The sequence below is a fragment of the Scyliorhinus torazame genome, chromosome 7 (genome assembly GCF_047496885.1).
Source record: "Scyliorhinus torazame isolate Kashiwa2021f chromosome 7, sScyTor2.1, whole genome shotgun sequence".
Classification (NCBI taxonomy): domain Eukaryota; kingdom Metazoa; phylum Chordata; class Chondrichthyes; order Carcharhiniformes; family Scyliorhinidae; genus Scyliorhinus; species Scyliorhinus torazame.
Genome location: NC_092713.1, coordinates 233637727 through 233867792, shown reverse-complemented (window position 1 = coordinate 233867792; position 230066 = coordinate 233637727). Strand labels below are relative to the sequence as shown.

At 47.1% G+C, this 230066-nt stretch overlaps 1 protein-coding gene and 1 long non-coding RNA gene across 2 annotated transcripts; one reads left to right on the top strand and one right to left on the bottom strand.

The window, feature by feature from the left end:
* The first annotated feature begins 14248 nt into the window (after positions 1-14248).
* arhgef37 (Rho guanine nucleotide exchange factor (GEF) 37) lies at positions 14249-173241 on the top strand. Its single transcript, XM_072512145.1, is given in 13 exon segments — positions 14249-14280; positions 14282-14414; positions 50594-50717; positions 76528-76675; positions 103383-103582; positions 107213-107343; positions 112558-112662; positions 118717-118830; positions 118924-119253; positions 134624-134746; positions 135980-136166; positions 170078-170256; positions 172838-173241. Coding segments are annotated over 13 exon segments (2007 nt in total). The 5' UTR covers positions 14249-14254; the 3' UTR covers positions 173045-173241.
* LOC140426893 (uncharacterized) lies at positions 144383-190411 on the bottom strand. Its single transcript, XR_011948325.1, has 3 exons — positions 190266-190411; positions 188488-188615; positions 144383-144582 (listed from the first exon to the last, which is right to left on the bottom strand). It is a non-coding gene; the product is annotated as an uncharacterized lncRNA (long non-coding RNA).
* Positions 190412-230066: the final 39655 nt, after the last annotated feature.

The window sequence follows — 230066 nt, the reverse complement described above, 5'->3', positions numbered from 1 at the left end:
CCCAGATACCTCCTCTGATAGTGATGCAAACACTTCACTAGCCCTACCTACCAGCTTTGTTGGAATCAGTAATACGCACATGTCCTGTGGCCATTTCATTTGTTTAGCCACCTTCTCAAATGAAATGAAAAAGTCTTCTACCTCCTGTTCATCAAACCTTGGCAATGCTTGGCCATATTTAAAAATATCCCCACCAAGCCTTCGACTATGATGCTCTTTCTCTTCATCCTCATCACTATCCGTAAACTGTACGCTTCCCTTTACATCCGCCAATTTTAACTGACTGTCATGTTCCATGGCCATTTTCTGAAGTTCAAACCCTCTTTTTCCCTTTCCTCTCTCTTTTTCTTGCTCCTCTCTCTCTTTTTCTCTTTTCTCTCATTTTGTATTCAAGCTGCTTTAATTCTTTTTCATGTTCCAGTTGTTTAATCTGTAACTGAATTTTTGCCATTTGTAATGAGTGCGATTTTAAATGCTCAGCTACCGCCGTAAGTACCTCTCCTTTTCGTGTGCTGTCAGGTAACGCTAACTGCAATGTTTTTGCCAAATCTAAAAGCCATTTTTTAGTCTCTGTTTATAAGGTGTGACATTCTCCACCCCCAAAAATATCCGAGCTTCTGAAAGAGCCATTGCCCACACCACACTCCCTACTTAAACTGAAATACCACACCTGGAAAATAAACACAAATATGCTCACCCCTCACTGTCCTTAAGTTCACTAAGCCAACTCAATCGCGAAAGATAGACTTTTATCCCGGACGAGTGCCAATTTATTATGTGCCAGGGTTTAGAGAGCACTAAAGTATATCATGGAGTTCACCTGACCCACAACTTTGAATAGATTTTGGTTATGGGGAACACAAGGGCCCAATTTACAGGTGTGATGCAACAGAGAACGAAAAGTATTTTTAAAAACAATGTTTATTCTATGAATCCAGGTAACAGTTTTATAAACCCACAATAAGCATCTTACCAACTACCAACACTGATAATCCACACAGATACAATACTCTAGAGGTAACCCTTCGTAACTTTCCTAACAACATCCATAAGCCAAAACACTTTTTAACAAAGACAATAGGTTTGAATTCTCTACAGAAACAGGTATTACTTTGAAATCATCAAGCGATCTGGAGACATTCTTTAGAGAGAGAGAGATATACAGCTTTTTGTTTGAATGCAGCTCTCCAACTGAAAGCAAAACTAAACAGAGCCAAAAAGCAGCTTCTAGCTCAAAACAAAAGTAAAAAGCAGAGCAGAGCCCAGCTCCACCCACACAATGACATCACTGAAGCCAATTGATAAAGCACACTTTTCTTAAAGGGACATTCACATAACAGAATGGCAATATATGTCTGTGTCACAATAGTGCATGGTTTGATGGAGCTGGTGCTCATATTAATTTACTACTCCTGCACCTGAATTTTGCGCTGCACAGCCAATCTGATTGGATGAAAGCTCTTCAATGCAGGGATTCCTTCCAAGTGCTGCCTTCCAGGAAGCCCCACACACTGGCAATCAACGCTTATTTGAGGAGCATGAGAGTGGGTGAGGGTAAGAGAGGATGAAAGTGAGGATCAAAGTGGGTGAGAGTGGGTGAAGATGAATGAGGCTGAGGAAGTGTGTTTGTGAGTGGGTGCTCCCATTAAAAATGACCAAAAGTGGTGAGACTTGGAAGCATTTGTTGAATAACAGAACTTTTTTTATTGTAATAAATATATACATATAAGACATAGAAACATATTTTTAAGTTTGTTTTGTATGTCTGTACCTATTGTACCTTTGTGATTTAATTCTTCAATATAATAAGGATGTGTCTTTGGGGTTCCTTCAGTACTCTTGGGAGCTGAAAAGGGTTCTGCGGCTGGAAAAGTTTAGAAGCCCAGTTTTAGATGGTGGAGAGACTGTCAGGAGACAGGAGGTCAGCCAATTAGCACAGTCTCTGTCTTGTCCTTGTTCTGAAATGATGTTGATATGGTTGCTGCTGTTAAGCATCTGGTCAATGGTGACTCCAAAGATGTTAGTAGTGGGAGTCCCTGGGCTGGTTTCAGAACTGGACTCAAGGAGTGAATAAATATTATGCTTGTTCACTGTTCTAATTAATTCTAAGGAAAGGAAAGGGAACTTAATGCTATTTGTAGCTGACACTGCACCTAACCATGGAGTTCTTGTTGCCAACATGTAGCCAAGAAAAAGCACAGGGAAAAAACATATTTTCTCAAAGCAAGACTAAAATACATTGGACTTCCCATTGTTGAGCTCAGCACATTAATCTACAAATCTCACTTCCACAAAGTGACTCATGCATGAAAAGTGCTGGGTCGCACCCTGCTCATGTCAGTTACGGCCCAGTTGGTATTTCGGAGTCTGAAGGTTCTGGGTTCAAGTACCACTCCAGGCCGTGAGCACAAAAATCAAGACTGACACTCCAGCGCAGCACTGAGAGACTGGTGCACTATTGGAGGTGCTGTTAGGTGGATGTGGAAGATCCTATGGCACTATTTCAAAGAACAGGGACGTTAACCCCACTGTCCCGGCCAATACTTACCCCATATTCAACATTACATAAACTGTTTATCTGGTTATTATCACCCTGCTGTTTTGGGACCTTGCTGTGCATAGATGAGCTGCCACATTTCCTACACCAGCAGTGGCTAAGCTTGAAAAATACTTAATTGGCTGGAAAGCATTTTGCGACATCTGGTGCTATATAAATGTAAGTATTTTCATAATTGTCTGGAGTACAGCAGGGTTTTTTCCTGCTTTACATAATTTTCAGGTATCATGTCTGAATATTTTGTTATATGTAGCTGACACTGCTCATTTGCTTCAAAGCAAATTAGTTAATACACCACTTGTTGGAACGCAAACCATGTGACTGACCAATGGATGCTGGTCCTATCAAGCCTCACATACCAAGATTTTAGTTTCACAGGTCAGATTCTTTAGTCACTGGTAATAAATATTGAAATCCCATACTTGCCTCCTGGTATTTGCATCAGAAACAGTTGCAATTCAAATTAAACGATCAGCCCCGTATCCAAATTAAACGATCTGCATGTATCAATTCTGTGCGTCAAGCTGGCTGGTATCTTTACCTCCAGTGGGTTTTGCAGCAACGTGAGATGGTTACACTGAGAAATCCCATTGAAAATCGGAAGTAAGATAGAATTCCGCTGCCAGCGAACGTCGCGTGGCCAGGAATCAAGTGGCTGGCGGGCCGGAGAATCCCACGGAAGGTGCTGCAGCTAGGATTCAAATATAGATCAAAAAATTAGCATTTCAAAGTCTTATTTTTCATTGGATGATAGATTACCTTTGCGCTTTCTCTCTCTCTCCATGAACATAATGTTGCCACCTGGGGTGGGATTCTCTGCCCGTCCACGGCAACGGGATTCTCCGGTCCTGCTGCAGTGAGTGGAAGATTTGGCTGACCACCGGCAGTGTTGGCAGGGCAGACTCGCAACGGATAATCCCGGCCCTGATCTTTCCAAGGTGACAACCTGAATTTTAATCTTTTTATATTAATAGTGCCTTTTGCAACTTCACAAAGTGCTTTACAACCAATTAAGTACTTTTTGATGAAAAAAATCATGTTGGAGATGCACAACAAATTTGTGCATTGCAAAGTCTCATAACCAACATGATATTGAACAGATAATCTAATAGTGAATGTCGATTGAGGTATAAATATTGGCCAGGACACCAGGAAGAATGATAATTGATACCTGGTTGGAATTATTCGAACATTTGTTGTGAACAGGCCAGAGAGTCAGACCACGAGAGTCAGTCCATTGCCCCAATGGGTGTACTGAAGGTTCAAGCAGGGACAGGGAACACTGAACCACACAAAGACTAGGATTGTGAGTTATTGGGCGGCACGGTGATGCAGTGGTTAACTCTGCTGCCTCACGGCGATGAGGTCCCGGGTTTGATCGCCGCCCCGGGTCACTGGCAGTGTGGAGTATGCACATTCTCCCCGTGTCTGCGTGGGTCTCACACCCCCAACCCAAAGATGTGCAGGTTAGGTGGATTGGCCACGCTAAATGGCCCTTTAATTGGAAAAAATAATTGGGTACTCTAAATTTTTTAAAAGGATTGTGAGTTATCACAGGTCATATATACCCCTCGATGCCAGACACATCATACGAGTTGAGACTGGAGGGATTGCTAGAGGTCCATCTCCTGGAAGGTCCGAGATAAGAACTGCATGGTGGTTTCCTGGAAGGTTCAAATTTTCGTTGGTCAATAACCTGCATTGGTAATCATCTGACACTCCGATTTGAATGGCAAACTTTGGATGGTTCCAACTATCGTACCAGAATACCTCTCAAGAAAAGTTTGGAGAATTAAAACCACTTCTAGCTCCTGGATAACTAAATTACTGACCCACTCTCTGACACCCTACGGGACACCATCTCCCCCTCCCGCTCCTCCACCTCCATCACCCCAGCTGCCTACAGCCCCATCCCCCGACAACAATCCATCCCCCCCCCCCGACTATCATACCCACTTACCTTACTTACCTCCTTCCTGGCTTCTCACAAGTGGCTGCACCTTTAAAACTATCTGCTTTATGGCAGCTAGTGCCATACAGAAAGGAGATCTAAGAGAAGCACGGGAGAACCACCGTGGGTGAGTTCCCCCCCCACCCCAAACCACACACCATTCTGATTTGAATGATCCTTGTGGGACCCCCCAACCCCCACCTCCCCTCACCCACCTTCTGCCCTATGAGTAACTGCTCTTTGCTTCCACTCTTTGTTTCCTACCTTGCAGCCAGCTAGCTATACATTTTATTGCTTGTGCCCGAGAGCCACATGCTATCACCTCACATAATAATCTATCGCATGGTATCTTTCAAAGGCCTTTTTGAAAATCCAGATTATATTGGAACTATCACATTATCCTTGTCTACTCTCTCTGTTACCATGTCAAGTGGTTGACCAAGTAAAACTTTTTCTTTAGGAATCCATGTTGCCTATTCCGTCGTACAATTTTGGTTTCTGGATATTTTTTCTAATTTCTCATTTTGAAGAGATGAATTTCCATACTACCTGTGTTTGGTTGACTGCACTTCAGTTTCCATTATTTCTTATGAAATTGTGCCCTGAGCAAAATAAACTGCATAATAATACAAGTTCTTTCATTGCTTTAACCTTTTGGCACTTTATTTTAATTTGTTTCACGTGACCATACCACTTATGGACATCATATGGGCAGGTTTTTATCCTTAGTGCTCCAGGTTGTATAAAATAAATGCATGGGCAGAAAATATTCATCAGTAGACACCAGAACCTCTGATATGCATTCCGTAAGCACAAAACCTGTTGCCAAGCACAAAGGACAAAAAAAGTAACTCAAAGAATGATAGAAGAGACTGCATGGAAACTACATGAAGTGAGATTCCCCTTTTCTACCTCTCACCCATTGCACTTTCAATAAAATTACAGTCCTTGTAGCAAACAGTCCGCAGCTTGCTTCCAGTGGATTCTCGTATCCCCGCTATGCCAAGTACTCATTTTGAGTGGCCTGTCCACAGGTGCTTTCCTAGTTTTTGAAGAGTTTCTTCAATCCGCCACCAGCAATAAAAGCATGGTTTAATGATTCATCATCCCTCCCCGCCCCACCCCCCGGCCATGCCAGAACAAACCTCCCTGGATCTGCCGAAGGCAGCACAATACGTCTCTTCAACTAGAGACTGTCTCCCTTCTGCATCCAGCTGTGGTAGCTTACAAATTCAAGCAGCCTTTTCTCTCTGCTGACCACACAGGACCTCTGCTGCCTGGCTGTGATATTGATTGATTTGTAGGGAAACCCGTAATCTGAGCTCAAAAATGGCTCTATCTGTCCTCTTCCCCATGGTAACGTAAAACACATTACCCCTGTATCTGGTAGAAGTACTAATTATCTATCTTTGATTCCAACTCCCTTTCATCATAGAAGTATGTCTACCCGTTACAGCACAATTGTTCACAATGCCGTGTCTACAATATTGTTTTGGGACTTTGGGAGATTCAGGATCTACTCATGAGAAACTCAAACAAATATCCTGCCCTTTCTTCTCAGTAAAACAATCTAATCCCTCCTATGACCTCTAACAATCAAACCACCCACGCTTACTGTCAGTTAGCCATTTGTATTGGCCACAGGATCCGCTTCATTTTCTCCAAATTTAAAGCTATAGCCCCAAAATATAATACAATTATGAGGTGCATAAGATTTACAGCATGTACAAGTTTAATTAATGGCATATCAATAGACACTCCAGTTCAGCAAAATCAGACCATTGTTTTTTGAGATTTTTTCCCAAATATTGGCCTGCATTTTATGACTGAAATAATAGCGAAGATCTCGAAACTCACTGTTATTAAAATGTATATTAGACAGCAATTTCTGGTGTGTGCACATGTGCAACTATATGCAGAAATCAGGAAGTTGCAGTCCTGATGGCCCTGCTTTTTCAGAAGCTGTGCTATCTCGCTATCTCGGTGAGAGACTCAGCATTGAATTACATGTAACAATGTAAAATTTGTGTAATTATGTGACCACTAAATCCAGAAAGATTAATGGGGGGGGAGGAATTTTCCAGCCATTCTCACCAGTGGGATCTTCTGGTCCTCCCCCGCAGCAGGGTTCCCAGCAGCGTGAGGTGGATATAATGAGAAATCCCATTGACAGCAGCAGGACCAAAAGATCCCGCAACGGACCGCCTCCCACCACTGGGAACAATGCCGCAGAGGGCACGGAAAATCCCCCCCCCCCCCCCCCCCCCCTCCCCGTCTCCCCAGGACCTGTAATCAAAGTACAAATACATTTTTAACAGCTGGATAAGTCCTATTTACCCCCAAACAACCTCTCTGTCACTGAAAATTTATTTTTAATAGGGAAGTCTTATTTCTTAATTATTTCTTTTTTGTTGGAGATTTTAAAAATTATGTTTCAGAAACATTTTTTCTGTCTCTTATTTTGCACACTTAATTCAATCTTTTCCTCTCTTTATCTTGTTTTCGGTACATGATTTGACATTGAGTTAAATATTTCCTGATTTAGACGTTGCTTGGCATAATAAGGATTGTGCAATCTAAGGAATTAAGGAAATAAAGTTCCTTGTACTATTCACACAGGTCCCCGATTGTCTTAGAGACGTTCGCGCTGTTCTGGATTTCTAATTGCTGCAAGCTGTAGTGCAAAAATCATTGAATATCTGTGGACATGTGTATGCAATGATTGGCGAGCACCATTTCTTCGGTGCTGAGCTCAAAATCTAGACCATAATCTCTCTTTCACATGACACAAATCACCTGTCTAATTCCTTGCACACAGTACTAGAGCTACCGTCTGACTAATGCCTTGTTTTTTAAAATTAAGTTCATGTTATATTTCTGGAAGAATAGGACATACTTATTACATGTTTTTTGTGTGTTCGTTTTTACTTTAGACAGAAGTAAGAAAACATGTCCTCTGTCGACTCTCTCTATAGGGACCAAAGTACAAGTGTGCAGTGTAAACCATTACAGGATACAACATTCTCTTTACTGAGTTTCCACAGTAACAAACACTATTTCCTGGATACCAAGTTGGCCAGATCACAAAACCTGACCTCGGCCTACCTTCCCTTCCTTTAACAGGGTTCCAGCATGAAGTGTAAGAAGAAGAAATGTACTCGTTGGGTGATTTTTCATTTCCTACCTCCTTATGTTGCTGCTGATACAAGTTATTTGTTTACATCCACAAAGATATCCATTTGGCTGTGTGTGAATAGTTATTATGTCAACAGGCGCCGGAATGTGGCGACTAGGGGCTTTTCACAGTAACTTCATTGAAGCCTACTTGTGACAATAAGCGATTTTCATTTCATTTTTCAAATGGAAAAGAATGCTGAGTCTACTACATGTTTTGTTAGAATATTTGGGCTAAATGTAGTAAAATGTATTGACAAATATTATGGGTTTTCTTACTTATTTCAAATTGGTAGAAACGATTCATGTACGTTTTCAATGAAAGCAGCCCAATTGTCTTTTAAACAAAACAATTTGCTAAATTTATTTTTGATAAAGTAGATGGAGCAAATGGAAGAAATGATTGTGGTGGTCTGCAGACTGAAAAAGCATAAAGACAATATAAAATTGTGACACTGATTGTGGACTCGGGGGGCGGGGGGGGGGGGTCATATTTCACATTATGGGTGTGATTTAACCAATCTGGTTCAAATCTGGATCATGTCACGTCAGTTAAATAGCGGGATAGGCCAAAATCGAGATTCGCGCCAGGCACAAATCATCTAACGGACCCAATGGCAAGTTCCAGATCACGCCCAAATATGACATTTATATAATTGACCCGATTTAGCACCAACTTCCATATCATTAGCCAGATTGAATTTGACTGTAAAGGCTTCCCGGGTATTAACCGGCTCCCCAGCAAGAATTCGCACAGGCACAGTACTTCTTCTTAAAAACGTAAAGCATGTCTGCTGCTGAAGGGAACTGAGGAGGTGAGCAGCCCTTCCATTTTTCAGCATGTAGTTCAAGGGCACTGGAGCGTTTCCTTCCTTTTTTGTAGCTGAAAGAAGAACAATTGTTTCTAAGATACCTGGGTCCTAGAATACTGGACTCAAGGGGACATATAAGCCCAGAAGGTAATCCGGTTTGAAGCAATAAGACGCTTCGGGACCTGATGCGCGACATTGTTCCAAATGGGCCACCTGCTAATGCCGTTGAAAAAATGTTTTCGCAGATTGCTGATGCTTTTGTTACTGGTTTGGTGAGTGCTGCATGTAACTGGCATGTCAGCACGGGTTAAACACGCTGGAAGTCCAGGATGTTCAACTCCACCTTGAGTGCCAGTGGAATATGTGGTTGCCAGGATTTTGGTTCCTGTGAGATTAGGCCATGTGGGAGGGCCTGCACACCTGCGGCTCCTGGATGAAGAATGGCACTGATACGTGGAACAAGTCACACATTGATGGACAGATCATTTCTACAACAAGGTTCGGGACATGATAACACATTCTCAGGCTTATCCCCCTTTTCTGTTCAGGAACCTGTGAGGGGTGATACTGTGTGTTTGTTTCTTTTGAAAATTAGATGATATATCTTTGTACCAATATGGGATGGTAATGTTTCCTTGTTTAATGGTTAGTGTGATATGCGGAATGTTACATAGTTGATTTTCAAATCTTTGTTACTGTTGACTGATTAATAATCAAAATATTCTCAAATGGATTCTCGTGGGTACACATGCCATGTCTCAAACTTTGAAGCCTGAACAGTGTGCCTGAATTCTAGAAGCATCAGCGCGATAGAGGTAGCAGCCAGCTATTAAACATTCAAGAGCTGGGCTTCAGCACTTGGCACATCTCCGTGAGGGGATGCGGAGCGTACCTGAGCACGGTCTCCCTAATGTGCCTGGCAGGGGTCTGGAGTCTAGGGGCTCCTGCTGTGGCCAAGGGTGAGTGTGCAGGGCAAGGTTTTCTAGCACAACTGGCTTGGTGGATGGCACTCTGAGAGAAAGCGGGACAGGTAAGGATGGGGACGCTCATGGGATTTGAGGGTCCCAGTGTGGAAACCCTAACTGATTGTTGGTCTCTCTCCTCCAATTCCTTACAGATACCAAAATGGATGGTGGTGTCGATCCCGCAGAGGATGCCCTCGCGGTGCTGGTGGCAGCCCAGGTGGCCATACACCTGAGAAGGCAGCAGCGACGATGTAGGGTGGAGGTGGCACCCCATGTGCAGGGGGCTACTGCAAACCTTGAAACTTGGCCGCCATCAGGCCAAGGATGGACCCAAAGGGGGAGACCAGCAATGGCCCAAGTTGTATATGCGTTGTTGGTCTTTCGAGTTGACAGACAGCATGTGCCGCAGGAGGCTCCATCTCAACAAAGAGACAGTGCGACACCTGTGCCATGTCCTCGCGGACTTGGCACCCGTGGAGGAGGAGGACACTCGCTCATGGTGGCCGTTATGCCACTGGTTCATTCCAGGGCTTGAAAGAGGAATTGTGCGGCATTTCGCAAGCTACTGCCCACAAGTGCATCCATGAGGCCCGTGCAGCTGACTATATCAACATTTTTCTGGACCAAGCCCACCAAGATGCCCAGGCTGCATGATTCTCTGCCATTGCTGGATGCCCCAGATTCAGGATGGCACGCATGTCACCTTGCATGAACTGGGCATCAGGGAGTGCCAGTAACAAGAAGGGGTTCCACTCCCTGAATATTCAACTCATGTACGATCAATACCTGCGGATCATGCACATGTGTGCACGCTTCCCAGGGAGCATGCACGACAGCTACATCCTGGGATACTCAGAGATCTTCAGCATCTTGGCGGACCACCCCAGGATGATGGGTTGGTTCATGGGGATAAGGGATACCTGCTGAGGTCCTGGTCGATGATGCCAGTGCAGAGGTCGGAGACCTAATACAATAAAGCCCATGTTCCCAACCATGCTATCATTGAGCGGTGCATCGGACTACTCAAAATGCAGTTCTGATGCCTGGTCTGCTCAGGTGGTGAACTGCAGTACCCCAGAGGGTCTCCCACTTTGTGGTAGTCTAATGTGCCCTCCACAAACTGACGCAGCAGAGGCGACGGAGGGAGGAGGAGGAGGGGCATGCGGCCCCATCTGAGGAGGAGTCGGACCAGGAGGGATTAGTGACCGAGCCCGGGGAAGAGCTGCAGGAGGAGATGGAAGATGGAGGACTGGCGGCGGCAAGGGTCCAAAATGTGTCAGGACCAGGGAGGCCCTCATCCTCGTCCGCTTTACATGGGAGGCTTTGTCCGTCAGCTCACCACCCCCCATTACCCTCCTCCCTCCCTTCCCCCCCATTCCCATTCCCCCCCTCCTCCCCCACCACCAACTGCCGTTTTCCACCTCCCGAGGTTGTGTGTAACATCACACCAGGGAGATGGGCCTGGGTCGGCATTGTCAGCGGGTCAATATACAAGGCAGGAGAGTGATGATAACTTGCCGGGTTCGATTCCCAGCTTGGGTCACTGTCTGTGCAGAGTCTGCAAGTTCTCCCCGTGTCTGTATGGGTTTCCTCCGGGTGCTCCAGTTTCATCCCACAAGTCGCAAAAGACGTGCTTGTTAGGTGAATTGGACGTTCTGAATTCTTCCTCAGAGTGTGGCGACTAGGGGATTTTCACAGGAACATCATTGCAGTGTTAATGCAAGCCTAGGTGTGACACTAATAAAGATTATATTATTATGTAAGGTCTGGTGCTCCTCAGTTTATGCCAAAGACTGACTCCTGTCTTTCTGCTGACAGCAGGCTCACACCCATCCTCTGACCGAGGTCTGTATCGGGGCCGTTTAATCTTGGATAACTGTGACCAAGGGGCGGGAGTGGGAGAAGCAGAGGGCAACAGGGGGTGGGGGTGCGGGCAGGCCCATTGTGAAGATCAACGAGACAGAGGCTTCACATGTATCAGGTGTAACAGTTTTTAATTGTGAACATTTGACATTTCCAAACCCCTAGCTATACATAGTGACCTCAACCCCCCCATCGCAGTGCCCACTCAGTGATACTCAATCTTCTTACTTTTGAGTCTACTATGGTCAAGGTGTGTCCCCAGGATGCACATCAGAGGGGGAGGCAGCCTGCTGCTTTTCGTGCCCTGTGGACGTTGATGCCCTTGTCGGACATCTTCTGGAGGGCCTGGAACTGGAGGGCCCCAGCCAACTTAGTGGTGCCATGGGCGTGGCTGTGATGCCCTGTTCTGCCTCCTGACCTTGGGATGTGCCAGTGTCAGGAGGGAGGGATACAGTTGAACTGGAGACCGTCGTCATCTCCTTGGGGACAGGCCGTGTGTTGGCCTCCGGCACCTTCACCTCTTTGATGGTGCCCGTAATACCCTGGAGGTCTCCATGGAACTGAGGGGCAGCTGGAGTGAACTCCAGAGGCTTGGCATCTAACAGGACCCAGCTGAGTCTTGGGGTCCATGAGATCCCCGACTGCTGTTTCCGTTGCATGTTACTGCCTCCATCTTATGTGCGTCCGGAACTGTGCGGCGCTCACCAGATTGTCCTGCAGGGATAAAGAACGAAGATCAGTATGTGGAGGGTATGAGGTGTCAGTCAGTAATCTGTGGTGGGAGGAGGGTTTGGGAATTTGAGTCATGACAGGCAGAACTGATGCCAGGAGGTGGTAACTTACTCTTGCAGCTCGGTGGAGGTCGTTGGTCTTCTTCCAACATTGCACGGCAGTCCTTCTATTCATGCTGTCTGCACTGACAGCCGCTGCCACTGCCGCCCAGAACGTATTGCTGACCCTTCTGCTAGCCCTCCAGTCGCCTCGGGGGAAGAACAGTCTGTCCCACCTTCCATCCACTGCCTCCAGAAGCCTGGACAGGTTGACATTGCCAAAACAAGTAGCAGGTCTGTGTGGTGCCATGCCTGTGTGTTGACTGGAGTGAGTGGTGAGGAAGCGTTTAAAAGCAGCTCCCTCTTGTTAGCGGCGAGCTGCCAGGGCACGAATCTGGTGAATCAGATGGCGAGACAGCCAGTAATGGTGAGATACTCGTGGGGCTCAATTCCAGTACTAAGTGCCGTTAAATACGGGCTGCGATCTCGCCAATGTGGCCATAGAACATAGAACAGTACAGCACTGAACAGGCCCTTCGGCCCTCGATGTTGTGCCGAGCCTTGTCCGAAACCAAGATCAAGCTATCCCACTCCCTGTCATTCTGGTATGCTCCATGTGCCTATCCAGTAACCGCTTGAAAGTTCCTAAAGTGTCCGACTCCACTATCACAGCAGGAAGTCCATTCCACACCCTAACTACTCTCTGAGTAAAGAACCTACCTCGGACATCCCTCCTATATCTCCCACCCTGAACCTTATAGTTATGGCCCCTTGTAACAGCTTCATCCACCTGAGGAAATAGTCTCTGAACGTCCACTCTATCTATCCCCCTCATCATCTTATAAACCTCTATTAAGTCGCCTCTCATCCTCCTCCGCTCCAAAGAGAAAAGCCCTAACTCCCTCAACCTTTCCTCATAAGACCTACCCTCCAATCCAGGCAGCATCCTGGTAAATCACGAGACGTACCCCGCCAATCGTGCCCAAAATGACACGTCAACATTTTTCATTTAAATCACGCCCTGTATTTTTCCTGACACACAATTGCACAATTGAATACAATAGCTTTCCTGTGAAGAAGCCATGTATTTTGAGATGCTGCATAATTACATTCCAGGCGCATTTTCTTTTCGCAATTATGCAACAAACAAACAATGCAACTATTCTATTTTCATCTTCATTCCAACCTCTATTACTTATCATACATACAGCAATGCTAGGGAATGGCAGAAATAACATTAGTATGCGCTAACATTTTGACTTATATGAACGCAGGAAGGAAGTTAGTTCCCCCCTTTGTTGTTATTACGCTGAGATTCCCACCCTGCTTCAAAATTACAGTAGACATGTTTATTTGGCAATCAAATAACACACTGCGAGCTATGGTGCAAAAGTACATAGTGTGTCAGAACAATCATTAGCACACACTTGTTCAGACAGAACTGTACAGAATTGCGGGATCATAAAAATTAAATGTGGTATTTTATTCTTGCTTCAAAGCAAATCTGAAGTTTGTTTTTGGATTCTTTTGATTCTGAACCATGGAGTTAAATTGGCCAATGAAAGCACAACTGCAGATATTGCTTTGGCAGCAAATTCTCCCTGCTAGCTAGTCGTTCTTGCCAGCGATCCAGCAGCACTGCGAATTGCACTGTGTTAAGCATTTATTTTGAAATAAAAGAACAATCCATAATAAGAAAACTGAAATGTACTGAAAAGGTACGTATGTAGCTAAGAAATTATGAGTGTTTAAAATACTGACTCCTTTGAATCACTGATTAGTAGGGTGGCTCATGAAGCAATATTAGACTGGAACATTCCATGATTGCTTGTAGCAAAGAAACACAGACTGTTTATGTTGTTATGTATTCGCCAGGCAAATGTAACTGTGGTGTTACATTCTGTTCGATATGGATCACTTCAGGATTCATATCATAAGAAGCAGAGTAAGGGCCTGGATTAGATTTCTAAAATTAGATTTCAGCTTTACAGGAAATTGTGATTCACAGAACAAGATCAGGTGACACAAGAACTGCATTTAAATTCAACCACAAGGCCATATTTTCAATTCTTTATGGATAGATTAGCCAAAGGGTCGCAGAGAGGCACCTAATCAACATAACTGCAGTAATTCTAATTGTATCTCCTGCAGGCATAGTTACCATGGATGATTCATCTTATGTGGAACTTATTCACATCAGCCAGTAAAATGGAGGAAAAACAAATGAAAGCAATAGAAGAACTGGTTGCAACAGAAAAGCGCTACCTCACCTTACTACAGCAGTGTGCAACAGATATACAGAACCATTTACAATTCAAACAGGTAATACCTTACAGCAAGTACTTATGATTCGAGAAAAAAAATTGTGCTTAAATTTAAGATCAAGAGGCAGAATTTTCTGAGGTCATTTCTGTCAGGATCAAGTAGTTTGGCAGGTAATGGGAGGTCAAACTGTGTGATAAGAATGAACAAGCAGGGTAGATAAAGATAAATATAACAAGCAATGATGAATTTAGCAAAAAGGATAAGATGAAGAAGTTATATGCAGGATCTTCAAGATATTAACAGGAAAAGACAGGGTGGATAAAGATAACGGACGCAATCCAATGGCCACGCTGCAGCGGAAAAACAGCTCGACGCACCGCAGCATGGCCAATAAAAGTTGGAATCCCCACTCCCGGGATCTACCAGGCTCACAATGCCTCACGAGATCTAACGCGATCTCACGAGATGTTGCAATGTAAATCCCACCCATTGTGGGCAGGATCACTTTTTGGCAAATCTGCATATTAGAGCAAGACAGCTAGCCTCACTCTAATGTGCAGATTCCTGAGGTACCTGAGGCTTTGGAGTTCATCCCCTTTGCCTTAGAGACCTCTGGCAGACGGTGTTAAACACTGGTCCCTATAAACGAGGACCAGATGGAATGGCACGTGGGGATTTTGCAGGGGATCGGAGGCCCCTAGCTGCATACCCTGGCACTGCTGGTGCCACCTGGGCATCCTGTCAGTGGCAGCCTGGCATTTTGGCAGTGCCACCTGGGTGTGCAATGTGCCCAAGTGGTGCTCCCAGCTGGCATGGGCACTGCCAGGGTGCCAAGCTGGCATTTTCTCCATGTGCTGGGGGTGCCCTGCATGAGTGTTGGGATGCAGATACCCTCCCATAGTTATGGGAATTGCGGATAGTGATGAGGACTGTCAGAGGATACAGCAGGATTTAGATAGTTTGTAGACTTGGGCAGAGAGATGGCAGATGGAGTTTAATCCGGACAAATGTGAGGTAATGCATTTTGGAAGGTCTATTACAGGTAGGGAATATACAGTGAATGGTAGAACCCTTAAGAGTATTGACAGTCAGAGAGATCTCGGTGTAGAGGTCCACAGATCAATGAAAGGGGCAACACAGTTGGAGAAGGTAGTCAAGAAGGCATACGGCATGCTTGCCTTCATTGGCTGGGGCATTGAGTATAAAGATTGGCAAGTCATGTTGCAGCTGTATGGAATCTTAGTTAGGCCACACTTGGAGTATGGTGTTCAATTCTGGTCACCACACGACCAGAAGGATGTGGAGGCTTTAGAGAGGGTGCAGAAGAGATTTACCAGGATGTTGCCTGGTATGGAGGGCATTAGCTATGAGGAGAGGTTGAATAAACTTGGTTTGTTCTCACTGGAACGAAGGAGGTTGAGGGGTGACCTGATAGAGGTCTACAAAATTATGAGGGGCACAGACAGAATGGATAGTCAGAGACTTTTTCCCAGGGTAGAGGGATCAATTACTAGGGAGCATAGGTTTACGGTGTGAGGGGCAACGTTTAGAGGAGATGTACGAGGCAAGTTTTTTTTACACAGAGGGTGCCTGGAACTCGCTGCTGGAGGAGGTGGTGGAAGCAGGGACGACAGTCACGTTTAAGGGGCATCTTGACAAATACATGAATAGGATGGGAATAGAGGGATACTGACCCCGGAAGTGTAGAATATTTTAGTTTAGACAGACGGCATGGTCAGCGCAGGCTTGGAGGGTCGAAGGGCCTGTTCCTGTGCTGTACTTTCTTTGTTCTTTGTAGTGCGTTCGGGCTTGGGGGAAGGTCGGGGATTGCTTCAGTGGCCTCAGCGATCAGGACACCAATTAAAAATGGCATCTGATCTCTCGCTACACTGGGGAGTTCTGGCGAGCGTACAAAACAAGGCAATGTGCGGCCTTGGCCACGCGTTCCTCGTTCAAGCACCTTATACAATGAGAGTCGCGTTGAATAGCCATGTGTTTCTCGGCACTGCGAATGCCGGGAAACATGCGACTAAATGTTCTCACTATGGGACTTTGTTCCCTTTTGGGAGCATCATGCCCAAACTATATCCACTGGTTGGAGATTCTAAAACTAGGGGACATAGTCTAAAAATTAGGGCCAGGCCATTCAGGAGAGATGTTCGAAAGTACTTCTTCACTCAAAAGGTAGTAAAAATTTGGAATCTTCTCCCACAAACAGCAGTTGAAACTGGAACAGTTTCAATTTTAAATCTGAGGGTGATAAGTTTTTGTAAAGGAAAGATATTACAGGATTTGGGCCAAAGGCAAGTAAATGCACTTCGGCCACAAATCAGTCATGATCTCAATAATTTGGCAGGACAGGCTCGAGGGGCTGAATGGCCTATGTTGTTCCTATATCATAGAATCATAGAATTTACAGTGCAGAAGGAGGCCATTCGGCCCATCGAGTCTGCACCGGCTCTTGGAAAGAGCACCCTACCCAAGCCCACACCACCCTATCCCCATAACCCAGTAACCCCACTCAACCAACACTAAGGGTAATTTTGGACACTAAGGGCAATTTAGCATGGCCAATCCACCTAACCTGCACACCTTTGGACTGTGGGAGGAAACCGGAGCACCCGGACGAAACCCACGCACACACGGGGAGGATGTGCAGACTCCACACAGACAGTGACCCAAGCCGGGAATCGAACCTGGGACCCTGGAGCTGTGAAGCAATTACACTAACCACTATGCTACTGTGCTGCCCCTTGTGTTCCTGTAAAGAGTGAATTGAATTTCAAGGACAGTGAAACTGCCTGTTAATCTGTTATCGCTTGTTTTACACCCCCAAATTTGAGAGTTCCATTAATTTTCAACCACTCCTCGCGGTAAATGGAGCAGCCGCCATTTAAAAAATATATATATTTATTCAAATTTTTCAACAAATTTTCAACAAACCCCCCCCCCCCCCTCCAACAAAAGGAAAGAAACAAGAACACAACAATCAGAAATTATATATTGGATTTCCCCCATATACAATAACGCCCCATATAACATTTAAAAACACAAATAGGGGAAAAAAAAACACCTTCACCCAAACGCCACCTCAAAAGAAACCCCCCCCCGCTCTTGGGCTGCTGCTGCTGACCTCTTCCTGACGCTCCGCGAGATAGTCTAGGAACGGTTGCCACCGCCTGAGGAACCCCTGCACAGACCCTCGCAAGGCAAACTTTATCCTCTCCAGCTTGATGAACCCTGCCATGTCATTGATCCAAGCTTTCACACTAGGGGGCTTCGCATCTTTCCATAGTAGCAAAATCCTCCGCGGAGCTACCAGGGACGCAAAGGCCAGAATACCGGCCTCTTTCGCCTCCTGCACTCCCGGCTCCTCCGATACCCCAAATAATGCCAATCCCCAGCTCGGCTTTCACCACCTTGGACATAGTCCTCGCAAAACCCATCCAGCGCCGGGCACGACCAGAACATATGGACGTGATTTGCCGGGCTGCCCGAGGACCTCCCACATCTGTCCTCCACCCCAAAGAACCTACTCAACTTCGCCGCTGTCATATGCGCTCTGAGTAAATTTGAACTGTATTAGGCTGAGCCTGGCGCAAGAGGAGGAAGAATTAACCCTACTCAAGGCATCAGCCCACAGACCCTCATCTATCTCCTCCCCAAGCTCCTCCTCCCACTTGCCCTTTAACCCCTCCACCGAGGCCTCTTCCTCTTCCTTCAGCTCCTGGTAAATCGCCGAAACCTTGCCTTCTCCAACCCATACACCCGATATCACCCTGTCCTGAATCCCACGTGCCGGAAGCAGCGGGAATTCCCTCACCTGCCGCCTCACAAACGCTCTCACTTGCATGTACCTGAAAGCGTTTACCGGTAGCCCAAACTTCTCCGCCAGCGCCCCTAGGCTCGCAAACGTCCCGTCGATGAACTGGTCCCCTATTCTTCTAATCCCTGCCCGATGCCAGCTCCGAAACCCCCCATCCATCCTTCCCGGGACGAACCGATGATTCTCCCGAATCGGGGACCAAACCGAGGCTCCCACGTCACCCCTGTGTCGCCTCCACTGCCCCCAGATCTTCAGCGTCGCCGCCACCACCGGACTCGTGGTGTACCTTGTCGGTGAGAGCGGTAGCGGTGCCGTCACCAGCGCCCTCAGGCTCGTGCCCACACAGGACGCCATCTCTAGCCTCTTCCACGCCACCCCCTCTCCCTCCATTACCCACTTACGGATCATCGCCACATTGGCTGCCCAATAATAGCCACACAAATTCGGCAGCGCCAGCCCCCCGCTGTCCCTGCTACGCTCCAGAAACACTCTCTCCACCCTCGGGGTCTTATTCGCCCACACAAATCCCATGATGCCCCTGCTTACCCGTTTGAAAAAGGCCTTGGGGATCATAATGGGAAGGCACTGGAACACAAAGAGAAACCTCGGGAGGACTGTCATTTTGACTGACTGCACCCTACCCGCTAGTGAGAGTGGCAGCATATCCCATCTTTTAAAATCCTCCTCCATCTGCTCCACCAACCGCGTCAAATTAAGCTTGTGCAGGGCCCCCCAACTCCTAGCTACTTGGATCCCTAGGTACCGAAAGCTCCTTTCCGCCCTCTTCAGCGGTAGCTCGTCTATCCACCTTCCCTGGTCCCCTGAATGCACCACAAAGAGCTCACTCTTCCCTATGTTGAGTTTATACCCCGAAAAGTCCCCAACCTCCCTAAGGATCCGCATGACCACCGCCATCCCCTCCACTGGATCCGCCACATACAACAACACGTCATCAGCATACAACGACACCTAGTGTTCCTCTCCCCCCCGGACCAGTCCCCTCCATTTCCTGGACTCCCTCAGTGCCATGGCCAGCGGCTCAATTGCCAGTGCAAACAACAAGGGGGATAAAGGGCAGCCCTGCCTCGTCGCCCGGTACAGCCGAAAGTACTCCGACCTCCGCCGGTTCGTAGCCACACTCGTCACTGGGGCTCTATATTGCAGCCTGACCCAACTGATGAACCCCTCCCCGAACCCAAACCTCCGCAACACTTCCCAAAGATACTCCCACTCCACCCGATCAAAGGCCTTCTCCGCGTCCATAGCTGCTACTACCTCCGCTTCCCCCTCCACCGAGGGCATCATAATCACATTGAGGAGCCTCCGCACATTTGTGTTTAGCTGCCTACCCTTCACAAATCCCACCTGGTCCTCATGAATCACCCCTGGGACACAGTCCTCAATTCTCGTAGCCAGCACCTTCGCCAGCAACTTAGCGTCAACATTGAGGAGCGAGATCGGTCTATACGACCCATTGCAATGGATCTTTGTCCCGCTTCAAGATCAAAGAAATCAGCGCCCTGGACATTGTCGGGGGCAAGGTCTCCCCCTCCCTCGCCATATTAAAAGTCTTCACTAGCAACGGGCCCAGCAGGTCCACGTATTTCCTGTAGAATTCAACCGGGAACCCATCTGGCCCCGGGGCCTTCCCCGCCTGCATGCTCCCCAATCCTTTAAACAGTTCCTCCAGCCCAATCGGCGCCCCCAAACATGCCAACTCCTCCTCCTCCACCCTCGGGAACCTCAGCTGATCTAGGAATCGTCGCATCCCCTCCTCCCCCGCTGGGGGCTCAGACTTGTACAGATCCCCATAGAAGTCCCAAAATACCTTGTTTATTCTCACCGCACACCGCACCGTATTCCCCCCTCTATCCTTAACTCCACCAATCTCCCTCGCTGCCTCCCTCTTACGAAGCTGATGTGCCAGCATCCGACTCGCCTTCCCCCCATACTCATACGTCGCCCACTGCGCTTTCCTCCACTGTGCCTCTGCTTTCCCCGTGATCAACAGGTCGAATTCCGTCTGGACGTTCCGTCGCTCCCTAAGTAGCCCCTCCTCGGGGGCCTCTGCATACCTCCTATCTACCCTTAAAATTTCCCCCACCAACCTCTCCCTCTCCCTCCCCTCTCTCTCCTCCCTGTGGGCCCGAATGAAGATTAGCTCTCCCCTGACTACCGCCTTCAACGCCTCCCAGACTACCCCCACCTGCACCTCCCCGTTGTCGTTGGCCTCCAAATATCTTTCAATACACCCCGCACCCGCCCGTACACCCCCTCATCCGCCAACAGTCCCACATCGAGGCGCCACAGGGGGCGCTGGTCCCTCTCCTCCCCCAACTCCAGCTCCACCCAATGCTGGGCGTGGTCCGAGATGGCTATGGCCGAATATTCCGTTCCCTCCACTTTCGGGATTAGCGCCCTACTCAAAATGAAAAAATCTATCCGGGAGTAGGCTTTATGGACATGGGAAAAGAAGGAAAATTCCCTGGCCAGCGGCCTGGCAAACCTCCATGGATCCACTCCCCCCATCTGGTCCATAAACCCCCTGAGCACCTTGGCCGCAGCCGGCCTCTTACCCGTCCTGGACCTAGAACGGTCCAGTGCTGGGTCCTGCACCGTGTTGAAGTCCCCCCCCCATTATTAAGCTTCCTACCTCCAGATCCGGAATCCGACCCAGCATGCGTTTCATAAATCCGGCATCATCCCAATTCGGGGCATATACGTTCACCAGTACCACCCGCACCCCCTGCAACCTACCACTCACCATCACATATCGACCTCCATTATCCACTACAATATTCAGTGCCTCGAACGACACCCGCTTCCCCACCAGTATTGCAACCCCTCTGTTCTTCGCATCCAGCCCTGAATGAAAGACCTGCCCTACCCATCCCTTTCTCAGCCTAACCTGATCTGCCACCTTCAGATGTGTCTCCTGGAGCATAACCACATCTGCCATCAGTCTCTTTAAGTGCGCGAACACCCGGGCCCTCTTGACCGGCCCGTTCAGGCCCCTCACATTCGAAGTTATCAGCCGGATCAGGGGGCTACTCCCCTGAGTCCAACTTTTAAGTCTGTATAAAGTTCCATGCCTCATCAGGAGTTTCAAAATAGTGGTGCCGATCTTGAAACGTGACCCACAATCGCGCTGGCTGCAGCATCCCGAACTTCACCCCCTTCCGATGAAGCACCGCCTGAGCCCTGTTGAAACCAGTCCTCTTCTTAGCCACCTCGGCACTCCAGTCCTGATAAATTCGGATCTCCGTGTTCTCCCACCTGCTGCTCCGCTCTTTTTTGGCCCACCTCAGGACACACTCTCTGTCCATAAAGCGGTGGAACCTCACCACTACAGCCCTTGGCGGCTCGTTGGCTTTGGGTCTCCTTGCCAGGACCCAATGAGCCCCATCCAGCTCCAGGGGCCTCGGGAAAGCTCCCGCGCCCATCAGCGAATTGAGCATCGTGCTCATGTATGCCACGGCATCGGGCCCCTCCACTCCTTCAGGGAGACCCAGAATCCGAAGATTCTTCCACCTCGACCTATTCTCCAGGTCCTCAAATTTTTCTGCCCTCCTCTTGTGCAGCGCCTCGTGCGCCTCCACCTTCACCGCCAGGCCCAAGATCTCGTCCTCGTTCTCCGAAGCTTTTTGCCGCACCTCCTGGATCGCTGCCCCTTGGGCCTTCTGAGTCTCCACAAGCTTCTCAATCGCCGCCTTCATTGGCGCCAGCATTTCTGTCCTCAGCTCCTCAAAGCAGTGTTTATAGAAACTCCTGCGACCACTGCGCACACGCTGCTTGGTCTCCACCTGCCGCCATCTTGCTTTTCCTCCCTCGCACTTTTCGCTGCACCAGGACCAATTTTTTAACAGCTCCACTCCTGGTCCAATCCATATATTGTCGGGGAGACCTTGCTGTCACCTTCCCACACTGGAAGCTGTCGAACAATTGCCGTTGGAGCCCCTCTGAAGAGCCCAAAAGTCCGTTCCCGGCAGGAGCTGCCGAACGTGCAACCTGCCTAGGCATAGCCGCAACCGGAAGTCCCAGCCACCATTTATAAAACAATCCAACTTTCCTGTTGAGAGGATAAGCACCATTGAAACATAGGGCGAAACGAGGCCGGTGAATATACGGGAGAGGCTAAAACCGGGAACCTTGTCTGGCGTCAAACAATTTGCGCTGCAACTGGCCCACTCCCGTAGGCGAATTCGGAATCCCGCCGTAGTGTGGCGAGAAACCATTTATCACCACTTAAGGCCCATTTCCATGCAATTACCGAGAGCCACTCGTCATCCAATGGCCTCCCATCATTCACTGGCCTCCCCAGCAAGAGCTGGCACCGATTAGTACTCCTTTTTAAAAACATGAGCCTGACGGAAGGACTTCTGTGGTGAGCCGAGGAGGGGAGTAGCAATCTTTGTGCACAGGCAAAGAAAGCGGGGCTGCTGCTTTTGCCACCCCAGTGCCCGGCGAGGGGTGGGGGACCCTGGGCTGGGGTGGGATGCCATGGGACGGTGGGGGAAAGGTGCTGGGGGGACAACTGGGGGGTGGAGGGCAAACGCTCGCAGCACCGCCATGCCAATCCTTGGATCCCAGGCCCATGCCGAGGGCAACTCCTGCTCCTGCCCATCAGCCCCACCGATCACCCATAACCCACACCGACTGATGAGGCCTCTGGCTGCACGGCTGAAGTCAATCGCTAATAGGGAATTGAGAATCGTGGTCAAGTGAGCACTGACACATGCTAAGTGGATTCCCATGGGTAGGTGGGCCATGTAGCATGTGGGAGTCATAGCCTAGCAGTCCAGTCAAACCTTGATGTCTGATCAAACCTGATCTTCCGGCCTCTGGGTGTCAACACCATACACGCAGCAGCCAAAATCCAAACACCCAGGGGATGGGGCACAGGTCCCGGGACAAGACTACGGCTGGAGTGTGGATTGGTGTGCCACGAGTTGCCTGGAGAGGCAGGTAAAGGGTCCGGGGGTCAGCCGCGTTGCAGATGAAAGTGACAGGCATCATAATGGGCAAAATGTTGTTTACTGTGCTGTACAATACCCCATTCCCGATAGTGCCGATCTCCCAGCCCCCAACTCCACCCCTTCCCCGCCACCTACCTAACCCCTCCCCCTACTCCAGTGCCCTCAGTGATCCTCAATGTGCTTGGAACTTCTACATCTACCACTATGTGTTGGTGTTTCCCCAGGATGCATATCCGAGGTGGGGGCAGCCAGCTGCTTACCTCATCCTGTGGCCTTCGATGCCCCTGGCGGGCGTCCTCTGGGGCCGGAGTGCCCCGGCTCACTTGTCAGCGGCACTTGCACAGACGAGCCACCCTGTCCCGTGTGCTGACCCCGAGACACAACCTCATCAGAGGGGTGGAACTCGGGAGAGCTGGTGGCCATTGTTGCCGCCCCATGGGTCGGACCCGGTTTGGCACTCAGCACCCCCTCTTCCTGATCGGTGACCATAGGGCCCTGGGGTTCACCTTGGGACGGGAAGGCAGCTGGTTCAGGCTCCGGCTTCCCCTGCATCATCTGGCTCTGCCAACCCTGGCAGTTCCCCATGGTCCACACCATTGTGTTGACGCCTTCGACGATGCCCCTCAGCGATTGGGACACATCTCCCAGTGACCGGGCCATGCTCTGCAGCGCCTCAGCCATGCCCACCTGCGACTGGGACAGGCTCCGCAGCACCTCGGCTATTCCCATCTGAGGGCGGGGGGGACATGTCCCGCAGAACCCCATCAAGGTCGGCCTGGTACTGGGTAACATCCCACAGTGTGGCAGACATTCTGCGAAGACCCTCAACCATGACCGTCACAGACTAAGCGACACCTTGGACACCTTCACTCATGGTGCTGACATTGTGCACCAGGCTCTCCACTGCGGTCGCCACCCTGGCAGTGTTGGCCTTGGTGCCAGTCATTGCCGGCGCCATCTCCTGCGCCCGTAGCCTGTGGACACTTCCAATTGGCAATGGATCTGCTGGAATGACGCTGCCATCTCCCTCTGAACGTTCCGTATGCTCCCTAACGTCTCCATCAGTTCTGGGAAACTCTGTGCCAGGGGCGCAGCACCAGGCTGGAACCCAGCTGGGCCCAGGGATCCAGCAGCCCTCCTACTGCTGTCTCACCTGGGGGTTCCTGCCACCACCAGATGTCCATCAGCAGCAGTGTGGTGTTCACCAGATTGTGCCCCAGAAGCCTGTCCACTAGCATGTCCCACCGAGATGTGTGTATCTGCACTGGTGGAGGGTGGAGATGACAGCCCTTGGAGTCAGGAGAGGGGCTGGTGCCGTTGGCTGCTGGACCTGCGGGACAATGGACATGTGGTCAGTGGGAGGGATGGGTCAGTCAGTCAGGCAATCACTACTTATGTTTGACAGGTCCTCCGGGTGGAGCCTGGTAGTCTCTCACCTCTGCGGCGTCCGCCAGCCTCCGCGTGGCTGACCGCCCTTTCCTCGGCCACACCGGACTCTCATGTCCGGCCCCCCACTGCCAGTCTGGGCCCTCTCCCGCCGATTATGGGAGAGCTTTTTGTGAGGGAACACAGAGAGGGCGTCGTTAGCCACACGCGTGGTTCACAGTTGTGGGGGAGGGTGTGAAGGGAGGGTTTAGGTGAGGGGAGAGTTGGAGGGGTGGGTGGATGAGGGAGTGCGGAAGGGAGAGGGGGATTGAAGAAGGGTTTGGGGTTGCCTCGGGGTATGCTCCCTTGGGGAGTTGGGGGGTTGGATGTTGCGCAGGTCAAAGAGACACATCCAGAGTGGGAATTTGGAACTTGGTAATTTGGTGCAGTGAGGTAATTCGGTGCAGAGTGGGAGAAGGTGCTTTTTCCCTACTGTTTTGCTTTCTCTCTTTCTTCTGGCCTGTAACTTTTAATCAGCAGGGAGAGAACCTGAGAGCATCTGAGACCCTCAGACGGTAAGTAAGTGATTTTTACTCATTTTTACTTTTATTACCTTTTCAAATTGTGTGTGTGTGTGTGTGGGGGGGGGGGGGGGAACTGAAGTGACAGCACAGAAAAGCTGTGACCTGATTGGCTGGTTGGGAATCTACACTAAATTAAAAAAATTAAGCATTGGTAAACTAATTAAACATAATTACTTAATTATAATTTAGAGGGGTATCTAAGCCAGAGATCGGAGAGTACTGTATTTAGCTTTCACATTTATAGTAGAAATCTAGTGCTAGGAAACAGATAGTTAACAGTAACTTTTTTGTTTTAACGTTTAAATTTAATTTACTAATTAATTGACGCAATGTCAATTAGAGGGGTGCAGTGCTCTGACTGTGAGATGTGGCAGGTCCGGGAGGCTTCCAGCGTCCCGGATGGCTTCATCTGCAGAAAGTGCACCCAACTGGAGCTCCTCACAGACCGCATGGTTCGGTTGGAGCGGCAGTTGGATGCACTTAGGAGCATGCAGGTGGCGGACAGCGTCATAGATAGCAGTTATATAAATGTGGTCACACCCAAGGTGCAGGCAGAGAAATGGGTGACCACCAGGAAGGGCAGGCAGTCAGTGCAGGAATCCCCTGTGGTTATCCCCCTCTCGAACAGGCATACCCCTTTGGATACTGTTGGGGGGGATAGCCTATCAGGGGAAAACAGCAGCAGCCAGAGCAGTGGCACCACGGCTGGCTCTGATGTTCAGAAGGGAGGGTCAAAGTGCAGAAGAGCAATAGTCTTAGGGGACTCGATAGTCAGGGGCACAGATAGGCGCTTCTGTGGACGTGAAATAGACTCCAGGATGGTATGTTGCCTCCCTGGTGCCAGGGTCCAGGATGACTCCGAACGGGTAGAGGGCATCCTGAAGGGGGAGGGCAAACAGGCAGAGGTCGTTGTACATATTGGTACTAACGACATAGGCAGGAAGGGACATGAGGTCCTGCAGCAGGAGTTATGGGAGCTAGGCAGAAAGTTAAAAGACAGGACCTCTAGGGTTGTAAACTCAGGATTACTCCCTGTGTCACGTGCCAGTAAGCTAGAAATAGGAAGATAGAGCAGCTAAACACGTGGCTAAACAGCTGGTGTAGGAGGGAGGGTTTCCGTTATCTGGACCACTGGGAGCTCTTCCGGGGCAGGTCTGACCTATATAAGATCGGGTTGCATCTAAACAGGAGAGGCTTAAATATTCTGGCCGCGAGGTTTGCTCGTGTCACACGGGAGGGTTTAAACTAGTATGGCAGGGGGGTGGGCACGGGAGCAATAGGTCAGAAGGTGAGAGCATTGAGGGAGAACTAGGGAATAGGGCCAGTATGGCTCTGAGGCAGAGCAGACAGGGTGAGGTTGCTGAACACAGCGGGTCTGGTGGCCTGAAGTGCATATGTTTTAATGCAAGAAGTATTACGGGTCAGGCAGATGAACTTAGAGCTTGGATTAGTACTTGGAACTATGATGTTGTTGCCATTACAGAGACCTGGTTGAGGGAAGGGCAGGATTGGCAGCTAAACGTTCCAGGATTTAGAGGTTTCAGGTGGGATAGAGGGGGGATGTAAAAGGGATGGCGGAGTTGCGCTGCTGGTTAGGGAGAATATCACAGCTGTACTACGGGAGGACACCTCAGAGGGCAATGAGGCTATAATGGTAGAGATCAGGAATAAGAAGGGTGCAGTCACAATGTTGGGGGTTTACTACAGGCCTCCCAAAAGCCAGCGGGAGATAGAGAAGCAGATAGGTAGACAGATTTTGGAAAAGAGTAAAAACAACAGGGTTGTTGTGATGGGAGACTTCAACTTCCCCAATATTGACTGGGACTCACTTAGAGCCAGGGGCTTAGACGGGGCAGAGTTTGTAAGGAGCAGCCAGGAGGGCTTCTTAAAACAATATGTAGACAGTCCAACTAGGGAAAGGGCTGTACTGGACCTGGTATTGGGGAATGAGCCCGGCCAGGTGGTAGAAGTTTCAGTCGGGGAGCATTTCGGGAACAGTGACCACAATTCAGTAAGATTTAAAGTGCTGGTGGACAAGGATAAGAGTGGTCCGAGGGTGAATGTGCTAAATTGGGGGAAGGCTAATTATAACAATATTAGGCGGGAACTGAAGAACCTAGACTGGGGGTGGATGTTTGAGGGTAAATCAACATCTGACATGTGGGAGGCTTTCAAATATCAGTTGAAAGGAATTCAGGACCGGCATGTTCCTGTGAGGAAGAAGGATAAATACGGCGATTTTCGGGAACCTTGGATAATGAGAGATATTGTAGGCCTCATCAAAAAGGAAAAGGAGGCATTTGTCAGGGCTAAAAGGCTGGGCACAGACAAAGCCTGTGTGGAATATAAGGAAAGTAGGAAGGAACTTAAGCAAGGAGTCAGGAGGGCTAGAAGGGGTCACGAAAAGTCATTGGCAAATAGGGTTAAGGATAATCCCAAGGCTTTTACACGTACATAAAAAGCAAGAGGGTAACCAGGGAAAGGGTTGGCCCACTGAAGGATAGGCAAGGGAATCTATGTGTGGAGCCAGAGGAAATGGGCGAGGTACTAAATGAATACTTTGCATCAGTATTCACCAAAGAGAAGGAATTGGTAGATGTTGAGTCTGGAGAAGGGTGTGTAGATAGCCTGGGTCACATTGGGATCCAAAAAGACGAGGTGTTGGGCGTCTTGAAAAATATTAAGGTAGATAAGTCCCCAGGGCCTGATGGGATCTACCCCAGAATACTGAAGGAGGCTAGAGAGGAAATTGCTGAGGCCTTGACAGAAATCTTTAGATCCTCACTGTCTTCAGGTGATGTCCCGGAGGACTGGAGAATAGCCAATGTTGTTCCTCTGTTTAAGAAGGGTAGCAAGGATAATCCAGGGATAATCCGGTAAGCCTTACGTCAGTGGTAGGGAAATTACTGGAGAGAATTCTTTGAGACAGGATCTACTCCCATTTGGAAGCAAATGGACGTATTAGTGAGAGGCAGCATGGTTTTGTGAAGGGGAAGTCGTATCTCACTAACTTGATAGAGTTTTTCGAAGCGGTCACAAAGATGATTGATGCAGGTAGGGCAGTGGATGTTGTCTATATGGACTTCAGTAAGGCCTTTGACAAGGTCCCTCATGGTAGACTAGTACAAAAGGTGAAGTTACACGGGATCAGGGGTGAGCTGGCAAGGTGGATACAGAACTGGCTAGGTCATAGAAGGCCGAGAGTAGCAATGGAAGGATGCTTTTCTAATTGGAGGGCTTTGACTAGTGGTGTTCCGCAGGGATCAGACCTGGGACCTTTGCTGTTTGTAGTATATATAAATGATTTGGAAGAAAATGTAACTGGTCTGATTAGTAAGTTTGCAGACGACACAAAGGTTGGTGGAATTGCAGATAGCGATGAGGACTGTCAGAAGATACAGCAGGATTTAGATTGTTTGGGGACTTGGACAGAGAGATGGCAGATGGAGTTTAATCCGGACAAATGTGTGATAATGCATTTTGGAAGGTTTAATACAGGTAGGGAATATACAGTGAATGGTAGAACCCTCAAGAGTATTGAAAGTCAGAGAGATCTAGGTGTACAGGTCCCCAGGTCACTGAAAGGGGCAACACAGGTGGAGAAGATAGTCAAGAAGGCATGCGGCATGCTTGCCTTCATTGGCCGGGGCATTGAGTATAAAAATTGGCAAGTCAACTTCCCACAGCTGGTAGCTGCATCAATGTAAACCTGACTTTATTTTAACTTCAGGAACTTCAATTACTAGGGGGCATAGGTTTAAGGTGCGAGGGGCAAGGTTTAGAGTAGATGTACGAGACAAGTTTTTTACACAGAGGGTAGTGGGTGCCTGGAACCCACTACCGGAGGAGGTGGTGGAAGGCGCGACGATAGTGACATTTAAGGGGCATCTTGACAAATACATGAATAGGATGGGAATAGAGGGATACGGACCCAGGAAGTGCAGAAGATTGTAGTTTAGTCGGGCAGCATGGACGGCAGGGGCTTGGAGGGCCGAAGGGCCTGTCCCTGTACTGTACTTTTCTTTGTTCTTTGTACTCACTCTGGCTGCCTGGTGTAGGTCGTTGACCTTCTTCCGACACTGGAGGCCAGTCCTCCTGGTCACATTCCCGAGCTCACAGCTGCCGCCACCTCATCCCAGGCAGCACTGGCTGCCTTGTGGCTCACCCTCCGGGACTCTCGGAGGAACAGGCCATCCGTCCAGGAGCCTTCTCAGGCCAGCATCCCCGAATCTTGGAGCTGATCTCCTCGGCGCCATTGTTGCGAGCTGGCTGGAGTTGGCTGAGCAAGTGCAGCTGTAGCGCTGCTCGCCCTTGTTAGAGGGGAATGCAAGCTCTGTCAGGGCGAATCAGCTGGCGAGCCAGCATTCGAGGCGGGAAGCCCGTCAGGCCTCGTTAAGTGGGCCAATTAATGTTGAACAGTGTTGCCGGCCTTGCCGGGAAACACGCGACAAGTCCCGCGTGCTAGAGCACTTGCAGATTGTTCCGGAGATTCGTGCTCATGGTACAAAATTTTACAACCTCTCCCAGTGGGAGGGATGGCAATCATTACTCCCGTTTGACAGGTAGGGGAGTGTAAAATTGCATCGAGTGGATTTCCTCAAGAATCCTGCCCGCTCCGATCTCGATGCAATTTTACAGTGGGGCGGGAAGTGCCTTGGGCGTAAAGCCCACCCTTGCTGCATCAATCTTTTCCTGTCCAACTTCAGTTTTCAGGCAGGCGGGATAATTGAAGGCGGGAAATAGAAAATGTCACTAGTCTCAATCTCAGACAGGAAGGTGCTGGGTGACGGGATAGAGTCATGCCCTCGCCATCCACAAAATTCAACCATAGGTTTTTATCCTGCCCCAGTGGTGGATTTGAAGGGAGCGGTGGCTCATAAAATGCAGAGCGTGGCCTGCCAACCGTCTACATGCCCACCCCAATCTAACTCCCATATTATGGAGGAGCGGTGGAGGTGCAGCCTACCCATGGGCCTATTGTGACCCTTAAGTGGTCAAGAAATGGCCATTCAAGTGCTTCATCCCATCTGCCTACTAATTTATCCACAGCAGGGGGAAGGCCATGCCAAGCAGGCAGCCCAGCAGCAATTGCTACGTGAGTTGGTGTCGGGCAAGGGGTATGTTCCCTCCTTTGAGGGTCCCCTGCATTCTTTAGAAGCACCCTTCATAGTCATGTCCCCCCCTTGAACCTTGGATCCTCGGCCTTTCAAACTCAGTCCATCCCTCCCCTGGGTGGGGCCTGCCAACCAACACCCAATAGCTCCTTCCATTAGCTCCTCTTCTTCGGTGATTGGCTGCAGTCCCAGCAGTAGTCACTGTTCGAACCTGGCGCTGCTTGGACTACAGAACTGCCAGTCAATCAGATTGGCTGACAGCTGCCAGTCAATCAAATTGGCCAGCAGCTCTCTAAGGCAGAACTATACCTCCAGATGGGGATAGAAGTTTTGTCCTTCACCAGTTAACATTAAAATGCTGTGGGGCAGGCCGTATGAGTGGGGACGCTCTTCCCCTAGCCCTCTAAGTGGAAAACAACGCCATTCAAAATATCCTGCCCATAGAAGAACTTGAGCCACAGAAGGAAGCCATTTACAAACATATGAATTAGGTGCAGAAGTAGGCCATTTGCCTCCTCGAACCTGTTCCACCATTTAATTAGATCATGGCTGATGCGTTTGTGTTTTGAATTCTACATTCCCATCTACCCTCTATAACCTTTGAATCTCTTGCCGAACAATAATCTATGTATCTCCACCTTGAAAGTATTCAATGGCCTCCTGTACCACTTTCTGAGGCAGAAAGTTCCAAAGTCGCACACCCACTGAGAGAAAAAAATTCTCCTCATCTTTCTCCTAAAACGGCAACCCCTAATTTCAGAACCGTTCTGGACTCATGCAGAAGAGGAAAAATCCTTTCCACCTTGTCAAGACTGTTTGGGATCTTATATACTTCAATCCAGTCACCCCTCACTCTTTGAAACTCCAGTGGAAATAAGCCCAGACTGTCCAGCCTTTCTCAAGACAACCCATTCATTCCAGGTATCAATTTTGTAAATCTCCTCATGATCCACCTCCATCCCATGTACCTCCTTCCTTAAATAAGGAGACCAAAGCTGCACACATTATTTGAGATGCTGGTCTCATCAATGTCCTGTACAACTGAAGCACAACATCCCCACTTTTATGTTAAATTGCTCTCCTAATAAAGGATAGCATCTCATTAGCCTTCTTAATTACTTCTGCACCTGCATGCTAACTTTTTGTTACACATGTACCAGAACACCTAGATTCCTCTGCATGTCAGAATTCTGCAGTCATTTGCTGTTTTAATAATACTCTGCTTTTTTATTCTTCCTGTCAAAATGAACAACTTCACAACTTACCACATTATACTCGATGTGTCACTTTATGGAATGTGGGCGTCGCTGGCTAGGCCAGGATTTATTGCCCATCCCTAGTTGCTCTTCAGAAAGTGGTGATGAGCTGGCTTCTTAACCTCTGTAGTCCCTGAGGTGTAGGTACAGCCGTAGTGCCATTAGGAAGGGAGTTCCAGGATTTTGACCCAGCGACAGTGAAGTAACAGTAATATATTTCCAAGTCGGTGTGGTGTGTGATTTGGAGGGGAACCTCCAGGTGGTGAGATTCCCACGTATCTGCTGCTCTTGTCTCTCTAGATGGTAGTGGTTGTCCGTTTGGAAGATGCTGCCTAAGGAACCTTGGTGAGTCACTGCAGTGCATCTTGTTGATGGTACAGGGATTCCACTGTTCGTCGGTGGTGAAGCAATTGAATGTGTATGGAACGGGTAGCAATCAAGTCCTGCTTTGTCCTGGATGGAGTTGAGCTTCTTGAGTGTTGTTGGAGGCAAATGGAGAGTGTTCATCCAGGCAAATGGAGAGTGTTCCATTACACTCCCGACTTGTGCCTTGTAGATAGTGGACAGACTTTGTGGGGGGGGTTCAGGAGGTGAGTTCCTCGCCATAGGATTCCTAGCCTTTGTCTTGCCCTGGTAGCCACCTTGTTAATGTGGCTAGTCAATATTACCTACCCTTTGGTTTATTTGGCTCATCATTCAGTGTTAGCTGGAAAAGAGTTATCTAGCCTCATCCACCTTCCAGTTTTGGTCTGTAGCCCTATAAGTTACAGCACCTGGAGATCATAGTCAAGTGTGTGTTTTTTATGTGATGAGGGTTACTATATCTATCAGCTTTTCAAGCAGTGAGTTCCATACGCCAGCCACACCTTCTGGATGAAAAATGTTCCTCCTCAACCACCCTCAGATCCCTTGTGCCAATTATTTTACCTTCATGCTGTTGCTCTGTTTCTCTGGTTCAAAATATGGCGGTCAATATGGCCGCATTCCTTAATCCTAATTACCTTTGCTTTAGAGTCGCCAGGTATCTTTCGATACCGCCACAAGGTTCAAACCCGAATACTGATCAAAGAGCCAATACACCAGTTAGTTAGTTCAAAGTCAATACTATTTATTTACATACACAGCAATATCTACTCATGCACAAAATACTACAGACTAAACTATCTCTAATGCTAAAGCCTATACTTAGCTTCGGGTGCCCACACAGTCAGAGGAACACTGGCCGTTGTTCGGTTCTGAGGCTGCTGGGGTCGAAGTGGTAAAGGGGAACAGCTGAGGTCGTCCGTCTGGTAGCAAGCGTTGACCTTGGACTTACTTGCTTCTGGTGCAGCTGGTGGATGGGTATCTCCGCTTTGAGAGCCAAGTCCAAGAGAGCGATTCTCTCTCGGGGCCTTCTTCTTATACCTGAAAGGGGCTTTGCGCACTTTTGGGCGGGCCTTGAACTTGGCCCCAATCAACTGGCCGTATCTTGATCACTCGTATTGATCTTGACCAATAAAGGGGTGGGTGCCCTGATGGCTGGGCGTGTCCTAGGTGGTCGTTGGCCTGGCTTTGTTTGTGCTTTCGGTTTGGGGAACTGGCGCCGCAAGGTCTGGAGCTAGATCGGTTACTTGCGTGTCTTTCCTTTGTTCCCGGAGATGGGCCATCAATATGCTAATAGACCTACAGTTTCAGTCTCGTCTGGGAGCTGTGGTCCCAATTCACGTACAGGCTCTGTGTCTGCTTGTTTTCTTAGCATTGTCTACAATCTTTGCAAACATCCATTTTGTATTCTGGAAGTGGCCATCCCAGATGGCTACAATGCCCCCAGTTAATGATCTGTCTGCGAACCGAAATAGGTCCTTTCTGTCCATTCTATCTAGGCCCTTTATAATTCCATACACCTCAATTAAATCTCCCTTAGTTTCCTGTGCTCCAGCTTATCTTTCTTCAGAGCTAAAATTCTCCATTCCTTGCAGCATCTTTGCAAGTTCCCTCTGTATCCTCCCCAGTGTCATCAGATTCTTGCTGTTATGCGCTGACCAGAACTATCGGCAGTATTCCAGCTGCATTCCAATTAGAGTTCTGTACAGTTCTAACATAAACTCCCTGCTCATGAACTCCATGATTTACTTAGACTTAGTTACTTTAGTCCCATGTAGTACGATGTGCAGCAAGAGTTCATCACCAGTCCCGGTCCATCACAGACTCTTTTGCTCCAGATAAGGTGATATCTCACTCTCAGGATTCCTCCTTAAATGTACTTCACCAAGCTTTCTTTGGCCAACTTGGTCTTCTTCTTCCATCTGGTGGTGCCATTCTACTCCCTGGGCTGCACGGTAGCATTGTGGATAGCACAATTGCTTCACAGCTCCAGGGTCCCAGGTTCAATTCCGGCTTGGGTCACTGTCTGTGCGGAGTCTGCACATCCCCCCCGTGTGTGCGTGGGTTTCCTCCGGGTGCTCCGGTTTCCTCCCACAGTCCAAAGATGTGCAGGTTAAGTGGATTGGCCATGATAAATTGCCCTTAGTGTCCAAAATTGCCCTTAGTGTTGGGTGGGGTTACTGGGTTATGGGGATAGGGTGGAGGTGTTGACCTTGGGTAGGGTGCTCTTTCCAAGAGCCGGTACAGACTCGATGGGCTGAATGGCCTCTTTCTGCACTGTAAATTCTATGCCTGGAAGGTGAAATATGTTCTCTTCCGTGTCGTGCTGACATAGATGACAGTTGGTACTACTATGGGCATGTAGAGTCACAGCTTCAAGACTGTGCTGATGGTGTTGGACGCCCAGACCGTGTGGAGCCGCTGGAAGACCAATGCTGCCTGCCAGTTCCTGTGTGGATGTTGATCTTTACATCACCCTCGCTGGAGATGTTGCTTCCTTGTTCGGGGAAATGGTTGATGTTGTTGATGTACTGTTGCTCTCCAATGGCTGGTTTAGCTCAGTGGGCTAAACAGCTGGTTTGTATTGCATTACAAGGCCAGCAGCGCGGGTTCAATTCCCGTACCGGCTTACCCGAACCGGTGCGGGAATGTGGCGACTAGGGGCTTTTCACAGTAACTTCATACTTGTGACAATAAAAGATTATTACATTATTATCATTATCTTTGTCTTCTCACAACTGACCTATAGACCAACCTTGGAGCCGCTACTCTCAATTGGTGGGCACGTCTTTGAATGCATGCGCTTCTTCGGTTAGCAAGGCGATGTTGTCTGTGAAATCCAGGTCTTTCAACTGATGGCGTTGCCACGGGATGCCATATTCTGTATCCCACCATTCCCTTCCTCATGATGAAATCAATAGCCATGGGGGAAAGGAATGAGGAGAGTATGCAGCCCTGCTAAACTCTTGTGATGATGCTGAAGGAGTCTGTGGTGCCTATGCTGGCCTTGATGCAGCAGCTGGAGTCGCAATGTAAGGCTTTGAAGATGATAACAATGTCTTGTGATGTACCGGAGTGACTGCCGATGGATGAAAACCCTCTTGAAATGAATGAAGTTGATAACAAATAGCTTTTAATACTCTAGATACTCTGATACTCTACTGCATGATCTTCCTGAGTGTAAAGTTCTGCTCGCAGCATGATCTGCCACCAAGGAAACCTGCCACCAAGGAAACCTTCACAAAGGTACTTTCTTTATTTGTTGAGGAGCCCAGTCCAATTGTTGCAGTCACTTGGGATTCTCTTTCATTGTCAGCTTGATGATTGCTCCTTGCCCCAGTTGTCCGGGTTGTCCTCCACAGCTCAGATCTTGTTAAAGAGGTCTGTGATCCCCTTGTGACGGTGTTAGTACCATGTTTTCATAGCTCTGCTGGTATCTCATCAATCCAAGGTTCCATGTTGTTTTTCACGCTCTTGATGGAACTTTGGACCTCTAATTTGTTGATTTCTCCCAGGGTAACATTCAACTGCTGACCGTGGAGCTGGGTTGGACTGGTTGAGGATCTCCTGAAAGTGTTCCACCCACCTCACCTCCTGCTCCTCGTCCATCAATCGCATCCTACCGTTCTTGCCCTTGATTAGTGCAGTGATGTTGCTTCTTGCATTAATCAGTTCACGTATGATCCTGTACAGAATCTTGGAGCCTTTCTGATTTTCTGCTAATTGTGCCTCCCTACATTTTAACTCTATCCATCCTCATTTGTCTCTGCTCCAGCTCTTTTTCACTGCTTTATCCAGTCTACTGTTCTGCATGTCATCTTCTTGCCTTGCTCAATATTTTCTTCCTTGCTCTTCGCCAGCTTTCTTTCATCAATCAATTTCCACGTTTGGTCAGTGATCCATCATTTTCTATTGGTTCCTTTCCGATGCCCAATGGTGACTTCTGCACCCGCTTCAATCTCCCTTTGAAGATATCCTGCTGTTCCTCAATGTTGCCCGACCACAGTAAAACTTTGAATCTGTTGTAGAGGGCCAGCCAAAAACTGTCCGATATCTCCTTGTCTTTCAGTTTCTCCATTGCGAATGGCCTTTTTTTAAAAACAATATTTTTATTCTCCATTTTCACATTTTCTTCAGGATTTACACCCCACCAACAAGCAGTAAACGGTAACAAATACAAAGTCAATCCCCTTATCAACATCAACGATCCCATCCTCCCACCACCCCAAACAACGGCCCACCTGACAATATAAGCATCGAATAAAACAAACCCTCCCACGGTGGGAAAAACAAAGGAAAAAACAGAAAAAGGAATCGGGAATCGCCTATGGTCACCATTGACCTATAGAGTCCACCCCCCCTCCCCCTAACATTCAATGCCATCCAGACCCCAAAAGAGTACCGTAAATGACACCCATGAATTGTTAAACCCCCCCCCCCCCTCCCCTCTTCCCTGACTCCTCCCCTCCACTTCCTCTTCCAAAACTCCTCCCTCCAACCTCTGTTCCTTCCCCCCAACTTTCCACCCCGGCTAGACTCATCGGAACCTGTTCTGCCAGGCTCCGACGGTCACAGCCCCTCCCCCACCTCACTCCCATTCACTGGCCGGCTTAAACCGGCCAGCGTGGAGCCCCTCGCCCGGGTCTCTTTTCCCCCTTGCCCGGTTCCAGGAAAACCAAGAAATCCCCTTTAGCACACAAACCCCACATACACACCCAAGCCCCAAAGAACCATCATTGCAAGTGAAAGTCCCATCTCTTCCCTTGTCGAAATATATACAACGTTGGCTCATTTAGCACATACACCAGCACGCAGTGAAAAAATACAGTCCTTCTGCCTTCGCAAACTCCTCCGCTGCTTCCGCCATCCCGAAATAAAATCCCTTGGATTTGTAGGTCACCCTCAACTTAGCTGGGTACACTATGCCGCACCGCACCTTACTGATGTACAGTGCCTTCTTGCGAATGACCTTCTTGACTTCATGGGTTGTTGTCTTCTGCAGCTTCAGGTGGATCTTGTTGAACAAAAAGTGATGGTCAGATCCTACGTCAGCACCTCGCCAAATCCTGACATTTGTAGGGATGCCCTCCACCTGCTGCTAATGCATATGTGGTCAATCTCATTCAGAGTGTTACCATCATGTCTTTTTGAAGATGTACTTATGTTTGAAGAAGTTATATCCGAAACTGAACCCATTACTGTTACAGAAGGCCAGCACACACTCATCATTTCTGTTGAGTATGCTTGCTTACCTATGGGGCCTGATTGTACTGTTCAGTCCTTGCCTTTTGCCATCGAGCTTAGTATTGAGGTCATTGAACAGTAGCTTGGGGTCTGATTCACCCAAAATATTTCTGAGTTCATTTGAGGTGGGTTTTTCAGGAAGTTTCCCGCCGGTTCTGTCAGCGCGTTCCCCACCGCTTTTCAATGACATTTAGTCACACTGCCAGCTGGGCAGTGCCAAGGAGCCCACGTTCCAGGGGGAGGGCCAGGGAGCCACCCTGCGCTTATCCTGACCACCGTAAGGTCTCCAGTTGCCCAGGAGACCCGCAGGTGCCGTTCTGCCTGGCCCACGTTTGTGTGGACGAGCACTGCTCTGCCCCGGCTGCAGCCTCCCTGGGAGGCATGAATCACGGGAGGCCGGTTGGTACCACGCAGGTAGGTTGTAAGTAGGTTTACGAACTACGTTCGCGAGCGTCATTTGACCACGCCTATTTGGGGTGGCTTTCAGACTCCGCGCCTCGCGCAGCATCGGAGAATCTCGTGAAGTGCGGAGGTTGTCGGGAGGCTCGCTGGAGGGCATTCCCGGCATTCCCCGGCCGCATTGCGCTCAAGCGAGAGCCCAATGCAGTTGGAGATTTGCGCCCTTGATATCATTGATGCAATTGGTAGGAGCACCAACTTGGCTTAGCAAATTAAGGAAAGTATCCTGTATGCCTTAACCACCATATCTGTCCACCATCAGGAATTTGATGATGCGAAATCCAAGGTATCTCTATTCCACTACACTTCTTAGAATCCTACCATTTATTGCACATTATTTTGTCTTGGTTGCCCTTCCCAAATGCAATAGCTCATACTTCTTTGGATTGAATTCCATTTGCCACTTTTCTGTCCACCAGATCAGTCCATTGATATCTTCCTGAAGTCCACAGCTTTTGTTCTCGCTATTATGCTCCCTACATTTAAGTCTAAATCAGTGATGTATGCCATAAGTAGAAAAAGCAGCCCATTACTTAATCCTGTGGAACCCCATTCCAGATGTGAACCATTACCTTTTGCTTCAAGCCGCTGAGTAAATTGTGGATTCAACATGTGACTTTCCCCAATAAGCTTTCTGTCGTGTTGGCCCTTGTCAATAGCCTTGTTAAAATCGAGGTAGACTCCATCAAATGTGCTTCCCTCACCAACACTCCTTTCTATCTTAGAAAATTCAATCAAGTTCAAACCATGTTGTTTTGGGCCAAATGGTCTGTTCCCATGCTAGAAATTGCATGTCATTTTATGAGCTCCCATTTACGTTTGAACACTTCTGACTCTTCTCAACACCCATACAAATCCACTACTGCATTGAACTTTTCTGTAGCAGGTTTATTCCAAGTAACCATGGGAAATCTGTCACATCACTCATTTCCGGTGCATATTTACATCTTGCAGGTCACTGATAGATACATGATTCATTAGGGTCATTAATTTTATGGAAGGTCTCTATTCTTCAGATGGGTTTTTGATCTTTAAAACAGACAGCTGTTTTTGGACTATTGTTTGAAATCTACTGTTTCGTAGTATTCAGAATATTGTGACTCTGGGAGAAAGGAAAGTAATTAAACTTTCTGAAGCATTAATGGATCTTGGGTGACATTCTCCAACCCCACGCCGGGTCGGAGAATCGCTGGGGGCTGGCGTGAATCCCGCCCCCGGCGGTTGCCGAAGTCTCCGGCACCGGAGATTCGGCGGGGGCGGCAATCGCGCCGCGCCGGTTGGTGGGCCCCCCCGCTCGATTCTCCGGCCCGGATGGGCCGAAGTCCCGCCGATAAATTGCCTGTCCCGCCGGCGTAAATTAAATCACCTACCTTACCGGCGGGACAAGGCGGCGCGGGCGGGCTCCGGGGTCCTGGGGGGGGCGCGGGGCGATCTGGCCCCGGGGAGTGCCCCCACGGTGGCCTGGCCCGCGATCGGGGCCCACCGATCCGCGGGCGGGCCTGTGACGTGGGGGCACTCTTTCCCTTCCGCCTCCGCCACGGTCTCCACCATGGCGGAGGCGGAAGAGACTCCCTCCACTGCGCATGCGCGGGAAACTGTCAGCGGCCGCTGACGCTCCCGCGCATGCGCCGCCCGGAGATGTCATTTCCGCGCCAGCTGGCGGGGCAACAAAAGCCTTTTCCGCCAGCTGGCGGGGCGGAAATTCGTCCGGCGCAGGCCTAGCCCCTCAATGTTGGGGCTCGGCCCCCAAAGATGCGGAGCATTCCGCACCTTTGGGGCGGCGCAATGCCCGTCTGATTGGCGCCGTTTTGGGCGCCAGTCGGCGGACATCGCGCCGTTGCCGGAGAATTTCGCCCCATTTTCTGAATGCATACTGCTGTTGTGGAACATCAGACACTGGATTGTATTTTAGCATTTTCACCTCAAAACTCCATGAGGATCCTATCATATGTTGCCACCTGTTTGTACAGAGCCAGGTAGGCTATTGTACCAGGACATGTTCCAAGGCATGCAAGAACTGTGATTTGCAGAATTTTATACCCTTCTGCAGCCAAGTGTTAGAATCACTTCCAGGGCAGGAACAGCTCCGTCAATGGCTGTAAAGAAATCAGCAGCATTGAACTTTTATGTAGCAGGTTTATTCCAAGTTACCTTGAGAAATCTAGGTCACATTTTTCATTTTCAGCACATCTTGCAGCATCAGTAACTTCATTAATTTTCTTTTTCACAAAATGCAGCAAGCAACATTTTATTGAACTCCCCAGAGTGCCAGACATTAGTGATTGCAACCATGTAGCTAATTTAACCCTAGCTCCGTTACCATTTCATTCCTGAACATAATATGCAGCTAGTCTGCAATTCTAGGAATTGACCAATCTCTGGAAACCGCCAATAAACCCCCGATGCTCCGCCCCCGATGGGCTGAGTTCCAGACAGTGGTTGACTTATAGTCATAGAGGTCGGGAACCCAGCTTGGTGGCTGCGGACTGTGCCCAGCGCCGCCAGTCAGATGGGAGCCATGCTGCTGGCCGGGAGGCCTTCAGAGAGGGCTGGGGGGGTGACCACAGGGTGGCGAGGGGCTGTCCAGGGGGGCATTATATGGCAGGTTGGGTCCCCGCACAGCTGGCGCCATGTTGTACAGCACGACCGCTGCAGGCCGTCGCCGTCTGCATGCGCGGCCACGGATCCGGCAATTCTCTGGCCGTTTATTTTGTGGAGGCCGGACGTTTTACGCGGTCCGGCTGCTAGCCCCTCACCTGTTGGAGAATCGGTGCTGGGGCGCCGCCGATTTTTTTGACGTAAAATGCCACGGATCCCCCGGACGTAGCCTGAAAATCGGAGAATCCAGCTCAGAATCTGCCCAGCGTCGATCCTGTTCCGTGCTCTGGTTCCCCCTATGGTAGCGGCATCAAGGTTCAGGCCCCACACCAGTGGGAGGATTTAAATAGGTCAAATTGTATCCTATTAACAGACTGTGCACCATATTCTCCAAGCCTGTGTGATTCTCCGGTTCGCTGGGCGAGAATTTGTGCAGGTATTCCCAGTGTCACCCTGGCTCAGTGAACCTCGCAGTGGGCCAGGGGGGATAGCGTTTTAAGGGGGTTTCCCCCAAAGTCCATTGGAGGGTTACCCCCGCAATGCAAATTCTGGCCACACCACCCCCACCAGACCCTTCCACCAGAGATCCTACAACAGGGGCGGGAATCTCCAAGCCTCCGCACCGTAATCGCGATTGGCGCGGGGCCGAAAATCGCCGCGAATCGTGCGGTCTATGCAGCGCAGGTAGGGAGCCATTGACAGAGGCCCTCGCGGCGATTCTCCGACGACAACTGGCCGAGTTCCCGGCAGCGTGGGTCTCTAATGGTCCCACTCGCCGCAGCCGCCTTGGTGGGGGGGCGAGGTATCCTTCACCGGGGCGGGGGCTCACAGACGGCCAGGCTATCGATCGGGGGCCACCCATCTGTGGGGGGGGCCTATCTTTTTGGTGCCGGTCTGCAGTGTGGATCCGCCAGGTCGCGCGGGGCACCGCCATGCGCATGCGCGGACGCCTGACCAAAAGTGCAGGGCCCCATATCGGCAGCCAGAGCTGCGAGGAGTACTCCGGGCCCTGCTGGCCCCTTCCAGGTAGGAGAATCACTCTGGACTTTCTTCAGGAAAGTCTAGAGCGATTTGCCTGCGTTTTCACGCTGGAGTGGGGACATAGCCCCATTGTTGGAGAATCCTGCCCCAGAAACCCTGGTATAAGAGAGACCCAACGAAACACTCTCCATAAGAGAGACCCCCACCACAAACCCCTCCATAAGAGACCCCACACCAAAGACCCCTCATAAGAGAGACCCCACCAGAGACCCCTCATAAGAGAGAACCCACCAGAGACCCCATTACAGAGACCCCTATCAGAGATGCCATAATAAAGAGTACCACCAGAGAGACCCCATAAGAGAGACCCTCACCATAGACCCCCCATAAGAGAGACACCCACCAGAGATCCCCTCATTACAGAGACCCCTGCCTGGAAGCTAGAGAGCAGTCCAGACAGAGACAGTGAAAAGAATCACTGCTTTAAAATACACCTCATAGAATCCTAGAATTTACAGTGCAGAAGGAGGCCATTCGGCCCATCGAGTCTGCATCGGCCCTTACAAAGAGCACCCCACTCAAGTCCACGTCTCTACTCTATCCCTGTAATCCAGTAACCCCCACTTAACCTTTTTGACACTTAAGGGCAATTTAGCATGGCCAACCCACCAAACCCGCACATCTTTGAACTGCAATATCTGTTGGCTCAGGCAGCATCTTAGGCAGTTAAGTGCTCTCACTTCCTCTTTTCCTCTGCAGAAAGAACTCAACTATATGTAGTTCAAGAGCTGTCAATCACAACTAAATTTTATAAACATGATTAATTTCACAGCTGGAGATCCTGGCTATGTGTAAACTGTCAATCACAGCCTAGTAAAACCAATTCCCATTGCTGTGAATGAAAGCCTTCCAGATCAAAGATCTGAGGGGGTTTAAACCCAGCTGATGTGGTTTTCACTTTCTAGGAATTTGCAGATGCTGTTTTCTCTGCCTGAGCCAGCAAGTGAGTATAAGTGAGTTTTAAAACAGTGATTTTGTTCCCACTGTCTCTGTCTGGAGTACTCTAGCTTGCAGGTAGGGGTCTATGCAATATGGATGGGGGAGGGGGGGTTTTCGGGTGGGGGCCTCTGTAATTGAGGCCTCTGTAATTGAGGGTTCTTGCGGAGGGTCTCTGGTGAGGTCGTACTTTTATGGGGGAGTTTCTGGTGGGGGTCTTTTATGGGGGGGTCACTTTTCGGGAGTTTCTGGTGGGGGCCTGTCTTATGGGGGGTCTCTGATGGGGGTCTGTAGAATAGGGGGAATCCCTGGTAGGGGGTCGTGGGGGAGGGGGTTCGGTTCACCATCGGACTGTCGCAGGGGAGGGGATGGTGACCCAGCAAATCCCATGGTGGGGGCGGAATTGCATTGCGGGGAGGGGGCCTGTGGGGTGGCAGATGGCGGGTCGGGTCCGCGCACGGCCAGTGCCATGTTGTAAGGCGCAACCGCTGCAGGTCGTCACCGTGCGCATGCATGGCCAGGGACCCAGCCATTCTCTGGGTGTTTTCGGCGCGGAAGCCGGGAGTTTCTCCCGGCGCTGCTGCTCGGCCCTCACTGGTCCCGGAATCGGTGAGGGTTCGCCGCCGATTTTGGCGTTGTAAAACGCCCGCAAATTCTCAGTTTCAGCCAGCACTTAGCCGTTGAAACGGAGAATCCAGCCATGTAGTCTACCAAACTGAGAATTCAACCCAATATTTACATCAAGGAAACATTAAATGCACAGCAGTCATCTTGACATATCCTCCATTCCATTGACAAGTCAAGTCTTACCACCGTTAGCATCAGACATATCTTCAAACTTATGGGGCAGGATGGGGGTGAGAATGCAGCCGGGCGGGTGTAAACATTTACGCTGTGGAAAAGTGACCTTTGCCACTGTTAATTTGACCAGTGCCAGTAATTTTGATCAAAAGGTCTGAAGGCGGAACCCAGCAATCTGCCTGATTTGGATTATTGGTTTTGTTAATCTGGCTAGGGAACCTGCAGCATTGGGCACAGTTTCAGGATAAGGGGCCGATCATTTCAGACTGAGATGAGGAGATATTTCATCTCTCAAATGGTTGTGAATTTTTGGAATTCTCTACCTCAGGATTTTGGATACTCCATGATTGAATATAGTCAAGGCTGAAATAGACAAATTTGTGGTCTCACGGGGAATCGAGGAATATGGGGTGTGGACCAGAAACTGGAGTTGAAAGTTTGGAATGGTGGAGTTGGCTCGAGGGACCTTATGGTCTGTCCACTTTTGTCCTATTCCATGTGTTATTTTCTAATGAGCTTGTTTTAAAGTGTGGACTTTGTGTGCTTAGCAGAGGTCATGACTCTTCTGGCATTGTGGGGCTATAAGAGGGGTCTTGTCCATTAGATATTGTGAGTGCAGCTGACTGTAAGAAATGCTGGTTGTGGAACTAAAGTACTCGAAGATGGGGATGAGCAGTACTGAGGATCACCATGCTCAGGAACAGATGCAGAGCACTAGACTTGAGGAGGGCAGAAGAGGGCCACAAGGAGCTGGGGGAAGACAACAGAGACTATATCCCCAATGCTAAATATACCACCGATCAAAAGAAAAACTACCTGAACATGTCAGATAATAAGTGCCCCAGGAGCCAACATCTATCTAGGAAAATGGTTACTGAGATTTGTGCTCTCATCGGGGAAGACCTCAGACCTCGTAGTATTGCTCGCCATGCCCTGCCAGTAGCAATTAAAGTCATTGTAGTGCTTAACGTCTTCGCTTCTGGCTCCTTCCCAATATCAGTGGTGATGGCTGTGACGAATGCAGGATTTTAGATATATTTGGTTATAAACATTTGGCTATTTAAGGGTTAAAAACCTGGGTAGATTGTGTTTGACTGCAGTAAACTTGTTTTTAAAAATAATCTTGTTTTGCAAGACCAGAAAGCTTTTAGGAGCCAGAGGTGAAATTGACCAGAATAAAATGTTGTTTAACTAGGAGGAGTCTCTGGGAGTTGATGTGCTTTCAGCCTGGGGAGTTTAATTTGTTTTCAGCTTGGGGAGATGAGGCCATTGTTGGATGGAGTTAAGACATTTAGAAATTTTTGAGAAAGCTTTTTGAGTTGAGTTTTGATCTGTCTAACACTGAGTCCACAAGTAAGGTCCTTTGCTCTCACAGTATGCTAGTTAAAAAAGAAATTGTATTTAAAGCAGTGCAGACTTGTCAAAGGACAAGGGGGAACCTGAAACAAACCAGTTGAAGCAGCTTTTTGAAGACATCAACCAGAATCTGCAGGGGTTCTAAAAGGAGCCAAATCTGTTCTGGAAAGCAAGTATTACTCTGTGCCTTGGGTTGTAGGATGGATTGAGAGCTGTATGTTTTCCCTTGTTGTTTAATTGGGAAGAGAGATAGCAATTATTTACTGTATTTAGAAGTATTGTTTAAGGGGTAATTGTAAGCTATTTTTGGGTGTGAAGTTTAAGATTTTAATACTGTGTTAATGATAAAGTATTGTTTTAAAAATACCAAACCCCTATTTTAGCATGCAATCACCTCTGGAGTGAAGTATTCTTTCTGCACAGTCTTATAAAATAAGCTAAAATATTGAGGTTTCGGTCCAGCAAGTTAGCCACTGTTCTGGTCTGGACTGGGATCATAATATGTCTTTTAAGTAGCAACATTTCTGCTCAGGTCACTGACGCCCTATGTGTGAGAGCTGGCCAGTACATATAGTTCCAAACAAATGGAGCCTTGCAGGTGCAAAGGGCATCTATGACAGTATTCCCACAGATGCAGCACAGCATCAATGTTGCCATCAAGACACCCAACGAGCAGACAGTGAGATTTATACACAAGGAGGCCTACTCCTTCAACGTTCAGCTGGTCTGTGACCACAGTGAGAGCTTTGTGTATGTGTGTACTCACTATCCTTGCAGTTGCCATGATCCCTTCATTGGCAGTCCAGGTGCTGCAATTTTTCATGTTGCTACCCAATCTCCATGGACAGATTCTAGGGGACAAGGGATATCCTTTGAAGAGGCGGCTACTCATCTATTTTCATGAGCCCGAGATGGTGCCCAGACTGGTTGGGTGGCACCCTGCAGTACGCTCCTGTAAGGATCTCATGCTTTGTGGTGGTCTACTGTGTTTTCCATGATATGGCTCCCCAGAGAGATGTGAACCTTGAAGAAGGTGGAATGCTAGATTGACAGTTTATTGGTGGAGGAAGAGGGAGACGTAGGGCAGAGAAATGAAGGTTGTGCAGCTAGTTAGCTGGAACCAGCTCGTGAGTCAAACCTCTCATCAGGATGGCATGAATGCTGAGGAACATCTGATCCAGGCTTGTTTCACCAGAGTGTTTTTCACCCAGCAGGACTTCATGCTCTGAAACTTACTTTGAGCTGCCTGTGAGAACTTATCTATTGAAGATGTAACTTTGATTAAATTCACTTTTATCGCCAACGCATGGTTTACATCTGCCTAGCAGTCTCAGTGTCGCCTTTTAAAGACTACGGCTTCCCTTCCCCACTTCATTACTCATTCCCAGTTTTGCATGAAAGAATGGAAGCTCATGGGCTGAAATCGCGTTCGGAGAACTACCAGAAAAGCACATTTTCCGACCGGATTGGGGGGAGCGTCAGGCCGCCACCGTGTGCATGCGCGGCGATGGACCCGGGAATTCTCCAGGGCATATCGTCAGATAGAGCCGGATGCTCTACGCTGCCTTCCTGCTAGCCCCCAGCAAAACAGGGAATCGGTGGCCATTTTGCTCCAGTTTTTCTGACGTAAAAGTCCACCTCTCCCATGCTAGGACAATTGGAGAATCCAGCCCCATATGTCTGGGTCATGTGTCACCATTTACAGTGTTGATGAAAGTTATAAAGTGCACTTTTACAAGTGAAATGAACCCCAGTCAACCACTCATTGCTCCGGACATCTCAGTGGCCTCCTCTTTCAGCAACTTACGGTATGGTGCTCCTCTTTTGCCTGGGCTGAGGTGGAGACAGTCTCACTTTCTGCTGAGGTGCATATGGTGGTCGGCCTCATCGTGTAATTGAGAGTGGGGGCATCTCCGAAAGCTGCTGCACCTGGATTATTGCAGAGACTGCCTCTGTCAATGCGTCTTGCTGCACAAATGGTTCTGCAGTCAGTGGGGCCAAGGAGGTTGGATGATAATGCCCCCTGCGAAGAGGCACCCTTACCCTTTTCGGTGACTGCCTCAGGCCGTTGGCTGCTGCTCTGGATCACTGGAGGGATCTGAAGCAGGCGCTACTGACATGCACACCAAGTACTGCTGCATGTCACTGTCCCCGAGGTTAGCCATTCTCTCAAAAAGAGGAGCTCATGTGTTCAAAGACCTGAGCTATGGTGGTTCAGATGAGCTAAATGGACTCCTGCACTCTCAGCCCACGACCCCACACTGCCTCGGAAGGACCCCCGACATGCGGGTAAATATTTTTCACTGTTGGTCAAAGTTGCCCCTTTGCTTGCAACTCCTGAGACCCTGCATCTGTGTCCAGCTGGAAATGGCTGTGTCTGTCCTCCATCCTCTGAAGTGCACAGCTTTCTCTGCCTCTGTCACCTCCTTCTGCACAGCAGTGCCATGCTCTTCACCCCATGACACTCGAACCACGTGCAAGGACCCAATGATGTGAGTGTACCTGTGCTGGTGCAGGTGTGCTTGTATGAAGTGACGGTGCTAACTTTGTTGTTTCGGATGTTTGTGAGGCCCCCAATCATGCAGCTGTACTCGTGCACTCAGCCTCCATGACTGACCCTATGAGAGACATAAGAATATTATTGTAGCAACTCGCTTGTGACAGCAGAAGCCTCTTCAGAGCTGAGTCTTTGACGGGGAGGATGTATTTCATCCTCTTCATCAAAGATCACAATGAGTGGAATTTAACAGAAAAATTTCTAAGTTCATTTGTGATGCGTTTTGCAGGGAGTTTACCGGCGAGTTCCCACTGCTATCAACTGACACTTAGTCACTTTTTTGGGCCCTGGGGAGTTTCTCACATCTTGGAATTTTTTTCAGCACTGGGGAGCTGAACTCAGAGATCGGGCCACCATTTTGAAAGGGTGCTCTGATCTTTAAGTAAGCTTGTAGGTCCACCCCCACTAATGGGCAATATCACCCCTCACACACATGGGCATTCCCCCACATGCCCCCAAGTGAGGACACCCTGCTATGATGTCCCTAGCCCCCCCCCCCCCACCACCACACTTCATGGTACCCACCTGCCGCGTTGCAGGAGACTCCTCCAGAATCCCCACCCTTCATACCCCTCTCCTTTCATGGGCATGGCCCCCTCAGCCCTGACCCTTGGCAGTGCCACCCAGGCACCACTGCACTCCCAGCCTGGCACCATGGGCAGTGCTTGGCAATGCCACCAGATCATCTTGGCAATGCCAGGGTGGCAGCGAAGGTGCCAAATGGGCAGTGCCAAGGTGCCCACTTTCCGGGGGGAGGCCCAGGGAGCCACCCTGCACTATCCCTGGCCTCCCAGAGGCCTCCGATATACTGGCAGACCGCCGCCCCCCACTCCCGCCCCAGGTGCCATTCCACCTGGTCCACGTTTGTGTGGACTAGTACTGAACGGCACCAGGCTGCGGCCTCGCTGGGGAAGCTGGTAGATCCTGGATAAGGATGCCTATGTGCTGTTTGGTCACGCCCCCTTTGGGCGAGATTCTGATTTTGATGCCTTGCGGGACATGGGTATATCATGCGAGGCGTAAAGACTGCCGGGAAGTCTGCGGGAGGCCTCTCCCGAGTGAGTGCGCAATGCGCCCGATAACTTTTCACCCTCTCCTCCAGGCATTCCCATTTCTCCCCTCACTTGCTCCTGAAGGAAATCAGGGGATGGCCGGACATGTGGGGGGGAGTCGGACTTTGAGGTGGGTGGGGTCGGACTGTGGGGAGGTGTGGCATCAGACATTGGGGATTGGGGGGTTCAGACATTTGGGAGGGTCAAATGTTGGAGGGGATGTGGAAGGACATGGGGGCGGCAGTGGGACATCAGGGGCGACAGACATTGGGGAGGGTCGGACAGTGGGGAGGTTCGACTTGGGTGTTTGGATGGTGGGGGGATGAGGAAGGTTGGACATGGGGGCGCCGGACATCTTGGGGGTGTTAGGTTGGGTCAGGTGGAGGGGTGGAGAGATCAGGTCAATTTGCGGGGGGGGGGGTCGGTCTGGGCGTGAGTAGTTGGTGGGGGTCCAGCTGGGATGTATCAAGGAGGGTCAGGCCAAGTCACTGTTGGGTGCGGGAATCCAGTTGGTTTTGGGCGGGTCGAGTCAACTCAAGTTGGGTATGATCTAGCTGGGTCAGTAGGGTGGGTGTGGAATTCCATACAGGTGGAGATCAGGGATAGGGTAAGGGGAAGGAGGGGCTGGGGAATCTTGTGCAGGTGTGAGAACGAGGGTGGGATAAACCATAGGGGAGTTCCCTGTGGGGTCAGGATCTGGGCCGGTTTAGCTCAGTTGGCTAGACAGCTGGTCTGTAATGCAGAACAAGGCCAGCAGCGCGGGTTCAATTCCCGTACCGGTTATACCCGAACAGGAACCGGAATGTGGCGACTAGGGGCTTTTCACAGTAACTTCATACTTGTGTCAATAAGAGATTATTATTATTAATGTGAGGAGAATGTCATGTGGGGATCGATCTGGGTATGTAATCCAATTACGCTGAAGTTAGAAGTGGTTTTATTTCTTCTAACCTTTTCAGAGTAAATATTAGCGTGACACTTGCAGAACCATGCGAAGCTGGCGATCTGAATCCCTTTGTCCGATGGATCCCAGAGCAATGCAATTCTCCAGGGAAGTTAGTACTTTTGGATAATTGCCATGCAAACCCTTACATGGGAACTTCCAAGAGGGATTCCCTAGTGCATCTTTGCTCTTTGGACAACCTCCCCCCACCCCAAACAACCAAATCTGATGCTTGGGAGGTTATCGGCCAATAAGTATAAACGCTACCTGGTTTTCAACAGATTTGGGGCTCTGGGCTTTACTAAGAGGTTGATAATTATCCTGGAAACACATCTCTCATGTTCAGGAGCACCATACATCCTCAGGTTACTCAGTAACTGCTAGAGGCTGGAGCGAGAGGCCTGTCATCTGGGTCTCACATTGCACTCTCTTTGCCAGATCAAGCGGTGAAGGTCATTAAACATCTTGGTACTGCACTCAGTTCCTCTGAACTTATGCTTGTGCTTCTCACAATTTCTGCCACCTGCAGCCAGGCCTGTTTTGTCTGGCACGGGTGGCCTTCTTCTGCCACCTTCTGGAAATAGTACCTCACGTTTCTCTCACTCAGCTCCTCCTGCTGCATCTGTGAATGCCCTAGATACTCGGCCTCTACCTTTCCTCCTGTTGAACTGGAGCTTATTTACTGAATCAGAACAGCGGCATGAGTAATGGTAGACATTGTGCTGTTAAATTGGGCCTGTACTTTTACAAGTACCACCTCCATTCTGCTGCCACTAATTGAACCCACCCGTCAGACAATTAGAGCCAACCTCCAGGAAACCAGTGGGTTGTGACGTGCTTTCCACCGTGTTGGGTCAGGATGTTGGATTCCTGTTCCTTGAGGCAAAATTTGCCTTTCTATTTTTTGGGCCAAAATGGATAACCTCACACTTATCCACATTAAACTCCATCTGCCAAATCTTGGCCCAATCTCCTAGCCTATCTATATCCGCCTGTAAAATCTTTATCTCCTCTTCACTGCCTGCTTTCCCACCTATTTTAATATCACCTGCAAATTTTGCTATGTTGCACTCTGTTCCTTCTTGCAGATCATTTATACAAATTGTAAACGGTTGAGGTCCGAGGACTGACCCCTGCAGCATCCCGCTAGTTACAGTTCACCAGCCCGTGTCTGCGTGGGTTTCCTCCGGGTTCTCCGGTTTCCTCCCACAAGTCCCAAAAGACATGCTTGTTCGGTGAATTGGACATTCTGAATTCTTCCTCAGTGTACCCGAACAGGCGCCAGAGTGTGGTGACTAGGGGTTTTTCACATTAACTTCATTGCAGTGTTAATGTAAGCCTACTTGTGACAATAGTAAAGATTATTATTATTACAGAAGGACCCATTTATCCCGACTTTCTGCTTTCTGTCAGTCAGCCAATCCTTAATCCAGTCTAGTACTCTAGCCCCAATCCCCTGCGATCTCACCTTATGGATCAGTCTATTATGCAGCCCCTAATCAAACGCCTTCTGGAAGTCTAAATATACCACATCCACATGTTCCCCATTATCCACCTTGCTGGTTACATCCTCAAAGAACTCAAGCAAGTTTGTCCAGCCTGACGTACACTTCATAAAAACATGCTGACAATGGTGGGTTGAGCTTTTTCCAAATATTTTTGTTTATTCTATTATAATCAAAAAGCTACATCTATCACTGATCATGATTGTGATGCAGCTCGAAATACAAAATTTTACAGCGGTCACATTTCTTTTCCCTATTAGGTGCCAGACCTGGATCTCGAAGGTTTGTTTGGAAATACAGACGAAGTATTACATGTATCGTCCAATCTACTCAAAAGTCTGGAAGAAGCAGCTACTGGGAAATCTGATCAAGTCCTCTCAATAAGTAATTATTCACATAGTACTTTACATTAGCTTTAGTACAAGTTATTCTGTCTGCTCGAAATGCACAGGCTGTATTTTGTTCCAGCGACATGGGCTCCCTCCGCAAGTTGGAGAACCAGCTGGAACCGCCTGTCACTTCCGAGGGGATGGCGCTACGCAATTATGTGCCTGACTAGCACTTCACTGCCAGTGTTGGGCCTCCTATGTGATTGAGGACTCTGGAGAACAGGAATCCTGCCTCGAGTGCTGCCAATCAATCAGCTTTCCATTGCAGGCAGCACCACCATGTACAGTCACTGCTGCTAGTAATGCAATGAGATCCATCCCCAGGACCAACACTGGACCCCAGGACATAATGAGTGAAGGTGGGATGGAGATCTTGGGGTAGGGAGGTCACCATCGAAGCAGTGGGGAAGGGGTTGGCAGAGGAAAGGACAGGAGGGTGGCTGGTAACTCTCTCCACCCCCCCACCACCCACCCTCATCCTGATACTGGGTCCCTTGATCTGACAAAAACAAAGTGTCTGTGAATGAAGGACTCACTCCCCCCACCCCACCCTCCTGGTCCTGGTCCACCCCTCCCCCAGAAGGCCCAAGCAAACATGACTGGATTTGCTGGGAGGTCTTCAGGAGACACGGAAAAGCTGTGTGATTTTGGGAGAATCCCTGGACCATCACAAAATTCCGCCAGGCTCAGGGATAATTTGTTTTAAGTGGCTTATTAATGGGCCTAATTGCCTTCCTGCAGCTAGAGGGCTGGATTCCTGGATCGGGCCTTTCCTGCCTTCAACTTAATTGTGGGCGATTTTCCTGGGAATCCAATTTGGGTAATCTCGCCCAACTCCCTCAGTCCCCCGCCACCATATCCCATTCCCTTGGGCTCCACTAAATCCTGCCCCACGTGAGTGTTAAATGAGACATGATGAATTGAAACTCCTGCCTGCTGTTAGCTGCCGTTTTCCCCAATGTGCAAATGAAGCCTGGGAATTCCAATACCCCAGGCCATACACTTAGGCATTGTCCCCAGCCCCTGTCCACAACCCATTGGGACTTAACATTGACTCCGATCATTCTGTGCAAGTTATCTTTTGTTAGATTTGTTAAAAATGCGGAATGGTTCTGATCTCTCTTCTAAATAACTTAGTTGATAAACCATGTCCCTAGGCAAAGCTGAGTGCAAACGCCAAAAATTCTTTCGTTGGGAGCGTGGCATTCCTTATGCTGTAGCCGTGGGACTGTTTTTGTTAGATTTTGTGTTACGAAATAGGAATCCAGACTATTAGAAGTCACATGCTGTACTTTTGGCAGTGTGAAATGAAAACTTTCAACTCACGTCACCGATCTGGTGATGTAGTTTGTAATATAAATACATTTGACAGCAGTTAGGTTGCTTTCCCCTGTAGGAGCTGGATCTAAATCTGAAAGGCTTATTTGGAATTACTGATGTACTGTGTGTATTGTATTTTAAGGTTCGCTACTTTTCAGTGCAAAATAAATAATTTATAAATGGTTACTTGGCACATTTAAAGGTTCTTGCCAAGATTTCTAAACTGTTGCCTTTCAGAACATTTTGGCCTTGATCTCTATTTACACAGCACCAGTTTCTGAGGTGGGAAAATGGACGGTAAAGGGGCCAATGGCAATCAACCCAATGCCATTTGTGCACCAAATTCCCCATTGATTAGGCACCTTGTAGGCATCAGGCCATTTGCCTGAAACTGGGATTAGGCTCATTGCCTATTCTAATCAGAGGTGAGGGCTAACGCATATTTTAGCCCCCTCCTCCTGTTTGTGACTGATCATAGAATGCATTGTAATCATAGAATATAATCATAGAAGTTACAGTGCAGAAGGAGGCCATTCGGCCCATCGAGTCTGCACCGGCTCTTGGAAAGAGCACCCTACCCAAGCCCACACCTCCACGCTATCCCCATAACCCAGTAACCCCACCCAACACTAAGGGCAATTTTGGATACTAAGGGCAATTTTGGACACTAAGGGCAATTTATCAGGGCCAATCCACCTAACCTGCACATCTTTGAATTGTGGGAGGAAACCGAAGCACCCGGAGGAAACCCACGCACACACGGGGAGAACGTGCAGACTCCGCACAGACAGTGGCCCAAGCCGGGAATCGAACCTGGGACCCTGGAGCTGCGAAGCAATTGTGCTATCCACAATGCTACCGTGCTGCCCATTGTGCATGCTATGGTCCTATTTTAAGCAGCCAGAAAGGAATGTCCCTTTAATTTCTTCAGACAACAGTCTCCAACAGAGTAAAATCAACTTCACAATATCATAGCTCTTAATGAGCATAATTTATTTTGAAAATGTTTATCACATCATCTTCATGAATATTGTAAAGGAACAAATTACAAACATACAGCCAAGGTCATTTATTTTTGTAATTTGAATTCCAATTTAGTAGTGAATTTCAAAAGTGTTATGATTGCAGTGTTAAAATCATAACATATTTACAGATAAATCATTTTCTAAATTGCAGAATGCACAAAGGTCATTATTTTTATTCTTAGCATAGTAATTTGAAAATGAACATGATCCCAAATTAAATGCAGTTTTCACCTCCATTTTCTCTTCCATTAAATTGCATTTTATGCCCAGCATATGAATGTATTGTTACAAATACAAGTAATATAAATACCGCAGCTACAAGAACACATCAGAGGCTTGGAATTATGTGGTGAGTAACTCACTTACTGACTCCCCAAATCTTTGCCACTCTCTACAAAGCACAAATCAGGAGTGTGATGGAATATTCTTCACTTGTCTGGATGAGTCCTGCTCCAACAACAGACTTGGCACAAACATGGCCACAAAGGAGCTGAACTCAGGCAGCATTTGACCAAGTATGGCATTAAGGAGCCCGAGAAAAACTGAAGCCAGTGGGAATTGGGAGAATGCATTTGACTGGTTGGAGTCATGCCAGCACATTGGAAGCTGATAGTCCCTGCCTCTTCCTCCTAGGTGGCACAAGCTGCCCTGTGGCTGACCCTCCGAGCTCAGGGGAACAGGGCATCCTGTCTGGTCTCGACCGCATCCAACAATCTGCCCAGGTTGGCATCTCCGAATCGTGCGGCTGGTCTCCTCGGTGGCATGGCTGCGAGCTATTTGGGATTGACTGTGCAGGAGCGATTGTTGGGTGGGGGGGGGTGGGGGTTGGCGAGTGTGGTCCCGGTGAATCAGCTGATGGGACAGTCATTTGCGGCATGTAGCCCATGGGGCTTCGTTAAGTGGCCGAATTAACATTTTATAACGATGATGTCCTCGACGAGCCGAACATCGGGATGCTTGTGGCAGTTCCCGATCGCTACTACACTCAGAAACCGTTCTATTAAATCGTGCCCTCAGCGTTGTGTCCTAACCCAACCATCTTTCATCAATGACCTTTCTTCCATTACAATGTCAGAAGTGGGGATGTTTGCTGAATGATTACAAAATGAACTGCAGAAACCTATCAAGACTCCTTTGTCAGCACCTTACAAACCCATAACCTCTTCCACCAAGTAGGACAAGGACAGCAACTGAAAGGGAACACCACCACCTGCAACATCCCCTCAAAATCAGACACTATTCTGACCTGCAATCACATCAGCATTCTGTAAGGGTCCTTCCTATTTATCCTTTTATTTCCCCTTTCTTTTATTTTGCCATTCTTATTTTGATCCATGAATGATTTATGGACATGTCTCTTTAAGGCAAGCAACCTTAGCAAGCAAGCAATCGTTCTTGTTATAAAAAATCGTAATTGTGTTTACATTTACAAACGTGGTGACTGTAATTAATGGGCAGCCAAAGGCCAAAGACCTCTGATATTTTGATAAGAATTATTAGTTAACCACTTGTGTTCTGACTCCGGGGTACGTGAGGCTAGAATTGACCGCGCACTAGCCCAGGGTGTCATAACAATTCCTTCACAGTCACTGGGTCAAAGTCCTGGAACTCACTCCCTAACACCACATGGACTGCAACATTTCACCACCACTTCTAAAGGATAGTTAGCGATGAGCAATGAATGCTGGCCAAGTCAGTGGTGGCCACATCATGTGAAATAATTTTTTTAATGTGGCATTTGATAAGATTGTTATGTTTTGGGGCTGTTTTCACATTCTTTGGTAAAATGGAGGAATGAAGTAGGCCATGCGACCTGTTCCGAATTCTACTGACAGCAAACTGGCTGGTTCAATTGCTTAATCTTAAAGAAGGACACGGGTTGTTTTACTGGGGAGCAGGTGCAAGATGTCCACACTGATGGACAATGACAGAAGTGTCTGTGCTGATAATGGATGTCAAGTTCAAATGGCTATAATTTAATCTGGTTATTTAATTCAAAGATAGGATAGAGTTGGGGCCTTAAATATAGCTAATTGGCAAGTCTATCTAGCTACAAAGCACCTGTGATTCACATTGCCATGAAGATGGGCTTTGAGAGGGGTAGAGTGCATAGGAAGCTATTGTAGGATCACATCACAGGGTTCTCCTAAAAGATATCCCTGAATTTCACATACAGTCAATCTGTTAGGAATCAGGAGAGAGCAGAGAAATACTGGTAGCAAACCTCCATGGTTCACCATACAAGAATGTGGGTGAGTTCTCACAGTCCGCTTGAGGTGACCAAGTTCATGAGGATTAAAATGAGACTGGGATATTTGTCTAGTTTTAGCTAGTTGGAGGAGTCTCCAATTTGACTCTCACTGTAAAAACCAGTTCTGGGATTAGGAGTTATCTGACTGAGAAAGGAAAGAAAACAAATCCTTGGCAGTTAAGAATCCTTTTGGACTAGTTCCAGGAGAATGGAGTGTCTGCTTAAGGGATAGAGTAAAATATAACCTTAGTGGAAGTTTTTTGTTGTTGTTTTTGATATTAAAAGGGGGTCACTTTTCTGTAGTTTAAAGTATTAGTTACTGACTAAAACAGTGTGTTCTGTCACTCAATAATTTCTCTTTTAACTTGTCTCACGTCCTGCAAATAAAAGGTGTGGCCATGGGTCACATGGGACTCAGTTATGCCTGTCTTTTTGTGGGGTATGTGGAACGCTCCTTATTCCAGTCTTATTCAGGCCCATTCCGGGGGGTGACAGTGGCATAGTGGTATTGTCACTGGATTAGTAATCCAGAGACCCCTTACAATGCCCTGGGGACTCAAGTTTCAATCCCATAATGGCAGAGAGTGCAATTTGAGTTTAATTTTAAAACATTATATGGAATTCTAATGGTGATTGTTGATGGTTGTAAAAACCTTTCTGGTTCACTAATGCCTTTTAGGGAAGTAAATCTGCAATCCTTACCTGGTCTCGCCTACATGTGACTCCAAATCCACTCAGTTCAAAGGCAATTAGAGATGGGCAATAACTGTTGGCCCAGCCAGCAATGTCCGCATCCCATGAATGAATTTTAAAAAACTACTTTTCCATTACATTGGTGACTGTATTGGCACGTCGCTTCATGCTCTTGTCTGCACCCAGAAAAATGTGTTGATTTTGCTTCCAATTCCACCCCTCTCACTCCTTCACACAGTCCATCTCCGCCACTTCCCTTCACTTCCCAGACCTCTCTCTCTCCATTTCCGGTGATAGACTGATCACTAATATTCATTATTAGCCCACTGGCTCCCACAGCTATCAAGACTCCAGCTCCTACTGCCCATTTCCTGTAAGGACTACATCCCATTCTCCCACTTTCTTCGCCTCTGTCACAATTGCTTTAACGATGCCATCTACAAAAATGCCCCTTCTGACGTGTCTGCCCTTTTCCTGAACCAAGGTGTTCCCACTCCCACCTCTCTGGTGGTGGACAAGGCACTCAGCTGGATTTGACCCATTTCCCACACCTCTGCCCTCACCCCCCCCCCCCCCCCCCCCCGCCCCCCCCCCACTCTCACCCCACCTGCTGCAGCATTCAAAGGATCACCCACTGCCACTCTAACATAACGCCACCATGAAACACACCTTCGCCACAAGCCCCCGTTTGGCAGGTCTTCCAAGACACCTTAGTCCACTCCGTCACCACCCCTAATTCCTCACCCGTTCCTACGCCTTCACTTCACGCAATCACATAAAGTCCAACACATGCTGCTTACCTCTTTGCTCCTCACTGTTCAAAGCTCAAAAGCTTCTTTCAGGTGAAGCAGCATTTCACTTGCACCTCCTTCAATTTGGCCTACTGTATTCACTGCTCCCAATGCGGTCGCCTCCACACTTGGCAGGCTAAACAAGACTGGGTGAGCACTTTGTGGAACAGCTTCGCTCAGCCTGCAAACATGACTCTAACTTTCCTCTCGCTTGCCATTTCAACTCAACATCTTGCTCTCATGCTCACATGTCCATCCTTGGCCTGCTGCAATGCTTCAGTGAAGCCCAATGCAATCTTGAGGAGCAGTACTTCATCTTCTGATTTGGTGTTCCAGCCCTCAGCACTCAACATTGAGTTCAATGACTTTAGACCTTTGGCCTATCTCCTCCACCTTGGCCATTTTTTTTTTTTTAGAAAATATTTTATTGAAGCATTTGTAATTTTCACAGTTTAACACATTAACTTTTCTTAAACAACCGCGCGGGGCTGACACATGCAAAACACCTAAAAAACAAAAAACAGTAAACAACATCCCCTACTACCCCCACCCTATCCCCTAATTACCTGTATACTAAGTTCCCTGCCCTTATCTAACATTGCTATGCCTCCTGTTTTCCTCCCCCCCCCCCCTTTTCCCCTCCTCCCCTTACTGCTGACGTTCAATTTTCCTTGAAGAAATCGATGAATGGCTGCCATCTCCAGGCGAAGCCCTGAGTTGATCCTCTCAAAGTGAACTTGATTTATTGCAGACTGAGAAACCCTGCCATATCGCTGACCCACACTCCTGACTTCGAGGGCTCCGAGTCCATCCATCCCAGCAAAATCCGTCTCTGGGCCACCAAGGAGGAGAAGGCCAGGACATCGGCCTCCCTCCCCCCCCTTGGCCCCCGGCTCTTCTGAGACCCAAAATATTGCCAGTTCTGGACTCGGACTTACCCTCCCTTCTAGGACTTCTGACATAACATCTGCAAATCTCTGCCAGAATCCCCTCAATTTCGGACATGCCCAAAACATATGTACATGGTTCGCCGGGCTATCCCCACAATGCCCACATCTATCCTACATCTCCTCAAAGAACCTGCTCATCCGCACTACCGTCATGTGGGCCCTGTGGCCCACCTTGAACTGGATCAAGCTAAGCCTGGCACACGACGAGGAAAAATTGACTCTCTTCAAGACTTTTTCCCACAGTTCAATTTCCAACTCTCCTCTCAGCTCCTCTTCCCACTTCCTCTTCACCTCCTTGATAGGGGCCCCTTCCCAATCCATCAATTCCTTGCATATCTCCAAAACCGTCCCCTCTCCAACCCCTGTTTTTGACATCACCTTATCCTGTAGTCTCCTCAGGGGGAGGCGAGGAAAGCTTGGAACTTCCCTCCGTACAAAGTCCCGCACACGAAGATACCAAAACCCGTTCCCACCCGGCAGCTCAAACTCCTCCACTAATGCCTCCAAGGTCGGAAAGCCCTCCTGGTTGAAAGGGTCCCTAAACCTCTCAATCCCTGCCCGCTGCCATCTCTTTAAGCCCCCATCCAGCTCCGCCGGGACAAACCAGTGATTGTCACAAATCGGTGATCACACTGACACCCCCTCCAGTCCCATGTGCTGCATCATTGCCCCCACACTCTTAGGGCTGCCACCACCACAGGGCTTATAGAGTACCAAGCTGGCAAGAACGGCAGAGTTAGTAAAGCCTCCAAACTCTTGCCCTTGCAGGATGCCGCTTCTACTCGCTCCCAAACCAACCCCTCCCCCACTACCCATTTCCTGACCATCGATATGTTGGCCGCCCAGTAATAGTTAATAAAGCTCGGGAGGGCCAAACCCCACTCTCCACGACTCCGTTCCAAGAGTGCCTTCTTTACTCTCGGGGATTTGCCCGCCCACACAAAACCCGATATCGCCGCTTTCATTTTCCTGAAAATAGCCTTTGGGACAAAAATCGTGAGACATTGAAAAAAGAAGAGCAGTCTCGGAAGGACCGTCACCTTCACCGTCTAGACCCTCCCCGCCAGCGTCAGCGGGAGCATGTGCCACCTGCGAAAGTCCCTTTTTATTTGATCGACTGCTTTGCCCAGATTTAACTTCTGAAGCTGCCACCGATCCTTAGCCACTTGAAGCCCCAGATATCTAAAACTCCTCTCAACCACTTTAAAAGGTAACCCCTTCAATCTCCTTTCTTGCCCCGTGCCTGCATGACGAACATCTCGCTCTTTCCCATATTTAACTTGTAGCCTAAAAATCGCCCAAATTCTCCCAGTACCTCCATGAATTCGGCCATTCCCCCCACCGGGTCTGTGACATAGAGCAGCAAATTGTCCGCATACAGCGAGACCCTGTGCTCCCCCCCCCCCTCCCCCTCACTATCTCCCGCCTGGCATTCGATGATCTAAGGGCCATCGATATGGGCTCTATGGCCAGGGCAAACAGTAATGGGGAGAACGGGCATCCCTGCCTTATCCCCTACAGAGATCAAAGTATTCTGACCGGACTCAGTTGGTTCTTACATTTGCCACCGACGCCTGATATAACAGCCAGACCCAATTTACAAATCCCTGCCCGAACCCAAACCTGCCTAAAATATCCCATAAGTACTTCCACTCTACCCAGTCGAAAGCCTTCTCCGCGTCCATGGCTTCTACCACCTCAACCTTGCGCCCCTCCGCTGGCATCATTTTAACATTAAGAAGCCGCCTAATATTGAACATCAGGGGCGAAATTCTCCCCCAACGGCGCGATGTCCGCCGACTGGCGCCAAAGACGGCGCCAATCAGACGGGCATCGCGCCGGCCCAAAGGTGCGGAATGCTCCGCATCTTTGGCGGCCTAGCCCCAACATTGAGGGGCTAGGCCGACGCCGGAGGGATTTCCACCCCGCCAGCTGGCGGAAATGGCGTTTGTTGCCCCGCCAGCTGGCGCGGAAATGCGGCGCATGCGCGGGAGCGTCAGCGGCCGCTGTCAGTTTCCCGGCGCATGCGCGGGAGCGTCAGCGGCCGCTGTCAGTTTCCCGCGCATGCGCAGTGGGGAGAGTCTCTTCCGCCTCCGCCATGGTGGAGGCCGTGGCGGAGGCGGAAGGGAAAGAGTGCCCCGCACGGCACAGGCCCGCCCGCGGATCGGTGGGCCCCGATCGCGGGCCAGGCCACCGTGGGGGCACCCCCCGGGGTCAGATCGCCCTGCGCCCCCCCCCCAGGACCCCGGAGTCCGCCCACGCCGCCTGGTCCCGCCGGTAAATACCAGGTTTGATTTACGCCGGCGGGACAGGCAATTTCTGGGCGGGACTTTGGCCCATCCGGGCCGGAGAATCCAGCGGGGGGTCCCGCCAACCGGCGCGGCCCGATTCCCGCCCCCGCCCAATCTCCGGTACCGGAGACCTCGGCGAGGGCGGGGGCGGGATTCACGGTGGCCAACGGCCATTCTCCGACCCGGCGGGGGGTCGGAGAATGACGCCCCAGGTGCCTGACCTTCACAAATCCCGTCTGATCTTCCCCGATTACTTCCGGGTCACAATCCTCTATTCGAGTGGCCAAGATCTTTGCCAGTAATTTAGCATCTACATTAAAAAGGGAAATTGGTCTGTACGATCCATAGCTCTCTGGGTCCTTGTCTCGCTTCAGGATGGGAGAAATTGATGCCTGTGATTGTGTTGGGGGAAGCACTCCCAGCTCCTTGGACTCATTAAAAGCCTAAACCAGAAGCGGCCCCAGTAACCCAGAAAATGTTTTATAAAATTCCACTGGGAATCCGTCAGGTCCCAGGGCGTTGCCCGATTGCATCGCCCCCAATCCATCTATCACCTCGCCGAGCCCAATTGGGCCCCCCCAGGACTTCCACCAGCTCCTCATCTACCTTCGGAAACTCTAGCCTCTCCAGGAATTAATTCATACCCACCTCCCCGATCAGGGATTCCGATTTATATTGTCGACTCTAGAATTCACGGAACACGTCATTAACCACCCCCGGGTCCATCACTACCTTCCCCCTCAGATCCTTTCTTTTCCCTATTTCTCTCGCCGCTCCTGCTTCCTCAGCTGATGTGCCAGCATCCTGCTAGCTTTCTCCCCATATTCATATATTGCCCCAGCTGTCTCTCTGCCTTACCTGTGGAAAGGAGCCCAAATTCCATTTGGAGTCTCTGACGCTCCTTCAGGAGCTCCTCATCCTGGGATTCCGCATATCTCCTGTCCACCTGTAAGACTTCTCCTACCAACCTGTCCAGCTCCGCCCATTCGGTTTTCTCCCTATGGGCCCGAATTGGAATACATTACCCTCTAATAACCACCTTCAATGCCTCCCACACCACCCCAGCCGCGGTATCTCCCATGTCGTTGTTCTTTATATACCCCCAAATGGCCTCCCTCACTCGCTCACAGATCTCATCCGCTAACAGCCCTGCATCTAATCTCCACTGCGGGCGCTGGGACTTTCCCGTGCTGGCCAATGTGGCGCGCGGTCTGACACCACAATTGCTGAGTACTCAGTGTCCTCCACCCCCGCTAACAGTGTTTTATCCAGTACAAAGAAATCTATCCTGGAATATACCTTGTGCACTTGGGAATAGAATGAATATTCCTTGCTCCTTGGCCTCCCGAATCTCCATGGATCAACCCCTCCCATGCGCTCCATAAACTCCCACAGTTCTTCCGCCATTGTTGATACTTTCCTGACCGAGAACTCGACCAGTCCATTCTCAGATCCAGGACCGCATTGCAGTCACCCCCCATAACCAACCGGTGCGAGTCAAGGTCCGGGATCTTTCCCAGCACCTTCCTGACAAACACGGCATCATTCCAGTTGGGGCATACATATTTACCAACACCACTGCCATTCCCTCCAGTTTCCCGCTAATCATAATAAATCTGCCTCCCGGGTCAGCCTCTGTCTTCCCCACCTCAAAAGCCACCCTGGTGTTAATCAGGATGGCCACCCCCCTTGTTTTAAAGTCCAGTTCCGAATGAAATACCTGTCCAACCCATCCCTTCTTCAGTCTAACCTGGTCTCCCAGCTGCAAGTGGGTCTCCTGTAACATGGCCACGTCCGCTTTTATCAAGTGTGCGAACACACGGGCCCTTTTGACCACCCCATTCAGTCCACGAACATTCCACGTCCACATGACCAGTCCGGTCTGCCCACCCCCCCCTCTGTTGATCAGCCATGACCTTTCGTCGGCCAGCCCTTAGCCCATGTCCCACCCCTCCCCTGGCCCACCCCTTGGCAGCCACCGCCATCTGGTCTCCATCCCCAACTTCCTAAAAGTCTCCTAGTCATCAGCAGACCCCTCCCCCCCCCCCCGCCCCCCACTCCGTCTCTCTTCAGCTCTCCCACCACTTTGCTCCTGTGAACCAGCTCTCCCAGCTAGCCTCGCAGCTCCCGCCCCCAGCGCCTAGTATCCTACCACCTGCTGGATTCCCTTGCCCACACTCTTAACATAAGTTCTCAAAACAATAACATTAAACACAGAAAGCAAACAAACAATTCTCCAAGATCCGGGCGCAGAGGCCCACCCCTCCTCCCTTTACAACATCTTCTCAGTCCCATCACCTTCAAACAGAGCCAAATACAATAGAAGAAAAATCAAACAAGAGAAGAAAAGATTATGCATGCAGAAACTCAAACATCTTTTCTTTTTGTCCCCTAGAACATCTCAACTTAAAAACTTTTTTACTGTGTCTCGGTACGTATAACAACAAATCACAATCAAATCAATCAGAGACATCCTTCTTTTCCCGATCAACACAACTTAAGATACAGTGAAAGGCTAAGATTCTGTCAACATAAAGCAGCACAAAACTTTTAACTCAGCCCACTACCATCTAGATTTTAAAGTCAGTATGCCTTGACCAGATTATTGTCTTTCATGAAGGCCGCCACTTCATCCGGTGAGCCAAAATACAGTTCCCGGTTCTCGTAGGTCACCCAAAGACGGGCCGGGTAGAATAGTCCGAATTTTATGTCCTTCGCATACAGGGCCGCCTTAACCTTATTGAAACTCACCCTCCTCTTTGCGAGTTCTGCTCCCAAATCTTGATACACCCGGATCTCTGCCTCTTCCCACATGAACCGTTTCGTCTGCCTGGCCCACCTCCTAATGCGTTCCTTGTCCAGGAACCGATGCAGCCTCACCACCATCGCCCTTGGGGGCTCACGACCCTGGGGCTTACGCCTCGGCACCCCGTGAGCACCGTCTACCTCTAACGGCCTGTCAAACGCATCTACCCAGAGCATCTTCTCCAGCACCCCACAAAAGCACCGGCAACCGATCCCACCGGCAGCACGGTAGCACAAGTGGATAGCACTGTGGCTTCACAGCGCCAGTGTTCCAGGTTCGATTCCCCGCTGGGTCACTGTCTGTGCGGAGTCTGCACGTTCTCCCCGTGTCTGCGTGGGTTTCATCCGGGTGCCCCGGTTTCCTCCCACAGTCCAAAGACATGCAGGTTAGGTGGATTGGCCATGATGAATTGCCCTTAGTGACCAAAAAGGTTAGATGGGGTTATTGGGTTACGGGGATAGGGTGGAAGTGAGGACTTAAGTGGGTCGGTGCAGACCCGATGGGCCGAATGGCCTCCTTCTGCACTGTATGTTCTATGTTCTACCCTCCTTTCCCTCTGGCAGCCCGACGATCCGGATATTCTGCCTGCGAGAACGACTCTCCAGGTCCTCCATCTTCTCCATTGGGCAGCACGGTAGCATTGTGGATAGCACAAATGCTTCACAGCTCCAGGATCCCAGGTTCGATTCTGGCTTGGGTCACTGTCTGTGCGGAGTCTGCACATCCTCCCAGTGTGTGCGTGGGTTTCCTCCGGGTGCTCCGGTTTCCTCCCACAGTCCAAAGATGTGCGGGTTAGGTGGATTGGCCATGCTAAATTGCCCATAGTGTCCAAAATTGCCCTTAGTGTTGGGTGGGGTTACTGGGTTATGGGGATAGGGTGGAGGTGTGGACCTTGGGTAGGGTGCTCTTTCCAAGAGCCGGTGCAGACTCGATGGGCCGAATGGCCTCCTTCTGCACTGTAAATTCTATGACATCTAACCATTTCCGCCGATCCTGTAAAATATTAATTTCCACTGCCATTGCAGTGGACTGCTCCTCTTGTTCCGCTGCCAGCTCCTGCAACTTTTGGATTGCCTGTCCCTGGGTCGTCACTTTCTCCTCCACCCAGTCCACCACCTCCTTAATCGAGGCCACCGCCTAGGTCAGGTCCTCCGCACACTCCTTACGATGCCGGGCGTACTTTTCGTCCAAGTATTTAACCCACTGATCCATCGTCCATTGAGCTGGCGTGGTCGAACTTTGCTTCTCTGCCATTGCATCCACCAAGCTCTGAACTTCACTGCCAACCAACTTTTGATTTCTTCTTTTAAGATTGTTTCTTGGGTGCAGCTCCATAAAATAGGGGTCGTCTTCTTCTCCTCTCGCTTTTATCCACTTGTGTTGCAAAATTCCCATAGAAATCCAGCTTAAAAGCCGTTAAAAAACCACTAAGAACGGGAGCTGCTAAATGTGCGACCGTTCACTCCATGGTCGCCACCGGAGGTTATCTTGGCCATTTTCTAAATATCCAAAACGTATTTTGTCCCAATGCAAAAAACAACCCTCCCCCACATTCATTTGTTAAGTTTTGCTTTCACGGACCACTGACCTTTATCCTCCTATTAACACATTCTGACATCTTAGTTTTATGCACTTACTCGCACCTTCTCCTTTCATTAACACTTCCTCTGTCCCATGACTTATACATCTTTGTTGCAATCTCTCCAAGCTCCACCAATCTCTAACCTTCAACTCTGTTCCAGCTGCTCCATCCCCTCTTATACAGTATAAAATTCATCATAGAATCAAAGAATTTACAGTGCAGAAGAGGCCACTCGGCCCATCCAGTCTGCACTGGCCCTTGGAAAGAGCACCCTACTTAAGCACACACCTCCACCCTATCCCTGGGCAGCTGACCGGGCTTACATGGCAGCCTGTGATCTCACGGATGCACTTGCGGACTGTAGCTTGTGAAATTCCACACAAGTCCCCACTCGAAGCCTGAAATGAACCATAGAAGTTCAGGGCTGCTGTGACATTCATGGCCATGGGGAGCGGGTATCCTCCTCCTCTATGGCGCAGACGTAGCACAGGTGCCACACTGTCCCTTTGTTGAGAAAGCATGTGGCACATGCTATCCGTCACCTCCTCAAAAGACCAACGACGCTTGTACGCTGTGAGCCACTGCTGGCCTCCCTTTCTGGGTTCCTCCTCGGCCTGATGGGTGGCTGGGTCTTCAGGATTTACGGCACATGGGGTGCCGCCTCCAGCCTGCATTGATGGTGCTGCCTCCTCCGGCGTCTGGGCTGCCACCAGCACCGCGAAGGCTACCTCGGCGGGACTGACACCACCATCCATCTTTGGTATATGCAAGGAATTGGAGAAGGAGAGAGACCGACAATCAGTTATGACTTCCACCTAAGACCCTCAAATCCCCCAAGCCTCCCCACACTTAACATGTCGTACCTTATCTCAGAGGTTAGCACTGCTGCCTATAGCGCTGAGGACCCGAGTTCGATCCCGGCCCCGGGTCACTGTCTGTGTGAAGTTTACACATTCTCCCCGTGTCTGCATGGGCTTCACCCCCACAACCCAAAACTGTGCAGGTTAGGTGGATTGGCCACACTAAATTGCCCCTTAATTGGGGAACAAAAAATAATTGTGTACTCTAAATTTATTTTTTTTAAAGTAAAAAATTATCTCAGAGAGCTACCCACCGAACCAGTTGTGCTAAAAAACCTCGCTCTGCACAATCGCCCCCGGCCACAGCAGGAACCCCTAGATCCCAGACCTCTGCCAGAGACATCAGGGAGACGGTGCTCCGGTGCCCTTCCCTGATCCACACATTTACCTTATGGTCGCCAGGATATCCCCAGTGCTGAAGACCAGCTCTTGAGTGTTTGATTGCTGTCTCTATTGTGTAGGCACTTCAAGAGTTCAGGTTACTATTCAGGCTTCAGTGTTTGATTGAAATGCGATGCAATAATCATCGTCTAAGACATGGCATATGCACCCACGAGAATCCACTTGAGAATATTTTGTTTACTAAACGGTCAACTGTAACAAAGATTTGAAAATCAACTACATAACATTCTACATATCATACTAACCATTAAACAACAACGAAATGTCACCGTTCCATATTGGTACCAATACAAAGACATATCAGCTCATTTTCACATAAAAAAACAAACACATGGGGCTGGATTCTCTGCTAGTAGGTTTCTCTGTTGTGACAGCAGCGCACCCAAGCTCGGGGATTTCCCGCTGGCATGGGGCTGCCCACAATGGGAAACCCCATTGGCCGGCTGGCGGGACGTGGAATCCCACTGCTGGCAAGGTCGCTGGTGCAGCGGGATGGAGAATCCTGTCCCATCACCCCTTTCAACAGAAATGGAGGATAAGCCAGAGAATGTGTTGTCATGTCCAGAACTTTGTTGTAGAAAAGATTTTCCATCAATGCATTACTTGTTCCACGTGTCAGTGCCATTTTCTGTACAGGTGCGGCCCAATCTCACCGGTATCAAATCCTGGCACCCACATATTCCACTGGCACTCAAGGTGCAGTTGAACATCCTTGACTTACAGCGTGTTCAACTCGCAGTGATGTGACAGTCACATGAAGCATTCACCACACCAGCAACAAAAGAATCAGCAATCTGCGAAAGCATTTGTTCAACTGCGTGATCAGGTGGCCCATTTGGAAAAATGACACGCACCAGGTCCTGCAGCGTCTTCTTGCTTCAAACGGGATTGCCTTCTGAACTTATACGTTCCCTTGAGCCCAGCATTCCAAAATCCAGGAATCTTAGAAAAAATTGTCCTTCTTTCCGGCTACAGAAAAGGAAGGAAACAACAACAGCAGTCTCCAGGCATCTACAGCCACCAGTAGGAGCAAGCTATCACAACTAACAAGGCAATTCCTTATCAGCAATAGCCTTCACCTGTGAAGCTAGAGGCTGCTCACAGTCAAAGGACGTTAAAGTGACCTTCAACATATCACCAAGAGCAAGGCTCTGTCCTGGAAGTGTTTTGTTGGACAGGCAGGCAGTAGCTGTAGTTACCCTTGTCATGGCTATCCACAATATTTAAAGATGGCTTGAAGCCCTCACAGATGAAAAGCTCCTGAACCGCCCTCCCCCCGCCCCACATCCGGGCCCAGGGGCGACCTCCGACCTGGAACACTTCAGCCCCCCGACCAAGCTCAGCTACCACTGGGGGATCAGCTCCATTGCCCTTGAGCTGCATGCTACTCACTTTCTCAGTTCCCCTCAGCAACCATTGCGACAGATTCAAGTTTTAAAAATGGAGTACTAAAAGACATCTACATGATTTCTCGCTGGGGAGCCGGTTAATTACGGGAGGTGGTTACATTCAATCTCACTAATCATAGAATCATAGAAGTTACAGAGCAGAAGGAGGCCATTCGGCCCATCGAGCATGCACTGGCTCTTGGAAAGAGTACCGCACCTAAGCCCACATCTCCACCCCATCCCCACACATCCACACTCTCCCCGTAATCCCACGTAACCTTTTTTGGATAGTAAGGGGAATTTAGCATAGCCAATCCACCTAACCTGCACATCTTTGGACTGTGGGAGGAAACCGGAGCACCCGGAGGAAACCCACGCAGACATGGGGAGAACGTGCAGACTCTGCAGAGACAGTGACCCAAGCTGGGAATCGAACCTGGGACCTTAGAGCTTTGAAGCAACTGTGCTAACCACTGTGCTACCGTGCTGACCTGAATGAGATGGAAACTAATGCAAATTGGAGTCAGTGATATGCTTGCCATATTTGGGTGAGATCCGGAACTCGCCAACAGGAGTGGGCCGTTCAGATGGCAAACTGATTTGCACGCAGCGCACATCTAGATTTTGGCCATTCCCGCTCTTTAACTGATGCGCCCAGATCCGCGCTATGTGCAACACAGTGATCAAATTGCACTTGTGGGGCAAAATTCTCCGGTATCGGCGGGATGTCCGCTGACTGGCGCCCAAAACGGCGCAAATCAGTCGGGCATCGCGCCGCCCCAAAGGTGCGGAATGCTCCGCATCTTGGGGGGCTGAGCCCCAACGTTAAGGGGCTAGGCCCGCGCCGGATGAATTTCCGCCCCGCCAGCTGGCGGAAAAGGCCTTTGGTGCCTCGCCAGCTGGCGCGGAAATGACATCTCCGGGCAGTGCATGCGCGGGAGCATTAGCGGCCGCTGACGGCATTCCCGCGCATGCGCAGTGGAGGGAGTCTCTTCCGCCTCCGCTATGGTGGAGACCGTGGCGAAGGCGGAAGGAAAAGTGCCCCCACGGCACAGGCCCGCCCGCGGATCGGTGGGCCCCGATCGCAGGCCAGGCCACCGTGGGGGCACCCCCGGGGCCAGATCGCCCCGCGCCCCCCCCCAGGACCCCAGAGCCCGCCCACGCCACCTTGTCCCGTCGGTAAGGTAGGTGGTTTAATCTACGCCGGCGGGACAGGAATTTTAGCAGCGGGACTCCGGCCGGGCCCGCCAACCGGCGCGGCGCGATTCCCGCCCCCACCGAATATCTGGTGCCGGAGAATTCGGCAACCGGCGGGGGCGGGATTCAAGCCAGCCCCCGCCGATTCTCCGACCCGGCGGGGGGTCGGAGAATCTCGCCCGTGAACTCTATTTTCTCTCTGCATAGCTGCTGCCAGAGTTTTTCTCTTTTTGGTACTGAAAAGTGTTTAGTCAATTTTGCTTTCGGTTTGTTTGTTCGAATAAAAGACTTAAAATGCAAAATCTTATTGTTTCATCCTTTCAGCTATTCACTCGGTGTTCAAATTTCTTTAAAATATTATCTATCTCCATGGGGATTAGAACAGTATAATCTTTCTCACTTGCTCAAGTGACCATTAATAAAATCAGGCATTTACAAATATTCAAACTTATTTCTGGGCACTGTGTGATCTCGTACATAAATCAACACAGAATTGGGCCTCACATTTATATAAGCCTAGGAATGACTGTTGGCAATATTAGTGGTTAAGTGCTTAACCCATTTGATAACAGTTTTCTGTCCACTTAATCTGTATTTTGCAAATGAGTTGATATCTATGAATGATGCTAGGCTTGACTGCCCTGCAGTGGAGTTGCTGGAAGTCCTTTGGTTTGGCAGCATTGTGAGGGGTGAACTGGGAAGGGAGGAAGCAACCGAATTTCAGCAGGGAGATGTGAGGTTTTGCGTGTATATATATATTTATTTATTTTAAATTTAGAGTACCCAATTCACTTTTTCCAATTAAGGGACAATTTAGCCAATCCACCTACCCTGCACATCTTTGGGTTGTGGGGGTGAGCCCCATGCAGATGGGGGAGAACGTGCAAACTCCACACAGACAGTGACCCGGGGCCGGGATCGAACCTGGATCCTCCACAGTGAGGCAACAGTGCGAGCCACTGTGCCATCGTGCCACCCTCGGTTTTGCATGTTTGAATGACGTTTAACGCATGCCTTTCAGGAGCAGGGGCAGGAGGATGAGGGCTGCAGTTTGTCATTTTCCATGGAATATCTCTAAACATCTTTTTTTTTGTGATTGGTTTCCAGTCTTGTATCTGTCTATCTCTGTCTCTATTTCCTTCTTTACCTGTGTCTCTTTCTCTCTCAGATATAAAGATATAGCTATTTGAAGCACCAACATAAACGCAGGTGATAAGTAGAACTGTCATATTTCAATACATTAGTTTTAAAAAATTATTAACCATCAACAAGCTTCACTGGTTCCCTGCTCCGTAGAAAGATTATTTTAATTCTTATTTTCATATCTTTGCCCAGCTTTTCACCCCCTTGTTTTGTAAATCTTCACTGGTCATCCACTGAAGCATCAGCCCTCTATTCTTCTGAGATTACAGTTTGTTCCCCATTCTCCTCACCAATTTGACACAAATCTTTCAGCCATTACACACGTACCTCTGGAATTGAATCTGAGCAATTCTATTATTTACATCATTCAATGTCTTTAAGACAGAGATAGCTAGGTTCTTGATTAAAAAGGGGATCAGGGTTTATGAGGAGAAGGCAGGAGAATGGGAATGAGAAAAATATCAGCCATGATTGACTGGCGGATGGGCCGAGTGGCCTAATTCTGCTCCTATATCTTGTGGTCTTATACTGCTACCTCAATCTCTGCCCTTGCGATGTCCTACTGGTATTGTCTCCGGACTAGTAATCCAGAGATCTGGGGTTCAAATCCCACCACGGCATATACATAGATTACATAGATCTATGTATATGCCGTGGTGGGATTTGAACCCCAGATCTCTGGATTACTATGGTGAAATTTGAATTCAGCAGCAGAAGTCTGATGATGACCATGAAACCATTGTCAATTGTCATAAAAACCTCTAGTTCAGTGATGCCCTTTAGGGAAAAGAATCTGCCAATCTCATCTGGTCTGGTCTACATATGACTCCAGACCCACAGCAATATGGTTAAGGCTTCAATGTCCTCTCAAATGGCTCAGCAAATCACTCAGTTCAAGGCCAATTAGGGATGCAACACATGCTGACCCAGCCAGGGACACCTTCATTCCTTGTACGAATAAAAATAGAATGTCTGCTGAAAACATCTTTCTTTAACTGCCACTTGCTCTTAAAAATACTTAGGGCAGAATTTAGTGCCCTCTCCTGAGATAACTTTGGGGACATTTGATTGGATAGGAGGGTGCCAGCTGAGGACCCTGCTTCTTCCCAGGTTACATCTGGGAGGAAGGCTTGTGGACGTCTTTCGCACCTTGTCAGTAATTGAGGTCCTTAAGTGAACCAATAATGCCTCTGATAGGCTGAAAGCACTCCAAGGGCAGGGTTTGAGGCCCCGAGAGTCTTTGATCCTGGGGAAGACTTGCCACTGACCAGGCATGTGCCTGATTGGCACTTAATATGGCAGGCTGTCCCAGAAATAGACAATGCAAAACTCCTGCCAGTTCCCTAGTTGGCAGGCGAGAGAATTGACCCATTGTCACCTGGATTAAATACTGCCCTTACACTTCCTGTTTAATTTTCCCCTTCTCGTGGAAAAGTGCTCTAAATAAAAATGCAACTTGCTGTTGTTGCTAGATTTCGTACCGAGGTCGATGGATAATATCTCAGCCAATGGTTTCAGGTCCATACCTTCAAATGAAACTATTTTGCTCATCTTAAAAAGGAAATAGATTTCCCACGGATTAAAACACTTGCCCATTATTCTAGTCATTTTGAATTTTTTCTACTGTTGAATAGGATTCCAACTTCATTGGGCTGAAAAGCATTGCAGGGCCTAAAATATATTTAGATATTGTATATTTATGTTTTTATGCAAGGTAGGTGTAATATATTTTAATTTTATTTTTGAAAGTAAGTTGGCAGAATGTCTTGCACCATGTTCATGTGCCTCCAGTCCTTGCATTCATGATGACATTATTAGTTGGAAAGAAACAACGTTTATGGCTCACTTCATAATTTCTGGGAATAAATTGAATAAAATCCACAGAATTTCTATGGCACAGAAGGAGGCTGGCCATTTGGCCCACCGTGTCTGGACCAGCTCTCCAAATGATACAGTGAGAAAGAGAGATCTTGCACTTATATAATAATCTACCACGTCTTAAGGATGTCAAAGCAAATAATGGATTGGTTTTGAAGTGCAATCTCGAATATTATTGTGCCAAGTCCCATTGTTCCAACTTGCTGGCCTACTTTGCCTCTCAGTTTATGACGTACAGAATTTAAATTGTTGATAAGTTACAAAGAGACTCAAACTTCATGAGATTTGTCTGATCAAACCACTGAAGTAAACTGAAATTAAACTCAATAAGATGGTGGAGGGAAATATTGGCTCCAAAATACTTAGGAAGGTTGAGGGTGGAAAGCGGAGTCTGAGATTTGTGGCAGAACCTGGTTACACAAGGGACACACTTTTGGCTGAGTGTCAGTGATGGGATTTCGAGAGAATTAAAATCGAGACCGAGAAATTTGGCCCATTTGCCATGGTATTCTGAATTCCAGCAGAGATGGCCATGGGTGTATCTACCTCCTTCCCCTATGTCATGTTCATTGTTGATATTGTAGGCCCAAAACTTAAGTAGCCGGGCAAGTGAATCCCAGAAGGCTTCTGCGTAATCCAAAGACAGATTGGCTCCTTTTGGAGAGTGAAAAGAAATACTTACTTTCTTTGACTCTGTTGGGTTTAGCGGACAGATTGGAATGGGCGATGGTGAGTCAGGCATTAATCGTTCCACTGTGACCCAGGGATTTGGAAAATGATCTTGGAGCGTGATGGAGTTTGTTTGCTGGAGTTACACCAGTAGGACACATCCTCAGGGAGTTCAGGGTCAACTGCATTTTTTTTCAAATTAATGAAGTTGAAATGTGTGTACCTGTCACTATTAAAGATGAGAAACATTAACACATACTTAATGTAAAATTCAATGCTTTTGTCATAAAAATTTGATGCTCATTTTCTCCATGGAAACAACATTAGCGACTCCCTGAACAGTTCCCTGACTCATCACCTCATCCCACAGTTAAGCAGCTGTTCTGCAGGTAGGCCCTCAGTTGGAACCTTGGCAGAGTTTTGGTGCAAACAAGGTGACCTGTTTTCAGGGATTTGAAAATGTTGCTTTGCACTCAGCTGTTAAAAGGCACACCAGAATTGTAAGTTTAGCTTGCTTTCTCATTTCTTTCATTCATTTGAATAAGCCTTAATAGGCTGGTTGAAATTGGTTACTCATTATGAAGAAAGGTGAGTACAAACATACATAAAATGCCGTAGCATAAGCATATTAGTATGCTGCAATTAACCCTATCCATCACTGCATGCATTACCCCTTCACAGCCAACGCGGGTTGGAATTTGGAAATGGCACATTGGCATGTTATCTGCAGCTACATCTGGGTTTGTTGAATGCTTCATTAGTTTGCTAGCTTCAATATATTTTTGTTTTTAAAATCACAATTTTGTTAGGTGTCATAATTGTTTACGAAAAAAGCTCACAGGTTACTGGTCTTGCATAATCACTGTAGTATAGTCAGCAGGTTCTTGCAAAACACTCTCCCAATCTTACAATCATGAGTTGAAACGAAAATGTTAATTTTTCCTTGAACTATTCATTATAAACATGTTTATAGTGGAGAACAATTTCAGAAATATTTTGTTTGTGTACTGCTGACACTGACTTTTTCATTTTGACCTTCTGTTCTGATTCTGTCTGATTAGTGGGTGTCCACAAAGCTACAACACAGAAAGTCATTGACATGAACTTTCCAAACTAGTCCAACTGAAATTGACCTGTGTTGAATACTGTACCTTTATTATAAATGTTGCTGCGAATACATAATTTGAGTCGATGGAATTTCCTTGGTTGACTACCTCAGGAAAAGTTATCATTTTATGCCCATTATGGAGCTTTTGTACTTCAATAACTAGGTGTAAATTAGTGGGGGTGGCACAATAGCACTATTGCTTCACAGCGCCAGGGGACCCGGGTTCGATTCCCGGCGTCTGCACGCTCTGCTCGTGTCTGCGTGAATTTCATCCGGCCGCTCCAGTTTCCTTCCACAAGTCCCGAAAGATGTGCTTGTTAGGTGAATTGGACATTCTGAATTCCCCCTCAGAGTACCCAAACAGGCGCCCAGAATGTGGTGACCAGGGGATTTTCACAGCAACTTCAATGCAGTGCAATGTAAGCCGACTTGTGACACGAGTAAAGATTAAATAAAAATGATTAAATGCCAGGCAGTAAACATCGTGCATAGGAACATGAGTATGCAATTCAACCACAAGTTTGTTCCACCATTCAATTCGGCCATCTGACAGCTGATCTGTACCACAACTCCATTTGCTCCCCTTTGTTCCATATCCCTTGATATTCCTTGATATCCTGACATAACAAAACAAATGCTGCAATCTCAGCCTTGAAAATTTAAATTGACCAATCATTGATTGCGTTTTGGTGAAGTGAATTCCAGATTTCCCCTACAATTTGTGCTTTAAGAAATGCTTCCTGTTCACTCCTAAATGACCCAGCGCTAATTTTCAGATTAGGCTCTCTTTTCAATTATTTTACAAAAAGGAAATGGCTTCTCTGTATCCACCCTATTGAGTAGCTTTATGATTTTAAACACATGCATTAGATAATCTTTTAACCAGGAGAAGATTCAGGTTTACTCAAACTTACTCAAGCAAACTCAAGTTTATGCAAGATGTCTTTACAATTTAACCCTCCAGCCCTGGTATAATTCTGGTGAATCGGCACTGTCCATTTTCCAACGCCTTTGGACTTTTTCCTGTAGCCTGCTTCTGAGGTTCAGTGCACAAAAGTAAACAAAGTGGGAAGAATGTTCCCAGCCAGGTAATGGTCGACTTGGAGGCAAGGAGGGCAGGGAAATAAGGAGGTAGGGGAGCCATTTGGGATGGATACATTTCTTTCAACAGGGTCTTTCCTACCTCGGGCAAACTGGGAACAGGATCAGCTGCCCACTGCGCAGAAGCAGGTAGCCAACTGTGAGCTAAGTTTCCACAGAGCAACCCCACATTGTGTGTTGAGGCCACCGTCTCAATTGAGTCTGAGGCTTCATGCCCCCTTTCAAGGGGCTTCCTCTACGCTCTGAGGGCCCTCATAGCCTTTCATTCGGATCCACATCTCCAAGGGCACCTCTTTGTTGAGGCGCCCTTACTGTCTCTGACCTATGTCAGCAGTACCAACCACTCCTAGTGGGACTGCCAAAGCTCCAGATATGCCAGTCATCTAATTGGAGTTGGCAGCATAAGGAGCCAACCACCATTCTGAATTAGATACTCACATCCCATGGAAGGGTGAGGAAAAAGCATTTTGAATTGCAAGCTCAGTGAGATGGAGGCCAACATTCCATCAACTTTTAATTCAGAATAAAGTTTGAGGTGACCCATTAAGAAGCCATCATGTGGCAGATTGGGCAGAGGAAGATTGTGGTCTTGCTGCTGGCAATTGCGGGCTCATTCCCTTGCAGCATCTGAAAACCCCAGGAAAATCGAGCTCAGCACTCGAGATGGGATCTGACCAAGGTTTCGTATAAATGACACAACACCATCTATATCCAGTGGGTTTGCATTGACTAGAAACCTAACTGGACCAGCCGTATAAATACAGAGGCTACAGAGCAGATCAAAGGCTGAAAATCTGTGGTGGGCAACTCATCACCTGACTCGCCAAAGCGGGTGCTAGTCAGGAGTGTGATGGGATTCTCTCCATTTGCCTTGATGAGTGTGGCTCTAATAACACTCGAGAAACTTGACACATCCAGGGCAAAGCACTTGATTGGCACCCCATCCATCACCTTAAGCATTCACTCCTTCCATCTCTGATGCAGGGTGGCAGTAATGTGTACGATCGACAAGATACAGCATCTCACCAAAATTCCTTCAACAGCACCTTCCAAACCTGTGACCTCTACCATCTGGAAGGACAAAAGCAACACTTGCATGAGAACACGACCACAAGCAAGGACCCTTCAAGCCATGCACCATCCTGACTTGGAAATATATCATAATTCCTGCATTGTCAAGCGGTCAAAATGCTAGAACTCCCTTCCTAACAGCACTGTGAGCATACTTACAAGACATGGGCTGCCACAATTCATGAAGGTGACTCACCACCACTGTTTCAAGGGCAATTAGGGATGGGTAACAAATGCTGGCCTTGCCAGTGACACTCACATCCCTTGGAAGGGTGAGGAAAACCATTTTGATTTGCAAGCTCAGTGAGATAAAGGCCAACATTCCATCAACTTTTGAAGTTTATTTTAGTACCTGTGCATTAGCTCTTCATGATTTGCACACATGGGTGCATATATCCAGTTGCTCCTTGTCCCCCCCCCCCCCCCCCCCCCCACCATCAATAAAATATCTTTATTCGATCCACTGAACGGCCTCACAGGTACCCACATTGGACTCCATCTGCTTAGCTTGGTCTACCTCTTTAATTTTCTATGTTTCTTCATTACATTCTCCTCTTAGCCACACAATGCACTCTGCCTCATCGCCCAGTGTCAATTTGCCAACTTGGATGTACAGTATTCTGATGTAAACATTTGTCTCCAGTAGTGGCACAAGATGGGTGCATCTGCTGTCCATAATCCATTGACTGCAATGGAACTGAATGTCAGGCACTGCTTATAACAGCAAGCCAATCTAATTCTACATGTTTTGCAAATTTGTCCTGCCAGTAAATCCAGATTTCCCTCTCTAGCCTTTATTTGAATCCAGCACTGGCATGTTCAAATGATTTCATAACGATGGTGTAGACATCTACACATTGCAGTTTAAAACATTAAATATCTCGTCCTGTTTGAGACTTATTTTTCTATTCAGACTTCCACTGGTGATCAACATTGATGGATTTATATTGTTCTAATATAATAAGATATCAGGTCTGTGGCACCAATGTTCAAATATGGTTGTTCAGAATTTCTTGTACTACATTAGGGTGTTTGGGAAGATAAGAAAATAATTTTAACTCTGTAAAATATATATGTTATATAATTCTTCAAAGTAACACCATCTTCCACGAAATGAAAATATTATTAGACCCATTGTATGTGTGTCAACCCCTAGTGAATTCCACTAACCATTCTTCTCCAAATCCCTGCATCTTTCCACACTTCAAATATTTATCTACAATTGCCCTTAAAATATGCAGTGTTCTTTGGTGACTCATAGATGTTTTTCTTCTGAAAGGTAATGTGTTCCTGGCCTTCAAACAAGAGCTGGAAGATGCTTACAAAGAGTACTGTGCCAACTATGAGACCACCCTGCTACTTGAAACTAATTACAAGAGGAATGAAAATATTTGGAAAGAAGTTACAGAAGCTATAAATGTATTGGGGTAGGAACCTTGCATAAGCATATTTATTGTATGTTAATTAGGCTTAAATTTGTTAAATGTACAAATATTGGTAACACTTTAAATATTAAAACAAGTCTTTTTTGATGCATCGTACTATATCTATTCGAAAAATATCAAAACTGTCTTCGAGGCATTGGAACCTTGAGATGACCTCCAGAGAAAAACAACTGCTACTAACCACTCTTTGCTTCCTGCCACTCAAGTCAATTTCATATGTTGCTACTGTCCCTTTTATCCCATGAACCCTGGAGGGCACAGTGGTGCAATGGTTGTTAGCATTACTGCCTCATGGCACCGAGGACCCGGGTTCAATCCCAGCCCTGGGTCAGTGTCCGTGTGGAGTCTCGCCGTGTCTGTGTGGGTCTCACCCCCACAACCCAAAGATGCGCAGTGAAGGTGAATTGGCCACGCTAAATTGCCCCTTAATTGGAAAATAAGAATTGTGTACTCTAAATTTATATTTTTCAAAAATCCCACAAACTCTCATTTTGCTGACAAGTCTGTTGTGTGGCATTTTATCAAATGCTTTGTGGAAGGCCTTTGGCAGGATGCTCTGTCCCGCCGCGCCACATTTCTGCCTCACCCTGCTGGCGGGGTGCTCCGTTACGCCGGCTAGTCAATGGGGTTTCCCATTGTGGGGCAGGCCCACACCATCGGCAAACTCTTGGGCTGCCGGCAAAATGGAGCATCCCGCCCAACGGAGAATCCCCATTAACAGCATTAACTTCATCAACCCTCTCTGTTATGTCATTAAATTTTAAGCAAATTAAACACAATTTGTCTTTAACAAATCCACACTGGGGTGACGAATGTGATATAAAATAGTTACTTTAGAGATATTAGTTAATGTAATGTAGAAATAAGCCACTTTGATTCTGGCAAGTAGAGACAAAGGATTTTAGACCGCATGGGAAAAAGCAGGAAGAGGTGTGTCTATGAGAGTGATGCTGAATTGATAGGGGCCGGAGAATGGGATTGGAAGTGAGCCAATCAGAATAGATCAAACAAGTCAGGAGGGACATAGGATGACCTATGGGTGTCGAGTATGTGAAACTTGATGCCATTTGAATGTATCAGTACTGATCTCTTTGTCTGGGACATTCACTTAGTTCCCGGGGCTGCAGAAAGCAACATGTTATCTGTATCACTGTGGACTAGGTAGCTTGCAAGCTGAATAAAATAACTTTTGTTATACTTGCAAATCCCTCTCGACTTTTATTGAGGCCAGACTGACGGATAAAGAAATTTGGGAATCAACATTTGGTGCCGAAACCCGGGATTTCTCAGGGCGATCCTGGTCCAACTGCGAAATCAGAATTAGACTGATTATGAACAGGAGAATGGGGAACGAGGGCCCTCAATGTAGAACTGGAAAATGACCGCGCATTGATTGTTCCCCTCTTCTTATCGTCTGATTAGTCTGGTCACTTGGCACAGAAAGACCGCCTCGACGAAATCACAGGTCAGTCTGGGGATTAGCAATTTAATTGATGGGATTTCATATTGTTGTTTCGGCTTGGGTTAGGGTTTTGGGTTGATGTGACATCTCAAATGATGATTCAATTCCAAGTATAAGGGTTCAGAGGCTGATGGGACTTCAGTAATGAAGGTTCAGTCTATTATATGGGTTCAGGGGCTGATGGGACTTCAGTACTGAAGGTTCAGTCCAGTATAACTGTTTTTAAATCTGAAGATGGTTCAACTCTATGTGTGAGTGTTTTAAATATATAGTTGATTAAGCTAAAATTGTCTCCTTGGACTGTATTGGCGGAAAACGCAGTTCCGAGGACTAGTTGAGATTGTGGGGAATGCTGCATATTGGTTGAAGCAGAAGTCTCTCAAAGGGTTAACAGCAGCAGGCAAAGTTAAAGACAGACAGTGCTTCTCACTCAGGCCTTGAGATAACAGCACCAGTCTGTAGTGTAATCGGATACCTTTCCTTTGAGTCAGTGAATACCAGCAAAGTTACGTTTTGAATTAATTAAAGGAAACCAGTGGGTTTCTCCACCTCTTTGATAAAAGTTATTATTTTCGAAAGCAATTGATTAAAATTGCCAGAATCTTAAGTTTTACTTACTTGAAATAAGGTTTATCTCATTTTATCTGGAGATTAATAGAAACTTAAAGAAGATCATGGACACCATTTTAAAAAGTGTAAATCTGGAGATGATAGTTGATTTTGCTAATACTTATGTGTATGTAAAAGAAAAAAAAACTTGTTAAAAGAAAAATTGTTAAGATAAAGAAATAATTAAGTTGTAAATGTTATACAAGTTTGTGTTAAGCAAATTGTAAATTTAGTTCTGAGTTGAGATCAGAGCTAAGCTTGCAAGTTGCAGTAATTCAATTTGAATTTTCAAACATTTTTAAGTTTTTTTAAAAAAGCGCAAGTAGAGGAAAGACGCGGGTCAAACAAGAGATGAGCTACGTAGTTCAATGGCTGGCCTTGAATTGACAGAAAAAGAAAAATTCAATAATTTGGAAAAGTAAGCATATCACCTAAGTCTCTCCAAACTAAGCAGAAACCACAAGGTTCGGGAACAAAGGAAGCTGAAACAGATTATTTTCAAGAGAATGAACTCCCCCTAGTGACAGGGAGAGATGTTGAAGTCCTGGAACAACCAGGGGAAATAGCTAGAGTGCCCCCTGGTGACATTCGGAGACAGTTACCGATTAGGAAAATGCGAAACCCCGACGCAGTGACTGGGAGCGAACCCCACGATAGACGTTTACTTCCCATGGACACCCAGTGAGATGATGGCTATTATGTCTACAATCCCAGATAGAAAAAATCTCCTGCTGCCTTCATGGATTCCTTGAGAACTACCATCTCAATTTATCAAGCTGATTTAAGGGACCTCTGGGCCCTAGTCCAGCAGATTTTAACCCCAGCAGAGTACCGCAATTATTTTAACCACCTGAATTATGCTAGTCATGCCGCACTTCAGCAGGCCTATGCGTTAGACGACGATAGAAGGACACAGATCTTGAATGCGTTGAATAGCACATTTCAAAGGCCCATAAATCTTTCTGTTATCTTAGACCTAAAACCTAAGAAGACTGAAGAGCCAGAGGAATTTCTGGAGCGTTTTAATGAAATCTACCGGGGGCAGTCAGGCGATTTGCTGTATCAAAATGGTCAGAATTCCCCTCAATATTGTGCTATGTTAATGCATTGCCTACCACCTTCTGTGGTTACTGCTGTGAAATGTAATAACATGAATTGGACAGAGAACGACCCTTCCCAGATGGCAAGGGCAGTCAGATTTTATTGGAAGGAGGGTGTAGGCCAAGAAGGAGGCTCAGTTACAAAGGTTAAGACTGAGTATGTAATGAAAAAGGATGATCTGCGACCCCAACAAGCGGCAGAAATGGTAGTTTACCAGCAGGAGCCCCAATATAGTGACTTTGGGTGGGTGGATCAGCGAAGAGGAGGATACCAAACCCACCCACAGGGACCCTCACCCCCTTTTTATGACCCACCGAATGAATCAATAGCTCTACAACCGCAGCCCCCTCTGAGGGACCATTGATCTACTGGAAGAAGAGGAAGGGGCAGCCATTTCTTCTGTGCAATCAGCACTTAAATTACCATTATCCAACCACACGCAGCAATTGTCAGGGTTCCAAGGACAGGTGTGTGAGTATCCTATTTCTGAACCTGTGACAGTCACTTACGAGAATAAGTCTGCAGAGCATCAGGTTGTAGTGACTACTGGATTGGACTGTAACTTGTTGGCCCGAGATTTACTGTGTATCTTCCAGCTACAGCTAGAATGCGGAGATGAGGGGGTAACGGTTACATCATGGAGGATGAGACAACAGTGCTATATTTCTATCACCCCCCAGTGGTGGACGTTAGACGTTGAACAGTCACTGCATCACGTTACCCTGGCCTATGACAGAACTGGACGAAACAGGGAGTTGGAGGACAAATACCAGCCATTACTTGAGACCGAATGGCCAGTCAAGGTTACAGCCACAGTCACGGGAAAAGAAAGTACAGCCGATTTTGTTACAATATCACCACATTTATGGCCACAGTCAGCTTCGGTAAGCCCTCATATTACACGTCAGGTCCATGACCAGTACCATGCCAGGGATATGGGGCGAATGGTCAGGAGGGCAGTGGATCATTCGGATCCAACAGACTACGCACTTCAAGTCATGCCGGACGGCACTACCATAAAATATTTGAGGTCCCTGAAACGATTAACACTCGACTGCAGCATCACAGGGGACATGATGTGTTGGAATATGTCAATCCACAGGTCTGGGCGGAATACCCATCACAAGTGGGAAAGACAAATGTTACACCTATTAAGGTGATGATTAAGGATCATGTAAAGCTACCTTCCATTCGACAATACCCCCTGAAATCTCAAGCTGCTCCATCAATAGATAAATTAATTCAAGAGCTGTTGAAACAGGGTATTTTGGTCCCTTGCCAATCAGAATGTAACACCCCCATACTTGCTGTGCCTAAACCAGCCAAACCAGACCAGTACCGATTAGTACAGGATTTACGTTCAATCAATGCCATCGCATAGCCGTTACATGCTCTCACCCTCCAACAGGATATTACGGTGTATAGCTCCCACTCGGTCATCGCACTACTGAGGCAACTGCAGACTCAGCATCATACCACAGCTCGTCAGAATAGGTATGAGATATACCTTTTGAACAATCCACGTCTGACATTTAAATACTGTACCACTATCAATCCAGCCTGTTTTCTTAGTGGTCCCCCTGTCCATGAAGACGCACCTGGCCACGACTGTTTAGCCTTGATTCAGGAAACTACCACAATAAGGGGCGATTTGAGTGACATTTCGTCAGAACAACCTGACATGATTATGTGTGGTCAAATATCCCACCGGGGTTTAGTTAATGACCTACTGCAGGCCCTCCTTATGCCCGCGCAGATTTCCGTTATTAAATGCGCTGCCCACACGAATGGTACAACCCCAGTTGACGTTGGTAATGAACGAGCAGATTGTGCAGCGCGAACAGCCGCGCAAATTCAGCAAGTGATGGTGCCTAAGATGTTAAGTCAGACTAAACGATCTACTATAAATATGTCTGCTTCTGACAAGTCAATGCCAACCATCCAAGATGTCATAAGGTTACAGGAGGACGCTCCTGAGAGTGATAAACAAATGTGGAAACGGTTAGGTTGTACATATGATTCTGTTTCCTCTTTATGGACCACGCCAGCACATCAGACTTGTATGTCTGATGTACTGGCTTTATGGGTCATCGAATGTGTACACTTTGCAACTCATTGTGGGGCTCGGGGGACTAGTGATTTGTTGCTGGACACTTGGTGGCACCCTAAAATGCAGGGGTTGGCCCAAAGTATCAGTAATCGGTGTTTGATTTGTCAGCAATATAACACCGGAAAAGGTATCCCTTGTGGGATGGGGCAAACCCCGTTGCCCAGTGGTCCCTTTGAGACGCTCCAAATGGATTACATTGAGTTGGAAAGGTGTCAAATGTTATAAATATGTTTTGGTCATTGTGGATGTGTTCAGCAGATGGGTTGAGGCGTATCCGACTATCGATAATAAAGCTGCTACTGTGGTTAAAGTCTTGATGAGGGAAATCATTCCCCGGTACGGTATACCAGCTCAGTTAAGTTCTGATAATGGGCCTCATTTTATTGGACAAATTAACAAGGAGTTTTGCTCCCAGTTGGGCATACGCCAGCAGTTACACTGTGCTTATAGACCGCAGGCGGCCGGGTTGGTTGAGAGACACAATCAGACCCTCAAAACTAAATTGGCTAAATTAAGAGCAGACACGGGACTGACATGGCTTAAGTTGCTCCCCGTTGCCCTCTTCCAGCTGCGGGTTACACCTGCGGGACCAGCCCGGCTCTCTCCCGCCGAGATTCTTTATGGCAGGCCTCTTAGAACTCCCTGGAGCCTGCAGGTTCCCAGACTGGTTCAGTTTCATCAGATGACTGAAGAGATGACCACCTATGTTCTAGCCCTCACGCAAGTGCTCAAGGAACTCCTTGGCCAGGTCCGCGCGGCTCACCAGCCATCGCCCCCAGTACCTAGCTCACTTTCAGTCCAGCCCGGTAGTTATGTCATGGTCAAAACTTGGACTAGGAAGGGGTCGGAGCCGCGATAGGATGGGCCCTTCCAAGTTCTCCTTACCACCCCCACAGTAGTTAAAGTGGAGGGGCGAAGTGCTTGGGTCCACCTACATCACTGTAAATTGAGTCCATCTCCACTACTGTAAAAGGTCGGATACTAACCTGCCTCCCTTCTCCAGTGCTATTTTACAGGTGTGGAGCATGATGGAGTGGCTACGCATCGTCTGTATGATATTTGGCCTCACTTCGCTTGGCGTGTTATTGGCGATGGACATGGAAAAGGGGAATATTATGTATCTGTGTAGCCCCAACCAATCTACAAGGTTACATCACCTCAGCAAAGGTGATGTTCTTCGCTGCCCCCATATACGAGGACATGGTATCGACTCATGGAAGGTCATCAAAGTTAAGGAGAATGCAGGTGTCATGAAGCAGTTGCACCGGTCCCGGCGTTGGGAAGGGAACATTATATGGACATTGCCTTGTTTTTGGAATACATGTAAATTCGATTTTGGATGTGTTAAGAGTGGTGCAATAAAGGTAATATCAGGCTGTCAGAAGAGCGTAGGAAGAGGCTATGAGGAAGTGAAAGGGACTAGAGAGAGGATGGGGCGTATGAGAAGGGAAGTACAGCTAGAACGTAGGTTACCGGGAGATACACTTAAGTTAGTTAAAGGCCAAACTGAGGAAAACCCGGGTAGTAAACCTTGGGAGCCCTCGGGGCAATAACCAAGGAATTGTCTCAGCTACGGTTGTTTGCAATGCAGAACCGGTATGCTCTTGACTATCTTCTGGCCCGTGAGGGTGGGGTATGCGCCATAGTGCAGGGCAAGTGTATCATGGGAGTTCAGGATAACATCACTAAATTTATGGATCACATACGGGATCACCTGGACAGAATGCAGGATCCTGGCTCTTGGGGTAACTGGGGATTTGGAGGTTGGAAGGACTGGTTGATAAATATGGCCATGTATCTAGTGGTAGCTATCGGCTGCATCTTTGTGGGCCTTGCCATCCTTAAATGTGTGATGGGTAAAATTTAACCCAAAAAAAATTTAACTGTTAAAATCCATGAGGGTGAAGCAGATGAAGGGGGGCTAAGACAGGAATTGGAAATGCAGCGACGGATCTTTTTAGATGAGGAACCGTAGCTATGGATTGGATAGTTCGGTTATCATGGAATGATAAAAGGAGGGAATGACGAATGTGATATAAAATAGTTACTTTAGAGATACTAGTTAATGTAATGTAGAAATAAGCCACTTTGATTCTGGCAAGTAGAGACAAAGGATTTTAGACCGCATGGGAAAAAGCAGGAAGAGGTGTGTCTATGAGAGTGATGCTGAATTGATAGGGGCCGGAGAAAGGGATTGGAAGTGAGCCAATCAGAATAGATCAAACAAGTCAGGAGGGACATAGGATGACCTATGGGTGTCGAGTATGTGAAACTTGATGCTACTTGAATGTATCAGTACTGATCTCTTTGGGACATTCACTTAGTTCCCGGGGCTGCAGAAAGCAACATGTTATCTGTATCACTGTGGACTAGGTAGCTTGCAAGCTGAATAAAATAACTTTTGTTATACTTGCAAATCCCTCTCGACTTTTATTGAGGCCAGACTGACGGATAAAGAAATTTGGGAATCAACAGAGGGATGGATTCTTCCCCCCCAACCCCTCACCCCCTGCCCGCCACAAGAACGCCATGGTTGAGACTCCGACAATGGAAAAATGCATTGACCTCGGGCGGGACTGCGGTCGCTGGGCGAATGCGGCTGGAGAATCTCACCCAGGCTTTCCTTAATTAACTCACCTTTGCTCAAGGGACAATTAATTTTGTCCCAAATTACTGTTCCCACCAACCCTTTTTGAACAATTCTCCCACCTCTGTCTGCCACCACTACTGGGCCTAAGGAAGATTAGAAAATTATGGCTAGTACCTCGATAATTTCTACTCTCACTTCCTCCGGTGTCTTATTTCCCTGTTATGCTGAACTCACCTTCGACCTTGCTATTTTCTATTTTAGCACTGTAGGTCTCTCCAAATGTTCTTTGCACCTTGTTATCCAACTCCAATATTGCCTTGGGTCCCACATCCCTGCTAAGTTATAGTAAATCCTCCCGAAAGCACCAGTAAATCTCACCACAAGGGAAATGGTCCTGGCTCGGGTGTAACCCCCATCTGACCCGTACAGGTCCCATTTCCCCCCTTAAAGTTCATTCCAATGTCCCAAGAATCTAAATCTGTCTCTCGTGCACCATCTCTCCAGCCATGCATTCATCTGCTTTATCCTCCTATTTCTATAATCAGTTGCTAGCGGTAATGGGAGTAATCTGGAAATTGCTACTTTTAAGCTCCTGTTGCTAATTTCCGATCCAGCTCCCAGAATTTTGACTGCAGGATCACATCCCTCGTTCTACGCGTGTCATTAGTGCCGATGCGGACCAAGATCACTGGATGTTCACCCTCCCCTTGGTGTGCCCTGCAGCTGTTAAGTGCCATCCTGGCACCTGGAGATGTAACATCCTATTGTGGATTCACGTCTACGGCCTCAAACACCTGTCTATTCTCCTAACTATCAAATCTCCTATCACAATTGCTCTTCCAGACTTCCTTGTACCCCCACCATGTGTAAGTGAGCTCACTATGGTGTCCTGGATTTGTCTGTGGCTGCATGCCCCAGATGAACCTTCACTTTCATCAGTATTCAGAACTGCATGCTGGCTGGAGAATCAGATGTATTCAGGGGACCCGTGCACCACCTGCTTATTTCTCTCTTCCAGGGTGTCATAGTAGTATTGTCGCTGAACGAGTAACCCAGAGACCCAGGGTTATGCTCTGGAGATCAGTGTTAGAATCCCACCATGCTAGATGTGGAATTTAAATTCAATAGAAAGATCTAGAATTAAAAGTCTATGATGATGATTGTGGAATCGTTGATGATTGTTATAGAACCTATCTGCTTCACTGATGTCCTTTAGGGAAGGAAATCTGCCAACCTTACCTGGCCTGGCCTACATGTGACTTCAGAACCATAGCAATGTGGTTAACCCTTATCCCTTTGAAATAGCCGTGCAAGCCACTCAGTTCCAGGGAAATTATGGATGGGAAACAGATTCTGGCCCAACCAGCGACGGCCACATCCCACTAAATAATATTTTTTTAAAACTCTAAAGCTACGGTGTGACCACGTATATAAACATGCTATCCACAAAGGTTTGAAGTCAAGGATGTACCACAGTGTGCCAAATGCTGCTCAAGCTCCAAAGCATGGAACTCAAGCTGAAGCAGCTGATGACACTTCCTGTACTTAAACATTCACCAGTCACTCACTTCTCTTCTATTATTGCTTAAATACAGGGGGATTAATTGAGGTGCGTTACTTCATACTTATTATTTTTAAAAATGAAACATTTCATTTCCCAGCTCCTTAGACCAAATTGCTAACTTGGAGAAGGGAAACTAAGCTGCTATTCTCACCAGACAATCAACTCAAATCCTTCCACTGATGTCACAGTTTGATTTCCCTGCCCCCTCCTCACTTCAGTGATTCTGACCTGCTTCACTGCCCCTGGTCTGCTTCATACTGCCCTCCCGGTCTGCTTCATACTGCCCTCCCGGTCTGCTTCATACTGCCCTCCCGGTCTGCTTCACTGCCCCTGGTCTGCTTCATACTGCCCCCCGGTCTGCTTCACACTGCCCCCGGTCTGCTTCACACTACTCCAGGTCTGCTTCACACTGCTCCAGCTCTGCTTCACACTGCCCCCGGTCTGCTTCACACTGCCCCCCCGGTCTGCTTCACACTGCCCCCGGTCTGCTTCATACCGCCCCCCTGGTCTGTTTCATACTGCTCCAGGTCTGCTTCACACTGCTCCTGGTCTGCTTCACTCTGCTCCTGGTCTGCTTCACTCTGCTCCTGGTCTGCTTCACACTGCTCCAGGTCTGCTTCATACTGCTCCCGGGTCTGTTTCACAATGCCCCCGGTCTGCTTCACAATCCCCCGGTCTGCTTCACACTGCCCCCGGTCTGCTTCACACTGCTCCAGGTCTGCTTCACACTACTCCAGGTCTGCTTCACACTGCTCCAGCTCTGCTTCACACTGCCCCCGGTCTGCTTCACACTGCCCCCCCGGTCTGCTTCACACTGCCCCCGGTCTGCTTCACACTGCCCCCGGTCTGCTTCACACTGCTCCAGGTCTGCTTCACACTACTCCAGGTCTGCTTCACACTGCTCCAGCTCTGCTTCACACTGCCCCCGGTCTGCTTCACACCGCCCCCCCCGGTCTGCTTCACACTGCCCCCGGTCTGCTTCATACCGCCCCCCCGGTCTGCTTCATACTGCTCCAGGTCTGCTTCACACTGTTCCAGGTCTGCTTCACTCTGCTCCTGGTCTGCTTCACTCTGCTCCTGGTCTGCTTCACTCTGCTCCTGGTCTGCTTCACACTGCTCCAGGTCTGCTTCATACTGCTCCCGGGTCTGTTTCACAATGCCCCCGGTCTGCTTCACAATCCCCCGGTCTGCTTCACACTGTTCCTGGTCTGCTTCACACTGGTGCAGGACTGCCTCACTGCTCCTGGTCTGCTTCACACTGGTCCCGGTCTGCTTAACACTGCTGCTGTCTGTTTCACACTGCTCCTGGTCTGCTTCACACTGCTCCCGGCCTGCTTCATACTGTTCCTGGCCTGCTTCACACTGCTCCTGGTCTGCTTCACACTGCTCCTGGTCTGCTTCACACTGCTCCCGGTCTGTTTCACACTGCCCCTGGTCTGCTTCACACTCAGACTGATCTGATCCCAGTCTGCTTCATACTGCTCCGGTCTGCTTCACGCTCTGCCCAACCTGTTTGACACTGCTCCCAGTCTGCTTCACATTACTCCGGTCTGCTTCACACTCTGCCAGGTCTGCTTCACCACTGCTCCCAGTCTGCTTCATACTCTGCCTGATCTGCTTCACGCTCCGCCTGGTCTGCTTCACGCTCCGCCCGGTCTGCAGTGCATCTTGTAGATGGTACACACTGCTGCCACAGTGTGTTTGTGGTGGAGGGAGTGGAAGGGATACCAATCAAGCAGGTTGCATTGCCATGGATGGCGTTGACTTCTTGAGAGTTGTTGGAACTTCACTAATTCAGTTAGGGGAGAATATTCCATTGCACTCCTGACTTGTACCTACTGTGTGTAGATATTGAACAAGGCTTTGTGGGGCGGGGGGGTCAGGCGTTACTCGCAGCATGATTCCTAACCTCTGTCCTGTTCTTGTCACTACAGTGTTTATATGGATAGTCCAATTTAGTTTATGGTAAATGGTAATCCCAAAATGTTGATAGTGGGGGATTCAGTGATAGTGGTGCTATTGAATGTCAAGGGGATGTAGTTAGATTCTTTCTTGTTGGAGATGGTCATTGCCTGTCTCTTATTTGAGTGAATGTTACTTGTCACTTGTCAGCACAAGCCTGGATATTGTCCAAGTGTGTCAGGCATTTATACATGGACTGCTTCAGTATCTGAAGAATCCCGAATGGTGTTGAACATCATCAGCGAACAACTGACTTCGAACCTGATGATGGAAGGAAAGTCATTGATGAAAAAACTGAAGATGGTTGGGCCGAAGGCGCCCCACTGAACACCTGTAGTGATGACCTGGAACTGAGATGACTGATCCCCCCAACAACCATCTTAGTTTGTGCTTGAGCAGTTTTCTCCTGATTCCCATTGACTCCAGTTTTGCTAGAGCTCCTTGATGCCACACTCAGTCAGATGCAACCTTGATGTTCAGGGCAATCATCTCCCCTTACCTCTGGAATTTAGACCTCTTGTCCATGTTTGAACCCATTCTGCAATGAGATCAGGAGCTGAGTGGCCATGGTGGAACCCAAACTGAGCATTAGTGAGCAGGTTATTGCTAAGCAAGTGCCACTTAATTGCACTGTGGGTGACATCTTTTACTGTTGATCAGAGTACATTGATGGGGCAGGAATTGGCTCGGTTTAATTTGTCTTGCTTTCTGTGTACACGACATACCTGGAGCACACATCTTCAGTACTATTGCTGGAATATTGTTGTGGCCTATAGCCTTTGCAGTATTCAGTGCCTTCAACCATTTTGTGTGGAATTAATCAAATTTGCTGAAGACTGGCACCTGTGATGCTGGGACCTCCAGGGGAGGACAAGATGGATTATCCAGTCAGTACTTCTGGCTGAAGATTGGAGCAAATGCCTCAGCCTTATGTTTTGCATTGGATTGCTGGTCTCCTCCATTATTGAGGATGGGGATATTTCTAAAGCCTCGTCTTCCCGTGAGCTGTCTAATTGTCCACTACCATTCATGGCTGGATGAGGCAGGACTGCAGAGCTGAGATTTGGTCTGTTGGATGTGGAATTGCTTAACTCTGTTTATCACTTGCTGCTTATGCTGTTTGGCATGCAAGTAGTCCTGTGTTGTAGCTTCACCAGGTTGACACCTCATTTTTAGATAAGCCTGGTGCGAGGAGCGTTTCTCTCGATTCCCATTGACTTCAGTTTTGCTAGAGCTCCTTGATGCCTGACACACTTGGTAAAGTGCTGCCTTGATGTCAAGGGCAGTTAGTTACTCTTATCTCACCTCTGGATATGCCAGGCCATGAGCTTACAAATTATGGTTGAGTACAATTCTGCTGCTGCTGATGGCCTACAGTGCTTTGTGGTTGCCCAGCCTTGAGTTGAAAGATCTTTTTCAAATCTATCCCATTTAGCATGGTGGTATTGCCACACAAAACAATGGAGATTATCCTCAACATGAAGATATGACTTCTTCTGTATGAGGACTGTGCACTGGTCACTCCAACTGATATTGTCATTTACAGATGCTTCTGCGTCAGGCATGTTGGTGAGGATGTGGTCAAGTATGTTTTTCCCTCCTGTTGGTTCCCTCACCACCTGCCACAGACACAGTCTAGTAGCCATGTCCTTTAAGACTTGACCAGTTTGGTTGGTAGTACATTCTGTGCCCTTGCCACCCTCAGTGCATCCTCCAAGTGGTGTTTGATGTGAGGAGCTTCATTAACTGAGCAGGAGAGGAGATGGGGGCGGTGATGCTAGGTGGAAAACAGCTGAAGGCTTTCTTTCCCATGTTTGACCTGAAGCCAAGAGACTTCATGGGGTCCAGAGTCAATGTTGAGGACTCCCAGACCAACCATCTACCACCGTGCCACCACGCCTGCTGGGTCTGTCCTGCCTGTGGGACAGGACATACCCAGGGATGGTGATGGTGGTGTCTGAGACATTGTCAGTTTCCGTGAGTATGATTATGTCAGGATGTTGCTTGACTGCTCTGTGAAACAGCTCTCCCACATTTGGCATGAGCCTCCAGATGTTGGTAAGGAGGACGTAGCAGGGTCAATATGACAAGGTTTGTCACTGTCATTTCCGGTGCTGGTTGGTCCGTCTAGTTTAATTCCTCTTTTTACGCTTTGTAGAGGTTGAATTCAACTGAGTTGCTGACCATTTCAAGAGGATATTTAAGAGTCAACCACATTTCTGTGCGTCTGGAGTCACATGTAAGCCAGACCGGTAAGGACGGCAGATTTCGCAGTCACTGAATTGTAACAGCACAGAAGGAGGCCATTTCGGCAATCGTGTGTGCACCAGCTCTCCACATGAGCTTTATGACTTAGTGCCATTTCCCTGCCTTTTGTCCGCACCTCTGCACATTGTTGTTATTCAAGTAATCATCTAATGCCCTCTTGAATGCCTCAATTGAACCTGCCTCCATCACACTTACTGGTAGTGTATTCCAGACAAGAACCACTAGTTGTGTGTCTCACATCACATTCTACCGCACACCCCTATGTGGTCTACTGCACTCCCCCGGTCTACTGCACACTCCCCCCTTGATCTGCCGCACATTCCTCTGCAGTCAAACCCCAAACCCCCCCCCCCCCCGGCCCCCCGGGTCTGTCTACCGCACAGTCCTCCTGGTCTACCTTCACAAGGATCTCAACCTGCTTTGCTTCTCACTGCTTCTAATCTGCTTTCAGAGTGATCCTGAGCTGCTGCACAGTCCTCCCGGTCTCCTTCACTCGCCTCGTGGTCTGCTTCACGTTCCCGCTGGTCTGCTTCCCCCTGATCCTGACCTGCTGCACACTCCTCCCAGTCACTTCATCATGATCCTAACTGCTGCACACTCCTCCCGGTCGCTTCACAGTGATCCCAAACTGCTGCACATTTCTCCCGGTCTTGAGTGGTGAAACAGGCTGGAGGGGCTAAATGGCCAATGCATGTTCCTGTGCTTTGATCAATGACCTGCCTGTGCGGCAGATACGATTAGATTTTGTAAATATAGTGCACTTGCACATGGTGGCCATTGGGTGGTGCTTTGGAGCAAATGTTTGAGCTCCATCACCCAGCTACACCATCATCCTCTTCCACCTCGGTTTTGTGCTTTTGTTCACCATACTCAGCCGACTCCTTTCTCATTCCCAATATTTTTTTATTTTTTGCTAATGTTCCCGGGCTCCCATTTCATTCTTGTCCTGTGGGCCTCCAGGCACCTTTTCCTTTTTTGCCCATAATTTAACACAGATAGAAATAGTTTAACATTGTCCTGTTAATTAAACTTATTTTCTGTCTACTGCGCCTTGAAGGATAATTGAATATTTAGGGAAAATAATTATTCCATAAGATTTGGACATAATTTATAACATTTTTAGCTACAACATAATATGTTTGAACAGTATGGTAAATCTAACATGTCTTTTCCTGCAGTGAAGTCAGGGATTGATTTCTTCCAAGTCTTGCCCAGAGAGTGGAATTTATGCCCCTTCCATTTTTATTTTTGTTCCTTGTATAGAATTGTGCGATATCCATTTACTATCAATAACTTCAAATCTTAATTATCATTAACTATACGTGTTACAGGTATCCAGTAATTTCCCAAACCACAAACTGCACCCCTTGCCACTAAATAACGTTATTGGAGACCTTTATTTCCAGGGACCTTTGTATGCAAACTGCGAGCTATGTTGAAAAGGGTCACAGACCTGGCGCGCAAACTATGTTATTTTCTCTCCATAGATGCTGCCTGATCTGCTGAGTGGTTCCAGAATTTTCTGTTTCTTTTCTGGATTTCCAACACCTGCAGCCTAGTTTGTGTTGTTGTAGAACTAAGAGCCTCTGTTTATAGAAGAATTATTTTCCTCCTCGAAAATGGATTTTGTGACTAAAATTGTTAATTGCTGCCTGCTGAAAAGATTATAGAGCTTCAGTACTCCAAATAATTTAAGTAAAAAGTACTTTACACATAGCCTTCCTAATGAGCATGCATTAATTAACAGTGATGAATTGACAACCTTAAATATTTACTTTTATAACTTCAAAAATGGCATAATATAAATAATGATTTTCAATATTCGATTAAAAAAGTTAAAACCCATCAGGGCCAATTTAACAGAATCGAAGGACAATGTGCAGCGATACCACCTGAACACAAATAAATACAACTAAATAGTGCTGAATGGTGAAGTTGCAAGTGTTCAATATTTAAAAGTGACACTGCTACTGAGATCTGTGTTGCATCCTGTTCATATAATAACTAGACTTTGAGATAAATTTTGCTAAAATCTCATTCCACTTTGTTGTAAATGTAAAATAAAAGTCATATTAGAATTCTGTTACATTCACATCCCACGTTATGGCAGACTATGAGAACAATGTAAGATGACAGTATACTGACAGTCCTGTCGATGTTCTTGTGGTATAAACATTTTCAAACTTTTGCTACTTTTAAGGTAGTTGTCAACACGTCGAACTTCATTTGGATGTGTACCTTCATGCGTTGGGAAACACCATTTTCATGGGATTGGGGGCATAATATCTCTAGAGGTGGTCTGCTCCCAATTAGTGGTTGGCGGGTGAGGGGGGAGGTGTTGATGAGGGACTGGGAGTGCAGACAGAACTGCAGGTGGGACAGCAGTGGAGTTGGCCACATTCTGGCCCAATTTGGCAGTCGTGACTGCTGTCTCTGCATGGTCTTAAAAAATGTTGACGAATCTTCATCTTCAAAATGGCTCGAGCAAATGGAAAGTTGGGACTCAGGGTGGGCTAGGGAAAGATTGGTTAGTAAAATGTTATTACTGCTCACTACTTTTTTTGTCCTAACATTCACTTTCTTGCATTAAATGAACAGTTTCAGTGCTGCCACCCTCCAGGTTGCAGCTGGTCAGCTTCAAGGAGCTCCCAACAGCTGCCCGCTCTCTTGCAAAGCTTGAGAGGTCAGAAGGCAAGCTCTTATAAAGCTCCCTAATGAATTTGATCTGCCCAGTTGATGAGGTAGGCAACCCATCCTGCCTACCTATCCATCGTCAGAAAGTCGTCAGAGTTGGCAACAGAGGCAGAAGATCAGCATGCAGGCTGCCAGCACCATATTCTTTGCCATCGTGTCCCTTATCCAGCCCGATTTGGGATGGAAAAATCCACCTTTGTGCCCCCTACCGTCCAATAGCTAGTTAAACAGCAGTACTTTAATCAATGTAACAGCTGTTCGAAAGGTGTTTGTAAGCCTTGCAGAATGGATTAATTATGGTTTCAAAAGCCATATTACAAAATATCGGAAAATGCCCAAAACTGTGTAAGATGACCCACATACAGATAGAGTGAAGACACAAAAACACAAGATGGGGAGAAGAGAGAATAAGAAAGAACTGAATTTAAACAGAGATGACAAGAGGAGGAAGTAAGAGACAACCAGAGGGAGGGGAGAAAGGGAAGGCAAATGGGAAGAATTGTAACTGTTGCTGCCCCACCGGGACCCACCTTTGAAATTCATTTACTTAAAATGGTTGATCTACCAATGGAGCTGTGACAGGTGCTGACAACTCAGCCAGGTCAAATAATTAAGGCCCAAGGTCCAATCTTAGGCTGATTTCCAGAGCATGCAGATGATAAGTCAGTGTTTACGCATCTGTGACCAATTTCTACCTAAGTAGATCAGCCTTCCACCCACATGCCCCTGCTTTCTTTTTGGTTTAGGGATATTATACAGCGGAGAAACAGTTGGCGAATTGATGACGTTAGTGTTGTAGTTCACTGAAGATCAATTGGGTGCTCAGTTGGTGATTATCACGCCTTCCTCACAGAAATGTTACACATATGGAAAGCAGTAGGAAAAACAGCAGGAGTGACAGCTAGGAATCTGGGGAGATTGATCAAAAGATAACATGATTTATGGAGCAAATGAAAAAAACAGGAAGTAAGTGAAAGGTAGACAAAGAGAAAGTTGTCATGTACACTAGAACTACAGAATGTTTACATTTTGATATATGGGACCTGTGAAACCTCAATGTGAAATATTGAGGTAAACCCTCAGTTGTGATGAGAACGATAAATAAGTTTGAAGAGCTTTGTTAGCAGGACTAATTAAAAATTAGTTACAATGAGGGATGATTAACATCTTTTTAGTTTGTTTTGTCCATTTCTTTTGTAGATAGCTTTATTTAAACATGCTGCAGACACATCACTGATTTTATGGATGACAAGTGAATCTTCACATGGCTGTCATCGATTTTTCTTTCACTGCACCATGACTTAGAGTGGTAGGGTGGTGAAGCCAATACTGCTGCTTTTACTGTCAGCTTGTCAAAAGCCACAAAAGAAATCATGCAACCTGCTTTTTATATTTTTTGAAGTTACTCTTTTATTTTGTATTTTTTTCACTCTCCTAACTTGAAGGTGCTGACCCATGCTGAGATCTAGCTCCATCGGGGGTGTCAGCTCTTCAGAAATTAAGAACATAAGAAATGCGAGCTGCAGTAGGCCATTCAGCCCCAAATGACTGCTTTGCTATTCAATAAGATCAGGCGTGATCTACCTGAACTCCATATTCTAGCATTATTCCCATATCCCTTCTATCCCTTGGTATCCAACAATCTATCAACCTCTGTCTTGTATGTACCAATGACAAAATATCCACAACTCTCTCGGTAGGCTAATTCCAAAGACTCTCAACCCTTTGAGTGAAGACATTTCTCATCCCTAGTAGAAACATAGAAAATAGGAGCAGGAGGACGCCATTCAGCCCTTTGAGCCTGCTATACCATTCATTATGCTCATGGCTGATTATGCAACTCAATAGCCTAATCCCGCTCCCCCCCTCCCCCCCCCCCCCCCATATCCTTTGATCCCCTTCACCCTAAGTGCTATATATAACTGTATCTTGAAAACATGCAATGTTTTGGCCTCAACTACTTCCTGTAATACTGTTCTAAATGGCTGACCCCTGATTCTGAAACTGTGCCCTGCACCCCACCCCCCAATCCCTCCTCCCTCCTTTCTAGCTTCCTCAGCCAAAGAAAACATCCTCCGGCATCTATGCTGTCATCCTCCTTAGGAACGTATATCTTTCAATTAGACCATCTCTCAGTCTTCTGAAATATAGGGAATATAAGCTTAGCCTACTCAATCATTTCTCACAAGACAGTCACTTCACCCCAGAAATCAGTCAGCCAACCTCTGCTGCACTCCCTCTAAGGTAATATATCCTTCCTTAAGTAATTATAGAATCCCTGCAGTGCAGAAGGAGGCCATTCAGCCCATCAAGTCTGCACTGACCCTCCGAAAGGGCACCCTACCTCGGCCAAATCCCCCGCCCTATCCCCGTAACTCCGCCTAATCTTTGGACACTAAGGGGCAATTTAGCATGGTCAATCCACTGAAACAGCACATCATTGGACAGTGGGAGGAAACCAAACCAGAGCAGCTGGAGGAAACCCACGCAAACCCATGCAAAGGAGACCAAAACTGTACCACTATTCCAGGTGTGTCTCACCAACACCCTACCTAATTATAATATGACATCTTTACTCTTACACCAATCCCTTTGCAATAAATGCTAATATACCATTTGTCTTCCTAATTTATCGCTGTACCTGCTATATTATGTGATTTCTGCACAGGGACATCCAGGTCCCTCTAGATATCAACATTTTCCAGCTCCCACTATTTAAAAATAATCTTTTTTTTCTACCAATGTGGATAATTTCACAATTCCTCATGTTATATTCCATCTGCCATGTTCTTACCCACTCACTTAACCCTCCAATACTTTTGCAGCCTCTGGTCCATGGTTGACTTTTTCACTTTTGTATCATCAGCAAACATGGATGTAATACACCTAGTTCTCACATAAGTCTTTGATATAGATTGTAAATTGCTGAACCCTAAAACAGAGATCTTTGTTCTATCCAGTAGCTACATCACGCTAATCCGCAAATGACCCATTTGTGCCTCTTTTTGTTACTACTAGACTTGACTATTTCAATGCACTCCCAGCTGATCTATCACATCCTATCCACCATGAACGTGGTCATCCAAAACTCAGTTGCACGTATCTTAATTTGCAGTATGTTCCTTATCATCCCTGTGCTCGCTGATTTACATCAGCTCCTGATAAAGCAACGTTCTGATTTTAAAACTCTCATCTTTGTTTACAGATCCCTCCATGGCCTTACCCCTCTCTATCTCTGTGAGCTCCTCCAGCCCCACACCCTCTGTGATATCTGTGCCCCTCCAATTCTGGTCTCTGGCTTATTGCCAATTACAATTACTCCACTGCCAGTGGCTATGTCTTAATTTGCTGAGGCCCCAAGCTACACCCCTCCACCCCCCTCCACCCCTTCACTTCACTCTCCTCCTTTCAAACACTATTTAAGAGCTACTTCCTTGACCAAATTTATGGTTATCTGGCCTAATATCTCCTCCAAGTGAATCAGTGTCATACTTGGTTTTAGAATGCTGTGAAGCACCTTGGGACATTTAATTAAATTAAAGATGCTGTAAAAATAGAAGCCATTGTTGTTATTTCTGATTACTTTCTGTTTTCTGTCTGTTAACAAATCTCCAATCCAAACTAATATATTACCCCAATTCCCTGAACCTTAATTTAGTGGAATAACCTCTTGGGTGGAATATTATGAAGACAAAAGAGTGGGAAATGTAGCGTGCCCAGTGACTTAATTAGTCAGGATGTGAAATTTTGATTTCCCACTGGCAGTTTGAGATGCAACGATTAAGTTTATGGCATGTTGAAAATTATGCTGGCCTATGGTGGGTTCCTACTTGTAACACCTTGAGCATGCAATGAATACGCATTAGCATAAAAGAGTTTTCAATTAATTTCTACCTTCAAAATAAAGTCAGTGGCGTACGAGAATCGCCTGACATCCGGTTCCCAATTGCTTAAAAGTGGCGTGTGCCAGTCAGCTTTGTGGAGTTGGGACTAGGATAAGCAGGTTTCCATGTGGAACTCTAACACAAGGTGGTGGGTGGTGAAAGGTTGGTGTTCAGATACAAGAGTGCGGAGAAGAAAAGAAAAGTTGGACAGAAGGTGATGTTTGGGTGCAGGGAGGTATAGAGCAGGGTAAGACCCAGTATCCTGAGTGTAGTGGTCCTGAATGGGTAAAGGAGCGATTGAAAGATGGATGAATGGCCTAAAGGGCTGAGTATTGAATGTAACACACAGCATTTTCTGTGGCTTGCTGAAAACATGTTCAACTGCAAATCATGGAATTTACAGTGCAGAAGGAGGCCATTCAGCCCATCGAGTCAACACCAGCTCTTGGCAAGAGCACCCTACCCAAGGTCAACACCTCCACCCTATCCCCATAACCCAGTAACCCCACCCAACACTAAGGGCAATTTTGGACACTAAGGGCAATTTATCATGGCCAATCCACCTAACCTGCACATCTTTGGACTGTGGGTGGAAACCGGAGCCCCCGGAGGAAACCCACGCACACACGGGGAGGACGTGCAGACTCCGCACAGACAGTGACCCAAGCCTGAATCGAACCTGGGACCCTGGAGCTGTGAAGCAATTGTGCTATCCACAATGCTACCGTGCTGCCCCATTGTACAATATTGTACATTGAAATGGAAGGAAGGTCATGTTGCACACAATTTGCCATCTAAAGGGATTCCCTAATAGGTAGTTAAATGCAGTGGAACCATGGATGAGCATGCTCCCACATGGATGTCTGCCCTTCCCACACAGTGTACTTATTGCCGTAACCATGGGTCTCATTCATCCAATTTTCCTGCAACTTTAGGAGCGGGAAGAGAGAATGTGAAGAAGGAGAGCTCTTGCTGTCCAGAAACAGAGGCCTCAAGACCAACAGCAGGCAGCACCAGAGAAAGAGTTGGTCAAGACGCAGACGTCCAGGGAAGGCATTGATAACGGCGGTGCTGGTGTGTCAATGCATCTAGAAGACAAGAACAAACCACCTTCAGATGTCACCGAGGCAATGCCAGCGATATCTTAGGAAGTTCCAGGAAATAGTCATTGGGATATGCTGGATTGTTTGTCATGATGGGCAACCACGTGCACTTGGTAGCCTTGAAGGTTAAATCGGCCCCCAGTTTCTAAGCCAGCCGTGGCATTCAGCGTGCAATGGATGACATATGTCACATCTCAAAAACTGCCACACGTTGGTACACAAAGGAGATGACTGATGCCCTATTTAGTCAAACCAGTGATTTTTTCTACTTTACCGCCAATGGAGTCAGCCAACCTGCTAGGTCAGCCATTTTTGGTGCCATCACCGGGTTTCCTCGTGTGCAAGGTGTCATCAACTGCGCTCATGTGGCCATAAAATCTTCCTGTGAACAATTAGTTACATTTATAAATCACTCCATGAACATACAACTGGTGTGTGACCAGATGAGAATAATCGTCTGTTTGTTTCCCAGGGAGCTGTCACGACACATACATCTTGCACAAATCCCGGCAAAGAAAAGTGCTACAATCAAACTCATATATCCACTAGAACCATCATCGAGCACATCATTGGGCTTCTTAAATGCACTTCTGCTGCCTTGACCAGTCTGGAAGGGCTCTGCACTACATATCCCAGAACAGTGATAATCTGCTGTGCACAACTTGTCACTGAAACAAAGCCACATGTTGCAAGGGGAAGAGCATGAGGAACATTAACCCTCCTCAGGTGATTAAGATTTGTTTGAGCATGAGGAGGAAATAATAAATCCAGATGAGCCTTCCATGGATTCCAGAGCCAGAGCCATGGAGAGATGTGCAATGGGTGCCAGGGACAACCAAACCTACACAAGACACGCACAACAATAACGCGTCTGCATGACCATCGCTCCATCATTTGACCTCCACCACCTTCCTGGAGTGTAGAACGATTCCTGCCACCCTCCCTTGCTGAGTTACCTCAAAACCTGTTTCCTCTAGCACCTATAACAGTATATGTAGCAGAGATTTGTAATACACACTTGCTAATAAGTGCTGCTACCAAGAATATTTTAGGAACATGTGTACATCATGTAACAACCTGCCTTGCCTAAAGCAGCATTGCTTTCAATGCAAATGTACCTGTCTCATTTATACCCCTGAGATTGAACGGGGCCAATACATCTCGAGTGCATAGATGGTGTTTCAGCTTTGTCTGCATTTAAAGCCATGCTCCACAAAATGATCATCTCAGATGTAGCAATTCATATAAATATTTCTTCACTGTCGCTGGGTCAAATTCCTAGAATTCCCTCCCTAACAGCACTACGGGTGTACTTACACTACATGGACTGCAGAGGTTCAAGAAGGTGGCTCATCACCGTCTTCTAAAGGGCTATTGGTGAGGGGCAATAACATTGCTGGCCTAACCCACATCCCATCAAAGAATATGTTAAAAAATGCATGATAAGCAGCAAAGCCTTTCAGGGATCAGGAATGTGTCCCTATTTCTTTTCCAGTCATCCCACTGTGGGAAATATGGGATTTGTTATGAGTTACTTCTGATACTATGACGTGCCACCGTAAATTTTAAGAATCGCGAATTGCAGAAAATTAGTTATATTGTGCATCTATTTCCAAGTGCAAACTGTATGGAAAAATCAGAATACCACCTTTGTACTCATAATTTTTAAGTTTTCTTTTCCTCCTGCCAGCTCTAGGTGCTACCCTAACATCATCAGCTAAGGTCGATGTAGTTTGCTCCATGTGATGCCCCTTTGCCTTGGATGACTGGTGTCCTCTGGAAAAATGGGACCTCGAGTACTCCAGACTGCTGAGCGTCTCCTGCACTAGTATAACTGTGTTCCCTTGGCCTCGCCTGCTGGAGCTGTTGGGGTCAAATGTGGAGGGGATGAGGAAATGCTGCCAATCTTGAGGGTGTCCTGAGAGGAAGGCCCCAGGGAAGCTGGCACTCACTCTTCAACTGTGTGTACGATGCCACTGTGCTGTCTTCCTTAGATAATGGGGATTCTGAAGGAAGGTCCAGGTACCTTGTCCCCCTTTCGCCGAGCCACTGCTACACTGAGCCCAGTGCGAGGGCGATGAACTGCAGGTCAGAGTGCATATGAATGTAATCCTTGACCTGGCTCCCCATGGCAATCGCCATCCCTCCAGAATCAAATTAGAGATTGTCACAAATTAAGTACCCTGTGTGATCATTTGCCACCACCAGGTGGTTGCTTCATCCTCCTTATGCTGGCCCATCTAGCTTCCCCATTGCCATAGGTCTGACTTCCTCCTCTCCAGCACTCACCATTGCCTCTTTCTCAGCTGGTGTGAGGAGCCTAAGGTCAGGCACACCTCCTTCAATACATCTCCTGTCTGTCTGCTTGTCTTGTATGACAAAGTGCAGAAACAGTGACATGTCATGTAACACCTAACCCCCGTGTTTGCAGGCATCCCGATTACTCATATCGTCCTATTTTTCAATTGTGGCATCCAACTGCCCGCAAATAGTAAATTTCCAGTTACTTTGTCCTCAATTGCCATGTGGCAATAAGGCGGAACATGCATTCACTCTTCTGACATAGCTGACAACTCGCACTTGAGAGCCTCTTGTTGAAGAGGTTCTCTGCTTTGACAAAGAGTTATCAGACTCGAAACGTTAGATCTTTTCTCTCCCTACAGAATTTGCCAGACCTATTGAGATTTTCCAGCATTTTCTCTTTCGCCTCTTGTTGAAATTGTGACACATGCAGGTTGTTCACCATTTCCTGCATTGGACCTAGGTTTTCCTGTCGCCTCAGGGTTGTTTACTGGCCTTCTTGGTCTGACGGGAGGGTCTTCAGGGAAGAGCACCTCCGGTCTTTCCCTAACAGCCTGGAGGAAAACCTGCAGGGAGGCATCCATGGGTCCAGTCTGTTTTGGTGGTCAGACGTTGCTACGATGTTTATACAATTATCAACTAGTGGTGGAACATCCTGTAGAAAGATGGCCTCCCTGTTTGAACAGGAGACTATTGAAAGACCACATGTAGATGCAGAATTGTTTCCTGACAGTGCGTTTGGCCAATGAAAAGCTTCCCCGTTGCTAAATCACATTTGTTTGCATGCAAGCCACTGGCATTTAGAATTTTCATTATAATCATTGGGAAAAGGCAAAAAGAGAGAAAGCGCAAATGGCATTGGGAGTGACATGCTGGTGACAAGATCCTGACCCTTTATGGTACTTTGCTCAGCTGACCATATCGGAATTTAGTCATTGAGCATTGACAGATTATATAAACACACACAGCATCAAAATTATCCTGATCCTTTCCTCAGCTACTGTACGCAATTTTTTTCTTTCTAGCAAGAGCGACCATCAGAAGCAGGAGCACCGGCTGATTCACACTTCCTTAACCCATGCTGAGACAAATTCTAGCATTTGAACTGTTAGATTAGTGGACGTTAGCAGCAGTGAAATCTTATTTTGGTGGCAGTGCAAATCAGTCACTAGCAAACCACAGCCTGTTTTTATACCATGCTGAGTTTCTTTCTAGTAAGCTGTAAAATAGGCTGTGATTTACTTTGGAACGCTGTCAATATAATTTTTAGAATGCTAGAATATTTCCTGGCACTTGCTCAAGAATCAAACTTTCTGATTTGCATATAGCATCACAGACGGCCTTTTGCCCACTAAGCTGTCAGGGAGCTCTGATTTTCCATGGTTATGACAATGCATCTGCAACATGCACCATTCGCATTTACAAAAATAGATGGGGTAATAATATTGCAGGTAGGCCTGGATCACCCTGTCCTATAGCTGCTGTCAAGAATAAGAAGGATTTTTAAATTTGCAAAATCACTTGGCTGTGTTCCAAATGTAGGTGATGGGATTATTTTCTCTTACACCATCGATGTGTGCAACAATCATCTTCACTCAAGTCGCAATTACCAACAGCATAATTTATTGCCGCTGGAGTCACATCACCAATTGAGGAGTTCACAGAAGCAGTAGGATGAAACACAGTAAATACTCTTCCTTGCTAAGGGCTGCATTCTATCCTCTCTGTCTGCTGCTGCTGCAGCTACATGGCCCATTAGGTCAGGACACCAATTTAATTTCAGAACCTACATCACATTTAAGGGAGTATCATTAGTGATATGACATTAAAAATTCAAATTACGAAATGTAACAATATTCTTTTACCATCTAGATCGCAGGATTTAAAAAAAAAAACACTAAAACTAAATGAACCTTTGTATTATGATTTTCTAATCTTCTTTAAAAGTATAATAATCCTGCATTTGAGTATGACTCATGATCTGAATAATTGTCTGACATCATTTAAGGTGCATTTTCTGAACCTGGCGCCTGTCCTGACTCACTCTCCAATTAAGGTAGCAGTAGGACATAAGAGAATACATGGGGATTTGCTTCTACACCATCACTGCAGTCTGCCAGCCATAATTTCAGCCTGTGTTGCTATTTCTATTCCCAAGCTGTTTCAAAGTGAACATTATAAAAGTAGAAAATAATATCTCAAGGATGGGATGAAACATTCAGGGCTAAAGTGCCTCAAAATTCAGTCTCGCCTCACTAAATTGCCTTCTGGCATGATGACCGAGAAATGTTCAAAGATGTCAGGGCTCAAGCCGTGATGTTCAATATGTTATTCTTATGCTACATATTCTGAGATTGTCTTAGTTGCCCTCATAGCTAAATCAATACGTTTTGTTTACCTACTGTAAAGTGTTTTGGGATATCCTGAGGTTGTAAATAGAGCTACGGAAAAAACAGGCTTTTTTGGGGATTTGTTACCTGCAATGCAAACTTTGAAAGCACCATTGGGAAGCAGTGTGTTAACTCTGCCTCAGTGCAAAATTTTATATTTTAAACACTTACATTTATTTTGCATCATTACATACATATTTAAGATGAGCAAGTGATCCCAGCTATAATAATGATAATAACTGCAGGGACCAAGGGGCTTAGCGTGCTTGGCAATGGTAGAGATAAGTTACTTTTTTCTGTAGCTGGAGCTCCATTAGCAGTAAAACTCAAATAAAAAGCAAAATACATCAAACATCAGTTTTAAAATTTGCTACTGGTCTGACTAATTTGCATCCTATTGGATGGTTACAGCTAAGCTGTTTTGGAGTAAATATTATAACCATACTCCATGCTGGGACCATCCTCAAAATGTGAATTAGGTTTTTCAATGTAATGTTGCATTTGATATCATTTAAGAGGTTATCTATCATAATTTCATAAATTGTAACAATAGGATCGTAGCAAGAGACACCATTTTATAATTGGGTGTGTCATGGAAGCATTAGTAAAGGTAGACCTGATTCAAAAATCTTTTTCTGACCTTTTCAACAGAGCTCACACAGGTGCCACTACATTGACTTTCTTCTTAGTGACACCAGTGCAGAGGATTGGTAAATATCCATTAATTTTAAAAACTATACTGGAAAATACACCGCAATCTGATGAAGGCTACACTGCACTAGAGAAAGCTACTGTGACAATGCAAGAAGTAAACCATAATATCAATGAATTCAAGAGACTAAAGGAAGTAGGTAAGAATGTTTTTTTAAATTTTTCCAAGATGTTTATTTCTCTTCTGAAATTGGCTACATCTCCATTTACTCTTATTATAGATGGAGGAAAGTTGTACATGGATATTTTCATTTCGATCATTGTCAGTGTTGTTTGCCATCTTATATCATAGAATCTCTACAGTGCAGAAGAAGGACATTTGGTCCATCAAGTCTGCACCAACCCTCTGAAGGAGCACTCTACCTAAGCCCACTCCCGTGCCCTATCCCAATAACCCCTTCACCTAACCTACTAACTAAAGGGCAATTTATCATGGCCAATCCACCTAACTTGGACTGTGGGAGGAAGCAGAGTACCTGGAGGAAACCCAGGCAGACACGGGGAGAATGTGCAAATTCACATAGACAGTCACCCGAGGTCGGAATTGAACACAGTTCCCTGGTGCTGTGAGGCAGCAGTGCTAACCACTGTGCCCCGTGCCACCTTGTGGTCTAGGGAGAGGCAGCTTTACATAATAATTCATTATGTTTACATAGTTCCTTTATGGTAAAATATCTCAAAGAGCTTCACAAAGAATGATTTATATACAGGAACTGGGAGAGAGGTTAGGAGGGGTGTCTGAGTTGTTAAAAAGGTTAGCTTTGAGGAGGCGTTTGGAAGTAGAGACAGTTGTAGCCAAGCAGATGGGTTTAGAAGATGAATTCCAAGTACAGCACCCATAAGCGTTTAAAGACCTTGTACTGAGTCACCATTGACCAGAAAGCTAACTGGACAAATACCATAAATAATGTGGGTATAAGAGCAAATCAAAGGCTAGTAACCCTGCGGCAAATAACACACTCCTTGACTCGCCAAAGCCTGTCCATCATCTACAAGGCACAAGTCGGGAGTGTGACCTGCCTGGATAATTGCATCTTCAACAACACCCAAGAAGCTTGTCAACAGGGCAAAGCAGTTCATTTGATAGGCACTCAACCCCCACCTTAAATATTCACACGCTGCACATCATGGCAGCAATTTTCACCATCTACAAGATGCACTGCAGCAACTCACAAAAGCTCCTTCAACAGCACCTTCCAAACCTACAATCTTCAACACAAAGGAAAATAGATGCATGGAACATCTCCGCCTCTGCTTCCAGGTACCATGCACTAAGAGGGCTTTGGGATTGGTCCATGATTATGCTTGCAAAGTACTGCAGTGATTTGCCATTGCCTTCTGCGGTATGGCTGACCAGGAAACTATCACACTCTTACTGTCTGCCATCAGGCAAAGGGAACACCACCACCTGCATATCCCCTTCTAAGTCACACAACATCCTGACTTGGAATTGTATCATTGTTCATTTATCATTGCTGCGTCAAAAGCCTGGAACTCCCTCCATAACAGTACTCTGGATGTTCCTATACCACATGGACTGTGGTAGATCATCCTGGAATGTGAAGATAGCCCCCAGATTCTATTCCCTACTGCAAATCCCAAACATTCTTCTTAAACCACTTTCCTTTGTTCTCTCCAAACTCACAAAGTACAAAGAAAAGTACAGCACAGGAACAGGCCCTTCAGCCCTCCAAGCCTGCGCCGACCATGCTGCCCGGCTAAACAAAAATCTTCTACACTTCCGGGGTCCGTATCCCTCTATTCCCATCCTATTAATGTATTTGTCAAGATGCTCCTTAAACGTCACTATCGTCCCTGCTTCCACCACCTCCTCCGGCAACGAGTTCCAGGTACCCACTACCCTCTGTGTAAAAGAAACTTGCCTTGTACATCTCCTCTAAACCTTGCCCCTCGCTCCTTAAACCTATGCCCCCTAGTAATTGACCCCTCTACCCTGGGAAAAAGTCTCTGACTATCCACTCTGTCTATGCCCCTCATAATTTTGTAGACTTTTATCAGGTCGCCCCTCAACCTTCTTTGTTCCAGTGAGAACCTCCAACAGCATATGCGAGGAGCTCATGTATCTCTTCATCACACAGATTGAGACAATCTAATCAGGTGTCTCTGCCTGGTCCATCCCTTTCACTAGCTCACGTGGCCAAACTTCCTTTCATGCTAGCCTTTGTCCTTGCTTCGGACCCGCATCTTTCTCTAGTTTGTCTCCTATCTTCCCGTGCCTTCTCCGAACTCGCCTATTCCATGAAACCCACCTCGTGTTGAACTGATCCTATGCCCACTAAATTGCAGATTATTCAACTTCCTTCTTGAATCTTTCTTTTCAGGTGTTTCCCTCTCTTCTATAAATCTTTTGCTATCGCCCCTCTCCTCAAAAAAACAAAGCTTCATCCTACCATCCTTTGCAAACCACTATTCCATTTCTTTTTTTATTCCAATTAAGGGGCAATTTAGCATGGCCAATTCACCTACCCTGTACATCTTTTTGTGTTATGGGAGTTACACCCACGCTGACACAGGGAGAATGTTCAAACTCCACACGGACACTGACCCAGGGCTGGGATCGAACTCGGGTCCTTGGCACCGTGAGACAGAAATGCTAACCACTGCGCCACCGCGCTGCCCCTTGATTCAAGACTCTGGAACCCATGTGAAACAATATTTATGTTCTCTGTGGTCTTTGTACTGCATAGCCTTCTGAATTGTGAACAATCTTTTATGATTTTGCCCATATATCAATGACTCTTGTAATTCTATAGTTCTGTCTACACTATTACTATGCAACCAATCTTTGTGTTGTTGAAAAACTTGGATATACTGCTCTCTACTGTTTCTTTAAATAATTAATAAATATGGTGAATAGTTGTAGCCCCAGGACAATTCCTTGTGGAACACCACTTGCCACTTCCTTCCAAGTACAGTGCATTCCCATTATCTCTCCTCTTTGTATTCTGCCATCTAATCAATCTCCAGGTCAATAATTTACTTTCAGTTTCTTAAGCCTTAATTTTATCTAACAGCCTCTTGTGTGGAACCTTACCAAATGCCCTCTCAAGTGGTGGAACAAGACCATAGAGAGTTCTGAAAACAAGTGTGACAATTTGAAATCACTGAGATGAAAATGGGTAGGGATCAGGAAGAAGAAAGGCAATATGTAATGGCAGCACGCACAAAAAACAATTGTAGGTGGATTTTTGCTGGAGTAATGCTGATACCATGGGTTGTAGAGAAGCCAGCTTGAATGAATTTAAAAGGAAATGGTGGAGAAGTGGGAGAAGTAATGCACAACAATGATAAACTTTTGGATCTTAAAGAGGCAGGGAAGAACTGGGACAAAGGCTAAAGAGGAGAGAAAGGAAGCAATCAAGATGGGCCTTTAAGGTCAGGTATTAAGAAAATTTTGTAGATGGTTGGAACAACATTTGAGAAAAGTAAGAGGCTGTAATTTGGGTTTGGATTGGTTTTGATTTATTGTCGCGTCTACCGAGGTACAGCAAAAAGTATTGTTCTGCATACAGTCCAGACACATCGTTCCAGATGTGAAAACAAAAAGGATATACATAAATTCTTGTTGCAAACATGGGATTAAGGAGTAATAATTAGGTGGTTAAGTTCAGGATTGGGGGAGATAGAGGGAACAATTAAGGGAAAAGCTGCACATAACATTTGTGGATGTGTAAGAAAGTCACATTTGAACTTTAAAAACCTGGCACATGCTTTTGTGCTCATATTTTATATTTCTCCAATCCCAACAGCAATGAAATACAGCAGACAAGAAAATCTTTCAATAAGAGATACAATTAGCAGAATAAACAAGCATTCCATTGCAAAGAAAGCATCCAGACTCAGCCAAGTTTTTAAACATGAAACTGGAATCCTTCCAAAAGTAAGTTCTTTGGCCAGAAGTTTATTGCCTAGATAAAAATATTAGCAAGTTTACATTGCATTTTACAAGTAAAATGATAGTGTTGTCTATTAGCAATAATGCAATTACTGTGAATAAGCAGCAAATCCAGAGTCAACCTAAACTGAAATGAATTGGACTTATTCAGATGGTTCATAATGTTATGAATCTGACGCAGTTTGCATCTCTAGATTTCAGATTTCTTAGTCGAGCTAAGAAAAAAAAGTGACATATATGTGTGGTGGGATGAACATCAGATTCAGCAAATGATAATATGGTTCAATCAATCTAAACGTCTAAAACTGAGTCAGAAGTGACCACAAAAGCCACAGGATCCGATCTACCTGCCGTGCCGTGCTTGAACAGGAGCACAGCTCAGCCAGTAGATGCTGAGTGAAGCCTCCCGCAGCCTTCCCAGCAGCCCTACACCTCATGGGATCTACCCAGGTCCTGCGAGGTGTCAAGATCAAGAACCCGCCCACCAAGCCATGCTCGCCTAAGTAGGCCTTAAACCTACTAGGCCTACTTACCGGCATCAATCGGCCTCCTGGCATCTAACAACCTCCCAGGGAGTCCTCAGCCAGATGACATTCAGTACTGGTCCACACAAAAGTGGACCAGGCAGAATGGCACCCGGGGATCTCCCAAGCCATCGGAGGCCTGTGGGTGGCTAGGGAAAGGGCAGGGTGTCACCCTGGACACCCCACCCCCCTCCGAAACATTGGCACCTTGGCATTTGCACCCTGGCACTCCCAAGGTGCCCGGGGTGAGAGAGTGTTGGAGAGAGTGGGATGGTACCATCTGGGAGTGGGGCACTGTTGGACACCTGTGACACATTACAAACCCTTGACCACAATCAGTATGACGCCTCTGTCACTTTCATCCGCAATGCGGCCCGATCTCTGAACCCTTGCCCATCTCTCCTTCCCCATAGCAGTCACCCACCTTCTGGCCATGGACATGTCCCCGGATGTCTGACCCATCCCCCCGGGTGTTCAGATGTTGGCTGCTGCATGTGTGGTGTTGCCTTCCGCAGTGTTCAAGCACAGTGTCCAGGCATCAAGGTGTGATTGGGATGCTAGGCAATGGCACCCACGTGCTACATGGCTCTCCCACCCACGGGAATCCACTTGGGTTGTGTAAAGTGCTTACTTAACCACCATTGCCAATTCCCTATTAGCAATAGCCTTCAGCTGTACAGCCAGAGGCCTAGGCAGTCAGTGAGGGTTATGGGTGGTTGGTGGGGCAGACGGGCAGGGGCTAGAGTTTCCCCCAGAATGGGGACATATGATCCAGGGGTTAGCATGGTGGTGCCACTATTGGTCCCCCCCCCCTCCCAGTGCCTCCTCCCCTCTCCCTCCCCCCGCCTTTGCATGGCGGCCCACCCCAACGGAGGGTACCCACCCCTGCCGAGCACTGGGATGGCAAGCCCTGCCCGCATGAGTCTGGAAATTACCCCTTGTCAGAGTCCCTCACTCTGCCCATGCAGACTGGCATTTCACAGGATCCCACCCAGAGACCTCACAATCACCCCCTGTGCTGACCCTGTGGATTCTCATGCTCGCACCTGCTTCTCAGCTGCCACTCTGGAAGAGCAATCCCTCAGCGGTGATATCGCCATAAGCCCAGCCAGGAGGACACAGAAAGAAGTGCTTGTAGAACAGCCGCCAGATCCATTTAAACCTCGAGGCTGACAGCCATGAAGGGGTGCTAAGGCCTTATGAGCGACCTCACCCCCCGAGATGCCGAGACCAAACCACCCACCCGGCATTGACTTGCACTTATCTGGGTCTCCCGTGTCCTCTCTGGTGCCTCCACTGCAATTGGCACCCTGGGGAGTGATGCCAACCTGAGCTCTCACCTCCGATATCTCCTTTGGAGTTGAGGTCACCAGTTCTCGTTTTTATTGAGCTGTTGTAAATGGCACGGGTATGATGTCGCACCAGCGATTCAGTAAGGCTGGGAAGTCCTGGCCGGAGGATTCGCTAATAAGATGCTAATGTATGTAAATAACATTCCTGACCTGTGGTGGGATTCCCGTTACACCACCGTTGAGTGGCCTGGAAAATCAGAAACCACAACGCCGGCAAGAATCGCGTTTCCCAGTACTCGTGGTATTTGGCGCCTGCGTCATATTTCTCTCTGACACCTAACTCCCGCTGATAATCATCCCCTTTGTTTCCAATATTAGTTTAATAATACACTGGTCCAGTCGTGGTGGTAGGAATGGGAATATATACCTGACTGGCAATGTGCGTGAATATGAGTATGTATCTGTTAACTTAGTGGAGGGTCATCCCCTGTTTGCCAACGAATATTTAAAATGATATCTCCTTAAATCTAAAGCCCGAGTTGAGACTTTACTACCTTTCATTGTAGATTAGGTTAGGAACTGGAGCAAAAAGCATTCCAAAATAAATTCTCAACACAGAATGATACAAAGCCTCAATCCAAAAGTGTGAAAATGGCAGCATTGCAAGAAAAAGCACAGATAAGACAAATATACGCATTTTTTATGATCAGTTGGCTCAATTAAGCCCTCCTCTGTCAATTTACTGTTGAGTTAGTTGACCCATTAAGATTTGAGACCAACCTTTGATAGTTGTGATTTATGATTTTGTGTTGTCTTCTTTATATTCGTATTACAGTCATGATTTTCAACTGTCGAACAACATATTTAATTATGTTTTTTGAATTTTTGTTGATAGAAATGAATAGAATGATATTTGATTCTTAGTAGTAGGTTTCTTAGTCAAGTGAACCCTGCTGCATGTGATAATTGATTCATGCTAAACATGCTCAACATAACATCATGAATTATCTATGCACCAAACAAATAACTTTACCTTCATGAATCTTGAAAGCATTCATGTTACCCAGCTGAAACTGAACTGGCAAATTTCTGTGTTACACCACCTTACTTTGAGGCAGAGAAGAAACAATGAATTGCACGAGTCAACGTGACGGACGAGGAAGGTCACTTTCAAGATCATTGTGATAAAGCACTGATGCTTAACACTGAGTGCTAACTTGGACCAATTTCAATAAAGTTGGCATCCGATTTCCTGCCTGGTGAATCTTGTCACTATTTAATGTCTGGAGATTCTCTTGGAGTGTAGCCTGGACTGTTATGGGCTATTAACATACTTCCACAGATTTCCCTTTGTGATGACACAAGAGTACATTTTACAGTCTTCGTTCTAAAATGTTGGGACCAGAGCTTAATATTCGCTAGTTTCCTATTGGACCAGCTTAACACAGTTGTATTATGAATGCAAGCTACTGGTTCATGTCTGTTTGGGTCTGGAAGTAGCCCCTCTGTCCCCTCTTTATCAAACCCAATCAACATAATCTTCTATTCTTTTTCCCATTATGCCCTTAACTTCATCTCTGCTTAACTACACCATGCAGCTTCCATATAGTTACCGATCTCTGGAAATAGTTGCCTCTTGGATTTTCTTTTGCATTTATTAGTGACCATCTTATATTTATCACTCTTAGTTTTAGTTTCCCTCACAAGTAGAAACATCTCCTCTATGTCTACCCTATCAAGCCCTTCCATGTATGGGGCGGGTTTCTCCCCTACCCAGCGGGGCGGGGGGTCCCGGCACCGAGGAGTGGCGTGAACCACTCCGGCGTCGGGCCACCCCAAAGGTGGGGAATCCTCCGCACCTTCAGGGGCTAGGCCCGCCCCGGAGTGGTTTGCGCCCCGCCGGGGGGTGGGAAAGGGGCTTAGCGCCATGCCAACCGGCGCCGAAGGGCCTCCGCCGGCCGGCGCGGGTTGGTGCATGCATGGGAGCGCCAGCGTGTGCTGGCATCATCCACGCGCATGCGCAAAGGGCTTCGTTTCTGCACCAGCAATGGCGGACTGGTACAGCTGCCGGTGCGGAAGAATAGAGTGCCCCCACGGCATAGGCCCGCCCGCGGATCGGTGGGCCGCGATCGCGGGCCAGGCCACCGTGGGGGCACCTCGCGGGGCCAGATCCCCCGGTGCCCCCCCAAGAACCCCGGAGGCCGTCCAAGCCGCCAGGTCCCACCGGTAAGGACCTACTCAAATTTACGCCGGTGCAACTGGCAAAAACGGGCGGGACTTCGGCCCATCGCGGGCCGGAGAATTCGGGCAGCCCCGGGGCCCATTGAGTCGCGCCGGTCCCCGCCATTCTCCGAGACAGGCAGCGCGATTCACGCCGGGCTGATTTTTGGGAGGCCGGAGAATTTGGAGGATGGCGGGGGTGGGATTCACCGCCCAAGACCTCCATTAGGGTTCAAACTCAGCCTAGTCTTTTCCAGGAAAAAGAGCTCCTTCCTACTCTTTCCTCCTACTTCTGGCATCACCATTGCAATTTTTCCCCCACCTTCTTTAATGCCTCTATGTCGTTTATGTAATATGTAATATAGATTATGAAAGAGTCAAATGGAAATATGTAAATAAAGACAACAAGAGAGAATGAGTTTTCCTAAGTTAAATTCCAATTTGAGACACTGCTGGGGTGGAGAATAATAATAATCTTTATTGTCACAATAAATAAATAATCATATTGTCACAAGTAGGCTTACATTAACACTGCAATGAAGTTACTGTGAAAAGCCCCTAGTCGCCACATTCCTGTTCGGGTACAGCTGGTACGGGAATCGAAGCCGCGCTGCTGCCCTTGTTCTGCATTACAAACCAGCTGTCTAGCCCACTGAGCTAAACCAGCCAAGTAGACTTACATTAATACTGCAATGAAGTTACTGTGAAAAGTCTCTAGTCGCCACATTCCGGCGCATGTATGGGTACAGAGAGGGAGAATTCAGAATGTCCAAATTACCTAACAACATGTCTTTCGGGATTTGTGGAAGGAAACGGAGCATCCAGAGGAAACCCACGCAGACACAGGGAGAACGTGCAGACTCCCCGCAGACAGTGACCCAAGCTGGGGATCGAACCTGGGACCCTGATGCTGTGAAGCAGCAGTGCTAACCACTGTGCTACCGAGCCGTAGATAGAAGCAGATAGAGATAGAGAATGATAGACAGAAAAACAAATAAAAACCAATAACTGGAAAGTTTGGGCAATAATGGTGACAAGTGATTCAGTGCTGTTGAGATCACTCAATAAATTAATCTGAAATTGCAAATTGTTTGATGACACTTAACGTGAAACAACCAATACGTTTTACATTTTAACAGAAGTATTTTTCCTTCAATTATTAGATAAAAGACAAAGATTATGATGATTCAGTAAAACTTTTCTGCACAATAGAAAAAAATGTTGCAGCGCTGAAGAAAAACACAGAAAACTATATAACAAATATGGAGGTAACTTAGTGCACTTTGTTATATCTTTGTCATTTTAATTTTCTTTTCTCGTTGTGACATTTTAAAAATGTTATGTATCTAGTTTACTTCCATTCTCTGTTACTATATGGATTGCATTTTGCTTTTTATTTACTCTATCATATTCATTCTTTCTTCCCTTTTATTTCATTGGTGGGTCTCAGTCTATTTTATGGCTACTTTCCTATTTTAGTTTTTTTGGGTAAAATTCATCTTTGGTTCTCTTTTACTTTATCATTGTTGTTTTTTCATTATGTCTGACCCGTGGATCATTTAGGGATGAAGATAAGCAAGTTAGAGGAACCCATTACACAACTGAGGAATTCAGACACTGCCTCAGCTCAAACAACATTGTATATAATTGAGTCCGGTTTCTTGTGCAGCTAATTTTATATCAGTCACCACCATCCTGCCCCTTCCCCTTTGGTTGCCTGTGTCTCCAGCAGGTCGATGTGATGTGTCTACAGAGATGAAAGGAAACATGCTTATATTTGCATACTAGTCTGCTTCTCATTTTCAACCTCCACGAGCAATGTGCACAGGTGATCTAAATGTGCCCTATCAGTACACTGCCTCTTCACCGGCAAGTCCTCAGTTGTGCTTCCTCATGATGACACATGGAAGCTGGCTCCCTCATGGCCCCAGGCTAGCGCTTTAGCGGATCCCGGAGGAGGTTTGGCTCCAGACATGCAGTGTGCAGAACAACTGGCATTTGCACACACCCTGGCACTCATCAACCAAATTCCTTGCTATGGGCGAAAAGCTTTGCTGCCTTGTGCATATTTTGGGAGAGTTCAAAGGGAAGAGGGTGAACTCTGACAAAAATCTACATTGGAGCCCAAAAGTAGACTGATGCCTAAATATGGCATCTTTTCAGCAGCTCCTGCAGCCAAGCTAGTGTCAAAGGTAGAGCTTTGCATTCCTTTGGACTCAACTGGGGAGGTTGAGAGGGAACCCTGATATTTGGGCAGTCCAGGGTCTCCATAAATGTTTCCCAGAATTGCACCCTGGAGAGGACACACCAGTGTCGCTGCAGAGCGTTAGTACATCACAGGAGACAGCAGTATTGAGTGATAAGCCCAATTCAATTGGCGGAGAGAATGAGTGGTGTGCGCTTAATCCAATGGTGGGAGGGACCATCGTGCCCCACTGGTCAACCACCACTCACCCAAAGTAGGGCAGCCCCTGACCAGTAAGGTTCTGACCTGTCATGTCCATCTGCTTGAATGGGTATTTGGAGATTAGAGTGTGTTCAACAAGTGGACGGAATCCATCGCAAACAAGAAAGAAGATGGCACCTCTTCCACTAGCAAGCTGGAACATAAGAGACTGACCGACAACTCTATAACACACACAAGACAGCTGTGATAAACATAGAACTTGATAGACTGAACAGTGACATACCTTCCCTTCGAGAGACCAGGATCATCGAGAGAGGATTACTAAAAGGAAAACATTACGCATCTGCCTGGGGAATGGTTCAGAGGAAACACGTCTGCAATGCATAGATTTCACTGTAAAGCGCTCACTACTCTCAATGATCAAACCCCCGGAAATGGTTCTCTCCATCCACCTCTCAACTCAAAACAAGGATACTCAACCTCATGAGTATCTAAGCTCCAAGACTGTGCTTCACAACAGAGGTGAAAGACCAGGGGCGATATTCTCCGTGGCCCGACGCCGATATCGTAATCGGGCGGAGAATCCAGCCTGACCACCAAATCGGGGCAAGCGTCGGTTTGATGCCGGTCAGCCATGCTCTGCCCCCTCCAAAATGGCGTAATCACGTTGCGCGCCGCACGCCATTGCAATAGCGTTGGCAAGTAATTGGCAGGCCCTCCCGCGATGCTCAGCCCCGATGGGCCGAGTCCCCCACTGCGCGGGACAAGTGTGGTCTCAGCGGTCAGGAACCCGGCGTGGCGGCTGCGGACTGTGTCCAGTGCCGGCACACTTGGCCGGGATCCGTGACAACTTAACTTCCTACCTACCTTGGTGTGATCAGCAAACTTAACTACTGTACATTTGCTTCCTTCAACCAAATCATTGATGTAGATTGTAAATAATAATATAATATTAATCTTTATTAGTGTCACAAGTAGGCTTACATTAACACTGCAACTAAGTTACTGTGAAAATCCCCAAGTCACCGGCGCCTGTTCGGGTACACTGAGGGAGAATTCAGAATGTCCAATTCACCTAACAGCACGTCTTTTTGGACTTGCGGGAGGAAACCAGAGCGCCCAGAGGAAACCCACGCTGACACGGGGAGAAGATGCAGACTCCGCACAGACAATGACCCAAGTCAGGAATTAAACCCGGGTCCCTGGTGCTGTGAAACAACAGTGCTAACCACTGTGCTAGCGTGTCGCACTAGTTGAGACCCCAGCACTGATCCCTGTGGCACTCCACTTGTTACTACTTGACAACCTGAAAAAGACCCATTTATCCCTATTCTCTACTCCTTTTAGCTAAACAATCCTTTATGCATGCTAATATGTTACCACCTACACAATGTACACTGTCTTGTGAAGCAACATTTGTTGTGGCACTTTATTAAATGCCTTTTGGAAATCAAAATACACCACATCTACCAGTTCCTCTTTATCCACTTTGAATGTTACTTCGTCAAAAAATTCTCATAGATTAATCAAACACAGGACGCGATTTAACCACTGCATTGCACCCGGCGTGGATGTGGGCGCGTCTGTTAAATAGCGGGAAAGGCCAAAATTGAAATTCACGCCAGGCGTGAATTTGCTTGCTATGTAACCGACCCGCTTCCAATGGTGAGTTCCAGGTCATGCCCAAATATGGTGAACATATCATTAACCCTCATTTGCATTAATTTCCATCTCATAAGTGAGATTGAAGTCGAATGTAATGGCCTCCCGGGAATTAACCAACTGCCCAGCGAGAAATCATGTGGACATTGTTAGTACTCCTTTTTAAGCACGAGTAACTGTTGCAATGGCTGCTGAGGGGAACTGAGGACGTGAGTTGCCATTTCCATTTCCCAGCATGCAGCTCAAGGGCTGCTGCCCCAGTTCTCGGGTGGGTTGGGGGACGCCTCAGGGGGTTGGGCTTGGTCGGGGGCCTAAGCATTTCAGGTCGGGGGTTGCCCTGGACTGGCGGAGGGGGAGGGGTTGAGGGGTTTTCGTCTGAGAGGCTTTCAAGCCATCTTTAAATATTGTGGATACCCATAACAGGGGCAACTACAACTACAGTCTGTCTGTCCTCCCTTTGACTACGAGCAGCCTTTAGCTTCACTGCCAAAGGCTTTTGCGAATGAGGAATTGGCCTTGTTAGTTGTGAGAGCACTTCATAGCTGCAGGTTGTGTTTGCTGCTTGCTCCTGCTGGTGGTTGTAAATGCCTGGAGGCTGTTGTTGCTGTTTCCTTCCTTTTCTGTAGCCGGAAATAAGGACAGTTTTTTCTCAGATACCTGGGTCCTGGAACACCGGGCTAAGGGGGACTTATGTCCAGAAGGCAATCTGGGTAGAAGCAAGAAGACGCTGTGGGACTTTGTACGTGACATTGTTCCAAATGGGCCACCTGCTAATGCCATTGAAGAAATGCTTTCGCAGATTGCTGATGCTTTTGTTGCTGGTGTGGTGAGTGTGGCTTGTAACTGGCAGGCCACCACGGGTTAAACACGCTGGAAGTCAAGGATGTTCAATTGCACCTTGTGCGCCAGTGGAATATGTGGATGCCAGGATTTGGTTCCGGTGAGATTTTGCCATTGGGAGGGCCTGCACAGCTGCGGGGACAAAGAGAGGGCATTGTGAGCCGCACACCTGATGGATCAGGGGGTATCTATAGCAGATGGCATGTGTGGGCACCGCACCTGGACATGAAGGGGTTGTGCTGGTGGGTGCCAGGGGGTTCTGAGTAGCAAGCACGAAGATCGGATGTTGGGAGGGTGTGACATGTCAGCCAATGATTTGTGGGGTGGGTTTGGGAATTTGAACGGTGGCAGGCAGAACTGATCCCAGGAAAGAGGTGGTAATTTATCCTTGCTGCTCGGTGGATGTCATTGGTTTTCTTCCAACATTGGACGCCAGTCCTTCTGGTTATGCTGCCCACACTGACAGCCGCTGCCACTGCCTCCCAGGCAGTGTTGGTGACCCTGCTTCTGGTCCGACCCCTTTGAGGGAACAGGATGTCCCGCCTCGCTTCAACAGCGTCCAGAAGCCTGGCCAGGTTGGCATCCCCAAAACGAGGAACGGGTCTACGCGCTACCATGCTTGTGTATTGTCTGGGAGTGAGTGGTGAGGGAGCGCGTAAAAGCAGCTCCCCCTTGTTAGTGGCAAGAGTGAGGCACGAGTCTGGTGAATCAGATGGTGAGACAGCCAGTAATGGTGAGACACTCTTGGGGGCTCATTTCCAGCACTAAGTGCCGTTATGGGCCGCAATCTCACCAAAGTGCCTGTCGAGAAACACCCCGCCAATCGTGCCCAAAATGACACTTTTTGTTACACCATATAGAGTCATAAAATGCCTGCAGTGCAGAAGGAGACCATTCGGCCCATCGAGTCTGCACCCTACCTAGGCCCACCCCACTGCCATATCCTCATTACCCACCTAACCTGCACATCCATGGTCACGAAGGGGCAATTTTTGCAGCAGAGCTAATCAGTGTGCCATCGCGCCACCCTATTTTCTAAGTATTCTGTTACAATCTCCTTAATAATGGATTCTAGCACTTTCACTGTGACCAATGTTTGGCACAGCTTGTGGAGGAGTGATAGCCTTGTTTAATTATCCTCTCTAATACCTTGTAATAAACTGATCTTTCCTTAAAAAGTTTCTTCAATGTCGGTGTGTTTATTTAAATAGGATTAAGAAGTTTGAAATGGATTAATTTTATAACCGATACTCTGAACAGCTGTGTGTGCTTGACAGTTTTGTGAGCAAATAACAGGGGCAATGGTTCTCAAAGGGAATGTTGAATGACTGTTTTTATTTTGGCACGAGACTCAAGACCAGGGATTCCTCTGGTTTACAACTCCTGAGGTGCCGTGAACCACATCGCCTAACAAACAGGCCTGGCTCCATCGTCATTGCAGGCAAGGAGTTTGAAATGCCCACTCCTGCAATGAAGTCAGCAAGGGCGAGAGTGCTGCATGTGTGCTTGCTACCTGCACCCTTATCTCACGCTAGAAAACATTTCCAGAAAAAGGAATGAAGGCACGAATCCTAGAATCAGGTCTCATTCACCATTTTTAAAGGCCTCTCGATTTGGCCCGACTGAAAATCCAGGCCTAGGTTAGTACCTTCTCTATCATCACATTCTAATGTGACTGGCTGGGCTACTCTTTCAGAGGGCCAGTGCAGACACGATGGGCTGAATGGCCTCCTTCTGCACTGTAGGTATTCTATGAAAGTAAATTCAATCAGTTCATATATGTGGTAATTATATTTCATTGTTAGTTATTTAGCCAGTTAAATGACACTGTATTGTGTATAAGATAATATCCAAGGACTGATAAATTATCACTTGGGTGCAATATTTACATGCATAAAGTTTAAATTAATCATTTAAATTCATTTAGAGTAGAAGGAATAACTGTGACAACACAGGAACCGTCAAATTTAATCATGACAATGGCAAATTTCTGCAATCAGGTAATGTACTGACTCAGAAAGCATTGATCTTACAGCAGGCTGTTGAGTTCAGTATTGAAGGATTGATTATTTTTTAACTCATTGCACTGGTTTTAACTTTCATCTTTGGTATCTCTCTATCAGATCTACCTTCACCTAATGTTAGAACTAGGACGTTAAAGCAAGAAATCTATTTTGTGCCTGTATCCCATTTCTGGAACCCAATGTTAAATTTAAGGTGTCAAGGTGAAGAAATAGTTACTGCACAAATAATGGTTGCCCTCAGATATATTTAGCTTGTTTTGTAAAACTGATATGATATATTTGCTAAGTAATGCCAATGTCTAAGAATCATGCATCCATTATACATTGACACACAGTTACATCTGGCACTGCTCCATCTTTTAATTGTCTTCTCTCTAATTTTGGCTCAGCGTTTTCAAATCTTAAGGCCCTACCATTATGTAACTGATTTGGTGGATGAACGTGCTAGCGTCAGCTATCAGGAGTTTACCGAGATATTCCACCAGCAGATAATTCCTGAATTTGTAAGTAAAGGCAATGTAACGACACACAATCAATGGGGATTACGGTGTTTTTAAGTTGCATGTGTTGTATTAAAATATTTTTGTTCCAAACAGAAAAGAAGACTAGAATCCATCGTTTATGAACCGTTATGTGCCCTCACAAGTTTGTTCAGTGGTCCGCAACAGCTGGTTAGAAAGCATAATGATAAATTCTTAGATTATGAAAAAATTCAAGAGAAGGTAAAGCAAGAAGGTAATGCATCTTATGATGAAAAGGCTGCTATGGAGACTTACAAAGCATTGCATTCGCTATTACTCACCGAGCTCCCTAGCTTTAACAGAATTGTGCTACAGCTACATGCACAGATTCTTCAAGCAGTTATCACTGTTCATCGTGACTTGGCCAACAATGTACTTCAACTGACCAGCCAGCATCCGCAGGAGGTAATAATTCATTTTGCAATATTAGTTGTATTGGAGGAATTAAATGGTGAATTGGGTAACAATATTGTATATTTCCTCTCTGGGATCTGGATTTGAATTCAGCCCAGATTTGTGGGAAATCTCAACTCCCCTATAGCTGTTCAAAGGTACTTTTGTCTAACAGGGTTGCAGATGAGTGAAAATGCACCAGTCTCCCCCCTTCAACCCCATTATATTCTAAAAATGTCCCTGTGTCCAGGGAAGCGACAGCACCGTAGTTCCATGAATGCTTATCAATGTGTCATTCCATTACATTAACAGAGATGTTTTCAGAAGGACAAACAGGGAAGGCCAACCTCTTGCGTTACACAACAGAGCCCCTTGCCACCGGCACCTGACTGAAAAGGGAATCTCTGAAGCACAGGGATTTCTCCCTTAGTCAAAAAACATCAACAACAGCAAAGTGCCTTTGCAAGTCTGAAGTCTCAAAAGGGTTTTGTAAAATGTTGATGCAGGTCACATTTGACTTGAGCATACAGCATAAATGGCTGATGCAAAATATGAAGTGAATAGTTTAATTCAGAAAAGGCATAAGGATACAAGGCATAAGGATACATAGTGAAAAAGATCAAAGTCATACCGAGGCGAAGGTATCAGTGCAAAGAAGAAAAAAGCTTTTCATTGCACCTGGCAATTACCACATCTAGCTGTGTACTTTACAAGAACAATGAGCTACCTCTGAAAATCAGTACATTGGTGGAAAGGGAAGGCTGTTGCAGCCTGTAAAGATTTATTTTTTACTTATAATTTCTTTTAAAAGTGCTGTCTTATTCCTGGAGTATAGATTTACTGGAGTGCCAGGCCCTCTAATGGCTCAACCAAATACCCATGTGAATACTGGCAGGCATTTAAAGTTAGAGCACATCAGACTGCGACCTTTCTGATCTGTATGGCTCTGTTACTCAATAATAAATTTGCTGAGCCGTCATAAGAAAAATTGAATTTATAGATCTGTTAAAATTATCCAGCATGTCAAGATTATCTAGTCTGCCAGCAACACGTCCCACAAAATGGTTGGCAAACTTAATTTTCAGCAAAATAATATTTTAACAGGATAAAACTAGGCTTCAAATATATCACGTAAGGTATTGAAATAGCAATATAAAGACTGACAGAAAAAGATAAATATTTAAAGGGACAGGAAGGGTTGAACTTTTACGGTCGAACTGGCTCTTTGGTTTTAGGATTTGAAATCTATACTAAACCAAAGAGTAAGAAACCTCATGTTCAGGGAATAACTTTATTGGCAATATTTTATATTTAGAATGTAAAGTTACTGAACAACAAAGATGGGCAAAGGGGGCGGGGTTGCATTGTTAGTAAGGAATGAAGTTAAATCGATAGCAAGGAGCGGGAGAAGGATCAGAAGGCATAGAATCTCTGTGGGTAGAGTTGAGGAATCGCAAAGGTAAAAAGACCCTGATGGGAGTTATGTACAGGCCCCCTTGCAGTAGTCAGGATGTAGGGCAGAAAATAAATCAGGAGATAGAGAAAGCATATAAAAAAGGCAATATCACAATATTCATAGGTGACTTCAATGTACAGGTGGATTGGGAAAATCAGGTTGGTAGTGGATCCCAAGAAAAGGAATTTGTGGAACGTTTAAGAGATGGATTTTTGGAGCAGCTTGTGGTTGAGCCCACCAGGGAACAGGCATTTCTGGATTTGGTGATGTGCAATGAGGCAGGCTTGATTAGGGATCTTAAGGTGAAGGAACCCTTAGGGAGCAGTGACTACAATATGATAGAATTTACCCTGCAGTTTGAGAGGGAGGAGCTGGAGTCAGATGTAACAGTATTACAATTAAATAAGGGTAACTACAAAGACATGAGGGAGGAGCTGGCCAGAGTTGATTGGAAAAGGAGACTAGCAGGGAAGACAGTGGAACAGCAATGGCAGGAGTTTTGGGGTTTATTCGGGAGGCACAGCAGAAATTCATCCCAAGGAGGAGGAAACATGCTAAGAGGAGGACAAGGCATCCATGGTTGACGAGGGAAGTAACGACAGCATAAAAGCAAAAGAAAAAGCAACAAAGTGGCAAGGATTAATGGGAAGCCAGAGGATTGGGAATCATTTAAAAGTGAGCAGAGGACAACTAAAAAAGCAGTAAGGGGCGGGAAGATGAAATATGAGTGCAAGTTAGCTAGTAATATAAAAGAATGATCCCTGGAATGAAGAACTTGTATGAGGAACGGTAGAGGACTCTGGGTCTGTACTCGTTGGAGTTTGAATGATGAGGGGGGGATCTTATTGAAACTTACAGGATACTGCAAGGTCTGGATAGAGTGGACGTGGAGAGGATGTTTCCACTTGTAGGAAAAACTAGAAGCAGATGACACAATCTCAGACTAAAGGGACTATCCTTTAAACAGAGATCTGGAGGAATTTCTTCAGCCAGAGGGTGGTACATCTGTGGAACTCTTTGCCACAGAAGGCTGTGGAGGCCAAATCACTGAGTGTCTTAAAGACAGAGATAGATAGGTTCTTGATTAATAAGGGGATCAGGGGTTATGGGGAGAAGGCAGGAGAATGGGGATGAGAAAATATCAGCCATGATTGAATGGCGGAGCAGACTCGATGGCCCGAGTGGACTAATTCTGCTCCTCTGTCTTATGCAAGCATAAGACAGGGTATGGGATGGTACACTGGCCAGTAACTTCATCGGATTTGGGGGTACCCCAAAGATGCACTGGGGAATCACTCTCGGAACTTTCCAGGTAGTCATTTGCATGACAATTGTCCAGAAGTACCAACTTCTCACTGACCCAACCACCACACCCCAAACTCCCCCACCTTCCCAACCCCCGCCATCCACCCTGACCTTCAACCCCCCAACAGTATTTTGCTTTTATTTCTATCCTGGCACCTGAATCCCAGTGTCCCATTTTCCTGCTCAGTGATCATTCTTGTGCACTTGTTATTCCCATTGTATATTCTGGGTTTCATTGACAGGAATCCTCACAGGGTGTTATCATCCATGTCATTAGAGACTAGCCCTTGTCTCCAGGGAGACAGCCACTGACTCACCCTGTTCGGGGGGACAGCCACTGACTCATGCTGGTTGGGGGACACATTTACCCAGAGCCAGGTCTTTACTCCAGCACAACCCGAGGAAGAAGAGTGCATGCATGCAGCTAAATTGCATTGCTGCACCAAGAGTAACCCCCATCAAAATTACCGTCCAGGTTAATGGCCATCCAGTAGAGATGGAAATTGGCACAGAGGCTGCAGTCTCGGTCATAGGACAGCAAACATACCTGAAAGCCCACACCGGGACCCAACACCTGGACCCAAGGGACACCAAAGCACGATTGATGACATATACCGAAGAACCTCTGGCACACCAATGACTCTGGTTGCTTATGTATGGGCACCAATCCGTTCGTTTGCCTCTGATAGTGGTACAGGGGCCTATACCTAGTCTGTTGGGCTGTGACTAGCTGCAGAGGTTCCACCTGGATTGACAGCAGGCTATCAAACTTGGCACAAACGGGTTGTATGAGGTCCTGGGGAAATATGCGGAAGTTTTGCAGGATGGCTTGGAGAAAATAAAGGGAATCATGGCCAAAATCGACGTGGACCCAGCAACCCAACCAAAGTATTTCAGGGCACTCCCAGTTCCCTATGCCCTGTCGTCGGATGTGGACGACAAGCTCAGCCAGCTTGAAAGTCTGGGGATTATTGGTTCTGTGCAGTTCACGGAGTGGGCAGCACCTGTAATCCTGGTGCTGAAGCCAGATAAAAGCGGTGACCATGGCCTCCTGGTTGGCAGGTACCAGATGTGACTAAGCCACAGGAGCATAGTAATGATAATAATAATCGCTTATTGTCACAAGTAGGCTTCAGTGAAGTTACTGTGAAAAGCCCCTAGTCAACACATTCTAGCGCCTGTTCGGGGAGGCCGGTACGGGAATTGAATGTGCGCTGCTGCCTTGTTCTGCATTACAAGCCAGCTGTTTAGCCCACTGTGCTAAACCAGCCCAGTGAGCATAGCGTGGAGGATGGAGTTCTCCTGTGGGTAGCCCATGTTCTGGTCATGAGCCAAAGCACAATGACCATGGGTGGGATTCTCCGTTGCCCGATGCCAAAATCGGTAACGGTGATCGGGCAAAGAATGGCTCCCGATGCCGTAAGGCGTGGTTTGTCGGTGATGCTCCACACTCTCCAAATCGGCAGCATCGGGACATGCACCATGTGCAGTCGCAACTCTGTTGGAATGTCATTAGTAGGCCCACCAGCAATACTCGCCTCTGATGGGCCGAGTTCCCGATGGCATGGGCCACCTGTGGTCTCAGCGGTCATGAGCCTGGCGAGGCGGCTGCTGAAGTAAAATTCTCACCACTATTCGTAGAATTCCCCCTATACCAAAAAGGGTCAATAAGACATTCTAAATGGTGAACAGGGATTCTCACTCCCTGACTCCTATGCAGACTTAGGTGGGTGCTATTCAGGTCAAACTATATGTTCAAGTTATCCCCCGGTATAACCCATATCTTCAAAGAAGAATTTTATCTACTTACCACTTAGTAGCATCGATCCTGGGTCCCACATTGCTCAGTAAGTAAAGTAGACTTTGTAATAACCACAGTTTCAGGTTAAAACTTTAAGTTATTTTATTATTATATTTTTTCTTTTAAAAGATGCAATCACTTTCTTTACAGAAAAGTAAAAAGATCTTGCTTCTGGATTCTCATGGTTGGTTGAAAAGACTTTCAGATCCACCTTGACAATCTCTCTTCTTTAGCTTTTGGTCTTCCTCAGATGGATTCGCTGTTCTGCTCAGTTGCTATGTTCTATTCTTCCCATGACCGAGCTATGAGAGCTGACTCTGCTGGCTGTCCCCTTCTTTCGGGTTTATATACCCCTTCTAGCAGTTATTAAGTTTATATGACATTATCATAAAGCAACTTTATTTACTCTTGATTGTACAAGATACCTTTAATCTGAATTGTTTCTAACATGACTATGTATTCATATTGAGCATGACTTCAGCTCATCAATCTCTGATTACATTGTTTCCTTTGTGATGTTCAAAAGTGCTTTGATCACAGAGGGGTGTTAAATCTGGTTTCTGTCATTTCTAAAGTTGCTTTATTATCAAATAGTGCCCCCAGCTCAGAACTCTTGACTCTGATTTGTATCTAACATGTGTTCCCGTGGACATGTTGTCTCCAGCTTCCCATATTCACCTGGTGTCAGCAGAATTTCACACCTAAACATTTGTCACCCAATTGAACTGAAATTCCTAGCCATTCTTTTCTCGCTGCTTACTAAAATAATTAACTTCAAAGAAGGTGCAAAATATTGCTTTTTTCCATATAATTAAAAGTTCAATCTGCTGTGACTTAAAAGACATACATCAGTTTTACAGCTTGAATAGTCACAAGCTGTTTTCTTATCGTCAGTTTGATAAAGGCTATCTGCATTTCAAAACCTTCTTTTGCAGCTGCTGTTAACCCTTCGTGGGATTTTTCCCAACATTCTCTCATGTAGCCTTAGGTCAGGTATTGCCAGACTTCCATGTTTCAAATGATAAATTTTCCCATTTTTTCTTTTACACCCTGTCTTGGCATTTGAAACATAACTATATCTTTCAGTCAATTATCCCCCCATCCAATTGTACTGACTAACATATATCCCTGATCTTTGTCATTTGTATGTACATGTCGTGATTTTAAATTGTGCACCGAAATCAATTGTAAATTTATCCATATCTCATACCAGTATCGATAGATTTTTTGTTCTTTCCTCAAGTCCAATCACCGTGAACCATAGCTGTAGCTGCTCAGGAAGGTAACCCAATGGCTATATCCGTGTGTTCCACTACCTCCAAAGCATTTTACTTCCTTGGGGTAGCAGCACCGTAGAGGCTTCCTCATGTCCCTTAGAAACAGAGCACAACTCAGTCCATCAGTAACCAAAAAGGTCTTTTGTCCATCATTGGCTGTCTAGTGTCCCATTTTTCCATCATCCAAATTGCTTTCTGTTTCTCATTGGAATGGTAACTTATGATATCATGTACTATCCACTGATTCCCTTGCTTCATTAATTTAAAAAGTTCAATCGATCCTGCTTCTATTCCTGACTTCTTCACATTAATGTCTAACATTGTCCTGAACCATGTACGTCTGCCACCCTGGTTTACATGAGATAATAATTTTCTGCCAAATTTCCTTCAAATCTCTTTAGTCGGTTATCATTTCCCTTACCACATGAAGTGTATATTTGCTATTAGAACATTTGCAACATAATAAGCCAACAGTAGTCGCAAAACCACCCCTCGGACATCAGTAGGCGCATTTAATACATTCAACTTTTGGGGTTACAACCCAATTGAATCCTCTTTTGTCACATCGAACCATCATTTTTTCTTCTTCCAAATACATTCTCCCTATTGTTATATACACAGTCAAAGAAAATAAGTCTTATCTTAACACTTTGCTTCTTACCTAACCACACAAATCGTTTGTGTGTTACAACTTTACATATTTTCAGCAGCTATCACAATTTCACCACTAAAAGATGAAGTACAATATCGACACATCCCTTCGTGGCTTTGGGACCAATAGTTATTACATACAAAATATGGCATGTTAACAGCATCAATATTATTTGTGATGTTGCGTGCAGTTAAATCAAGAAAACACACTAAACTACCACTATTATACTTTGTGTATTTATCCCATGTTTACCCCCTCTACTAAAACATTCAGACAATTTAGAAAAATCCTCACCCTTGATGATTCCTGATCAAGTTCTTGAACGGCACACATACCCCCATTATCATACATACATAAATCCTCATGCTGGTTCACCTTATGCTATGGCTTGCCTTCTTTCTCAATCTCTATTTAACTCTGTCATATTCTGTTCTGCTGCTTTTGGCTAGAAGCTTATCAATTGTATCTGTAGACCTCACTCTTCTCTTTATCATGAGTTATGGTCCAACATCACCCAATCCTATCCTAATTGTTCTATTACTCAACTATCTGCCACCTATTTTAATTTAGTACGCTTTAAACCTCCCTCTTACTAAAATAAACTATAACATTCCAGCATTCTTTCCTTATCAATTGGACATCTCTATACCAAGCCATGTTAAGTCCCTTTCTCATAAATATATAACAGTCTCTAACAATATCCATGACATTTCTTCCTTAATAACTATTACAGCTCTCCAATGCAATATTGTTTGCTGCATTGGTTACAAATTTCCCGCCGTGGCATCAAGCTGCAAATTTTTTTAAACTATTGTCATTTAGCATGTGGGGGTTCCTCGTCAGTCGCTGCTGTCTGCCGAGACCCTTAATAACTCCACCATGTAGTACGTGCCCCGTGGAGACCGCAGATCATCCATCAGCTGATGTCCAGGACACATGTCCAGTCAGAGACGTGTGACCGAAGGTTTCACTGCTGAGTAATAATTTGATATTTTGATTTGTTTCTAACCCGTAAAGTTTTCCTCCAGGCTCTGTCATTTAATTCTCTCAAATATGTAGTAAATTGTATCATTTTTCGTTCTTTCCGTTAAGCAATTTTATTGCAACATTTGCAACATAAGTTTTGACATAATTTTAAAATTCCCAATTTTCAGAGCAATGCCACTATTACTCATTCTTGTGGTTTTGTTTCGTAACACATTTCCTATCTTAACTTGCCCTTTTTCGGGGTCCCATTGAGTATCATTAATTTTCCCGAATACTGTCTAAAAATCTTTAATTTATCTGATAAGTTTAGTACGTATCCCAGGCTGCTTATAAGTGCTCCCCACATTTTAACCCATCTAGCCTACTCCTAGACCTAGCTTTTTCCCTTCCTTCTTCAACCTTGATCCTTATTTTTCTCTGGAGTGTAGTCCTCTTTCTTCGTCCGAACAAGTATGCCTGTATTATTTTTTCCCTCTGAAAAATCAAATGAACAGGTCAAGGGTGGAGAGGGCCCTATTCTTTAATTTGTATTTTCTATTTTGTTTGGATACTCCAGAAGTGCCCTCTCCAGGACTTCCGGATTTCCTTTGCCATCATTTCTTTCCTTTTTCTTTTTTTAACTGGTTTGTTTTCCTTATCATTTATGTACATCATACAATTAAGGCCTGTTAAGCCTCCTCCTTCTGTCATTGCACCCCTGAGTGAGATTCAAAGCATCTCAAACTCCTCCTCTTTTGCTCGCTCAGTGATCCAATCTGGTCAAAACCTTACCCTGATACATTTTGGATATTGCTACTGCTTTTACTTCAATTCCTTTATTTTTTATTATGACCAAATGTTTATGAAAGATAAGTTCCGAACATGACATTTTAACTTTATCATCTGTCCTATCAATGCTGCTAATGGGTTTCAATTCACTGTCTTCCCACCAATTGGGTCATGTGTTTTAATTGTGATACAATTTCTTTTGCTCCAGACACCATGCTTCTCTAATACAACTGTATGTTTACCCAGATTCTGAACGATCTTGTCTTTACATTTTACAGCTTCACTGATTACTTTTCCTGCAGTTTTAGTTGGTAGCTTCACCCAAACATCCTCTGGGTTATCAATTGGTTTTAATATCTTAATTTTTCCTGCATCTATTTTTATTAAATCTTTCCTGCCATCAGATTCTCATTTCCTGACACTGCAAGTAATTCTCCTAATCTAACTTCTGGTCCAATATCTTTATTCCCTAAAGCTCCTTCTACCATGTATTTAACATTCTAAACATAATTTTTCCTGTGAGTGACTTTTTTGTCATCATCGGGCACTAGGATCCTGGTGGAGCTGTGCCGTGTCAATTTCAACATGTTAGTTTCAAAGTAATTTCCTGATACAGCTCTGACTGCTCCCGAGTTAACTTCTTTATGTGTTTATTCTAAGACCAATTTATTTCTGAACATACTGATTTACTACCTCATAATACTGATCACATTTCTACCTGCCTTTCATAACTTCTAATTGATGTGAAACTCGGTTTTGTAAAACACAACATTTAAAAAACTACAAACACCAAAGGAAATTCACCAGTCCTTATTAAACATACACACACTCATTCATCCACTCAGATCTTGGGTTTCTACTCTGTAGGGCTTCACAAATCCTTATTAAACACACACACATTTATCCACTGAGATCTTGGACCTCTATTCTGTAGGGCTTTAGGTACCCTTAACAAAATTGAGACCCCTCCGTTCTGATAAGTCTCTCTTATCCAGGAGTTTTTTGCCTCTGTTAATCTTTCCCACTCTTGTTTCATTGCTTCAACTCTCTTGACCGTGTTTCAGAGCAAGAGGATTATTTGAATTGCCATTTTTTGGATTTCTAACTTCTGTTCCTGGTTGTCCCTTTCAGGTCGACTCTGAAATTAAGGGTACAAAGGCACTATCTTCCTGTTTTAGTTAAGGGTCGATTGATTATTGGTCTCTAAAGGTTTCTAGGCGTCCCTATTTCTCTCGGCTTTCCCTCACAATCTGCCTCACTCTAAGGATGATTTATTTTTTGGCCTCCTTTTACCAGTAATGGATGCAAGATTTTTAGTGTTGTCACCAAGATGTCTTGCAGACTTTTTCTCAGGGTCAGTATCTTCTAGTTTACTGATTTTCACAGGCACCCTGAGTTTTATGTCCCCCCGATCCACAGAATATCCTTACAAAAGTCAATCACACATGACTTTCCAAACTAAACTCAGCAGGTAAAGTTTGACTCACACATCGACTAGAAACTTCTAATATTCTAGCCTTTGTGCCAGTTAGAAACTTCAAATATTCTAACCGTTGTTTGGGAACTAGAAACTTCTAATATTCTAGCCCCTGAGTCGGTTAGAAACTTCTAATATTCTCGCCTCCACTCTGCTTAACTAGAAACTTCTAATATTCTAGCCTCGCTTTACCTAGAAACGCCTAATATTCCAGGACTCTATGCTGGGAGCCATGAAGTAAAACACTCACCATTATTCTTAGAATTCCTCCAATACCATAAAGGGCCAATAAGACATTCTAAATGGTGAACAGGGATTCTCACTCCCTGACTCCAATGCAGACTTAGGTGGGTGCTATTTGGGTCAAACTATATTTGTAAGTTATCCCCCGGTATAACCCATATCTTCATAGAAGAATTTTATCTACTTACCACTTAGTAGTGTCGATCCTGGGTCCTGCATTGCTAAGTAAGTTAAATAGACTTTGTAATAACCACTATTTCAGGTTAATAAGTTATTTTATTATATTTTTTCTTTTAAAAGATGCAATCACTGGCTTTACAGAAAAGTAAAAATATCTTGCTTCTGGATTCCCCTGGTTGGTTGAAATGACCTTGAGGTCCACCTTGACAACGTCTCTTCTTTAGCTTTTGGTCTTCCTCAGATGGATTCGCTGTTCCGTTCGGTTGCTATGCTCTATCTTTCCCATGACCGAGGGCCGCTATAAGAGTTGACTCTCTCTTCTTTAGCTTTTGGTCTTCCTCAGATGGATTCGCTCTTTTGCTCGGTTGCCATGTTCTATTCTTCCCATGACCGAGCTATGAGAGCTGATTCTGCTGGCTGTCCCCTTTTTTTTAGGGTTTATATACCCCTTCTAGCAGTTATTAAGTTTATATGACATTATCGTAACGCAACTTTATTTACTCTTGATTGTACAAGATACCTTTAATCTGAATTGTTTCTAACATGGCTATGTATTCATATTGAGCATGGCTTCAGCTCATCGATCTCTGATTACATTGTTTGGGCCTAACATGTGTTCCCGTGGACACGTTGTCTCTAGCTTCACATATTCACCTGGTGTCAGCAGAATTTCACACCTAAATATTTGTCACACAATTCAATTGAAATTCCTAGCCATTCTTTTCTAGCTGCATACTAAAATAATTAACTTCAAAGAAGGTGCAAAATATTGCTTTTTTCCATATAATTAAAAGTTCAATCTGCTGTGACTTAAAAGACATACATCAGTTTTACAGCTTGAATAGTCACAAGCTGTTTTCTTAAAGCCTGTTTGATAAAGGCTATCTGAATTTCAAAACCTTCTTTTGCAGCTGCTGTTAACCCTTCGTGGGATTTTTCCATACATTCTCTCATGTAGCCTTAGGTCAGGTATTGCCAGACTTCCATGTTCCAAATTACATATTTCCCCATTTTTTCTTTTACATTGCGGAGAGAGAGAGCATGCGGATAGTGTCCACACTCGGCTGGGGTCCACGCCGCTGGCCGGAGGGCTTCTGCCAGGGCAGTGGGGAGTGGTGGGGTGTAGCCAGGAGGTGGGCTGTGGGGTCGGGGTGGGCTGGTACGCGGTCCAGTACAGCCGGCGCCATCTCTTCTGGTGCAATCAATGCATGTGTGATGGGGTAACGTACGAGTGGCTGCAGCTTGTCAGCCCTGCGCATGTGCAGCAGGACCTGGCGATTCCCCAACATTTTTCCGTGTGTTCCGGGGGTATTTCATGCGGCGCCGGTGCTAGCCCCTCACCGGTAGCAGAATCAATGCGGGTTTTGCGCTGATTTTTCCGTCGTGAAACACCATGGATCCTCTGTTAGCGTAGGCACTTAGACACAGGAACGGAAAATCCAGCCCATTGTGCTGGAAGTGTCCAAAATGAAGATGCTCGCCAGAAGTTACATGTGGTGGCCGGGACTTGATGGTGGCTTCAAGAGGTTGGTGGAGCAGTTTACAGCATGCCAGGAGCATCAAAAGCTCCTGCCAGCATCATCTCTTCACCACTTAGAGTGCCCAGGCCGGTCCTGGGAGCAGTTACACACCATCTTTGCCGGATCTTTTTTCGGGCCAATTTTCCTACTGCTCATTGACACCCATTCAAAATGGTTGGATGTTTACTGGATGCCCTCCGCCACTTCACGGACTACCAGTGAGAAGCTACACCAATCGTTTAGTGTCCATGGCATCATGGAGGTGCTCGTTACAGATAACGGCACCCCTTTTACCAGCGAGGAATTGTCGCACTTCATGCAAACAAATGATGTAAAAAACATTTGGACCACCCTCGTAACATCCAACATCAAATGGCCTAGCTGAGCGTGCGGTACAGACCATTAAGAGGGGCATAAAAAACAAGCCACAGGGTCCATGGAGACAAATTGGCGCGGTTCCTGTTTAGCTATCGGACCACACCATGTATAGGGTAGCATTCAGAATTGCTGATGGGCCGAAGACTAAGGACCCACCTTAGCCTGATGTTTCTAATATTGGCAGGAAGGTGGAGAGAAAACAGGATCTACAGAAAAAGTACCATCACCAACGGAAGCAGGACAGAGGATTCAAACCAAGGATACTGTAAACATCCGGAATTTCAGAGACTATGCCCGGTGGGTATCAGGGACCATAGTGGAGAAGACCAGACCGGTTGCTTATATGATAAAAACCAAGGTGCAGACAGTACAAAACCACGTGGACCACTTTAAAGTCAGGGGGATCCCGCACCAGGACCGGCCCCGCCGGATGAGTCAGCTCTTTGACCCTTCTGTCCATCATTCAGGGACCAAGGAACAACACTGCCCAAGTACCAGGACACCGTCAGAGAAGATTCTGGGTCAGACGTGGAGACAGAGCATCCATAGTCTCAGGTGACAGTTTGACCAGGGAGCGACCACCAACAGCACCTCCCAGATGGTCAGCGCAGAAGCGATTCTCCACAACAGTGTACACACTCCCCGACCCGGCCCCACAACTACTGGAAACACAGCCACGGGCGAAGTGACGAAGGAAACCTCCTCCACCCTCCATTTCAGAGGGACTTGCCAACTTTGGGGGTGGGGAGGGGAGAGGGATGTAATAACCCTCATAAGACCCACTGGGACGACCCAATTGATCTCCCCGTGGGGCTCCTGGAGTACAAGCACTCCTGCAGAGGAGCGGAAGCCTAGCATCTGGAGCTCGTTGAACTGAGCAGTTAAAGACGGCAAGGATTGGACCCAGCACTTCGGTTGGTCCTAGCTGAGACTGATGTACTTCCCACCACGTTGTGGCCTTGTTTTGGGGGGCCAGGTGGCACAGTGGCTAACACTGCTGCCTCACAGCTCCAGGGACCTGGGTTCAATTCCGGCCTCAGATGACTGTCTGTGTGGAGTTTGCACTTTCTCTCCATGTCTGCGTGGGTTTCCTCCGGATGCTCCTCCCACAGTCCAAAGATGTGCAGGTTAGGCGGATTGGCCATGCTAAATTGCACCTTAGTGTCCAAAAGGTTAGGTCGGGTTACTGGGTTTACAGGGATAGGCTGGAGGAGTGGGCTTAAGTAAGGTGCTCTTTCGAAGGGCCAGTGCAGACCCGATGGGCCGAATAGCCTTCTTCTGCACTATAAATTCTACGATTCTATGATTAAAATAGAATGAAACTTCACAGCCAACAAAGCTATGTTAGTGGGGGATTGATTATGTTAGGTTGCACTGGCTCCAATGCAATCCGCTTGAAATTGGCCAAACCAGTGCAAAAGATTGTGGAATGTCAAGTGCAAGTTGTGTTTGGCATAGATAGAGTTGCTGCAATACTTCGCATGGTTTAAAACACATTACCCCGGACTCAGCTGTAAAGTCTCAGACAAGCAACCACTCAGAAATGATGACTGTAAAAAAAGTTTCAATTTATTCTCCTTACTATTTACACATCCTACTCCATGAAGGGTCTTCTGCCCCCGGGCCGGGGTATTTATGTCACATAGCCCAGCATCCCCGCCCTCATCTGTCTGGGTAAATCGTACTCCGGTGAGGCCACAGGGACTCTGCGGTTGCAGATCCCTGGCCTCTTGTAAGGTTATAACATCGGCCTCACTCACAAAACAGGCCATGTCTCAGGTCAAATTAACTACCTTGACAGGTTTCAGCTAATTACACTTGTTCACGGGCCATATTGGAGTCTTTTAAAAATCAACTGATTCTTTTAGGTGCAGGGGCAGTAATAGATCCATTTTAAGTATCAAATAATATTTAGTTTACTCATAAAATGACTACTATACATAAATGAAACTCGTAAAAGATTCACCTGCAAGTGGTGAACTGGACACGTTTACTAACATTGCTTATTTTTTTCTACTAACCTATTTTCAGCTGTGTTAATAAAGCTACAACAGGTTCTCATTCTTAAATAGATTTTGAATAAATGCAATTTAATGCAAGAAAAAAGTTATATTCACAAACACTGCCTGATTGCACTGGCTCATGGATGATTTTATAGTTGTGATTGTGAAAATGAATTTGAGTGGATACTTGAACTGCAAGATCGCTTTGGAAAACTAATTTTGAGAACAATTTCCACATGGATTGCAGATTGTGCCACATGTAGAAACTCTCTAAGTTATAGTAACTTTACTAAATGTTCTTGAAAGGTTTCTACTGAAAACTGTCTCTGTCTGATGAATTGTTGCTCTAAATAGCTAAACTTTATATGCTGGTACCTAGAGCCTGGAAAGACACAACCATGTAGTCTAGAGGTGGGCAGGTTACTTGGGTCTCAGATCATCTTATGGATGCAATTGAAACATTGATTACTCCTGCTAAACATTTGATAAAAGCAAATCTTTGCTGCATAATAAATGTTTTGTTGCTGATTATATTAAGTCAAAGCTTGTTTATTAAAAGCAGTTGCATGACACTTACAATGTAGTGAACATAGAACATAGAACATAGAAAATACAGCACAGAACAGGCCCTTAGGCCCACGATGTTGTGCCGAACCTTTGTCCTAGATTAATCATAGATTATCATTGAATTTACAGTGCAGAAGGAGGCCATTCGGCCCCCCGAGTCTGCACCAGCTCTTGGAAAGAGCACCCTACCCAAACTCAACACCTCCACCCAACACCAAGGGCAATTTGGACATTAAGGGCAATTTATCATTGGCCAATTCACCTAACCCGCACATCTTTGGACTGTGGGAGGAAACCGGAGCACCCGGAGGAAACCCACGCAGACACGGGGAGGACGTGCAGACTCCGCACAGACAATGACCCAAGCCGGAATCGAACCTGGGACCATGGATCTGTGAAGCAATTGTGCTATCCACAATGCTACCGTGCTGCCCTTAAGAACAAATAAATCTACACTATATCATTTTCCCGTAATCCATGTACCTATCCAACAGCTGCTTGAAGGTCCCTAATGTTTCCGACTGAACTAACCGAGTGAACTAACATGTTTGTCTAGCTTTAATACTGAGAACTCACACTCAATGGCTCATCATATTGCATGAGGAACAAATAACACTGAAAAGTACCAATGCTATTCAACTATGAAGTTGGAGATTTGCTGATCGTCACTTGGGTGAATTACTATTTTCAGTTTTCAAGCTCCTTCATCTTTACATGATTAATGTTGTAGCTATAAGAGACCAGTTTTAAAAAACTTTTTTGTCTCAGTTTCTCCTTAGTCACAAAGAAAACTTTTGGCAACAAACAGAAGAAACATTGCTGCAGTCATATGTACAACTAGAAAACATCCACCAAATATTTGAATCAATTATCGAACAAACCATAGAACAGGTATGCTATCCGTAGAGCAGTTTGAAAGTAAACAAATGTTTTCTTTTAGAGAATTCCTTCTCCCTGCCCCTACCCAATATAGTGGCTGTATAGAAACTTCATTATGCAGGTAGAAAAATAAATAACAATTATAACCAAAATGTTAATTTGAAAAAAGAAGATTCATCCTGATGAAACTGTAAAACTTTACAATTGATTTGTAAACAACATCATGTGCATTTTAGAAACATTGTTCATATTGGAGTCACTGTTGCATTATTGAGATGATGAAGTGAAGTGATACCCATTTTGGCATGAAATGGTTGAAAGTCACTCCATCAATTTGAGATGAATCCCACTAACGATGTCTGATTACCAGTATTATGGCTTTTCTGCTTGCTATTTCGTTAATCGCCCAAAGATAATGGCAGTGTTTGTTGCGAGTAGCTGCAATAAACCACCAACTTGAAATTCAATTACTGGAGCCTAAAATCTAGGAGGGGAGGGAATAATAATTCAATGTAAATTTTTTTACTGTCGATTACACAGATTTTTCCTGTGTGTTAACTACCTGTTGCTGCAAAATGATCAGTTAAAAAATATAGGGGTTAATTTTAACTCGCCTCAACGTTCAAAGAATGTTTTCCAATTAAGGGGCACTTTAGCGTGGCCAATTCACCTACCCTGCACATCTTTGGGTTGTGGGGGTGAGACCCATGCAGACACGGGGAGAATAGGCAAACTCCACTGACCTGGGGCCTGGATCGAATCCGGATCCTCAGCGCCAAGAGGCAGCAGTGCTAACCACTGCACCACCTTGCCACCGCTTTAACTTGCCTCACCTCGTAGAAATTGAGCAGTAGAGTTAAACTCATAGCAGTGGACATAGCTCCTCGCACGGACAATCCATGCACTAAAACCTGAAGGATCCGCAGAGGGAATAGGTAAGCGTTGAAATTATTTTTGAAGAATCCAACAGAGCAGGAGAGCTCCTCTGGGTTGAACGAGAATAATGAGGGCAATGGCCCAGAGTTGGTGAGCTGCATCATAACATCCTTTGGAAGCATACACCTTGCAGCAGGTAGGTTAATGAGATGCAGCTCAAAAATGGGTCAAGCTTCCTGCTGCAGCTCTCAGACAGCTAGTTGCATGTTCTATCAACTCGTTGCTCTGCAGTTAAAAATTCACACAAGGAACACGTCGTTATCCAATGGGTTTTACTTTTCAGTTGACTTTCGATATCTTTCTTTTCAGCCTTATAATGAAGACAAAATGGAAATTCTTCTGAAGAAACACAGCCCAGACAAAATTTATCAAGTTACCAGTAATATTTCTGGAAACAAAGACCTTGACTTGACTCTTGAAAGAGGTGATCTTGTGGCACTTATTCAGGCTGCAGATACAAAAGGAAATACAAGTAGATGGCTCGTGGATTCAGGAGGTAACAATTTTACTGTTATGTGTATGATATAAATTGTAGTCTGTAGAGGTATATTCTAGTTTTGACTGTATTTCTCGTTCCTCTCCCACCCGATTTCCTGAGTAATCACTATTTGTACTTCAGATAAATCAATTAGTAATAGGATAGATTCCGATGGTGGGGCATAGCCACATGACCATTTTCCAATATAGCAGTCAATGGGAATCAGGGGGAAAATGCTCCCGCTGGTTAGAGTCATACCTAGCACAAAGGAAGGTGGCTGTCCTGGTTGGAGTACAATCATATCAGTTCCAGGACATCACTGCAGGAGTTCTTCAGGGTGGTGCTGTAGGCCCAAGCATCTTCAGCTGCTTAATCAATGACTTTCCTTCCATCATAAGGTCAGTGGTTGGGATGTTCGCTGATGACTGCACAATGGTCAGTGCCATACACAGATCCTCAGATACTGAAGCAGTCCATGTCTAAAAGAAGCAAGACCTGGACAATATCCAGGCTTGGCAGATAAGTAGTAAGTAGCATTCATGCCACACAAGTGCCAGGCAATGACTATCTCCAACGAGAGAGAATCTAACCGTTGCCCCATGACATTCAATGGCAGTGCGACAATCCCCCACGATCAATATGGTGACCGGCGGGGGGAGGGGGGGGGGCAGGGAGGGAGAGGAGGAGGATCAGGGTGGGGGGGGAGAGGAGGATCGGGGGCGGGGAGGGGGGCGTGGGGGAGTACCATTGACCAGAAACTGAACTGGACTAGCCATATAAATACTGTGGCTACAAGAACAGGTCAAAGGCTAGGAATCCTATGGCGAGTAACTCACCTCCTGATCCCCCCAAAGCCTGTCCATCTCTACAAGACACAAGTCAGGTGTGTGAAGGAATACTTTCCATTTACCTGAATAAGTACAGCCCCAACAACACTCCGGAAGCTCAACATCATCCAGGACAATGCAGCCTGGATAATTGGTACCCTTCCACAAACATTCACTCCCTCCACCACCGTTGCACAGTGGCAGCAATGTGTACCATCTACAAGATGCACTGCATCACCAAGGCTCCTTGGGCAGCACCACGACCACTACCATCTAGAAGGACAAGGGCAGCAGATACCTGGGAACACCACTACCTTGACGTTTCCCTCTAAGTTATTCGCCATCCTGACTTGGAAATATATCGCCATTCCTTCAGTGTTGCTGAGTCAAATCCAGGAACTTCCTCCCTAATAGCACAGTGGGTGTACGTACACCTCAGGGACTGCTGCGGTTCAAGAAGGCAGCTCACCACCATCTTCTCAAGGGCAATTAACGGTGACCGATAAATGCCGACCTAACCAGTGACTCCCACAGCCCGTCAATTAATTTTTTTTAAAATGTTGAATCCTAGCTGATTTCACCCTCTCCTGAGGCCAGCTCGACAGTGTGATCAGTTGTAAAGCAGTATATCTACTGCAACGCCAGATCATCAACCAGTGCATATCAAGGATTGATGTCAAGACTCTGCTTGTCTTTTTTATTATTGTTGGGCAGCACAGTAGCACAAGTGGATAGCACTATGGCTTCACAGCGCCAGGATCCCAGGTTCGATTCCCCGCTGGGTAACTGTCTGTGCGGTGTTATGGGTGAGGCATTTTCAGAACCCCAAAATGTATCACGGAGCTCAACCAACCTCACCCTTTAATGTATTTGTTGCTTTTCCGAGCACGCGGCTTTTTCCCTAGGTGTGGGATTACAATTATGGACACGTGGGTTTTTAAACACACTACACTATTTATTCCATGAACTCAACTTAACATCTTAAATGAACATTGGATCTCTTAACACTCCTTACTTCAAAGATAACTCAGAAAATATTGCCACAGTAAATAACTCCTTAAAATGTTCCTTCAAACTTCCAAGAGACTTAACACCTTTAAACAGTATCACATCAGGTTAAAGGATATATATATATTCTGTTTTATGGCAGAGATATATTAGCTTGGGTGACTTCAGCTCCAGCACCTTGCTTTCTTCATGCAGCTCTCTGGAAACTCATAGACATACCCACGCTGCTTTCTCAAACCTGGCTTTCTCCCTTCAAGTAGATCACAGCAAACCAGAACTTCTCAAGCTGCTGTCTCAAACTGGCTTTCTACTTTTAAACTGCTCTCAGCAAAACCAGCCAGGCACTTTTCAAACTGCAAAACCACACTTCCAAAATGGCTGACCTGAGCTGAGCACCACCCACTCTCTGACATCACTGTTTTCTTAAAGGTGCATTGCTTAAACATCCATGTCTTAAAGGTACCCTCACATGACACCTCCCCCCCCCAAGAAAAAAAAATAAACCATCAACTTCAAAATGGTTTCATTTTTCACTTTTGCACCATCCACTAAGAAATGAACACAGTAAATATATCTTTTCATTTAAAGAAAACAATACACGCAAACAGGTATAATAATATAGTCCATTTTTCTTTGATCTTCTTCCTCCAACCGAAATCCTTCTCGATTGACAATCTCTTTGAGCAAAGTCTCTGCACGATCCATCCATTCCTCTACTCCTCGGCATTTCTCTTCAGAATCAGATAATTTAATTCAATCTGACCACAGAGTACCTTGCAATTCTGCAATACAGGAGCATTGGTGATCACAGCTTTCAGGCAGTCAAATGCCTGTTGAAAGTCCGCTGTCCATTGAAATTTTTTTAGTTTCTTTAGCACTTCCATCAGTGGAGTAATCACGCCACAAATCTTTTGCACAAAGGGTCGATCAAATTCATTCATGCTAAGAGATTGCATTATTTCCCGTCGTCTTGAAGGTAACGGAAACTCCGCAAGGAAAGTGATTTGGGCTTCTCCAAATTCACTTTCGGCTAGGTTCATCACCAAACCCGCCACCTGAAGTCGATCGAAGAACTCCATACGATGGTTTAAATGTTCTTTCCACTTCTGGAAGTTGGAAATAAAAGCAGATTGTCCCACTTTCTCAATGCAATCCTTCTATGGTGGGATAGGGAAAGAGTCCGTTCTTGTAACTCCATTCACCTTTCTATAGCCCACACACAACCGTTGGGTACCGTCTGGTTTAGGTACCATCACTATGGGTGAGCTCCATTGGCTGCAACCCACTTCAATTATGCTATTTTTAAGCATACTCTCAATCTCTCTGTTAACCTGTGCCAATTTTAAAGGATTAAGTCTATATGGATGTTGTTTGATAGGAACAGCATTTCCCACATCTACATCATGTGTAGCCATTTTAGTACTTCCCAATTTATCTCTACAAACTTGCCCACCTGATATCAATAACTCTTTCAGGTCAGTTCGTTTTTCCTCTGGAAGGTAACTTAACAATTCATCCCAATTTTTAAGAACATCCTCATTTTCCAATTTAATTTGAGGTATGTCAAATTCACAGTCATCTGGATTTGGTTCATCAATTTGAGTTAGAATCATTAAAACCTCCTTTTTCTCTCCTTCCCTTTCAAAGTACCTTTTAAGCATATTCACATGACACATTCGGTGAGTCTTCTAAATGAAATGAAATGAAAATCGCTTATTGTCACAAGTAGGCTTTAATGAAGTTACTGTGAAAAGCCCCTAGTCGCCACATTCCGGCGCCTGTTCGGGGAGGCTGTTACGGGAATTGAACAGTGCTGCTGGCCTGCCTTGGTCTGCTTTCAAAGTCAGTGATTTAGCCCTGTGCTAAACAGCCCCTGTCTAGTGTTCTATCTGGTGTTTTTAACAAATAATTCACCTCACTTAATTTCCTTTCAATCTGTTACGGTCCACAAAACCTAGCTTTTAAAGGCTCCCCTACCACTGGTAACAACACTAAAACTTTATCCCCGCTGGCAAAACTACGAACTTTGGATTTCTTGTCCGCTACCCGTTTCATCACATTTTGTGCAACTTTCAAATGTTGTCTAGCCAATTCACCTGCTCTATTTAATCGTTCCCTAAAATTTGACACGTAACCCAATAGTGTAATTTCCGATTTCTCACCCACCAATTTTTCATTAATCAATTTAAGTGGTCCTCTTACCTCATGACCAAAAATTAGTTCAAAAGAACTAAATTTGGTAGACTCATTAGGTGCAACCCTAATTGCAAACAATACGAATGGGATTCCTTTATCCCAATCCTCTGGATAATCTTGACAATATGCCCTCAACATTGTCTTTAATGTCTGATGCCATCTTTCTAATGCTCCCTGTGATTCTGGATGGTACGCAGTTGATTTAGATTGTTTTATTCCTAAGCTATCCATAACTTCTTTGAATAACTTTGAAGTAAAATTCGTTCCTTGATCCGATTGAATTTCTGTGGGTAGTCCATATCTAGTAAAGAATTTAAGTAACTCCTCCACAATCCTTTTAGCTGTAATATTACGTACTGGAATGGCCTCTGGAAACCTAGTAGACACATCCATTACAGTCAAACGATATTGATTCCCACTTTTTGTTTTAGGAAGCGGTCCTACACAATCGATTAGGACCCTTGTAAAAGGTTCCTCAAATGCTGGAATGGGTATTAAGGGTGCTGGTTTTATCACTGCTTGAGGTTTACCTATCACTTGACATTTGTGACATGATTGACAAAATGTAACTACATCTTTATGTAGTCCAGGCCAATAAAAATGTTTCTGGATTTTAGCTTGAGTTTTCCTTATTCCCAAATGACTTCCCACTGGTACTTCATGTGCAACTCGCAACACCTCCATTCTATACCCTACCAGCAATACTACTTGATAAACTTCTGCCCACTTTTCATCCACCTGCATATGTACAGGTCTCCATTGTCTCATCAAGACATCATTTTTACGGTAATAACACTTTGGTATACTCTCAGATTCCTCTTCCGTATATGCTGTCTGATATATCCGTTTTAATTCTACATCTTTCTGTTGTAACTCCGCCAATTTTCCTGAACTATAAATATCCGCCTCATCCTCCACGTGTTCTTGTTCTTTTTCAATCATCAAATCAAAAATCGTTTCTGATAATTGCACTTCAACTTCATCTTCACTCTTTGATTTCTCCTCTTGTCTTAACCTGTGCCTTTGCGACCTTGTTACTACACAATCTGGAAAAATCCCAGGATATTCGTCCTTCAACAGTTCAGTTGACTGATTTTCCACTGGCTTATCAACCACAGTAGGCATCACTCCCACCTGCGATCCAGCTATATCATTACCCAAGATAATGTATTCCTGGACAAGATCGTTTATCTGTTACTCCTACTACCACTTCACCACTCTTCACTGGACTTTCCAACCTTACCTTATATAATGGAACGCTCTTCCTCTCACCCTGAATTCCACATATCACCACCTTTTCTCGCAACATTCTTCCCAAACTACATAATTCCTCATCTCCTACCATTAAGGATTGACTAGCCCCTGTATCTCTTAAAATTGTGACTTCTTTACCTGCTCCTCCTGATACACATGAGTGAACTTTACCCACACAAGCAAATTATTTAAAGACATCTGGCACCTTCTTAACAATTACTTCTTGAACATGCTGTACAATCGTTTGCACCTCCTTCACTTCCCTTGGGCTTTCCTTTACCACTCTAACAAACCCCACTGTCTTATCCTGTTTTACCACATCAGCCTTCCCAGTGCTTTTCTTCAAACACCAGCACTGAGACTTTACATGGCCTAGTTTATTACAGTGAAAACATCTGAAACTTTTCATTTCTTTTCCACCCTCCTGGATTTCTTTTTTAATCTGAGGTAAACTCTCTTTATTGTCTCCCATCAGATCATCTTTACGTTTACCACTTGAGTATTTGTCATGTCCCCAATTTCTATCCCTCACCGGCTGAAACAGATGTCGGAAACCAATCTTTGATTTATGAACTAATTCTTAATCATCTGCCATTTCCGTTGCTAATCTCGCAGTTTTAACCCTCTGTTCTTCCACATGAGTTCTCACTACATCAGGAATTGAATTTTTAAACTCCTCCAAAAGTATAATTTCTCTGAGAGCTTCATACGTTTGGTCTATTTTCAAAGCCCTTATCCACCTGTCAAAATTACTCTGTTTGAGCCTTTCAAACTCCATGTATGTTTGACCAAATTCTTTCCTTAAATTTCTAAATCTTTGTCTGTAAGCTTCAGGCACTAGCTCATATGCACTTAAGATGGATTTCTTCACCTCCTCATGCTTTCCAGATACCTCCTCCTGTCGTGATGCAAACACTTCACTAGCTCCACCTCCCAGTTTTGTTTGAATCAGTAACACCCACATGTCCTGTGGCCATTTCATTTGTTTAGCTACCTTCTCAAATGAAATGAAAAAGGCTTCCACTTCCTTCTCGTCAAACCTTGGCAATGCTTGGACATATTTAAATAGATTCCCACCAAGCCTTCGACTATGACGCTCTTTCTCACTATCCTCATCACTATCATCCAATTGTACATTTCCCTTTATGTCTGCAAATTTTAACCGATTGTCATGTTTCATGGCCATTTTCTGAAGTTCAAACTTCCTCTCTTTATCTTTCTCCCTGATCTGTATCTCCCTTTCTTTTTCTTTTTGTTCTGCTAGGGCTATTCTTTCTTTTCTCCTTTCTTCTCTCTCCTTTTCTTTTTCCTCTCTCTCTCTCACTCTCATATGCCAGCCACTTTAATTCCTTCTTATGTTCCATTTGTTTAATTTGCAACTGAATTTTTGTCATTTCCAATGAGGTATCTCAGGCAACTTTAAATGCTTAACCACCGCCATAATTACCTCATCTTTTTGCATTTTGTCAGGTAATGTTAACTGCAATGTTCTTGCCAAATCTAACAGTCTGCTTTTTGTTTCTGTCCGTAACGTACTACGTGTGACATTCTCCACCCCCAAAAACTTCTGAGCCTCTGAAAGAGCCATTGTTCACAACGCTCTCCCTAGTTAAACTAAAATACCACACCGGAAAAGCAACAATCCTTCACTGTCTTTACGTTCACAAAAGTCAATCCAATAGATAGACTTTTATCCCGGACGAACCCCCAATTGTTATGGGCGAGGCATTTTCAGAACCCCAAAATGTATCTTGGAGCTCAACCAACCTCACCCTTTAATGTATTTGTTGCTTTTCTGAGCATGCGGCTTTTTCCCTAGGTGTGGGATTACAATTATGGACACGTGGGTTTTTAAACACAAAACACTGTTTAGTCCATGAACTCAACTTAACATCTTAAATAAACATTGGATCTCTTAACACTCCTTACTTCAAAGTTAACTCAGAAAATATTGCCACAGTAAATATCTCCTTAAAATGTTCCTTCAAACTTCCAAGAGACTTAACACCTTTAAACAGTATCACATCACGTTAAAGGATATATATATATTCTGTTTTATGGCAGAGATATATTAGCTTGGGTGACTTCAGCTCCAGCACCTTGCTTTCTTCATGCAGCTCTCTGGAAACCCATAGACATACCCACGCTGCTTTCTCAAACCTGGCTTTCTCCCTTCAAGTAGATCACAGCAAACCAGAACTTCTCAAGCTGCTGTCTCAAACTGGCTTTCTACTTTTAAACTGCTCTCAGCAAAACCAGCCAGGCACTTTTCAAACTGCAAAACCACACTTCTAAAATGGCTGACCTGAGCTGAGCTCCACCCACTCTCTGACAGCACTGTTTTCTTAAAGGTGCATTGCTTAAACATCCATGTCTTAAAGGTACCCTCACATGACAGCGGAGTCTGCACGTTCTGCATGTGTCTGCGTGGGTTTCCTCCGGGTGCTCCGGTTTCCTCCCACAGTCCAAAGACGTGCAGCTTAGGTGGAATGGCCATGCTAAATTGCCCTTCGTGTCCAAAAAGTTTAGGAGGGGTTATTGGGTTACGGGGATAGGGTGGAAGTGAGGGCTTAAGTGGGTCGGTGCAGACTCGATGGGCTGAATGGACTCCTACTGCACTGTAAGTTCAATGTTCTATGTTCATTCCATCCCCAGCCACTCCATAAAGTACCATGGGACATTTGCTATGCACTAAATAAGTGGAACTTTGTTATTTCTTAAGCAAATGCCTGCCTGAGTTTGACTGATACATATTATAATATTACTTGTAATTTTAATTGAAAAGTTTTTACCACGACGGTTGGAGAAAGAGAGAGAGATAAAACATTTCTTGAACTGACTGCCTGTAGACAATAAAACCTTGAATCCATGACCTTTGAACTGTTGCTTAAGAGAAACCTAAAATACAATGTATTTAGTTATCCTCATATATAAACACATGTATAAACATTTGCAGTACAATATTTTTTAATTTTTAAAAGTACAATGCAGAAAAGTCCATTACCATGGAGTCTGAACCATCAATCCATTCAACCGTGCTTTGTTGATGAAACAAGGGATATTTAAGAGAGACTGGAAAAAACGGAATAGACAGCTGCATTGTGGTCCATGAGCGAGTCAACAATAGGGGAAAGATTGTGCTTGAGGTTCTGTAAAAACAAGTTTAGAATACAAATTCAGGAGGATTTATTGGTGATGTTTCAGAAAGAAACTCAAGGCATTACTTCAAGCGCACATTAGGCTATTAATAATTGAGCTATTGCATAATTGGTTTTGAACTTTATTAATCTATACAAAACTTTAATCTAAAATGGAGTTTGGTGTGCAATTTTGCATCCTATGCTTTTCAATGGATAGTACAGCATCGATTTACAAATAGGATGCTGCCTGATATGTAAAAATATCAATCTGAAGAAAGACTTTTAAAATTATGAAGGAAAAAGGAAGGATAGATAGTTAAGGTTAAATGTAAAGGTACAATACAGAGCTGGAGAACATTCATTGCATTAAAGGTTGTGAGGCTGTGAAATACTGCTAAAGTTAATGATTGAATCAGAGGTCATGTCAACTATTAAGGTTAGGTTAAATAGATGGTTAAATGAAAACAGCTGCTGAATCAATATAAGATCAGAATGGGTGGAAAGAATCAAGATCACTACTGATACGGAGGAAAAACACAGACCGGTAGGACCAAATGGTCTACTTCTGGGTTTGTAACTCTGTGGGCAAAATTCTCCATTTTCAAAACTAGGTATGATGGCGGGCAACTTCAGCGGCACCTATCCCACTGGCCAGAATGGTAGGACCCCATGCCAGATTCTGCACTTGGAGAATCATTAATTATGCACAGGCGAGTTTCGCTCCGAGTCACCTGACAGGCCAGAAGCTGTTTCGTCCGCCTGTCGTCAGCTGGTGAGTTTGAAAGTCCTGGCAGCATATTTAGATACCAGTCCAACACACTCATATCATTCTCCCCAGCCCACCAGCCTTCCCCAGAGTGCAGGATGTTAACATCCCAGAGGAAAAAGGCCAGCAGCCTCAAGAAGTCTGTTTGTCGATTCAATGACCCTCCCCTAAGCCCATCACCAGTGAGACACCTATGACCCATTTAGACCTCTATCCAGTGGACCTGGAGTCTTTGTGCATCTCCTTCCAGTAAACAATGTGGCATCCCTGTGACCCTCCTTGTTTGTGAGCTTTTCATGCAATCTTGTCAGGGCAGAGCTTCCCTCCCCTCAGTCTTTCCTCTGTCTTCCATTGCCCATCTTCTACATCCGCCTCCTTGCCCGTCTGCCTGTCGTTGTGAGCCTACCTGCACTGCGTTGCAAAGCCTTCCTTCCATATTGCACCCCGTGTCTTCATCAGGCTACCCCACCCCCGGCCTCACCTCGCACTCCACACTCAGTTGAACTTCAGACCTCTGTTACAGTGCTTCATGAGTCCCGCAGCACAGTGCTGTCCAGATCAACATTGGTGTGTGGCACCGGGGGAAGGAGACCCCTATACTCTCCAACCCTAGGCACTGTACTGATCCGATTCAGTGTCACAGGAGGGTCCATGGGCCCAACAGCATGGTGTTGTCCGTGAAAGCCACACCGGCATGGAGACGGAGGGCAGGATCTGGTCTGCCCTATCAGAGTGACAAACAGCGCATCAAGGGCAGCGCAAAAAGGCTTTGTTGCACTCACATCGAAGCCTCTTGCGAATTGAAGATCGCTTTCTACCTGCCACACTTGAGCAGTCAGATTTCAAACCTACATAATTTCAAGCTGCTGCGACACAAGATTAAAAGGCTTGAGGGCACACTGGTGGACAGCTGTTTTAATGAGCATTCATGGGATGCAAATGGCATTCACACCACGAGCCAGTGGGAAGACCGACCTACCATTAACCTGCCATTAGAAGAATTGCTATGTGATTTTAGGCCGGCAGGTTTCTGACTTTTTGTCTCCCACCAGATTCTCTGCTCTCACCCGTTGGGTGGGATGGGAGAATTCCGGCCCATCACTGTAAATATGACAAATGTTACAATTGTCACTTGAATGTTTGGAGGCAGTTGGAAGAAGAAGGGAACACACCTTTGGGGGTAATTTTAACTCCTCCTCTCTTAACGGAAACCAAGCCAGCGAAGAGCTAAAATGGAGGGGGTGATCTTTCCATCCATGTCAGGTTGACTGCAAGTTTAAATTGCAGGTGACAAGGATGTCCACCTAAAGCTAACACGATCACCTTTAAATATATCAATTGTCTTCCAAATACATCACTGGGGGCCCAATCTGCTATTTTAACCTAAGGTCTGAGTATTGGAGCAGTGGTGCTTCCCCATAGCAGCAGCCCTGCCAGGTACAGGAACCAGAGCTTGAAGAGGCTTAGGTTTGGGCCAGAAGGAGTTGGAGAGACTAGGATTCCTTTCCTGGAACATTTATCTTGTGCCAAAGACCATTACTGTCAGTCTTTGGCGGTTCATTTTTTAAAATTCTTTCATGGGGTGTGGGCATCATAGATTAGGCTGGCAACTGGGCCAGCATTTGTTGCCCATCACTAATTGCCCTTGAACTGGATCGCCTGCTAGGCCATATCAGAGGGCAGTTAGGATTCAACTATATTGCGGAGGGTCTGGAGTCATATGTAAGCCAGACGAGCTAAGGATGGCAGACGTCCTTCGCTAAAGGGCATTGATGAACCAGATGGGTTTTTAAGAGAATGGTTTCACAGTCACCGTTATTGAGACTAGCTTTTTATTCCATATTAATTCAATTTAAATTCCACCAGCTGCCATGAACCCGCTATCCCCAGAGCATTAGCATGGGCTTCTGCATTACTAGTCCAGTGACATTACCACAATACCATTGACTCATTCTCATCCTGGCCCTTTTGGTCAGGGTTTGCAACTGACAGGTAAATGGCCATTAAAAATCAGCCAAGCTGCTGAGAGGGCACCAGGTCCACTTTTCCAGGAGTTAAAATCAAGCTGTTTAACAGATCTACCTTTTTTATGACATCGCAAACTTAGGCGAGCAAGAAGCAATTAATGCTTGGCCAGCACTGCAGCACAGTAAGAAAGGAAGGCTGAAAATACAGGCATCTATGTTTATACTTGGCCTTCAAGTAATCACTCACTCCGTAATTCTGAATAGCTCTAATATTGCCTAAGCTAGAACAAATTGAATATCTTGTTGTCTCTGTACATTTCCCTAATGTTATAATGACAACATAAAGCTCAGACAATTTTATTACTTTGTTCTGTGATTTATGTGATGTTAGTCAGACTCATCTCCTCCTACAATTTCTTTTTACTGTACAACTTTGTGCAAATTGCTTTTGTGATACGGTTGGGACGGAGGGAAAGAAGGAAGGAAAGGTTATTAGTTTCTTTCTGTCTGTGCGGAGTCTGCACTTTATCCCCATTTCTGTGTGGGTTTCCTCCGGGTGCTCCGGTTTCCTCCAAGGGTCTAGGGATGTGCAGGTTAGGTGGATTGTCCATGCTAAATTGCCCTTGGTGTCCAAAATGGTTAGGTGGGGTTACTGGGTTACGGGAATAGGGTGGAGGTGTGGGCTTAAGTAGGATTGCTCTTTCCAAGGGCCTGTGCAGACTCGATGGGCTGAATGGCCTCCTTCTGCACTATAAATTCTATGATTCTATGTGATGCCCTGTTCATTCTTGAGTAGGAGTTTCTCTCTTCTGGTGCAGCCTGAATTCTTCCTCAATCAGTTTCTGTTGCTGCCTTCTCCCGGTATTATGCCACCTGCCCGAAACTGAGTAGTATAGGAGTAATTTTCAAGATTTCCACCGTGGTTCTCAGGCAGTCAGCCAGGCACCTGGTCTGAAATTAGTGACCGATAGCATTTTGCAAGAGTAAACATTTTCATCAGTTTCACTGTGAGTGTCTGGAAGCAACAGGATAGGACCTCGGGGTTTACAGTGTTTTCAGGATTCTGCCAATCCCAAAGTCCTCCTAACTGAACCCACATCATGCCTATAGGTTGCTTCAGATGGCTCTCCTGACTCATGAATCACAAAGACTTCTACTCTGAATTTGCAACTGGCTTCGGACTACTGGCTTTAAACCATAGAGCTCTCATTCTCATTTCTTGTCAGTTACCATCATGTTTTTATTCTGCAACTGTCTGCCTTCCCTTTTTCTTTTCTCCTGCACAGCAAGCAAGGAGCTGGCTGATTGGTGACTAGAGTCAGTCCTGCACACTTTGCTCCTGATCTTTACAGGACCCCGTGATCCATGACTAAATTGTGCTACAATTTGATCTATGCATTAACTAGAGCACTCTTTGAGCAGACCATCGGAGACTTCAAGCAACAGTATTGATGCCAGTACTGTCGTGTTGGGTGTTCCGATGCACAAATGATCCAACACGGCTGTAGATGGTACAACTCTGTTTTATTGTCTTAAACAATAACAACTACTAACTGCTGGCTGAGGTTCGTGCTTCACCAGCTAACCTGTGGACCCAGCCCTATCACTGTCTTGGTGAGGCACTCAGCACATGGTCTATGTCTGAGTGGCACGCTGTGAGCTCTGTGCTCTGAGCTATCTCCTGGTGGAATGAGCAGGAACTGTGGTGTTCCCTGTTTTATAGTGCGTGTGCTCTCACTGGTGATTGGCTGCAATGTTTTGTGTGTGCTGGTTGGTCCAACTACCTGTCCATCAGTGTGTGTGATTGCACCATGATATGCTAATGTGGATATCATGACAAGTACTGGTGGCTACTGGCAATGCAGCCTACAAAGCATATGAATGGTTTGCTACAAGTTGCATTATTTTGCCCTGCAGCAGATGTTACAATCCCAATAACTTGTAAAACGATACTTGAATTTCCAGTGACTGACAAGAAAGATCACACAAGGTTTCAAGTTCTAAAACTTTTATTGGAACAAACAAACTAAAAGCATAAGTGCCGAAACACTATTCACTTTGCTACTTTTACCCCAAACTACAGAAATGTTTCCTCCATTTAACCCTTAAAACATGATGGCCTATCAACTATTATGGAAAATTATTGGCACCCTTGCACGCATTGTTGAGGAAGAAGCAGAAGTGGTTGTGGTAGGTGTCACAGAGCGAAGCATTCACAAAGATGAAGCAACAGCTGCTGTCGTCCAACAGCTTGGCACACGACAATCCCACGAGACCACTGTTACTAACATGCAATGCCTCTCCGTACTGAGTAGGAGCAGTCCTCTGAACAGGAACAATGGCACCGAGCAACTGATTGCATACACATCACGAACCCTGGCAGGTGCGGAATGTCGCTCTGTGCAAATTGGAAAAACCGGCCTGGCAGTGATGTTTGCAGTGAAGAAATACCATCTTTAAGTTTACGCTAATCACAGACCATAAGCCTCTGCTAGGCCTTTTTTCTAGGAGGACAAAGCAATTCCTCCCATTGCCTCGGCTCAGATTCAGTGCTGGGCACTATTGTTGGCGGCTTATGAGCACTCTTTTGAGCAACGCCCAGGAACACACATAGCTTATGCTGATGCCTTGAGTCACCTACTGCTGCCCACAAAATCGCTCCCCCACCCCCACGGCCCCGCCAGTATTGGACAAAATTATCATGACTTTAAACTTTATGCAAACTCTGCCCGTATCCGCCAATGAAATCCAGACATGGGCTCAGAAGGAACCCATGCTGGCAGGACTACGTCACGTGATCCTAAGCAACAGAATTCCACACACACTACAGAGCACCTAAACCCTTTCCTATCTAAATGATTAGACTTCTGCATGGCAGATGGCATCATCCTGTGAGGAGCCTGAGTGGTCGTCCCTCACCCGGACCAGAGCCCAATCTTGAAGGAGCTACATGGTGGTCACCCAGCAGTCTCCAAAATGAAGCTGCTCACAAGGAGTTGTGTCTGGTGACCCGGGCTTGACTCTGACATCGAAAATTTGACAAAACAGCACCTGTCATGTCAGGCAAATCAGAAGTTCCCACCGTTGGTCTCACTACACCCGTGGCAATGACCAGAAAAACCTTGGGTACGGGTATACATGGATTTCCCTGGGTGGTTTATGGGACTAATGTTTTTAATCTTGGTCGACGCCCATTCCAAATGGATGGGAAAACATCGGAACTCCTCCATGACTTCTAGCGCCACCATAGAGAAACTCTGGCAGTCATTTTATACCCATGGGATACCGGAGGTCCTTGTGTCTGACAACGGGACACCATTACCAGCGGAGACTTCCAGGCGTTCACAAAGGCAAATGGGATGAAAAACATCCGAATGCCACCATACCACCCAGCTTCGAATGGACTGGCTGAATGGGTGGTCCAAATGTTTAAAGGCGGCATGAAGAAAGAGACTGCTGGCTCGCTCAACACCAAATTGACTTGGTTCCTGTTCAATCACAGGACCATGCTACATGTGACAAAAGAGGTTGTGCCAGCGGAATTGCTGATGGGCTGATGTCTCCGGACCACACTGGATGGGAAAGTGGAGTCAAAACAAGAGTTCCCGAGAACAAATTACAATACCCAATGACTCGACAGGATCTTCAAGCTGGAAGATACCATCTATGTTCGTAATTTCGGAAACAGATCCTTTTGGATCCCGGGAATTGTTATGGAAAAGACTCCCCTGTGTTATACAAGATCAAGACCAGGGAGCAGGCCATAATAAAACATGTGGGCCCTCTGATGCAGAAACGACTCTAGAAGGGGCACCACCCTCAACTTCCTTTGAACCTACTTCCATGCAGGGGACGCAACCCATGTTGAACCCAAGAGTCTTCCCCCAAGAGGACAAAGACTCAAGCTCAGAAATGGAGACTGAGGGGGGGGGTGCAGCATGGTGGCACTGTGGTTAGCATTGCTGTCTCTCGGCGCCAAGGTCCCAGGTTCGATCCCAGCTCTGGGTCACTGTCCATGTGGAGTTTGCACATTCTTTCCGTGTTTGTGTGGGTTTCGCCCCCACAACCCAAAGATGTGCAGGCTAGGCAGATTGGCCACGCTAAATTGCCCCTTAATTGGAAAAAATGAATTGGGTACTCTAAATTTATTTTTAAAAAAGAAATGGAGACTGAGGTGACTGACCTACAGCTGGCAGTGAACGTCAAGGAAGAACTCCCATCAGTGGACCTTCAATGCTCGGCTAGGAAACGGCGATTCCCCATCCGCTTCATGCCCCCAGATCCGGCTCTGATGACGGTGGACTCAAGGGCATGCAGCATGTACAAAGTGGTAAAGAAGGCCTCATCTTCGCAGGAGTGGGATTATCTCGAAATGGGGGGGGGGGGATATGTGATAACCCCCACCGAGTCTTTTAAATGCCGTCCCAGAACTAGATCGGGTGTTCTGTTCGGTCCGAGCTGGGACACCCGTGTTGTGCGTCTCGGGTGCGGCTTTATTTTTCAGTTCAGAATAAATCTATTTAAACCTTCATCTTTGTGTCTCCTGGATTACTACAGGGCTGGGTGGGCAGGGGAGTGAACCGAGGTAGGGTGGTCCTTTGGAGGGTCAGTGAGATTCGATGGGCTGAATGGCCTCCTCCTGCACTGTAGGATAAACCAAATTGGCCAGACACAACAATTCTGATGGTAATGACCTTGTGTGGGGCGGGGGTGGGGATGGGGGGCAGCTGCCAAAGCCCCCACAACATGCCTAACTGTTGGCAGACAACTTCCAGGCCACCCAAACTACTTCTGCCGGCTGGGACCTCATACACCTCAAAATTAGCAGCATTAAAATCAAGCATTGTCAGGAAAAGAATACCATTTTTATTGATATTGTCACAGGACAGTAGGGGTCCTTCCTGATGATTTCCTTACATCTCCCCCTTTTTTTGGCCTTTATCATTTTGATCCATGGATGCTTAATGGACATGTATCTTTCAGTCAAGCAGCAGAGAGAATGAGGAATTCATAAAGTTGCAACACAGCAGCAGAACTCAGACTCTGATGCACCCGACAGATGGGGTGCAACTTGGTTCGATTGGTTGGCTGGTGGCCAATGAATTTACCAGGAGGCCGTATTCTGCCCAGTAACAGGTGATGATTGGATACTGCAGCCCCCTGGTGCGGCCCCTCCTCCTCAGATGAGGCTGCATGTCCCTACTCCTCCACCTACAGCATGTTGCCCGCTGCTGTACCAGGTTGTTGAGGGCACAGCAGACTACCACAAAGCGAGCGACCCTCTGGGGGGTGTACCACATTGCACCACCAGAGTGGTCGAGACATCAGAACCGCATTTTGAGCAGTCCAATGCACCACTCAATGACAGCACGGGTGGCAACACGGGCCTTGTTATATTGGGTCTCCGCCTCGGTCTCCGGCCTGCATATAGGCGTTATTAGCCAGGACCTCAAGGGGTACCCCTTATCCCCCAAAAGCAAATCCATCAATCTGGGGTAATCCCCAAAGATGCCAGGGATCTTTGAGTGTCCCAGGATGCAGCTGATGTGCACGCTCCTTGGGAAGCGTACACAAACGTGCATGATCCGGAGAGTAATGGTCACACCCGAGTTAAACATTCAGGGAATGGATCTCCTTCCTGTTGGGCTCTCTGATGCCTCGGTGTGCAAGGCGACATGTGTGCCATCAATTACCCTCTCCCCGGCCTGATGGGCTGCCGGGTCCTCTGGGTGTGGGGTGGGCCCCTGCACATGGGCTGCCACCTCGAGACTGCATCAACACTGTTGCCGCCATCTTCTCCAATGTCTGGCCATCTGGATTGCCACCAGCACCACAAGGGCAGTTGTTGCGGGGTCCACGATACCATCAAGAATGTAATATCAGTAAGGAATTGGTGAGAGACCGACAATCAGTTATGGCTTCCACCCCGGGACCCTTGAATCCCCCAAGCCCCACCCACCCTTGCATTGCCCACCTTTCTCAGAGTGCCATTCAACGAGCCGGTTATGCTGGAGGTCCCCGACCTGCACATGCACCCCTGGCCATTGCAGGGGCCCCGGACACTGGACCCCAGAACCTGGGGCCTAGACCTCTGCTGGGAACACTACTTGGACTAGACTCGGGTTCCCTCCCCAAACCACACACACGCACCTTCTGATCGTGGGGATATCCCCAGTGCTGGATCCCAGCTCTGGAGTGGTTGACTGTTGGCTGCTGCCTCCAGGCCTCACAGTTTGATTGGGATGCTGGGCAATAACACTCGCCTGTGACATGGCACGTATACTCACAAGATTCCACTCGAGAGCTGTGAAGTGCTTATATAATTAACAATGCCAATTCCCTTTTGGCAGTTGCCTTCAGCTGTGCAGCCAGAGGCTGCTCACAGACAGAGGGAGTTAAAGTGACCGTCACCATATTACCACAGACACGGCTCTGCCTTGGAGGTGTTTGGTGGGACCAACCGGCAGCTGATGAAGTTGCCCCTGATATGGGTATACACTATCCAGGGGGTTCTGGGTGGCCTGTAGGATCCACGGGCGCTGAGCCCCTCACCTACCCAGCCTGGGGTGGCCCACCCTCCAACGCTGGCGCCAGCCCCCTAACCAGATCTGTCCCCCTCCCACTAAGCACTGGGCAGCAGCTCCAGAGCCCCTGTGCTGCAGGCCCGATTTTGACGATGGCATCTACTGTTTTTAAGTGAGTCAGCGAGACCTCCCGCTGGGGAGCCGGTTAGATCTCGGGAGGCCATTAGATAGAGCGTCCGCCTTCAATTGGTGTTAATGAGTACCTCGCCACATCTAGGCGGGATCCAGAACATGCCAGCGGGTACGGGCCAGTTAGATCAGAAACCGATCGGCGTCCAGAGTGGATCCCAATTTCTGCCTCCAACCAGCTCGCACGGATCTGCGGCAGGCACATCGTGGCCATTAGATCACGCCCAAAGACTCTTATCTTATACTTTCATTCTCATTTTTTACACCCCTCTCCTCCTCGCTGTACTAAAGAGAAGAGCGGTGCAGCGGAAGCGTGCTGTGCCCATAACCCAAAGGTCGATGGATTGAAACCATCCTCTGCTATTTACATTCTCACTCACACCAAATGTAAACATGTCGCTATTACTCCTCCTCCTCTGTGTTTGTCTGTCTTGTGTTTGTGCAGAGGGTGGAACCAGTTTAAGTGGGGAGGCGGTTAGGAATTGGATAATAGTTAACCCGTTGTATTTGTTGCATATTTTAGTATAGTTACTGTTATTAATAAACTTAATTGTGTTTAAATTTACAAACCTGGTGACTGTAGTCATTTGGCAACTAACAGCCAAAGACTTTGGGCGTTTGTCAAAGAATTATTGGTTCATTCAATTGTGTTGCGCCTCCGGGTCAAGTGGGGCAGGAATTGACCGTTCACTAGCCCAGGGGGTCGTAACAAAAGGTCTGAGATGTTAGGCCAGGCACCAAGTGGAATTATTGCCATACCATATTTTTTTAAAGCATTAAATAGTTTGTACCAAATATCCTGGAGCATTACAAAATAGATTCTATATACTTACAAAGTGATATAGAACATTGATTGCACTGTGATGAAAGTTTAGAACATTCTGATCTGATGGATCGGCTATTCTTTAATAGTTTACTTTACCACCAGAAATAATTCGCAGGAGTACATTGTTAGGAATCAATACCCATTGCTGGCTTTATTTTTGTGATGTATTCCATCAGGGATTGAGGATTTTGTTTTGTACAGAGCACAGTCCATTTGATTTTCTTTAATGGAAAAAGTGAAACCGACTCATTGGGAGTGAAGAAAGTCTGAAAGTTCAGCCTAGACTATTAAAGAAACTTTGTTTTAATGTTGTTCAGTTTTGTCCACTAAAATGGTAAGATTTTTCTTCACATTGCTATCTACATATCGATTTGTTCTAACAATGGCTGAAGGCTGAGCCCTCCCTGTAACTTTCAAAGCTGCAGAAACAAATATAGCTTTGCAACTTTTCGGATTTGTCAGATAAGCCTGGGTGCACTCATCGAGGTAAGGGATGTAGTTGTTGGACATGAAGCATTTTCCATTCAGGGTGTCTGCTTTATATGATAAGATGCAGAATGAAAGCCCCTTTCCTCTACTCCCAACAATCTGCCCTGGCTTTAAACTTGGAAAATATTCCACTACTGCACCAGTGTGCCCAAGGCCAATAGGATTTCACATAGGACTCTCACAGTCAGCAAAGTTAGGATCTGGACTGGATTTTAATTCTGGCCAATGTATGAATGTCCAATTCAATCCAAATTTTGCACTTTAAAACTTATTGATGTTCTTTTGAAGAGGTTTCTTAAAATATTTCCCATGATACTTGGAAGTGCATGATAAAATAGGGCTGAGTCAGCACAGCTTCGTCAAGGGGAGGTCATGTCTGACAAATCTGTTAGAATTCTTTGAGGAGGTAACAGGGAAGTTAGACAAAGGAGAACCAGTGGACATGATTTATTTAGATTGCCAGAAGGGCTTTGACAAGGTGCCACATAAGAGACTGTTAAATAAATTTAGAGCCCATGGTGTTAAGGTAAGATCCTGGCATGGAAAGAGGATTGGCTGACTGGCAGAAGGTAGAGAGTGGGGATCAAGGGGACTTTTTCAGGATGGCAGCCAGTGACTAGTGGTGTGCCTCAGGGGTCGGTGCTGGGACCACAACTTTTCACAATATACATTAATGATCTGGAAGAAGGAACTGAAGGCACTGTTGCTAAGTTTGCAGATGATACAAAGATCTGTAGAGGGGCAGGTAGTATTGAGGAAGCAGGTGGGCTGCAGAAGGACTTGGACAGGCTAGGAGAGTGGGCAAAGAAGTGGCAGATGGAATACAATGTAGAAAAGTGTGATGTTATGCACTTTGGAAGGCAAAATGGAGGCACAGACTATTTTCTAAATGGGGAGATGCTTAAGAAATCAGAAGCACAAAGGGACTTGGGAGTCCTTGTTCACGATTCTCTTAAGGTCGACATGCAGGTTCAGTTGGCAGTTAGGAAGGCAAATGCAATGTTAGCATTCATGTTGACAGGGCTAGAATACAAGAACAGGGATGTACTTCTGAGGCTGTATAAGGCTCTGGTCAGACCCCATTTGGAGTATTGTGAGCAGTTTTGGGCTCCGTATCTAAGGAAGGATGTGCTGGCCTTGGAAAGGGTCCAGAGGAGGTACAGAAGAATGATCCCTGGAATGAAGAGCTTGTCGTATGAGGAACGGTTGAGGACTCTGGGTCTGTACTTGTTGGAGTTTAGAAGAATGAGGGGGGGTCTTATTGAAACTTACAGGACACTGCCAGGCCTGGATAGAGTGGACGTGGAAAGGATGTTTCCACTTGTCGGAAAAACTAGAACCAGAGGACACCATCTCAGACTTAAGGGACGATCAATTAAAACAGAGATGAGGAGGAATTTCTTCAGCCAGAGGGTGGTGAATCTGTGAAACTCTGCCGCAGAAGGCTGTGGGGGCCAAAAAGTGTCTTTAAGACAGAGATAGATAGGTTTTTGATCAATAAGGGGATCGGGGATATGGGGAGAAGGCAGGAGAATGGGGATGAGAAAATATCAGCCATGATTGAATGGCGGAGCAGACTCGATGGGCCAAGTGGCCTAATTCTGCTCCTATGTCTTATGATCTTATGGTCTTCTGATTTGTAATGTGATGCCATTCCGAACAGCTTTTTGTTCAGGGGAGGCACGGTGGGGCAGAGTTAGCACTGCTGCCTCGCGCCGCCAAGGACCTGGGTTCGATCCCGGCCCCGCGTCACTGTCCACGTGGAGTTTGCACATTCTCCCCGTGAATTCGTGGGTCTCACCCCCACAACCTAAAAAGATGTGCAGGATAGGTGGATTGGCCACACTAAATTGCCCCTTAATTGGAAAAAGAAGAATTGGGTACTCTGAATTAATATTTTAAAAAACAGCATTTTGTTCTTTGATATTAGAACATAGAACATTACAGCGCAGTACAGGCCCTTCGGCCCTCGATGTTGCGCCGACCTGTGAAACCACTCTAAAGCCCATCTACACTATTCCCTTATCGTCCATATGTCTATCCAATGACCATTTGAATGCCCTTAGTGTTGGCGAGTCCACTACTGTTGCAGGCAGGGCATTCTACGCCCTTACTACTCTCTGAGTAAAGAACCTACCTCTGACATCTGTCTTATATCTATCTCCCCTCAATTTAAAGCTATGTCCCCTCGTGCTAGACATCACCATCCGAGGAAAACGGCTCTCACTGTCCATATTGGGCGAGATCTTCCGGCTGTTCACGCCAGAGGGATCCCCTGGTCCCTGCCGTGGGTTCCCTGCGGCGTGGGGTGGATTCAATTCCATCAAAAGTAGCAGAACCAGAAAATCTTGGCCCAGGCAAATGGCGGGCTACCTCCCGCCGCCGGGAAATATGCCATGGGGAAGGCCAGAGAATCTCACTCATGGGGCGGGATTCTCCGTTGACTGATGCCGGAATCGGGAAACAGGATTGGGCAGAGAATCAGTTTTGTCGCCAAAGTCATGGCGGGCGCCGGTCTCAGGTCTCGACAGCGGCTTTGCCGTATCATTAGCGGGCCTAACCCGGTTTTCTCCAGGGCCTCTGCGATCCTCCGCCTCAACTGGGGTGAATTCTCGACAGCGAGATTCACTTGTGCTTTTAAAAATTAGGCCAAAGGCGCTGTGGCTAATGAGGGAAAGAGAGGAGCTAGGAAACGGAGAGGCATGACCGAGGGCGACTGGGCTGGACACTGGCTGGGCTAACTGGGGTGTGGTTGGGTGGTGGTGGGGGTGACGGGGGAAAGGGCCTTGGGGCCAGGGTGACCCCCTACAGGACTGGGACAGTGACCAGGCAGAGGCCTCCATTGTCAGCTACCTCCAAGGCAGCCATCTTGGTGAGCACCCACTGACCACTCACCTTGGTTCATGGTTCTGCAGAGTGCCATATGGGTACTCCCACCCTCGAACCCCGGGGCGCACCCCAACACTCCCGCAACCCACCTTCCTCCATACTACCCCCCAGCCCAACCAGCAGCCACCTGCCGGCGGGGCATCATGCGGCCCACCCAAAGGCAATGCCCACAGTAGCCCCTATTGGGGGTGCCAGACGGGGGGGGCACGGAGCATACCGCTGGCATGGGCAGCGCCAGTCTAGCGGTACCCCTGGCAGCAGGGACCAGAAGCCCTGAGGGTGCCGGGCACCAACAGGGCCGGGGAAGGGGGAGGAGGAACATGCGGGGGCAGAGTTCACAGTGTCAACCAGGGGCACTGTGTAGCCCATTGGACCTGGTTGGGTATGCACCATGCTAATATGTCGGCCTTTCACCCCCTGCAGACAAAGGATATTGTAATTCAACTAGCAATGGTGGCCTTCCTCCTAGTTGCCACAGCCCTGGGGAATGCAATATGGCTACAAGCTGGAGCTTCTTGAGGAGGAGGAAGCTGCAGCAGCAGAGCGTGAGCCCCAGAGGAACAGGAGGCAGCCACTGAGGATGGAAAGCCGGTACCCAACAGACCGAGAAGGAGGAGGTGCAAAGGGTGTGCCGCCAGAGGCCTCTGGTATACCGGCAGCGTCTGTCATTCGAGGACCTGCCGGATTGGGCAGGCCTTTGAAGACTCCGATTGAGCAGGGGGGCAATGCAACATATGTGCCGGATCATGGCACACCGGGCAGCATGGGGGAGGACACCCGCTCCCAGTGGCCGTCAAGGTGAACCTCTATGCCACTGAACTTCTACACCACTGGCTCCTTCCAGGTGCCGAGTGGTCACCTGTCCTGGATCTCAAAGAGCTCGGTGCACAGGTGCACCGCATCGTCACGGAGGCCTTATATGCCCAGTCGGCACAATGTATCCATTTCAGTGTGGACCCTGCCCGCCAGGATGCCTGGGCAGAATGGTTCGCCATCATCGCTCAGATGCCCCGGGTCCAGGGGATGATCGACGGGATGCATGTTGCCCTACAGGCATCTGCAGGAGACAGGCTGCTCTACACAAACTGAAAGGGGTTTCACTCGGTGAATGTGCAGCTGGTGTGACCATGAGATTGCATCATGCACGTCTGTGCCTGATACCTGGGCAGTGTGCACGACGCCATCATCCTGGCACACTCGACGATTCCCAGCACTCTTGGAGGTGCAACCCCAGCTGGGGGCTGGTTCCTGGGTGATAGGGGTTATCCACTGCCGTTGTGGTATGGTGGTGGGACACCGGAGCGGTGAGTGCTGTCTGAACTGTGGTCCATGTGTCAAGCCCACACCCAATGGTCTCCCAACCCCACCCCCCCCACCCGCGCCCCTCTGCAGCCAGCCTGGACCAGCCCACTCTTCACACCCTTCTGACAAGAGTACCAAGGCAGGTTGTAACGCTCTGCAAAGGTTTTTAATGTGAAATCATATATACAGATACGTGCTCCAGCCCCTATCACTAACTGTGCCCTGTACCCGTGCCAACTTAACTGCTGTCTACTTTTCTGGCCTCACGGGCCCTAAAGCTCCACCCGGTGACTGTCCTTTCCTCAGGATCGCCGGCCATGTCCAGGGTCCGCTGCTCGCCGTGGTGAGGGTTCGCAGGTCCAGTGGTCTCACTGAGTTTGCAGGTCCAGCGGTCCCCTTCCAGTCTTCTCCCGCTCCCGGCAATTATGGGTGGCCTTCTCCTGGAGGGAACAGAAGACGCAAAGTGTTAGACAGTCCAGTGCATGCAGCCCAGTGGATGGGTAGCTGATCGCTTCAGTGGCCTGGGCACCCAGTTATAGCAGCTGATATGGGTGCCGGCATGTGGTGCGTTTAGGGATTTGGCCACACCCCCTGTGGGGGGAGTGTAGGGTTATGGGTGTGTGGGATGGGGGTTGGTGCCAGGGGCCCAGTGCTGCCTACTCACCCTAGCTGCCCTGAGCAGGTTGTGCAGTTTCTTACGGCACTGCTGGCCAGTCTGGATGCTGTTGCTCGTGGCGCTGACAGCCTCTGCCACCCGCGCCCAGGCCCAGCGAACAGCGGCGGCTGGCAGCCTCCTTCCCGGGCCGAGGTACAGGGTCACCCGCCTCGCCTCATTGGCATCCAGGAGGGTCTCAAGCTCAGCATCCATGAATCGTGGGGCTGCTCTCCTCGCTGCCATCTTGTTGGCTGAGGGGGATGGTGTGCGTGGGGAGTGAAGTGTATATAAGTGGCTGCAGCTTGTCAGCCTCCTGAGTGTTAACCACGAATCCGGGAATCTGGCACCATTTCTCATTGGAATTGATTGAGTTCCATGTGGCGCCGGTGCTAGCCCCTCAATGGTCGCTGAATCGGTCCAGGTGCAGGGCTAGTTTTGCTGTCGTAGAAGTCCACAAACCCTGCCCCAGCATCAACACAGTCTCAGGAATAGAGAATTCCGCTGACTGTCTTTTACATTAATTTCATTTTAACATAAATTTGCATTAATCATGAAAATAATTTCCCTTGTGAAAGTCTCAAAGTTTTCAACAATATTTACCTGGAGTTAAAATGCCAATTAAATTGTTAGGGATATACTCAAATAGGAAGATGCTTATTAAATCACTTTGTAACTCCATGTATGTAACAGGCTACTTGTGCATGTTTGGATGTCTTTAACAAATGTGCGCATGCACGTGTGATGTCGTCGGGAGCGTGGGCTTGTGGAAGTTAGCAGTTTAGCCATAGTATAGTTCTGTTTAGCTGCTGCTAGTCTCTGTATTATTACCTCAATGTTTTTGAAGTAAAGAAGATTTATTTTTTACAATGCATTCGACTACCTTTCTTGTGGTCAAGTTAACACGTCTTTCTGGTGACGAGGATTAAAAAGGACAAGAAAAATCTTTGAGGTGCTGTTTAGTGACACAGAGTTTTGGAGAGTGAGTAGCTGGTTTGCAATGTGGTTGGTGGCAATGGCTATGTTCTTTTGAATATCCTTCACATTGTTGTCAGCCATCTCCATGCTCTGTGAAACCTCTAGAGTTTTCTTGAAAGTTAGTGTGGCTTCCCCCAACAATTGACACAGTATGCTGTCTCCATTAATGCCACAAATCAATCTGTCTCAGAGCATATCATCTAACATTGCCCAAAGCTCACAGTGTTCAGAGAGCTGATGCAGTTCAGCAACAAAAACAGGTACAGGTTGCAGTCCCTTTCAAGAACGACAATGGAACTGAAAACGTTGGACGATCACTGAGGGCTTAGGATGGTGATGATTCTGAATAAGTCCAACTGACCCCTCAAATCAAATGTTCCCCAGTTTCCGTGGTGTTGCTAAATTCCTCATTAGCTTGTAAGTCTTTACCCCACACACACTCAGGAGAATTGAGTGCTTTTTAGCCCCGTCTGCAATTTTATTTGCCAGGAAAAAGTGTCCCATCCTTTCCCCATATGCAGTTTAGTCCTTGTACCTGTTCACAAACTCATTGACAGTCCCAAAATAGTGTGGCACAGGCGGATGCAGTGCATCAAGAAAAGAGCCAGCAAACAAAAAGATAACTGCAGGGGAATGTTTCAGGTATGAAGGCACTCACTTTGCCAATCATCACAATTTCAGGGATGCTGTGTGCCACAATTGCAACAAAAAGGGACATTTGGCTAAAACATGCAGGAGTGCTGTAAGAACAAGCCAAAGGCGGGGCAGATCATTTCAAATTCACGTTGCAGGGTCTGTCCCCTGTGGATGAAAAGATTTGAGCTATCAAAGAAGCTCCAAAGCCCGAAATGCGCCCAAACTCAGATCATTACTGAGTTTAGTGAACTACTACAGGAAGTTTCTGCCAGACCTATCAGCCCACTGTATTTGTTGCTCCACAAAGAGACCAAATGGAAGTAGGGGGCCAGCACAAGAGAAAGGTTTCAAGGATGTGAAAGCACTGCTGCAGTCAGCTAATCTGCTGGTTCGCTTTGATCAGGACAGAGAGCTTATTCTCTCATATGATGCCTTGCCTTTTGACGTCGGGGCAGTGTTCGCTCAACTGATGGAGGATGGGTTAAAAAAACTTACAGCAGCTGAGAAGGGATGTCCACAGCTAAACAAGGAAGTCTAGCCATTTTCTCTGTGAAACGGTTTAATCAGTACCTTAATGGATGTTCATTCACCATATGTGCAGACCACAAGCCATTGATGAGCCTTTTTAGCAAGTCCAGATGCATTCCTCCCAGCGCCACTGCAGGATTACAACACTGGGCTGTCACATTGTCAGCCTACCAGTACAACATTGTGTACAAGGCAGGGAAGGACAACGCAAATGCAGAGGAGTTGTCTTCCCTTACCGAACATGCCAAACAAGACAGTACTTCTTCCAAATTTTCTTGCTCGAACAACTTTCAAATTCTCCTGTGAATGCCAAACGGATTAAACAGTGGACGGACAGGGATCCTGTTTTGTCCCGGGTGAGAAGATTCTTTATACAGGATTAGCCTCCTTGCAAAATGCAGGGATGAGCTGAGTGTGCAGGGTGTTGCATTCTTTGGGTGTCTGGAGTGATCGTTCCACCCTTGTCATTCGCAAGCTGCAGATGAAGTCATGAAGCTCATCCAGGTGCCTCCCAAATGAGCAACTTCGTCGGCACTATGGCCCTAAATGGATCAGGACTTGGAGAACAAGGTGAAATCCTGCTCTGCGTGTAAAATAATCCAAACTATGGCACCACCGGCATCACTCCATCCATGGGAGTTGCCTGATTGTCCTTTGTTTAAACTTCATGTTGACTTTGCAGAACATTTTATGGGTCATATGTTTCCAGTCATCGTGGATGCACATCCTAAGTGGTTAGAAGTTGCTATCATGAGCTACAATATAACTTACATTGCAATAGAGAAGCCACGCCATGTTTTTGCAAAGCATGACTTGTTGGATTCTCTGGTTTCTGATAATGGGACCGTGTTTACGAGTGACTTGTTCCAAGAGTTTATGCAAAAAAATTGAATACACCATGGGCATACTGCTCCTTTTCATCCAACATCAAATGGTTTAGCTGAGCGATTTGAAAAAAGGACTGAAGAGAATGGCAGACGATACTCTGGGAACTAAGCCCTCAGATTCTTATTTCAGTACTGTATCATGCTACATATGACAACAGAATGTTCACCGGCTGAAATGTTGATGGGTAAAAAGCCAAAGTCTCACCTGGATCTGCTACATTCAGATGTCAACGGGAGAGTAGGACGGAGACAGGAAATGCAGGAGAGGCATGACTACCATACGAAGGAGAGGTATTTCAAACCGCATGACTGCCTTTGTCAGGAATATCAGTAGTAACCAACGACGACTGCCTGAAGTTATTCTGACCAAAATGGTCCAGTATCGTGAGTGGTGAAGCTAATTAATGGAAGGGTCAGCCGCAGACACCAAGATCACTTTCATCTACACCACAACTCAGAGACAGCTAAGTTTCCGGATCACATGCAGAAGGAAATGCTGCTGTGGAAATTCAACAGCAAGTGATTCCTGTTGCAAAGGGGCATCTAATGGACACTAATCCGGGAGAGGTTCAGGATTTCCGCTCACTAACAACCAACCTACTTCTGCGTCCTCAAGTCCAGCTCAACTGAACCAAGACTCACCAGTGTCTACTGAGTTACCAGTGGTTGTACACGGATCACAATGCAGCTGCCAAGGTCCTGACCAATTGACCTATTGGTTGCGACATGTGTGTTATGATGTTTGCTATTGTCTCTCCTTAAGAGGAATTTTAATTTAGGGGGGGGGGGGGGAGAAGGGTTATGGAATGTTTTAATGGTGTTTCAATAAGGATCTTCCTGTTTGATTATTATGCGTATGGATGTCTTTTAAAAATATATTAAGGCATTTATATAAACATTAAACACAAACTATCACAGGAATAACAACAAACAGAAATCTCATAAAAAATAAATAACTACCCGAACACCCCAACCTCCCTGCCGTTCCCCTCCTCCCAACCTGCCTTCTCCATTTTAACCCCATTATCCCCCACCCTGACACCACAATTTTCCATGAAAAAATCGATGAATGGCTTCCATCTCCGGGCAAACCCATCAACTGACCCTCTTAAGACGAACTTGATTTTCCCCAACCTAGAAACTCCGCCAGGTCGTTCATTCACACCCCCGGCTTTGGTGGCTCCAAGTCCCTCCACTCTAGCAAAATCCGTCTCCAAACTACCAGGGAGGCAAAGGGCAAAACGTCGACCTCTCTCGCCTCCTGGGTCTTCCGACAAACCAAATATTGCCACTTCTGGACTTGGGGACACCTTCAGCACCTCGGACATTACGTCTGCGAACCCCTGCCAGAACCGCTTCAGCTACGGACATGCCCAAAACATGTGGACATGGTTCGCGGGGCCCCCCGTGCACCGCCCACATCTGTCCTCCACCCCCTCAAAGAACCTACTCATCCTGGCCACCGTCTTCTCCGCCCTGTGAATTACCTTAAATTGGATATAACCTTGTGCACGACAAATATGCATTCACCCTCCTCAGAGCCCCCTCCCATAACCCAGCCTCCATTCCGCACCCCCCCCCCCTCCCACCAGCTCCTCCTCCCATTTCCTCTTGACTTCTCCTTTCGGGGCTCCCTCCCAGTGCATTAGATCCTTGTAAATCTGTAAATCTCAGAAACCTTGCCCTTCCCCACATCTCCTTCGACACCACTTTATCCTGTAGTCCCGGGGGCGGCAGATCGGGAAAAGACGGCACCTGGTTCCTCACATAGTCCTGTAACTGTAAGTAATGGAACCTGCTCCTACTGGCAGCTCATATTCCTCCTCCAATTCCTCTAAACTCGAAAAGATGCCTCCCAGTGGGTCCGAAATATACAGCAACAGGTCGGCCGCATAATATAGCGAGACCCTGTGCTCAACCACCACCCCCCCCCCCCCCCCCCTGCATAATCTCTCTCCAACTCCTTGACACTCTAAGCACCATTACCAATGGCTCTATTGTCAAGGCAAAAAGCAAAGGGGGAAAGTGGACAATCCTGCCTTGTCCCACAGTGCAGCCCGAAGTACACCAAGCTCACCTGGTTCATCCGTACACTGGTGACCATTGCCCGATGCAACAATCAGACCCAGTCTACAAACCCCTGCCTGAATACTAACTGCTCTAACACTTCCCACAGATACTCCCATTCCATCCGATCGAACGCCTTCTCCACATCCATAGCTTCTGCCACCTCCACATCCTGTCCCTCCGGGGGCATCATTATCATGTTCAGAAATCTCCTGACATTCGCTGATAGTTGCCTCCCCTTTACGAACTCTGTCTGGACTTCCCCTACTACTCCCTCTACACAGTCCTCAACCACGAGGCCAAGATCTTTGCCAACAACTTGACATCAACATTTATCTACAAAATCGGGCGGACGACCCACACTGCTCCGGATCTTTATCCTTCTTTAATATTAGGGACATGGACGCCTGCGATAATGTAGGGGCGAGCCCCCCTTTATCCCTCGCCTCATTATGTGCCCTCACCAGCAGGGGCCCCAACTGCCCAACAAACGTCTTATAAGATTCTACAGGGAACCTGTCCGGGCCAAGGGCCTTCCCTGCCTGCATCATCCCCGTGCCCTCCATCACCTCCACCAGTCCAATGGGGGGCCCCAGCCCCTCCACCAGGTTGTCCTCCACCTTGGGGAACTCCAACCCATCGAGGAACCACCGCATTCCCTCCCCCTCGGCCGGGGGCTCCGATTCATCGAGCCTCCTATAAAACTCCTCAAAAGCCCCATTCATCCTCACCGGGTCCAGTACTACCGTTCCCCTCCAATCCTTTACCCTTCCAATATCCCTCGCCGTCACTTGCTTCCTAAGTTGTTGGGAGAGCAACCTGATCGCCTTCTACGTGTACGTGTACCACCCCTCTGGCCTTCCGCAACTGCCCCACTGCCTTCCCCGTGGACACCAACCCAAACTCCATCTGGAGCTTCGGCCTCTCCTTCAACAATCCCGCCTCCGGGGCCCCCAAATACTTCCTAACAACCCGCAGGATCTCGTCCACCAGCCTTGCCATCTCTGCTTGCTCCACCTTTTCCCTATGTGCCCAGATTGATATGAACTTCCCCCTGACCACTGCCTTGAGTGCGTCCCACAGCAAGGTGGCCGAAACCTCACCTGTATTGTTCAGTTCCACGTACTCCCGAATGGCGGCCCTCACCCACGCGCACACCTCCTCATCCGCTAACAGCCTAAGATCCAGTCTCCACTGCGAATGCTGGCCCCTCCAACCGGTCCACTTGCAAGTACACCAAGTGCGGCGCGTGGTCTGAAACCACCATCGGTGAGTACCCCGAATTGACAACCCCCGCCAACAGTGCCTTGTCCACCATGAAATAATAAATCCGCGAGTACATTCTGTGCACATGGGCGAAGTACAAGTACTCCTTCGCCCTCGGCCTCCCAAACCTCCATGGATCCACCGTCCCCACGCGCTCCATGATCCCCTTCAGCTCCTTCGCCACAACCTACACCACCCCGACCTCGGGCTTGACCAGCCCAACCCTGATTCAAGAACCGTGTTAAAATACCCTCCCATGGTCAACCAGCGTGAGTCCAGGTCCGGGATTGACCCCAGCACCTACCTCATGAACACTTCATCGTCCCAATTTGGGGCACAGATATTCATCAAGACAACTGGCATCCCCTCCAGCTTCCCATTCACCATCATGAACCTCCTTCCCGAATCTGCCACAATATTCTCCACCTCAAACGCCACCCATTTGATTATCAGCATCGCCGCCCCCCGCATCTACATATCTAATCCCGAATTAAAGACTTGCCCTACCCACCCTTTCCTTAGCCTAGTCTGGTCCCCGATCTTCAAGTGCGTTTCTTGCAAAAAGGTCACGTCCGCCTTCATGTGCGCGAACAGACGCGACTGTTTGACCGACCCATTCAGCCCTCTCACATTCCATGTGACCAATTTGGTTGGGGGCACCCTGTCCCCCTCCCTGCTGATGAACCATATCCTTTCTTGGGCCACCCCCCGGCCCGTGTCATGGAACCCTCCAGGCACATCCTCGGATGTCCACTGTCACCACCTCCTTTCTCGCTACAACACAGCAACCACACCTTTGTCAGCAGCTTCCCCCCTTCTCCTAAGCAAATTGACAATCCCATCCCCCTCTGCTACACTAACCACCTGCTCATCCTCACTGCGCTCCCATTGTCTAGTCCACCCACTAGCCTGACAGCCCCCACCCATGGTGCCAACCCTCTGACCGCTCCCCCCCCCACTGATTCCTCTCCCCGCCCCCCCCCCCCCCCGTTCGCACACCTCCATAGTACAAACAACAGTGAAATAAGAAGGTACACTCACCCTCCATGTTTCCCAAATATCCTGCCACAGAACCCAACAAGACCTCTCAAAGAAGAGAGGTTCTCCCATAACCAACAAACAAAAGGCAACAAAAACAGAAAAGGCAGAAAAAAAACAACATCTCTTCACACCTCCTCCACAGTTAAATATCCACCTTCTCCTGCCAGTCCATTGTCCCTTAAAAACTCCATGACTTCCTCTGATGTCCCAAAATAATGTTCTCGGCCGCTGTGAGGCATCCGGGGCGGGCCAGGCACAACATCCCAAACTTCATTCCCTTCTTAAAGAGAGCAGCCTTACTCGATTAAACCCGGCTCTCCTCTTCGCCAGTTCCGCACCCAAGTCTGGGTACACCCAGAGCTCATTACCTTTCCAGGTGCACCTCCTCGTTGCCTTGCCCACCGTAATATCCTCTCCTTGTTGAGGAATCGGTGGTGCCGCACCACCATCTCCCTCGGTGGCTCGTTCGCCTGCGGTTTCCTCATCAGCACCCAATGCGCCCGGTCGACCTCCAGGGGCCGGTCAAAGTCCCCTCCCACATCAACTTCTCCAGCATCTTGGCTACATGTGAGTCGGCATCCGCTCCCTCGATGCCCTCGGGCATTCCCACGATTCTTAAGTTTTGTCTCCAGATCCTCCACCTTCTCCTTTAGCCCCTTCTGGGTCTCCCGCAACATTCCGATTTTGGCCGCCAACGAGGTAAGCTGCTCCTCCTGCTCCCCTGCCTCCTCCACCTTCCAAATAGCCTGACCCTGGGACACAAATCTCTGTTCCACCAGATCGATTCCAGCTTTTAGTGGTTCCACCGCCTTGGCTAGGTTCTCTTGGCCTTCCCTCCTGTGTCGTGTGAATTTCTCATTCAAAAGGTCCAACAGTTGCTCCGTTGACCACTGAGCAGGCAGGGCTGGCCCTTTACCCTCCACCATCTTCACCTGTGGCGCACAAAGAATTTCTTGCTCCAACAGCTCCCTTCTTCTGGTCCGTGGATCCATCCACCAGGAACACCAGTGGAATTTAACTTCCCTCAACCACCTCTACACCTTTTTCCACCAAAACATCCGCCCAGCAAACGGGGGAAAGGACCAAAGAAAAAGCCTCAAGCAGGAGCTGCCAAATGTGCGACCACTCACTCACTGGCCACCACCGGAAGTCCCGTGTGTGGATGTCTTTAACAAAAGTGCGCATGTGACGTCATCGGGAGTGTACGCTTGTGTGGGTTTTAAGTTTAGCCACGAGGAACCTAGTTTAGTTGTGTTTAGAAGCTGTTGGTGTCTGCAGCCAAACTATTATTACCTCAATGTTTTCTGAAGTAAAGAAGATTTAACTTTTACAAGGCGTTCAACTACCTTACTTGTGGTCAAGTCACCACACATATGTTTGGACGATCACTATTCCGAGCTACAGGAAGTGCTTTAAAAATATCCTGAGTTATATTACCTCATGATCAAGATAAATGTATATTTAGCTAAATACTTGTTTTGAGAGTATAGAGCAATTCTTTCTATTTTTCTCTCATTTTATCTGTAGACAGTATAAAGACACTAATAAAGATTATTATTATAAAAAAATGTCATGTTCCTCATTTTATATTTATGCTTATAGTCCTAAGTTAGGAGCATGACTAAAGCATTTTTACATTTCAGCTGTTTTTAGAAAATAAACACAGCTCTCTATCCTAATTGTCTGTAATTAAATGAGCATGTGTGGGAGCTGTTAGCATTTCACAACAGGAACAGGATGAGAAGTGGGTTAGAATGCTATTCCTTCATCTTACATAATCAAATGTCAGAACTGAGTGGTTTTTTATGAATGAAAATTAATAAAAAATATAGAAAATGTGAAAAAAAATCAATTTAAAAACCAAAGTCACAAGAATGAAAACCAAGTTCTCTCTTGGCAGCAACCTGGGATTGTAGCGAAATGCTGAAAAGTTTAAAGCTGATGTGAGAAAGCACATCAATCTCAGAAAAATTCCAAACCTTAGAATACGCATGATCAATGCCAAGGGAGCCTTGTTTTTCAAGTAAAATTATGTGACAAACAAAATATGAAAGCAATCAAGCAGTAAAGGGAAGCCCTTTAAGTGAAATAGCCTCTGGGCGAGACAAGAAGCGAGCAGTGAAACAAGTAAAATTCACTTTTATACGTCTGCTCCTTCTGAAGAAAGGTTGTAAACTGGGTTTAGCATTATATGCATAACAAGATTGACACATTTTAGCTTACTGTTCTGAGCTATGTCAGTAGTTGCATCAAAGTTTCAGGACAATGTTAAACCAATCCCTGATCACCAGTAGAAAATCACTAGGGCACAGTTTGCAATAAACTCATTTTATCGTGTTTAATAATGTTATTGTACTGTTAAAACAGTAAACTCAATGGCTGACTTTTCAGCAGAAGCAATTCTGAATAGTTTCAGCAAACAGGTTTGTGCTTAGAACCATTGAATTTAAAAGAAATGCTGATATTCAGATTATACAATTTGATTTTCTCTAATAAGGTCAGAGAGGATTTGTCCCTGCTGGAAAACTGAGTCCACTTCAGCCTGCAAAACAACTAAATAACCGTCCGCTGTCACAGAGTTCATCTCTTGCCAATGTTGTAGATGGAGCAATTAGCAGAAGAAAATATTCTGCTTCACCTGAAAGATATGTACCATCAGTACCAACGCAGTATCAAGTAAGACATTTCAATTAGAAAGTTTAAATGTCAATCATAACAGCATTGTTCTAAAATTCAGTTTGACGTATTTCTTAATGTACCAAAGCAAAGCAAGAATTGAAAATTAATTTGACCAGTTTTGGGTGTCAGCCCTGGCACAGCGTGTGGCGCTCTCACTCTGAGTCACATGGATCCAGGTTTAAGTACCACTTCAGGGCTTGAGCACAAAATAAGACTGACCCTCCAGTACAATGCTGACGAAAATGGTGCGGGCTTTCAGATGAGATGTTAAACCGAGGTGTCGCCTGCCTTGTCAGGTGGAAGTAAAAGATCCAGCAGCACTATTTCAAAGAAGAGCAAGGGAGTTTGCCGAGTGTCTGGCCCATATTTATCCCTGAATCAACATCACAAAAGCAGATTATATGGTCATTATCACATTGCTGTTTGTAGAAGTTTGCGGTGTGCGAATTGGCTGCCGTGTTTCCAACAGTGCAACATTGACTATGCCCCAAAGGCACTTAATTGCCTGCAATGTGGTTTGACACATCCAGTGGTCATGCATATAAATGCAATTCTTTCTTTTCTTTTTCTCTCCTAGAAATATGATACTGGATAAGTTGGGCAAAGAGCTCATATAATGTGCACAATTATGGAACAGACTATAAAACCTATACAGTAGTACTGTATCTTAATATCCAAGATATAATACAATCCTAAACAAGTTAAGGTCCCATAGTTATTTGCAAATATATTTCAGAATTCTTGTTATAATTGATTGTTGGATTTCTGCCAGTTTAAAAATATTGATATGGAATTAGCGAAATTACAAAAAGAGAATGATAGTAATACATTCAATAATTTAGGTGATCATTTCCCACACTTTTCATTATAAACTTGATTGACAGCTTATATTACTGTGAACCTCCATTGTGTTTTGCAATTTCTAAAGTTCAATTAGGAATGGACAATAAATGCTGGCCTTGTCATTGATGCTTTCATCCTAGGAATGAATTATAAAAAGGCACTGGGAGGAGATGGCACACTCAACCACATGGAAGATCCATTGATCTCATTGTAAATTAACCAACTTTTTTTTATCCCTTCAGCTATTGAGCAGCAGTACCATAAAAATATCGTTTCCCAATTGAAAACTGTTAGGGGGCTATGAAAGTGGAGGGGAATAAAATTGGAGCTCCAAATAAAATAAAACAGAGCTATTGCTTCTGTGTTGAATATATAAAGCTAAACTGCAACAGGTCCAAGTGCTGAGACAAGACCATCAATGGGAAAACTACAAAGAAAGGTTTTCTGTCTGCATTCTTTGGAAATGGACTTTAGAAATGATTTTTTTTTTGTAAAAATCTTTTTATTGGCTTTTCTTTTATTTATAAACATTTGTTGTGTATATACATTACATTTTTCTTGCCCGCCCTAATTTACTTTATTTTACAGAGAGGTTTATTTTGTCCTTCATTTAACTAACTCTGTGTACATTTTGTTGCCCTATGGATCGGTCTATAATTCCCCCCCCCCCCCCCTTCCCCGTCGCCGTCCCCCCCCCCCCCTTTGGCTTCAGCACCCTTCCTCTTCTCATGTGGTTTCCCCACCTTCCTTCCGCCTACCCCCCCCCCCCCCCCACCCCCCCAGGTTGCGCTGTCCTGTGGTTCCTCATATATGTTGGTTTTTTTGTTCTTAGCTTACTCCTCGTTGCTGGCCTCGAATAGGTTTTGGAACAGGCCGACAAACTGCCCCCAAGTATCCAGGAAGCCTTCCTCCGACCCTTGTATGGTGTACTTCCCCAGGTGGAGAAATTCCGAGAGGTCAGCGAGCCAGTCTGCAGCTTTGGGCGGTGCTGCCGACCGCCAGCCGAGCAGGATTCTCTGGCGGCCGATTAGGGAAGCGAAAGCAAGGGCGTTAACCCCCTTCCCCATGTGTAGCTCTGGCTGCTCGGATACCCCAAAGATTGCCACTATCAGGCATGGCTTCACCCTCACCCCCACAACCTTGGACATTGCCTCGGAGAAGGCTGTCCAGAACTCAGCAAGTTTGGGACAAGCCCAAAACATGTGGGTGTGGTTGGCCAGGCCCCTCTGGCACCACTCACATTTGTCCTCCACCTCCGGGAAGACCCTGCTCATTCAGGTTCTGGGCAGGTGCGCTCTGTGCACCACTTTGAGCTGCATTAGGCTTAGCCTTGCGTAGGAGGAGGTGGAGTTCGCCCTGCTCAGTGCTTCGCTCCAGAGTCCCCACCCTACCTCTTATCCCCAGTTCGTTCTCCCATTTTCGTGTGGTCTCGTCCAGTGGAGTTCAAGCTCTGTCCAGTAGCTGTCCGTTTATTTTCCCACATAGCCCCCCCTTCTCGCTGCTTGTGCCTATCAGGTCCTTTAGAAATGATTTTGCATGGAGTAGAAACTTTTCCCGAATGGAATTTATTTTATTTATCACTGAATGAAATGAGAATTAATGCAATTTGCCAGTATACTTAACTGACAATGAATGTTAAACAGCTCTAAACTCCAATTCTGTGATTACTGTAATGTGAAACAAGTATCTAAAGAATCATGCAGTTTATGTGTCATTTTTTGTTTGATGTGTTCAGGTTGTTGCAGCATACCAGTTTGCAGCGAGAGGACCTCATGAAGCCAGTTTACAACCTGGACAGCCTGTAACTATACTGGAACTTCATGATAAGAAAGGAAGCCATGAGTGGTGCCTTGTCGAAGTGAATGGACAAAGGGGATATGTTCCTTCAAATTATTTGGTGAAAGTGCCTTGCACTGGAGAGAGGAAATCCTTTGGACCATAATATTTACCAGTAACACTGCACTATTGAGAAGTTGCACTAAATGTTCTTGCACATTGTGTTTGCAGTGGCAAGAAGATATGAAGAATTGTAAGACTAATATTGCTTACTAGCACCATATGCATGCTACCCTTAAAGAATGAGTCTTGTTATTTTTTTGTTTGTTTTGGAGAGTATAATGAAAATCAACATTATCAGAATGGTAGTGTGTTTTTTATGAATTTTCTGTCAGTATTCAGATTTTAAGATGTGCCCTATTATGTGAGTGCCAGTGGTTGCTCCCTCAGATGTAAAACACTGATGCACTTTTGTAGCTTGTAAAGAGTTAGTATTGCAGAGAGAGAATTTGGGATTAGTAAAGAGCAAGGACAGTTTTTTGATAATCTTTATTGTCAAAAGTAGGCTCACATTGCAATGAAGTTACTGTGAAAAGCCACTCGTCGCCACATTTCGGTGCCTGTTCGGGTACACAGAGGGAGAATGTAGAATGTCCAAATTACCTGACAGCACGTCTTTTGGTACTAGTGGGAGGAAACCGGAGCACCCAGAGGAAACCCACGCAGATACAGGGAGAACGTGCAGACTCCACGTAGACAGTGACCCAGCGAGGAATCGAACCTGGGACCATGGCGCTGTGAAGCCACAGTGCTAACCACTTTGCTACTGTGCTGCCCATGTGTGTTTTGGCCATGTGCTTAGTGCTTAGCTTCAAATAAGTCATTCTGCATGATCCATAAAGCTATCCATACATTTGCTTTCAAAACAGAAGTACTAACTTCACCTCAAGCTGGTTTTTACCTTTCCCAGCAGAGTGAGGGGTCAGATTGGAAACTGAGTGATTACTCATATCTGTCATATTAACTCAGCCAATCAGATGGCCAATTAATATCTGTCTAGTGGGAAGAAGGCAAGTTGAAGAACAAAGAGAAACTCTGGACTGGATTCTCCGGTCGACGACGCCGTAATCTCGTTCGGCGATCGGCCGGAGAATCACAGTTCCCAACCAAATCGAGGTGGCACTGCTTTTGCGATGCTCCGCCCCCTCCAAAGCGATGTATCGACAGCCTCAGGACATTGCCTGAAGCCCGCCCCCAATGCTCCGCCTCCGACCGGCCGAGTTCCCGATGGTGTGGGTCGCGTGTGGTCTCATCAGTCGGGAACTCGGCATGGCAGCTGCGGACTCAGTCCAGCGCCGCCACATTCGGGGAAGGCCGATCCGTGGAGAGAGGGGGACTTTATCAGGGGCTGCGGGCATTGTGGGGGGGGAGGGTGGTCCGGGGCACGCAAGCCGGCCAAAGGGGGGGCACTATTTCACGGGCCGGGTCCGCGGGCGGCTTCTGCCATGTAGCACGGTGCGGCCGCTGCAGGCCGCCACTGTGCGCATGCGCGGCCTCGGACCCGGCAATTCTCCAGGCCATATCGGCAGCTAAAGCCGGGTGCTCTATGCTGCTGGCATGCTAGCCCCTAGCCAAACGGAGGATCGGCGGCCGTTTTGCGCCATTCCTTCTGGCGTAAAATGCCACCGTTCCCACGCCGGCATGGGGACATATCCTCAGAATTGGAGAATCCAGCCCAATGTGTCCAAGTGGCACTGTAAAATGGACAATCATGTGGCAGTGCCAATGCGGCTGTTATAGACAGGAGGGGGTTTAATTTAAACAGCCCTGATTTTTCCTCTCACTACCCATTCGTAAACAGAAAGATGTTTTTGATTTCCCCCTTTATAAGTGATGGTGTATTTTCCCCAACCCTGTAATTTGGAGTGTTCCAACCCATGCCCAGTTGGAGTAACATGCCCAGCAACTTTGAGATAAGCTAAAATATAAGAGTTGGTTTATTTCACACGTATCCAAAATGTGGGAAAGGGATTTTACAACGTTCACCCCTTTCACACTCATACAATGAAAGAGGATAATGGAAAGAAAGGGGTATATGGTCAGACCACAATAAAAAATGCAAGTTATGGTTTTACGTGGGTCCAAAACCCATAATCAAAAGTCTAACAGAGGGTTGCTTCCAAGGGTACATTGGTTCACTGATGCAGGGTAATACAGAAGTGAAATCTGACCTCTTCTGATCTCTTCAAAGACCTTCTCCACTGAGGTAGTACTGCACTCTTGTATGCTTCACCCGATGCCTGTGTTTATGTATTGACATTGTGTATTTATGTATGCCCTATGTTTATTTCATATATGGAATGATCTCTCTGGATTGTACGCATAACAATACCTTTCACTGAACATTGCACCTGGACAGAGCTCTTTCTGCTGCAAGCTGTTCAATGGTAAAATTGTCACTAGCGCAGGCTGCTGCCTGGAGTCCTGTCCTCTTCAGAGGTCAAACAGTAACAGGATAATTTCAAATAGCTTATTAATTAAAGGGCATCAGACAGCTCAAGTTCAATCATGTGACAGCATGGTTTTGGGTAACTTACAGGGCCCCATGATTGAAACCCATTGTTTGGGAGCAGAGAATTGTTGGACCATCAAGTCCCAAATATCTGCCTTTGTCCATAGCTGGCTGGGACAGACGTACCATCACCGGCGCTGTAGAAATGAAAAAAGTGTTGATGTATTTCTCTGGAATTAAATGGTCAGCAGTTACAGAGGGCATCAGCACCTCTTTGAGAATATTGGCTGAGATTCTCTGGCCTTCCCACTGTTTGTTTCTCGGCGAAAGGACAGTTCATGTGATGATAAATATGTATTTATTTTCTGTTCCGTTTCAACTGGGACACTGTGAACATCAGGTTGGTCACTGCTAGAAATGTAAAGGCCCCCTGCTCTCAGAATCAGTGTTTATTTTTTATTGAAGTCTCAAAAATGATTTAGAAATGACTTTAAAAAACATACAGATGCTGCCACCTTCCCCAGCAGACTCTTCTGGTGAATTGAACCATGGTCCTCGAGGCAGGCCTATTCCTCCACCCTTGTGTCACATCACAGCTGCTGTGAAACACTTCCAAACGTTTTCGTGTCCATGCCGAAAAATGCAGCGGCCAACGTAAAATTGGGAGTGTTAACTTGGAATGCAAACAATCCAATTCATTTTGCATAGATTCTGTGCGAATGGCATGTCATGCTAAAATCATTAACCTGACCTTTGTGCTAACACTACCTTTAAACCTATTGGTCAATGTTCCTACAGACTTCTTTCTCAACTTATTTTATTAGCTCCTAACCTACTTTCACTAAGCATTTCTTCTTAATCATTTTAGCTTTACTTCTTTTGTTTTTCATTGGTTTCTATAAATACATTTATCATAAATGTGGCTGTCAAGTTTATTACTATAATTACTGTGATCTTCACTGGATATTATTTGGAAGTAAACAACGTCATTTTTATTTTCTAGCTTAAAATAATGTTTTCTTTTATTAAATGTGGAGTGACTCGTTCAAAATAATATATATTTTATTAAATGTGTAGTGACTTGTTCAAAATAATATATTTTACAAATTATATTCATATGCACAGCATCCTGGTTGTTTGAAGTGCACAACAGTAATATTTTGTGATTATTAGTGAACCAGTAATCATGTTTTGCAATAAATTGATGTAACTGTTCGCTAAAGATTAATTATAATGTGAATTGCAATTGCAATACTGGTTGAAGAAGCTCTTTAATATTGCTACAATATTTCCAGTTACAATTATCCTACTTTACGAGCTGGCCAGATTCCTATACGATCACGATCACGTTAGCAGCAGTTTGTTTCAGTATAATAAGAATTTGAAGGAACACTGCAGATGAAAAATGCATCAGTTACATCAGTAACTATCCTGCAAATAATTTCACATCATTTTTCAAATACGACATAATAGTCAACATCTTTGATTATAAGTTGTACTTCTCAATTTGATATTCCTCGTAACTGAAATATCAAAAGCGTATCAAGCAAAGTGTAAAATTATCCACAAAGAATTCCGAATGTTTTAGGCTGACAGGTCTGTGTGGTGTCACAGTGCAAATCAAGATTCTAATCAAAGGCATTAAATCATTCCACTATATATCAATTTGAAAATTGAGAATATCTTAAAACTCTTACGACACATTTTTAGTTGGATTATTTTTGCTGCTATTGTATTGCATAATAAATATTGTATTAAAATGTCAAATTGTGTATAATCGATTTGCCATTCCAAAAATATAAAATAAAAAAATAGGAAACACAGGATGCTTCATGGATTTATGAGGGCTATTTTTATGAATAATTCCTAAGTTATAAAAATGACTGCAAGGGCCACTGTTCATGTTAGTATTAACATATTGTAGAATACTGCAAGTGTCATTGAACACGATGGCATAACCACTCACGCTGTTATACCTGTAGAGACAGACAAACTTTTCTAAAATTCAAATTTCCAGTGGATAGCTGAAGGTTTTAAAACTTTTACTGCAACAAACGACTAAAAGCACTAATGGTTAAACACTATTTTTGGAAGGCATATTTCAAAGTAATGGGGAACATTCTCTTCTGTATAAAGACAACCGAAGAAAAACTTCACAGGTATGCTTTCATTTTCTGCACCCAGTCCAAAGTTCTTCTTAGCTCATAAAGGTTTATTTCTGTGAAGCAGACATAGAATAAAACAGACGTGGTTGACTCTTAACTGCCCCTCAAGGGCAATTAGGGATGGGCAATAAATGCTGGCACAGCCTGCATTGAACGAATAGGTCCCATGAACGAATAAAAAAAGATAAACATTGAGAAGGATATGCAATGAAAGCCCTTAGAAGATCAATTTTCATTGCCACAAAAAATATACTGAAATGCATCAGCACACTTCAGACTTGAGGAATATATTTTGACTCTTGCATGTTAGCTAGATTAAGACATTTTATATTGATGTACCTTTTTTATTTCTACTGATGACAAGTGTCAAGTGTAGCGTGGGAGTAAAATTGGCCAGACCAAATTCTGGCAAGAAAACAAACAGAACCCTATTTTGCCTGGATAGATGTATTGAGCTGGTCGTATAATTCAGGTCTGCTGGCTGTAAATTGCACTGAGCAGAGTACCAGTTTTAATCTGGTACCTGGAGTGTAACAATGCCATCAGATTTCCTGCTTTCTTTGGGGATGATCGTAATGATGTTATACAACACATTTTATTGTAAGGTTGAAAAATCTGAAGAACTAAACTCATTGCTAGAAATGTATTTGCACTGTCTTATTCACTAACACAGCCTTGGTTCAGTGATATCCTCTATATTAGCGAGTTATCTATTCATACCTCACAAGATATTGCCCCAGAAAGCAGAGATGAAGGATGGAATTTAATCAAGTGAGAGAGTAATCCTTCCTGAAACCCCTATCCTACCTTCTCTCCTTGTGATCAGGGTCGCATAGTAATTCTTGGACTTTCTGTGGGTGCATTGTTCGCTGCTGCCACCACTCCCACTGACACCATCTGTAATGTACAGCTGTCAGCCTCTTATTGGCTGGCAGCTCTGCGCTGGTGGAATTTCCACTCTTGGGGTCCTGGATCCTGGGGAATACTGCCACCTGCCTGAGAGGCACTTAATACTGACAGGCCTTTCCCAATGGAGGCGATGCAGGGCTCTGCAGCTAGCAGGAGAGACCCCTGTCACCTGGATTAATACCACCTGATAATTCTGTGCTCTGAATACAAGATGACATCCTGCAGCTACTTGTGTCTGATGGGAGTGGATTGCTGACCCTTCACTGTATCTGTTCTAGTGGAGAGTTGAGAGTCAGACTGACAGCCCGTTAATGAGACTTTGTTATAAGACCACCCCAAGGGGGGGGGGGGTGGTGAGGAGCTCAGGTCCTGAAGGCCATCTTCCAATATTGTGTGCACCCATAACAGGGTACACACTGCTACTGCCTATTTGTCCCACCAAACACTTCGAGGATGCAGCCTTGTTCGTGGTTATATGCTGACAGTCACTTTAACTCCCTCTGACTGTGAGCAATTTATTACTATTACCCATATTACTAATGAGGAATTGGCCTTATTAGTTTTGAGAGCACTTCACAGCTGCGGGTTGTGTTTGGTCCTTGTTTCTGTTGGTATCTGCAATTCCTGAAGGCTGATGTTGCTGCCTCCTTCCTTTTCTGTAGCAGGACAGAAGGACATTTTTTTCTAAGGTACCTGGATCCTGGAACACCGGGCTCAGGGGGATGTGTGAGTCCAGAAGGCACTCCAGTTTGAAGCCAGAAGTCACTGCGGGACCTGGTGCGTGGCATTGATCCAAATGGACCACCTGGTAATGCCGTTGAATAAATGCTTTTGCAGTTTTCTGATGCTTTTGTTGCTGGTATGGTGAGTGCTGTATGTAACTGGCACATCACCACAGGTTAAACACGCTGGAAGTCAAGGATGTTCAACTGCACCTTGAGCACTAGTGGAATATGTGGATGCCAGGATTTGGTTCCGGTGAGATTGGGCCGTGTGGGAGAACCTGCATAGCTGAGGCTCCTGAGAATTGATCGACAGATCATTTCTACGACAAAGTTCTGGACATGAGAACACATTCTCAGGCTTATCCTCCATTTCTGTTGAGTAACCTGTGAGGGATGACACCAGGTGGTTGTTTCTTTATTGTGAAAATAAGCTGATATATCATTGTGTTTGGTACCAATATGGAACAGTGATGTTTCCTTGTTTAATGGTTAGTGTGATATGTGGAATGTTACGTAGTTGATTTTGAAATCTTTGTTACTGTTGACCATTTAATAAACAAAATATTCTCAAGTGCATTCTTGTGGTTACACGTGGTTGTCCCAGATGAGTATTTTTGCAGAGCATTCCAATCAAACTATGAGGCCTGGACACTTTGCCTGAATCCTGGGAGCATCAACACCACTGAGGCAGCAGCCAACAATTAAACACCCAAGAGCGAGGTTTCAGCACTGGGGATCGCCCCACAACCAGAGGGTGTGTGTGTGGGACAGGGGCAGGTACCTGAGCACAGTCCCCCAAATGCTCCCAGCTGGGGTCTAAGGGATTCTGAGGGGGCCGGAGGTGAGTGTGCAGGGCGGGTCCTCCAACACAACTCGCTCGGTGGACGGCATTCAGATAAGGCGGGAAATGTAAGGGTCAGGGAAGCTTGGGGGATTAGCGGGTCCCAGAGTGCAAGCCCTAACTGATTGTTGGTCTCCTTCTCCAGTTGTCACAGCTAGCACGATGGATGGTGTCCACCCCGCAGTGGCAGCCCGCGCTGTGCTCGCGGCAGCCCAGGTGGCCAGATGCCGGAGAAGGAGGCAGCAGCGTCAACGAAGACTCGAGGTAGCATCCTATGTGCAAGGGGTTGCCGTACACCCTGAAGACCTGGCCACCCATCAGGCTCAGACGAGGACGCCAGTGACGGTCCAAGTGTACAGGCGTGGTTGGTCATTGAATGAGATGACGGACAGCATGTGCCGCACGCAGGAGGCTCCGTCTCAATAAGGGGACGGTGCAGACTTGACACCTGTGGAGGAGAGGACACTCGCTCCCGGTGGATGGGAAGGTCACCGCAGCCCTGACCTTTATGCAATGGGTTAATTCCAGCAGGGACTTATGCGGTATTTCAAAAGCTACAGCTACGTCCTGGAGTAGAGGTGGGTGACCCTGTACCCTGGGGTAGGAAGAAGGCTGCCAGCCGCCGCCATTTCTCATGCCTGGACACAGGCCATCTGGGTGAACGGGCAGTAGATCCTTACCTCTGAGGCACAGACCAACCTCGCTGACGGTGACTGCTATCTGCTCGGTCAACTCCGTGATCTCAGGGGCCCGTTCCCCATAGGGACTGAGGACTCGGATGCCCGGAGCCCCGCCGCCCATCTGGGTGCTTTCCCATCTATTATGGGCTAACTTCAGAGGGGGCATTGTGAGCTGCACACTTGCTCCATGGGGGCGGGTCTATGGCAGGTGGCATGTTTGGGCACCACTCCTGTGCCGGAGGATGCCAGGGTGTGCTGGGGCACAGGCATAGTAATTTTCTGGGGGGAGAGGGGGGGGTGAGAGGTGTCAGCTGGTAACTTGTTTGGGGAGGGGTGGCGGTGTCATGGGGGTGGCAGGCAGCCAGTGGTAACTGACCCTTGTACCCCGGTGTAGGTCGTTGGTCTTCTTCTTGAACTGGATGGCGGTTCACCTGGTCACACTGCCCGATCTGATGGCCTCTGCCTCCCAGGCGGCATTGGCGGCCATGTTGCTGGACCTCAGACCCCCTTGAGGGAACAGGGTGTCCCGTCTCACATCAATGGAGTCCGACAGCCTGGCCATGTCGGTATCTCCAAAGTGTAGAGCAGGTCTACATTGTGCAATGGCCATATGCTGCCTGGGAGCTGGTTTGGAGGGAGTGGTTTATTTTTATTTATTTATTTTTCTGATATATTTTATTACAAACATGTACAAAACCAGGTTACAGCAAATAAACACCCCAGGAAACATACACCCCAGCAATCGAAGTATACAGTCTGTGCAGATTTTTTCCCTTTTTCACCCTTCCCGATCTCCCACGGTGCAACCCACGGTGGCAATGCGGACCATCACTCCAGTAAAATTTGCCGCCGTGCAATCAGAGAGAAGAAGGCCACAACAACAGCCTTCCTCCTCTCCAGCTTCTCTGAAATCCCAAATATCGCCACCAACAAGTCCGGGTCCCCCTCCTCCTCCACTATCCTGGCTAAGACCGCGAACAGACCCGCCCAGAATCTCTCCAATTTTTTGCAACCCCTAAACATGTGCGTGCGATTCTGCTACCCCCTGAAAGAACCCACGCATTCTCGCCCGAGTCACATGCACCCTGTGCACCACCTTAAACTGTATCAGGTTCATCCTTGCACAAGAGGAGGTCCCATTTACCCTACAAAGTGCCTCACTCCACACTCCCCAATTGATCTCCTCTCCCAACTCCACTTCCCATTTCTCCTTGATCTTCAGCACCTCGCCTCCCTGCTTCCCCAGCCACTTGTATATATCCCCATTTCCTCCCTCCCCTTCCACATCAGGAAGCAGCAGCTGCTCCAGCAGGGTGTATCCCGGCAACCTAGGGAACCCCCTCCAGACCTTTCATGCAAAGTTCCTAACCTGCAGATATCTGAACTCACTCCCCCTCGGAAGCTCTACCCTCGTCAGTAGCTCCTACAGACTGGTGAACCCTTCCTCCAAATACTGATCCCTCACCTTGACCAGCCCCACTTCCCTCCACCTGTATACACGATCATCGCCCCCCCCCCCCCACCCCCCCACCGGCTTCTCACACAGCGGCGTTAGCACCAACATCCCGTCCACCTTAAAATGCCTCCTCAACTGATTCCATATCTTCACTGTGGACTGCACCACTGGGCTCCTTGAATACCTACTCAGAGCCATTGGCAACGCTGCCATCACCATTGCCCTCAAACTAGACCCCATTACAAGATTCCTCCTCCATCCTAATCCACTCTACCCATTCTCTTTCCCACCACCGCCGCACCTTGTCAAAATTCGTCGCCCAATAATAATTAAGCAAGTTCGGCAACGTCAACACCCCCCCCCCCCCCCCCTGCTGCATCTGCCTCTGTAGCAGGGTCCTCCCCATTCTCAGCACCTTCCCCATCCATACAAAGTCAGAAGTGATCGTGTCCACTTTCCGAAAAAAGGCCTTTGGTATAAAGATCGGGAGAGCCTGAAAGATAAACAAGAATCTCGGCAGAATATTTATTTTCACCACTTGGACCCTCCCCACCAACGTTAAGTGCAGTGTATCCCACCTCTTAAGATCCTACCTGGCCTCCTCCACCACCTTCGTTACGTTCCACTTATGTCCATTTCCTCACTACCTGAATCCCCAAATACCTAAACCTATCCCTCGCTACCATAAATGGCATCCCCTCTAAATTAGCCCGCTGTCCCATCTCATTCACCGGGAAAACCTCACTTTTCCACATTCAGTTTGTATCCTGAGAACCCTCCAAACCTCCCCAGCAGGCCCATAATGCTTCCCAGACTCTCCAACGGTACCAAAACATGCAGCAAGAGGTCATCAGCATAGAGCGACACCTAATGCTCCCTCTGTCCTCTCATAATCCCCCGCCACTCCGCCGACCTCCTAAGAGCCATCGGCAATGGCTCGATGGCCAGCGCAAACAGCAATGGCGATAGCAGGCACCCCTGCCTCATACTCCTGTGTAAGTCAAAGCTACTTGAGCTCATATCATTCGTCCTCGCCCTCGGTGCCACATACAGCAACCGCACCCATGCCACAAATCTTGGCCCAATCCCAAACGTTTCTGCAACCTCGAACAAGTACCGCCACTCCACCCGATCAAGTGCCTTCTCCGCGTCCATGGACAGCAGCACCTCCAGTAGCAGACCCCCGAAGGAATCACCTTATTCAACGGCCATCTTATATTACTCGCGAGCTGCTTGCCCTTCACAAAGCCTGTTTGATCTTCTGCAACCGCACCTGGGACACAGTCCTCCATCCTCCCTGCCAACAACTTAGTCAATACTTTCACATTCGTGTTCAATAGTGATATGGGTCTATACGACCCATATTCCATCAGGATTAGTGTGATTACTGCTTGCGTCATCGTCTCCGGCAACTGCCCTTTACCAGTGCTTAAATGCCCCCAACAGATGTGGCGCCAGGTCCATCGCAAATTACTTATAAAATTCCGCCGGATACCCACCTGGCCCAGGGGCCTTCCCCGACTTCATACCCCTGATACTATCCAGCACCTCCCTCAGCCCCAGGATCTCCTCCGACTCCTGCTTCTTTACTTCCTCCACCTGAGGAAATTCCAGCTCATCCAGAAACCTCCCCATGTCCCCCTCCTCTTCCCCCCCCCCCCTTCCTTCCCGGGTCCCACCTCATAAAGGCCCTGGTAGTACTCCCTAAATGCCTCGTTTATCCGCCCTGGCTCCGACACCACATCCCCAGCCCCAGTCCGTATCTTCAATATTTTCCTGGACGCAGCCTGCCTCCGCAGCTGGTGCGCTAGCATGCGGTTTGTCTTCTCCCCATACTCATATTGCAGCCCTCTTGCCCTACGCAGTTGTCCTACTGCCCTCCCCATTGACAGCTATCAAACTGCCCATGCAACTTTTTCCTCCTCGCCAATCCCTCCATGATGGGCACCCTCGAATACTCCCTGCCCACCTTCACTATCTCACTCCCTGCTCCCTGGACAGTCATGTTCCTCCCTCTGTTCCCTATCCGCATGAGCCTTGAACAAAATAATTTCCCTCCCGGACCACTGCCTTCAGTGCTTCCCAAAAAATGGCCGCCATTCTGATTCAACTCCACATACTCCTTAATCACCGCGCGCACCTTATCACAAAAACAACCATCCGCCAACAACCCCGAGTCAAACCTCCATCCCAGCCTCTGCTCTGATCCCACTCTAAATCGAATCTCCAGCCAGCCAGATAACTGTCTCCGCATACTCTGCCCTCTCCACCCCAACCAAAATCTCCCGACTTACTACAAAGTAATCAACCCTCGAATACACCTTACGGACATGTGAAAAGAAGGAATACTCCCTTCCCCCTGGGTTCTGAAAATGCCATGGATCCACCATACCCATCCTCTCCATAAACGCCCCCAGCTCCCTTGCCATTCGTACCCTACCCATCGACCTGTGGCTCGACCTATTCACCCTCGGCTCCCACCTTGATCCCTCACCTTCTTAGCACTCACAAATCCCATTTTTGTGCTCATTAAAATTGCCACGCCCCTCGATTTCAAATAAAACCCCGAGTGAAAAGCCTGCCCGACCCACCCTTCCTTAACCTAACCGGGTCCTTCACATGAATGTGTGTCTCCTGCAGAAAGACCACCCCTGCTTTCAAGCTCCTGAGGTGCGTGAACACCCGCGACCTTTTAAGCGGCCCATTCAGTCCCCGGACATTCCACGTTACGAGCCTTACCGGAGGCTTACTACCAGTCCGTCATCTTCCCCACTTAGCTCCCGCCTCTTTAATTCCACCCTATACCTAGCCGATCCCAGATGGCCTCTTTCTCCGCCCCTGATCAGGCCTACTCTCACCCCCTGCCACGTTGCAACAACCTCCCCCCCCCTCCCCCCCTTCCCCCCGCCCCCTCCCCCCCTTCCCCCCGCCACCCCCCTCCCCCAGCCACCCCTCTCAGCCTTCTCCCCCACTACCTCACTTCTGTTCACCAACATCACCTGCTAGCGTGGCCACCCTTTCCCAAAGGCATCTCCCAATGACATCCCCTCCCCCTCCCCCTCCCCCAAACCCCCCCCAACTCCTCAGCTTAAGGAGGAAGGCTCCCTGCTGACCTTACCCTCCCCCACCCAAACAAGGACTTCTCCTGAACTCCAGGCAGCCTTTTCCAAAAGCAAATAAACAAATGTTAAACAGAAGCAGTCCCATAAAACAGGAGGGGGGTTGGGAACATCCAACCCCACATTATCTTTTCACCCCTGCAACCCCTTCCAATCCCAACAGTGTCCAATCAGTTCTCCCCTAGTTTATGCTGGGGCTGGGGATGCGGTGTCGGAGCCAGGGAGGATAAACGAGGCCCTAAGGGAGTACCACCAGGGACTTTTAATGAAGTCTTCAACTCCTTCTGGGGTCTCAAAATAATACTCCTGGCCTCTGAACATCACCCATAATTTTGACGGGTTTTTGCACCCCGAACCTGATCTGCCGCCGGTACAGCACCGCCTTGGCCTTGTTGAAGCTCTCGAGGGCAAAGAGGCGGACTCATGAAAAATTGTGGTTAGAGAAACAGCTGCTACTCTATCTTGATGCATCCCTGCAGACCTATAAAAATAAACAATCTGATTGATGGCTTTGAAATTCCAGCAATCGGTCAATAAGGATGCCTTTAGAAGGCAATGTAGTGTGAATTTCAATGTAACCAATCCAGTTCAAAGCATTCAACCTCCTAGCCATACACACTGCCTTCAATACTTCAAAAGGCTATGAAATTCACTGTGTGAAAACCATTTGAAAGGTTTCCACCACTTTAAAGGAATAACCTTTACTGTCAGCTCACAGACCTTTAAATTTGACATACTGTGAGTTTTTACAGGGTTTATGGGCACAGATCGGATCACTTTCACTTAATTATGAGAAACTTTATTTCTTACATACTGACTTACTGTTTGAAGAATTTTGGTGTGTAGTTGAGAAAATTTTCACTTAATTATGGGAAAAGTTTGACTTTTACAAACTGAGTGACTGTTTAATGGGTTTAAATGCTGCAGATGGGGAGAGCAGCCAAAGGAGTCCCATCCCAAGGAAGGCCCCCGGCACAAGCCCCCTTGACCCCCACCTCTGTGGAAAGCCCTTCCTCGGCACCCTGGTGGCTTTTGTGGGGAGGGTGCTTGCCGCCTTACCATCCCTCGGACTGCAAGGTGCCAGGTTGGCACTGCCAAGGGGTGAGGCCTGACGGGAGGGAATGAGGGGAAGTGGGTGCTGAATGGGGAGGTGGGTGGGTTGGCTGAAACAGAGGTTCAAAGGGGGGGGTCTTGCCAGCAATTCAAGTGAAGTGGTGCCCCTGTCTGTGATCTGGGCTGGGGGGTTGCTGCAGCAACAAATGGAGATCAGACCCCCCCTTTAAAAATGGCGCTCCGATCTCAGAGGTACAGGACCTGTCCGAGAGAATAGGTCCCGCCCCTCACAGTTGCACTGCGGATCCCGGGGGTGTGCTGTGAAATTGCACGGAAAACCCGATTTCCCCCAGAAATATTTTACAATTATGATTGAATGGCATGTTGGGGGTACCCCAAGTACCAATGGGGCCCAGCCCTGATTCTCCACTGACAGCACCACGTAGACCCGGGAATGGAGAATCCTGGCCAAGATGGTTTCCTTGTCACTCATGTTGATTCACGTAATACTATTGAAGTGATTTTTGTTTGGAGTAGGATACATCATCACACTTTGCATATTGTAAGAAATAATACATATACTGGTGAGAGGTCTTTTCAGTACAGTGTGTACGAGCACTGCTGAGGGTTTATGTCTCTGGTTAGAATAACAATGAGGGTTATGCTCACTGTGCAGCAATCTGAATGCTTGTTCCTCTTGCAGCATTTTGAATACTGGGCTGTCATGTTTTCCCCTTTGTTATGCTCGATGAGCACAAACCATTCTCTCTTAAGTAGAGTCATCTTAATTTCACAGCTGACCTTCAAAAGATATTTTGCAGCATTTTAGTTCCATCCACCAAAGGACAGATTGAATGTTCCAGCCCAGCGGTTTCAGGTTACTGCTGAAATAGATAGCCTCCTGAATGCAATTTTTCAACCTTACATTTTCCTTTTCTAGTCCCACAAATTACTTTTGCGCATCAGTTTGTGCAATCTTACTCAGGAATACCATAAGAATCTCATCATTGGAAGTGGGAAAATGTCATTGGTTCAGCATGGAGTGCTCTACTGAGGTTAGAGTTAAAAGCTTCACCCTGCAGCTGGTTTATGGCATAACTGTAAACTGACACTGGATTAGAACAGTTTTAAAAATGTAGCATTGACATCAAACCAGTATCATTAGTTTTCCTAATAAGTATAAGTGTATTTGCCATAAAAGAGAAACAGCATGAGTTGGTGTTAGTAAAGCCAGGAAATTCATTAATTAGGAGCACATTGTTTACAATAGCATTCAGGGAAGTACTTTCATTTTCTCCTTCACTTCTAATTGCTAAAGTGCTGAAGGAAAAAGTGCACATTCAATTTTATTCTGAGGAAGCCTTCAGAGGACAATTTCATTGTGTTTGGGGTAGTAATTGCCAGTTATTTTTATAATGGCTCCAACAATGCTGAGGTAATGTATTTGAATGTGGACATTGTTTTTGAACGGGTCCAAGCAGGATCAAGGGGGTTGTCCGACCTAACTGTTTGCCCCACTCCGCGGCTATACACGGCCGGGTGACCCTGAAAAGGGAGCATGCGGTGTTCACTGGCACCCTTGAGACCTTCCATGCCCGTTGGGCACAATGGGGGCTGGGGGTGCCTTATTGACCCCAGTAATCACATTTTGGTTTAATGGGGCAGCATGGTAGCACAGTGGTTAGCACAGTTGTTTCACAGCTCCAGGGTCCCAGGTTCGATTCCCGGCTTGGGTCACTGTCTGTGCGGAGTCTGCACGTTCTCACCATGTGTGTATGGGTTTCCTCCGGGTGCTCCGATTTCCTCCCACAGTCCAAAGATGTGCAGCTTAGGTGGATTGGCCATGATAAATTACCCTTAATGTCCAAAAAAAGGTTCGATGGGGTTGCTGGGTCATGGGGATGGGTTGGAGGTTTGGGCTTAAGCGGAGTGCTCTTTCCCAGGGCCGGTGCAGACTCGATGGGCCAAATATCCTCCTTCTGCACTGTAAATTCTGTGATTCTATGATTCTATATTTTAACTCGTTTGTGACTCGCTTTTTGTTTAAGGCAGTTTTCCTTTAAGGGACTGTCTCCTTGATTGGGTGGGGAGATGGAATTCTTTAGAGTCTTGCAACATTACTCTTTATTTTCATCCGGTGCTCACTGACCTAGAAGAGCTTACTGCAATCATTTTTTTTTCCTGTGTGAACAGCTCTGGAACTGCTTCATAGCCAGTGCATAGGTCATCTCTCTCTTTCAATTGTTATCTGAATATCTTCCGTCAAGGTTCGGCAAGCTGCATTAAAGACAAGGGATTAGCCGAGTGGTGTGTTCTGAATCTTCAAAAACATGTTGACATGTATATCAATCTGGATTGCATCCTACCCGGCATATAAACCATATCCAGTCTGGAGGCAGAATAGATACAACTTCATTCTATGAAATATAGTCAACAGTTCCAGAACATGGTTAACCAAATTTCAACATACATATTTGCAAAAGTTTGACAAGGGGTTTCGTTATACGCACACTAGAAGTATGTATTTGTACAGTTCGACTTTGTTATAATACCATATCAGTTTACTCTGCACTGATACCAAATCATATTGTTAAAGTAGAATACTTTAACTAGCTATTGCAATACACCAAAAAAAGAGGTGATTTCATAAACTGAGAAAAATATATTGCATTATTTTTTAACAATAAGCTGCTATGTTTCTGTTGGGCCCTCTAAACAGGGGTACAATCTATCTGAAAGCTTTTCATTTTGATTAGGCAATAGAGACTTTTTTTTAACTACCACACAGTGATCACTCAGACCACAGTGCAATTCACCACAGGTGGCAATAAGCATTTTGGTCGGCTTTGAATGTATTATAAGGTGATACATGGAAAAATTTGCATAATATCATGAAGGAATCATGGTAAATAATTTAGCTTTTATAACTTGCTCTTTGACTTAATTTGCCCAATTAAAAAACATGTATTATACAGGAAATATTGATAGTATATCTATAGTTAATATCTAACAATGGGCTATAGAAAAAGCATAACACATATAGCACAGTATAACAAAGTCTTATTCACATCCATTGATGCTGAATCCAATTTTTGCCTGTTGTCGCATTTTTAATGTTGTAGAATAATATTATTTACTACCTCTAAGCTATTATTACCTCAGTATTTATTACTGTAGCTATAAAAACAAATTCCAGTCAAAGCTGTCATTATCCTTCTGTGTTCCCAGTTTCTATCTATAGTCTTCTGGTGCTTTCTAATCAACATATTCTCTCTACTTCTGAAATTCTCTCAATGATCCAAGTCTCTATTTCTTCACTCTTAGTTTGTTTCCATTATCTCCTGGTCATATTCTTATTGTCTGTCTCTTTATTCTTACTATTTGTTGTGCCTTCTCCGAACCTATATTTGTGTGCCCATTTTTAAAAAATGATCTTTATTCAAATGCAAAGCTTATATTCATTTCAATGACAGTCATAGAGGAGACCTTCTCTGGCCACTTCCCGATATCGGTCTCCAACCATATCCTCTTTCCCCTCCCACCCCTGGGGAAAAATCCTTCCCAATTTAATCACAAGTATACTTTCATTGTCCCAACTGCCTTTGTACCTTCAATTCACTGCAACATTTCTGCAGATGGTGATCTGCTCTCACAAGTCTCACATGCATATTTAATGCACTGATCCCCATTAGAAATATCACTCTCTATCACCCTGGCCATTCCCCCACGGCAATATCTCTGCTTTCTCAAATCCAGGGGACGCAGACTTGAACATGTGTGATGGACAGGTGAGTTACCAATTCATCGGTGTTTGACTACATAAAACACTATCTAGTCCTGTTCTTATCTGCTAAAACTTATTATTCAGGAGTGCAAAAAAACCTCCTGCTTCTTTTCTCTGCTGCTTCACAAACTGGATTAACGTACCAATGAAGATAACCCACATGTTCACAGCACGATTAACATGGAGGATGTCTGTGTTCACCAACACCCTCTCGGGGCATGGGACCTGAAGGAAAAGATAGATCGGCCCGTAACATCCTGTCCATTCTCGCACTTAAGTTGATTGTTTGCCGCGCATGCGTAGCGTGACCAATCGGAAGTGCGGGCACATGGACATGCGTGCTGTAAGCGCGCCACCTTTAAACTCCCTGTAAGTTTTTTTTCACCTGCTTGTCTTGATGCGCTGCGCGAGCGCGTTGTGTTAAAAATCCAGGACAGCGCTAACTTTGTCGACTTGTCCCAATGTTAGGTAGGGTTTTACACTGGGGGAATGAAGGTGCCCACTAAGGATGAAGTTGACATGCTAATTTTAGTCTTCACATGCATCAGGGTGTGCCTCACCTGCCCCAACAAAGCCACAAGGAAGCTAGTTACCTTATCAATTACCTGACCCTTCCTTCGCAAGTCATTTGTGCCAATTTAGTCAGCATTGCTTGAGTGTGCCACTGATTGGTGCCCAATTTTTACACATTCTCCCCGTGTCTGCTTGGGTTTCACCTCCACAACTCAAAGATGTGTAGGTTAGGTGGATTGGCCATGCAAATTGCCCCTTAATTGGGAAAAATTAATTGGGTACTCTAAGTTTTAAAAAAACAACATTTTTTTTAACCCTTTGGAAGCCTGGCCCCGATCAAAATCATTGGAAGTGTAGCCCACAAGCTTTGAACTTCCAAGGCGCCTTAGTCTCTACAACAGATAGGTAACATAGATGTGGCCTCCAATACAAGGCATTATTGTGAATTCACTCATCAGTCACTCCATTCAAGAGTTGACGAGAGGCAACATCTTGTTTCCCAATAAGGTTAGAACACATGTCCATTGAATGCACTTAACTGCCCTCACTCCTCACCCATGGGGAGGGGGACACGTGGACCACTGAGGCGCTTAAGAGTTGAAGCCCTTCACTCAGGTAGAATTGAGAAGGCCAACCGTGGGGAAGTGGCTATTGTGTGACACGGGAGGGAGGGAGGCGCAGTGAAAAGGCGCTAACAGAGGAGGATGTGCATGGGTGGATATCTCAGATCGTGAGCGGGCTGAGGGTCAGGGCAGGCAACACAGCCTTTGTGACTCGTATTCCCGGCTGCAGAAACTGTGCCTATCCTTCAAACTATACTGTATCCTACCATTAGTATCATCCTTTGTCCTCCCACACTCGAAGAGCTGCCTGTACCATGCTATAGTGAGTTTGTTCAGCCTCTTTGCACTCCCTTCCCTCGTCGCCACACGCCACGAGCACCTCAAACCCGGTGGACCAATATGACATCCATTTAGCCTATTTTCCAGGATATCTTCAGCTTTTTTTTTAAGAGCAACCAAACAGGAGAATAACCCTTCACCACAAAAATTTAACCCACAATGCATTTAGTTCATTAAAAAAAAAATAAGAATAGTTTGTTCACGAATGACACAAACAAAACGCCTTGGATGCTGGAAACCTGGAATGAAAACTGAGGTCTGGATTCTCCAGACCCCAGCCGCGAGTTTCTCGGCTGCGTGCCATTTGCTGGTGGTGGGATTCTGTACTCCCGCCATTTGCCAACTGGATTTCCCATTGAAACCGCTCCACCGGGAAACCCATGGGCTGGGGTGCGCTGCCGGAGGTAACCGAGAATCCCAACGGACGGAGAATTCAGCCCAGAAACATCTGGAAATTGTAAAGCAGGTCTGGTCTGGCAGCATCTGTGGAGAGAGTCTTGAGCCTGCTTCCTTATACATCACAAATGATAAGCAATTTCTTGGCATATCCTGGCATTGGATACACACTCACCCATTCTATGGTAGCGTCTATGATTGTTTTTTCACTGTGAACAGAGGAAAGACAACTAGAGATTTGGACACAGATTGACAGATAGACGTTTTGAAACAGGAGACTGTGTGTAGACCGCTTTAAAAATTAAAGAAATGCTGGAAAGAAATTTAGCAGACACCTCGTTTAAATCAAGTAGGATTACCCACTGATGGCAAGATATTTGTATTGGTATGCAAAACACTGCAGGTGTTTGAAACCTGAACTAAAAACAGAAAATGCCGGGAATACTCAGGTCTGGCTGCATCTCTGGAGGGAGAAACAGAGTTAACATTCAGGCCTGTGACCTTATTTATAGAATAAAAGTTCAGACAATTTGTGGGAGCAATTGATGTTGAAAAGGAGAAGTTACCTATTGTAGACAAACATTTATCTCAGTGTTAAAGAGATATATTAGGGTTGGCCTTTAAAAAGCCAATAGCAGCTGAAGGTGTCAGGCTTGTTTTTTTAAATTCATTCATGGGATGTAGGCATCGCTGGTTGGGCCAGCATTGGTTGCCCATCCTTCATTGCCCTTGAACTGAGTGGTTGGCAAGGCCATTTTCAGAGGACATTTAAGAGTCAACCACATTGTGTTGGATCGGGAGTCAAGTGTAGGCCATCCAGGTAAGGGCAGTAGATTTCCTTCCGTAAAGGGCATTAGTGACCCCAGATGGGTTTTTATGATAATCGGCAATAGTTTTATGGTCATCATTTTTAAATAATTTTTAAAAATTTTTTTACAGTAGCCAATTCATTTTTTCCAATTAAGGGACAACTTAGCGTGGCCAATCCACCTAGCCTGCACATCTTTTTGGTTGTGGGGCTAAACACACGCAGACACGGGGAGACTGTGCAAACTCCACACGGTCAGTGACCCAGAGCCGGGATCAAACCTAGGACCTCGGCGCCGTGAAGCAGCAGGGCTAACCCACTGCACCACTGTTTGTACCTTGTCCCACTTTTCAAGAATGCCTGTCACTAACAGTGGAAAAGAAATGTCAGTAATCAGTTATTTTCTGATGCCCCTTGCAACAGTCACCCTGGAGTTCTCTAAATGACAATCATGCTGACACTCTCCTCCATGGACTTCTTTAATGTTGACACATTGCCACATGGTTCAGCTGAATGTTGGGGGTGCTCTATTCTTAGCTGCCTCAAGCAAGCAAGCAATTATTTATCAAAATACTCTTCTATTATTATGTCATTTTGCAATAAAGATTTCCTTTTTGCATCAAAACTAACGAGGATTAGTCTATGACTCATTGCTCTACAAAATGCACCACAAAACGTTTAAAATAAAAGCAAATTACTGCGGATGTTGGAAATCTGAAATAAAAATAGAAAATGCTGAAAATGCAGGTCTGGTAGCATCTGTGGAGAGAGAAATAGAGTTAACGTTTAGAGTCTGTATGATTTCTTCTGAATTAAACTTTTAAAATGTGTTTCCTTATTATCATCGGAAGATATCATTACTATCATTACAGGATATGCGGCAAAGTTTGCAGGCAAGAACAAACTGACATTAAAGTAGCATGTAACAGCAATGGCATAAAAATGTACTCCTGATTGTTAATAGTGAGGCACCAGAGTAAATGTTTAAAATGGCATTTGGATCATCTAACGTAAATAAGTGCTTATACTCGGTCTGTGATATTATATAAAACAAATCAGAAGTTTCAATTGTGCTAGAATTCATCTAGAAAGTGTGTTTGGAATACATTTCAAGGGTGACTTTTGTAATATGATTCATTAAGTAATATATGGCTCAGACATTTATGAAGCAGATTTATGCCTTGTCATTAGCATCAATTGTGTGTGTACTGGTGTTTGTTATGAAAGGGTATTTTTGTGCCACTACCCTTTAAGGGCTGAGTGGAACTTTAATTGTCCAAAATAGAAACTTGGCATTGCGTGAGTTATGTATGCCAGTCCACCTGCCCATGGAATTTCCGAAAGCTCTAATGTTACAGCTGAAAAGATGCAATGGCTCAACAATGGGTTTGAACCTTGGTTCAATGATTGCCTCAAACTGGATGGATGGGCACACCAAAGATTTGAGGGATTAGCCCAGCTTGACACCTCAATGCAGTCTAGAAGGAGTGTTGCACTCTTGGCCATTCCATCTCTCGGATGAGATGCAAATCCAAGGCCCCTTCTGCCTTCTGAAGTGAACATAAAGGACCACATGACACTATTCAAAGAACAGAGGATTCTCCTGTTGCCCTAGCCAATAGTTATTCTGCAACATCACGAAAGAGAGATTATCCAGTCATTATCTTTTTGTCATTTGGGGGACCTTGCTAGCCTAACTTTGCTACTACAATACCTACATTATAACAGTGATTGTATCTCATGTATTGGCTGTGAACGGCTTTGGCACTTGCAAATGTTGGGATAAGTACTGAAAAATGCAAGTTATTTGGTATTTTTTCCATTGACATCACAGCAACGTCCGACCCAGTAAGAGCAAATCAAGATCAGTTCCCTGTGCAGATCATAAACTATTATGTTTAGAGAGAAGATAGATTCATGAACACGCTGATTACAACATTGCATATCACTCACTGTGAATCTCAGAATGTGATCAGCTCATCCGGGTGTCGGCCTCCAGTTTAGGATCTCTCCCTCTTGTTGTGGGAAAGCTTGGCCTGCATGAAGGCAAATCGATGAGAGGTGATGAGAAGGGATGAAGCAGAGGTTGGGAAGCAGGCATGCCTGCTGTGTGTGCTGAATACTTCCCAGTAAGGGCTGAGGATGGGGTTTATTCAGGATGATAGATGGTGAATAGGCTGATATCTCCCCTGCTGATATTGTGTGCCATCCCTGAGCTGACTGCTGCTTGGAGTGCATGTTGCCATTTTGAGAGTGTGAGTTTGGAGTGAGCTGAAGGTTGACTTACCGTGGCAGTGCAGGTGAGATTATTCATCTTCTTCCTGCACTGGATGGCACTATGTTGGTGGTTGCCCATGGAGCTGACCTCCTTCGCAACAGCCACCCAGGCCAGCGAGGCGAGGTTGGTGGACCTCCTGGAAGCATCCCTGGGGAAAAGAACCTCCTGTTGCTAGCAGACATAGAACATAGAACATTACAGCGCAGTACAGGCCCTTCGGCTCTCGATGTTGTGCCGACCTGTGAAACCACTCTAAAACCCATCTACACTATTCCCTTATGTCTATCCAATGACCATTTGAATGCCTTTAGTGTTGGCGAGTCCACTACTGTTGCAGGCAGGGCATTCCACGCCCTTACTACTCTCTGAGTAAAGAATCTACCTCTGACATCTGTCCTATATCTATCTCCCCTCAATTTAAAGCTATGTCCCCTCATGCTGGACATCACCATCCGAGGAAAAAGGCTCTCACTGTCCACCCTATCCAATCCTCTGATCATCTTGTATGCCTCAATTAAGTCACCTCTTACCCTTCTCTCTAACGAAAACAGCCTCAAGTCCCTCAGCCTTTCCTCATAAGACCTTCCCTCCATACCAGGCAACATTCTGGTAAATCTCCTCTGCACCCTTTCCAATGCTTCCACATCCTTCCTATAATGCGGCGACCAGAATTGCATGTAATACCCCAAATGCGGCCGCACCAGAGTTTTGTACAGCTGCAACATGACCTCATGGCTCCGAAACTCAATCCCTCTACCAATAAAAGCTAACACACCGTACGCCTTCTTAACAACCCTCTCAACCTGGGTGGAAACTTTCAGGGATCTATGTACATGGACACCGAGATCTCTCTGCTCATCCACACTGCCAAGAATCTTACCATTAGCCCAGTACTCTGTCTTCCTGTTATTCCTTCCAAAATGAATCACCTCACACTTTTCTGCATTAAACTCCATTTGCCACCTCTCAGCCCAGCGCTGCAGCTTTTCTATGTCCCTCTGTAACTTGTAACATCCTTCCGCACTGTCTACAACTTCACCGACTTGAGTGTCATCTGCAAATTTACTCACCCATCCTTCTATGCCCTCCTCCAGGTCATTTATAAAAATGACAAACAGCAGTGGCCCCAAAACAGATCCTTGTGATACACCATTAGTAACTGGACTCCAGTCTGAACATTTCCCATCAACCACCACCCTTTGTCTTCTTCCAGCTAGCCAATTTCTGGTCCAAACTGCTAAATCACCCTGAATCCCATGCCGTTGTATTTTCTGCAGTAGCCTACCATGGGGAACCTTATCAAACGCTTTACTGAAATCCATATACACCACATCAACTGCTTTACCCTCATCCACCTGTTTGGTCACCTTCTCAAAGAACTCAATAAGGTTTGTGAGGCACGACCTACCCTTCACAAAACCGTGTTGACTATCTCTAATCAAATTATTCCTTTCCAGATGATTATGCATTCTATCTCTTATAAACCTTTCCAAGATTTTGCCCACAACAGAAGTAAGGCTCACTGGTCTATAGTTACCGGGGTTGTCTCTACTCCCCTTCTTGAACAAGGGGACAACATTTCCCTCCAGTATCTCCAACATATCCTCCAGTCTTCTGGCACTATTCCTGTAGACAAAGATGACTTAAAGATCAAAGCCAAATGCTCAGCAATCTCCTCCCTAGCTTCCCAGAGAATCCTAGGATAAATCCCATCCAGCCCAGGGGATTTATCTATTTTCACACTTTCCAGAATTGCTAACACCTCCTCCTTATGAACCTCAAGCCCTTCTAGTCTAGTGGCCTGAATCTCAGTATTCTCCTCGACAACATTGTTTTTTTCCCGTGTGAAAACTGACGAAAATATTCATTTAGCACCTCTCCTGTCTCTTCGGACTCCACGCACAACTTCCCACTACTGTCCTTGACTGGCCCTCCTCTTACCCTAGTCATTCTTTTATTCCTGACATATCTATAGAAAGCTTTAGGGTTATCCTTGATGCTACCTACCAAAGACTTCTCATGTCCCCTCCTGGCTCTTCTTAGCTCTCGCTTTTGGTCCTTCTTAGCTAACTTGCAACTCTCGAGCGCCCTAACTGAACCTTCATGTCTCATCTTTACATAAGCTTCCTTCTTCCTCTTGACAAGTGTTTCGACTGCTTTAGTAAACCATGGTTCCCTTGCTCGACCACTTCCTCCCTGCCTGACAGGTACATACTTACCAAGGACACGCAGTAGCTGTTCCTTGAACAAGCTCCACATTTCCATTGTGCCCATCCCCTGCAGTTTTCCTCTCCATCCGATGCATTCTAATTCTTGCCTCATCGCATCATAATTGCCTTTCCCCCAGATATAACTCTTGCCCTGCGGTATATACCTATCCCTTTCCATCACTAAAGTAAATGTAATCGAATTGTGGTCACTATCACCAAAGTGCTCACCTACCTCCAAATCTAACACCTGTCCTGGTTCATTACCCAGTACCAAATCCAATATGGCCTCGCTTCTCGTTGGCCTATCTACATACTGTGTCAAGAAATCCTCCTGCATACATTGGACAAAAACGGACCCATCTAAAGTACTCGAACTATAGCATTTCCAGTCAATATTTGGAAAGTTAAAGTCCCCCATAACAACTACCCTGTTGTTTTCGCTCCTATCCAGAATCATCTTTGCAATCCTTTCCTCTACATCTCTGGAACTTTTTGGAGGCCTATAGAAAACCCCTAACAGGGTGACCTCTCCTTTCCTGTTTCTAACCTCAGCCCATACTACCTCAGTAGACGAGTCCTCATCAAACGTCCTTTCTGCCACTGTAATACTGTCCTTGACTAACAATGCCACCCCTCCCCCTCTTTTACCACCTTCCCTGAGCTTACTGAAATATCTAAACCCCAGCACCTGCAACAACCATTCCTGTCCCTGCTCTATCCATGTTTCCGAAATGGCCACAACATCAATGTCCCAGGTACCAACCCATGCCGCATGTTCACCCACCTTATTCCGGATGCTCCTGGCATTGAAGAAGACACACTTTAAACCACCTTCCTGCCTGCCGGTACACTCCTGCAACTTTGAAACCTTACTCATGACCTCACTACTCTCAACTTGTATACTGGAGCTACAATTCAGGTTCCCAAGCCCCTGCTGAACTAGTTTAAACCCTCCCGAAGAGCATTAGCAAATTTCCCCCCCCAGGATATTGGTACCCCTCTGGTCCAGGTGTAGACCATCCCGTTTGTAGAGGTCCCACCGACCCCAGAATGAGCCCCAATTATCCAGAAATCTGAAACCCTCCCTCCTGCACCATCCCTGTAGCCACGTGTTCAACTCCTCTCTCTCCCTATTCCTCATCTCGCTAGCACGTGGCACGGGTACCAACCCAGAGATAATAATAACTCTGTTTGTCCTAGATCTAAGTTTCCACCCTAGCTCCCTGAAGTCCTGCCTTACGTCCCTATCCCTTTTCCTACCTATGTCGTTGGTACCTATGTGGACCACGACTTGGGGCTGTTCCCCCTCCCCCTTAAGGATCCCAAAAACACGATCCGAGACATCACGCACCCTGGCACCTGGGAGGCAACACACCAACCATGAGTCTCTCTCATTCCCACAGAATCTCCTATCTATCCCCCTAACTATGGAGTCTCCAATGACTAATGCTCTACTTGTCCCCCCCTTCCCTTCTGAGCAACAGGGACAGACTCTGTGCCAGAGACCTGTACCCCATGGCTTACCCCTGGTAAGTCCTCCCCCAAAACAGTATCCAAAGCGGTAATCTTGTTACTAAGGGGAACGACCACAGGGGATCCCTGTACTGACTGCTTCCTCCCAGCCCCTCTCACCATCACCCATCTATCTTTATTCTTCGGAGTAACTACATCCCTGAAGCTTCTATCTATGACCACGTCTGCCTCCCGAATGATCCGAAGTTCATCCAGCTCCAGCTCCAGTTCCCTAACGTGGTTTCTGAGGAGCTGGAGATGGGTGCACTTCCCACAGATTAAATCAGCAGGGACACTGATGGCGTCCCTCACCTCAAACATTCTGCAGGAAGAACATTGCACTACCTTCCCTGCCATCCCCTCTAGATAAAAAAAGAAAAAGAAAGAAGGAGCTTACCTGTTATTCACTCACCTTCTCAGCAAGCACTCACTCAGCAACCTCTGCGCCCCGCACGATAACACCTGAGGGAAAAGAAAAGAAAAGCTACTTACCAGTCATCAGCCAATCACTTACCTGCAGGCTGTGACATCACGGTTCAACTTCTTTCTACTTCTACCTGCCCTCGAGCCTTCCCTTGATCTTTACAGCGGTTGGTTTTTTTGGGTTAGAGGAGGGGGTAGGGAGGGAAACACTGAAGAAGTGTTTCAGGTTTAAGTGTCACTTGACAACAGCTCCTCCACAAACCACCTTCAAATTAGGATGACCACAATGTATGTATGCAAATGTCCCCTGCAACAGCCAACCAGCAGCTCTGCTCTACTGCCCTCTAATTAAAGCCTCAAGGGAGCTGTAACTAAATCTTGGCACACTCTTCTTGTTCCATGGCAACTTCCGACCACACAGTTGGGCTGCAGAGAGTGATGTGTGTTTTCAGGTGGCATTTAAATATGGCACGAGGAAATTCAACCCCATGAGGTGATGGCGGGTGGACATGATTGAGCGAGCAGCTCGCCTATGCGTAATTAATGACGCTTCAGGCAGACAATTGGGCCTGAGAACCCAACCCAGCGACCAGTGGGAATGTCGCCACTAATCCCGTCTGCCACCGCACTTAGTCTCCGGGCCAGAAAATTCTGTCCCTTATTTTATCTCACCATATGCTAGCCACACCTGGACAATATTTTAAAATATTTATTTAGAGTACCCAATTCTTTTTTTTCCAATTAAAGGGCAATTTTTAGCGTGCAATTCACCTAGCCTGCACATCTTTGGGCTGTGGGTGTGAGGCCCACGCAAACACGGGGAGAATGTGCAAACTCCACATGGACAGTGACCTGGGGCCAGGATCGAACCCGGGTCCTCAGCGCCGTGAGGCAGCAATGGTAACTACTGCACCATCGTGCCATCCTTAATTTCTTCTGATTTTAACCAGTGAGGCAATTGTTGGTTGCTATTTTACTGCTACCATTCAAAAGCATGGTAATCCATTTGTATTGTCACTGCAATTGAATGTGGTGTTTCTCTCAACAGAGTAATTGCCCTCTCATTTTTTACTTAAACAGGTGTCCCTTTATCATACAGCATCAGTTCCTCAATAATGTGTAACGTGTCAACCAACAGCTAACTATCATGTGAGGGAATCAATAGGATGTTACCTATCTCAATCAGTGGAGCTATTATAATAATGGATACCTAAAAGGCCCCATTTCATCACTGCATTATTTTCATATCATTGCACCAGCCAATACTTTACCTTGTGTGTACAATATAGTGGCAAGTAAATGGAAAAAATGACTGTTACAATGAAGATTGAGTGATAGGTCAGATTTAATCTTCAGCTGAAGTGCTTGCTGACTATAATACCTTCTTGGTGCACAGCAACATGGGTTCAGAAACCCATTGGACCGACAGATTTAAACAGAAGAATACGGTCATAATTTGCCAAGCCAAAGGTAACAATAGCATAAACAGATGCTCATTTACCATGATGTTTATGATGACATTATTTATTGGTTTCACTGATTTTTTAAATTGCACTTCAGCAGTGCTCTTTTGTCATGAAAGTACAGTGCAGCTGCTACTTTGCATCCCAAACTGAACTGTACCAGGACTGGTCGGAAAGTCAGGACAAAGATCAAAATCAGTCCCCTGGCTGATCCTAAACCATTAGGCAAGGTTGACTCCCTATCTCTCTGTACTTTGAAACAGACACATTATATTCTACACCAACAATCTAGAAAAGTGCTAAAATAAAAGAACACTTCCAAAGAAAACATTTATTTCATGTTCACGATTTGCAAAATGGATGGAGAACTTGTTGATAATTAATACATTTTGTGACATCTTTAAGCAGCGTTTCCAAGAGCTTTAAAGAATGCTATTCTGGGGAATGTACTCCCCATTGTGCACCAGGCTGTGCACAACCAGAAGAATCCAAAATATCTAATCTCCAAGGTATGCTTGCAATTTTTGCCTATCGTAAAACATTCTGAGTAGAGATATTTCAGGACTCTCAATTGAATGAAGTACAATCACATGATGTATAGCAACTCTATTTTAGACTAGCTGTCGTTGCACTATGCAAAAACAGCTATCAATCTCAGCTTAATGCCAGTCACAGCAGAACAATGTCATTACAGTCCTTACCAGCTCAGAAGAATGTTAATTCGCCATTCAGATAGCAGCTAGCTAAGCCTGGACTTGAACATCATCATAGTGGATCTATAAAAGATAAAAGTTAGGATCCAAAAATGGTAGATATACCATTTACCATCGACCAGCCTACTTTCTGACAAGCAGAGTCCATGGGCTGGATTCTCCGTTTTCGGGACTATGTCCCCATGCTGTCGTGAAAACCGTGGTCTTTTACACCAGTAAAACTGGCGTCAAAAGGCCACAGATTCACAGCCATGCAGGGGGCTAGCAGGCAGCTGTCGTGGAGCTCACAGCTCCATCTGCCGACATCCTGATACGAGGCTGCGCCGTGCTCAATGGCGGACTCAGATCGTGGACCTGGACCGCGGAAATAGTGCCTGTGATCGTCCACGCGCCCGGCCCGGGCCACACGCAGAAAGAAACCCCAACCCCGAATGAGGCCCCCCTTGCCCTCCGATCATCCCGCCCCCGACTGTGCCGGCCACGGACTAAGTCCGCAGCCGCCTTGCGAGTTTCCCGAACAGCAGGACCAGATTAGATCCACAGGAATTCGGCTGGTCAGGGGCGGAGAATAGCGGGGCGGGCCTCTGGCAATGGCCTCAGGTGGTGGATAATCGGTGCCGAACACGATTTCGGCGTTGGGATGTGGAGAATCCAGCCCCATGTAATTCTACTGAAGGAATAAAAATTATTCTTTAAATAATGTTTACCCAATGCTATATAAAATCCCATTGTACTCCAGTTCTGTATTAAGGCTGTATTACTCTTAAATGAGAACATTCAGATATTCCCTCCCTTTATCCTGGGTGCACCTGGGTTTTATATAGAGGGGGTGATTCTCTGAGCCCCGCACCGGGCCGGAGAATCGGCGCAACCGCGCCACGACGCCCCGATGCCGGCGCGTGATTCAACGAGGTGCGGAGAATCGGTGCCATTTGCGCCAGCGCGGTTGGCGGGTGCCGGCCGCGGGCCGCTGGAATCGGCGAGGCCACCGATTTTCTGGCCCGGGTGGGCCGAGCGGCCGCGCGGATATGACCGAGCCCCGCCAGCGCCGTTCACCCCTGGTCGCTGCCGGTGGGAACTCTGTGCGAACGGTCGGGGGGCGGCCTGTAAGGGGGGGGGGGGGGTGCTCCGTCCCTGGGGGGGGCCTCCGATCGGCGGGCCGGCCTCTCCCCCGCCGGGCCTACTTTCCTGCGCGGCCGGCCCCTGAACACCGACGCCATGTTGAGTCAGGGCCAGTACGCGGAAGACGTCCCCGCGCATGCGCAGATTGGCGCGGCCCAATTGCACATGCGCGGGTTTGCGTGGCGCCCATTTGGCGCCAGGAAGGGAGGCTGGAGTGGTGTGAACCGCTCCAGCACCATGCTGGGGCCTCCTGTGGGGGACAGAATCGATCATCCCCGTGCCTGTTTCGCGCCGTCGTGAAACGCGATGTCGTTCACGACGGCACGAACACTTGGGCTCCATTTGGGAGAATCGCCCCCATAGATTCCGGTATTATCTGATGCAGCAAATTAATTTAGACAGCCCTTTGATGCACACAAAATATATCCTTAATCAGCTAATCTTACACTGCTCATCGGGAACCGTCCGTCCTCAGAGACTCTTCAAAGAATTGAACATATATCATTGTATTGAAGAATTGTACTTAATGAGATGCAACAAAACTATATTTACAGGCCAAGATAAAAGGTAGAATTTTCCCTAAAATATACAGAATGTCATAGCGGGCAGGAAAAGCAGCATTGCTTTCTGTGTTGTATCATTTGGCTGATTGAAAGAAGAATTGCAAGGAGCGACTCTCACGGCATCATGCTGGTGAGGCGGGATCTGATTCATCCGGCGCACCAGCAACTTGTTTGTTTAAAGACCGCCCTGGTATGAAAATTTTTAAATAGAACTCCTCCCCCAATGCATCACCCCCTCGGTAGTGCCCCTGGAGCTGGCCGGACACTAACCCTGCCAGGGGGCAGTGCCCGGACATGACCCTCTCCCCCTGAGCGACGCATTCCCCTGAGCGACGCATTCACCTGAGCTCCTCTGGCAGGTTTTGTTCGGCAGGTACATGTGGGAGACCTGCTGTAATTCACAACAGCATGTCCTCACACTGATGTAAATGGATAATCAGATTAAATGCATGTTTATTGTAATGGAGATCCCAACATTGAACATTGGTATTCCCGTTATAGTGGGGGAACAATTGCGTCATGCCTTTATGTCAGCGTGAAACATGATTTGGGCCTCATGTCACCAATCCTGGCCAATGAAAACGGGAGAGGAAAATTCCCCCAAAAAGATTTTTTTAGAGGCCAAGATAAAATTACAGATAAACCTTATTAACCTGCCGCTGTAAAGTCCTTCAAGCTTCCCAGGAGTTACATCAATAAAACTTTCTGAACAAGGCTCTCATGTAATTTATAACAGCTATTCAAGAGGAGGCTCACCATCTACATCACTTTGATTTCTGGCTCCACACACGATTGTGAACAAATAGTCTCAGCGGCAATCTGTCCGAGAACTGTCAATAACCCTTCTTGACAAATGACTAATTTACCAATATTACTATACATGACAGAGTGGATCCATGTTCAATGTTGTTTGTCTCTTCCAGTAAAATTTGTTTTATTTCTGGCATCAGGATATTTCATTATTTTAACTAAAGGAACAACCATGTGTTCAGATGTCATTATTTCAGGCTATTTATATCAGTTGCATGTCATTTAGTAGCAGTTATGGCCTGCGTCTGGTGATGTAATGTGAAGATACTAGTGAACACTCCAGTTGTCTGTAAGCTCAAATCACACTATTGCAAGCGGCAAAGTCAAATTGAATTTTAATGTTAATTTGTGGACCGGCAACAGGAAAATAATGACCATGGAATTTTATTTTAAAATAATCACCTCGGTACACACATACGGACCGACACAACTCCAGTCCCACCTCTTTACTCTACCCTCTGAAGTGGTATAAAAAGGCACTTAGTCACAAGTCATTGTTTTTAAGAAGACCAGCCTTCAAATTCTCAGCATAATTAGGGGTTTGCAATAAATGTAGCCTTGTCAGTGTTGTCCACATCCTAAAAACAAGAAAGAAGAGAAGCTCTCAAGAAAGAAGAGAGAAGATAGCTGTCAAAGGGAAGAGTCCTTGCAAACCAAGCAGGAAGACCTCAGTCAAAGGTCACTCCAAAGCAATCTACAATCATCTTAGATACCCTGAAAATAGCCACTAAAGGAAATTGGGCGACATGCCCCACATTTCGTGGAATCCTTATCCTTTTTCAGGAGAAGGGGTTTTGATGCCTGCCCCAATATATCAAGGACAGAACCTCACTCCAAGGAATCATTATACATCCTCATCCGTAACGGAGCCAACTCTCTGCAAACTTCTGATAAAATTCTCGCGGGAACACATCCGGCCCCAGCGCCTTCCCCGTCTACATCTTTTCTCAGGCTGTTCGGACCTCCTCCAACCCCAGCTGTGCCTCTAACGCTTCCCGCAATTCCTCCCACCTTGGGAAATTTCAGACCCTCAAAAAACTCTGTCAATTCCCGCTCGTCTCCTGGTGGCTCTGACTTATAAGGCCTCTCATAAAAGGTTCAAAATGCCCTATTTCCCCTTGTCTGGGGAGGTGACCAGCCTACCCTCCGAATCCCTAACCTGAATGATCTCCCGAGCAGCTTCCTGTCGCCTTAACTAGTGAGCCAAGAGACAATTGGCCGTATCCCCATACTCATACACTGCCTCCTTCAAACGCCTCAGCTGGCACACTGCCCTGTCCGTAGACAGCAGGTCAAACTGCATTTGCAGCTTCTCCCTGCGTGCCAATAGTCCAGAGTTGGGTCACTCGCATACCCACGGTCCACTCCCAGGATCTCATCCACTAACTTCTGTCGCTCCTTCTTGGCCCCATCCACATGCCCCTTGTACGATATGATCTCCCCTTAACTTAGTATTCTGAAGGTTAAAAATAGAAATATCTTTGAACACAGTGTAATACAGGAGGAAACAGGAAAGCCAGAAAAATATAGTAACAATAAAACTAAGGTTGTATGGTCAGGTGACCCATAATCTCCAGCATCATTACAGAAATATTGATATTTTCTTTTCGAAGTGTGGAAGCCAAGTTTAAACATAGCCAGACCCTGCAACTTGCAAATTGCAGAGCTGGAACAGACTGAATTCATCCAGACTAGCCTTAGACAATCAACTTCACGTCAAAACCAGACAGGCCTGGAACTGCCTGGCCAAGTGCTAACGGCCACATTGTTTCAGAATGAACCATTGTTTACACCTCCAGAGAGCCTGCTATGTTAGAAGAAAGCTGCACACACTTGCTGGGACCCAGCTCAGTAGGAGGACGGAGGCTAGCGTGACAAGGACAGCACGTGACAATTGAACGTTCTGCGACATCCAAATATGGGGAGCAGCCACCTCATTGGACCTTCCTGTGCCCTGGCTGGTGCTAGCATTGCACACAGGCCACAGAATCTTCGCAAAGACTGGTAGAAAAAGGACAACCTAGAGCCCCAGCTCTCTCTCTGCTTTTGCACTTTCTTCAATGACATCCCCAGAGAACAGCTTTGATTGGCAGCCGAGTAGCGCAGCATCTCCAGCTCACTGTAGCTCGTCACGAGCATTATCAGATGGACAGACACAGAAGACCACCCCGATGAGAAGACCCAAAGACCAGAACCAGCCCTCGACGAGAGGGAAGCCCAAATCGACAACTACAGATCCTGAAACATCAGCCAACCCTCAAAGACCGAGAAATTTGAAAGCAGAATTCATTTCATTTCATAGCCTGTCCCAGTCTTACTGAAGAAGTATTACCCATCTTTTTCAGTACGAAGTCTTACAACACCAGGTTAAAGTCCAACCTGTTGGACTTTAACCTGGTGTTGTAAGACTTCGTACTGTGCTCACCCCAGTCCAACGCCGGCATCGCCACATCATGGCTACCATCTTTTTCAGACAAACAGTTCAAATACAGTGGTCGGGGTCAGTGGATAGGGTGTAGAGTATCCTTGAGAGTGTGCATCAGAAGCAGATAGCTAGTGTAGATTTGAGACGGTTTACGTAAAGATTTAAGACTGTTTACTGAAGAGTCCTGTGAAGAGATTGCTAGAATTTGACAGAGTTTAATTAAAGCACGATAGTAGAGTCTGATATGTATTGTTTATCCTTGATAAAGTGTTCAATGAAGCTGTGTTGAATTTTCAGCTGACTCTTGTCCCCTTTGCTTATCTCACTGCGTAATGTGCCTGAGTTAAAAAGGGTTACTACAGACTAGTCAAGCTTACTTGGGATACAGTTACCCACCTCTTTCACTTTACAACAGTTGTCTTCCTAGATTCTCTTTTGATTCTTTTTTTGAGAGGTGTCTGGGTGGTGGGGGGGCTGCTGGTGACGTTGTCAATATGTCAGCAATTTGCATCCTTTGGCAGTTATATTGTTAAGCCAATTACATTGTTAAAGATAGGTGATGAGCATTGGCTCACCTATAAATCCACACAGCTGGAGCAGTAGGGGGAAAGGGAACAAAAAAAGGCTGTCACTCTGCTGACTATTATGAGAATAAACCTGCTCAAGGTAAAATACAAGGAAATGGGCGTAGATGTGGATTTTGATCCTGAGGATTTTGAGAGTGACACTGAGGATGTAGAGAATGATTAGTAAAAATGGTAAATCTAGTTATATTATGCTAATGATACCAAGCTAGGTGGAAAGATAAGCTGTGGGGGGGACAAAGAGAAACTACAATGAGATGTAGACAGATTGAGACTGGGAAACAAGGTGGCACAAGGATTACAATGTGGAGAAGCATAAAGCGATTCAATTTGGTCACAAATATAGACAGACAAAATATTTTTTTAAAGGTGTGAAACTTATAAAGGTTGAGAGCTGGGTGTGCTCGTGCAAGGAACGCATGCAAGTACATCAAGCAGTTATGAAGGCAAATAACATGTTGGCTTTTATTGCAAGGGAATTGGAACAGAGGAATAAAGAAGTCCTGCTACAATTTTACAGGGCTGTGGCGAGACCATGGGCTGAAAATATGCTGGGAAAACGGGACCAGCCCACGCCCGCGGTGATGTATTATCAGACACAATGACATTGGCTCATGTTAAGATGCTAAGACCATAGGACATAGGAGCAGAATTAGGCCACGAGGCCCATTGTGTCTGCTCCGTCATTCAATCATGGCTGATATTTTTCTCACCTCCATTCTCCTACCTTCTCCCCATAATCCATGGACCCCTTATTAATCAAGAACCTATCTATCTCTGTCTTACATGTTCCCAACATCATCGTGCCGGAAAGCAATAATAGGGTTGGCGGATGGCCCTAGGAATCAAAAGCTCTTGTATTCTCCAATTATTGGTTAATTAAGCTCATCAGCAGTCTAATTGACAACAATAATATGTGCTGAATACAATAATATGTGCTGAATGCAATAATATGTTCAGCGTGGGACAAACCCCCAGGTGTCGAACTAATTTTTTTCCAGGTTGGATGTGAGGGCAGGTTTCAAGGTGATAGTTGGGTTCTTTGTTTGACTTCAGCAGTCCAACCTGCTGTGACTGGTGTGAGCAGTCTGTGGGTATGTGGTGAACATAATTTGTCAGTGTTCTAAGGCTTAAAGTTGCCGACAGACTTGTGCACTTAGTGCTTCATTTGCGCTTCAGGTTGAGGATTGACCAACATGGGAATCTGTGCGATCGATAAATCTTCCAAAAAGGAGGGAAGATTGAGAAGGAAAGGGAGAAGGCCAGACAGTCAGGGGCAGGATGCACTGGAGGTGCATGAGGGTGGTGAACCTATGCAGGAGCGAGGGGCTCCTGAGGGCAGGACTGCAAACATGGATGAGAGACAGAGTGACCTCTCTGTGGGATGCCACCTGGGGACATTGGATGACCAGCCACACAGTTGGAAGCAATGTCAGTCGTCATGAAGATAACAGTGATGCTGAATTATTTTGCAATTGGATCCTTCTGGGCTGCGTGTGGAGACCTCAGTAGATTAATGCAGCCTGCTGTACACCACTGCATTAAGGTCTTCACAGATTCAATGTTCTGAAGAACAGGTCAGTACATTACATTATTCAGAGTTAACCTGAACAAGTCAGAGGATTTGCAGCAATTGCAGGATTCTCCCAAATTCGGGAAGCGATAGACTTCACGCATGATGCCATAAAGACTCCAGTAGGCCAGCCTTCACATTTATAAACAGCAAGGGGTATCACTCTTTAATTGTCCAGTTGGTATGTGGTCACCATTGAAGAATTATGCAGTTATGCACTAGGTACAAGGGCACCAAGCACAACTCCTGCATTCTCAGAAGTCTCAGGTGCCTGGCATGCTTACTGATCTCTGGATAGATGATTGCTCAGTGACAAGGGCTACTCTTTGAAGAAATGGCTCTTTATTGCCAGTGAGAGTTCCCAGGACAATTCAGAGGAGGTATAATGACAGCCATAGCACAACCAGGGTGATTATTGAGCAGACAATGTGAGGATAGGTACTGATGCCTGGATGGAACAAGGAGAGCACTGCAATATGCTCCGTCCAAAGATTCACCGACAGTCACTGTGTGCTGCACTCTGCACAAACCTTGCCATTCAGAGAGGGAAAGTTCTGGAGGAAGGGGATCACAAGATGGCAGGAATTCCTCTGATACTGAGGTTGATGAGGAGGTGAGGAAACACTGACAGAGAAGTACAAGGGTCTGCAAATCCTCTGACTTGTTCAAATTAAATCTGAATAATGTAATGTACTGACTTTCCTTCAGAACATTGAATTTGGTACATGGCCTTGACACACGTGAGGCTTTAATAATGCAGAGGTTCCAGTAGGAACACCACCTTCAGTCCTCCCTGTGAGTTCTCTTCTGCAACTAAGTGTGACAGTGTGATGAATCTGATTCTCAGGTACAATCATTCCTTCATATTTTTATGCACTGTGAGAATTCCGTAATCTGCACAATGATTAGCAGCCAATATTTTGTATGCATTCCACATCTCATACCCTCAAACCACCCCTACATAGATCTCAGGGCCACAAACAGTGTCATTTGTGTTTCATGTTGCCCTGGGCTTCTGAGCAGAATACAAGGAATTACCCAAATGGAGACTTCCCGTTAGCTTACATGCACACCGATGTCCACAGTGGGACTTTATCACCCTTGCGATCTTAAAGGATCATTAAGCTTCATTCGGCATTGCCTCCATGTTCTAGGAATGACGGCAACACTACTGACCTCTGCAGTCACCTCTGTCCGGGCTTCTCTAGCAATACTGGGAGGTCTTCGCTTCCTCTCACCAGGCTGTTACGCACAGTTCTGATGAAAAACCCAAGCGTATTGAAACATTAACCCTGTTTCCCTCTCCACAGATGCTACCAGACACGCTGGGTTTTTCCAGCATTTTCTGTTTTTATTTCAAATTACCAGCATGAGCAGTACTTTGGTTTTATTTTAGTGTGAATCTTTGGAATCCTTTACCGCAGTGCATTGTGGATATTCCATTCTCGAATACTTTGGTAAAAGCAAATACTACGACTATTGGAATTTGAAACAAAAACAGAAAATACTGGACAATCACAGCAGGTCTGACAGCATCTGTGGAGAGAGAAGGGAGCTAACGTTTCGAGTCTGTGTGAGTCTTTGTCAAAGCTGAATACTTCGGGCTAGGATAGACAGGCGTTTGATCTCACAGCGATTCAAGGGATAAAGACGCTGGGTAGGAAAGTAGAGTTGAGGCTGAAGATCAAGCATGATCATATTGAATGGTGGAGCAGGCTCACTGGACCATGTGGTCTACTCCTGCTCCTATTTGTTGTGTTCTTGATCTTGTACTATACGCTAAGGGCCCAACGCATGCCCAATAACCCTGCCACAACAAATGATGGTTAAGTGTATTCAACATTCAGAGAACAGACAATAGTTACAAGCGATAGCTTATTAAGGAGGACTTTACACAAGAAAGTGAAGTACTTGGGACAGCTATTCCACTGCTAGCATTCTAAACAGGCACCTTGGGGCAGATTTTGCCCATATCTAGGTTGAAGAGGAGGTTGCAATGGTGGATGACCCAGCTGTTTCTCTGGCCCTCACAAGAATAATTTCAAGTTTTTCTTTGCTGAACCCCCTGTGGAACAGATTGGCGCATGCATGGTGCAACAGTTCCAAGCTAGAATGCCAATCAGGATCTTATGTCCATGATTTTCATTTTGAAGGGACATACTGCTTGAAACAGGCAACCTAGTAATAGATTCTTTTTGAAATTTACAGGGTTGCCAGGAGCAGTACATCAACTGACCCCATTTTGAAGTCATTACCGCCAAGCTGAATAAGTTAAAATCACTGATGCACGATCAATGACCACTAAAGCGAGGTTGTAGTCCAACTGAAGGCTTTAATAAGCTAGAAGTTTCCCCCAGCAGCTCAGGTACAGAAAGAAGGCTGCTGGGGCAGCACGGGCTCTTATACCCTGCCTTGCAGGGCGGAGCTACCATACAGCTTGACCAATAGGAAACATACAATATCTACCAATGGTGTTCCAGCATTACCAGGTACTGTACCTCTATCAGACTACCACATTCACCCCCTGTTAAAAAAGAGTCCAGCGGGGGTGGTGGCTTGATATTACAACATGGTAACGTGGTAGAAATTATAGTTATGGAGGTACCGTAATACCTCCGTACAGCGTTTTGTCTTATTGATGTAACTATTTACAGATTCACAATTAACTACATACACTTTAAAATGAAGCAGTCAGTCGATCGGGGGCCCTGGTCGTCCTCTGTGATCGTCGAAGCTCTGGTGGTGACGCCGGTGGAGGCTCGGGCGCCTGTGACTCCAGGAGCATGGCCTCAATCTCTGTGGCAGCTTCAACACCCCGAGATGGCGCTGGTGCGGAAGCCAGTTGACCTGGGAAGGGAGCATCTGCGGGGTGCGTTGATGGGCGGGGGGGGCCTAGACGGGGCCGGCGGAAGGACCGATCCTCCTGGGAAGGGGGCGGCTGTAAGGTGCACCGGTGGGAGGGAGGGTCGGACTGGTGGCTGGGGTGTGCGTGGGGATCCGGCGGGCGCCAGGTCTCGTAGGGAGACCGTATCTTGCCGGCCGTTGGGGTATGCCACAAAGGCGTACTGGGGGTTAGCGTGGAGAAGATGGACCCTCTCGACCAACGGGTCCGACTTGTGCACCCGCACGTGTTTTCGGAGCAGGATGGGTCCGGGAGCTGCCAGCCAGGTTGGGAGCGAGGTCCGAGAGGAGGACTTCCTGGGGAAGACAAGGAGACGTTCGTGATGTGTTTGGTTGGTCGTGGTACAAAGTAGTGACCGGATGGAGTGGAGGGCATCTGGGAGGACATACTGCCAGCGGGAGACTGGGAGATTCCTGGAGCATAGGGCCAGTATGACAGTCTTCCAGACCGTTCCGGTCTCCCTCTCTACCTGTCCGTTACTCCGGGGGTTGTAACTGGTTGTCCTGCTCGAGGCAATGCCCTTGCTGAGCAGGAATTGACGCAGTTCGTCGCTCATAAAGGAGGACCCCCTATCACTATGTATGTAAGCAGGGAACCCGAACAGCGTGAAGATACTATGGAGGGCCTTGATGACGGTGGTTGCGGTCATGTCGGGGCAGGGGATGGTGAATGGGAACCGGGAGTACTCGTCATTCACATTCAGGAAGTACATGTTGCGGTCGGTGGAGGGGAGGGTGCCTTTGAAGTCCATACTGAGACTATCAAAGGGACGGGAAGCCTTTATCAGGTAAGTTTTCTCTGGCCTGTAGAAGTGCGGTTTGCACTTTGCGCAGATTTGGCAGTCCCCGGTGACTGTCCTGACCTCCTCGATGGAGTAGGGCAGTTGTGGGTCTTGATAAAGTGGAAGAAGCGAGTGACCCCCGGGTGGCAGTGGTCCTCGTGGAGGGCTCGGAGGTGGTCCACTTGTGCGGTGGCACATGTGCCGCGGGACAGGGCATCAGGAGGCTCATTTAGCTTCCCGGGACGATACAAGATCTCGTAGTTATAGGTGGAGAGTTCGATCCTCCACCGCAAGATCTTATTGTTTTTTATTTTGCCCCGCTGTGCATTATCGAACATGAAAGCAACCGACAATTGGTCAGTGAGGAGAGTGAATCTCCTGTCGGCCAGATAATGCCTCCAATGTCGCACAGCTTCTACTATGGCCTGGGTCTCTTTTTCGACTGAGGAGTGGCGGATTTCAGAAGCATGGGAGGTACGTGAGAAGAAGGCCACGGGTCTGCCCGCTTGATTGAGGGTGGCCGCCAGAGCTACGTCAGACACGTTGCTCTCGACCTGGAAGGGGAGGGACTCGTCGATGGCGTGCATCGTGGCCTTTGCAATGTCTGCTTTGATGCGGCTGAAGGCCTGGCGAGCCTCTATCGACAGGGGAAAAACTGTGGATTGGATCAGGGGACGGACCTTGTCCGCATAGTTGCGGACCCACTGGGCATAGTAAGGGAAAAACCCTAGGCAGCGCTTCAGGGCCTTGGAGCAGTGAGGGAGGGGGAACTCCATAAGGGGGCGCATGTGTTCAGGGTCGGGGCCTATGACTCCACTTCGCACTACGTAGCCGAGGATGGCTAGGCGGTCGGTGCTAAACACGCATTTATCCTTGTTGTATGTAAGGTTAAGGATCTTTGCGGTCTGGAGGAATTTTCGGAGGTTGGTGTCGTGGTCCTGCTGGTCATGGCCGCAGATGGTGACATTATCAAGATACGGGAATGTTGCCCATAAACCTTACCGGTCAACCATTCGGTCCATCTCGCGCTGGAAGACCGAGACCCCGTTAGTGACACCGAAGGGAACCCGTAAGAAGTGGTAGAGCCGCCCATCTGCCTCGAAGGCAGTGTACTTGCGGTCACTAGTGCGGATGGGGAGCTGGTGGTAGGCGGACTTAAGATCCACCGTGGAGAAGACCTTGTAATGCGCAATCCTATTTACCAGGTCGGATATGCGGGGGAGAGAGTGCGCGTCCAACTGCGTAAACCTGTTGATGGTCTGACTGTAGTCGATGACCATCCTATGCTTCTCCCCGGTCTTTACCACCACTACTTGAGCTCTCCAGGGACTAGCTTCAATGACTCCTTCCCTCAGTAGCCTTTGGATCTCTGATCTAATAAAGATACGATCCTGGGCATTGCACCGTCTGCTCCTGGTGGCGACAGGTTTGCAATCCGGGGTGAGGTTCGCAAACAGGGAAGGCGGATCGACCTTGAGGGTCGTGAGGCTGCAGACAGTGAGAGGCCGCCGAATTTGAAAGTTAGACTTTGGAGATTGCACTGGAAGTCTAACCCTAGGAGTGTGGCCGCGCAGAGGTGGGGAAGGACGTAGAGCCGGTAATATTTAGACTCTCTTCCCTGGACCGTGAGGTTTGCTACACAAAACCCCTTTATCTCTACTGAGTGGGAACCGGAGGCCAGGGAGATTTTTTGATTGACGGGGAGAGAACAGCGCCTTACCGTGTCGGGGTGTGTGAAGCTCTCCATGCTCCCAGAGTCGATTAAGCAGGACGTCTCGTGCCCGTTGATTAGTACTGTTGTAGCAGTTGAGATTGTTCGTGGCCGGGACTGGTCCAGGGTCACCGAGGCTAATTGCGGCAGCAGTTGAGTGTTCCCTTCGGGCGGTGTGTGGTCAGCCGAGCTGGGGTTCTGGGAGTCCATCCAAGATGGCGGCGCCCATTGCTCGCACATGGCTGGGGCTGCACAAAATGGCGGCGCCCATCCATCGCACGTGGCGTCCGTTGGACAAGATGGCGGCGCCCGGGGGCCGCACGTGGCCCTGGAGGAGGAAGATAGTGGCGCCCGCTGGCCACACGGGGACCGTGGAGAGGGTCGTGGTGGTGATCCGCATTCGCCACTGGAGACCGCAGCGACCGCCCAGGCCTGGCATACCAACACGAAGTGGCCCTTTTTACCGCATCCCTTGCAGGTGGATGCGCGAGCCGGACAGCGCTGCCGGGGGTGCTTGGCCTGCCTGCAAATGTTGCAGCGGGGCCACCAGGGGTTGCCAGGCTGCCTTGCAGCACAGGCTTGTGGGGGGATGGGAGATGTCTCGGGGTCGGCCGCGGAGGGGTTCTCGGGGGCTGCCGGGTGGTCGGGGACGTAAGCGCGGGCGTTTCTGGAGGTACATCCAGGGAGCCTGCAAGGGCCCGTGCCTCCTTGAGGCCTAGGGTGCCTTCCTCCAGCAATCGCTGGCGGATTTCGGAGGACAGCATACCTGCAACGAAAGCGTCCCGCATCAAAAGTTCTGTGTGGTCACTCGCCGAAACTTGCGGACAGCTGCAGTTTCTCCCCAACACCATGAGCCCACGGTAGAATTCTTACAGAGATTTCCCCAGGGATTTGTCGCCTCGTTGCTAGCAGATGTCGGGCGTAGACGTGGTTTACCGGGCGAATATAATGTCCTTTTAGCAGCCCCATTGCTGCATCGAAGTTGTCTGCATCCTCGATGAGGGTGTAAATTTCCGGGCTCACCCTCGAGTGCAGGACTTGCAATTTCTGTTCTCCCGTGGGTGTGTTTTCGGCCGTTCCGAGATATCCGTTAAAACACACCAGCCAGTGCTTGAAGGTTGCCGCTGAGTTTGCCGCATGGGGGCTGAGTTGCAGACACTCCGGCTTAATTCGGAGCTCCATCCTTTTAAATCTAGCTTATTAAATTGATGCACGATCAATGACCACTAAAGCGAGGTTGTAGTCCAACTGAAGGCTTTAATAAGCTAGAAGTTTCCCCCAGCAGCTCAGGTACAGAAAGAAGGCTGCTGTGGCGGCACGGGCTCTTATACCCCGCCTTGCAGGGCGGAGCTACCATACAGCTTGACCAGTAGGAAACATACAATATCTACCAATGGTGTTCCAGCATTACCAGGTACCGTAATACCTCTACACAGACTACCACAATCACTTCCCTTTCTATCGATACTAAGGGCTGGATTCGCTGGTCCTCCAGCCGTGTGTCTCTCGGCGGTGTGCCATTCGCTAGCAGCGGGATTCTCTACTCCTGACGCTTGTCGATAGGTTTTCCCATTGAAACCACCCTACTCTGCCGGGAAACATGCAGGCGGGATGTGTTGCCAGCGGGAAAAGGGAATCCCAACAGCCGGAGAATTCCAGCCTAAATGTTGTGGTGGGTGCAGTTGCCTTGTATTCTTGCCTGAAAAAAAAAAATTGATGCAAGCTTGCATAACTCTTCGACTGCTGATCAGTTCATGATTTTGAGGGCGGCACGGTAGTGCAGTGGTTAGCCCTGATGCTTCACTGCGCCAGGGATCTGGGTTTGATTCCCAGCTTGGGTCACTGTGCGGAGTCTGCACGTTCTCCTCGTGTCTGTGTGGGTTTCCTCCCGGTGCTCCGATTTCCTCCCACAAGTCCTGAAAGACGTGCTTGTTAGGTGAATTGAACATTCTTATTATTATTATTACTTCACCCTCAGTGTGCCTGAACAGGTGTCAGGGTGTGGCGACGAGGGGATTTTCACAGTAACTTCATTACAGTGTTAATGTAAGCCTACTTGTGACACTAAGAAAGATTATTATTATAATAATAAAAATAAATCTTGTCCCTTGTACAGTACTGAGTTTAGGCACATGGTTTCTTTATAATTTGCTGAAGTAGGGTAGTTGCTAATTCACCACTTGGCAGGACACAAAATGTTGCCAACTGTGTAGGGCTAAGCTGTCCAGGAAGAGATCAAGTTTGATTCTGCTTTTCAGACAAAGCGTACTACAAGAACCAGCCTGTGAGCTCAGTCCATGCTGTCACTGAGGTGCAAGCTGTATTGGTTGCGTTGCCCTGTAATCTTACAAGACTGCCTTCTGAAACTGGTGTAAAACCCGTTGCTTATGCAAATTGGGAGTAAAACGTTCGGTTCAGACGCCTTTCTAAAGTTGGTCAGCGATTGACTGCATGGTGAGCTGCGATCACTACAACCAATTCTCTCAGGTACACAGCAGCCAAAACAACCATCCTGTTCAAGGTTGTCACACAAAAGTATTTTCACAAAAGTTCAATGTATTTTGTTTACCTGACTAGGAAGCTGCAGGGAAGTCGGAATGCCTCCTGATTCCCTCCCCTCTCTGGACTTTATCCGAAGACGGAATATCGTCCAGTGATTTCACTGTCCCCCTCCCCACCCTTGTTTGCTTGGTGAGCTGGGGAAGCACTCCCCCTGACTCCCAAGCCATACTTACCTGATCCAGGCAGTAATTCTCACGTCCACTTTAGCTGCTGGTCAGCTAGCATTAAGCACGAAACAGATGAATCTTGGGTATGTAAGTTTCATATAAATGTTTAGATGAGCAACTCTCTCCCTGTTAGCAGGTTGATTGCCCGAATACAGAAGTCTGAGAATACGCACGAACAGACTCAAAAACAGCTTCTTCCCCACTGTCACCAGACTCCTAAATGATCCTCTTATGGGCTGACTTCATTAACACTTCACCATGTCTGCTTCATCTGATGCCAGTGCTTATGTAGCTACATTGTATAAGTTGTGTTGCCCTATTATGTATTTTCTTTTATTCCCTTTTCTTCCCATGTATTTAATGATCTGTTGAGCTGCTCGCAGAAAAATACTTTTCACTGTACCTCGGTACACGTGACAATAAATAAATCCAATCCAATCCAATCCTATATTTCTCCTCCAATAAAAAACAGGTGTGGGTGGGTTCAAGGCAGGTTGGGTTTGGGGTTGAGATTTCTTTATATTTTAACTTCCCACCTGATCCAAAATGAATGTCTTCGGCAGAAATGAGAAAGATAATTGAGATTTATAATTAAATATTTTGCTCTCGTCTGGCAACCTGAAGACTTCTTGCGTGTAGCAGAATTAAACAAGAGGACAATTTCAGCCTTAATTAAAATGAGAATAACTATACTATCCAGTTGAAAGCTTATATCATTCTGATTTTAAATACATTTGTTCATTTCATGTGTGAATGCATGCTGGAGGCTTTATCCAATACAAGTTTCCACTCATGAATTGTTCAGGAGTAAATTTATTTTGATGCACCATATATAAGGATAGTTAATTTACATTAGTTCTTTAACTTGGCACAAATAAAACAGCACAAAGAAGAGCTATGCATATATAATCCCCTGTACAGAGTAGCAGTGAGCAATGACAGGGACTGCCATTAAGTCTTTAACAATGTAGGACTGAATAATTCAGGAGCTCATACTATGATCTAGTAATTCTGAAATGTGATGGCAAAAAGTTTTATTAGACAACTGTCTCATTATCTCATACAGATGGTGGATGTAATGATTGCCAAGAAGAAAATTGTTGCATAATTCCGTGTGCTGGGAGAATCAAGATTATTGAGATTAAAATATTAGAATTAACTGTAAATGGGATGAAAGGATAAAATTGTTATGACTCAGAAGAGCGAGAAATATAAATGCAACCGTGCTGGCTTCCTAACCCATGATTACAACTTTGAATCCCAGAGCTGGCAGTCATGATGAACAAGACACTTTCCGTGGGTGAGATTCATCAGTTTACAGTCAGGCCACTGGATGATCATGACTCTGCGGAGGTCGATTGTCTTGTCATGCTTGAGTTTAATCTTGTGGCATCTAATTTCCAATCAGAATTGATGGTCAATGTGAAAAAGGCACCAGCCATCACACCAGAAAGAGAATGTGAGACAGTGAGATGGCAGAAAGCAATGTTATTGTCATGATTTTAGTGCTCACCAGGGACAGCACGGGGGTGCAGTGGTTAGCTCTGCTGCCTCACAGTGCCGAGGGCCCAGGCTCGATCCCAGCCCCGGGTAACTGACTGTGTGGAGTTTGTACATTCTCCCTGTGTCTGCGTAAGTCTCACCCCCACAACCCAAAAAGATGTGCAGATTAGGTGAATTGGCCACGCCATATTGTCCCTTAATTGGAAAAAAAAGAATTGGGTATTCCATATTGATAATTTTTTTTAATGATTTTAGTGCTCACCAGAGTTAGTCTCTTGTGCATGTCCTTACATGATAATGCTCGAGCCTTGTGAGTACCTTTGAAGTACCTTTGAGGCAGTATTATGCGCTAATGTCGCTACTTGTGGTACTGATGCCTCTGTGGAGGTATCATTGTGCTCCTGGGGTTTGGGGCGTCGTGCAGGGGGGGCGGGAGGTGGTGGGGGGGGGGGGGGGGGCGAGGGGGGGGGGCGTTGGCCTTAAAATTGAGAAAGGTGTACAGCATACTGACTGTTAATCATTATGCAGACTATCCATTCCTCAAAGAGCCTGGACGCATGTCGAATTTAAAGTACCTGAGAGTAAACATCATGGGCTGGATATTCCCAAAATGAGGCTAAGTGTTGACACCGACGTGAAAACCGTTGAGTTTCACGACGGCGTCATCGCGTCCACAGGTGGAGTGAATCAACGGCCCATAAAGTGGAACACCCGATGGACCAGCTGCCGATTCGCCGGTTCCATCATTGATGCAATGCCGCAGCTGCACTTAATAATTCTGCCCCCCCCCCTCTCACCATACACAGCATCGCAGGCAATATGGCCGCCAGGAGAGCAGTGCCGCAATTTCGGAACGGCGAACTCGAGAGCCTCCTGGACGTGGTGGAGGAAAGGAGGCTGGTGTTGTACGGAGGACAGCAGGCGCCATCATTGGCCATGCCTGGGCAGAGGTGGGAGCTGCTGTCAGTGCTGTTGGGGTGGTGGCCCGGATTGCAGACCAGTGCAGGAAAAAGCTGCACAACCACCTCAGGGCAGCCAGGGTGAGTACGCAGCACTGTGCCCCGGCACCAACCCCACTACCCCTAACACACATGTGACCCCCCCCCCCCCCCCCCCCCCCCCCAGGGAGACGGTCCCACTCCCACCCTGACCCACATTACTGCACCCACCCATGCCAGCTGCAATGGTCGGACGCCATGTGCACTAATGCCATCAGAGACCCAACCCCTGGGCTGCATCCGCCAGGCCGTCTAACACTTTTGCTGTTTGTGTTTGCCCCAACCCAGGACAAGTCCACCCATAACCGCCAGGAGCAGGAGAAGACCGGAGGGGGACCGGAAGTCCTGCGTCCCCTCATGGTGCCCGAGCAGAGGGCACTAGACATTGTCAGCGGCCCGGAGGAGAGGGAAGTCGCCGATGCGGAAGTCGAAGGCGCGCCACCAAGTGAGACCCCCTGCCTGGTTGCGGGTCCTTATGTGTGCCCACCCCAACCCCCCTCACCCCCAACCTCCCTCAATCCACACACCAACTCCCTCACCCCACACACCAACAGCCCTTGCCACCTCGCGCCTCGCCCCTGTCCACTTGTCTAACCATACACACTGTCTTGTGTCTTACGACCAGCAGGCGATGAGACTGGCCCAACCGGGGTCCCCCACCCCCAGCCAATGCCAGGGCCGGTGTGCCCCCTGGGAACCCAAGGACCGATGTGGAGAGCAGCCGGAACACCAGCCCTCTGGCGAGATGAGCCAGGAGACCACAACCCAGGGGACTGACACACAGGGGACTGACACACAGGGGACTGACACACAGGGGACTGACACACAGGGCCAACAACCCAGGGGACAGACACACAGGGGACTGACACACAGGGGACAGACACACAGGGGACTGACACACGGGGCCAACAACCCAGGGGACAGACACACAGGGACAACAACCCAGGGGACAGACACACAGGGACAACAACCCAGGGGACAGACACACAGGGACAACAACCCAGGGGACTGACACACAGGGGACAGACACACAGGGGACTGACACACAGGGACAACAACCCAGGGGACAGACACACAGGGGACAGACACACAGGGACAACAACCCAGGGGACAACAATCCAGGGGACAGACACACAGGGGACAGACACACAGGGGACAGACACACAGGGGACTGACACACAGGGGACAGACACACAGGGGACTGACACACAGGGCCAACAACCCAGGGGACAGACACACAGGGACAACAACCCAGGGGACAGACACACAGGGACAACAACCCATGGGACTGACACACAGGGGACAGACACACAGGGGACTGACACACAGGGACAACAACCCAGGGGACAGACACACAGGGGACAGACACACAGGGACAACAACCCAGGGGACAACAATCCAGGGGACAGACACACAGGGGACAGACACACAGGGGACAGACACACAGGGGACTGACACACAGGGGACAGACACACAGGGGACCACGACCCAGGGGACAGACAGACAGAGAGCATATACACAGGGGACAGATACACAGGGGACAGATACATGGGGACAAACACACAGGGACAGAATCACAGGGGACAACGACCCAGGGGACAGACACACAGAGGACAGATACACATGGGACAGATACACATGGGACAGATACACATGGGACAGACGCACAGGGGACCACGACCCAGGGACAGACACACAGGGGACAGACACACAGGGGACAGATACACAGGGGACAGATACACAGGGGACAGACACACAGGGGACAAACACATAGGGGACAGACATACAGGGGACCACGGCCCAGGAGGCCCCGGACTTCGGGTCCGATGAAGACATATACTTTCCGGCACTGTTATGTTCTACACCCTCCACCATCTCAGAGACTATCACCTCGGTTGGGCAAATTAGTGAAGGCGCTTCTAGGATACTCACTGGTGCGCACCACCCAGCCTTTCCGGGTACAGCAGGTGGTGGTAGGAGCAGTCAAGGGGCCGTCGGTCAGAGGGCAGCCCGGCCCCAACAATGGCTCCCGGGCTCCTGGAAGATCCATTCCCAACCATAGTGCAGGTGCAGGCAGAGACCCAGGGACTAGAGGAGGGAATGACAGCCGGCTTCCAGCACCTGCAGACCACCTGAATGTTCATGGGGTGGTACCCCTTATGGTTGGTGAAGAGCAGCCTGTTATCCCGTGGCCATAGGGCGACATGCACCCCATCGATTACCTCCTGAACCCGGGGCATCCCGGCGACTGCAGCGAAGCCCGCTCACCGGCCATTCTGGTGGGCGCGGTCCCTTGGGAACTGGATGTAGCAGTCTGCCAGGGCATACAGGGCGTCAGTGACGGCACAGATGTACCTGTGTGCCGATGCCTGGGAGATGCCAGACAGGTCCCCACTCGGTGAATGGAGCAACCCCGTCGCATAGAAGTTTAGGGCGACCGTCACCAGGACGGCCACCGGTAGCGGATATCCTCCCCCACTCCCATGCAGTGCCAGGCATGCCATCATGTGGCAGATGTGTCCGATAGTCTCCTGGCTCATCTGCAGTCTCCTCCTGCATGCCCGGTCAAGGAGTTCCTCAAAGGACATGCGGCGCCGATATACGCGGGGCCTCATCCGGCGCCTCCTGGGCACCACCACCACATCACCTGCCACCTGCCCATCTGCGGCCTGCTCCTCAGTTTCAGCCTCCGCCTCATCTCTGTGCCGCCTCCGCTGATGTTGCCACAGGGCTGCATGCAGGACAGCGGCCTCCGCCATGGTGGCCAACATCGCTGGTCGGTGACCAAAATATGACAATCTGCAGGGGGTGAGGAGAAAACATGTCATCATGGCACATACTCCCGTGCACAACCTAGTACCATGGGCTACATGGTCGCCCTGGTTGGCACCGCGCACCCCGACCCTGCCGGTGCCCCCACCCCTACCGCCCATTCCTGCTGCCAGGGCCACCATTTCATGGCACTGCCCTCACCGGGGGCTGCCATCGGTGTGACCCTGGGTGTTCCCCCCGGTGGGTGTCGTGGGTTGAGTGGGCTGGCCAGGGGGGTAGCGGCACCCAGTCATATGGCCGTTAACCCTGCGTTCACCTCGCCCCTGGGGTGTGTGGCCAACAAGATGGCCACCTTAATGGCGCTCGTTGCGTGAGCACTTCCGTGTCATGGTGGGGGCTTCCCGACTGCTCAGCCTGTCCCCCCCCTTCCCTTCCCCTCCCCACCCCTGGCAGGCCCCCCCCACCCCCCCCCCCCCACCCAGAAAGCACGGCCGGTGTCCTTTACGAGAGCCCGCAGTCCCCCCCACACCAACTCCTACCTCCTCTTGCAGCCGCCTCAGCCGACACGCCGGTATCACGATTTTTTAATAGATGGTTAGAACCACGCCATTTTGAAATCGGCCCACCCAGCCCGCTGAATCGCTGAGGCCCCGGCGAATCGGTCATCGGGCGGATAATGAGATGCTCCGGGCTGCGATTTTGTCGGTTTGAGGGGTCCAGTGAATCCAAAATCGGCACGAAACAGGCGCCAAACCCGATTATGGCATTGGTGCCGATTCTATGGCCGATCGAGTTGATTGCCGCGATGTCTCGGAGAATCCAGCCCCATAGCAATGTCACACTTCATTTCAGAAAAGGCCAGCCCACAATGCCTCAGACCTGGTGTGCCCGATCTGCCAATATTCTCACCGTTGGAGGAGTTTGGCTGTCACCCTCAGAATGGAACTGCTCCATTGGCAGAGGTGAAATTGGAGGAAGGCCTCAAGGTGGTGAAATGGTAAGGGGCTTTATCCAGATCTGCGACAAAGGGGGGGAGACAGCCAGGAGGAGGGAAACTGAGTCCTAGCATGGTTGCATGAATGGTTCATGAGTGGTCTATGCATTCAAAGGCCAGGAAGCTTCTTGGTAGAAAGTGAGTTTGTTATAAGTGGTTTAATAGTTGCAAGGTATCAATCCATTGAGTGCTAATGATATTGAATCTACTTCCCGTGCAGACCCAATGAAGGCTATGAAAGGCCAATTAATGCTTTTCTGTGTTTGCCGTGCAGGATAACCATCATTTGCTGACACTGCCAGCCCTGAGGAACTGACACTTCCCTCTGAGGAGGAAGTGGAAGCATCAGAGGGTGCAGCATTACATCCTCTCCCTGCACCAAGTACCCATGCAGGTACTGGCACCTCAGCAAGGATTAGCACGACAAGCACAATCCAGTGAGGGCACTTCACAATCCCATGTGAAGCTGCCAGAGAGTAATGGAGCAGGCCTTGGGCAGTCAGAATGGTGTCTGAGGTGATCCAGAGACTGAGGCTGAGTCTGAGTCAGTTGATGGGCCTTTGGAAATGTCTTTAAGGTGACAGATGTGTGGATGTCCAGTGCGAGGTCCGTGTGGATTTAATGGATATACCAGAGGGATCATGTGCTCTGGTCCAGATTGTGGAGGTGTCCAATCAGGCCATATGTACTGCGAGCACCCACTCTTCAGAGCACCAATCGTCCTCCATGGACTGACTGACTATTGTCCTGGAGGGACCAACCTGGCATATTGCTGAAGCAATTATAGGTATGAGTTCTGACCTGCACACCATCACCCTGTGTCTAAGGTCAGGAGCCCAGAGCCAGGGGAACTGGGAGCCTGGACACAGAGTCAGCTCATGAGAGCTCACCGGAAGGCAGGAGGAACTTGTGGTGTCGGATGAGCAGCAGTGGCCACCATTTGGAATCACTGCTCCAAGTTACTCTGATGAGAGTAGCCTCTCCTCCACCCCTCCTCCATTGGTGCAGTCCTCCTCAATTGCCATGGCAACAGGAGGTTCTACTGCCACTCAGCAGGAATCTTCTAATGTGACAGGGCCCTCAAGGCCTCAGCGACACAGAGGACATCCGTCAAACCAGGCCATGGGGAAAGAAGATCAGCAACCTCTCTCCAGTAAAGCAGCAAATGGCATGGGAGCACTATGCCACAGCACATGGGAAAGTATTAAGAAAACTCCATAGTAGTCGCAAAGTGGGTCACATCAATGCATTCTGCAGATGTTCTCATTAGCTGGGTGATGCACGATCAATCACTACTGAAGCGAGATTGTAGTCCAATTGAAGGCTTTAATGAACAAGTAGTTACCCCAGCAGCTCCAGTACAGAATGACTGCTGTGGGTGAAACACAGACTCTTATGCTCCACCTGCTGGGCGGAACCAGCAGGCAGGTTCTACCACTCATACTACAGTATAAGGTACATCCCACCTAGGTACCGCGATACCCCTAGTGTAGCCTACCACATTCACCCTCTGTTTAAAAAAGAGTCCGGCGGGGGTGGTGGTCTTGCTTTTACAGTGGGAGAGGTTATAGCCATACCCTTCGGTGCCTTTACATATTTACAGACAATTATTTACAAGTTAATTGGTCGGGGGCCCTGGTCATCCTCTGCGATCGTCGCAGTCCCGGCGGTGATGCTGGCTTCGACTCGGGCATCCGTGGCTCTGGGAGTGTGTCGTCTTCAGCTTCATCGCATCCGGATGGGGCCAGTGGGAGGACGGATCCTCCTGGGAAGGAGGCTGCGATGGTGTGCGCCGGTGAAAAAATGGTTGGGGTTGGTGGGGGAGGGTGGGGGGATCCAGCGGGGGCCAGATCCCAGAGGGAGACCATGTCTTGTCGGCAATCGGGGTGCGCCACATAGGCGTACTGGGGGTTAGCATGGAGGAGATGTACCCTCTCGACCAGTGGGTCCGACTTGTGGGCCCGTACGTGTTTGCGGAGTAGGACGGGTCCGCGGGCTGCCAGCCATGTTAGGAGCGAGGTCCCCGAGGAGGACTTCCTAGGGAAGGCAAGGAGACGTTCATGAGGTGTTTCGTTCGTAGGAGTGCACAGTAGTGATCGGATGGAGTGAAGTGCATCAGGGAGGACCTCCAGCCATCGGGACACTGGGGGATTCTTGGACCGTAGGGCCAGTGGGACGGCCTTCCAGACCGTCCCGTTCTCCCTCTCTACCTGCCCGTTTCCCCAGGGGTTGTAACTGGTCGTCCTGCTGGAGGCAATGCCCTTGCTGAGCAGGAATTGACGCAGCTCATCACTCATGAAGGAGGACCCCCTATCGCTATGGATGTAGGCGGGGAAACCGAACAGGGTAAAGATGCTGTGGAGGGCTTTAATGACGATGGAAGCCGTCATGTCGGGACAAGGGATGGCGAAAGGGAATCGGGAGAACTCATCAATCACGTTTAAGAAATACGTGTTGCGGTCGGTGGAGGGTAGGGGCCCTTTGAAATCCACACTGAGGCATTCAAAGGGGTGGGAAGCCTTCACCAGTTGCGCTTTCTCTGGCCTGTAGAAGTGCGGCTTGCATTCCGCGCAGGTTTGTCAGTTTCTGGTTACGGCCCTGACCTCCTCGATGGATTAGGGCAGATTGCGGGTTTTAACAAAGTGGAAGAATCGGGTGACCCCGGATGGCAGAAGTTGTCGTAGAGGGTCCGGAATCGGTCTACTTGTACACTGGCACAAGTGCCGTGGGACAGGGCATCAGGAGGCTCGTTGAGCTTCCCGGGACGATACAAGATCTCATAATTATAGGTGGAGAGCTCGATCCTTCACTGTAAGATCTTATCATTCTTAATTTTGCTCCGCTGTGCATTGTCAAACATGAAGGCTACCGACCATTGGTCAGTGAGGAGAGTGAATCTCCTGCCGGCCAGGTAATGCCTCGAATGCCACACAGCTTCGACGATGGCTTAGGCCTCCTTCTCGACGGAGGAATGGCAGATTTATGAGGCGTGGAGGGTGCGTGAAAAGAAGGCCACGGGTCTGCCCGCCTGATTGAAGGTGGCAGCCAGAGCTACGTCTGATGCGTCGCTCTCGATCTGGAAGGGGAGGGACTCATCGATTGCGTGCATCGTCGCCCTGGCGATGTCTGCTTTGATGCGACTGAAAGCCTGGCGGGCCTCTGCCGATAGGGGAAAAACCGTGGACTGGATTAGTGGGCGGGCCTTGTCCGCATAATTGGGTACCCACTGGGCGTAATAAGAAAAGAAGCCAGGCAACATTTCAGGGCCTTGGGGCAGTGGGGGAGGGGAAACTCCATGAGGGGGCGCATGCGTTCAGGATCTGGGCCTATGACTCCATCATGCACTACGTAGTCGAGGATGGCTAGGCTAGGTGCTAAACACGCATTTGTCCTTGTTATAGGTTAAGTTAAGGATTTTTGCGGTACGGTGGAATTTGCGGAGGCTGGTGTCGTGGTCCTGCTGGTCGTGGCCGCAGATGGTGACATTGTCGAGGTACGGGAACATAGCGCGCAGACAGTACCGGTCAACCATTCGGTCCATCTCCCGTTGGAAGACCGAGACCCCATTTGTGACACCAAAGGGAACCCTTAGAAAGTGGTAGAGCTGCCCATCTGCTTCAAATGCAGTGTACTTGTGGTCGTCCGGGCGAATGGGGAGTGGTAGGCTGATTTAAGGTCTACTGTGGAGCAAACCTTGTATTGCGCTATCTGGTTTACCATTTCAGATATGCGGGGGAGAGGGTACGCGTCGAGCTGCGTATGCCTGTTGATGGTCTGACTGTAGTCTCTGACCATCATATGTTTCTCCCCGGTCTTTACAACCACCACTTAAGCTCTCCAGGGGCTGTTACTGGCCTCGATAATGCCTTTCTTTAGTAACCGTTGGACTTCCAACCTAATGAAGGTCCGGTCCTGGGCACTGTACCGTCTGCTCCTGGTGGTGACGGGTTTGCAATCGGGGGTAAGGTTTGCAAACAGGGAAGGCGGGTCGACCTTGAGGGTCGCGAGACTGCAGACAGTGAGGGGGGCTATGGGGCCGCCGAATTTGAACGTTAAACTTTGCAGGTTAGACTGGAAGTCCAGTCCCAGGAGTGTGGCAGTGCAGAGATGGGGGAGGACGTAGAGTCGGATGTTATTGAACTCCACGCCCTGGACCGTGAGGTTGGCTATGCAGTAACCCCGGATCTCCACAGAGTGGGACTCAGAAGCCAGGGAGATCTTTTGTTTAATCGGGTGTACAGCGAGGCAGCAGTGTCTTACCGTATTGGGATGGATGAAGCTCTCCGTGCTCCCAGAGTCGAACAAGCAGGATGTCTTATGTCCGTTGATGAGTACCGACGTTATAGCGGTTGTAAGCGTTCGGGGCCGAGACTGGTCCAGTGTCACTGAGGCAAGTTGTGGCAGAAGCTGAGAGATCACGTCGGGCGATACACGGCCACCCGAGTCGGGGTCCTGAGACGTCATCCAAGATGGCTGCCTCCATAAATATCACATGGCCTGCTACGAGATCTCATCAGGCGATACATGGCCAGCCGAGTCGGGGTCCTGAGACATCATCCAAGATGGCTGCCCCCATGAATCACACATGGCCTCTGAGGAGAGGAATAGCAGCGGGCCCGGTTCACCTGTGGAGACAGCGGCGGCTGACCGGGCCTGGTATACTGCCCTTCTTCCCGCAGCCCTTGCGGATTGGACCGGGCCGCATTGCTGGGGGTGTTTGTTTTGCCCGCAAAAATAGCATCGGGCCACTCCGTGGTTTCCTGGCTGCCGCACTGCACAAGCTTGTGGGGAATTTAGGGGTTCTTTGGAATCAGCCGCGGGTGGGGTCCACCCTGTCCATGCGGGTACCGCGCGGTTGGAAACGTTAGCCTGGGCGTTGCGGGAGGCTACATCTAGGGAGTGCGCAAGTTTCCGTGCCTCTTTAAGCCCTAGCGTGTCGTTTTCCAGCAGTCGCTGGCGTATTTTAGTGGACAGCATGCCCGCAACAAAAGCATCCCGTATTAGGAGTTCGGTGTGGTCATTGGCTAAGACTTGTGGACAGTTACAGTTTCTACCTAACACTAACAATGCGCGGTAAAAATCGTCCAGTGATTCCTCTGGGATCTGCCGTCTGGTAGCTAAAAGATGCCGAGCGTAGACCTGATTCACAGTGCGGACGTAGTGCTCTTTTAACAAAGTCATTGCGTCCTCGAAACCGTCCGCGTCTTCAATAAGCGTGTAGATTTTTGGGCTCACCCTTGAGTGGAGGACTTGCATTTTCTGTTCCTCCGTGGGGGTAGTCGGGGCCATTCTGATGTACCCGTTGAAACATGCCAGCCAATGTTTAAAAGTTGCTGCTGCATTTGCCGCATGGGGGTTGATTTGTAGACACTCTGGCTTGATGCGGAGAGCAGCCATTCTTCAATTTTTATTCATTTAATTGATGCACGATCTATCACTACTGAAGCGAGATTGTAGTCCAATTGAAGGCTTTAATGAACAAGTAGTTACCCCAGCAGCTCCGGTTCAGAATGACTGCTGTGGGTGAAACACAGACTCTTATGCTCCGCCTGCTGGGCGGAACCAGCAGGCAGGTTCTACCACTCATACTACAGTACAAGGTACATCCCACCTAGGTACCGTGATACCCCTAATATAGCCACCACAATGGGCTACTCCCATTTGTTAATAAACCACCTGTTTTATTGCTCATGCAGAGGTTGAGTTTATCTGTAAATGATTTTTGAAATGTCTGGAGAAAAGATTCATGAATCGTCAGTAGTGAACGCTGATCAAGATATGGCAATGCCTCTGGTATCGGGACGGTGAATGTGATGTCAGGACTTGCTCAGTGAGATTATATTGGAGATGGAATTATGTTGAGACAAAGACAGTGCATGGATCTCTGAGGCAAAGAATGCCTATCTTATTAGAACCTTTGCTTTCTTAAGGCATTCCTTCAGTCACAGTCACCCATGGATTCCCGTGTAGGCCCTTGCACCTCTCCATTGGTGTATTCCCTCACCTCATCATCAATCTCAATATTAAAGGAATGGCTGCTAACTTGTGCCTCCTGTCCTCCAAAACATCCCTTCTCAGAATGGTGAGGTCATAGAAAGTGCAGCACACGACCGTCAATTCAACTCTGGATGGGGTTCACTGCAATGCTCCTGATTATCCAGTCGGTGGAATCTCATCTTTAGCAGCCCAATTGTCTGCTCGATGAAGGTCCTGATGGTTCCATGGCTGTTGTTATAGGTCCTCCCTGCTTCTGTTCTAGGTGCCCTCACAGACAACAGCAGACAGCCTTTATCACCTGGAAACCAACCATTCAGTGCATCAGGCCCATTAAACACTCCTGGTACCTGGGAGTTGTGGAGAATGCAGGAGCTGTGGCTGCTGCCAGAGTACCTAGAACATACCAAGCTGGATATTTAAGGAGTGATAGCCCTTCTTGTTAATGAATGTACAGGGCTGGCCTACTGGAGTCTTTATGGCAACACGTCTGTGGTTCCCTGAACCCTGGGGAAAGCCGCCACAAAGCCCCTAGCTCATTGAAAATGCAATGTACTGACCTGCCCTTCGGAACATAGCATTTGTAAAGACCTTAAATTGGTGGTGTGCAGCGGGCGGCATGATTCCACTGAGGTCTCAACAGGCTGTCTGAAAGGATCCAGTGGCAAAGAAATTCAGCACAATAACTACCTTGATGGCTACTGGCATTTGGTGGCCATGTACACAATGGGAAGCTATCTCTCTGAAGGGCCTGATTCCCCTCTGGCACTGTGTCTATGACATTTGAAGGTAACTCATTCTCTTCCGATATATTGAATGGCGGCATAAGCCCTTCCTTTGCATCTCCGTCATTGCAGCATTATGCCTTCATCAGCCATTTGCTCTGGTCCAGGCCAGCCACCCTCGTGCGCGACCACTGCATCCTGCCCCTGGCCATCGGACTCCTTCCTCTTCCTTTCATTCTCCTATTGCTCACTGGAGACTGAGTCTCCCACGGAGACCACTATGTCCATGGTTTTACAACCATGTAGGCTGAGGTCCAGTTTGTGGTAAACCACTGTTGCACCTCTATTAGGTGATGTATGGTAGGACCTGTACTACAGGTACGTTGGTAGTCCCAGCCTGCTGGCTCCGCCCAGTAGGCGCAGAATAAATATGTGTGTCCTCCATGTTGCAGCCATTTCGCCAGCTGCTGTGGGAGGCCACACTTCCTTCAGCAATAAAGCCTCAGTTGTACCCAACTCAAGTCTTTGTGCAATTGATTG